Source organism: Molossus molossus, unplaced genomic scaffold (assembly GCF_014108415.1).
Source record: "Molossus molossus isolate mMolMol1 unplaced genomic scaffold, mMolMol1.p scaffold_m16_p_1, whole genome shotgun sequence".
Lineage (NCBI taxonomy): Eukaryota > Metazoa > Chordata > Mammalia > Chiroptera > Molossidae > Molossus > Molossus molossus.
Window position 1 is genome coordinate 200,689,254 of NW_023425344.1, and position 288,358 is coordinate 200,977,611.

Sequence of the window (288,358 nt, forward strand, 5' to 3'; positions counted from 1 at the left end):
TTTCCTGCACGAAGTCAAGAACCCACACATTACAAGCCAGCCTGAGGCAGACTCTCCAGGCCGTCCCTGTCTGGCAACAATAGGACCTGGAACCATGAGCATCAGCCTGCTGGGGGTGCCTCTGCCCCTCAGTTCAGAGCAAACTGTGGCAGCAGAGGTCACAGCCTAACAAGGTTGAGGTACTACTTTGATTTAAAAGTCTTTCAGACAGCATATCCTTCAGCTCAGCACACCCTCAGCCCAGTCTAGCCCAGCAAGAAGACCATCCACTTGTCACCAGAAAGCAGCCCAGAAGGCTCTAAAAGACCCGTCTCTCAGCATAGTCCAGAGGCCTGGGCATTGCCTTCTGACCCCCCGAGTGGGTGCTTCATGCCGAGAGCCCTTCACCACTGCTACTGACTAAGCTCTCAGATCAAGTATTAAATGCTTGTCTTTGCCCCCAAACCCCATGTTCCCCAGAAGCTATAATCTCCTTCTGAGACCCAGTTCCAATTGAAGCTTCTTTCAATAAAACTAAGATGTCATCATTCTAAATATTATTAGATAGTCTCATTGGGAAAGATCCATGCACCACATTATCTTAGCCAACAAACTGTATTTTTCTTCCAATTTCTCTGAAATATACATCCTTTTTTTTTTAATCCTCATCTGAGGACATTTTTGCATTTATCTTCAGATAGAGCAGGAGGGAGAGATGGAGGGAGAGAGAGAGAAACATTGATGTGATAGACACATCAACTGGTTGCCACCCGCACAACCCCAACTGGGGCCGGGGACAAACCGCAACTGATGCCCTTAGTGGGAACCGAACCCGGGACTCTGGTCTGTGGGCCAACGCTCTAATGGCTGAGCCAAACTGGCCAGGGCGGAAATACACATCTTCTGTCTTCCTTGTGGGAAATACCTTCCTGCAAGGTTCTCTGTCTGGCATTTCATTTGAGCAGGCTGTCAGTCTTGAAGCAGCTTTTAGTTTGAACTTGCTGTAGATGAAGGAGCCAAGCCACCCAAAGGCCTTGTCCTCTTCCTCTTCCCACTCCTGGCAGCCAGAGTCTTCACAGATGCTGTCAAGATGGCCTTTCCCCTAGAACCACATGCTCATCCTGACAGTCCTGAACAAATGAACACAATGCCCAGGGCCACTAAGGGCTGAGTTCAAGCACCAAGAGTGTAATGTCTTCTCCAGCTCCCTGCACAACTCCGCGCCATCCACCATTCAAGAATATGAAAGCAACTCATTCGTTCTCATATTAGTTCACACATTCACTCACTCATTCACTTGGTCACTCATCCTTGCATGCTAAGTGCTTATGAGCAATAGCTGTACACCCCTCACTTGGCCGCCCTCCCTGCAAACGTGGCATGTTATTATAAACTGCCCTGCTCTTTCATTCCATCACTTGATCTTCACAGGCAGGGTCAGAACCGTATTACTGTGGTTAACTTCCTCCTTGCCTAGTAGAGCTGCAACCCACACTAGGCATCCAGGGCTTCAAGAAAGGCTCTTTCTAGCATGTTACACATAAGCCAGCTATGTTGAGGGATGAAGGGTGGTGCTGAGAGAATGGGCGGAGAGGCTAAAGCAAGGCCTCTGGACTGAGGAAACAGAGTGAGAAACCCAGGACAGAACAAATGAAAACAGGGGCTTCCAGGCCCAGGGACGGCTCTGCCCACGTGGCCCTCTACTATGTCATTTCCAAGCAAAGCCCACTCTCAGTGGGAAGGAATGTTTCTGATGGGTCAAAAAGCTGTCGGAGAGACTACCCGAAAGCTTGCTCCTTCTGTCAGAAGCTCCGCTGGCAGTAACAGAAGCAGCTCACTTTATGTTTCCTGACTGGCTTTATTTCTCTGCATAAAGAACCCCGCACAGGCAATTCAAATTAAAACAAAATAAATATATGAATATTCATGTAAAACTGTCCTTTCTAATGAACAATTATACACAATGTACAATTTCATGTTCACTGGGTGGGTTTACAAAAAGGTACCATTCCCAACTAAAAAATGCACCAAAATGGTTTCATGCAAACTTATCAAAGGTGACCAAAAATATGAAGGGAAAAACCTGACTGAGAGCACTTTGTCTTTTTTTTTTGGTACAATCACAGAAAAATAAAAACATCTAATTTCTTTGTTACATTTAGAGTAACTAAATGTGGCCACTGTTTATAATGTCAGTTTATGTTCCTAAAACATCTATGTAGTTACCATAAAAGTAAATCAACATTAAACTGGAAGTGAGCATTACTGAGAAAAATGGGGTGGCAGCACCCCCAGCAGTCAGTAGTCGGTGTCGGAGCCCTCCGTGTTGTCCACGTTTCTCGAGAGCATATAGTTGTCCATGTCGATTGAGCGGCAGTTGTTGATAGCGTAGCGCAGGCGCTCGGCCATGACCAGCTGGCTGGAGTAGGGGGGCAGCCTCAGCTGGAAGAAGCAGGTCTGTGAGGTAGGCAGACTGTCATAAGGCTGTGGAGAGAGACCCAGAGTCATGAGTGCGGCATCGGGGTGTCATGGAGGTAGAGTGGCGCCCATGACCACCGCCAGTGAGGAAAGCACCCCCCTGCCTTCTAGATGGGCTCCACAGACATGACTGAGTGGCCAGCTGCAAGGGGAGCGGAGACTGGGCCATGGCAGAAAGAGCATGGGCTCTGGTGTCCATAGCCATCAAGACTTTTGGCAAAAATGCTTCCCTTCCTCTCCTCACTCTTCCAGTGCCTTCATGTGTAAAGTGAGAACAAGCCCTGACTGGCAGTGTTACTTGAGGGAACACGCTTCATACAGTGCCCGCCACAAAATAAGAGTGCAACAAAGTTCGTTCCCTTTCACCAAAAGGGTACAAATGTGAAGCTGCTTCAGGGATCCCCCAACAGAGTTGGTGAAATGGAAGGAACAATCGTTAGGAAGCCGCCGCGCTTCTGCCCCCACCCCCACCCCTGCCCCGCCATGGCCACCAGCACACAGCTCAAATGAGGAAGCAGAAGTTAATTAAATCCCAGCCCATCCATTTAACTGACGGTGATGCAGTCATTTAAAATGATAATTATGATGACTAGTAGCAAAACAGAAAAGTGCTGGGAACAGACTGTCAAGAGAAAAAAGCAGAATACAAAATTTTAAATACATCATACAAAAATGTGTATGCTTGAGGCAAAGACTGGGAGGAATTACACAGGTGAAAGGTAAGAATGGCTACTACTAGAGAGCTAGGATTATATACGTTTCCTGTCCCTCCCAGCAAACACAAACATTTTCCAAACTGTAATAACTATAACAATATTACATTGATTTTATAAGTTTTTAAAAAAGAACCTGCCCACTCTGTTTTGCTCAACCTCCACTTAAAACCAGCCTCCTTCTCCTTCTCCAAGACCTACACCCTACACCAGGTGAGTGCATTTCGAAGAGGTGGGAGATGAAGGGCCCAGGGGCCTAACTGAGATGACACAGAAAGCTTGAATGCAGAAAAACCCAAACCAGCAGAGGCACTGAGGGAAACGTTAGCAGGTGGCTCGGACTTGAAAACGGGAGAAATAGTCTAAGAGTCAGTCACAAAGGAGAGGCACAGTGGTCAGTTTTCTGAGGCCAACACCCCCCACCCACTGGCAGGGGATTAGTGGTGGATTAATTCCAGGGATGTCAGGGGTAGCCCTGGACAGATATAAGGCAAGGTTTTTCCCTGGGCTGAATAGAAATAAACCAGTTCCTCCTCCCCACCTCTCTCTGAAGCAACAAAACAGATTTACAACTTATAGTTTCTGGCAAGTCATGTAGAAAATTTATGGAAAGGCTCTTTTCATAGCCCTTCCTGTGCGTGGCCTCCCCAACAAGCCTAGCCCAGGAGTGGAGCCTGGGCAGGCAGCCTCGGGAGGCAGTGGGGGAGGGATGGCTTTGGCAATAGCAACCTCCAGGAGAAGGTACTGGAAAAACACCAGAAAGGCAGATACTGAAAACTGCTGAAACTGGCAGGAAGAGCCCTTGTGTGAAGCGGCCATACTTTCCTTACTGTTTCCAGAATAAACACCACGGGCCCTGTTTGGAGGACTGCCCAGCTTTGGGGAGGAGGTAGGGAGCAGGGACAGAGGGAACAGACACTTCTAACTTAATGTTGGGTTTGAGGGGTATATACCAGGTGTCCAGGAAGTGGATAGAAGGAGATCTAAGTCTGCCCTCAGGAATGATAGGGGACACAGGAAAGCAGGAGGGCTTCCTGGAGGAGATGACATTAAGCTTAAAGGACAGATATGTGCTTGTTAGGCACAGATGGAAAAGTATGTTAAGTAGAACTTGATAAAGCTAGGAAATAGCCTACACAAAGGCAAAGAAGTTTAAAAACAGTATGGTCCGTCAGGGAGAAAGACAAGCGGTCCATTATAGCCAAAACATAGTAAGTGTCAAGAGGTTATATCACAAAGTGGGGCAGAGGCCTGGAGGTGACCAGCATTTGTCCTGAGTCAACACAGGGGGCCCCTGAATGGTCTGAAAGGAGGAGAGTGACATGGTCAGATGGGTGCTTGAGAAAGATGACTCTGGCAGCAACGTACATTTAAGACTCTAAGCCCTTTTATTCCTAAGCCATCTGTCAAAACAGCAGCTGGGCGGGGGCTCTGCAGCTGGGGCCTTTCATCAAGCCACAGAGAAGCTGCACTGGCTGCTCCATGAGGCACACCACACAAGTAGTTGCAGAGCACATTATCGCTGCTCCCCATGTCTTCAAGTTCCTTCAGGAGTGTGTGCACCAGTTAATGGTTAGTATCTTCATGAAAACAAACAAGACCACGTTCCAGTGATGTCATACAATGAAAAGGCGTAGGAAATAAGAGACAGAGGCAACATGACAATCCCTCTGCCAAGCTTAGCTTTCACTCAAGAAGATATAGGGAATTACTGAAGGTTGTTGGTTGTAGTGTGCCTTCTACATCTGTTTAGGACTTTGTTTTACTGAGGTTATATGATGTTTCTGAACAAGTTTTTCTGCTTCATTTTTTCATTTTAATCTGGAAATTCCAAGCATTAAGCTTGAATTGGCAGACCTACTTGAGGGACACAATTTGGTTTTCCCAACATGCAAGAAGGACAGATATTATCAAGGAAGAAGAAATAGCTTACTTACCCTATCAACCTTCATGATTTGAAATCTCTGAGAAATGTCAGCAGTGTTGGCTGGTAGTCGAGATCTTCCAGACACAAACCTCATGAACAGCACCCGCTCCTCATTGGAGAACTCTTCCAGCGTGTGCCAGAACCACTGCACCAGCTGGTGCTGCTCATCCACCTCCCGGTACCGCACCACTTTCTTCAGGACTTCCACAGAGATCTCAGGCATCCCGCACACCATCTGCTCCAGCTGCTTTGCCGTGAGGAGGGACAGCAGTGGCACGGGGATGATCCAGGACATCCCTTCTCGGACTGCAGCCACCTGCCCCGAGGAGAGCTAGTTCATTCAACATGTGTGCATAACCTGGGCACCCATCATGGACCCAGTAGGGCTGGCACCTCCAGCCTGCTCAGCCGCTCCCCAGACCCTCTAATTACCCCTGAGCACTCCAGCCATGAGTGCCCATGCACTCGGCCCACCCTCCTTCCTGCTGACCCTGTGTTAGAGCTGCTCCCTGCTTGTGAGACTCAGATACTCCTTCTGGCCCTAGTTCAAGTCCAATTTAGGACTCCACCTCCCCTCCCCCACAAAATCCCAGTCTGCTGGGCTCTCCCCAGTGTCAACCCCACTTCCTCACACATGCCACATGTGGCTACGGGCTGTGAAAGTGTGCTAGGTGGGATTGCTAGTCTCCTCGGCAGGGCAAGAAGCTCTTAGAGGACATGTCTAGCTTCTCCTGTTTTTGTAACATATTTTTCTTTTGAAAACAGTCAATTTTTGGTAGAAATTATTTGTATTCATTGTTAAAAAAAAGTTAGAAAAGTACAAAGAAGAAAGTAAAACTGGAGAGTCCTTTGTAGCAGGGCAGTAGAAAGGACTGAGAATTTAATTAGGGACTTGGGTTCAAAACCCCAGCTCTACTACTTCTTTTGCCATAATTTCCTCACCTTAAGAGTGAGGCACACAACTGCTGCTCACGTAATTATGATGAGAATTTTAACTGAGTAACTACATGAAAGTCTGTGTGACTGGAAAGTTTGTACTGCCTCTGTTCTCCCAGCACAGTGCTGAGAACAGCCCAGCAGGGGAATGCCAAGTGGGAGCTGCTAGGAGCTGCCCATACTCTGTGTGGAAGAAGTCTTCCAAGGTTGCAAGTAGTGCAACCCCTACACACAGACTCATCACTCTTCAAGGCTTGTTTCATAAGTACACCTTCACTCTTAGCAAACTCAAAACTATCTACCATAAGAAACAAAACAAAACAAAACAAAACCTGAGAGCCTCCACAGCAGGCATACTTTGAGGAAGGTCCTAGGGTTCTCATGCCTGGGACTAAGAAACAGAATTGGCAGTAGGGTGGTCTCTACTGATATTAAAATACCTCATCCAAAGTCTGCCAAAACCAAGATGTCATGCTTGATAGAACACAAACCAAAAGCTGTCTAAAAAAACTGAAGCTACAGTATGGGCTGGTTGCTTGGGCAGGAGGCACTTGGGAACAGCTATGGGAAGAACACTGTGTTCTAAGAGACGAGGAGGAAGTGAAAGAGGAAGTAGGCCTACTCATAGAGAAAGGAACAAAGCCAGGGCAGAGCAGAGCACCACTGACAGAGAGTGGAGGGTCAATGCAACCTTCAGAGGAAGGGCCAGCAGAACAGCCTGGACCATGAAGTTAAACCTGGTCTGAGATCCTGGCTCTGTCTTGGGCATACTACTGCATGTCTCTGAGCTCAGTGTTTTCATCTGTGAAATGGGAGTAGTAATCCTTATCTCAGAGTTAACTATGGGAAAAACTGTACATGAAGGTGCCCAGACCATGCCTGGTATGCAGGAGGTGATCAATGCATTTTCAATCAGTTATTCACTCTCTGAGGATTAAAAATAGTTGAGAACTAGAGACAAATCCTAAGCTCTGGCTATGTAAACAGCATTGCTGACAGAACCCACCCTCATTAAACTAAGGGATTTAGTGTTTTGACTGGAATTGGCCCAAAGTCAGAGTCAAAGAAGGAACCAGGAGTGAAGGGTATAGAATATATACATTTTAAATTAGTCACAGCCTCAGAACCTGAGTCCAGCTCTCACTACAACCCTAATATGTTCTGCAAATAAAGGATTACTGAAGTGGCTATTGCGAACTGACCAAAAAAAAAAAAAATCATTTTTGAACACAATATTCATTTCTATAATCCCTCATCATACTTCTATAATTTATTAAATGCTTACTACATATCAACATAGAATAAGAATATATAGGGTATAGATAGATGGAAAGAAAGAATACATTCTTCATTTAATGTCTTACAAGCTAATTGAAGAAACAAGACCCAAACTCTGCAGCCTAATTCTTAGACCACAACACAGAAGTATGTGATATCTTGAGGAATTTCTAAGTAACAAAAGAGATCTCTATAGGTTAGGGACCTATAGCAAAACTGGTCTGTAGAAGAAATGCATTTTCAGCTGGGGCCTGAAGGAGCGTGGCAGGAAAAGGGAAGAGGCACTCGTGGGACTGCAAGATCCGTGTTCAGGGGTTCCTTCACAGGGACCCTGACTGACCAAGCTGGAGTGGGGACACTGAGCTGGAAAGCAGTAAGAGATGAGGAAGAGTAAGAATGCAGGGTATGAAGGCTTGGGTCAGAGCTTGGGCTCAATCCAGCCGGTGACCAATTTAGAGCTGACCTAAGAAAGGCCTTGAGTAAGAAAATAGGAGACCCAGAAATATGGCCTGAAAAGGTTCTGAATAGGGGCTTAAATATAGATACAAATGAATCAAAATGGTAAATTCATATGCTAAAATTTGGTAGTAACCATGCAGCTCTTGTTGGGAGACTAAGGCGAATACTCACTGTGCACCTCCCAAAATGTTTCACCTCACCTGTCGGTCCATCTCATGAAGTCGGTATTCAATGGCCCTCTCCACATACTCCTTCCTATTGGAAAATGTGAGTGGGATACTATTTCCACCAGGGATAATGGGAACCATTTTGCCATCAGCACTCTGGCCAACAAAAGAATCAAGAGGAATCATCTAAGAATAGAAGGAAACAAAAATTTCACTACATGGTAGAAATGATAACAAAAAGTATGTTACTCACAAATATAGCAAAACAGTAACATCACCAAGATTTCTAAGGATAAAAACAAGGCAATCGAGATAGCTGATCAGGTTACTTGATCAGCAGGGAATGCTGACTCATCTGGCTGTACTTAAAAATGTGGCTGAATCTTTCTCCCCTAAAGCAGGTTGGACGAATTGTGGTTACCCCAGGCCTCCCTCTCCACCTCGGTTCTCTTGGTCCTCTAACATATAGAAGATGGATTAAAGGGGAAGGAGCAGAAACTGAGTGCTAGAGCTAACTCTCTCTGTTAGCAGCAATTTAAATTGCTGGGGTTGAGCTTCTAAGGGCGGCAATGGGACATAGCGTAGGTCAGCCAGACAGCAAGTAGAAGATAATAGCTGAGTTAAAAAAAAAAATTTCTATCCAACACCAGCAGAAGCATGGGCTGGCCAGCAGTTACCTCATGGAAACTTTCCTCGGTAATCCCACTGTCTTCAATGTGAAGAATGCTGTTGAGGGTCTGCACGTAGAGCAGATCCACCTCCTCCAGGTCTTCCAGGGTGAGTGGGACACAGCACAGCTGCTTCCACACTAGAGGGGCCAAGTGGAGGTCCAGAGGCTTCTTTGTGCGAATGGCAACACCCATTAAAATTCCCAAGAACTTAAATTGCATTAAGTGTTCATCAAGGCAGGCAGAAGGGTTAAAAAGGAACCTGCAGAATTAAAGAAAACATTTCATACAAAACTGTCCTCAACTGTATTAGAAATAAGTTACCCAACAGTTGTAGCATTAGTCCAGACCTGCACTGCCCAGCATGTGGCCATGTTATTTAAATAAAATTTAAGCCCTGGCCAGTTTGCCTCAGCGGTTAGAGCGTCGGCTTGGGGTCCAGAGAGACCCGGGTTCGGTTCCCGCTAAGGGCACGTACCTCGGTTGCAGTTTGTCCCCGGCCCTGGTTGGTCGTGCGGGTGGCAGCCACTCGATGTGTCCCTTCACATCGATGTTTCTCTCTCTCTCTTCCTCTTTCTCCCTCCTACTCTGTCTGAACAAAAAATGGAAAAATGTCCTCGGGTGAGGATTAAAAAAAATAATAATAAATAAAATTTAAAATTCAGTTCTTCAGCTACTCTAACCACACATTCTGAGTGCTCGACAGTAACGTGTGGCCTGCAGGTGCTGTTTTGGATAGCACAGTGGCCGTATTTGGAGTTATTTTTAGAAGAACCGTGAAAGGGCAAGTGAATGGTCTATCGCTCCAGGATGCCCTATTTCCTAAAATCATTTCATTGACCACGTACAATTCACAAGATCAAAAATTCAAAATTTGGCAAATACAGGAATAATATACAATTGCAAATACTAAGTGCTGTGATTTGATAGTATATCAAAGTTTTTAAATAAATTTTGATGCAGCAAATTCCTTGAGGAGAGGCCATGCTGGCCTTCAAAATCACAAAAGAAGTCAGGTTTCATTATCAAATCTGAGTTTCCTCTCCCCCTATAAGAGCTGGGTCCCATACTAAATATCACGTGATAAAAGTGCCTCAGTTCTCTTATTTGTGAATAAAAGAATATGGTAGTTCCTACTCCTTAGGGTTATAATGAGAATTCAATGGGATAATACATATAAGGCACTTAGAACAATGCCTGGCACATACTAAGCACTCCATAAATGTGAGTTGTTGTTATTATTATTATTATTATTATTATTGACATTCCATAAACATTTATTGACTGTCTTACCTGTCCCTATTGTAACCCACTTCTGCAGTAGCATTGGGAGAGGGTATAAGAAGGTCAACAATACCAGTTTCAAGTTCCTGTAGAAGAAAGAAAAAAAAATTTTTTTAATCCTCACCCAAGGACATTTTTGAATTTATCTTCAGGTAGAGTGAGAGGGAGAGAGGGAGGAAAAAAAAGAGAGAAACATCGATGTGAGAGAGACACATTGAGTGGTTGCCACCCACATGACCCCAACCAGGGCCAGGGCCAAACTGCAACCGAGGTATGTGCCCTTAGCAGGAACCGAACCTGGGTCTCTGGTCCACGGACCGATGCTCTAACCGCTGAGCCAAACTAGCCAGGGCAAGAAAAAATTTTTGAGAAATAAAAGCCAAATACATCAAGAGAATAAACTAACTGTATTAAACATCATACTAAAAAGATAATATTTGAATAATATTTGAGAACTTTATAATGCTATGGGACAACCAGCCATCTCTCTATGACTGTTTTGCAGTTTTAATTTAAAATGAAATTAGGAACTCCCCCAGGTAGGAAATATCCTGCAGTATGCAGAACTAAGATGAAAAGATGAAAAAGTCAGTCCAGGGCAGGAGCTGGGGCACCTGTCAGTAGGGTACAGTGATGTTCAAATAGATGCAATAACTGATGGCTATGTGTTGTTTTAGTCACAAGATTTATCAGAAAAATCCTGGTAAGGCTGAAGGGTAGGAGCAGATCTGGAAGCAAAGCTGCCACTGCCGATCTGAAGACTTGTTTTTCTAATTCACCTGGAGCCTGGCAGTTCCAAGGGCACCAGAATATATCAGAGCACATGAGTGGTCCGGATTTGTCTGTTACATAAATATAAATGTGTCATCGCTGTTTTCCCTGCCAATATTATAGCACAACAGATGGTGAGTCATTGGTAGATGGCTATGCACTGACATTTATTCAGTAAGGTATCCTCATAAAGCATTTCACAAACCCTTACTATAATTTACCTATACATCATTAACATCATTAACAGCATGACTTTATATAAGGTTCACAAATGCATCCTTGCTACATTTATAAAAACATGTCTGACAGAATGAACACTGGAAATAGTAAAATGGCCAACAGTGAATGAATATACCTGGCACATCTCTGTGATTGTGTCATCAAACACTCCTCCAGCATCATCGGCCCCTTCTCCAACCAACTTAACCTTCCACGCTCTGGAGGGCAGGCGAAGGTCTGATGCATTCAGTTTAACTACTTGTCTCGCTATTTGGACAAAGATAGGCTTACACTTCCGTCCTCTTTAAAAGAAAAGGAAAACAGAATAAAATAAAACTTCCCTAATCACCACAAAGTGTACTTGAAGATATCTTCCTATCAGTGAATGAAGAGGCCAACTTAACAACAGCCAAACACTGTGCTAGGCCCACCACAACCACATTGGGCACTAACGTAAGCACTATTACTGTCCTATTTTACAAAGAGGAAGCTAAGGCTCACAGAAATTAGTTACTAATGTTCATCTGAAATAATGCTAGCTAGTTTGTAAAACATACACAAACATGCTAACCTGGTTGATATCCTCTTTACTGTAATTTGAGGTCCATAGTTTTTTCCTTGAACCATGGTTTTTCCTATGGAACGCACCATCGGGAGGGTGTAGACTCTTGGGGCTAACAAAGGCCGAAGCTGTCCCTGCACAATGCCCCATGTTCCAGCATTATAATGAGATGTACTGTTCTGTAACAGAAAGTAAGCTTATCAGAAATGGTATACTCCAAGGCTTAAAGGAAATAACACTATTCACTTTTAGAATACAATTTTTTAAAAAATTCGCTTTAAAAGCAGAAACCTGGATATGAGTAACTAGTCACTTTAAAAAATAATTTTTCTGATAAAATATGATTATTATTTTTAAAAACTTGGAAAATATAGAAAAGGACACACAAAAATACATACAAATAAAATCTTCTGTGATCCTACCATATGGAGACGGTCCCATTAACACTTTGTTTTTTATCTCTATTGTCGAAGGTGTTACAGATGTTCCCCACTGACACCCTCCTCCCCACTCTCCACCCCCCTTCTGCCTTCCTCACACAATTGTCTGTGTTCATTGGTTGTGCATATATGCATGTAAGTTATTTGGTTTATCTTTTCCCACCCACTATCCTCCTTCCCTCTGAGGTTTGTCAGTCTGTTTCCTACTTCCATGTCTCTGGATCTATTTTGATCGTCAGCTTATTTTGTTCATTATATTCCATAAACAAGTGAGATCATGTGGTACTTGTCTTTCTCTGATTGGCTTATTTTGCTTAGCTTAATACTCTCCAGGTCCCTCCATGTCATCTCAAAGGATAAGAAACCTACTTTCTTACAGCTGCATAGTGTTCCATTGTGTGTATGTACCACAGCTTTTTTTTTTTTTAAATCCTCACCCGAGGACATTTTTGCATTTATCTTCATATAGAGTGGGAGATAAAGAGGGAGGAAGAGAGAGAGAAACATCAATGTGAGAGAGAGACACACTGACTGGTTGCCACCCACACGACCCCAACCGGGGCCGGGAACAAACTGCAACTGGGATACATGCCCATAGTGGGAACCAAACCCGGGACTCTGTGGTCCACAGGCCAATGCTCTAACCGCTGAACCAAATTGGCCAGGGCTGTACCACAGCTTTTTTTATCCACTCATCTATTGATGGACACTTGGGCTGTTTCCAGATCTTAGTTATTCTAAATAGCACTGCTATGAACATAGGGATGCATGTATTCTTTCTGATTGGTGTTTTAGGTTTCTTAGGATATATTCCAAGAAGTGGAATTACGGGGTCAAATGGCAGTTCCATTTTAAAATTTTTGAGGAAACGCCATATTGTTTTCCATAGTGGCCCATGAACACTTTGATCTATTTCCTTCCATGTTATATAGACATACATTTTTCACATTATTGAGATTATACTGTTTATATGATTTTCTACTGCTTTTCTCACTTAACTTTGTATCAGTAAACAGTTCTCCCACTAATTACAAACAGTTTGCTAGCACTCTGTTTAGTGCACACAGTATTCCATAACCTGGCTGATTATCTACTAACAATGATTTGTCAAATCTCTCATCTGCCCCATGACTGGTTCCCCCAAAATATTTTTGGTGAACAGTTTTATAAACTGATATACATTTTGGCAGGCATGCCTACAATTAAACAAACATAGCCAGCATGCTTTCCTTCTTTATTTCTAGATTATTCCATAAATACGGTCAAATCAGCCCAATTTACTTTATCTTCCCTTCCCCCCCCTTTCATAGAACCCAGAAAGTGCATTTGTAAGAAGAACAAAACGTCTCCTAAATGTTGTGGACTCGTTCATGTAACAGCTTCAACTGGTACTAACAGCTTTGTGTGCTTAAGTTTTGAAATCATATAATGGACTTTATATATATACTTAGCCATTCATTCTTCCTTGAGGTTTAGACAAACCAAAACACAGAGAGAAAGCCACTTAGTGTCTAGCAGTATGATTACCAATATCTCAACTATCACTAAACCAATAATAAAATGGAAACAGAATTGTTGCTTTTTCTACCTCTCTTGGGTGCTAAAAGTAAGAAGTATTAGCTATCAAAGAATTTTCCGAAGGCTGAAAGAAAGACCCAGACCTGGTGAGCACATCATGGGCACTGTTTCCCAAGCCAGTATGTTACCTGGTTGTTGGGGCTGAGATTCAGTAACCTCCAGGATGAGTACATGAGATCCGAGAAGTGGTAAAGCAGCCGGAGCCTGGCCCTCGCGGTGTGAATGCTCACCTCCCTCAATGCCCCATATTGGGGGGGCACTGCATCGGGCAGGCCCAGCTGCAGAGGTACTGATACACCTGCCCAGAAAGCAAATGGACATGTATAAAGGAAAATGCATTGCCTGCATTTTCAGTATTTTGAAAAATTTTAAACACATAGAAAAGTGTACAATGAACATCCATTCCTACCATCTAAATTCTATAATAAATATTTTGCTATATTTGCTACATCACATATTTATCAATTTATCTATCCAGCAATTCTTAATTTATAGTGAACTTGTGTTGGTTTTTAAAACATCTTTTGTATTTATCATACTTGTTTTTTTCCTTCTTTAATTTAGTTTCCCATTTAAATATGGGACTGAAATAGTACCTTCACAAAAAAACTAGAAAAACCCAAATTCTTCCTTTCATATTCAATAATTGTCAACTTCATAATAACACAAGGTGAGGGCCAAGACCAGGCAGGCAGTTCTGGAAAATGGAAATGGGCACCTTAGCAGAGTCACCTCCCATACTTACTAGGGATCTAACAGAAAGTGACCATGACAGAATGAAAGATATAGGTGCATGATTCATGAAAGCTTTTCACTGCAAGAATAAGAGCTGAAGCAAAGACTACGAAGACTGTATCCATGGTTATCCTCTAAAAAAATGCATAAAGGAGTAGAAACAAGATACTCAACTTAGATCTGAGTTTCCTGTAAATAAAGATTTGTACAGCTCAGTTCCCAGAGGTATTTTACTATTAATTAAAGCTTCCCTGGCCGGTTTGGCTCAGATGTTAGAGTGTCGGCCCTCAGACCAGAGAGACCCAGTTTCGACTCCCGCTAAGGGCACGTACCTCAGTTGCAGTTGTCTCTGGCCCCGGTTGGGGTCATGTGGGTGGCAACCAGTCTATGTGTCTCTCTCACATAGATGTTTCTCTCTCTCTCTTCCCCCCTCTCCTTCCCGTTCTATCAGAAGATAAATGCAAGAATGTCCTTGGGTGAGGATAAAAAAAAAGGCTAACATTTATTGAGTAATTTTATGTGCCTGGTACCATTCTAAGAGCCAGGAATTGGTTCACTTACTACTATAGCTCTTTATAATATAGTGGTTCTCAACCTTCCTAACGCTGCGATCCTTTAATACAGTTCCTCACGTTGTGGTGACCCCCCAACCATAAAATTATTTTCTTTTTTTTAATCTTTTTTTTTCCCTCACCCGAGGACATTTTTCCATTTTTTGTTCAGATAGAGCGGGAGGGAGAGAGAGGAAGAGAGAGAGAGAGAAACATCGATGTGAAGGGACACATCGAGTGGCTGCCACCCTCACGACCAACCAGGGCCAGGGACAAACTGCAACCGAGGTATGTGCCCTTAGCGGAAACCGAACCCGGGTCTCTCTGGACCGCAGGCCGACGCTCCAACCGCTGAGCCAAACCGGCCAGGGCGCATAAAATTATTTTCACTGCTACTTCATAACTGTAATTTTGCTACTGTTATGAACTGCCATCAGAAATATGTGTTTTCCAATGGTCTTAGGTGACCCCTGTGAAAGGGTCGTTCGATCCCCAAAGGGGTCGCAACCCACAGGTTGAGAACCACTGTTATAATAGGTGCTGTTATTACCCTCATTTCATAGACAAGAAAAGTGAGTCTCAAGGTCACTTAGCTCATAAATGGAAAAGCCAGGATTATACCCAGGCAGTGTGGTTCCAGAGTTTGAACTTTAAACCACCACACCATGCAGCCTCTGTCCTGAAGTGGGAGGGAAAATCCCTCTTGAAGCTGCAGAAGCCCCTAAGTACCTGAAATTGTCAGTGCATGGGCAGTACTGCTCATTGTAGATCCTGTGAACCAGAAACTGCCTCCTGTTTTTTGGAATCTACTTGGTAGTCCTCCTTTCTCTCTTAGGAAATATCTAAGAGAAAAAAAAAATCTCCATGGGGAGTCTTTCCTAAGGACCTGTGGCTAAGTAGAAAGGTTAGGAAAACAAGGAAGAGAATGCTGAGCTCTCAGGCACAAGGTCATTTCAGGGAAATTCTAGTGCCTTCAATTACAGAGGATGGTAGAAAGAAAGGATTTGAGGACCTGGGAAAGAAATAGTCCATATATGAAGAAATGCATAAGAATGATAAATGTGCCTGGCTGGTGTGGCTCAGTTGTTGAGTGCTGACCCATGCACCAAAAGGTCACCAGTTTGATTTCTGGTCAGGGCACATGCCCAGGTTGTGGGCCCAATCCCCAGTGGGGGATATGCAGGAGGCAGCCAATCAATGTTCTCTCTCATCGATGTTTCTATCTCTCTCCCTCTTCCTCTCTCTCTAAAATTAAAAAAAAAAGAATAAATGCCACACTTATGGTAGTTACATTTTTTTTTTTTTTTTTTGGTGGGGAATGAAAGATGGATCTAATCGTGCAAGAGTACACAGTCGGATGTTAAGTATATAAATATACATTTTATTTTTCTTTATATATTTTTGTAGATCTATGAGGATTTCATAATAAATTAAAAGCAAAACAAACAATAACAAGGTAGAAACAGCTCATTAGTCCTGCTACATGCTGGAGTAAATGGCAACAGTTTTTTTTTTTTGCTGTGCCAATGCACAGCCTCATGTTTCAATGGTTAACTGAGGTAAAGAATTTGACAAATGGTCTCAGGGCTGTTAATCTTTATTCCTAACAGCAGGCCTCAGAAAGCCACAATTCATCACTTCTTTTTTTTTTTTTTTATCCTCACTTTCCCCTTTTTTTGTTCAGGTAGAGTGGGAGGGAGAGAGAGGAACAGAGAGAGAGAGAAACATCGATGTGAAAGGAACACATCGAGTGGCTGCCACCCGCACGACCGACCAGGACCGGGGACAAACTGCAACCGAGGTACGCGCCCTTAGCGGGAACCAAACCCGGGTCTCTCAGGACCGCAGGCCGATGATCTAACCGCTGAGCCAAACCGGCCAGGGCCATCACTTCTTTTATACATAAAAATACACTTAGTTGCTGCTCTAATATTATAAATTTTTGCTTGCCTAAGTGATATGTTTTCTTCTTCTGGGGGTGCAGAAAGGGCAACTGGTTCACAACAGAGTTGCAGGAGAACTCTTGCTATGAAAGTATTTACAGTGTTGGCAGCACAAAGAGTGCTTTGGTTGTGTGGGGGAAGGATTCATGGTTTAGAACGATGTCTGGATGCAGTCTGAAACAGGCAAGCAGACAATGCAGCTGGGTACTGCTGAAAGAGAAGCTGCAGTGGCATGGGTATTTCATCCCTCACCTGGTGCTCTTGGTGGGACAGGTGGCGCTGTCCATGCAGCACTGTGGCAGCGGCCAGCTGAAATCTGTCGAACATTTTTCCCTTGCAAAACTGTTACCAGGGTTGGTTCTCGAACGTGGTTGGTGTGGCCTAGGCCAAGCTGGGGATACATTACAAATACACAGAGATTCAATTAGAAAGAGGAAGAGAGGAAGCCGGCATGATGAAATCTGTCTTAGATGTTAGCAGATATAAATAGATTAATATCTGTCCCAAGCCACAAATAATGAAATGAATTCTGATTTTTCTCTATCCGAATGGTCCTCAGAGCTCAGACTGTCTCCTAAAAACTAAGCTACAATAAAGCCATTCCAAATCTAGCAGATGAGACTTAATGAATGAACACATCCTTGAATTCCACTTCTGGAGAGGAAATACATTTTTAGAAAGCTAAAAAAATAACAATGCTCTATAGAGCTTTTACTTAAAACACACTGACTACCTGGTTTTTGTTTTTTATCCTCACCTGAGGAGATTTTTGTACTTATCTTCAGATAGAACAGCAGGGAGAGAGGGGAGGAAGAGAGAGAGAGAAACATGGATTTGAGAGCAACACATCGACTTGTTGCCACTCACATGACCCCAACCGGGGCTGGGGACAAACCACAACCGAGGTATGTGCCCTCAGTGGGAACCGAACTCGAGACACTCTGGTCTGAGAGCCGATGCTCCAACCACTGAGCCAAACTGGCCAGGGCTGATTTCCTGATTTTTAACACAGTTAGCCTGTGTAACAATAAATAAGCAATTACAGAAGCAGATTCTCTTCTCCAGATCTCTGTTCTTAGGGTCTGACTGGAACACCCAGTGTTCCAGCAACTCAGGACCACAATATCATTAGATAGGATTATGTTAAGGTCCTGTCAGGGACCTGCCATAAGTGTGCTCAGTGTCAACTCTCCTCTCATTAAGACAACATGCAACCACAATGATGAACAGCTTCCTCATCTGTTAAGACACTGGTGAGGAGACAATAGAGTCAAAATGAATAATATTGGACCTTGAACTTGAGGACTTCAGACTACCTACTCTATCGACAGCCAGACCCAGGGAGGATTTATAGAGGAAGGGGATGTGGCTCTGCATGTGGGGCTGAAAGCCATTGTAATAGCAGGCATCTACATTTCCCACCAAAGTCCCTCCCTCCTCCATAGATAGGATAGGCTAAACCCATCAACTTTGAGTCTTTTAACTTCTTAAAGGCTCAATTCACTCCTCTGTATAATGGGGGTGACAAGACTTCCTGCACAAACACAAATGTACACTGTGTTTGACCACAAAACAAAATATGAAAGTACTGTTGTTTCATTCTTTCCATTTTCCAGATCAACTGATGCTCCTAGTCTAACCTCACATATTACTGTAGCAGAAATGATGATGATGATAGTAGCAAATACTTACAGTGCTGCTCACTATTGCCAGGCACCTATTAATGTGTGCAGATATATATATATATGTGTGTGTGTGTATATATATACACACACAGTAAATCCCCTTAATCTTTGTGCTGTGATATTTTTGAAAAACCGTGGTATAATACTTACTTGGCCACAATAAAGAAAGAGAGAGATGCACAACTGGACTCACAAAAAAATCAGTCCTGTGGCAGTGATTTGCTTGAGGCACTATGGTAGACATCATGAGGTCCTTAGCATATCCCTTCCCTTTCCCAAATGAAGAATGTTGTCAGATATCCAGAATATGAGAGTAGCAAGCAAGATAAATATTTACCTGTCCTTCTGAATTGCTCCCCCAGGCATATACATCTCCAGTTGATGCCAAAGCCAGTGTGTGCTCAGCTCCAACTGCCACGTCTTCGATGACCACTCCAGCCAGGACAGGGATTTGCTGTGGCCGGTTGTGATTGCGAGCACGCCCCTCTGGCAAGCCTATCAAGCGATCTGGAAAAAAAAAAAAAAATAGCAAGAGGAAATTTATGGATGGCACATCATAGTCCTTTTATGTTTTCTAATGAGTCATTTAAATTTTATAGTGGGATGGCAATGACATATATAACTCATTGGGGCCAAAGCTGTTATTCTGGTAAGGTATACTGAGTGAATAAAAAGTTTGAAACTGTTTCTTTATAAAATGTCACAGTCTTATTCATAAAAATAAAATTAAATTAAAATTAGTAGCGTATTTCAAACCAAGAGACAGTCCAGTGTCCCAATATTTGAGAGGACTGGTACATAATTCACAAAGGCCCTAAAGGTCTTGCATTCTAAGAAAAGACATCATTCAATCTGTCTTGTCCTCAAACTTCTGGCCAACTTCTCCTTTTACCTTTGCTGCCACATTTCTAAAAAGTGCAGGCCAGCTCCTGTTTCTCCATGTCCTCTAGGCCTGTCTGGCTCAGGTACCATCTACAACCTAACTTCCATTCTCACCACTGTACTGAAAATGTACTCTCAAAAATCATGGGCCCTGGCCAGTGTAGCTAAGTGGTTAGAGCATTGGCCCATGCACCAAACGGGGGTTTTATTCCCAGTAACGGGCATGTGCCTAGGTTGCAGGTTTAATCCCCCGACCAAGTCTGGGGGTCGTGATGTGTGTGTGAGGCAACCAATCGATGTCTCTCTCTTACATAAATGTTTCTCCCTCCCCCCTTCCACTCTCTCTAAAAAAAGAAGAAAAAAATCAATGGAAAGAATATCCTTGGGTGAGGATTAACAACAGCAACAAAAAAGCATTAAGTGACTTCTAACTGCCTACTGCAGCAGGTTCTTCTCAGGCTCTAGCCCACAGAACCCCACAAAACTTTCTGATAACATGGCCTCAGCTCCTTCTGCCCCTCAAGATGTGAACCCTGAGCATATGAATTCCTAAGACCTGAACCTCCAGTCCCTAGAAGGACTACGGAAATGAGGCAGGATCCAGAGGTACCCTGGTGGTCAAGGCAGTGTTTGTGGCAGCACGGTGAAGGCAGCAAAAAGGAGGAGGGTAAGGGCCTCTGAGGAACTCTTCTAGCAAGAGTGAAGACTCTGGCATGAGGTGCCATCAATGGAGAGGAGATTGTCTTTATGACCAAGTTCACAAAGAGGAGCAGAAAAGTAGTTAGTAAATGAAGGTCACGAAACCCATTTATCACCAGAACAAAAAATTACTCAATTTATAGCACTTTCTACAAATCAGGGTGGCAAATGGTTCTATAATATATGGGTACACAAAACAGGCAATGCAATGAAATGCCTTACCTTGACCAAAGGTATACACATGACCATCTTTGGTCAATGCAACAGAAAACTGAGTTCCACAAGCAACCTTTTTAATTCCAATTCCACAAAGAACATCAACTTTCTGCAAAATAAAAGTGTAAAGCACACCTTAAAAAGGAAAAAGAATACTCTTGAATTTACCTACTGGCATGTATAAACTCAAGAATTATCTTCCAGTAAAACCACTAACAGCTAATTAGCTCTTTCCACCCAAACCCACACCCCTAAATGTTCTTTTCCCATATTGTTATGCAAACTAGCTGAATTTGGGGGAGGAAGTGTGCCAGGGCATTTGGAAAAAATCCCCAGAAACTCATGTGAAGTGGAAGCATTCCTCTGGATAACAGAAACCAAAGAAAAATCTGTGGCATTTTAAAGACTACAGCAAGACCATGTCAGCCATGGGCTGCTCCCAGTCAGACTTATTCTGCTTTCAGAGGTGACAGTAACTGCTTTAAATGTTCTCCAGAGAGGGACTTTCTGGTTTTGTGAATTCCATCTAACTTTTCATATGTCACAGACTATATATGATGGTGAATCTGGAGCTGAATATAAACTGAATATTTGTAAATCATACTGCTTATTAAATGTGTTAGGAAAACCCACATAAAAGAATTGTGTAAGAGGTCTTCTGCAGAGCCAAGAAATCTTCTATAATGTGGTAAGAGTTTCTAATTTATTCGTTTATGCACTCAAATTTCCTTTCTATTATTTTTTAAACAGAGGTGCATATCTTTATAATTCAGTGGTAATAATACATTGAAATGACAGCTATAAGACTGTTCATGGTTCCCCCATAAGACACCCTGGAGATACGTTTATATTATCTCTTCTTTACACTGAAAGTAGTCTCCATGGTGTTCAGCCTGTATACAGAGACAGACACTTATCCTTGCAGAATTTTTACATCCAGTTTAGTTATTAATGGTTTATTTAAAATCAAGTTATAGAATGCAGAACATTTAAGAATAAGCAGCAGAAACTTCTAAACTTCATTAAGAATTACCATAAGGGCTAAATAGAGACAAAAGCTATATTGTCCTAGGTTAAAGATAATAGTGGTACCTGAGGTGAAGATTTTGCAGTGGAATTTCCTAAGCCTAGTTTTCCATAGTCACCATCTCCAAAAGCCCACACCATGGAGCCATCTGCTGATACTGCCAAAGTGTGGTTTAACCCGCAAGCCACCTGGAGGAATAACCGGTATTCAGTAAGGCAAATCATAGTACCTAAAACACATACCCATTTCTGGGACCCTCTTTTCTACTTCCATGGAAAACCTGGCTATGTTTACAAAGATTTTTATTGGTTTAAGGGCCTTTTACATATGTTAAAAAACAAAACAAAAATTTGTCAACAAAAAATAATTCCTAATGTCCACAAAGAAAAAAACACATCTTTTTTCTTCAAAGTGAAATCCTTCAAATATCTATGGCTAACTCAGAATCAAAGAGCACAAAAGATAGGGGAAAAGTACATATGACTCAAAAGTATTCATACCAGAGAGGTCTAAGGAACAATATAGAAAAAGATAAAGTATCTTATCTCCTTGTCAAGAGAACGTTTCAATATGTATAGGACAGGGACAATTATTGCTTAAGAGTAGTAGCTATCAGCGATGCTGCAGTTCAACCATCTACTTCCAGCATACTGGATAGGAGTCACAAAAGTCTGTACTGTTTAAAGGTTTTATATTAAGTTGTATTAGTACTTTATGGAGAGAACTTTAAAATATGCACATGCTGAATTAAAGTGGAATCAAATATGACAAATATATGACAAACAAACTTAAATTGACTAAACATATAAATTTTAACATAAGGCCCGCCCGGCTGGTATGGCTCAGTGGTTGAGCATAACCCATGCAACAAGAGGTCGCCAGTTCGATTCCCAGTCAGGGCACATGCCCAGGTTGTGGGCCAAATCCCCAATGAGGGGCATTCAGGAGGCGGCCAATCGATGTTCTCTCTCATCAATGTTTCTATCTCTCTCTACTTTTCCTTTCCTTTCTCTCTAAAATCAATAAAGGGAAAAAATATATATATTTTTAATTTTCACATAAGAAAAAAATTACGAACTATCAATTAAGCTAAGCATAATGTACATAAAGTTAAATATAACAGGTGATTCCTTTTTTCTTGAAAGGACAGTGTCTAAGAGTACACAGAGAACATAAGCAACTATGATCAGACAGAACATATAATTTAATTATTCCGTGCCTGTCCAATCTGATACCCCTCCAGTGCAGTCACTCTCTCTGGAAGTTTTTTATTAGACGTGTTTCCAAGACCCAGACGACCGTAGTCACCATTCCCAAAGGTAAATAGTTTGCCATCTGAAGTTACCACTGCTGAATGCTTGAAGCCACAAGACATCTACAGACAGAACCAAGGAGAAAATAATTTCTTAAAAGGGGATACTAAGAAAAAAAGGAATCAGTAATTTTTGGTTATTAGTACAATAATAAATTTCACTGACAAATCAGGATCTTCAAAGACCAGTATGTTCTATCTGCCCAAATGGCCCTCTTGCTCCCCCAAGTCTGATCTATCTCATCATCCTCAGGAAGACCAGGATAAACAGCATACCTTGGAAGAACTATTGCTACTCTTCACCTGTGTACAGATGATCTAGACTACATGAAATAATGAAAAGGGAAATTCTCTGTAAACTCAAAAGTGCTATGCAACTTTACAATATTATTTTATATCACTAACTGATTTTCCAGAAAATGTATATGAACTCTGCCTTTGTGACAATAATTATAGGTTGAAAGCAAAGCTTTCCATTTATTTGTGTGTTAAGAACTGTGTGGCAATATGTTTGGCATAATGTTTCTTCCAAGGACCTGCAGCACCCTAGCCTGGGCCAAGCAGCTGGCTCAGGAAAAAGGAGTCCATTCTAACATCAAAGCACATTCAAACTTCTGACAAGCTCAAGAATGAATCTACACAACCAAAAGCAGCGGATCTCTTATAATGATTGTGTAATATATTTTTACTATTATTTCCCATTACCTAAATTTAATTAAACAACTAGTATGTTTACATTCAAAGCCAAACTTATCCATGTCCTGCCTGACCTGCACCACTTCTTCTCCTTGTAAGGCCTCAATCTGCCTGGGCCGCCGCTGCCTGTCGCTGTTCCCATGGCCGAGTTTGCCATAATCACCATCTCCCCAGCTAAAGACCTCACCACTCTCAGTCAGGGCCATCGAGTGCCCATCAGAACCACAGGAAGTCACCAACTGAGTCACCACAAAGCCTGGAACAGAGCAGAAACCCTGTTACTATATGTTAAAACTCCCCTCTTTACTTGTAGCTGCTACAGAATATTCTCAGAATTGAAATATACTAAAATAGTACTACAGAAATAAAAACAATTTCTTAATTTTAAATCAAATTTGTAGAAACCGCCTAAAAAATTGGAAGCAGTCACGTAAAATAATAACGTGACAAGGAAGAGGGTTATGGGAGCAATTACAGTTATTAAGGACTATGTTCTAGCTACTCCTATCTCATTTTCTATTTTAACTTAGAACCTATGAGGCAGATACGATCGTCAGCACTTTTACAACTGGGGAAACTGAGTCACAAAGAGGTCTAGTAACTTGTGCAAGGTCCCAGAGGCAGGATGTAGTAGAACCAGTTAGGAACCCAGCCAGCCCTCCCACCCTCACTACTGTACTCTTCACACTTAGATCTCAAGGAACAGAACTCAGAGGTACTCAGGAATTGGTTCTGAATTTCTTGTTACTTGTATACTTTTACTTAAAAAACCTTCTTTTCTCTTTTTGTAAGCTTCAAGTCAGTCCAAGTTAACTTAAGAAACAAACCAGGGTCTCCTGCAGTGGTTTCTCCAGAGATATTCTTTTTCCAAGTCACAGAGAACTCTGACAGAGATGCCCTTTAAAGTCTTTAGTATGTATCCATATTAACTGATTTTTAATTTTAATGAAATACATATATGATTGCTACTGTTATTGATAAGTTACCTAGTTACAGTTTTGCAATTTTAAAGAATTTTATATTCTCCAGTGGGTCTTAAAACAGTTATTTATACCACTGAGTTTGAGCACTGCTATGATAAGTAACTTGCAAAATAATATTGTTTAAAATGTGAAAATTAAGGCTGTACATGTCTAAAGAACCGCAAAATAAAGTGAAGCCTTATATGACTAGCAAAGGTTTGAGTTCTAACATAAGCAAACATTCCTATAGTTAGGCTATAATTTCTGACAAGGTTTTAATTGAGGATAATTTTACCTTGTAAGGCTGAAATAACTGTCAGCACATGAAGGTCATCTGAATTTCCTTGTCCTAATCTGCCATAACTTCCTTCCCCACAAGCCAACACTGTGCCATTGGCCTGGATGACAAAGGTACAATTCTGACCACATATGACCTAGTATAAAAAGACACAACTAAGTATATTACCCTTTATTATATAGCTTTAACATGCAAACATTTAAAATGATTCCATATATACCTAAGATATTTTCATCATTTTTTTTATCCTTTCACTATAAGGGAGGGAGTAATGTGACTATGGGTTCCTATAAGCCCTTGATTATTATAAAACTGCTTACTTCACTAAGAGATGTATGAGGCTCATTTGACTAGTTAAGATAGTCTGAACCATATTATCTACATGGATCTCAGTCAATTGTGCAGAGTACAAATAATAATAGAAACAACAAAATAGATAAAAGAAGAGGAAAGGATAATAGGAAAATATTAAAGACTGGGCTATAGGTCAGCAAGAGTCAAAACTGGAAGGGATATATAGGAAAAAGAATAGTGCATTCTGGGACTTAATGAGGTAAAGAAGAACAAAAGAGAAAGTGGTTGCCTCAAGAAAGATTTGGAAATATAGTACACAATTATTAGAAGAGGGGAGGGGTGTCAATTAAATATGGCTCAAGATCCCAGTAAGTCTATGGCCATAAAGAAAGAATCAAGTAATTAGGATTACCTTAACTTTTTATATACTGATTAGGCCTAATGCATCAAGATGTTAACTCACTACACATAAAAGCAAGAAAAATTTAGAAACTTATTAGCAAAACTTAAGTCTGATAAAAACCTTAGAAAGCTTTTATTTGGAAGCTATAACATGACTCTTTTTTAGTAATTCCTTATAATAAATAGACTATGAAATGTACAAATTTTATTCCACAGTATGTTACTGACAGCTAGGGAACCAGAATCGTCAGTTCCCAAATTTCTTCTCCATTTCTTTACCCTGTTAGTTACCTGTTGGGCCTGTGAGAATGAGGGAGCTGCTGCAGGTACCATTACGTTTCTTCCAGCTTCTGCCAGTTGTCCATGCCTGCCAGCACCCCACAAGTAGACATCACATTTACCTCCTAGGTGCCAGTCCTAGAAAATACAATCATCTCAAAATTAGACTCATCCATTCATTCAAACAAACATGTACTGGGTTACCAAGTATATTCCAGCCTCTATGGGAGACACTAGGGGAACAAACATATAAGCATTTACAATGAGAAGATTTGCTGAGAAAAACCATATAATTGCCTTCATCTTTACTGACCTCAGGTCTGGAAGTAGCCCAAGACATAATTTGCTCATCCATGCCATTAATCCATTTACTGTTATCCTGCAAGACAAGGCAAACATCAGGATCAATCTTACTTAATCAAGATTTATCTGTTCTCTTTTTTTTTAATCCTCACCGGAGGATATTTTTCCATTGAGTTTTTTTTTTTAACTTTTTATTGGGAGATATCTCCTAACCCTTTATTATATTTTTAATTTTATTTTTTTAAATCTATAGATGTTTTAAACATCTATAGAATGTATTATAGATGTTCCTCATTTTCCTCCATTGACCCCCTCCTCCCCACTCTCACCCCCCTCCTGCCTTTTCCCACACTGTTGTCTGTGTCCATTGGTTATGCATGTAAGTTTTCTGGTTTATTTCTTCCTATCCCCCCAACCCCCTTCCCTTTGAGGTTCGTCAGTCTAGCAACCAATTTGTACTTCTTAATCCCTTCACCTTTTTCACCCATTCCCCCAACCCCCTCCCATCTGGCAACCATCAAAATATTCTCTGTATCTATGTGAATGTTTCTGTTTTGCCTGTTCATTTTGTTTGTTCATATATTTTATCTTTTTCTTCAAAAAGACCCTTCAACATTTCATATAATAACAGTTTGGTGGTGATGAACTCCTTTAGCTTTTTCTTGTCTGGGAAACTCTTTTTTCCACTTTTTTGTTCAGGTAGAGTGGGAGGGAGAGAGAGGGAGAGGGGGGGGAGAGAGAGGGAGAGAGAGAGAGAGAGAGAGAGAGAGAGAGAGAGAGAGAGAGAGAGAGAGACATCGACATGAAAGGGACACATCGAGTGCTGCCACCCGCACAACCAACCAGGGCCGGGGACAAACTGCAACCAAGGTACGTGCCCTTAGCAGGAACTGAACCCGGGTTTCTCTGGACCGCAGGCCAACGCTCTAACCGCTCATGAGCCAAACCGGCCAGGGCGACCCTTCAGCATTTTGTATAACACTCATTTGGTGGTGATGAACTTCTTTAGCTTTTTCTTGTCTGGGAAACTCTTTATATGGCCATTGATTCTAAATGATACCTTTGCAGGATAGAGTAATCTTGATTGTAGGTCCTTGCTTTTCATCACTCTGAACATTTCTTGCCACTCTCTTCTGGCCTGCAAAGTTTCTTTTGAGAAAACAGCTGACAGTCTTAGGAGAGCACCCTTGTAGGTAACTAACTACTTTTCTCTTGCTGCTTTTAAGATTCTCTCTTTGTCTTTTGCATTTTGATGATGATGTGTCTTGGTGTGGGCCTTTTGGGGTTCATCTTGTTTGGGACTCTCTGTGCTTCCTGGACTTGTATGTTTGTTTCCTTCACCAAGTTAGGAAAGTTTTCTGCCATTATTGTTTCAAACAGGTTTTCCATTTCTTGTTCTCTCTCTTCTCCTTCTGGTACCCCCAAGATGCGAATGTTGGCATGCTTGAAGCTATCCCAGAGGCTCCTTACACTCTCTACATTTTTTTGGATTTTTTTTTTTTTTGCTGTTCTGATTGGGTATTTTTTGCTTCCTTATATTCCAAATCGATGGTTTTCTTCTTGGCTTTACCTACTCTACCATTGAATCTGTGTAAATTGTTTTTTATTTCAGTTAGTGCCTCCTTCATTTCTGTCTGTGCATCCTTCATTTCTGACTGGTCCTTTTTTATGCTCTTGAGGCCCTCACTAAGTTCACTGAGGTTCTCACTAAGTTCACTGAGCATCCTTATAAGCAGTATTTTGAACTCAGCATCTGTTAGGTTGCTTATCTCCATTTTGCTTAGTTCTTTTCCTGGGGTTTTGTTCTGTTCTTTCATTTGGGACCTGTTTCTTTGTCTCCTCATTTTGGCTGCCTCCCTGTGTTTGTTTCTATGTATTACTTAATGAGAGGTATGGGGCTAGCTGAGACCAGATGGTGCTTGTTTGAAAGAATTTAGGAAAACCTAAAGCAGGATCCAAGACAGGCCAATCCTATGGTTAAGCAACTGGCAACAGCTTGGGTGGGCCTGAAAGTTGGGCGGGGCGGGGCCTCAGGGAATCACCAGGGCAGGGCTACCAGTGTGAGCCAGGTTGCTGGAGTCCCAGATATGGCGACTGTCTGCCGTCCCCAGGGAAGGGCTCACCAAAGGAACAAAGGCCTCTGACAGCATGTTTGTCCCGGAGAAAGCCCCCTCTCCAGCCTCGCTCCAATGCCAAACAGCTCAGTTCTTCCCTGTATGTCTCTGGAGCCCCTCAAACTGCCTCCCCTCCAAGCTTAGAGGGAGTGAGTCTGATAAGTCCATGCGTGGACCCTTTAAGAGGAGCTGCCTGGGACTCCAGCCACCTGAACCTCAGTTCCCACTGGTTTTTCCAGCCAGAAGTTATGGGGACTTCTCTTCCTAGCACTGGAACCCTGAGCAGGGTGCCTGGTGTGGGAGGGGGACCCCTCAGTCCTCTAGAAGGACGTTCCCAGCCCAGGTGTCCCTCCTGATTTTTATCTACCACACGTGGGTGTGGGACCAGCCTGTCCGCCTCCGCCCCTCCTACCAGTCTCGATATGGCTGTTTCTTTAATACAATAGTTGTAGGACTTCCATTCAGCTTGATTTCAGGCATTTTTGAATGATGGTGGTTCTGTAGTTTAGTTGTAACTTTGATGTGGTTGTGGGAGGACGCGATACCGCGTTTACCTACGCCGCCATCTTGACCGGGAAGTCCTCTCCATTGAGTCTTTTAGATATAGTAGGAGGAAGGGCCGGGGGAGAGGGTAGGTGGGGGGGGGGAGGGAGAGGGAGAGACCATGACCAAGACAGAGACCGAGAGTGACTAGGGCTGGGTATCAAACCTGCAACCAAGGTACATGTGAATCCGTGACTGGGAATCGAACCCATGACTCCTCTTTGGTCCATGGGCCAATGCTCTAACCGCTGAATAAAACCAGCCAGGGCAAGATTTATCTGTTCTTAACTAACAACTAAGTCTTCTTTCCAAATTAAGAACTTGGTAATATTACAAGAAATTAAGAGCAGTTTTATAATCATGCTAAACTTGTTTATGCATTGTTAGTATTTCCCTTTATTATAAACACTTTCACTATCAACTATATCACTATCACAATAGCCTTGTAAATTCACAGCTAACTTCTGAGCACCTGTAGGTACAAAGTCATGTGCAGGAGTCACTGACCCTGTAAACTTGCTGTATAGCTTTGGGCAGGTCACTTCATCTTTCTGGGCTTCAGTTTCCTCATCTACAAAATGACAGATTTAGGGCAAATGGGCTGCTCAGAAGAACATTTCCTAAATAAAATATTATATATTTAGATAATTTCCCTCAATTCATGTCTTATATATACATATATTCAAATGTTTGACATATAAACCTTAAGTAAAGGGGTTGCTAGATCAAGTGCTGGCTTGCACTATCTACATCACAGTTTCTATAGCTAGATATTCTCAGATACTATCAGAATGCTCTTCCAAAATTCTTATTTAATGGTAATTAAAAACATGACTGAAGTGCCAAATAATTGATTTATTTTATTATTATTATTTTTGAATCCTCACCCAAGGATATTTTTCTGTTTATCATCAGATAGAATGAGAGGGAAAGAGAGAGAAAGCACTGATGTGAGAAAGACACATCGACTGGTTGCCTCCTGCACGACCTGATCAAAGCCGAGATAAACTGCAACCGAGGTATGTGCCCTTGACAGGAATCGAACCCGTAACCCATTGGTCCGCGGGCCGACGCTCTAACCACAGAGCCAAACCAGCCAGGGCAAAGTACCAAATAATTTAGAATCCATATGTGGAATAAATCTCACAAGATGACCAGGAAAAGATGCTAAAATACTGACACGGTGGGGCAAAAAAAACTCTCACGGACAGTTATATGTGAAACAGTTCATTCTTATATTATTTATTTCTTGTTATTATTTTCCATACGAAAAACTGTAAACCTACCTTTACTCCACCTGTACAAATACAATATATACTAACAAGGCACTTACGGACTTAAAAAAAAGGAAAAATATGGGACTATGTCATTGAAAGCCAGCATGTTTATAAGAGCTCCACAGTTCTCATATAATCAATCCCTGTCACCATAGAGGCTTGTCATCAGATTGAAAGTGACTATCTGAAAGCAAAATATTTTAAATTTATCTAAGGGTTTGCTTCTAGCTATTCAAGCTAGCAAATACATACTGAGGATCTGTTACATGCTAAACACCCATGGTACAATCACAGGGGCAAATAATAGCAGTTCACATTACACTTACCATTAAGAATACAAGTTCATCCTCTGGAACAGGCTCTAGATCAGGAACAGTAAAAGATTCTGGAAACTGTGTTCCATTGGTCAGGGCTTCAGCAGCTTTTATGGTGGTTGAGAAACATTCTAACCAGGCCCACTCATTTGGATTCCAGGATGCAGGGTCAGGGAGACAGTTCTGGTGGTGTGGTGGCACTGGAGGGTTACACAACAGCTGATCCAGATGAAGTCCCACAGCAAGGGAAGCCAGACACTGCATGTAGGGGCTGTGAACAAGCTGGTCGCCACAAACCACATGAGGCTAAGAGAAAACACAAGGACGTTATGTTGAAGAGCCTATGACAAATATTCTAAATTAACCTACTGCAATCTGAAAGCCTGTAATTTATTTTTTAAGTTTATTTTTTTAAGATTTTTACTTTGAAATAACTTTAGATATATAGAGAGTTGCAGAGATTTCCTATAAACCCTTCACCCAACTTCCTCTAATGTTAACATCTTACATAATCATGGTGCATTTGTCAAAACTATGAAATAAACATTGGTACAATAGTAACTAAACAACACAACTTCACTTGATTTTTCTTTTTTGTTAATCCTCACCCAAGTATATTTTTCCATTCATTTTTAGATAGAGTGACAGGGAGAGAGGAGGGAGAGAGAGAGAAACATCATTGTGAGAGTGACACATCAACTGGTTGCCTCCCACATGACCAGGGCCAGGGATCAAACCCTCAATCCTTCGGTCCATAGGACAACACTTTAACTACTGAGATAAATTGGCCAGGGCTTTGGTTTTTCCACTAATACCCCCTTTTCTGCTCCAAAATCCAATTCAGAATATCCCATTGTATTTAGTATATTTTCATTAGTTTTTCTTGAATTAAAAAAGAAAAAGGCAGACACATAACAACTGAATCATGGAGACCTGCTCTCTCACAGTTGCTCCTTTACCAAGAGAACCCTGGTAGCCATAAAAAAAAAAAAAAAATTCTTCTAGACCTAGCAGAGCAACTCTGTGAGAGACTAAGTGATTCAGAAAAAACAACCTGAGTAAATGCATCAGTGAAATAAGATTAATGTAGCTTGGCAAAAACTCCCAAAACACAAAACAAAAACCCAAAGAGCAGTGCAGTGACTAGTAAGGCCTGGAAGACAGGCTATACACAATCAAATTCCCTTTAAATTCTCATTCTAGTATTTAATGACCCTATTTAATAGTTCAACCCTAGCTCTTCCACGCAACTTTCCACAAGGATTCACCTGGTAAGTGGAAAGCATGTTCACCCTGATACACATATCAACTCCCACATCCCAACTTTGGGACAGCAAAACCACATAAAAATAGATGTATGGGTCAAAAAAAGGAAGATGATACTCTGAGGCATAGGTATTTTAAAAAGTTTTGAAGTGAGCCTGGCTGGTGTGGCTCAGTGGATTGAGCGTCGTCCAATGAACTGAGAGGTCCCGGTTCGATTTCTAGTCAGGGCACATGGCTGGGTTGTGGGCTTGATCCCCAGTAGGAGGAGTGTAGGAGGCAGCTGATCAATGTATCTCTCTCACATGGATGATTCTCCCTCTCTCCCCCTTCTCTCTAAAAAATTCAATAAAAACATATTTAAAAAAAAAATTGAAGTGAATAAATAAGCTGAAGACTGATATAAACACTATGCAAATTTGAGGGTTATTTTAAAACTTTACTGACTTAAATAAAGTAGGAGAAGACTTAGGATTATTAACAACTGTTATATAGGCATGACTGAGTTTCATTTAATTCTGCACAAATAGCTCCATGTATTTTCCTCAGACCTCATGCTCTTAAGGGATAAATTCAAAGGTATAATTCAAAGTCCAAAGCACCAGGCATCTGTAGATCTATAGGAATGAGTATAATCAATCACCTTTTCATAGGCATACTGTTCCTGAAGCATCATGGGTAGCCGCTCCAGAAATGCTCTCATGCAGGGAGCCATGTTTAATCCCAGGACACCCTGTTGTTTCAGTGCTGTCCTACAGGTTGCTAAAACATGATTGGCAGCCGCCCATTCAGCTGTACAATTCACGACCAAAACATCCTGATGGGAAATAAATCATGCCACATGATTTGTTTAAATAAAAGAGAAAATTATATCACCATTCACATCTGAGAAAATTCATTCCAGTAACTGCATTAAACATGTTTGCTTTTTGGGCATTTTATGCTGTACTTTCAATGCCTATGAACTTCAAAACATCCTGAGTTTTGTCTAAGTAAAAACAAGTGAATAAGAAATAACCATAAAATTTATAAATTACTCTGGATTAGCTGATTCTTGTTAAAAAGATAACAGCAATTATTTGCTATTACAGAGGACTTGTAGGGCAAGGTATCTAGTGTATTCTAAGAGTCTAATATGACTACACTATACTAGAAGAAGTAGTACTCTGCCTGCTGAGGGACATATCTGCAAAAGAAGCAACACTGTTCTACTGTGGGCTCTATAGTTTATTCTACATAGGCCACTACTGTCTAGGGTTTGATTCTACATTTTACTTCAGTAGGACTATTCATGCAGCTTTACAGTTCTATTTTAATATCATTTAACCACATAAAATGTAAACCAGAGCAGCTTGGCTGGTGTGGCTCAGTTGTTGAGAGACTACTCATGCACCAAGAGGTTGCTGGTTCGATTCCTGGTCAGGACACATGCCCAGGTTGTGGGCCAAATCCCCAGCAGGGAGCATGCAGGAGGCAGTCAATCAATGTTCTCTCTCATCAATGTTTCTAGCTCTCCCTCTCCCTTCCTCTCTCTCTAAAATCAATAAAGAAAAAAAAAGTAAACCAGAGCAGCATATTGGTTCTATTCATTAAGGGTATAAAAAGCAATACTGTAGGGTATAATGTTATATCACAGACTCGTTTCACAGCAGGGAGCTAGTATTTTTATTCACAGAATATTAAATTTGGAAGCCAAAATATATTGTGTATACTTAAAAATCTTTGGGATGGTCCTTCCTTTCAGGGAAAGTTTTTTTGAGACAGTCTGATGCTATCTCAAAAATGGCAGAAAGTAAAAATCCACTAAATAACTTCTAATGGAAATAAAGCCATCCAAAAATTAAACATTTCACTAATGGCTAGGGTACAATACAGTACTAGATTGTAAACCTGGGTTCTATTTTTCTTTCTGCCACCAAATAACTGCATTTTCTTGGGCAAATAACAATCCCTCTGAATATCAGTTTTCTTCTCTGTAAAGTGGAATGCTTGACTATAATTTCTAACATATGTTATAGGCTGACACCCTATGATTTCATATAACTGCAAATTACCTTTGATCTATTTGAACAAGCAGCAACCCCAACATCTGGAATCCATACTGTGGTCTGAATAGCTCCAGAGCCTATCACAACAGTTTGCAAGACAGAGCCATCCTAAAATGAAATGTATTTGTCAATACACATTACTTAACTTTAGTTATTATTTACATTTTAAATTTATACTTCACATTCACAAAAACATTCTAAAATCTACACTTCAGCTAAGTTTGGCGATGTTTGATTACATACCTACTACCCAACTGTCTAGAGCCTACCTAGATCACTTTCAATAAGAAAAATTAAAGTGGAGAATTCTGAAAGTTTTTCCAGTACTCAAGGTATTATTACACAATATATTCCTAGGTCTGGTTAATTTTCATTATTTGTAAGTTAATGTAAAAACATTTAAGATAAAAATAACATTTGTAGCCTGGCCAGTGTAGCTCAGTGGACTGAGCATCGACTCATGGACTGAGAGGTCCTCGTTCGATTCCTGGTCAGGGCACATGCTCGGGTGTGCAGGAGGCAGCCGGTTAATGTATCTCTCTCACATCGATGTCACTATCTCTCCCTTCCTCTCTCTCTCTAAAAAATTAATAAAAATATATTTAAAAATAAATAAATAAATAACATTTGTACTCTTACCCTTAAAGACCAAATGTTCATGAGCCCACCTAGTCCACCAGATACCAGGGCCAACCCATCTGAACTGAAGGCAACTGTCCGGACAGGGGTGATGTGTCCCCGCAGCTGATAAACACACTTGGCTCCAGCTGGTTTCCTATATCCATCCTGCAATTCAGTTTTATTTTTAACATGTATTGAAATAAAAACAATTTATAGATTCAAGATTTACAATTCATTCTTGGAAATTTTATATTTCGGGAGAAGGGAAGGACAACTCTCAGAAGGATTAGCCTGAATGAGAAAATAATAAAACATTAACCTGGTTCTCCTTTGCTAAAGGTAAATTTTACCTTTTTTGATACATTTCTAAATTCTAATTATCCCTCAGAGATAGAAAAACTTTAACTTCTATTTCCTAATGAGTGTTTTAATTTTTAAAGTTAGCTTTATGTAATTTTCATATTTAGGTTATAACTTTTTTTTTTTTTTTGTGGTACATGCCCCTAGCGGAAATCGAACCCGGGACTCTCTGGTCCACAGGCTGATGCTCAATCGCTGAGCCAAACTGGCCAGGGCTAGGTTCTAACATTTGAGAATTGTACATGCTGGCTCTATACAAACAAGCCCCTTTTTTTGTTGCAGATGGTTCTGTCATGAGTCTAATTTTGTGTTTGCACTGCAGGTTTTAGAAGTGTGATATGTAAAGCCTGTCCAAATACTCTCCAGCACAAAGAGCAAACTAGATGTATCTTTAGTACTTCTACCTCCACCTCTGCAATATCTTCCTCTTATTAATGAGCTACCTACTTATCCTTTCTTCCCTTTCTCCCCACCCTTAAGCTTCCACTTCCTTATAGTTATGACAGAGTATAATACCAGATGTACTTATTTACCCAAAGATGACATAAAACCTATTTCTTCCAGGGGTATTTGTGTCATGAATAAAAGAAAGAGCAACTGAGGTTGCAAACTGGTAGCTCAGGGATGCAATTTGATTTGCCACACAGTGTAGTAAAGAATTTTAAGTCAGGTACCAATGTGTAACATTGGGAGATTTTACTTAAAACACTAGACTTTTGGCTTCGATTAAAAAAAAACACAAAAAAAACTAGACAATTTAGTAACAATAGGCTCTCATTTCTTAAGGGTAACAATTAACTTTGTGGCAACTGTGCCCATTACATGAAGCATGTGTACTTTTGTTTTTTGTTTTTGTTTTTTAACCCTCTCCACACCTTCCAATTCCTAGCTTCAGGAATTTGTTATTTGCCTAAATGGCCTGTAAGCATCTATGTAAATTCATAACCTCTGTTTAAGGTAAAGGGACTGTTCTTCATAGGTGGAATTATGGTATCAGTAGGAGATACTTTGGATAGATGTGCTCCCATGGTGTTCCTACTTCACTGTACCAAAGATTTAACTTAGAACTCATCTATCTGTGGTATCAATTATATCCATTACCATAAATGATCACCACTCAATTTTTATTGAATATCTCACCTTAACAAGTGATAATAGTGTCTGTGACTTTAAAAAAAGTAAGCTAATTCAGAGAGCACACAAAGTATGACAATCATTCACATTTCTCTAATGGATCTTGGCCTTTGAGAACATATACTATCTATGGTTTCAAATAAGGTCTTAAAAAATACCAGAATGTTTACCTGGCAATTTGATTCCTGATCCCACCATCCTTCTGAAGTAGCCATACTAGTTTGTGTGGTATCTTGTGGAATACGCCAAACACATACTAAGCCACTCTGACAGCCACTTAAAAAAATGATCACATAAAACCAAAACATGTCAGTATGCAGATGTAACAATATTTTCAAATAACAATCAACTAAGACCTGATAGAACTATTACAGTATTATTTTTAAATTTATTTGTAGTTGCTATGCTATAATAAATACAACTAGGTCCGCTATTACAACAACATCACACCTATATAAGGAGATCACATACCAAGTTTCAAATTCTTTATATTTCTAAGGTTGATCTTATGGTATTACACATTTTAAGACTAGTAACTGACAATAAACTGTACTAGTACTGAGAAGCCACATTTAATGCAAGTAACAGTTTATATTAATATAAAAATTAAGACACACACACACACACACACAAACACACAAATTTACAACATACGTAGCCAACAGTAAATGCAACTTGGATCCTTTCCCTGGGAGGCTGCACCAAGAGATGCCATTTACAATAGATGGATGGCAGAGTGAATGTAGACAGCACCAGCATCCTGAAATAGGCCCCCAGAGTTTCACATTTTCTTCTTTGGCACATGTCATAAGAATATGACCTGTTGGGTCCCACTTCATACTAACAAGAGTATCCTTAAAATGGTAAGGGGGAAAAAAATATCATATTAATGCTTCCTTCACAAATACTTTAAACTCAATATTTATGACCTTTTCTATTACTTATTTGAAAATCAATATTATATGCAAATCAGACACTGTTATATTATTCCCAATCACTAAAATATTAAATCGTAAGTGACGAATGTAACAAATTTTTAAAGAAACTAATATCAAGGAACACTACAGTAAGACATTTTTTAAAAAAGTAATCATCTGGTAAAGATGTTTTACCTTATGTGCATCAATCAGAACAATGCCTCCCTTCTCAAGTGGTTCCTTTGTTCCCAATAATAATTTTCCATCAAAATATCCCACTGCAAATGGTCTGTCTTCACTGAACCAAGCAATGCAAGTTACAGACACTAACATAAGAATAAAATAAAAATAAAAAAGAAAGAATATAAAAGAGAGAAACTTATTTGTCATTGTCTAACTTAAAAGACAAAGACTTTGTAACAAATATGTGTTACTACAATCACTGCAAGTAAGTTTCCAGATATCTCTGTAATAAATTTAGACAAAATATAGGCTTATAGCAGGGATTCCATGTAACCCACTTTAAAAGCATTATTTTTAAGTGATAAGGACTACATTTAAAAATATATATTTATATTTTTTTCAATTATAGTTTACATTCAATATTATTTTTATTAGTTTCAGGTGTATGGACTAGCTCATTTTTTAATCTTTCCTTACTTTCAGTTAGTACTGAAAAAGACAAAAATTGAATTCCCTTGATAATTTTAAGTGATTGTACCAGGTTTTTTTCCTTTTGGACCAGAATGTACCATGAAACTGAGCAGTGAAATAATCTAAGTCATAGAGAGAAAATTACTTGTACTTTCTTTTCCTTAACAGTCCTTTCTCAGTGTGTTCCCTATTCTATCAAGTAGATTCTATTCTAACAATACATATTCATATTTGCTTCTTTAAGTATATATAACACTGGATGGCTAAAAAAAAAAAAAAGTAAAGAAAACAACACTATTTATTTGTAGGAGTAGAATGGGAACTAAGTAGATGGGAGAAAAGTTTTTTATTGTGTGTCTTTAAATTTTTAAAAATTTGAATCCTATGGATGTATTAAAAAAAACCTTTAAGAATCCCCAAACTGTTCTATTCTGTTAACAGAGTACCATTTAAGCTAGGGCTGTGAAGTTTGAAATAGCTTACTCCCCCAAACAACTAAAAAACTATCTAGTAAGATGCCTATGTATCCAAAGGGAACAAAGTGAGACATTAAATGAAAGTAAACTTCTTACTATCTCTTGTCAGAGTAGGAACTCCCCTCCTCTTTCCCCCATTTCCTCAATTTCATTCATTTGTTAACAATTTCATCTCTACCAACGGTTATCTTTTTTCTCTTGGGCATTCCTAACTTTCAAGGGAGACTCAGAGCCTGCCATAAGTGTTCAGATGCTTACACAAAAGATTATTGACTAATATAATACTATCAGATCTCTTTTGGCAGAGACCTGTGCTATGGATTGGGAGAGAAGTATCTTTCAACTTAGTGACTAAAGTAAAATACTAATTGGACAATTTAGAAAACAAAGCCAAAAGTAATATTCACTCAGCATTTTTAAAAGCAAGTGCCAAAAAAAACCCAAAAAACCCCAAAACAAAAAAACCAGTCTATTTGATTAGGGGGATCGCTTTCTCAACAAGATGCAAATCTAGTCATTTACCATCCTTTCGATAGCAATGCTCCAATTCTCGACGGTGCATGGTGGACACATCAACAACTTCAATTAGTCCTAAAGATCCATCCATCCGTCCCACCAACAATAATTCTGGAGACTCTCCTGACCAGGCTGTAGCTGGACCCTCCTCTGGCCAAGCCAGGGAAGATACCCAATGAGGCTGAATATCTACAAATCCTTTCCCTCCTAAAGAGAAAAAAAAATGTTAACTGCTTATTACTTAATTCTTAAAAACAATAACGAGAACAAAAATAAATACTACTTAATTCTAATATAACTCAAAGCATTCCTCACATTAAAAATAGCCTACTAATGAATATGAATGTAAGACAAAATCCTTCATTTATATAAGACACAGATTAAGAAATAGGCTTTTCTAGAACTATGAATGGAACAAAAATGGTAGCTTTATAGCAAAAAGAGTTAAGGAAAATACTCGGGGTACAAATGTTTATCATTTACACCCTTTCCTAATAATTACTGAAAACCAAACTAACATAAGAAATTTATCTGTAGTCAGGGCTGGTTATTCCTTCAAATATGTGAACCAGAATAGCCATTCCTCAAATGTGCAAAAATGAACAAAATACTGATAAGCCCACGATTACATTAATGATTTTTACTTTCCAGAGAGGTATTATTAAAAATTGACAAGAGCCCTGGCCAGTTTGGCTCAGTGGTTAGAGTGTCAGCCCACAGAACAGAGAGTCCTGGGTTTGGTGCCCACTAAGGGCACATACCTCGGTTGCAGTTTGTCCCCAGCCTGGGTTGGGGTCATGTAGGTGGTGACCACTCAATGTGTCTCTCTCACATTGATGTTTCTCTCTCTCTCTTTCTCCCTCTCTCCCTCCCGCTCTATCTGAGGATAAATGCAAAACAAAAAAGTGCTCAAGTGAGGATAAAAATAGAAAAAAAAATGACAAGAGTTTGTACCTGTGAGACAGACATAATTAATAGAAATATTTCAAGTGATTTAAAAGAATACATAGCTGGAAATTCAGTGACCACTACTTCTTCTCAAATCCTACTCTGAATACTTAGCGATACGTGAAAATAATTTTTAGTTCACAGCTGCTGGGTTAGTTGAAACTCCAAGAAAAGAAAGTTAGGATTTGTTTTTAGAGAGAGAAAGGAAGGGAGATAGAAACACCAATCGGCTGCTTCTGGTACCCCCCCGCCCCCCGCCCCGCACCCGGGGATTGAGCCCAGGTTGTGGGCCCTGACCAGGACAGAACCAGGACCTCTCAGTCCACGAGACAATGCTTAATCCACTGAGCCACAAGGGCCGGGCAGCACTTCCTCTATAATTTAAACCGTATTATGCACAGATTTTCATAGCTGATGAACAGACTGTGAGTTTCAAGGTGAAGGAAAGCCACTGTTTAGACTCAAAAGTACCTTTAGTATTTACATGACTCTTACCATTAACTTGCCAGATATTCACCATCTTTTCCAAAGCACCAGCTAGATATTTGCCACTGATACTCCAGGTAACAGGTAAGAAACTTGGATCACTGGGTGACCCCAGGCTTTCCTCAGCATCCCCTTCCCTAGAATATAATAGATATGTATGAAATTTTAATCCCCATCATCCTAAAGTAAACTAAACCTTGAATCTTAAAGTAAGCATTTCATGTAGACCTCAGTACATAATAGTAGATTCTTAACATCTCAAAAGCTTGGCTAGCAATATCTGACAATCACATATTCACTAGTGTTTGTCATAATGTGAAAAACAGAATTATAAAGAGTGATGCTTAAATCATGCATCATTTAATATAGTACATAATTTGTCAATAGAGACATTCTGATTCTGTATGGGTTGTACAATGGTTTTTATTCAGAACACATTGAGTCTTGTTTGCCTGATCTCTAGGTAAGTTCTCAGGAAAGAAATACCTATACCTAGCTACATTCTACTACAGAAGAAATATCATTACTCTAATTCCTACATAATCCTTAAAGAATGATGCAATATTAGCCTACTGTTTTACAGAACTAAACATTTATTTGCTAGAGTGTAGACTTTGATTTCATTCTGAGTAAGTTCAGATATAGTTAATAATTTTTTAAAAATTTATCTTTATTGTTGAATGTATTACAAATGTTCCTCCTTTTTCCCCTACAGACCCTCTCCTCCCGCCCCCCTTCCTGCCTTTCCCCACACTGTTATCTGTGTGCACTGGTTGTGCATATGTGCATATAAGTTCTTTATTTCTTCCCACCCTCCTACCCCCCTTCCCTTTGAGGTTTGTCAGTCTAACAACCAATTTGTACTTCTTAATGCCTTCACCTTTTTCATCCATTCCCCCAACACCTCTCCCATCAGGCAACCAACAAAATGTTCTCTGTATCCATGAGAATGTTTCTGTTCTGCTTGTTCATTTGGTTTGTAGATTCAATTGTCAATAGGTATGTACTTACTGCCATTTTGTTTGTTCATATTTTTTATCTTTTTCTCAAGAAGACCCTTCAGCATTTTGTATAACACTCGTTTGGTGGTGATGAACTCCTTTAGCTTTTTCTTGTCTGGGAAACTCTTTATATGGCCATTGATTCTAAATGATACCTTTGCAGGATAAGAGTAATCTTGGTTGTAGGTCCTTGCTTTTCATCACTCTGAACATTTCTTGCCACTCTCTTCTGGCCTGCAAAGTTTCTTTTGAGAAAACAGCTGACAGTCTTAGGAGAGCGCCCTTGTAGGTAACTAACTGCTTTTCTCTTGCTGCTTTTAAGATTCTCTCTTTGTCTTGAACCTTTGGCATTCTGATGATGATGTGTCTTGGTGTGGGCCTTTTGGGGTTCATCTTGTTTGGGACTCTCTGTGCTTCCTGGACTTGTATGTTTGTTTCCTTCACCAAGTTAGGAAAGTTTTCTGTCATTATTGTTTCAAATAGGTTTTCAATTTAGCTCTCTTCTCCTTCTGGCACCCCCATGATGCAAATGTTGGTATGCTTGAAGTTGTCCCAAAGGCTCCTTACACTAGCCTCATTTTTTTTGGATTCTTTTTTCTTTTTACTGTTCTGACTGGATGCTTTTTGCTTCCTTATATTCCAAATTGATGGTTTGCTTCTTGGCTTTAACTACTCTACTACTGAATCTCTGTAAATTATTCTTTATTTCAATTAGTGCCTCCTTCATTTCTGACTGGTCCTTTTCTATGCTCTTGAGGCCCTCACTAAGTTCACTGAAGTTCTCACTAAATTCAATGAGCATCCTTATAAGCAGTGTTCTGAACTCTGCATCTGTTAGATTGCTTATCTTTATTTTTTCTTTAGTTCTTTTCCTGGAGTATTGTTCTGTTCTTTCATTTGGGACCTGTTTCTTTATCTCCTCATTTTGGCTGCCTCCCTGTGTTTATTTCTATGTATTAGGTAGAGTTGCTATGTCTCGTGGGCCTCCTAAGGTGGCCTATTGTAGTAGGTGTCCTGTAGGGTCCCGAGGCACAGCCTCCCTGGTCTCCCAGCTGGGCCCTCGAGGTGTAGCCTTCGTGTGGACTTTGCACCCTTCTGTTGTAATTGAGTCTTGATTGCTGTTGGCACATCAACGACAGGGTTTTACTCAGGCTGATCAGCTGCAAGGACTGGCTGTGCCCACTATCCACCGATTTCTGACTACCTTGGATGATCAGCTGTGCAGGGGCTCACCACACAGAGCAAGACTTACTTCAGCAAGGCTCTGGTACCCACTGAGTTCATTCCTTGAGTGTGTCACTTGTGGAGGTGATTCGGTGGTGGTGCTTCGCAGTGTTCTGAAGCTGTCCACTGGGTGTGCTGGCTCTGGGACAAGGTCAGCCACTGCCTGTGTTCTACCTGGGGCCACCAGGCATAAGCTACAAAGCAGTCTGCAGATGGCTGCTTCCTGTGCTAGGTTTGAAGGTGCGAACCAACAGGCAAAGCCAAGTTGCGAACCAAGGCTGACTACTTCTAGTGCCAGACCCGGGGCCACTTAACGAGAGGTATGGGGCTCACTGAGACCAGATGCTGCTTGTTTGAGAGAATTAAAAGAAATCTGAAGCAGGATCCAAGACAGGCCATTCCTGTGGTAAAGCAACTGGCAACAGCTTGGGTTGGCCTGAAAGCTGGGTGGGGCAGGGCCTCAGGGAATCACCAGGGCGGAGCAAATAGTGTGAGCCAGGATGCTGGAGTCCCAGATATGGCTGCTGCCTGCTGGCCTCGTCGGGGGAAGGGTTCACCAAAGCAACAAAGGCTTCCGACAGCATTCTATCCAGGAGAAAGCTGCCTCTTCAGCCCTCGCCCCGATGCCAAACAACTCAGTTCTTCCCCCATATGTCACTGGTGCCTTTCAAGCTGCCTCCCCCATGCTAGAGGTCAGAGGCATCGAGTTCAAGTGCAAGCCCTTTAAGAGGAACTGCCTGGGGCTTCAGCAGCCTCAGCCTCCCTCAGCCTCAGTTCCTGCTGGTTTTTACAGCCAGAAGTTATGGGGACTTCTCTTCCTGGCACTGGAACCCTGAATGCCAGGGTGTGGGAGGGGGGCCCCTTACTCCTCAGGGAGGACCTTCCCGGCCGAGGTATTCTCCTGATTTTTATCTACCACACGAGGGTGTGGGACCAGCCCACGCCTCCACCCCTTCTACTAGTCTCGATGTGGCCTCTTCTTTCATTTTGTAGTTGTGGGACTTCCATTTCAGCTTGATTTTGTTAACTTTAACTTCCATATTACTAGCCCCAGCCTCTTATTGTTTAACCTAACCCCAGGCCCCTTATTCAAGGAAACCAAAGCTTATCGCTCCGGCCAGTTGGAACAGTATCCTGAAACCCCCACCCAAACCTAAATAGCCGCTTGAGGAGAAGAACAACCTTCAGAAAGACCCCAGCCCCAACCAATCAAGGACGACTGCGACTCCTCGGCGAGCAACCACCCACCCCAGCCCTAAGTTTAAAAATCCTTAGTCTGTACGAGCCGGCTGCTGCGCTCTACTTGGAGGCAGCCCGGCAGGTATTTCCTTGATAAAACTGCACTTTCTGGTTACTCAGCACCATCCTGTTCTTATAGATTTCAGGTGGTTTTAAATGATGGTTGTTCTGTAGTTTAGTTGTAATTTTGATGTGGTTGTGGGAGGAGACAATCCCATGTTTACCTACTCCGCTATCTTGACTGGAAGTCCTCAATAGTTAATTTTATTTGCCAAATAACTATTCTGAATATTTAAAACACACAGTGAGGATATAGTAAGACTATTCTAAAAAATAACTGCAAAAAAAATTTTAGTGACAGTGTGATTACATTAACACAACCAAAATAAAGCATGTTTAGAATTCTCTCATTTTAAATGTTACACAAGAAAAAGATAACATTAGCACTCACAGTCTGTTGAACACGCAGGTCTGTTGCAGTGAATACTGCTTCTTGGTAACATTCCACACCCGAATGGTGCCATCATTGCCGCTTGTAGCCAAGAGTCCTTTTTTATTACACCAAACACAAGTCATTACCTAGAAAAGTTGAAAATGTCCATCAATATTTGAGCAAGTTTTGAGTCAAATGATTCTGTCATTTAGAAAAGTTCTATCAAATTAAAAAAAAAAAATCTACCATGAAACTGTAAAAGTATCCATGTTATAATGCAATAGGCATGGTCTCATTCTTTTCTATTTAGGTTATAAATATACACCTATTTAAAGTATAGTTTTAAAGTACTATGCCCCAAATCATTTGTATTATCTGAGATCTGTTGAAATCTTTACTAAACATGTTTAATTTAAAAACATGTTAATTTAGCCCTGGCTGGTTTGGCTCAGCGGTTAGAGCGTCAAACTGCGGTCCACAGAGACCCGGGTTCGGTTCCCGCTAAGGGCATGTACCTTGGCTGCAGTTTGTCCCCGGCCCTGGTTGGGTTGTGTGGGTGGCGGCCACTCGATGTGTCCCTTTCACATCGATGTTTCTCTCTCTTCCTCTCTCTCCTTCCCGCTCTATCTGAGTAAAAAATGGAAAAATGTCCTCGGGTGAGGATGAAAAAAAAAAAAAATAAATAAATAAAAATAAATAAATAAAATAAAAACATGTTAATTTAATTCCATATAAATACTACAAGATTTAAAAATAAAAAATTTTGAACCAGGAAAAATGGCGGCGGAGTGAACGGAGCTACACAGACCGTCTCCCAGAACCAAACTGGAATTACAACTATAACACAGACAAATCGACAGGAAAAAGCAACAGAAAAGCAGCTTGCGAGGACCATACAACGAGGGACACTGACTCCATCCCGGTAGGCTTGCGAAGGCGCAAGACGGGGCTGGGAGCGCACGGTCGGCAGCTCGGCAGCGGCCTCAGCTATAAGCGGCGCCCGCGGGTTACACTCCCAGGCGGCCCCACAGCGCAGCCGGGACAGAGGCTGAAACAGCCACAGCCACTCACCTTGGGCTCCGGCGGAGGGAGGGCGGACTGGACTGGAACTGTGTCGGGACACTCGGGATTTGGAGGGCGCTCAGAGCTTTGGCTGAGTGCAGCCACTCAGGACGGTGGCCACATTGCTCCTTCCCAGGGCTCTGGGGAGAGGCAGCAGCCCCTCCCTCGGAGATCCAACCCCACCCTGTGGGCCATTGAAGTGCTAATTGAGGCTCACTAACAACCAGCATCTGCCCCACCCTTCTGAAAGCCCCTTGGCTGAGCACCAGAGGGAGTTTTTCAATCAACTAACAACCCAAAACTCATCAATTAACCTAGACTGCTAGCCTCCAGGCAAAAAGCTAGAGGATAACAGTAAGTTTCCTAGGCTGGCAACTTTAACCAGGAAAGTAAGACTTGACAGTGGTGTTCAACGCGGGTCCTCCCTCCCTCATCTAAACACAGGAGAGGGAGCCACAAACAGCAGAACACCAACACCCACAGGGAGAACTTGACAGGCTCCAAAGCCCACAGTGATAGCTAAAATGGTGAAACACAGAAACAGAAGCCAAATGAAAGAGCAAGACACCTCCACCGAAGATGAGATCAATGTGGAGCAATTAGGCATGTTAACAGAGCTAGAATTCAGAGCCATGATCTTGAGGAAGCTGAACAGCATGAGTAAGGACATAGAGACATTGAAAATAAGCCAAATGGAAATTAAAAACCAACAAGAAGAGATAAAAAATGACATATCCGAAATGAAAAACACATTGGAAGGTTTAAAAAGAAGAGTAGGGGAAGCTGAGGACCGGATCAGTGAATTAGAAGACAGGGTAGAAAAAATCAACCAATCAGAAAAACAAAAGGAAAAAACTATTAAAAAACAGGAAGACAGCTTAAGAGAACTATGGGACAACTGGAAACGTAATAATATTCGCATCATAGGAGTCCCCGAAGAAGAAGAAAAGGAGCAAGGGATAGAGAATATATTCAAAAAAATAGTGAGAGAAAACTTCCCTAATTTGGTGAAGGAAGAAGGCATTCAAGTTCAAGAAGCACAGAGAGTCCCAAGTAAGAAGAACCCAAACAGGCCCACACCAAGACACATAGTAATTAAAATGCCACAAATTAAAGACAAAGAGAGAATCCTAAAAGCAGCAAGAGATAAGCAACAGGTTACCTACAAAGGGAACCCCATAAGGCTCTCAGCTGACTTCTCACAAGAAACATTACAGGCCAGAAGAGAATGGCATGAAGTAATCAAAGTCATGAAAAACAAGAATCTGAATCCAAGACTACTCTACCCAGCAAGGCTATCATTCAAAATAGAAGATCAAATAAAGAGCTTCCCAGACAAAAAAAAGCTAAGGGAATACATTAGCACCAAACCAGCACTGCAAGAAATGTTAAAAGGACTGCTGTAATTAGCAGTAGAAATGGGAAGAAAAATAGAACCACACTAAACAAAAATGGCAATAAATAAGTACATATCAATAATCACCTTAAACGTAAATGGATTGAATGCTCCCATAAAGAGACACAGAGTAGCTGATTGGATAAGAAAGCATGACTCATCTATATGTTGTTTACAAGAGACCCACCTCTCAACAAAAGACTCACATCGGTTGAAAGTGAAAGGATGGAAAAAAATTTTCCAAGCAAATGGAAAGCAAAAAAAAGCTGAGGTAGCAATTCTCATATCTGATAAAATAGATTTCAAAATGAAGACCATAACTAGAGACAAAGACGGCCACTACATAATATTGAAAGGATCTATCCAACAGGAAGATATAACCCTGATAAACATATATGCACCCAGTATAGGAGCACCAAAATATATTAAAAATCTTCTGGAGGACTTCCAAGGAGAAATCGACAACAATACAATCATAGCAGGGGACTTCAACACCCCATTGTCAGCACTGGATAGATCCTCTAGGCAAAAAATTAGCAAGGAAACAGAGACTCTAAATGAAGCACTAGACCAAATGGATTTAATAGATATCTACAGAGAATTACACCCCAAAACTACAGAATACACATTCTTCTCAAGTGCACATGGAACATTCTCAAAGATAGACCACATGATAGGACACAAACTAAATCTCTACAAGTTCAAGAAGATTGAAATCATATCAAGCATCTTCTCAGATCACAATGGCATGAAACTAGAAATCAATTGCAACAAGAACATGCAAAGACATTTCAACACATGGAGGCGAAATAGCATGTTATTAAACAATGAATGGGTCACCGAGGAGATCAAGGAAGAAATTAAAAACTTCCTGGAAACTAATGAAAATGAACACACAACAACACAAAATCTATGGGATGCAGCGAAAGCAGTTCTGAGAGGGAAGTTCATAGCACTACAGGCCTACCTCAAAAAACAAGAAAAATTTCTAACTGACTGTCTAACCTCACAGCTTAAAGAATTAGAAAGCAAACAAAAAGAAAACCCCAGAGCAAGTAGAAGGAAAGAAATAGTAAAGATCAGAGCAGAAATAAATGACATAGAGACCAAAAAAACAATTCAAAGGATCAATGAAACAAAGAGCTGATTTTTCGAAAAGATAAACAAGATAGATGGACACTTAGCTAGACTCACCAAGAAACAAAGAGAGAGAACCCAAATACACAAAATCAGAAATGAAAGAGGAGAAGTAACAACCAACACCACGGAAATACAAAAGATCGTTAACAACTACTATGAACAACTATATGGCAACAAATTCGACAATCTCAGCGAAATGGACAAATTTCTAGAAACACACAGTCTCCCAAAACTATTCCCGGAAGAGATAGAAAACTTGAACAGACCAATAACAACTAAGGAAATTGAAGAGGTAATCAAGACTCTCCCAGCAAACAAAAGCCCAGGCCCAGATGGTTTCACAGGGGAGTTTTACCGAACATTCAAAAAAGAACTAACACCCATTCTCCTCAAACTATTTCAAAAAATTCAAGAAGAAGGAAGACTACCAACCACATTCTATGAGGCCAGCATAATTCTAATTCCAAAACCAGAAAAAGACACTACGAAGAAAGAAAACTACAGGCCAATATCCCTGATGAACATAGACGCCAAAATCCTGAACAAAATACTAGCAAATCGGATCCAGAAATACATCAAAAAAATTATTCACCACGACCAAGTGGGATTCATTCCAGGGATGCAAGGCTGGTACAATATTTGCAAATCAATAAACGTGATACACCACATAAACAAAATGAAGAATAAAAACCACATGATCATATCAATAGATGCTGAAAAAGCATTCGACAAAATCCAGCATCCATTTCTGATAAAAACGCTCAGCAATGTAGGAATAGAGGGATCATATCTCAACATAATAAAGGCCATATATGAAAGACCTACAGCCAACATCATACTCAATGGACAGAAACTAAAAACATTTCCATTAAGAACAGGAACAAGACAGGGATGTCCACTTTCGCCACTCTTATTTAACATTGTACTAGAAGTCTTAGCCACAGCAATCAGACATGAAGAAAAAATAAAAGGGATCCAAATTGGAAAGGAGGAAGTGAAACTGTCATTATTTGCAGATGACATGATATTGTACATAGAAAACCCTAAAGACTCCATCAAAAATCTATTAGACTTAATAAATGAATTTGGCAAAGTAGCAGGATACAAAATTAATGTCAAGAAATCGACGGCATTCTTGTACATCAATGATGAACTCACAGAAAGAGAAACTGAAAAAACAATCCCATTTACCATCGCTCCAAAAAAATTACGATACCTAGGAATAAACTTAACCAAAGAAGTAAAGGACCTATTTGCAGAAAACTACAGGTCATTGAAAAAAGAAATAGAGGAAGATATAAAAAAGTGGAAGCACATACCCTGTTCATGGATTGGAAGAATTAACATCATTAAAATGTCCATACTACCCAAAGCAATCTATAGATTCAATGCAATCCCCATCAAAATACCAACGACATATTTCATAGAACTAGAACAAATACTTCAAAAGTTCATATGGAACCAAAAAAGACCCCGAATAGCCACAGCAATCTTGAAAAAGAAGAACAAAGTTGGAAGGATCACAATACCAGATATCAGGTTATACTACAAAGCGACTGTAACCAAAACAGCCTGGTACTGGCACAAGAACAGGCATATAGACCAGTGGAACAGAACTGAAAACCCAGAAATGGACCCAAGGCAATACGCTCAATTAATATTTGACAAAGGTGGCAAGAGCATACAGTGGAGTAAAGACAGCCTCTTTAATAAATGGTGTTGGGAAAATTGGACAGCTACATGCAAAAAATGAAACTAGACCATCAACTTACACCATACACAAAAATAAACTCAAAATGGATAAAAGACTTAAATGTGACCCGTGAATCCATAAAAATTCTAGAAGAAAATGTAGGCAACAAAATTTCGGACATCATACGGAGCAGAATTTTCACTGATACATCACCTAAGGCAACAGAAATAAAGGAGAAAATGAACACATGGGACTACATCAAACTAAAAAGCTTCTGCACAGCAAAAGAAACAATCATCAAAATGGAAAGGCAACCCACTGTATGGGAGAACATCATTGCCAATGATGTATCAGATAAGGGGTTAATTTCCAATATATACAGAGTGCTCATACAACTCCACAAAAGGAAGACAAAGAACCCAATTAAAAAATGGGCAGAGGAGCTGAATAGACACCTCTCCAAACAGGACATACAAATGGCCAAGAGACATATGAAGAAATGCTCAACATCACTAATCATCAGAGAGATGCAAATTAAAACAACAATGAGGTATCACCTCACACCTGTCAGAATGGCCGCCATCAACAAATCATCAAACAACAAGTGTTGGCGAGGGTGTGGAGAAAAGGGGACTCTAATACACTGCTGGTGGGAATGCAGACTGGTGCAGCCGCTATGGAAAACAATATGGTGCTACCTCAAAAAATTAAAAATTGAACTTCCATTTGACCCAGTGATCCCACTGCTGGGAATATACCCTAAGAAGCCTGAAACACCAATCAGGAAGAATATATGTACCCCCATGTTCATAGCAGCACTATTTACAATAGCTAAGATCTGGAAACAGCGCAAGTGTCCACCAGTAGACGAATGGACCAAAAAGCTGTGGTACATATACACAATGGAATACTATGCAGCGGTAAGAAAGAAAGATCTCTTATCCTTTGAGACGACATGGAGGGACCTGGAAAGTATTATCCTAAGTGAAAGAAGCCAAGCAGAGAAGGACAAATACCACATGATCTCACTTATATACGGAATATAATGAACATAACAGTCTGAGGAATACAGTAGACCCAGACACATGGAAGTGGGGCACAGACTGACATCCCCCAGAAGAGGGGATGGGGGGTGGGGGGGTGGGAAGAGATAAATCACAGAACTTATATGCATGTATGCATGACCAATGGACATGGACAACTAAGCCGGGGACAGGGTGGAGGGGTGGGGGTGGGGGGTGCCAATGGGGTAAAAAGGTAAAATATCTGTAACAAAAAAATAAATAAATAAATAAAATTTCAAAAAAAAATTAAAATAAAATAAAAAAAAATAAAATAAAATAAAAATAAAAAATTTTTTTTATTGATTTTAGAGAGAGAGGAACGGAGAGAGAGCGAGAGATAAAAACATTGATGAGAGAGAACATCGATTGGCTGCTTCCTGCATGCTCCCTACTAGAGATTGGGCCTACAACCTGGGCATGCGCCCTGACCGGGAATTGAACCAGCGACCTCTTGGTGCATGGGTCGATGCTCAACCACTGAGCCACATGGACCGGGCTCAAGATATTTATATTTTATAAAATAATACAGACTAAGAAGTGATTTTAAAATTAGTGAATAGAGGCCAGTCTTCATTTCCCAAACTGCCCTTGCCACTGCTCAAGGGCCCAGCAGGTTATAGTAAAACGGTGAGGCCAATTGCTTTTCCTCTTGCATATATATAAACCTTCACCTTTTGTGAGGTTATTCCTTTGGTTTTCTTCTTATCCACCATCTGATTTTCCTATTTGTATACTATTATGTCAACCCAACATATAGAAAGAGTTGGTAACTACCAAACTACCAGATAAATACTAATAAGTTAGTGTGAGAAAGAGAGACATTTAAACTTTGAGTGCTTTGAGAAGGGCAGAAACTATTTATCCTACATAAGGTGATTAGCACACTTGTGACTCAAAATACATACTCTGTTCTGATGAGCCTCCAACTTGATAAAGGAACATTTTCTGAGATCTCCTCCCATATCAGCAAGTGTTTGTGGAGTAGTTTGGTTGTCACGGTCATGTGCAGCGAGAGTGCGCACGAGCTGCTGAGCAGCCCATTGTCTATGCTGTGAGGACAGCCTGGAGGACAGGCAGCAAGCTGCCAGGGCATTAGCCAGCTCCAGAGGGCCTACAGCAGAAGGATCATAGGAAGGATGGACATACAATTCAGCAATTAATCCTGCTTAAACAAAACAATGAAATGATGCCCAGGTGAGAGCTGGTGGTAGTGAACAAACAAAATGGGTTAACCCATATCTTCTAAGAATTAACACTTTTGCAAGCAATCATTTCACTAACATATGCATACAAAATATAAAGCATTTATCTCATCAAACTCTACAATAAATCTGATTCAATGCAAATATACATGTATATTCATCAATCAATAGTCTTTGCTCTAAGGACACATAGACTGAGAATGCAGCAGAAATAATTTTAAAGCCAGGGCAGAGGCAGCATGCCCTAAAGAATAAGAATTTGGCCCTTGCTGCCAAAAAAGATCTTAACAGCCTGTCAATTACTGGGCCGAGATCCTAAGGCCCATCTCTCTTGGACACATGGTCCTGATAAAGAGAAGGGTTGATAGTAGTGATTAAAAGCACTACCTTCAAAGTGTTATTATCCTAAGACAGAAAAACAGCACTAAATTATCTACATTTTATTAAGAAAACCTACCAGTATTATTATCTATGGCAGTAATTTTCAACTGGTGTGCCACAATAATTTTTAAAACATGCAATACCTGACTATTTCGTCAGGGGCACTGATCTCTTTTGTCAAATGAAAAAAATGACAACAGCCAAACACAACAATAGCTGCCTAGTATGAATGAATCAAAATTATATCTATTTTTTCTCTGTCAGATTGGTGAAAATTTTATTTTTTTGATGTGCCACAGAATTTTAATAGTTTATGTGTGCCATGAGATGAAAAAGGTTGAAAATAGGTGGTGACTTGAACCATAATCTAATAAAATAATCTAATCAAACCAAGACTAATTTGGTGCATTTTCTAATATTTATTTTCATACACAATGAAATAGTATCCATGTACTTCTTTTATGATCTAAACTTAAGAAGCATACATGATTTTACGTAATGCATCACATAGAACAATGCAGAAACACATTTAAAAAACATGAATCAAACTGATAAGAAGAATGTACAAATTGATTAGAAGACCACACAAATTAAATTGTATGAAACTTACCTTTCTTTTCAACTTCTGACTTATCATAGTTAGGTCTTAGTTTGGCCCCTTTGTCTGCTAGTAATGCCACAAGGGCCTGAGTTACAACAAAGTTTGGGGAGGTCACAAGCTTATTCTCTTCAGCAATTCCTCGGAGAAAGCTGGGTAGAAACTTTCGCTGAATTGGATCATCGACTGTAGTTAGATTTACACCTGTTGCAGCAGAAATCAAGTTCTGAAGAAACAATTGAAACAAACAGGTTTAATTTTTACATATAATTTTGGGACAAAAAAGATTTCACCCCAAAAGGCTCTTTTAAGAATTGGTTGGAAATAAGCAATGCAACAAGAAAAGCACTGAAAACTTGCTTACTTGTGTACACAACTGCACCAGGAGTTTTGCAGCACTAGGAGTGTTTGATGCCAGACATCCCACTGCTGTGCTCAGATAGGCAAGGCAAGAGATGGGTTTGTTGGTCTTGCTGTGCCCACCTCGCGAGCGTTCTGTGGTGCTTGCCATGGCAGAAGGGCTGGTGGAGAGGCCAGCCCTCCCAGCTGCAGCCAAGCACATTAATCGAACCAGCGTTCGGATATCTGTAAGTCCCAGAGATTCAAGACCAGCAGCCAGGCTACAACTGGAACCACTGTCAGGAAAGGAAAACACTTCAGATAAATAAAGAAAACAGTTTTCTTGAGGAATCATATGAAGTCCCACATATCACCCATAGTACCAAAAAACAAAATTAAAGACAAGTTGCACTATCACTAGTCATATGTCCTAGAAGATGTCAAAAAAGATTATGTAAGCTGAGAACTGTTATTGAAATATTTTAAGAAAATAAATATTGACATATGCTTGAAGTATAACTGAATTACTAAAGTATAACATACAGGAATGTTCACAAATCATGAATTTTCACAAACTGAACAACTCCCAGATCAAGAAACAGAACTTTGCCAGAACCTCAGCAGCCTGCTTGGGCCCTTCTCAGTCACTAGGCCCTCAAAGGTAACCACTATCCTGGCTTCTAAAGCCATAAATTAGTTTTGCCTGTTTTTAAATTTACATAACTAAAATAATAAAGTATTCTTTTGCATCTGCTTCTTTTGCTACACACTGCTTATACGATTCATCCATGTTGTTGCATCATAGCATTTTTTCATTGATATAAAGTCTGCCACTATTAATTTATCCATACAGATGATAATCAGGTGGTTTCCAGCATGGTGCTACTGTGAATAATGCTGCCATTAATGTTCTTGCTTATGTCCTTGGGTGTACATATGTAAGCATTTCTGTTGGATGTATATACCCAGAAATTCTGGGTCATGGAATATGTTAATATTCACCTTTAGTTGGTACTATCAGTTTTCCAAAGTAGTTGTACCAATTTATTTCCTCACCAGCTGTGTATGAGAGTTCTAAGTGTTCCACATCTTCATGCTCACCTTGTTCCCCCAGTATTTTAAATGTTAGCCATTCTGGTGGGTGTGAAGTAGTATCTCATTGGGTTTTCATTTTCATTTCTCTAAAAACTAATGAGGTTGAAGACCTCATTTTTTCATGTTTATTGGCCATTTGGAGATGCACTTTTGTATTTTGCCCATTTTTTTTCAGTTGTAAATCTTTTTCTTGTTGATTTATAGAAATTCTTTTTTTTGTTTTTTTTTTTGTTCAGATAGAGCGTGAGAGAGAGAGGAAGAGAGAGAGAGAGAAACATCGATGTGAAGGGACACATCGAGTGGCTGCCACCCGCACGACCAACCAGGGCCGGGGACAAACTGCAAACAAGGTACATGCCCTTAGTGGGAACCGAACCCGGGTCTCTCTGTACCACAGGCCGACGCTCTAACCACTGAGCCAAACCGGCCAGGGCTTGATTTATAGAAATTCTTTATATATTCTGTTGGTTATATGCATTGTTACTATCTTCTCCCAGTGGCCTTTTTTTTTTTAATCCTCACCCGAGGACATTTTTGCATTTATCTTCAGACAGAGCAGGAGGGAGAGAGGGAGGGAGAGAGAGAGAGAAACACTGACGTCAGAGAGACACATCGAGTAATTGGGGCTGGGGACAAACTGCAACTGAGGTATGTGCCCTTAGTGGGAACTGAACCCGGGCCTCTTTAGTCTGTGGGTTGACGCTCTAACCGCTGAGCAAAACCTGTCAGGGCCCAGTGGCCTTTTTTCTCTTTTTTTAACTTCCTGTCTTAATGACTTTTGCTGAACAGAAGTTCTTATTTAATGCAGTCCAATATATCAATTTTTTTCTTTATGGTGAATGCTTTTTTTTTAGATAGAGTGGGAGGAAGAGAGAGGAAGAGAGAGAGACAGAGAGAGAGAGAGAGAGAAACATCGACGTGAAAGGAACACATCGAGTGGCCGCCTACCGCACAACCCAACCAGGGCCGGAGACAAACTGCAATCGAGGTACATGCCCTCAGCGGGAACCAAACCGGGGTCTCTCTGGACTGCAGGCTCACGCTCTAACCGCTGAGCCAAACTGGCCAGGGCTATGGTGAATGCCTTTTGTAACTTGCTTAAGAAACCTCTACCTATCCCAAAATCAAGAATAAATTTTTCCTATGTTACCTTATAGAAACATTATTGATTTACCTTTTACATTTAGATACAAGAGCCACTTGGAAATATTTGTTTTATAGTATGAGGTTGGGACCAAGACTCATTTTTTCCTTATGTGAGTACACTATCTGACTTAGCCCAGATTATTAAAAAGACTATCTTTCCTCATTGCTCTCCAGTATAAACACCGTCATAAATCAAACCATAAATCAAGTATTTATCTATATGTGTAGGTCAGTTTCTGAACTCTTCTTCATCACTGTTCAAATTGTTTATTCTTAAACCAATACCACACAGTCTTATCTAAATTTTATTTTGAGTTTCTTTCAGGGTCCTTCTGCCTTCACTGACAGTTAAATACCCTAGCTGAACCATTTATTTATTTATTTGTTTGCTTGTTTGTTATTGATTTTTAGAGATAGAGGAAGGGAGAGGGGAACATTGATGAGAAAGAACATTGATTGGCCGCCTCTTTCCTGCACACCCCACACTGGGGACTGGGCCCACAACCTTGGCATGTGCCCTGACTGGGAATTGAACCAGCGACCTCTTGGTGCATGGGTTGACGCTCAACCACGGAGTCTACTGGCCGGGCAACCATTTCTTAAATGGATATCTTTTGGGTACTCTTGGCTCTCTTCCCTTTTTCAACATTATACCACAGTATGAACATGGCAAAAGTCTCGGAATCTGAAGGTTGACTGAGCTACACAGTTGGGTAATTCTGCAGAAAAACTCATCTGACCTTTTATTTTTATCCTGCACCAAATGAATCAACAGTCTTAGTTTTCTCATTTCTGATAATATGTTTGCATTTTACTCAGTTACTGTAATGGCATTATTTTCTACCTAAGAAGATCTAAGTATTAACTGAATGAATGAATAAATAGCAATGATGACTATGTCCAACTTCTGTCATTCAATAGTCGACATTCAAGTTTCTAAAAATTCTATCTCATTCTCCCAAACAATACCAGACGCCTATCTGATATATACTAGAAGCTAACTTAGCATAATTTGACACAAAATAACACCTACCTGACTGAGAGAAGAGACAGAGCTCTCATGACCATGGTTCTGGCCAGAAGTACCTGAGCAGCAGCAGTCACTCTCCTTAAAGCCACCACTCGGTCATGAGGGTTTGCTAAGGCAGCTGCCTGCTCACCTAACGTTATTCTCCCAGAGGAACTCTTTTCTATAGAGCCATGGCAACCTGAAAAACAAGATTTTGTTTAGTTCTCACACTGCAAGAAAAAAATATCTGAACTACTGAAAAATTTCCTCATTTTACCTAGGTTCTAGGCTGCAAGAAAATATAGCAAACCAAGATTGTTGTGTGTTTTTTAATAAAATAGTTGAATATATACATAGATTTTAAAGTGTACATTTTGTTTTGTTTTTTTATTGTTTCAAATATTACAGATGTCCCCCTTTACTCCCCACAAATCAATGTGTTTTGCTCATCTGAAACTTTATTATTCAGAAAATTCCTTGGGAGAAACAGATATTTCTAAGTCAACAATCTATTATAAAAGGAATGTGCTTCTCAAATTTTTTTTTTTTTTTTTTTTTGGTTTTATTTATTTTGCTCATGTATCACATCTACTAATATTACCAAATATTGAAAAGATATAGTTTTAAAAATATAGTTTTTTAAAGAAATAGTTTTTAGCTCTGGCTGGTTTGGCTCAGCTGTTGAAGCGTTGGCTCGCAAACCCATGAGTCATGGGTTCGATTCTGGTTAAGGGCATGTACCTCAGTTGTGGTTTGTCCCCGGCCCTGGTCAGGGTCGTGCGGGAGGCAACCAATCAATGTGTTCCTCTCATGTTGATGTTTCTCTCTCTCTCCCTCCCACTCTATGAAGATAAATAGAAAAATATCCTCGGATGAGGATTAAAAAAATAAAAATTAAAAATATGCTTTTTACATATAAAGAGTCATCAATACTGCCTCAATTCTTTTTTCTAAATGTTTTCATTGATTTTTTTTAGAGTGAGAGGAAGGGAGAGAGAGATAGAAACATCAATGTGAGGGAGAAACATCGACTAGCTGCTTCCTGCACGCCCTCTACTGGGGATCGAACCTGCAACTGGGCATGTGCCTTGACTGAGAATCAAACCGAGACCTCTCAGTCCATGGAACGATGCTCAATCCACTGAGCCACACCAGCCTGGCCTGCCTCAATTCTTTATTTTGTATTTCCTATAGGAAAAAGTTATTACACCCTCTCACCCAAATAAAAAAAGACTGCAAAATAGTTTTTAATCAGTTCCAGGATTCTCTTATCACAAGGTTAAAAAAAAAGTCTTACTCATATTTTATAAAATTTTTTTTAACTCTTCACTATTTCATAAAAAGAGCAACAAAAATCAAAGTTTAATATTGCATTATATTTTAAAAATGTTAAAACAACTGGCTCAAGATACTTGATGGGGTGGGACAATGTTGAATCCTTATTCTTATTATTTATCCTTACCTTATTATTTATCTAAGAAATAAATTAATATATACTCCATGAAATCCATGCCAATCAGCATATCAATTTACCTATTTGCATCAAAGTCTCTTCCATACTGTTGGTGGCTGTTACCATTGCTACTGATGCTCCCAATGGATCACTGTCCGGGAATTGAACTGGTTCTGGTACAATACGTCGATCATTTAAACCAAGTGGTCCAGCAAGTAATTCAAATTCTTCTTCACCTGTTAGCTTTTCATCTTCATCAACATCCAACATGTCCCAGTCTTCTGGAATTTAAATAAATATATGTATCGTATGTGACTATAAACATGATATAACTCTGCTGGCAATGGTTATTGTGAGATTCGTCTAAGATGCAGATGGACTAAAAGTCTAGTGCCCACAAAATGAACTATTGGCACCATCTCCTGGTGACCCGACCAAACTGCACTCCTGAGTCATAGACTAGAAGGAAAAGGGAATCAGAGCAGTCAAATCCATTTAAAGCAACAGCAAATATTACAGCTGGTAACGGAGGTTTCTACTAATAAAAAATATTCTTATAAGGCCAACAAAGAGTTCTTAACCCTATCCATGATCATTAGGGAATGAGTACTTTCAAGTAAATGAATGCTCCAGATAAATTCATGCTCACTTCAACTTTTTTCTTTTTTTTCACTGTCTTCAATTAGGCTAGAAATTGAAAAGTATGTATATACACTTTCCCTACTTTGAAAACAAAATGCTATGAAGAAATTCACATTTTGTGGTAAAACTAGTATTTGACCTCAGGTCCTTTTCCTTTAACTCTGTTGCTATCAAACAACCTTGAGCTTTTTAGGGAAAGTTTAAGTTAACACGTACATAAATACAAACACATGAAGGTAAATTTAGTAACCAGATGTTAAGCAGAAGGCATACGTAAAAATACATGTAAAATAAAGAAGCTCTCAAAACAACTACCTTCATATACACTGTCCTGCTTGCCAATTAGATCTGGAGCTTGTCCCTTGTACCTGCACCAAACATGAAGAACATTGTGTTTTCATACAAAACAGTTAGTACCCAAAAATGCAAATTAAGCCATTAGAACATTTTAAAAGGTCATTAATAAAGCAACACAAAATAAAAAGGTGTGTTTCATGTTATGGCCTAATGTAATAGAAATTGATATATATAGGTGGTACACACATACTTACAAAATCACTAATTATTTTACCAAATTATTGAGGATGTTTTGGGTCATCGATAACTTTTTAAATCAAAAAGCTATTCCAGAATACCTTAAAGATTTTAATAGTTGACAACAAGGTCAAAAACCCTACTCAGTAGAGATTAACTGCTATTTGAGGATATAAAGAGAATATTTTCGTGGAAGCTCATTTAATCTCATGAAGGAAAATATCTTAATTAAGATGTCAAAAATATGGTGAAAAACACCAATGAAAAAAAACTGACCGAAAGATTAAGGCAAGGATCCTGCCCACAACTTGTCAACAAGTCAAAGGTTAACACGAACTCCAGTGAAGGACCTGCTCACAAACCACTGTTCCTGGACTACAGGTTCCCAGCTCTGATAGGAACATGAATTCCTCAATCTCCTCCATCCTTCCTGCCCCCAATTCAACAATCACAGGACTTTAGGAAAGGTTAAAAAGTAACCCCTAATATGAAAAAAAGCTATAATTTCCATGTCTTTAAACTCCTCATTCAGAGGGTCTGGAAAGTCATACAATTTCAAAGTACCTTTCAGAACTTGTTGTCTTGGATTTCGTCTTCAGGGCTAAATACTTTTCCCTGCAGCTGCCACATAGCAGGTAGTATGGATTTCCACTCCCACATTCACCACCAAACCAGCCATCAACATAGGAGCCGTTGCTGCGGTAGCCCTGGCGGTTTGCACTGCGCCCACAGCCTGGGTGATTTCTCTTCATGTGCTGATTGAAGCTGACAACACTGCATTCACACAGTTCACACATCACCACTTCTTCCCTATCTTCAGACTCACAAACATGCTGCACAAATGATTACATATCAAATTATTAGTCAATTTAACATAAAATTAAGAAGAGGTCAATAGATTATTGATATTAAATTTACTTTGTTTACATATGCTGGAATAGTTACAATGTGTTCATTAATGCTACATAATAAATTTCTTTCAAATCAGAATTCACATCACACAATCTTAAAGAATTAATGTGTTCATTAATGCTACATAATAAATTTCTTTCAAATCAGAATTCACATCACACAATCTTAAAGAATTATTTTTGCCATTACTCTCTCTAATAAAACTGACTATCCTACTGAAAAGAGAGTTAATAAAAATGACAATCTGCATCATCTCAAATGATTTTTTTTTTTAAATCCCTCTAATGAAAACTACTTTTCATCTGGTCATAACCTGCATACCTATATTCTGAGTTTCAAAAAAGTTATTAGGATTCATTTACCTTATAAGCTTAACATGGTAGATACTCTTTCCTGTAGGACTTACATCTGTGAACTTTTCAGTTGCACTGCTACAAAAGCATAACGCTAAATAATGTAAACATACAAACCCACCATGTACCCTGGCCCTGGATGGAGGTATTTACAAGATCTAGGTGGCACTGGTTCCTAGAATGAGGCATTAACCGTGATTAAATGGAACCTGAAGGAGAAGAGCATGCATTCAGATAGCAAGGTGAAAACAGCAGCCATGTTATACACCCAGCAGAGTCGACTGGGACTTGATGCCTGTTTTGTAATCTAGCTTTGATATTAAAATCGAATATTACCACAATATGGTTCTATTCATCTAGTCTGGGGAGAGAAGCAATAAAATCGCACAGAAATAGCAAAAAGAGATTTTTTAAAATTAGTTTGTAGGTATTAAAGTAACTTTAAACGTTAAAGCCCCAAACTTTAGAATGAGATGTAAAGCTTTTCAGCGGGTTACAACTCTAGGCAAGGCTGTTACTAGTAAGCTGTATAAACAAGAGGGCAGGAAAATAAGTCAGAGCAGCCCCCGCTGCAGTCACACACACCCAGGTAGGCCAATCCAGTACCTCTGGGATCCACATTCCCAGAATATCATTTTCACTGGTCAGGTCTTGTCCAAACATAGCTTCCATCGCTTCATCATCAAGATCAATTTCCAATTCCTCATCTAAATTAAAGTCATACAATGCCCCTGGGTCTTGCTGCAAAGATATTCCTTCTCTCCGACTTTGATTCCTGTGGGCCTGCACAGAGCGGTATAACCCCGCTCAGAACAAAACAAAAAAGGTATTTTATTTGCATGTATAAAATAATTCTGAATATTTTGCCAATTCTTAACTGCCATACATGCAGGTGAGAGCCTATCTCAGCTAACTTATTGGATTCCAGACCATGAACATAAAATTTTACCTATCACATGTGCTTCTTCTTCTGTAAAATGGGGACACCACCACTCATACCTGGTAGGGCTGTTGATAGGTTTTAAATAAGATAATCCATGTAAAATACTTCATGATGTTTGTTATATATATATAAATAAAAACACTCAATGAAATTTGGGCTGTTACTGTTTCTTTAGGTTTTTTTTTTATCAGACTCTTCATTATATTATATATTAAGTATACATCCTAATTTTTTTTTTTTTTTTTTAGATGAGTGGAAGGGAATTCAGGAGAGAGACAGAGAGAAACATTGATGTAAAAGAGACACATTGATGGGTTGCCTCCCACATGACCCCAACTGGGGCCAGGTATCAAACCTGCAACCCAGGCATGTGCCCTTGACCAGAAATCAAACCTGACCCTTGGTCTGCAGGCCAATGCCCTAACTACTGAGCCAAACTGACCAGGGCATACATTTTATATTTTTTTAGAACAGTTTCAATTTCCTGTTCCCATAAATCACTGAATCAGCAAGGATTAAACTCTGTTTTGATAAATTACATACCAATTTTTAGTTTGCAAAATAAGTTCTCTATAACTTACATTCCACATGTCCAGAACATAATCCTAGAAGTATTTACTAATGTAATGAGGGAATTTATTTTTGCTTATCTGGGGCCTTACCTAGTAATGAAGCCCTAAGGTCCACAGAGTACATCGGAAAAGCCAATGCCTACTTCTTTGGTACAGTGTACTTTTCAGCTCTTTCTTACTATTAATGTTAAATTTTAAACATGCATCTTCAATTCTTAAATTATAAGTTGCTTGAGGTCAGAAAGAACATTTATGAAGTTTCTCAGTATCTATTTTTTTTAAAATCCTCACCTAAGGACATTTTTTGATATTTTGTTTAGAGTGGGAGGGAGAGAGAGAGAGAGAAACATCGACGTGAAAGGGACACATCGAGTGGTTGCCACCCACACAACCCAACCAGGGCCGGGGACAGACTGCAACCGAGGTACACGCCCTTAGTGGGAACCGAACCCGGGTCTCTCCAGACCACAGGCCAACGCTCTAACTGCTGAGCCAAACGGGCCAGGGCATTTCTCAGTATCTAAAAGTGACCTGTACAGCCAGAAGGAATTTAAAAATAAATCGATAAATGTATGCTCTGGTTTCAATTATTGAAAATTACGCAAATGCCAGAAAGTAATATGCAAATAGTTACTCTGTTAATGTGGAGAAACTGAGTGCTTAGTATCATTAGTTTACATATTCTTTAATGTTCCTTTTACATTTACTTTGAAACATAAGCAAGCTATATGATACTTTCACCAACAGAAGAATGTAAAACATGTAATTACCTGCTCTGGCTAGCAATGTGCGAGCAGCTAAATCAAACTTGTGCCTTCTTGTTACTGCTGAGCGACCCCTAGTCGGTGGTCCACTTCCAGAAGCTGCATTCTCTGTATGATCCAGATTATCAGGGCTGTAAGTGAAGTTTGAAAGCAACACAGATTTTAAAAAACATCATGAATAGAAGGCATAGGTTCATACTTGTTTGTGATGGTACTTTTTCCTCCAAATATTACCAAGAATAAAATATGGTTATGATAAAACTTTGAAACATATCTTTTGTCCCTGGTAAAGCTCCTAAGTTTAAACAAAATTCTTGCCATAAGCAATAATTTTACATGATTTTGAATTAAAATTTGAAATGATTATGCATTCTGTTTTTTTTTTTTTATCCTCATCTGAGGATACCTTTTTTGCATTTATCTTAAGACAGAGCAGGAAGGAGAGAGGGAGGAAGAGAGAGAGAGAAACATCAACGTGAGAGAGCCACATCGAGTGGCTGCTACCCACATGACCCCAACTGGGGCTGGGGACAAACTGCAACCAAGGTATGTGCCCTTAGCGGGAACTGAACCCGGGCCTCTCTGGTCCTCATGCTGACACTCTAACCACTGAGCCAAACTGGCCAGGGCTGATTGTGCATTCTTATATAGGGGAAACAAATATTTCAAAATAAGTTATGAAACTATTCACTAAGCTTGACAGAAAAAGTCTGTATATTACATGGTGGCCCATAAAGTCATATGGTTACAAGCCATGATAACCATATGACTTCATGGGCTAACATGAAAAGTTAAGATTTAAAGTCATAAGAAGTGCTGAAGGAGGAAGATTTTAGGAAGAATTATAGAATATAATATAGCTCATTTTTATTATTATCACAGATTTTTTTAAAAGTATATTGTACGGATTAAAAACTAGAGAAGAAATAAAAATATAAATCTATGTTAAGTGACAGAAAAGGCTTAAAAGTCCATTTCTAGTAAATGCATTAAATTAATTTCTAATATTAAAATGAACATTCTATTTCTTATCATCTATATGAAATAAAATTATTTTATCAACATGTTTATTTTTATTTCAGAAAAAAACTTGTTTTAATTTTCAGTTTCCTCTTTTCAGATCAATTTTATATAAAATTTTTTCCTTCTTTCCCTGAAAATATCCATTCAAGTAAAAACTTATATCATTCTTACTCTTCACAGAAACATAAACTTGAAACTAAAATGTCCATCTTTTCATATATCTCTACTTACCAATTTTATATACCATTAGAAACACATATATAAAGGGAAATAAATGGGATTCTTTGGGGTACCATTTATAACACATTGAACAGAAATATGGAAGATGGAAACTTCACCTTTCACTAAAGCCTTCCTCCATTTCAGCAGCATCAGCTGATGGTATGTCTCCTGGTGACTGCAAATAACAGGGCTCATTTGATTTCCCACCACTGCCTAGAACTGCTGCTCCGTGCCTTGAGTCTGCTGTGCTGCCTGACTGAGGCTCCTCCTCATCCTCATGCCCAGGGTGCTCTATCATCCACATGGCAAGGACAGTGATATTCTGTGCATCAGCCTCTCCTCGAGCACCTGAACAGGAGAAAAGACAAGTCTGATACTGATTTTGGACAAAATAATTAATCATTCATGCTGTCAGCTTAAGAGTGTCTGCTATCATGCTACTGTAACTAAATCTGGTGTTAAAAATCTTACCATTTTATGATCTCTTAAAAAATATATTGCCCTTAATAAAATTAAGCTTTTCTTATCTGCATATACTGATATATAAAAGCTTATCCCACCTGTGGCTTCCATGGCTTTGGCAATCTGTCGAAGAGAGAACCCCATTTCCAGCAAGGGTACTGCAATTGCTGGAGGAGGAGGAGAAGTTGAAAGTCTACTGCTTGGGTCTGACAAGGCTGAGACAAAAGAAAGAGAAGTCAAGGCCTAAATATCACTACATACCATGAATAAAGTGTTCTCATCGTAACCATAAGTTTCTTGATATCATTCAAATTTAATGCAATTTTACTATAGCAAGAATTCACTAAATGAATAACTATGATTAAACTTGTTATAGATTAAGGTTTTCATAAAGATAAACTTGCTAATATAAAATAAAACTGCTGAAAAAATATAAAATGTATTATTTTGAAATAGTTTCCTACTTACAAAAAATTTCAAACTTAACAGACACCTGTAAGAGTGCACAAAGAATTCTTTTACCCTGGAACCATTTGAAAGTAAGGAGCAGACAATCTCTTCTGAATACACTAATATGTAACTCCTACAAATAAGGACATTCTCCTGCATAACCACAATGCAACCATCAAAGTCAGGAAATTAAGAATGTTATCATCTAATCCAGATCTCATTCTAGTTTCAACAAAAATCCAGGTAATGTTCTTCATAACAAAAGATCCAGTCTAGGATCACCTTTGCATTTAGTTTTCATGTTTCTCTTCAGTGTCCTTCAGTCATTTTGATACTTTGAAGATTACAGGTCAGGTATGTGGTAGAATGTCTGTTAATATGGGTCTGTCAAATATTTCCTCATGATCAGATTCAGGTTGTGCTTTTTGAATGGCGTGCCAAAAAACTGACATTGCTTTCTCTGCATACTATTAGATGGTGCATGATTTCAATTTGTCCCATTACTGGTGATGTTAACTTGATCACTTGAGTCAAGCTGGTGGTATCTGCCAGGTTTCTCTACTGTAAAAGTACTTTTTTTTCCCCCTTTGTAATTAGTATTTGTGGTGAGGAACTAAGAGAATACATAAATATCTCATTCTTTAACCAAGTTTCACTCATTATGACCCATTATGGCTCAATTAATCATTACTATAATGGTTGACAAATAATGGGTTTCTAAGTTTATCAGTCCTTTCAGATTTATCAGTTGGTATTCCACTCTAAAGCAAAGCTTCTCTTTTCTCCATCAGTATAGGGTTAGAGATTCTTTTTGTATTCATAGGTTATTATCCATTACTATCATTATGATTACTTGTTTTGATGCCCCAAACCTCCCAGATTTGGCCAGTGAAAGCCTCTTCAATCTGGTTTCTATATCCTTGAGGTATGTGACCATCATTCTCTGAGTGCTTTATTAGTTTCTGGCACAAGTTATTCCAGGTCCATCTCATACTAAACCATGAAATTAGTCATTTCTTCAAGTAGATATAGGTTCATTTTTGTAGAGAATGTATTTAGAAGATCTTAACACAAGGTGTGTTTACTGTTGTGAAGTATCACTGCTCCCAGATCCCCTCAGGGAACAGAGTGGAGGCCGCTTCATCCTGCATGGCTCTGAAACCTGGTGCTGCTGGGCCATGTGGGCATTTCCCTCTGACATCTGGTGCTGGGCCATATGGATATTTTCTCACCTCAGCTGGACTCCAATATTCTATGCCAGTCCACTCCCACACACACAAGAAGCCTTCCTCACCCAATCTAGTTTTGACACTCAACTCTTGGCCACCAAGCCTCCCAAACCCTGCTAGCATGAATGACTACCTAACTTGGCTCCACTCAATGGCTTTTGAATTAAATTAGGAAGAAAGGAGGGAGGGAGGACCAAAACTCTCATTTCTGCTTAAAAAAATACCACTTTTGTTACAGCGGTAATAATACTGATATGTCTGTTGGACTGCTGCTTCTAGCCATGATGGAGTAAGAGAGACTGGATTTACCCTAACCTTAAACAACTATAGGTAGAGTAGGAAAGTGATCCCTGTGAGAAGGGAATCAAATGAGGCAAGATATACAACTCTCTCAGCTTATTGCCTGGAGAGTTTCCAAGTTGCAGTTCAGGAAGGACAAATTCAACCTAAACTCAGTGCTCTCTCTGAATTGAAAGGACAGTCGAGAATTCAAGGTGGCTAGAATGCATAAGGTAGGATACCAGAAAGGAGAGAGCTATATCGAAAGAAGAGAGTTGCACAGAAAGAGAACTCCAGAAATGTGCAGAGGGTCCTTCTCTTCCCTCAAGTCTTCAACTTATGCTAATGCAGCATAAGGAAAAGGAAAGTTAAGGAAAGAATCACCAAGAAGTAGCAGGCAGAACAAACCTTGAAGCTAACACAGGGTTGGCAAGAGTTTTCACAAAGCAGAATGAAAAAACTTTGTAATGCATAAGACATTAGATAAATACTAAAAATGGTACTGATTCAGTGGTGGGGGAAAATTAGCCCCAAACTAAAGGTTGTTTTGGTCCCACATAAAGCGTAAAAGGAAGACTTGAAAGAATGAAATGTTTCCAGGTAACTTAACTGTATCCTAGAACAAAGCTAAAGTATATTAAAAAAAATAGTAATATATTTTAGCATATTCAGCACCCAACAAGGTAAAATTCACAATGTCTGGTATCCAATAAAAAATTAGCAAACATGCAAAGAAATAAGAAAATATAATTCAAAATGAGGAGAAAAATTAGTCAATAGAAACAGACCTATAAATGAGATAGACGATGAATTAAGTAGGGAAGGACATTAAAACAGTTATTATATGGCTACCATCAATAAATCAACAAATAACAAGTGCTGGCGAGAATGTGGGGGAAAGGGAATCCTAGTACACTGCTGGTAGTAATGCAGACTGGTGCAGCCACTGTGGAAAACAGTATGGGGATTCCTCAAAAAATTAAAAAGGGAACCACCATTTGACCTAGCAGTCCGATTTCTGGAAATATATCTTAAGAATACTGAAACACTAGTCAGAAAGAATATATACACCACTATGTTTGTTCATAGCAGCAATATTTATTGTAGCTAAGATCTGGAAACAGCCAAGTGCCCACCAGTAGATGAGTAGATAAAAAAGCTGTGGTAGCCCTGGCCAGTTTGGCTCAGTGGTTGAGCATCAGCCTGCGGACCAGAGAGTCCCAGGTTCGGTTCCCACTAGGGGCATGTATTATTAAAAAAAAAAAAAAAAAAAAAGCTGTGGTACAGTTACATAATGGAATACTATGCAGCTATAAAAAAGAAGGATCTCTTATTCTTTGAAACAGCATGGATGTACCCGGAGATTATTATGCTAAGCCAAATAAGCCACTCAGAGAAAGACAAATATCTCATGATCTCACTTATGGAATCTAATGAACAAAATAAACTGATGAAAAAATAGGTCGAGACATGAAGCATGGAATAAATCGATAGATATTGGGGGTGGGGGAGGGGAGAGATTAACCGAAGAATTTATATGCATTTATGCATAGCCCATGGACACAGACAATAGTGCGTTGAAGGCCTGCTGTGGGGTGGGAGCCAGGAGGAGGGAAATGGGGGACATCTGTAATATCCACAACAATAAAAATAAATTAATAAGAAATAGGTATTACATATACAGTTGATCCTTATTATTTGTCAGTTCCATATTTGTAAATTCATCTACTCATTAAAATTAATTTCCAACTCCAAAATCAATACTCATGGTGCTTTCACAGTCATTCATATGCTCAGAGTGACAAAATTTCTGTCTCCTGATGCATTTGTTCCCTGCTGAGGTTGAACAAGGTGATGCTCTGTGTTCTTGTATAAGCTCTCAAACTATAAACAAGTGTCCTTTAGTTTATTTAGTATCACTTTTTTGTGCTTTTTGTTAGTTATTTCCATTTAAATGGCCCACAAACATAGTGTTAAAATGCTGTCCAGCATTCCTTTGCAAGAAGGCTATAATGTGCCTTATGGAGAAAATTTGTGTGTTTGATAAGCTTCATTTACGTATGAGTTATGGTGTTGCTGGTCATAACTTTGATGCTAATGAATCAACAATGTATATTAAATATAATGTTAAGTTAAATAGAAATATACATAAGACAAGGTATTGATCAGATGACAAAATGTAACCAAAAGCTCACAGAAGCCTAGCCCTATATTTTACCTTGGAGCAAGGATCTATTTTTCACTAATTCAGAGTTCACAGTGACTTTATAGAACATAATATTTTGATAATGAGAACTGATTGTTATTTCATGCATTCAATAAGGTAGAGGAAAAGACTGAGCATGTTAAAAAGACACAGAAGATCTTAAAAAAAGTACCTACATCAAACTTCTAGAGAGAAACCTCAATGTCTGAATGGAAACATTTACACTGGATGGGTTAAGAGCAGAATAGACACTACAAAAGAAAAGAGCAATGATCAGAAGACACAATAATAAAAACTGTCCAAATGAAGCACAGACATAAAAAAAATTTTTAAAGAGCAAAGCATCAGTGATCTGTAGACAATGTCAAGTGGTTTAATATACATGTAACTAGAGACACTGAAATTGAGGAGTGGGACAGAAAAACATCTGAAAAAAAATAATGGATGAAATATATATTTTTAACTCATCTTTATTATTGAATGTATTACAGATGTTTCTCCTTTTTTCCCCATTGACCCCCTCCACCCCATTCCCCACACTATTGTCGGTGTCCATTGGTTATGCATATATGTCCATATATGCATAGAAGTTCTTTGGTTTTATCTCATCCCACCCTCCCTCCCCCTTTCCCTTTGAGGTTCATCAGTTTAACAACCAATTTGTACTTCTTAATTCTTTTTTTTTTAATCCTCACCCAAAGACATTTTTCCATTTCTTGTTCAGATAGAGTGGGAGGGCGAGAGAGAGAGAGAGAGAGAGAGAGAGAGAGAGAGAGAGAGAGAGAAACATCAATGTGAAAAAGACACATCGAGTGGTTGCCACCAGCACAACCCATCCAGGGCCGGGGACAAACTACAACTGAGGTATGTGGCCTTAGTGGGAACCGAACCCGGGTCTCTCTGGACCGCAGGCCGACACTCTAACCGCTGAGCCAAACTGGTCAGGGCCCAATTTGTACTTCTTAATTCCTTCATCTTTTCCCCCCATCCCCCCATCCCCCCATCTGGCAAGCAACAAAAAATTCTCTGTATCTATGAGTTTGTTTCTGTTCTGCTTGCTCATTTTGTTTGTGGATTCAATTGTTGATAGATATGTATTATTTGCCATTTTATTGTTCATATTTTTGTTCTTCTTTGTCTTCAAGAAGATCCTTCAACATTTCTTATAATACTAGTTTGGTGGTGATGAATTCCTTTAGCTTTTTTCTTATCTGGGGAACTCTTGATATGTCCATTGATTCTAAATGATAGCTTTGCAGGTTAGAGTAATCTTGGTTGTAGGTCACTGCTTTTCATTACCTTGAATATCTCTTGCCACTCCTTTCGGCCTGCAAAGTTTCTTTTGAGAAATCAGCTGACAGTTTTATGGGAGCTCCTTTTATAGGTAACAAACTGCTTTTCTCTCGCTGCTTTTAAGATTCTTTGTATTTAACCTTTGGCATTTTGATGATGATGTATCTTGGTGTGGACCTCTTTGGGTCCAACTTGTTTGGGACTCTCTGTGCTTCCTGGACTTGTATGTCTGTTTCTTTCACCAAGTTAGTGAAGTTTTCTGCCATTATTTTTTCAAATAGGTTTTTCATTTCTTGTTCTCTCTCCTCCTTCTGGCACCCCTATGATGCGAATATTGGCACGCTTGAGGTTGTCCCAGAGGCTCCTTAGACTATCCTCATTTTTTTTGGATTCTTTTTTCTTTTTGCTGTTCTAGTTGGGTGTTTTCTGCTTCCTTGTATTCCAAATCAATGGTTTGCTTCTTGGCTTTACCTACTCTACTATTTATGCCCTGTAAATTATTCTTTATTTCAGTTAGTACCCTTAACTGAATTTTCTGACTGGCCCTTTTTTTATGTTGTTGATGTTCTCACCAAGTTCCTCAGAGGCCTCCTTAAGTTCCTTGACGGTTTTACTAAGTCCCTTGGATGTCTCACCAAGTTCCCTGAACAACTTTATAACCTGCGTTCTGAACTCTGCATCTGTTAGATTGCTTATCTCCATTTTGTTTAGTTCTTTTCCTGGAGTTTTGTTCTTTTCTTTCATTCAGGACATGTTTCTTTGTCTCCTTATTTTGGCCGCTTCCCTGTGATTGTTTCTATGTATTAGGCATAGCTGCTATGCCTCCTAGGCTTTGTAGGGTAGCCTACTGTTGTAGGTGTCCTGTAGGATCTAGTGGCACAGTCTCCCTGATCACCCTAGCTGGTCCCTCGCGGTGCACCCCTAATGTGGACTGTACACCCTTCTCTTGTAATTGAGTCTTAATTGCTGTTAGCACATCAATGGGAGGGGTTTACTCAGGCTGGTCAGCTGCAAGAACTGGCTGTGCCCACTAGCCACTACTTTGGAGGATCAGTAGTGTAGAGGCCCACCACACAGAGCAAGACTTACTTCAGCAGGGTTCTGGTACCCACTGAGTCCACTCATTGAGTGTGTCACTTGTGGAGATGGTTGGATGGTGGTGTTTCGATGTGGTCTGAAGCTGTCCACCAGGTGTGCTGGCTGTCAGGCAAGGTCAGCCACTGTCTGTGCTCTATCCAGGGCCACCCGGCATAAGCTACAAAGTGAACTGCAGATGGCTGCTTCTTGTGCTGGGCTTGGAGGTGTCCAGAAAAGCCAAGTTGTGAACCAAGGCTAGCTGCTTCTAGTGCCAGTCCTGGGGCCGCTTAACGAGAGGTATAGGGCTCACTGAGACTGGCTCCTCTTGAGCCCCACACCGCTCTTGTGAGCCGCTGGGTTGCACAGGTCCATCTGGAACCCCGGCTCCACACCACTCTTGTGGGCCACCAGGTCGCACAGGGCCCTATGGAGCCCCCGGTCCTGCCGCTGGTGGCTGGGGAGTGCTGCTTCCCAATGGGGCTCAACTCCTGCTCAGCCTTTGCTGTAGTTTTTTTTGGGAGGGGGATAGTTCTCTGCTGCTGGTCTGTACTTCTGTTGCCTGGGGATGGATGTCTGCTCCCGAGCCTCTGTCGCTGGGGGTATATCGCAACTTTGATCTGGCTTTTACTGCAGGGGATGGTGCTGGGCTCCCGGCCGTTTGCAGTTTCCACAACCAGCACCTTGACAGCTCCACTACTGTGCACTGGTCTGTGTTGACACAAGGTGTCCACTGGACTGATGGTGCCAGGTGGGTACTAGATATATCCGGAGGATTACTTCATAAGCTAAATAAACGTCTAACCACTATGCTGCACCCTGAAACTAATCTAATATTGAATGTCAACTGTAATTGAAAAAAATTTTTAAAGAAAGGGTCTAATATGACTGATATACAATACATTATTTCTCTCCCAAATAGCCATAATTCAATCTACAGATTCAAAATAGAGAAGACAGCCCAGTTTGATGGGGCAGGACTGTCCCCCTTAATTAAAATCACTGTTTTACCTTCAATGAAGACAAAATATAATGCCTACACAATAAAGTCCCACACATTTGGAATGTCAGGAGGTTTGGGTGCCACAGTGCATAACAATACACGCACCTGTGCGGTTAGCTGGCCTTGTTGACTGTGAATCAGGAGAAGTTAAGCTCTGCCTCCTTCCTACTTCATCAGAAGGAGAGGTCGGTAACGATGATATTGGAGGAGTCTGTGCACGACGTGTGGGAAGTACAGTGGTAGTTGGGTAACTAGAAAACATTTGCCTTTAAGAAAACAGTAGTCGTTAGCATAAAATCCAATTACCAAATACAGGGGTGAGCAAAAGTAGGTTTACAGTTGTTCGTATGGAAAATAATACAGTAGTTAATCAATAATAATACAAAAATAAATGGTTTTGTGTACTCACAACTGTAAACCTACTTTTGCCTCACCCTGTGTATACATCACAGTCTTATAAAAGAATATGAAACCTGGAAAACTACACAAGTTAGCTATAATCATTAAAAATTGTTATCTCATAAGATGCTTTTACTACACAAGTAATCATACCTTATCAGTTGTTCAGCAAAATGACAACAACATAGCAGGTAGAGGAACACAGCAATTAACAAAATAGATTTTTAAAAACCCTTGTCTTCAGGGAGCTTTCCTCTACTATAATACGAAGATGACAGGAATATTTTGGTAGGCATAAGCAGTTACAGAATTAAAAAAAAACAAAAAACAACTTGTAAAGATAAATAACTTACAGTTATTTTAAACATAAATTCACTAGCTAGCTATGAAATTTTTCATATGGAAAGAAAAGATAACTGCCCAGTCACCCAGCATAGCTCAAATACAGCGTAAGAATGCTATGCCAGCTGTGTAGAGGGGGCAAGGTATAGAGAGGCAGCCCCTCTCAGGCTGAGAAGGCAGACACTGGCTAAAGAACAAAGTCCAGGAAGCTCCTCACTGACTGACTGCTCTTTTGATTTGTTCAACAAAACTAACATTACTTTTTAAGCATCAAGAAAGCATTGTCGATGCAGTCAAATAATATTCATGTAGGGGGCAATCATTTCCTGATTTTTCTCACGTTAAATGATATTCAGACAGGCAGGCGCAATTGCAGCTCTAATATAGTCCCAGTTAATAACATGGAAACAAAGACTAAGAAGAAAGGAGGACTCACAAGGCCAGGTGAATGCCTCTGGGAGCAAGAAAGCATTATTATACCACTGAATCCCATGCCTTCACTACCCAGAGCTAGAAAGGCAAAAAGAAGTCCCGGTGCTATTGATCCTGTATGGATGCCTTGAATTCTGTTCATTGCTGGAGACATTAAAAACCATATTAGAATATCCTACCATTCCTCTCTTCTTCCTTTCTGTGTATGTGTGTGTAAACAGAAAATATATATATATATATATATATTTTTTTTCTTTTCTTTATTGATTTTTAGAAATCGAGGAAGGAAGAGGGAGAGAGAGAGATAGAAACATCGATGAGAAAGAAACAATGATTGGCTGCCTCCTTCACGTCCCCTATTGGGGATCAAGCCCACAACCTGCACATGTACCCTGACTAGGAATCAAACCAGTAACCTCTTGGTTCATGGGTCAACGCTCAACCACTGAGCCACATCGGCCAGGCTCTTCTTCCTTTCTTGAACAGAAGCACTTCCTGGAAGTGTGTTACTTAAGTGACAAAGCTTCAAGAGGCAGGAGATGTGCGGGGACTGGGCAGTGGTAGCTACTAGGATTAGTGCTCCTTCTGTCCAAAACCAGAACAATAATTCTTAATGTGTGGCCACTGCATCAGAATCACTGGGGAAACTTAATTCAAATGCAAACTATGTGCCCCACCAGACCTACTAAGAGACTTACTGGGGAATACATCCCTAGAGCTTTAAAAAGCTTCTCAGGTGGCTCTTGTGGACACCAAAAAATTGAGAATCATTACAATAATGGCCACTCTCTTTTACTAAGATGTCAGTCTATGCACTGGGGAATGATAATAACCTGTCAATTAAGAGAAGGGGGAAAAGAAATAAGAAAAAGGGACAATATCCATTTTCCTTCCCTTCATTTCACTTAAGCCCTAGGTTAAAGAGCTCACAAAATAGCCCCTCCCCAGAGATCTTCTTTCAAGGTTTTCAGTTTGTGTATACATCTTGTAAACTGAAGCAGAAAGAAACATGAACATTATTTGAAATTTAGAAATCTACTAAAATAAGGTGGCTGAAGAAGACATGCTCTTTCACTTGAAAAGTACACTTGTTTGATCTTACAGTAAGAATAAAGAAATTATGTTTAAAGGGAAAATAACCTGAGAAAAGAAAATTATTTTTATGGAGGTAAGCTTTCTTAAAGCTGTATAGTCGGCCCTCGTATATCGCTGTTAATCAGTTCCGTACTCTACCGTGATAAATAAATTTCCGCGAAGTAGGATTCTTTATTTATATACAGTTGTCCCTCGCACTTCGTGCTTCGGCTTTTGCGGCTTCACTCTATCGCGGTGTTTTCAAATACAGTATATGTTTGAAACAGAGTGAATCATTCTATTGCGGTGTTTTCAAATACAGTATATGTTTGAAACAGTGAATCATTCTATCGCGGTGTTTTCAAATACAGTATATGTTTGAAACAGGGTGAGTCACTCTATCGCGGTGTTTTCAAATACAGTATATGTTTGAAACAGAGTGAGTCACTCTATCGCGGTGTTTTCAAATACAGTATATGTTTGAAACAGAGTGAGTCACTCTATCGCGGTGTTTTCAAATACAGTATATGTTTGAAACAGAGTGAGTCACTCTATCGCGGTGTTTTCAAATACAGTATATGTTTGAAACAGAGTGAAGCCGTGAAAGCCGAAGCGCAAAGTGGTGAGGGACGACTGTAATAATCAAAATACAAGTATTTACTTTTTGATGAAAAACATATTAAAAAGCTTAGCCAAAAAAAAATTTTTTTTAAATCACTCTAAGGAGATAAAGTGCTGTAGTCCCTTACTGGCAGTGGCAAGGTTAATTCGATCTGGGACCACAACTACATGGCTGTGAGACTTGGGGCAAGTTGTTAAACTTCTGAGGGATAGTTCCAACTTCAGTAAACTGTGTTTGACCATATGACCTCTTAGGTTCCTTCTACCTCTAGAATGCCTTGATTTAGTTGGGCACATTCTTCATAAGAGAATAACTGTACATAACCATAGGCATCATATATGGCACAATGTAAAGGTTAACCTCCCTACCTGAGGAGACTTAGTGGCATCACTCCTGGAGACTCAGATGCAGGCACTGTTTCTGTGTCAGTGACTGGAGTGGTGGCAGTTGTGGTGTCTTCCAGCGAGCTGCTCATAAAGGAAGTCGTGCTTGAGGCTGATGGGCTAGTGGTAACCGGAGTCTGTGCCTGCTGGGCTTGGTCACTTTCTTCAGCTTGTTGATCAATCTCTATAAACCAAGGTAAAGGTTAAGAAAGTGGTAAGGATTTGTTTTTTCAAATGTGACATGGGAATAGAAAACTTTTAACCTTTAATTTGTAAAGCTTCTAAATATATTTCATAAGTAGCAATTTCTATAAAAGATTTACAGAAAAAATGTTCTTACATATATACATTGTGTTCACTATTGTACTCATAACTGTAGACTCTATAGGAAAAAAAATGTAAAAAGCCCTTGTAATTATTCACTTCTTTTGGTTAGGGAAGGTTCTCTTAAAAATAAAAAATTAGTCTCACTTACGTATGTGAGATCTGACTAGATAGTTTCTAAACTGTGTTTCCTTAGCACTTTTATTTTGAAGCCTATCTTTTGTCTTTACGCAGGCAAAGATGAAGACATGTAAACACAAGAATATGAAAACCTAGAGAGAAGCTCCATGCTCTGAAAAGGGCAATGGCTCACAAAACAAACTACTCCCAAAAGTTAAAAACAAAAACAAACAAACAAAAAAAGTATTGCTATAAAGATAGCTAATTCTATTAAGGTTTGCTAAATGGCCATACTTTCATAAACATCATGATCTTAATACTATTTATATGCACCATGCACCTCTCTCTGCCTATTCACTGTCTAAGCTCAGAAAGGAAGGAGAGGAGTAAAGAAAAAGAAAGAAGGGAAGAAAGAATAAAAACAATGGAAGTTTCATGATAGTGAGAGACTTTGTTGTATTCACTGCTCACTCCCCAGAACCTACAAGAGCACCTGGCACACAGTAGGCATTCAATAAATACTGAATGAATCTCATTTTAATCTTAAAATTCAAATTATCTCCAAAGGTGAGGATTAAAACAAGATTTTTTTACATCTAATACAGAATCTATAAAATGCCTGAGAAGTCATCAGAATAATATTATTTTGAATCAGATCAATAAATACTTGAGTACCTTTTGTGGCATGATTAAATTTCAGTTTTATAAAATGCAGTAATAATTAATAAATTCTAATGCTTTATAGATCTAAAATAGAAAATTATAGGTAATTAATATAAAAGAAACAACAAAGAACTGTTCATCTTTACAAAGGAAAAATGATGTGAAAACTGCTTTGGCCAAGTTTTATAAATCACCTACAGAATATATCAGTTCTGACAATTATAATTTAAATAGCACGAAAGCAAAAATTTTTAAAAATCAGATAACATACCTTGCTTAATTTTGCCCCCAAACTGGTCTTCCAAAAGCCCACTGACCACTAATTTATAGATCATGGCTTGAGCTCGTTCCAGATCAGCTAATCCCAATGCTCTCTTTATGGGCGACCGCATGACTGCTCGCTTCACCATGTGTCGCATCAAGAACTGCAGGGCTGCACGCATCTCCACGTCTTCGTGAACAACTGGAGAGCTTGCACAGTCTGAGTTGTGGCCATTTTCAGCCAGAACTTTTGGTATCAGCAACAGCTCAGCATATTTACTACAGCCAAGAAGAGCACTAAGTGATTTCATAGCACCGAGGTAGAGATAGGACAGCTGGACTGCTCTGATTTCTGACTGGGGTATGTCATGGTTTTTGGACACGTGTTCATGATTTTTTCTCTTTCCTTCTGTTATTTGGTGTTGGGATTCCACCCCTGGCAGGGTGGTATCTAAAGAAAATGAAGTTATTTCATTTTCTGATTTGGAGCTTGTGGTACCCTGACTTTTGACATCATCAGATGTTAGGCCTGTTCGCATATCTAAAGCAGATTCACTCTCAGTTTTCTGCTCAATGTCCCCTTTCTCTTCAGACTCATGTCGATGTTTCTTTTCATGTCGCTTGGTGCTTTGTTTGCCCATGTCTTCGTGAATGCCAGTCAGATACGTGAGGTCCAGCAGCACAGAAGCCGTCAGGCCTCGGAATCGCGCCACATCAAAAGGCAGTGGTTCACAGGGTTCCAGATTATACAATGGAGTATCACTAGGCGACCAAAAAGTTGGGAAGCTTTAATAAAGATCAGAAATGACACAGGAAGAAGCAAGTGAGGGATAGACAGGAGGAAGGTACAGAATATAAAATAGACAAAATAAGATGCATCATGTACATAGTACAGAGAATATTTTATTTACACAAGCTAGAGAAGACATTACAGAGAGAAAAATGAGTCTATTATGAGAAAATGGGGAGATGTGATGTTAAATGCAAAAGCAATGAGATGTGCATGTGCTTTCAAATAAGAAAATTCACTCTAATACAATGTAAGCCAGAAATTAGCAAAATTTCTGTGAGCCAAATAGTAAATATGGGGTAAGCAAAAGTAGGTTTACAGTTGTGAGTACACGAAACACAGTTTATTCTTGCATTATTAATTATTCTTGTATTATACATTTTTCCATATGAACTGTAAATCTTTTTTTGCCCACCCCACATTTTTGACCTTGTAGGCCACAGTCGCTATTGCAACCTTTCAACCCTGCCACCATAGTCTGAAAGTAGCCAATGATATACCTAGACAAAAGAGTGTGGCTGTGTAACTTTATTTATAAAAACAGGAGGTAAGACAGATGTTCTCTGACAACTCTTGATGTTAGTTATTTGGAAGTCTGTATAATAAATCTAGCTTATTATATAGGTAATGACCACTTATAACCTATTTCAGAGAAGACATTGTTTCATTGAAAAAATTACTTTATAATCTTCAATTAATGCTTCTAACTTATAGTTTAAGCAAAAATATGATCACATATTTCCTGATATTTGGCAAGAATCTCCTGAAGTTTAAAAGTGTTATAATTACACAAAATGTAATAGAACACTTTAGCAAGTATAAAAAGTTTGGTGGGCCCTGGCTGGTTTGGCCTGGCGGTCAGTGCGTTGGCCTGCGGACCAGAGAGTCCCAGATTCTGTTTCCACTAAGGAGACGTACGTCGGTTGCAGTTTGTCCCTGGCCCTGGTTGGGGTCATGTAGGTGGCAACCACTCGATGTATGTGTCTCTCTCTCTTTTCCTCCCTTTCTCCCTCCTGTTCTATCTGAAGATGAATGCAAAAATGTCCTCAGGTGAGGATAAAAAAAAAAAAAAAGTTTGGTAGTATACATTTGTTGTATTAACCTAAGTCTTGGTTCCAATTTAACTTTCCTAATCTTATCATCCCTTTGTTTTAGTTTATTTTGCTATATTGTATCCATATTAATAAGGCTACATAAATCTTTTCTTAAACAAGGCAAGAATAAAAGAAAAGGTAGATATTTTCAAATAACACTAAGTTTCATTGGCTTTTTAGCTTGGTGAAGTGGAGGGAGGTAGAGTCCATTAAATCCTGAAATTGTGTGTAAACTTTATATATGTGTATTTTTCTGCTGAAAGGGTCTACAGCTATGTTAGATTCTAAAGCAGTACTGCCTTCAAAAAAATACTTAGCTGTTTTAGATACTGTCCCATGTCATACTGTCCCATGACACTTTAGGCAGTATAATGAAGCTATATAATGTCATCAGTAAGTCCCTATTTTCAAATGATACCATTATATATAGTCATTAGATAAGTGAGTCCCCTTATTGAGAGCGATACTTGACATATTCCTTTTTAAACATGATATTTCTATTTCACATAAATCTTATTTGATTGCAAAACAATCTAAAAGCTTTTAAATATACACAGTTTGTGTAAAATAATGTAATTTTTTGTATTTATCCAAAATGTTGCACACACACTGAGAGGACAGAAATGTGTGCTTTAAAATAAATGAATAAATAAAAAAGCAAGAATATGTAAAGTCACAGATAACCTAAAACCTAATTTTAGCCCTTCAAATGTTCCTGTCATACATTCAAAGCCCTCCTACACAAAATGTAACTGCTGGAGGATCTGCTGGCTGCCTTTTTTCTATCCTAGTGAGTAATGGAATTGAAAGCCAAATGAAAAATAGAAAGGAGGATTCCAATTAAACATAAACTAGTGAGCTTACAATTTCTTTACAAAACAAAAACTTATAAACTTTACAAACCACTAGCATTCCAAGGAACACAGACTTGGGAAATATTCCTTTATGAAATCACAGTACTCATACCCAACTGTATGAAAAAAGTATTTTAAAGTTAACTGGCAGCTCACCTAAAACATATAATTACTCAGTGTCCATGGGCAAAGGCTCATATCACTATTAAATACTCATTAGCTCAAGTGTAACTCAACAGATCATACCTGATAGTAATTTCTGCTTCATCCCATTGGACCTTGGCAGACGTGCTGCCCTCTTTGACTACTCCCAGCAGCGTGGCATGGCGCCCAGTTTGCTTGTGAACACATCGACCTCCAACTCTAAGACCAGCATCGACTCCTCCTATCACTGCCAGCACAGGCCACACCTCTATGCAAAGGGTTCTCAGCTGCAGCTCTGAGAGGTCAGTAAGGCCATGTCTATTATGTTTACCTTTCTCTTCCTCTTTGTTCTCCTTTTCCTCTCTCATCTCATTTTCCTCTCGGCTTTGTACCGAGCGGCTTTTCTTTAGCTTCTGACCTGACTCTTTAATACATATCTTAATTTTGTGCAGCCTTTCCATCATTTTTTTGTTAATGCAGTAAGTCCAACGGTCTGTTCGGTGAAGGATTCGGATAAGCTGAATAGTGGCCTCTGCCAGCACTGCTGCTACTGGACTACAAATGGGGTCTCCTGGAAGTAAGTCTCGTGGTGTGCCACGCATCTGCATATCACAAATTTTCACCTGAAAAAGAAAAGAGTAGCAAATGCGTAATATTAATAGTTCTCCTAAATTATTAGTCACTACAGATTCTGTGTAATTCCATGTTGAACTAGTGTTTGGCTTCCTAATACATGGTATTATACCACTGGCCCCAATAAGGAGTGAGCAAATGTTACAGAGCTACTAAAGTTAGTAGTAGTATGATTCTCTGAAATTAGCAGTTCAGTCACTTAAACTTTCTAAAGCCTGTATCAGAGCTGTTGTGGTCACACAAAAGATGGATACAAACCAAGGTATATGTGACTAATTCAATTTAGTAAAAATTTAAAAAAAGCCTTGAAGATCTATTCTTTCTCATCCTCAAAAGTCCAGAATAATACTAAGTCCTGAGACTATCTTATATTGTTCAAGGGGCAGAAAGATAAAATCATAAATCTAGAGAACTGGATAGTCCCAATCTGAATACACATTTCAAGTAAGACATATAGAGGTTAAAACAAGAGCAAGACTTGGGTTCAAATAATAACTCTGCACAATCTTAGAAAATTATTTAATCTCGCTAAACCTCAGCTTTTTCATTGGAAAAAAAATGGCACTAGTAATAGTATCTAGTAGGTTATTTTAACAGTAATAGTAGGTTATTTTAAAGATTAAATAAGACTATATTACTACAGTGCCAGACACACAGGAAATGTTCAGAAAATGTCAATGGTTAGCTTGAAATTATAACTTTTGAAAATTTAGAAAAATATATTTAAAAACACAGAATAAAAAGTAACTTTCATGACTAGGATTTACCAAGTCCAACATTCCATTATAGAAATATTATTATATGAGATAGCATGAAAACTTTCTGCTAAAGAGTAACTAGAAATTCTAAATATCAGATCTAAGCTATGCAACATCCTCAAGTGAAAGAATGGGGTAGAAAAAAAATCCACCCACCAGCATAGGGAAATCATAAAAAAGTTTGTCTCTGCTTGGATTTTAGATGAGGAGAAAAAAATAGTTCGTAGTTAGAAGGTACCTCTTTAATACAGTCCTCCTAAAGGTTTAGGGATTGAATTTATACCACTAAAAGATCTGAGAACCCTCTCAGCTGAATAAATGAAAGGCAGATTCCTCATCACAATTGGAACTTCCATTATTCAGTTAATAATGTCTGATTACATTTAAGATTACTTCTATATTTTTGTCTCATGTTCATAATTGCCAAAGAACCAGATTATCCCTAAACTATTTCCTATAATTCTTATAATTGCACATATGCTTGAAAGTTGATTTACTCTATTCACATTGCCAGAATAGCAAACAGTGCCTTAATAAAAAGTGCAGGTAGTTTCTAAAAGTAATCTAACTTGCTTCTAAAAGACTAAATTACCTGAGTAGGTACTTTTTTTTTCAATCCTCACCCAAGGATATTTTTCCATTTATCTTCAGATAGAGTGGGAAGGAGGGAAGGAGGGATAGGGAGAGGGAAAGAGAGAGAGAGAAAGAAACATCGATGTGAGAGAGACACATCGACTGGTTGCCCCTTGCATGACCCCGACCAAGGCCAGGGACTGAACCACAACCGAGGTACATGTCCTTGACCGGAATAAATCCCGCAACTCTTTGGTCCAAGGGTCAATGCTCTAACTGCTGAGCCAAACTGGCCAGAGCTGGGCAGGTACTTTTAATGGTAGAAATAACTTATATTTATAAGCTCTATCTGATGTTAACAAATATTAATAAAAAATGACAAATATCCTTTATGCTTTAGACTTGAGGTTTCATTACCTTTTCCCCTGGGTTGCTACTATAGAACATTACACACGGGTACAACTCTGCTGCATCCACATCTTCAAAAGCTAATTTCGGTTCCTATAGTGTGGCACAGATGATGAAAAGAGAAGGAAACAAAAAAATATTTTTAAAAATTGATGATATCCAATCACATTAAGATTCAAAGCTCCTAGGAGACAGAACAAAGTTACTATAGCCAAATCTCAATTAATCTTACTAACCAAGGAAATTCCACATATAATAAATGATCCTAATTTGTTCATCTGTTTCAACAATCTTACTGGAATTTTACTACCTTTCAGTTGTTGATCTGGTGCTGATAAATACTATAACAATCAAAAGGTATTAGAGAAAAAGCAGAGAAGAATGCATAATCTATAAACTGAATAACTAGCACTTGAATAAGTGAGTTGAGTGTTAATAAAAACAAGAAAACAGGCAATACTTGTGAGTTTCAGTACCTCTCCATTTTTCCCAAAGGAAATGGTCCTGGCTTCCATATCTAATACACAGGTAATGAAATCTCCTTGAGTAAAGCTGGACAGTGTCAGAGTCTGTTCTCCATTGTGATAGAGGTTACCACTATAGGCCCGATAGAGCCACATATCTGAGGTAGTACGGTGGTTAAAGTCATGTACTGGCCAACGAGAAACTCCAACACATGTGCCTTCATTACCTCGGTTTTCCTTCACAATGTAGAACTAAAATGAAATGGTAACATTCACTAATATTAAAAAATCTGTTCATATATTATTAACTGCATAAATCAATACTGAGAAATACATTTACAAATAATATTTATCCATTTATGGAAACCTAAACTTATTTTTAGCCCAAGTGAAAATAATATATGAATAAAATAAATTTAATCATTTTGTAAAGACTTTTCAACAAATTTAATTTTTACCTTGTAGAACATTTAGTCCTTATTTTATTAAAATTTTTTCAATTATAGTTGACATTCTTCTGAATGTTAATATTGTATATTAGTTTCAGGTATACAGCATAGTAGTTAAACATTTATATAACTTACAAGGTGATCCCTCCAATAAGTCTAGTACCCACCTAATACAATACATAGTTATTACAATATTTCCTATGCTTGAGTACTTATTTTAAATAAGCAATTTTAGCTTACATTTTAATTACAACGCTGAGGAAGCATATCTAGTCCAGAAAATTATTAGTGGGAAGCTTCAATTCTTTACATACAAATTTTCTAACAATTCTCTTGTTCTGTGCAGAAAAGAGTTAATACAGCAGGCCTCAGACTGGTATCTTTAAAAAGGCATGCTTATAACACTGGCCCTTGGCTCTTATCTGGGAATTTAACTGGTAAACAGTTTCCTACATTGATACAAAACTTTCTCTAAGTGATAAGGGTGTCTCACCAGGCCTAGAATGTTTGAACAAACAATGTATGCTGAACACCTGCTTTTCTTCTGGGAGTCTGGAATTTTGGTACATGTCAGGCAGAGCATACCTTCATCACCAGCCCCCAGTAGAAATCATGAGTGTTAAGTCTTTAATAGGCTTCCCTAAAACATCAAACACGTGTTGCTGCATTTTGTTGCTAGGGAAAGAGTGTGTTCCATGTGACCTTCCATGGGAGAGAGCATAAGAAAGCCTGCACAAGGATTCCTCCAGGTTCCAACAATCTCTTTTTCCCTTATTATCCAGCTATTTGTCCTTACTGAGTTATTATAATAAATCTTAGTCACAAGTGCAACTACATGTTGATTCCTGTAAGTCTTTCTAACAAATCTTTGAATATAGGGGTGATCTTGGGGACCCCTTAAACAGTAATGGCAACCATGAGATTCATTACAACTACAACTCATTAAAATATAGTTAAAGCGTGACTTGGGGAAAAGAGAAAAGTGGATAAAGACAAAACTATGGTTCCTGATGGCTATGAAGTTACACATATAATAAAATAGCCCATGAGTTGCTTATCTGTTGTGAGAGGTAAAAGTTACCAATGGAATTCAAAAATAACAGATCCATCTCAAAAATATACACTTCAGGCTGGAAAATCATCAGCTTCTAAGAGCTTGCCTGCTGGATCCCCTAGATGGTTCTGGCCTTGTTAGCTAAAGTGAGAAAAAAAAAGAGAAGCCAAGGGAAAATCTGTTGCTCTCTCCTCTAGGCAGGAAAAGAAGGGACCCAAACATTCCCAACAAAAGGACTTTAGATGGGCCAAAGAATAAACATTAGCTTGCAGTTGCTTTTTCCTCCTGGTGTCAGAGGAAAGAGTTAAAAAATCCCTGAAGGTAGCCTGGCCAGTGTAGCTCAGTGGATTGAGCATCATCCCATGGACTGACAGGTCCAGGTTAGATTCTGGGTCAGGGCACATGCCCAGGTTGTGAGCTCGATCCCCAGTAGGGGGCGTGCAGGAGGCAGAGCTAATCTATGTTTCTCTCTCACATTGATGTTTCTATCTCTCTCTCCCTCTCCCTTCTTCTCTCTAAAAAAATCAATAAAAAAACACATTAAAAAAAATTCCCTGAAGGTAAGTTTTAGATAGACCAAAACTATGAGAAGTTCATGCTGCGCTTTCTTCCAAAAGAGAGGGAAAAGGGTATTAAATGAGTTTCCAGAGCCAAAGCAAGATGAGAGAAAAAAAAAGCCATTCCAACTATTTTCTTTTCTTTTTTTTAAATCCTCACCCGAAGACATTTTCCTATTATCATCAGATAGAGTGGGAGGGAGAAACATCGAGGTGAGAGGGACACATCGACTGGTTACCTCCTGCAGGACCAGGGCTGGGGACGAACTAAAGTCAAGGTACGTGCCCTTGACTGGAATCAAACCTGCAACTCATTGGTCTGAGGGCCAAGGCTCTAGCCACTGAGCCAAACCAGCAAGGGCGCAACTATTTTCTTTAGCTACTACTACTGCTGCAGCAGGTAACCTCTTGTCCAATCAATTAACACTGTAAAGGCTCAATTTACAGCTAAGGGTTTGAGTAAACTTGGAATCTGAAGGGAGAAAGTAAAATTTTAAAAACAGCTATTTTTTATGGCTACTGGGTCTGAATGTATGATAAAAACTGATGGAAAATGTTATATTTTTGTAACTTCATAAATGCTAAGAGATTGTCCTGATCTGTGAAAGCTGCAAAGGAAAAACATGTTAGTGGGACACAACTTCCTTGTGTTTTGCCACCAGTAGATAGACTGGAATTTAAACTCTTTTAAGTATTGGAAATAAAACAAGTCTCCATAAGTGATTTTTTTGCTATGGTTTTTGCCTATTGGAGCTTCTGGAAAAAGGGAGACAAAATAAAGAGCAGCAATCTCCAGATGGAGACATACAAATACACTTCTAGAGTTGTAAAAAGAAGTTTTTAGTTGCCAATGAATTCTTATAAAATCAGATGTCTGATCCTTAAAGGCTGATGATTTTCCAGCCTTAAGTGCCTATTTTTTGAGTGGGTAAATTTAGATCCCTCAGACTAACAAGGTTTAAAAAGGGCTTAGGAAAGAAAGCCTTAGTCCTACAGCATCTAGGCTTTCTTGCTGCCAAGAAGTTGCTAGCTTTTTAGAATCCTGAATTCACAGATTCTAATTGCCAGGACCTGACTCCGCTTAAAGTTAAAATCTGATACTGTCTGCTATGAGCTGTTTCAGCCCAGCATCAACTGTGTTCACGTAAAGACACCAGTACAATGAACAAAACTCAAACTCTGGGACTATTGCACATTTAAGACTATTTTGTGGTGTCATAAACTATGAAAACATCATGGATTCTGGCTGGACTGCCTGGGTCTCTTGCAAATGTCCCTGGGAAAGGGCTTGTTCTTATATTTCTGACACAGAAACTGATTACCTTCCTAACTTATGATTCCTACTGAAAGCTGATAGTTGGAGGAGGGCATACCACAGGAGTATGACCCCTCTGACCACTCTTAACAAATTAAGACTCTTGACCTCTTCTTGGGGCTGTCCTACTGCTATTGACTTATTATGTTCAGCTTTTTGGTTTAGTTGCAGTTTGCAACAAAAGACTGATAACTTATCTCTACATGTCTCATCTTTCTTCTGATATACATGCCTTAGTAGATGAAGCTCTCCCCAGAAAGAGACTGATCTTTTCTTAGGCGGCTCACTGGATAAATGATTACGAGGTAGAACATTTGGTAAACATATTTTTAAAATTTTTTAAAATATATTTTAGAGAGGGAGGAAGAGAGAGGGAAAGGGGAGAGAGGGGGGGAGAGAGAGAGAGAGAGAAGCATTAATGTCAGAGAGAAACATCAATTGACTGCCTGCCTCCTGTAAGTGCACCAACAGGGGATCAAACCTGCAACCTAGATATGTGCTCTGACTTGGAATTGAACCCTCCACCTTCCGGTGTACAGGGTGCTACAATCAACTAAGCCACATCGGCCAGGGTGAAAAAAAATTTTTTAATTGATATTTAGACCAATTAAGTTATATAAAAATGTTTTTGCGGGAAAATTCTTTTGTCCCTCTTGCACCCAACCCACCTGGATAAAAGTTCTAGATCAGCAGTTCTCAAGCTGTGGGTCACAACCACTTTGGGAGTCAAACGACCCTTTCTCAGGGGTCACCTAAGACCATCGGAAAACACATATTTCCGATGGTTTTAGAAACTGAGACACCCGCTCCTCTATCCGTCTCCAGGTGGGTCCACCCACATGCAGATACCTCCACATACAACATGAGGAACTATATTAAAGGATCACGGCATTAGGGAGGTTGAGAACCACTGCTCTAGGTGAAGATAAAAAAAATGATTGAAAAGTATGAAGCTATAATTACTAAATGGGACACACTATGATTTTTTTTTATCCTCACCCAAGGACAGTTTGCATTTATCCTCAGATAGAGTGGGAGGGAGAGAGGGAGGAAGAGAGAGAGAGAGAAATATTGATGTGAGAGAGACACATCGACTGGTTGCCACCCACACAACCCCAACAGGGGCCAGGGACGAAATGCTACCAAGGCATGTGCCCTTAGCAAGAACTGAACCTGGACTCTCTGGTCCATGGGCCAACCACTGAGCCAAACTGGCCAGGGCAAGACACACTGATTTTAAAATAAGGGAGAAAAAAACAAAAACCCAGAACCTGGGGAAATATGAAGAAATGGGGAGGGCATTAATGATCTTTGTTTTTCAGAACTGTACCTTCTCCTAGGGGAAAAAATATCCATGTTGTCTTAAAGCATGTTGTGAGTACTTTAAATTCAAATTGACTGTTGAACCTCCCATCACATCTGACAGACTACAAAAAGCAGAGGGTGGCCCCAGGTCCTGTACTTTACACAGAACACCTCCAAATGTCATTCACATGCGGCAGATAAACTAATATCGCAGACAAGCAAAACCATTTAACTGACTACCTTTAGGCAGTCCCTCTGAAACCAAGGACTCAACTAAATTATTCAGAATACACTAGAAACAGGGGGTAAAAGGGCACACTGGGGCCCTGTTAACTTGTTCTGGCTGATTACTGTAGCATCCTGATTAAGGGTATCCTAATAATTATACTCTTCGTTTCCAGGGATACTATGTATACCCTCTGGGATTGTGTTTCTTGAGTATGCACTCAAGGCACTACCTGAGCCCTGGACTGGCCAGAGTTGTTCTGTGCTAAATTTATGCCTAACCCAGTTTTAAAAAGTTAATACAAAAAACTTAAGGACAAACTATCATGACTTTTTAATATAGACATTTATGGTTAATAAGATTTGTTTTAACTGGCTAAGCCTAGGACCCCAAAAGATATAACTGAAGTCAATACTACAGGTTGATCTCACCCTGCTGCATAAAGCCCTATTGGTAATAATAATGTTATTGTGAAGACACAATGGTCAAGAGTCACGAGGATGGACTGTGCAAAAAAAAAAAAAGGAGTTAACATAGTAGAGAGGGCTATCCTTAGAAAGATTTGCTTGTAACATTGGTCCTTGGTTGGCATCTGGGAACTAGACTGATTCCCTACACTGATAAAAACTTCCCCTGATAAGCATGGCTCATTGTGCCTAGACTGCTTATACAATAATACAGTTTATACTAAACACCAGCTTTCCTTCTGGAAATCTAAAATTTTAGCTATACCAGCCAGAGGGTATATGACCAGCACTCAATAAAAATCTTGGGCACTGCCCTGGCCGGTTTGGCTCAGCGGTTAGAGCGTCGGCCTGCGGTCTGGAGAGACCCGGGTTCGGTTCCCGCTAAGGGCACGTACTTCGGTTGCAGTTTGTCCCCGGCCCTGGTTGGTCGTGCGGGTGGCAGCCACTCGATGTGTCCCTTTCACATCGATGTTTCCCTCTCTCTCTCTTCCTCTCTCTCCCTCCCACTCTATCTGTACAAAATATGGAAAAATGTCCTCAGGTGAGGATAAAAAAAAAAAAAATCTTGGGCACTGAATCTGTGGTTTTTTTATTCCTCACCTGAGGATATTTTTCTAATTATCAGATAGAGTGGGAGGTAGAAAGAGAGAAAGACAGAGAAAACCTCAATATGATAGAGCCACATCAACTGGTTGCCTCCTGCACAACCCGACCAGGGCCAGAGACAAACTGCAACCGAGGTACGTTGGGCACTGAATCTTTAATGGGCTTTCCTAGGCAGAAATATTGCACATGCTACTGAGCTTTCATTGCTGGGTATGCAATGGGAGGGATTATTGTGATTCTTTAACTGTTCATTTTTTAACTTTTTGAGATAACTTTAGAATTAAAGAAGACTTATAAAAATAATAGAGTTAACCTCAAAGGCAAGGGAGGAGGGAGGGCGCTATGCGTAACCAATGGACACAGATAATAGTCTGGGGAAGGCAGGAGGTGGGCCGGATTGGGGAGGAGGGGGTCAATGGGGGAGAAAAAGGGGGACATCTGTAATACATTCAAAAATAAAGATAAGTTTAAAAAAATAATAATAATAGAGTTTCTGTATATCCTTCATTCAGTTTCCATTTATGTTAATATACAATGACAGAATATTTTCATATAATAATTTTTTAAAGTAATTCCATACATTTTTCAAAAGAACCTGGAAAAAGGACTGAAAGACAAAATGCAATGCACCTTCCACTGATAGCAGCCAGAAGTTACTCCAGTTGATGCCAATCCATATCCTTTTCCTCCACTTCCATGAGTTAAAATCTGTCCATTTTCCACTAGGCAACACTGAGCTTTCTCTGGATCAAAGGATACTTCTTGTATAGGGAGATTCTCATCTTCTTCTTCCAACTCTCCTTGCTTCTGCCAGAAAGGAAGCTGCGTCAGTATTCTGGCATAACCCAAATCTCAGTTAATATATATTCTAAAACTGCTTGATTGAGTCTACAAACATTTATTAAGTATCTACTACATACCAGTTAGTGTGCAGGCAATAAAAACACAATGACAAATACAGCACAGTCCTTGCCCAAAAAAGAACTTACAGTACAATTAGGGGATGGAGAAACAAATAAGATCAATATTCTAGTCTTGAGAGTAACAGAAATTACTTAACAGGTATAGTAGCAACATGAAAGTTTAAGTATCTAACCATGCTTGAAAAGAATAAGGTAAGCATTTAAAAGAGAATGACTTCTGAGCTGAATCCTGAATAATGAGAAGATATTTAGCAACTGGTCAAAGGAGAGGAAGGTATTTAGGGCAGTAGGTATAGCATGTCTCAAGGCATGAAGGTACAACAGAGTTCACTGATTTAAAGTAACTGCAAGCAATGTGGAAGTTCTGGAGAATGAGATTGGCAGAAAAGCAGCCCATAAAAAGAAAAAGAAACAAAATCATAAAAGGCCTTGAATGCTATTTTAAGTTTAAATTTACTCTAAAGACAATAAGGAGTGTCTGCACAGAATGAGTTATATAGTAGACTGCTGATCAGATCTGTGTTTCATAAACATTATTTTACCAGGAGTGTACAGGATGAAGGCAGAGAGACCAATCAGAAAATTACTACAAGAGGTCAGGTAAGAATTATTGAGGACTTGAAATCATTCATTCACTCAATGAGTGTTTACTAAGCATCTACTATGTGATAGGTATTAGCAGGTCCTACATATTCAGTAGTATATTAAATAGATAAGGTCTCTGTTCTTATAGAACTTATATTTTGAAAGATGGAGACAGAAAATATACAAACAAACAAAAAATCAGGTAGTAAGTGCTACGTTGACATTGAAACAGATGATGTACCAAAGAATGTGTAGCAACTAACACCAGATTGAGAACCAGGAAAGGATTCTCTGAAGAAGTGATAATTGCAACAAGAATAATAAACTGACCTCTGATAAACATATTTGAGGGACGTACTAGGTAGAGGGAATATCATGTACAAAGCCCAAAGGAAAAAACAAGTTTAGTGTGCCCAAGAAACAGGAAAAAGGCAAGTTCTTCAGAGTGTAGTGAGCAAAGGGAGAGAACAAAGAGTTCTAGATTTTATCCCAAGAATGATGACACCAGTGGAGGGTTTTAAGCAGGGGACCAACATGCTCTGATTTGTAATTTTAAAAGACCACTCTGGATTCCGTATAAAGAATGGACCATAGAGAGTTAATAATGTAAGTTAGAAGGCTATTGCATAGACCAGGCCAGTGATGACAATGGCTTGGAAGAGGGTGATGGCAGAGGAACGAGGATGTGGACAAATTCAAGTTATGTTCTACAGAGAAGTCAATGGGACTTGGAGATTTGTATGAATAAAGAAAATGGGAGGGGGTATAGAAAGAGAGGTATCAAAGATGACTTCTAGGTTTTGCGGTAGAGGTACTAAGTAGGAAAATGGAAAAGCCTAATGAAGAAACAGGATGTGACAGAACTAAGGATACTACTAAGTATGCGATGCCTCTTAAGCTATCGTTCAAGTGGTAATGGAAGTAGTACATAGTCTGGAACTCAGAAAAAGTGCCATAACTGGAATTAAAAATTTGGGAATCAATGGCATGTGGGTGTGAATAGGGTTTGGTTGGGTACAGGAAAGGGAATGGGGGTGACAACTGAGAAAAGGAAGGTGTCTTGGGACAAAGCTTTGAGATACTGCAACACTTGGACTAAATAGAAGAGGAAGAACCAATAAGAGAGGATGAGAAGAAAAGACCAATATACAAAGACAGAAGGAAAACCAGAAGAAGTGTGAAATCATGAAAACCAAGAGAAGAATTAAGGTAGCTAGATAAATGGATTCAAGTTACTTAGGAGGTAAAATCAATGAGGCCTAGTGACTACATGAATGAGGACATTAGGAGAGTCTAGAGTTCACAGCAATTCAAATCTAGAAAGCTAGGTAAATGGTGGTGTCATCAATAAAAAAATGGGACAGGAAAAAAGAGGGAAAGGTTTGAGGGGAAGATATTTGGGCAAACATTTAAATTTGGAAGGCAATAAATGTAGACAGTGTGACAGAGACTGCTGGAAAAGCTAAGGACAGAACCCTGAGGAATATCAGAGTTTGAGATGAAGGCAAGGAGAAAGTAACAGCAAAGAAGAGATGCTTCCAGAAGGAATTAAGAACTGGCAGAGGATATATGAAAATCTAAGAGAAGGTAGAAGGCTAGAGTTTCAAGTAGTCCTGGCCGGTTTGGCTCAGCAGTTAGAGCGTCGGCCCACGGACCAATGAGTCGCAGGTTCAATTCCAGTCAAGGGCATGTACCTTGGTTGTGGTTCATCTCCGGCCCTGGTGGGGTCATGCAGGAGGCAACCAGTGAATGTAGCTCTATCACATCAATGTTTCTCTCTGTCTCTCTCTATCCCTCCCTCCCACTCTATCTGATGATAAACAGAAAAGTATCCTCGGGTGAAGAATAAAAAAAATAAATTAAATAAAAAGTCAAGAAAGATGTGAACAAAAAAGTGTATACTGTATTTAGTACTTAACACTTACCTCTGTCATTTAATTTCCATGTTTTAATAGAAGATAAACAATTGGGCTGAAGAAGTAAACTGAGGGGAAGGAACCAGTGGAGAGAGAGAGAGAGTGGAGAGAGGAAATAACTGACAGAACAAGGTCCCTCAGAAAAGAAGGAATCCAAAGATAGAATATTCACTTGTGCTATCTAAAAATACTATTTTGGATAAATGGATTACCTGTAATTTTATTTCTTGTTCCTTTTCTTTTATCTGAATAGCATGTTTGGCCTGAGCAATGGGTGTCTCCCACATACAATCTGACAGAAGGGAAAATAGGCGTTCAACAACCTATTTATTGAAGGGAACAGAATGATAAAATTTATAAAGGGTATTTTTAAGTTTAAAAAAATAAAATCATTCAACTATAATACTAAATCACATGTGACATTATTATATCAATGTCCTATAGCTACTTTGGGTGGTTATAAGTTAAATACACATATATTTTTAGAAAGTTCATTAACTCACTAGAGAGCGGGTTCCATTGCCCTCATGTTGCCCCACTATATAGATCTCTGAACAGGCCATGCAACCTCACACATTTCTCAGTAGATGCCCAAACATAGTAAGAAATTTCACAGATTTTCCTTTTTTTCTGACCTTGCAAATATTCACTATCTCCTCCTTCTTACACCCCGTTATTTAATTTATCTTTCTTCTTGCTTGGAGGTGAAATTATAAAGAAAGCCATCTCAAAAGTGGAAGTTTTGCTACTGAATAAATGGTACATTTACAACTGAAAAGACTGCAAGTTTAGATTTATGTTGGTCACATTGTGGATGTCAAAAATATTTACTAACAACTTTAAAAATAAAAACCTGGGCCATTTGATCATCTTCAACACCAGATTCACAGGCTGGTAGCACAGCTTCAAGGACGTGAAGCGCAAGAAGCCTAGTTCTTAAGTTACCAACTAGAGGAATACCTGGGGGAGGAAAGACATTTTCTTATTATTAGTGTAACTTAAATTCAAAATTTAAATGAGCTTCTTGAAAAAAAAATTCCTGAGGCTGCTAAGCATTTATGGGTGGAATCGACTTCACTCAATCTATTTAACACAATAATTCTGGACTCATCCTATACCCATTAAGGTATATGAGTATTCACATTTACATTTCAGTTTTTATGTATAGAGTGTCCCAAAAAATGTATATACAACTTTGAATAATTATAAAGCCAATGTTTACTAAAATACATTTCATTTTCAAACTGTAACAGAATCTACAGACACCCTGTTGACATATGTTTTTTGGGGGGGGGGGGCGCGGGGGGACACCTTGTATAAAGAAAATAGCACTATAATAACTACCTGTGCCAGGTCCTGTGCTATGGATTTCATACACATTAACTCTGTTGATCCTCACAAACCCTACATTACATCCTGATTTTACTGATGACAAAACTGAGACTCAGGAAAGTTAAGTAAATTGACCAAAGCCACACAGCTCAGTAGAGGCACAGGGAGAATTTTAAACAGATCTGTTAATCTCTAAAGCTAAGGTTTATCATACCCTTTCATTGCTTCTTCTCTGACCATGCCCTGACTACCTCAGAGAGATTGTTAGGGTTAATGGGAATTAGCAGTTTATACTTTTCTAAAGTAAGCAAAGGCAGACCCAGGATACTAATACTCTTTTTTTATACCCATTACTGTAATAAAACCAATAGAAAATAAGTGAATATCTGAATTTTCCTTTTGCTCTAAGACCTTAATCTATCTTCCAAAAGCCTCCTCTTATTAAAAGAGAAAAAAGGCTGTTCTAAGTTATACTAGTTAAGAACTAGTATATTGAGAATATGCACATATAAAATAACACGTACCATGGAAGATTACATTATATTTTAGCATATTTAAAAGAGTAGGATGATGAAAAAGTTCTGGAAATGGAGAGCAATAACGGTTGAACAACACTGTGAATGTCATTGAACCGTACACTTAAATGGTTAAAATGGTAAATTTTATTTTATGTACATTTTACCACAATAAAGAAAAAACAGACTAGAAAAAGACTGACCAGACTTTTTGGCTAAGAACCAGGAATTAAGCTTATTATATAGAACTTTCATAAACAGCATACAATGAGAAGCTACAATCAAAGCACAGAAATCTTATCACTATAGGAGAGAATAAACAAATTCAGATTTGTATTCTGATAATCCAAGAAGTGAAATCTGTGCCAAATTATCATATTAAACAGGATATTCTCTGCTTATTTTTAATTACTGTTATCTGAACATACAGGGCCAAGTTCGCAATAAAATCCACTCTCTTTTCCAAGGCTACTTTCTATTATTAATTCCTATCAATTTTACTCCTAAAATTAGAGTTTTCTTTTTGTCAAATAAGTACTTATAAAAAAAAAAAGTCTTGAAATCAAGATCAAGTATCCAATGTTGTTAAAGTTTGGCATTATCTGAATAAAACACACGTGAGGTATAAAAATACTCTAACATAAGGCAAAGGTTATATACCTGAAGAACATTTCTGAGATGCTATATTCAGAAGCACCTCTGTCCACTTTGGGGAAGCCATTTTTGACTGAATTGCTTTTGAAGATACAACTCTGCGAAGAAAAACTAAAAAATCCCCCAGATGCAGTTCGGCTGCATGTTGTTTCCTAAGAGCAGCTGAAGAATGAAGAGACAAGTTTATATTATAACCAAAAGCCAACAAACAGGACACAATCTTATATCAAATAAGTTACAATTAGATTGCAGTAAGCACAATCCTAAATTTAAAATCTGGGTTGTCTGCTGCTGTATTTTTAAAATTTAAAGAACAGAATGGGAAAAAGAAAGTAAAACCAAACTTAAAACATCTTTTACATCTGCGTACAAAATAGTGTGTTGCTAGAATAAAGTATGTATACTTGGTTTTGTATATTTTTTAATGCTATTCTGAAACAATAGTTCTCTAACCAAGTCTAGAGTTCTACTGTATAGAATTTGAGGAAGATGTATGAAAACCCATGTATGTATGTGTATTTGACTAGTGAGAGAGTTCACAAATTTAATCACATTTTCAAAAAGTTCATTATCCCCAAACCCCACCAATCAAATTAAGAATCACATCTCTAAAAAAGACTGTTTTCAGATTCTACAGAGAAGCAAATTTCTAGGCCTGAGTTTGTTTTGCCTGAGCTCAGAATCTATAAGATTTTTCACACAAACTTGCCCTAACCAAACTTCCCAGTTTTTCTACCAGCATCAGCATCAGCATCAGCATCAGCATCAGCTTTTCTCTTGTCTCATAGTTTCCCTCCACCCTCTGCATTTTGAAGCCAGAGGACTATCTGTTCTTCCTGTAACACACCATGTTCTCTCATCATTCAACACCTTTTATACCTCCTTATCCTGGCAAAGTCCCACTCAGAAATAAGGGAAAGTGTGCCAGTGGGGCAGCTGCCCAGAATGTCAATCCCTAAGGTGCACTATTACATGAAAAATCATAACAGTTTGCAGACAAGTATATACAGCACTTCCTTCAGGAAGATCCTGGCATATCAAATTAAGAAAAATACAGATAAGTCATCACTTGTAATGGAAAGAAGACCCCCCCAACACCACCACCAAGGGGCATGCTTAGATGGCCAGTAATCTATTTGCACAGATGTCTAATTAACTAGAGGATTTACATTTTACTGAGATGGGTGTGCAAGTCTATGACAGAGCTAAACTGCTAGGGACAATAAGAGAGAAAAAGCTAAGTCCTCTACATTTCTTCTACACAGTATCTACCTCTTCTTTACTTAAATTCTACTAAACAAATATTTTTTATATTAGTTTGAAGAATATAAAATTATTAGCCTGTCCTGAGTACCCACATACTTCACTCCAATTCTGTTCCTGTACATTTTCTTCAAAATCTAGTTCAATGAAGCTTTCTCTTTAGGTAGAGATCCCTGGGAAAACCTTATATGAGGCATCAATCCTACTCCCCCACCCTTACTCCCAGCAAGTATTTCTATGACAAGACACTAAGCTAATTAAATTAATTAAAGCCTGGAAATATTCTATATAGAGCTGGTTGATAGAAATCGATATAGTTTGTGTTTCATTATTAATAGTACATTTGAAATGAAGGGTACACCTTTCAGTTAAGAGTTTTAGAGGGTGACCTGCCTCTGTACGCCTGGCCAGCACTGACTAGAATCAATTTCACTCCCAGCCATCCCCATAAATCAAGAGGTGCAATGGCCTTCTCTCCAGGACAACTTGAGGGGAGTGGATGTGGATTCAGTCTGCTGTTCCACCTGCTGAGATTCACTCACAGAACTGTTTCATTCTTTCCTGGATATGGAAGGATCCAGTTTTCTTGGGGACTTATAGGTTGAAAAGTAACTACTATGTCTTCCTTGCTGTCCATATGTGCAATACTCAGCACAGAGTGGTGAGAAACTATCACTTTAACAACTCTGTATTTACTACCTTATTGCAGGAAAACAGAAGGTGGCATTAAAGGCTGGTTTTTATTTTCTCATACCTTACGAGTCTGTCCGTGCTCTTTCTATAAGCACTGTACTCTCTGTATAAATTGGGAGAAAAAACTTGCCATGGGTTGACCCTATGAAACTAAAAGTTAGTCCTTAATCAAACTCATATACCCTCCTAGATTCTACCTTACAAGATTTCACTATTTCTTATGAGTTTCCTGTATTACACTGCAATTATCTGTTTACATGTCTGCCTCCCTCATTACCCTAGGGTCCCTGAGAACAAAGAGAATAGTTTATCATTTCTGTAACCCCAAGGTATTCCCTCTATCTATAAAATTTATAGATATATTTTAATATTAATATTCATTGAGCCCTCACTATGTGACAGACACTTCTCTAAGTGCTTTATATATATTAAATTATTTAATCCTCATAACATTAGGAGAATGATTCTACTATTCTTATTTTATAAATGAGGAAATTGGGGCACAGAATGGTTAAGTAACTTCCTCTCTATGCAACCATCCATTCACCCATTCATCCATCCATCTATCCTTCCTTTTGTCTATCTATCTGTCTAATCCAGAAAAAATTTAAGGGCTCCCAGAATTTATTATGATAATAAGATATGGCAGTTTCACAAACTTTTTAAAATAATTAACCAATTTTAGAGCTTTATTCCCTTAATTATGTAGCAGACATATGCTGTGGTTCTGTTCAGGGTTAAATTAAATTTACTGAGATATAATGTTCACTATAGTTTTTTTTAAAGCTATGATCACATGATCATATCACAGCAACCAAAAATTACAATGGCTAAGGATAATGAAGAACTTTTTTAGTGACCAGGGAACAGAGCAACAAGCCCAGCAAGAAGTTCAACTCTTCTATTTCTAACCCAGTTCCCAAATAATCCTTGGTCCTGGGTGAACATTGAAGCCAAAAGTGTGGTTAGAGATGGATTGTCAGGATCTGATGCTAAGAAAACATATCCTGGGGGAATCAGTTACATAGAACTTCTAGGTTCTAGAGCCAGGACAGCCAAGGAGAGGCTGAACATAGATAGTAAGGAGTATAATCACCACATCAGGTTTAAAGGACTCTAAGGAAAAAAGGTTAAGTCAGAAACTCATCTATATCATACATATTTGTAGAGAAAAGGGGTTTCTAAATGAACAAAAATCCTTTCATGCCCACAACAGAAAGAATTACACGTTCTAATTATAGGCACACAATGGGGACTCAATAAATGCTTGTAAATAATGACAGAGAAAAAGGTTTATGATACCTCTGAAATCTCTCTTCTCAGTTTCTCCACTACAGTCAACTTTTTTTTCTTCTTCTTCACCTTCTTCTCCTTCCCCTTCTCCAAAAGAGGCCATACGCAGTACACCAGCTTGGGACAACAAATTCTTCAACTGACTACAGAGTAGATCCAACAAGGATTGAACTACCTTAGGGCTCAGTTTATCAGCATAAGTCCTACATGAAATTAACAGGAAAAAAATAAATGGTAATAACACAGAAGGGCAAATGTTATACTTAAACACATAAAGGAGATCAGGGGGAAATTGAAGTTACTTAAATGTGAAAAGACCAGACTCAACACAGTTCTACCAAGACATCCACAATGCTCACCCTGTAGTGATGGCTAGAATCTGGAGCAATCTTGTACTAGCCACTTTTAAAGCTGTGCTAAGCTGAGAAACACCCGTCTTTGGCAACAACTGCAAGGGCTGTCCTAGCATAGTGTCTGTGCCACATAACTGTGACAATACGTTTAGCAGACCAGTGGAAATTGCCAAAGAAACATCCACTGGTTGATAGTGAACACTCAGAGAGAATACTGTAACCAAAAGGAGACGCTGCTGGGCTTCTGAAAAAAAACAAAGAAAGATAGTTGAGAATTTTCTCTGAAGTAAATAAAACATTTACTAAAATGCATCATATTCTAAAATATAAATACTAATATGGAACAACACCATTACATTATTCTTTACCTGTAAGTTGAACTACTAATGTCAAACACAAGGTATAGAGCATTAACTGTCTCGTATAACCTCAGGCCCAAATAACTTGCATCTTGTATTTCTAGGGGCAGTTACTCACCAATGTGATGCTTGTTTGCTTGCAGGGCTCTCTCTAGGGTAGCAGACAACTGTTGATAAATCTTATGCACAGCCACCTGGATTTCAATCTGTATATTTCTCTTAGCTGCTCTGATCCCATCCTGAATTACACATAAATATTTACTTTTTCTGTTAGCAACAATGATACCTCCTACCCAAATAAAAGTAATAGCATTTCATTCTTAATCTACCTATCTGCTAGAACCCTATGGTGGTTTTCAATTACTTAGAATATTTCAGTATATAAAAGTTTTAAAATAAATATTATTATTTATTTTTTTAATCCTCACCTGAGGATAGTTTTCCATTGCTTTTCAAACAGAGAGGGAGTGAGAGAGAGAGATACATTGATGTGAGAGAGACACATCAATTGGTTGTCTCCCACACAACCCCAATAAGGGCCAGGGATCAAATCGCAACCAAGGTACATGCCCTTGACTGCAATCAAACCCATGACTCTTTGGTCCATGGGCTGATGCTCTAACTGCTGAGCCAAACTTGCCAGGGCTAAAATAAATTTATTTTTAAATTGATAATTCCTGATTCTATACAATCTTTCTCCTTTCCCACAAAATATATTTTCCTCTATAAATATGAAAGATATAAAGATAACACATAAAATAAATTTCTTTTCAAGAAATCAGAGAATCTAAACAGAATGATTATGTCAAAATGTAAATTCTTGAAAACCATCTTCCCAAATACCCTATCCCAGCTTAGATCTATCTCTATCCGATTTGGCTAAGGGTTAATAAAACTAAGCCAACAGAGAATCTAAAACTACAACAGTACTATGGCTCACCTAACTCCAACTATAATACTCAGGAAACTAAACCAATGAGTTATCTTTTTTAAAAATGTTTTTATTGATTTTTTTTTAGAGAGAAAGGAAGGGAGATATAGAAACATCATTGTCAGAGATACATCAATCGGCTGTCTCCTGCATGCCCCCTCTGGGGGTTGAGCCCAAAACCCGGGCTTGTGCCCTAACTAGAATCGACCGGGACCTCTCAGTCCCTGGGATAACGCTCAATCCATTGAGCCACATGGGTCAGGCCCAATGAGGTATTTCTAAGAATCATCAAAAGTCTTTATATTTTAAAACTTCAATCTTTTTTTTTTTTAATCCTCATCTGAGGACATTTTTCGATATTTTGTTCAGATAGAGTGAGAGGGAGAGAGAGAGAGAGAGAAACATCGACGTGAAAGCGACACATTGAGTGGTTGCCACCCACATGACCCAACCAGGGCTGGGGACAAACTGCAACCAAGGTACATGTCCTTAGCGGGAACCGAACCCGGGTCTCTCCGGACCGCAGTCCGACGCTCTAACCGCTGAGCCAAACCGGCCAGGGCTAAAACTTCAATCTTAAACATCAAAAAGTTTAGCATTACAAAACTGGTTTTGTAAAAAGTCATGGAGGGACCTGGAGAAATAAGCAAAATAAGCCAATTGGAGAAAGAGAAATACCACATGATCTCACTTATTTGTGGAATATAATGAACAAGGTAGGCTGATGAACGAAATAGACCCAGAGACATAGAAAGGAGTATGGTTTAGACTGACAAACCTCAGAGTAGGGGTGCGGGGTGGATGGAGGAGATGAACCAAAGAACTTATATGCATGTATACATAACTAATGGACATAGACAACAATGCAGGAGGGTGTGGGGGGCATGATGGGGAGGAGGGTATCTGGGGGGGGGGAGGGGAGAAACATCGGTGACAAAAATAATAAAAATTGAAAAAAAAAATAGAAAGATGAAAAGACACAAACAATACACACACAGAGACACACAGAGAATACTAGGAGGTAAAAAAAAAAAAAAAAAAAAAAAGATGGTTAAAATCTGAATATATTGCAAGGTGTCATCGTAACCTACCTGATAGTGATGCAATCGGCCACTCTCTCCTTTGGCTCCTGCGTGTCCAACAGTGCCTAAGCCAAAACACCCTGCTAGAAACTGCAGCCTCACAGACGTGAGCAGTGTGGATGACTGGAAGCCTGAGCTCAACCTGCTTCCTGCCAGAGAGATGCTACCTTTTTCCTCCATTCCAGACAACAGAATGAGGATCTGGTGAAGTGCCTCTAAACGAAGCTTGAGAAAGGTAAAATAAACATAGTTGAGACACAAAGGAACTCTGTTATGTTATTATAATCACAGAAAGTTCTGACATTTCTTAGGCCAACACTCTAACCACTGAGCCAAACTGGCCAGGGTGGAAGTATTTCTTTTTTATAATTAAATTTCTTGGGGGTGACATTGGTTAATAAGATTATATAGGTTTCGAGTGTACAATTCTATGATGCATCATCTATATACTGCACTGTATGTCCACCACCCAAAGTTATATCTTCTTCCGTCACCATATATTTGACTCCATTTTACTACCCTTCCATCCCTCTTCCCTCTGATAACCAGCATACTATTGTATGTCTATAAGCTTTTGTGTTTGTTTTTCGTATTTGTTCATTTGTTGCTTTCAGTTTTATATCCTATATATGAGTGAGAAGTATTTCTGAAAGGTTTCTCTGTGGTTCTCTTGAACTTCTGGCTCTACTTTCCCTAGGAAGACAGTATCTACCACTATAGTCAATCAGCCTAACCCTACTCTTTTTAAATTTTATTTTGAAATAATTTTACATTTATAGAAGAGTTTTCAAAGATGGTACAGAGAGTTATTATATATCTTCCCCTAATGTTAACATCTTACATGACTATGGTACATTTATCATAATTAAGAAATTAACCTTGGTATAATACTATTGACTAAACCACAGACTTTATTTGGTCTTCACTAATTTTCCCATAATATCCCTTTTCTGTTCCAGGATCTAGTCCACGATATCATATTGCATTTTATTGTCTTGTCTTCTTAATCTCCTCAAGTCTATGATCGTTTTGGTCTTTTCTTGTTTTCCATGACCATGACACTTTGAAAGAGTTATTCATGTATTTTATAGAACGTCCCTCAATTTGGGTTTGACTGATGTTTTCTCATGACTGAACTAGAGTTATGGGGAAGAATACTTTAAAGTCTTCTCATAACATTTTCAGAGGTAAATGACATCACCATCTTATTACTGGTAATGTTACTTTGATCCCTGGTTAAGGTGATGCAATGTAAAATTACGATTTTTCTCTCTTTTCATACTGTTTGTTAGCTCTGAGTCACTAAGTCTACCTTACTTTCAAGAGGAGGGGGAGGTAAATTCTAGCTCCTAGGGAGACAAATATCAAAGAATTTGTGGACATGTTAAAATCACAATAATAAATATTTTGAGGGAGATACTTTGAGGTTATACAGACATTTTGTGTCTGTACTGCTCCTTAATTGTAGCATTCATCATTATTACTATGGTGTTCTAATTTAACCCTTTTTAAAGGAAGACAAATGGGTCAAAAATGGAGGCTCTGAGAAGAGATCCATATGGTCACCAGCCAGTCTCACACTAGTTTCTAGGAGACAAGACTTACGATTACAGTATCTTGTTCTAAGAGATGACAATTAAAAATACACTTTTTTCCACTTCAAACAAAATATCATGCTGGTATAGTTAAGATAATGACATTAAAAAACTCAGGTGGAGGAAAGAGGGAGAGCAAGGAGTAGAAGAAAAGGAAAAGTTTTCCTACAACTGCACATTCAGTGGTTAAGTTTCCATATTCCCTCACAGGAGTAAATATCAAAGACTTACTTCTGCCCTTAACTGCTGCTGTTCCATTGCAATGATGGAGGCCTGGGGACTTGTAGACATACTCTCCTCGGGCTCTTTAAAACCTGGGGCATTCCCCACATCACCACTCACAAAGCTTACAACATTTTCGATCAAAGTATGAACTCCCAAAGACTTGGTAAGATCAAAATCAGACTCAAAAGAGTAAGAGGAGTTGCACAACCAGTCTCTGCTATGTTTCAGGCGAGCCCAAGAGTCGTTCAGGGATTCCAATTGACTGTGCATAGGACCTACATACAAACAGAATAAACATGCATCAATGGCAACCAAGTAGAGCAAACAATCTGAAACAAGAGGAGGACTGAGTGCTACTACCATACCAACTGGTGAGAAATGGATACTTATGTTTAATACATGCATGCATTAAGTGGATCTAAGCAAAATGCTTTGGTAAAAAACAACAAACAAACAAAAACTATAGCAATGTAAGAAAATAAAGGAAAAGCCCTATTTGATGTACCAGTGTCTCTGTAAGCGCTTTATCAATATGTTGCCACAAGGAAAAGAAAGGCAGAAGCTGCTTTCAAAATGCTTAGCTTAAAATGCTCTGCAGTATTAAACAGACCATCATTTTTAAACAAAATGGAACTAGGCACTTAGGACACTGCTAGTAAGACCTACTAGTAATAGGACTTCATCTGATTTAACATATCATTGCAAAAAAGTTAAGGCTGTGCAAAGTGTCTACATATCTGCAATAAAACATTACCAAAAAATGAATATAGAAGGGCAAGTAAACTTACACAAAAAGGAGACACAAACATCACCCTTTGGGTTTCATTAATACAAGAAACACTTTCACTGTGTCATATGCATATTTATTGCACGTTGTGAAACTCCTACATAGAGGAAGCAAAGTTTCACAGACAAGAATATGTAAGATTTATCATAAAATGATAGCTATATAAAATTACCAAGTGGTTCACAATGGTTGCAAAATATAATACCATTAGATTTGCCAGTGGGCATTTTCTAGACTAAAACTTTTAGACAGCAAAATTGGCAATATGTTTGAATATAACAACTGTCCAAGTCACATGGCAGTATTAGCTTTAAATAATATATAAATGCCCAATTTTTACAAACTTTGTCTTAATCTAAGGTACACAAATTAGATTAATCATAATCCTTGGTTCATGATACACTCTCATCATTGGTCCATGCATGGCCTGCTTTTATATTTATATTTATTTAAAATAAATGTGAACACAAAAACTAGAAAACTAACAGTAGTAACATGTATATCTACTCTTCCTCTTCCAATTCATCTCTCCCTGACTCTTCTATCTCAGGTTTTCACAGTTCCTAAGCCTGGATTTATTATTCCTTTGGTTTTATTGTTGTCAAATATTGATTTATCTTATATATAGTCCCCAAAGAAATAAAGTTTAGTTTTAGTTGTTTTAGACTTTATAAAAAAGTATTATATATATATGACATACTCTTCATTCAATATTATATTGCTAATATTCATTCACACTATCGCATGTAGCCATTGGTTCATTTGTTTGAGTGCTGTATAATATCTTATCGTGTGAATATACCAAATTTCTCTACTAGAAATGTATCTTAAGGTATCCAATAAATTATGCATTACAAAAATTATATTTGTTACATAACTAGATGGAAAAGACTTAGGAAGAGAACTACTTAAGCACTAATGCCCACAGATAAAATGAATTAACACAATATTAATTGCATAATTTATTCTTGAATTATTACACTAGTGTCAATAAAACCCCAGGACTGCAAAATCAAACACAGAATTCATAACAGGCAGCTAATAATATAAAGTAACTATAAAATAATTATATGCATTCTACTAAATAATTTAGAATGGCAAAGAATATATGATTTATTGGCCTTCCATGTTTAGCAAGAATTTTTAAATTAAAAAATGCTGAATATTCAGTTTTACTGAACATGGAAAATAACCAATCTAAAAATTTCCCCAAATTACAGTTATTTTTTTATGTAAAATCAAAAGGAGCAAAACTCCAAAGAATAATGTCACAGATGCACAATGTATTAAATTTAAAATATTTCAAAAATAAAGTAGGGGTTAATGTAAAAAAAAAATCAATTTTTATTTTCTTAAGCACCACATATTCAGAATCTAGATGTTTCCTTAACTTAAAAATGACAGTGTTTGACTCTTTGCATTGAGCTTGTATGTTCAATAATAAAATTTCAGACTAAAAAGTTCTATTTTCCATCACTTACAAACTACTTTTCAAAATAAAAAAAAAAACAAAAACGCAATGAGTTAGTGTTAGACCAAAATAAAAGAGATCTTAGCAATTACCATGTCTACTTCCTTGCGATTGAGGAAAGAGACGTTCAAAGAAATTGATCTGCAAAATTATTAATACTAATCCCTTAATTTTATTGGAGGTTGTCTTATATATTCCTGTTATCAATCAACTCACAAATCACTAATCCATGGAAATTTCAACTGCCTGCCTAAACTAAAGTTCAATTATAAAGAATATACAAATAGTGAATTGCTTTAATATACTCCAAAATATTCTATGGAGTGGGTGACCAACACCCAAATTAAATCCTCTCTGCAATTTAAAGCAGAGGTAGCAAACGTTTTCTGTAAAGAGCCAGATAGTAAATATTTTAAATTTTGTGCATCATGAAAGTTCCTATCGTAGGACTTAACTCTGCTGTTGTAGTGTGGAGGAAGCTACAAACAATACATAAACAAGTAAGTATAGCTGTGTTCCAACAAATTGTTATTTACCAAAAAAAAGATGGCAGGCCAAATTTGGCCCACTAGCAATAGTTTGCCGACCCCTAATTTAAAGGATGCAACTTATTAGGTATATGACCCCAACAAAACTTTGCATGAATAAAATATAAGAAAGAACAAAAAGGACACTTATCTGAAAGCATTAGGATAAAACATCAGGCTGACATAAAAAATACTTTGAAACATAAAAACTTACAGTACAAAAATGAGAGATGAAAGAATTCTAAATTCTTTAAAAAAAATTAAAGAATAACTCTAACTTTGGAAACTTTGGTTTGTTCTATATATTTATTTTTTTAATTTTATACAGGAAATACTGCATCTGAAAAGCGTATCAAAAGCTTCTATAGAGTAACTGTGACTTAATAAGCCCAATTTTCACTTAATATTTATTTCAGAGTCACCTTACCATGAAAAGAAATTTTTGAGATTGTTTACTTGTCCTTACAACTTTGGTTCTTAAATGGAATTTTCAAAATGAATATGGCAGAGCTGCAATACATACTTTATAAACCATAAAATATGTAAGCAAGCTAAAACGGGGGAAAAAAAATTAAACATGCCATTATGTACTTGCTTGGAGCTCTTCTTTTTTCTGGGGCTCAACTGGCCAAAAAGGAGTAAATACACTACCACACAAGAATCAGAAGACAAAAGGAGAAATTTGGTACAGAACAACATTTACATATGCTCCTCTTTATATAATTTAATTTGAAATGCAGAAATAAAAATAGCATTTCACCCACGTTACACCACAAAACACACATGTTGATACATGTTTCAGTACTATTTTAGTAATAAAACCCTAACACTCTATTTAAAGAATCAGGGTGAGAAAAAAAAAAAAAAATCCAACCATGTAGTATTTTAACTAATACTATATGTTGCTTCTTAAATTGTTGCTTTGGCATCCCCACCATGTTTCACCCCCACCATTTTTGTACTGTTTCAACCTCAGCTTAAGTATGAAAATTAAAGTTAAGTATCTGCAAAAAGGTATTGTCTTTCAGCAAGGAAGGAGCCCAGTTCTGCACAACCATAGTGAAATCTTTTAAGTATTTATCAAAGTACCAAAACACCAACATATTTAACAAGTTTTGTCAAGAATTTTGACAGGCTGTTATGAGAATTAAATGAGTTAATATGTTTGAAGTGATGAGAACAATGCCTGGCATATAGTAAGCAGTTTATAAGTGTTTAATGAATACACATTTTATATTCTCTCTGAGGTGCTAAGTGGAAATATGTTTCACCTGTTCCTTATTAAAGTAATTTATGACATTTTTGGTCTTATAGTTTAGCATTGATGCTTCTAAAGAGCTCACTTTGCTTTATCCCTTTTTACCATATTCACTTCCTTGGACCAAATGTGAAAAGTTAACTGGAGTGAGGGGAGAAACAGCCATTTCATTTCAAATTCAAAATACATTTTTAATGGTTAATCCACAAGCTCTAGGATTCATGAGATTAAAAATTGTTTTTGCTGCCCTTTCTGAAACAATTCTATTTTCTAGTCACCTATTCCTAGGAGCAAAGCCATCAGCAGAATTTTCCCCTGAGAACATTAAAGATGCAATAATTATTAGAATAAATTGGTACCACATTAAGTGATATCATGAAAAGTTATATAACTAGTTAGCCTCCCTATAATAACTTCCTTAATGGATAATTAAAAAAACCTTTTCCCATGAGGTCCTATATTTCCTTTTCTGTTTTCAACAAACTAAAATTAGATTCCAACAAGTTAATAGGCTTTGGTACTACCTTGAGCTTTTTGAAGCAGGTGATTTATCTATAAATAAAATCTGAATTAATCGATTAATTAATTTGTATCTACAGGAAATTCACATCTACTTAAAGGATAATTGTTTTTAAATTTTGAACAGGTAGCAACTCAAGGATAGTAATTTTAAAATGTCATCTTAATTCCTCCTAAGTAATTTATATTCCAATCCTAGGTTATTCTTAATATGTATATAGGTATATGGAAGGCAAATGAGGTAAAGAGTTCTCCCTGTAATAACATTTAATCCATAGCAACTATATCAGTGAGCTAAAACACAGCAAATTATGTACATAACGCCATCTCCCCTGCCCCCGCCATAATTATAAAGCACTGATTTTGGAGTTCCATAGGCCTTTTAATAAGTCAAAACACATGACAAATGAGAAAAAGACCCAATAATTAACTCCTAGGCACTAACAGATTTGAAAAGGGTATACATTTTAAAGAAAATGATCTTCCGCCAGGCCGGTGTGGCTCAGTGGTTGAGCGTTGACCCATGCACCAAGAGGTCACTGGTTCAATTCCCCATCAGGGCACATGCCCAGGTTGTGGGCCAAATCCCCAGTCAGGGGGCATGCTGGAGACAACCAATTGATATTCTCTCTCATTGATGTTTCTATATCTCTCTCCCTCTCCATTCCTCTCTCTCTAAAAATCAATAAAGAAAAAAAAAATGTTTTTAAATTATCTTCCATTAATTAACTCTTTGATAAAAAGTTTCTAATTTTTTTTTGCAATTACTTTTCAATGACAAATCTAAATACATCAGACATAAAAACAGTTACTTAATTTAACCAGATATTTAATATTTAATACTCACCTCTCTTCCTATGAGATGATGCCAAATCCAAATCAACATTTCGTCTTCCACTCTTTTAGCATTAAAAATAAATAATAAAGTTGAATTGTGAAAACTGTTTTAAAATTAAGATTTAATAGAATATTAATAAAAATAATCTATATAATTATAGCAATGTGCTCCTCATTCACTAGTCAAGTCAGACCAACAACAAAGTCTCTAAAATCCAACTAAACACAGCTATAAGCAAGCACAAGCACAAAACTCTCAGATACAAAGTCAAGGTGCACATTTATTAACACTGTAAAGTAGCAGAAGTTTTTCTTTGTTGTCACCTTTTCTTCTTTGGAATCTTTGTCTTTTATCTTCCAAACACATCTTATTAATACCCTCTAGATGCCTAAAGCCCCTTTAGCAAAGTCCCATTTTCCAAAATTCCTAATTGCCCAATCCTTACTTTCTATTCTTTTAAAAACTCCCACTAGCCTTGGCCAGTGTTTAAAGGAAAAGAATGTGATGAATCCACACTAACAGAAAAATAACATAGTCTAAAGCCTTGTGGTAGTGTTTTAAACGTTTTTAAAATGTTTTTAAGAACCTATTAAAATCTCAAATTGTTAAAATGGCAGATAGCTTAATAAAACAGTGAAGGCTTTCAGAAAGAACAAAAGTATATTTCTATGTGTGTGATGGGGGGACAGTGTAAACAACTGTCCACTCATATGTACAACCACCATGTACAAACTATACATGACTTAAATTTATGCACAGACTTGACATTATGGTCTCAAGAATTTTAATTGTACTCAATCCCACAATAAAAAAATTTTAAAAATTGGTGGCAAAGAAGAAAGGCTGCAGAAGTGACAAAATAGATCCATTTAGGAAATGTCATTGTAGAAAACTTTTACCTGGTCACAAATAGACACATGTACCCACACTGTAGATAAATACATTTTGTCACACAAACATACAACCCAGAAATAACATATTCTCAGGCCATTTGGTGCTGGAAAAAACACAAAATGGTTATCACACAACTCCTGAAGACATTACTGTGTCATGCAATAAAACATTTTTAATCACACAGTACCTTTGCCATGAGAGCTCATGGAAGAAATTTATCTCAGACCTCAGAACCAGAAATAACTGTGTTTCCCTTTAAAAACTGGTTTGGTTTTATATTTTACATACTGTGAATCATTATGCTTTTCCTGTTTGGTGGCCCACCTCTAGTAGAACATCACAGTGTATCTTACCTAGGGCTTTATTTTCCTCTTCAGTTTCTTTCAGCCCTAATTCATTCACTGAATTTATCCTTTTCTAAAGTATTTATTTTTGTACACCACATCAAGTCCTTTGTGAAATGAGGGAGTTAGGAGGTAAATTTAGATTTAACTGTTACTTAGATTTCTTCTCTGTTTACTAAGAGAGAGAAGTAGATAATTTGTCACATAATACTCTTGATGAAAGAAGGTTAAAGCAAAGATTTAGAATTAAACTGGCTAACTTCAGTTATTTTTAAAAAACCATTTCAATCACTCACAATTGAGGATAAATGAAGTACTACTAGATGTCAAGGATAGTAATAGTACTAAACATACTTCAACTGAAAAACCCAAATTGCCCCCACTGCTTGCTCCTCTCCATCTGTACCAGGCAGGCTCTCTGAAGCTGAGCCCAGGTCTCTTCCATCTGCAATAGAATCTGCTTTCTCTAGTTACTGACTTTTCTACCTTTATGTCACTATCTTTCTATATATTCCATAAGGAAAGATAATCAAGAGTCAGTCTTTTCCAAAAATGTGTTTATTAATCTTTTTAAAATTCTGTAAAAACTAAATGAACAATCTTGGTAATTAAATCTAGACTCAACCCACCTCTATTAATCTATCTTCCCATTTTGTTTTAAAAACATAATTTTCAAATTTTTTTTTTTAATCCTCACCTGAGGGTATGTATTTATTTATTTTAGAGAGGGAAGGGAGAAAGAAAGTAATATCGAAGTGAGAGAAACATCAATCAGTTGCCTCCCATGTGTGCTCTGACCAGGAGTTGAAGCCACAACCTAGGTATATGCCCTGACTGGGAACCACAACCTTTTGGTGTATAGAATAGTGCTCCAACCAACTGAGCCACCCAGCCAGGGCACTTAAAAATTTTTTTTAAGTTGTATTACCAAACTTGTTCTTTAAGCTCAGTTGAGGCAAGTATAGCAGGTAGTATTATTCCCCATTTCAAAGATAAAGAAGCTGGGGCCATGGCCAGGTAGCTCAGTTGGATAGAGAGTCATCCCATTACACCAAGGTTGCAGGTTCGATCCCGTCAGGGCACACATAAGAATCAACCAATGAATGCATAAATAAGTGGAAAATAAAAGTCGATGTTTCTTTCTCTCTCTTCCTCTCTCTCTCTCAATCAATAAGTTTAAAAATATTAAAATACATAAATAAGTCTAACATGGAATGCTAGTGGTTTATTAAAGCTACTAACAAACTGCTATGGAAACAACAGTGCGAATCAATGTGAATCAAGTAATCTTGAAAAAGCTTTCTGGAACGTGGATATTTAACCAGTCCTTAAGAGAGAGACAGGACTTGATCAACAAAACTCTAGAGAAAGACATTTAAAGCAAACAATGCTGGAGCAGAGGCTCAAGAGGTATGTTTAGGGTCTGGCTGATGAACTACTATGGCAAAAATGCAGATTACTGGAGGAGAAAACTGGCTCCAAATGCAGGCAGGCAACATTTTCTAGAATCTTTGATTTCTAGGTAGGTAGTGCAATCGCTGAAGTGTTAAATAGGAAGGTAGTATGATAAATAAGTGTGGTGTTGTTGTGTGTCTTCAAGAGCTCTTAACTTTGGGAGCAGTGTCTAAAGAGCGAAACTGGGGAAAGCAGGGAGATCAGTTTGAAAACTACCAGTTCAGGCAAAGGTAACAAGGGCCTGAATTAAAAAGTAAAAAAGAAGAAACAGGCACAGAAATTTTACCAAAATAGACTAGAGAGTCATTCATTTATTAAAAAAATATTTAGTGACTGCCTAGTGTGTGCCAGGTACTAAAGATGCTTGGGCTACAATAGTGAATAAAACAGCAAATATTCTTGTTCTTAAGGAGCTTATATTCTATTGTAGGCTAACAGAAACTTATATAAATATAATCAATAAATTATGTTAGGTACTGCGGGGGGGGGGGGGGGCAACGAAGCAGAGTAAGGCAAGGCATGCAAGGAGTAAATGAATATGTGGGAGGGAAAATTTCAATTTTAAACAGGTGGTCAGACCCTGGCTGGTGTGGCTCAGTTGGCTGGAGAGGCACCCCACACATCAAAAGGTGGCAGGTTTGATTCCTGGTCAGGGCACATACCCAGGTTGCAGGTTTGATCCCTGGTCAGGCACTTACGAGAGAAAACTGATCAATGTTTCTCTCTCTCACTCACTCTTCCTCTCTCTGGAATCAATTAAATTTTTAAAAAAGCAAATAGAGTGTTCAGGGTAAGCCTCACTAAAAAAAGTAGCATCAGAATGAATATCTGAAGTGAGGGAATTAGTCATGCAGACAACAGTATTCCAGTCCAAAGAAACAGACAAGTAAAGGCCCTGAGAGGAAGTTGTGTGGTATGTTTATCGAAAAGCCAAGAGGCCAATGTGGGAGGAGAGTCACTAATGAGAGTAGTGGAAGAGGAGATCGAAGAGATAGTACAGCCAGGATGTGTAGAGCCTTGTAGGCCACTGTGAGGACACAGACTTCAACTCTGAGAAAAAGTGAAGTCACTGGAGGTTTTGAGCAGAGGAGGACAGGATCTGTTATAAAATTATCACAGGGCTGGGAGACTAGATAATGAAACTGACCAGATTGGAAAAAAATAGACAGAGAGGAATCTCAGTAGACTGCAAGATTAGAAACATGAACTGTGAGTACAAAGCAACTAATGGAAATAAAGAATAAAAGCAGGAAGAACAAACAAAAACATCATGAGACAATGAAACTTGCTTGAAGACACTATGTGACTTTCCTTAGAGGAGGAATCTCTTATGCTTAGAAGTTTCCTTTAAACATCTTTTGTTTATGTAGCACTTGTATAAACCCAGATTTCCAGCATGGATAGTTAACAGTACCACCAACTAAGGTAGGCAATATGACAAAAGGAGGTTTGGGAGAAAGATAAGTTTATTTTTGGATAAATTAAGATTAGGGTAACCTGACATGTTCAGGTAGAATATCCATCAAGGAGTCAGATATAAGAATTTGCAGTTTAGAAAGAAGTCAGAGCTAAGGACAGAAATCTGCGTCATTAACAGGTAAGTGAAAAATATCTATGCAATATAGTTATCTCATTTCTCTTAAAAGTTCTCTTTAAAAAGTTTTTATATGTCTAAAACAAACATATATTAATTAGCCTAATTAAAGCCTTATGTATCTATACCTTGAAAACAAAAATCCTTCTTTACTGAATCTAGGTATACCTACCAGTGCGTAACCCTCTTCATCTGATTCAGGCTGAGACAAATCAGATTCACTCCTCGATTTGATCAGTCTATAATTTGGGCTTGCGTGGACTAGCCGGCTCTCTGCAGTAAGACTTTCACTCCTGTCTCACATGCACAAAGAAAAGTTTTTCGATTTGGGACTGTTAGTGAACATAAAATTTAATGGAATTAGCAGCACAGAGAAAATACACACCCCATAAGGAGTAATTATACCTGTTGATGGGAAATCCTGACTCTTGTCTAAGCACAAAGCCCTTCTCAATTACATCAAAATAATTTGCATGCCAGTAAATTACAGAACCATGCAAATAACTTCATGTTTCTCAAGTACTGTTGTTTACATGTATGAAAAAGTGTGTCTCCTCATTTAATCAGAAATTTATTTCCCAGGCTGAAGCAGTATTACTCTTTACATTACTTTTCATTCATCCTAGTCAATTTGTATATCCATGTCTGTGTTAATTTCAGAAGAATAGTCTAACTTTGAGAATAAACCATTTCAATGCATAAAATAATAAAGGGAGGGGAGTAATGTTTTAAATTTCTAGTCAGTCCCACCTGGTCATAAGTCCACCCCCTTCAGAGGCACTTGTTGAAGGTTGCTGCAACTGTCCTTCTTCCCTCCGCTTCTGAAGCTCATCAATCACAGGACTTACTCCTAATATTAAGAGGGCACACCGATGGATCACGGAGTTGCAGGCAGCAGTGTACACATCCTGACCCTCAGGAAGGTCTGTGCTGACCCTTCGCTCTTGCTGAGACTGAGGAGGTGGATCATCAGATCGAGCCCCAGACCCTGCCCCACTGTTCATTCTATCTCGATCTCGGCTACGAGCTACTTCACGGGCTGAGAGGAAACACTGAAAGATTTCTGTAACATGCAACACAAAAACAAGGTCTTAACACATGGGGAGAGAAGAGCAAAGAAAATAACAATAAAAATAGTCAAAATATTTGGACCAAAAACTTACTGAAACAGGGAAAAATTATTATTTTAGACATTAAATGCAGCATAGGAACTAAGTTAAAATTATATAAAAAATACACATAAAATATAAAACTTTCATAAAAATTACAATATGAAATACTCATGTCTATATAATTTAGATTGATTGATTCTATTTTTTACTCTTATTTATGAGTTAGATAAGTGGTTTTCAAAGTGTGGTCTCAGATCAGCAGCATCAACATTATCTGGGCACTTATTAGAAATGCAAATTATTGGGCTCATCCCAGAACTTCTGAATTGAAAGCATTAGGCATGGGGCCAGCAATCTGTGTTTTAATAAGTCTTCCAGATGATTCTGAAGTCCACAAGAGTTTGAGAAGCACTGAGTTAGATAAAAAGAACTACTTATATTCATGACCTTGGTATGAAAAATGTCAGGTTACAAAAGAAACAGACAAAATTTAAGTCGCAGTAGTTATAATTTAAAGGCCTCTTTCCCCTTCCACATATATAATACTTAACATCTATAATTTGCTGTATCTTAAATACACTAAGTAAGTACAACCACCAAAGGTCTTTGCTGAAACAGAATCTGGTTAACTATATGGCTAAGACTACCCCCAAAGTCAAATGGCATCACCAGGCATGTCCTAGCTGATGCCAGCTCTTCCCAATTTATAAGTGTAAAAAGTCAGCAAGTGTACCAAGGTTCTGATGCAGTAGTATTACTTCACAATAGGAAAAAATTATTTTGCTCAAATTTGAACTGAAGAGGGTATTCTTGGGGAGCCAAGGCAGGAAAGTTGATAAAATACTAGATTCATCTGTTAAAACGGCAATACAAACTTTTAAAATGGATCTATGTATTTCATAGAATTATTATGATAATATTTTCAGTGTGTTGTTGAAAGTTCCTATCAATAAAAATCAAAACAACAAACACAGAGTCCAGAGCTAGAAATCCGTTAAAGTAATTAAGAGAATGGTCACTGGAATTTGGTGCAGACCTGGTTCTAATTCCAGATGTTAACTGTAGCGCTAAATACACAATTTTGCTCTTTTAAACCTCTATTTGACCATCTTAAGAATAGGGTAATAGCCCAGCTGGTGTGACTCAGTGGTTGAGCATCAACACATGCACCAAGAGGTTACTGGTTCAATTCCTAGTCAGGGCATATGTCCAGGTTGTGGGCCCAATCTGCAGTGGGGGGCATGCAGGAGGCAGCTAACTGATGTTCTCTCTCATCGATGTTTCTATCTCTCTCTCTCTCTAAAACCAATAAACAAAAAATTATTTAAAAAAAAAAAAAAAAAGAAAGAATAGGGTAATACTAGAACTCATCTCATAAAATTTTTGCAAGGATGAGTTTATTTATGTGAAGCATCTGACCCAGTGACCAGCATATACTAGGTGCTCAGAAACAGTAGCTAGTTTAAAAATTATTACTCTTTGACTACAATGCTTTCTGTTACTATAACTGAGGGTTATATTTTGCTACTGTTTTTCCCCCTTTGGCCTTTGATTTCAGGAATTCCTAAATTGGTTTTTTTCTCCAAAATCTTTTATTTTATTTTTTATTAATTTATTTTTGTTACAGATGTTTCTTTTTTCCCCATTGACACCCTCCTCCCCACCCCCAGCTTTGTTGTCTATGTCCTTGGTTACACATACATGCATATAAGTTCTGTGGTTTATCTTCCCCTCCTCCCCCAACCCCCTCTTCTGAGGACTGTCAGTCTGTACCCTACTTCCACGTCTCTGGGTCTACCCTGTTCCTCAGACTGTTATGTTCATTATATTCCACGAATAAGTGAGATCACGTGATATTTGTCTTTCTCTGCTTGGCTTGTTTTGCTTAGGATAATACTCTCCAGGTCCCTCCATGTCATATTAAAAGGTAAGACATCTCTCTTTCTTACAGCTGCATAGTACTCCATTGTGAATATGTACCACAGCTTTTTTATCCATTTGTCTACTGATAGACACTTGGGCTATTTCCAGATCTTAGCTATTGGAAATAGTGCTGCTATAAGCATGGGAGTACATATATTCTTTCTGATTGATGTTTCAGGCTTCTTAGGGTCTAAGTTAAATTTTAAATTCAACTGTAAAAGTTTCCTCAGCCTAGATTTTTAATAACTATTCTCCCTTTCTCCATTTAGACCTTATCTTTTCCTCTTTTTTTTTTTTAATGGTTTTTGGTCTTGTTTTGAGCAATCTCAAAATCATTTTTAGAAGTATCCAGAACACAAACTGATAATTAAGTAAGTTGATATATACAGACAATCCCAATACTAAATGCATAGCAGAGCATAATGTTTTAGGCTACAAAGTGAATATATACTTTAACTTGAAATAGCCAAATCACTAAAAAGATAATAACAAGTGTTTAAAAAGCTTTAAACACATTTATTTCTTCCCCCTACAGAGCTCTTTAAGTGTTTTTAAGGGCATCTATCCTGTGACTCCCCTTTATTTTCACTTTAAAAACGATCTGTAGCCTCGGAATATAAAAGTATGAGAAGTGTTATTTACCCAGCCAATAGTATTCTCATGCATATTCTTGATCCCTACTGAGAATAGCAGTCAGTAGGTGTAGTCAGTGGGTGAAATTTATAATTTTAAACGTTGTACATATGAAAATAATTGAGTTCTCCTAATATGCATAGAAGGGGCTCTCTTCCTCACCATACAGAGGTCAGCCAGACCAAGGGATAACCTGGAACCACCAAGAAGACACACTTTGAATGACCGTATCCAATAACTCACGGGCATCATTTCATGTATGAAACTCAGTGGAACTGGTACTATTTCCAAAAGCCTGCTTCCAGAGCTTTTCAGCCCCAAACATGAAATTCAATAACTTTAGAATGGAACTAGCATAGAGCTAGTTAACTAATGTAAACTAATGTAAATTCAGACCATCAGTAGAATATCAAATTCTTTTAGGAAAACCAGAGAGAAACTTTTGTCTTTCTCTTTCTTCTCCACTAAATTCTCCTACCAAAAAGAATGGCACAGTGAATATCTTTAAAGTAAGGGGTATACTCACTGCCAGCTGTCATCACTTCATGTTCCCGTTCTTCCTCTTCATCTTCTGGCTCTGGATGTCCCTCTTCCCGGTCTCGCTCAGCCTGTTCTTCCATTTCAGCTTCTTCGTCAATGGTGCGGGTAAATGAATGCTCCTGAGGATCAACATCTGCAGAGTCTTGGTTTTCTGAGATCTTAAAGAAATGATCAGAGTTACATTGAACATATTTTTCAAAAACTTTGAAGAACTTCATTAAAATCTTAACTTTTTTAATCATGGAAAATGTATATAAATTATAATACATGAATATTACTACAAAAAAAAGACATACTGGATAAATCTGAAAAAGAAAGAATGTACGTACCCAAAATACATACAGAGACACCTATATATGCTTTCTTCCTCAATATTTTTATTAAAATGTCATGGTACAGAGCTGCAACTTAAAATGAGTTATGATGCCAAGGATAAAAGGTTCTTAAAGAATATGAATTTTGATTCCGCGCAGTCTCCTTCAAGTTATGCATATTATTACTCTGTATAAATGTTTAATAATTCTAATTTAAAACAGTATTTTAACTTTTTTTTGGTGAGAACATTTAAATTATACTCTTAGCAAATTTCAATCATATCAACAGTATTGTTTTTAGTTTTTTCTTTACTTTGTTTGCCCCTGGAGAAGCCAAAAATTAGAAATCTGGTAAGAACAAAGTTGGTTTTATTTCCCACGGTGGTTATGCTATCTAGAAGTCATCCGGAGGAAAGAGTTCTTAGAACTGGTGCTAAGAGAGTCATAAATATAATAACAGTACTATATCATTTCCCTCACAAATCTCAGTATAACCTAAAAATTTTAATTATATCCTCTAACGTATAATAAAAGTTATTTTGTGATTCATGGCCAGTAAATAAATTTAAGAATTTCACTGAGATGGGGTACTGAGCAGTCAGTGAGTCTGACACAATACATAAATCATTATCACCATATATGTGAGTTTCAAATATGAGCCTCAACAAAATGCCAAATACATTTCATAGAGTTAACAAATAGATCCACAAATATTAAATAATGGTATGCCAAAAGAATACTATAATAGAAATGTAGAGTAAGAGTTTGATTTCTTAAATCTAAGTTCTAAACAGTAGAGTGCAAAACATCTGTATAAAGTTTCAAAGTAAGCATTTCTGAAGGTGATGTATTATACAGGTTTATGATTATAAAGACCATGTTAGCAGGATTACCAAGCACTTTAGAAATCATCTCATTTTTGGTGCATGAATTACTTCTGGAGCATACTTAATAAAAAGTTTCAATCTTTACCCCCAGTGGTGGATAACCCTAATATGAGAAGGTGTTTTCCTTGCATTCAGCTAACGATTCTCCATGCAACTGTTCCCCTTTGGTGATACCTGTGCTCTCTGGAACAGCAAGGAACACTTGTATTTTCTCTCCTATGCAGAGCTCTTTAAGTGTTTTTAAGGCTCCTCTTTGTTTTCACTTCTTTGGTTCTTTTATAAGATGATTTTTGGAACTTTCACCAATTCAAGGTAGTTTGTTAATGTTTCTCAAAAATACGGTACCCCCAAATTAAATAGGATAATTCAAATGTGGTCTGATCGGCATAAAATAAAAAAATATTTCATATGATTTGTACAATTCAGTTTGTTAAAATAATTTATACTGCCTAAGAATATAAAAACTTTTGTTAGCAGCCATATCATACTTAATAAATGTAGAGTTAAATAAACTTCAAGTCTTTTACTTCTCCAATTTTTTTTTCACTAGAAAAAGAACTGCTCAACATTTACTTGTAAATCTGCAATAAGCAAGGCACATTTTTTCCCCTGACACAAAACAATATAGAGCTATATCTCCCACAGTTTGCAGAAAAAACATAGAAATTAACTGATGTCCAACTTTACCCATCTGTCTCGTGATGACGACCTGGTCTGAATAAGTTCAAGGTTCTTGCAAGCAAGTAAACGACTTCGAACTTTGTATACACAACGGTACACTTCTGATAAGCTTTTACCAGGTTGATATCTAAATAAAGAACCAAAATAGAAAAGTCACCTAATTTCTAACATCATGAGAGCAAATATTTATCTGAGGATAGTTTTAAGTTACTTGCCGGCTTTCTCCACATGCTTGACTAAGTAAATTTGTGTGTTTCAGAAGAGCTGCAAGAACAAACCTAGACACAGTATCCAACAGTGATTCATTACTTAAAGTTGCACTGTCCCAATCTGAAAATAAAAATGATACACTGACATTTAAAAGGGCTCAGAAAACAGTTCAGAAGTAATTGTAGCAGTTTTAGTAATCTAACACCTGAATGTTATTTTTCTAGTTATTTAACAAATACACCTACTAGAACCCACATATTCTTCTGTGTGCTAGGGATACAGCAGTAAACCAACTGAGTCCCTGATCTCAGAGTTTATAGTCTAGTTTAGGGGAGGCAGGGAGACAATAAATAAAAACATTAATATGACACATAAGTGCTATAGGGAAAAATCAAGCAGGTTAAGGAGAACAGAGAATACTGTACTGTGTGGGATTGCTATTTTATGTAGACTGATTTGGGAAGTCTCTGATAAAGTTGAGCAGAGATCTAGGTGAAATAGGAGAAGAAGCCACACAGAAACAGTGTCCCCTCAGAAAAATACTAGGGTAGAAGCCCTGAGGTGGGTTCAAGGAGGCCAGTGTGGCTGAAGCAAAGTATACATGCACAATAGTGGTAGGAGACATTAGAAAGCTGGCTGGGACTAAATCACATATGGCCTGCAGACCATTATAAATCCTCTAGGTTTTACTCTGAGGGAAATGGGAACCATCATTAAGAAGTCTTTGGACAGCCTGGCCAGTGTGACTCAGTGGTTGAGCATCAACCCGTGCACCAAGAAGTCGCCAGTTCAATTACCAGTCAGGGCATATGCCCAGGTTGTGGGCCCAATCCCCAGTAGGGGGCATGCAGGAGGCGGCCAATTGATGTTCTCTCTCATCGATGTTTCTCTCGCTCCCTCTCCCTCTCTCACATCAATAAAAATAAATAAATGCATAAAAAGAAGTCTGTGAACAGAAATATGACATGATCTGACTCATGTTTTAAAAGACTCATTCTGAGTGCAAGTGGAGAAGTTCCTACAGGGATAGCAAGAACAGAAATAATTATTGCAGTAACTCAAGTGAGAAATGATGATGGCTCAGACAAAAGTAGTAGCTGTAAAGGTAGTGAGAATGGCCAAATTCCATATGTATTTTTAAGGCAGAGTTGACAGGATTTGTCAATGGATCAGATGTGAGAATATGAGAGAAGTCAAGGTTGACTATAAATGTATTTAGAACGTGGTTGGCATTTACTGAGACAGGAAGACCACAAAAATAACTTTTGGGGAGGACAGGGAGCTAGAATCATGAGTCTGGTTTTGAATATTATCTATCAGATATGCTAGTGGAGGTATCAAGTAAACTAGTCAAGTGTGTATATACCTGGTCTTTGAAGCCATGAAAATAAATATTGGGAATACATATACATCTAAGTGGGTAAGAAATGAAACATTTGGACAGAATTGAGTACATGCAATTGAAAACCCAAATCATAGCATTAGATGATGAGAACCAGTCAGGGGCTTTCTTTAACTCCATGTTAGCATACCAGCACTATATATATATATCTTTTAATTTTATTTATTTATTTATTTATTTATTCCTCATCCAAGGATATTTTTTCTATTTACCTTCACACAGAGTGGGAAGAAGAGAAAGGGAGAGAGAGAAAAAAACATTGACATAAGAGGGACACATCAACTGGTTACCTCCCACACGACCCTGACCAGGGCAGGAGATGAACAGCAACTGAGGTACAAACCCTTTACCGAAATTGAACCCACGACTCTCTGGTCTGCGGGCCCACTCTCTACCACTGAGCCAAACTGGCCAAGAGCCAGTACTATATTTTTAAAATGCAGTACAGCCCTGGCTGGTTTGCTCAGCAGTTAGAACGTTGGCCCACAGACCAAAGAGTCACAGGTTCGATTCCAGTAAAGGGCACATACCTCAGTTGCAATTTGGTCCCTGGCCCTGGTCGGGGTCATGCAGGAAGCAACCAGTTGATGTGTTCTCTCTCACATCAATGTTGCTCTCTCTCTCCCTCTTTCTCTCTCCCTCCCTCCCTCCCACTCTATCTGAAGATAAATGGGAAAAAAATCTTGGATGAAGATTAAAAAAGTAAAAATAAATAAATAAAAATGCAGTACATTCCATGAATTCCAAATGGCAGTGGGACGTTTACTGTCTCTTCCACTCCCCAAATGTCTGTTAGACTGTTAATTTGAAAGACTTATTGTGCTACTTAAAAGGAAAACAAAACAACCCAGTGTGATTCAGTGGATTGAGCATCATCCCATGGACCGAGAGGTCCCAGTTTGATTCCCAATCAAAGCACATGCCCAGGTTGTGGGCTCAATCCCCAGTGGGGGGCGTGCAGGAGGCAGCTGATTGATGTACCTCTCTCACATTGATGTTTCTATCTCTATCTCTCCCTTCCTCTCTCTCTAAAAAAATCAATAAAAACATTACAAAAAAGCAAAACAAACAAAAACACCCTTGGCAAATATTAAGCTCCAAGTTACCTTTATTTGTTCTTAATTCCTTCTTAAAACTCCTATTTCAAGAGATAAAATTTTACACGTTGGTTTTCCAGTTCAGTCATTTCTGTATGCTCAGGTAAAAAATTAAGTTCAGATTTACCTACTTAACAGGTGAAAAAACTGACAATATAAACATGCCAGATTTTAAGAAATTCTTTCAGCCCACAGAGAATCTTAAAATGACAGTCTGTATCACATACACAATTTTTCTACATTAGGTTCTTGAGAGATCATCTGTGCCAAGGGACTGCTTGTTATTCTGAGACCTTAGAATAGCATGGCTTAGGGATGGAGGGTGGGAGAGAAAGAAACATTGATGTGAGAAAGACATATCAATTGACTGTCTCCCACATGACCTCGACCAGAGCCTGGGATCAAACCTGCAACCCAGGTACATGCCTTTGACCAGAATCTAATCCATGGCCCTTCGATCCAAGGGTAAACACTCTAACAGCTGAGTTAAACTGGCCAGGGCCCATTTCATTTTTTATTATATAAAATATAGTCCAATAAAAGGTGAAAATGTATTTACTTTTAACATTTTTATCACAGAAGAAAGGAAATCCAAAGAAATGTGGGGAAACTAAAGATAGGATAAAAAATATATAACATGGAAAAAGACAATAATCCAGGTCATTGCTAAAAGACAAAACATGGAAGCTAAAAAGAAATCAGGTATATCCTTTGAAAATTTGTACATAAAATTAATTAAATATAAACTGAAATACTACTACATACTTGCATAGCACTTTACTACTGTACTTAATAGTGCACCTTATTTCAAATAAATATCGTCACCAGCACTCTGAAGCAGGCAACTGTTTTAAAGATGAGGAAAACGACCAGGCCTACAGCTGAGACTTCTACATTCACATATTTTCAGTTCTGACACCAGGGTTTACAAAGGAAAACGGTTCATTAAACAGACTCATACTAAATCCATTTACTTTGCATAGAATCCTTCAGAAAAATTATTGCCTCTGGATTTATCTTTTATACAAATCTCAATTTTCCCACAGTAGGTTTGCTTCAAGTGAGATACATGTATATAAAAAAACCTTTAGGGTATTTGCCACAAAGAGAAAAAAATATTTCAAGAATGTTATCTGTGCCCTGGCTGGTTTGGCTCAGCAGTTAGAGAGTTGGCCTGCAGACCCAAGGGCATGGGGTTCAATTCCGGTCTAGGGCACATACCGGGGTTGCAGGTTTGACCCCTGGCCCCATCAGGGTTGTGCAGAAGGCAACCAATCGAAGTGTCTCTCTCACATAGATGTTTCTCTCTCTTTCTCTCTCACTCCCTCCCATTCTCTCTAAAAAAAAAAAAAAATCAGTGGAAAATATTCTCAGATGAGGATTAATACACACACACACACACACACACACGAATATTATTTATAAAATACCCTTTTCTTTAAAAAAGCAATAGGGAGAGCACTATGATTTTCTATTTACATGTATTACACATACATATTAGTATTATGAACTAGCTACATATTGATTCTTCCCTTCTTTTCATCTTACCTTTACTCACAGCATAATCCTGCATACTGATCCAAAGGCTTCGTGCAGGTTCTTTTGAACAACCCAATGCCAAGTCTACATAGACAGCAATTTCAGGCCGCAATCTGTAGTCAAAAGGCTTCTGTTCTTCATTTCCTGAAAGAGCTACTTCTAATAGGCAACTCATACATTTATCTAAAAAGAAAATTATTCGAGTTACTCATTTTAAACCTCATAAATTTTGGTGCCACACACAGAATCTTATATTTATTTAATGCATATAAAATGATACATTTCAAACCAGTTTAAGTAGATGCTACAAAGTTGTTTAATATTTCTCAAATGGAGGTAGTATCACCCCATCCATCTTCTCCAAGAGGATGTGTGACCACATGTTAACACTCCAGGGAGGAATTCTGGCATTTTAGTTGGCAGGGGCCTATATGTGCACCACCGTCATATACAACAAAGAACCCACTTGTTCAAAATGGAATGATATCCTCTTTAAGAAACACATGCCCACTAGAAATAGATTAGACAAGAAATTTTTTCTTTTTTCTAGACTTAAGTATGATTCAAGAGAGATTAATGATACCATGAACATTTGTTCGGGTGGTGCCTAACTTTTCAATAGACATTTGGCATTCAAAATTAATTTTCCATTTAAAAAACAAATAAAACAATTCTCTAAATGATAGTCAGGCTCTTGGGTTAATATCAAAAACCAATTTAACCCAAAATATAATTAAATAATCATATATTTACAATTTTACAAAGGACTTATACCCTTTGCTAATACATGCAAGTATTTAAACATAAAATGTAACATTTTACTAGATCATGATTTTATAATTTAAAAACTGAAAAATAACATTAAAAGTGAAATAAGCCAGTCAGAGAAATACAGGTACATCTGATTTCACCCATACGGTACATGGAATCCAATGAACAAAATGAACTAACACGCAAAATTGAGAGAGACTCATAGAGGGAAAACAGGAAAGCAGGCTGACAGCTGTTGGCGGGGAGAAGGACCAGGAGGTGCTATGGTCAGAGGGGTAGGGGTAGAGGAATTGAGCAAAAAGAGAAAAAACTCATAGACATAGACAGCAGTGTGGTAATTGCCCAGGGGTGGTGAACACACACAATACAAGGTACAGATGATGTGTTGTAGAATTGTGCCCCTGCAACCTGTATAATTTTGTTAACCAGTGTCATCCCAATAAATTCAATAGAAAGAAAACAAAAAGTGATTTTATTCATACTAAAGGCAAGTAAACAGAGTAAATATAACAGAAATATGAGGAAGGTAGATATATAGATACTTTTGTCCCAGGAGGACATGTGGGACTGACACAGAGTTAAATACTGATAGTACTGTAACCATCTTTAGGATGTTAAATATCTCTTGAAAAACCATGCTTTTACTTTTTTTTTTTTTTATCCTCACCCGAGCACATTTTTCCATTTTTTTTTTTTTTGTTCAGACAGAGTGGGAGGGAGAAAGAGGAAGAGAGAGAGAGAGAGAGAGAAACATGGATGTGAAAAGGATACATCAAGTGGCTGCCACCGCATGACAACCAGGGCCGAGGACAAACTCAACCAAGGTACATGCCCTTAGCAGGAACCAAACCCGGGTCTCTCTGGACCGCAGGCCGATGCTCTAACTGCTGAGCCAAACTGGCCAGGACTCTTACTTTTTTTGATACAGTATCATAAAGTTCCAGTCTAGCATTCATCAGCCATGGCTAGAATTATCTTCTGGTTCATAAATGAAATGATGAATATATAAACTCTTATTTGGAAAAGGAAAAAAATCTGCAAAAGCTCTCTTCTCTCCATTCTCCACCCCTCCATCCCCAAAATCACAGAATCTTTCTATGATTTTTGTCTTGTTTTATTTGTTTTTCTCTTGATTAAAATTCTCTTAGATTGAGATTTCCCTTAGACTTTCTTTCTTGGACACTTGTTGAGTCTCTTTCTCATGTCAGAGAAATAATGAATTTTAGATCAAATATGACCATATAGGCTACCTAATATAACTCATTATTTTATGGATTAAAATTAGAAGCCCAGAGAGATTAAACCTATCCTAGATAAAACAACTAGATCATCTGTTCGGGAACTGGAGAAATCCTCATGTTCAGACAGTCAGAGAGCTGGTTTACCAACAAAGTAGAAAAATGGGAGATGAGGCGGAAGAAAGAAATCCCTCAAAGACACCATAAATAGGGAGGGGGAAAAAAATGAGGAATCACACAAGGTAACACCAGCATGAAAGAAGGACTGACTAGGAGAAGGAGGACTACCAACTCACATCTGAGAGGTGTTTGAAAACAGCACTGGTAAGTCATGGTAGGTAAACTTACAAAGCTTTACATTCTATGAAGCAATTTCATAATCTCCAAGCCCAGAAAACAAGTAATCAAGCATTTTCCCGTTTTATGAGTTAGATGACTTGCCCAAAATGAGTGATAAATAATAACAGAATGGGACTAAGCCTTCATCTTCCTAGTTCAGAGGCTCTTTTCACTACACAATGAGGGCTCCAAGTTATAGTTTCAGATCCCCTACCCTGCAAATGATGCTTTTGTTTCCTATCAGTTTTCCATTTAGCAAGTCCAGAATTAGTGAAATCTCCAATGGAGATAAAAACATAAGTATGTATTTTAAATGTTGCAAAGAAGTACATTACCTAACTGAGGGGTGTCCATTTCTACACCGTCACTAAAAAGTGGTGTTTTCATCCAATATGCAGTGTCCTGTTCCTCTGGAGACACAGGGGAGCCCTGAAGCATGCCACCAAGACATCGCCCAATAAGGAGAGCAATTGTTCTTTCCAGATCCACAAGCCACACCCAGGACTGGGCTGGTTGAGGTAATGGCACACCAGCAGGATCAATCAGTTCTGGCCCTCCTAAAGACAAAATCATCAGTAATTGTGTCTTTATCAGGAATTACAGATTCTCAAGCTTTCTTATTGCATTACAATAAGATGTTGAAGCAAAAATAATTTTACAATGAAAAGAAATTATAACACTTTTGGCATATATTCTCTTTATAAGCCTAATTTAAAATGTATTCAGGTAAGTTATGCATATATTCTCTTTATAAGCCTAATTTAAAATGTATTCAGGTAAGTTATGCTATCAAAATTTCCTTTATAAAATTACTAATTTTAAGATAAACATTAAAATAGTATATGACAATAGTAGGATTCTATTCCTACTTTTCTTTTCTTTTCTTTTTGTTACAGATGTTTCTCCTCTTTTACCCCATTGACACCCTCCTCCCCACCCCATCCCCGGCTTTGTTGTTCATGTCCATTGGTTATGCGTACATGCATATAAGTTCTGTGGTTTATTTCTTCCCTCCCCCCACCATCCCCTCTCCTGAGGGTTGTCAGTCTGTACCCTACTTCCTATTCCTACTTTTCATTATCCAGATCAATTTTACCATAAAAATACCTGAAGCAGCTCATCCCTCCAAATCAACACAAGAGTTGATCTTTTAATAAAGTGACATTTAGTATTATTTAATGCTTTTAAAACTTGAATTCAGAATTGTACTAAGATCTAGACCCATGCTTTCTTATTGTACATTTGTTTTTAAAAGTTCTTCAAGTTAACAAAAAAATAAATAAATCTATACCATAAAGATAAAACTTAGCCATAAAGATAAAAAACAGATATCAGTGAAATACTAGGGGGGGAAAATACAGATCAACAAATCCAAAACTGGTTATTTGAAAAGACTAATAAAAATGGATTAACCTCTAATAAAAGTAATCCTAACAAAATTCAAAAAGTAGAAATAAAAGCCCTGGCTGATGTGGCTCAGTGTCCTCCCATACACCAGGAAGTCATCAGTTCGATTCCTGGGTAGGGCACATACCCAAGTTGCGGCTTCAATCCCTGGGTCAGCGTGCATACAGGAGGCAACTGATCAATGTCCCTTTCTCACATCAATGTTTCTCTCTCTCTCTCTCCCCCTCTCCCTCTAAAATCAATAAAAACAATCCTCAGGTGAGGATTAAAACTTGTTTTAAAATTAGAAATAAAAAGAGGATGTAACCATAGATACAACAGAGATTTTAAGAAACCATGAGTGAATATTATCAACAATTTTATATCAATAAATGAAAACCAATAAATGACATTTTCTGGAACAATATCAATTTCCAAAATGGATTTGATTAAAAAAACGAAAAGCTGAAAGAGAACAAAAACCTCTAAAAAAAGAAAATTAATAGCCAAAGCCTATCTAAAAAAAACACCTGGGTCAGATAGTTTCATATATAAAGGGTTCTAAACCTCAAGAAAAGATAACCCCTATCTTACACAAATTATTTCAGAGAAAAGAAAAAAAGGGAAAAATTCTAAACTGATACTATGAGGTTGGTATAATGGTGGTAGTAAAAAGAATGCAACAATAGCATGACAAAAAATGAATAGAAAAATATCAGTTATGAACACAAATGCAGAAATCCAAAATAAATCACACCTAACTCACCTAATGCAAACAGAGTGAATCTTGGCAAGTTCTGAGATGCTTTTGCAAAGCAAGGGTAAACCTAGAATGGCTCCATATTAAGCCTAATCAACATCCAGACAAATCTATAACCTTGACATTCGACTTAATCTAAATCCAGGTGTCACAGCCCCATACAATGTTAAAGTAAGACAGGCCCTCAGTGTCATCTTGTCCAACTTAACTCTCCAGGAGAAATAAAACCATGGTTTTAAGAAGTTATAAGTGATTTGCCCATGATCAGACAGTCAAATTACTAGCAGGGCCAAGACGAAAATCTAGGCTCTTTCTATGCATTAGTCCAGAATCCTTTCCAACAAAACATGTGACCTCACTTAAACTTGAAACGTTTTTAAAACTGCAGTAATGAAACTCCTTTGATAGCCTTGGGATAGATAGATAGATTTCAGTGGAAAAACATACTGATATTTTCTAGACATGATAATTTAAGTCATATTCAACAGCACAGAATAATTACCATTTTATAAATTAAGAGTAAATTCAAGGGTCATGCCTAAAATCAGAATTCTATTTCCTACAAAATATCTAAAAAGAAAAACAGAAAAGTAGGTTCCCACTTTCCATCTTTTGCATTCAGTTATCTATCTATCCAACCAAAATAAAAAATATTTTAGTCTCAGATAGAGATTTAAAACTAAACATTTTTGCATTTAATAATACTTTTTAATCAAATCAATCTATTGACTATAAAATGAGTCCTTATGCTACTGACTGAATTATGAAAGAATGCTTTCCTATCATCCATTGTTGTACAGTTGCCCTCACCACTTTGCACTTCGACTTTTGCGGCTTCACTCTATTGCGGTTTTTGAAAAAAAGTGAAGCCGCAAAAGTTGAAGTGCAAAGTGGCCAGGGACGACTGTATAAATAAAGAATCCTACTAAGCGGAAATTCATTTATTGCAACAGAGTCTGGAACTGATTAATCGTGATAAACGAGGGCTGACTGTATCCCAATTTAAACCATGTCAAAAATTGATAAAAAAAAAACGTATCTTATAATCAATGAAATATACTATTCAAACGTGCTGACCATGTAAAGACCCTACTCATGACACTGTTATATATGAACAACTTCTTAAAGTTTTTTCATATAAGAGCCCACTTTAAACTGTAATCTCTGAGAAGATAACAACTTTATCTTTTTCATTACGTAACACACCCAAGGGTCAGATATGATTCACCTAATGCATCCAAGAGAAACAACTTTTCTCAAAAGCACTGGTTGCTCTTTTATCATCTTTACTTACCATGAAGAGGCCACTGTAACTCTTGGTCTTCTAAAAGAGCGGCAGCTGGCAGGAGTCTATTAAGGCAATCAAGAGGTGGCAACAAGTCGAGGAGGTAACTCAACAAAGGCCGAGCCACGGACACGGGGAGCAACAGTAGGGAATTAACAATCTGGCAGAGCATACTGCCTGCAGCTGAGACATATATCACATCTATGAAGGATAAGAAATTCAACATGGATCAATTGTTACCAACTTAAAAACAAACAAATTTTAACTTAAAACTACAGTACACTAATTCAATACAGTAACTCTTTGTTGAACACCTTACCTGGTAGCTGGTGTGGAATTTGCAGAGAGTGCCACCAACAGACACTTTGTGGGAAACCATACATATCCTCATGCCAACAAATTCAAAACATTATATAGCTCCTTCACTTAAAATGCATTATGAATTTCTGATTCACAAATTTATCCTTTTTCGGATTTACTAAAAAAATATTTCCTGAGTACCTACATGACATTCCAAGCACTGTTCTAGGCAGGTGAAAGGGATACACAATCATGAAAAAAAGATAAAAATTCCTGCCCTCATGGTACTTACATTTTAGTGAGGGAAGCCTTTATGTTTTTTAAACCAAATTTACTTTTAAAAAAATTAAAATTACCTCAAAGCATCTATCTTTTTATTATCAGTATTGGTTTTAAATCAATTTTGTTTCAGTGTTTGATTGTATTTGAGGCAGGGTAGCCCATTCAGAGATGAGCTCAATTTGAACAGTTTAAATTTTAAATGCCTATGCAACCATAAAATGGAGGTGTCTGGTAAACAATGGTTTTAGTTTCCCAGTTTCTTTTTTTCAGTGGGGGAACTCGAGAGATAAGTCAATTTTAGATAGACATACTGAATTATAGTTTCCTTTAGGACAACCAAAAAATAGATACCAGTAGGTAACCAGAGAAAGACTCATATGAAAAGGGAGTTCTAAACTAGATGCAGATACAGGAGTCAACATACACATGGTGGTTAAAGACAACGGGATCAGAAAAGATCATTCAGGGAGACATGAGGATTTAGGGCAAAATTCAGAGGATCCTACACATTAGAGGGTATGTCCAAGGAAGAGGAGTTTATTAGATCCAACGAAAAACAGTGATCAGAGAAACATGAGTAAAAACAGAATTATGGCTCAGGTTTTTAGGCCCTCATAAGGCTTTGGAAAAGCTAAAGACTGTTACTTTACAACCACTGATTAAATCTGAAACCTAATTCCAAACACACCTCTTAATTTTTCTCCAACGCTGCCATTCCAAGGACTTTCTTTGAGCAAATTTGCAGAACGTGAATAAATATCTGTGGCATGAGGCAACAAGAGCTGAAGATGTTTATGAAGCAATGCCACACTGCTTGAGTTCTGAGGGAAAAAAGTAGCTAAATTACTACTTTGAAAGATTCAAGGTACAAAAATATCATAGCTTAACCAAATATCTGAGTTTCAAGGTCCCTAAGAGAGATCACTATAAAAGGCAAAGAATCACATACCTCACTAATGTTATTGATATGGCAAAATGCCAGCAGCTGTTTCTGCAGTGAACACAGCAGTTCATGAAGATGAGCAGGCTGACTGTTCTCTGAAGATGATGTTCCAAGTAGAAATTTATCACTATTCTTTTCTAGCTCTCCAAATGCTTGATCCTAAAATGATACATAAATGAAGATCATATTTGAAGTATTTGAAAATAAAAGTCCTTGCCATAAATTATTCTGATTTAAGAAGCCATTGTCTTTTTTCTCCAATATTATCAATCTTTAAATCTTTGCTATGTTATTAGCTACTAGATAATAAAATTTATCAAGCAATCTCAATTTATTTTTCCATTATAAAAATAATACATATTTCACCAAAGTAATTTTGAAAATATAGAAAATAAGAAATAGGAAAACAGCCCTGGCCAGTTTGGCTCAGTGGTTAGAGCATCAGTCCACGGATCAATGAGTCTTGGGTTCGATTCTGGTCAAGGCAGTTGCAGTTCATCCCCGGCCCTGGTTGGGTCATGCGGGAGGCAGCCAGTCAATGTGTCTCTCTCATATCAATGTTTCTCTCTCTCTCCCTCTCTCTGTCTACCTCCCACTCTGAAGATAAATGGAAAAATATCCACAGGTAAGGATTAAAAAAAAAAAGAAACAGGAAAATAGTACAGTACCCAAAGACAACATATTACAACATTTTAATGCTACTGTTCTCCAGACAGTATTTTTTTCACATGCTGTGAATTTCTAAGATCACAATTCTTAAAAAGTAAATTTGTTTCTGATTATAAAAGAGGTAAGCAGACACCCAGCCAGTGTGGCTCAGTGGATTGAGTGTCATGCCATGGGCTAAGAGTACCTGGTTCGATTCCTGGTCAGGGCACATGCCCGGGTTGCAGGCTCAACCCCCAGTAGGGGGCATGCAGGAGGCAGCCAATCAATGTTTCTCTCTCATGGATGTTTCTATTTCTATCTCTCTCTAAAAAAATCAGTAAAAACATAAATAAATAAAAAGAAAGAGATAAGTGGATTAGCCCTGGACAGGTGGCTCAATTGACTGGAGTGTCATCCTGTACACCTAAGGGTTGTGGGTTTGATTCCTTGGTCAGGGCACATAGCTAAGTTGCAGGTTTGATACCTGATTTGGGATGTATTCAGGAGGTAACCAATCAATGTTTCTTTCTCTCTCTCTCATCAATTTAAAAAGCATGTCCTTGGGGGAAAATTAAATCATGTCCTCAAGGTGAAGACTGAAGAAAAAAAATAAAAGTTAGCCCTGGCTAGTTTGGCTCAGCAATTGGAGCATCAGCCTGCAGATCAGAGAGTCCTGGGTTCGGTTCCCGCTAGGGGCACGTACCAAAAAAAAAAAAGTAGAAGTTAGAAAAAAATAAATAAGTGGACTAAATAGACATGATAATTAAATATAATACACGATCCTTTAAAGGGGGTTGCTATATAGTTATCCCTCGCCACTTCGTGCTTCAACTTTTGTGGCTTCACTCTATCACGGTTTTTTCAAATATATTCATTAAAAAGTTGATCAAGACAGTGAAAATGATACAGTGAGCACTCGGTTGTCTGAGTCAATTATACACCACTGTATTACAATTAAAATTAAAATTACTGTACATGTGGACTGTAGGCCTATGTATTTGAGCACCCCAGGAATCCTTCAACACCAGGTGCGACCACTAGAGTCTGGAACAGATTAACCACGATAAACGAGGGATGACTATAAAGGATAACTTATTGAGAAAATTATAGAAATTTTAACATGGATTATATATTAGATAATAGTTCTGCATCAATGTTAAATATTCTAAATTCTATAAGTTTTCTGTTGTTATATAAGAGAATGTCCTTCTTAAGAATTACATGCTTTTGGAGTGTTTGTTCTAGTTCTGTGAAATATGTCGTCGGTATTTTGATGGGAATTGCACTGAATCTATAGACTGCTTTGGATAGTATGGACATTTTAATGATGTTAATTTTTCCAATCCATGAACAAGGTATGTGTTTCCACTTTTTTATATCTTCCTCTATTTGTTTTTTCAATGACCTGCAGGTTTCTGTAAAGAGGTCCCTTTACTTCTTTGGTTAAGTTTATTCCTAGGTATCTTAATTTTTTTGCTGCGAGTCACAAGCCAAGCGGAGAAAGACAAATATCACATGATCTCACTTATTTGTGAAATATAATGAACTAAACAAACTGATGAACAAAACTGACCCAGACATAGAGGTAGGGTACAGAGTGACAAACTCCAGAAGAGAGGGTTTGGGAGGAAAGAGATAAACCACAGAACTTATATGCATGTATGTATAACCAGTGGACACAGACAACAAAGCTGGGGAAGGAGTGGGGGAATGAGGAGGAGAGTGTCAATGGGGGAAAAAGGAGAAACATCTGTAACAAAAACAAATTAATAAAAATAACTGATTAAAAAAAAAGAAAGAAATACATGCTAATGCCCTGGCCAGTGTGGCTCAGTAGTTAAGAGCATAGGCCCGCATACTGAAGGGCCATGCATTTGATTCCCAGTCAAGGCCATGTACGTAGGTTGCAGGGTTCGATCCCTGGCCCCGGCCGGGGCATGTGCAAGAGGCAACCAATCAATGTGTCTCTCTCGCACTGATGTCTCTTTCTCTCTCTTTTTTTATACTCACCAGAGGACATTTTTTACATTTATCTTCAGATAGAGCGGGAGGAAGAGAGAGAGACATATCGACTGGTTGCCACCCACACAATCCCAACCAGGGCCGGGGACAAACTGCAACCAAGGTGCATGCCCTTAGCGGGAACCGAACCCAGGACTTTCTGGTTCATGGGCTGATGCTCTAACAGCTGAGCCAAACCAGCCAGGGCTGATATTTATAACTCTTGTATAAGCTTAAAGTTATTTCAAATTAAAATCTTTTTTTTTTAAATGCACAGTATAAAAAATTTAGAAAGTAACAAAACTGTATTTTTAAAAAGTTAAAAATCACAACTTAGCCAATCATCCAGAGAAAATCACTATTAATATTTTTGGTGTACTTCTTTCTTGATTTTTTGTGACTTTTTCATAATACTGCTTATTCTACTTTTACTCTTCCCTTTTCCAGCAAAATCACAAATATTTTCTACATTTTCATAAACCATGTGTATATAAAACTTGAATCATATATTTCATCGAGTGTATATACCATAATTTACTTAACCACTCCCCTATTTTTAGACATTTCAGTGGTTTCCAATTTTTTACTTATTATTGCTTATAAATAATGATGTGATGAATATCTTTATGCACAAAATATGGTCTGTTTACAATATGCAAAAGAGAGTCTCAGAACATTTTAAGCCCCTTGCTATATAAGCACCATTATAAGCTCCTAAATAAGCACTATTATAAACTGTTTGTGACTCCTCAAAATTCATATATTGAAATCTAATCCCCCCAAATGCAGAAGTAATCAGAAGCAGGATCTTTGGAAGGTGAATGGTCACGAGGGCAGAGTCTTCATGATGGCATTAGTACCCTTATAAAAGAGACCCTCAGAGAGCTCCCCTGTGTGAGGACACAGGCAAGAAGACAGCTGTCTATAAACCAAGAAGCAGGCACCACTGAATCTGCCAGCACCTTGATCCTGGACTTCCCATCTCCATAACTGAGAAATAAATTTGTGTTGTTTATAAACCACTCAGTCCAGGGTATTCTATTATAGAAGACAAATAAGACTAAGATAAGAACCATTACTTTAAAATCTTGGAACATGACAAAGTTGATTTAAATCACATCAGAAAGAAACAATAATTTATTATTTTAGCCCAAAAAGAGTGAGTATTTTACTCCATAGCCACATGATATACACATCTACCTTAGCCCTAATGACATAATAAAGGCACTACTTTATTTCAGCATAAATGTTCCTTACAACCGGGGGGTGGGGGGGTGTTTCAGTCAATAACAAGTGGATATGGATATACTATAACACTGTTCCCATTCTACTTTCCACTTACAGCCAAATATCAGTTCAAACTTATATTCTTAAATCTGAGAGAAAATAATTTATAGGAACAACAGTCACTCTAAGTCAATAACCTTTTAATGTGGATGGAATAAAACACTAAGACTTGTATAGAAGAAAAAGAATATACAGACCTGACCCTGAAGAGACATAGGAGACAACATGAAAGGATATGCAAAAATTCAAGTTAAGTTATACAGTACACTTTGACTTTAAAAATTGCTAAAGGGTATGTAGTTATAATTACATGGTTAGATGGGGTTATTTGGGCAAAGCTTCCTAGAATAGTGAAGTCTTTAAAAAATTAGACTGGTAACCAGGAAGAGCAGGCAGAAGATAGGTATGCCATGTGCCTGAGCTCAGCTAAGAGTGGTGTGTAAGCCACCACTTACGAAGGGTATGAAATGATGAAGGGTATGAAAAGATTTTAAATTAATACAGTGAAGTTTTTTAATACATCAAGGTTATTCCAGCAGTAAGATGTTAAGAGACCAGCAACAGTGAAAATAGCTACAACACTGCTATTAGTATTAGGTTATGATGGCCTGAGTTAGAACCCCTAGAAATAAAAAGAAAAAAGATAGATCTAAGAAACCATAAAGGAAGAATTAATGGCATCTTAATCCAGAAAAAGCTCTAGCATCCACTGTCTTCGCTTCTGTTCACTAGCCTATTCTTAGATAGTACCAACCACATTGTTTAATTATAAGATTATATCTGTCCTACAGAGCTGGTGAAGATTGGATGCAATTCTTTCCTGAAGGACAATTTTAGCTCTGGGATTGAAGGTAGGAAGACACCTGGGGGACCAGAACTGTTCCCTAGATAAGTGGGGTGCCCACTCCACATCAGACCCTGTGGTAGGACAGGGGAGAGGCCTTGTCCAGTCACACAAAGTGTCAGAGGTTGACAAGAACTAGTGGATCAACCAGGGTTATATGGCAAGTGACAGAAAGTATCAGGTTGAATTGGGCAAAAATAATAATTTATGGTTTCACAAAATTAAAAAATGCACTGGACATCTTAAAAAAAAAATTATATCTGGTAACGTCAATTATTATTAAACCCATCCTCATCACTCTTCTCTTGCAAAATGTTGCTATCTGTGTCTGTTTAGTCTTGTACATTAACATCAAATTATTATAAACTCCCCTATTATTCTGCTCTTGCAAAATGTTGTAGACTATTTGTATCTGTTTATTCTTGTACATTAACATCAAAACATTTTGGTAAAATTCTAAAATAAATCTCTTTGGAATTCTCAATTGTAAGCCACTAGGCACCCACAATATTTAAGAAGATCTGACATGTTTTCCCCTATGGGGAAGTAGAGTCCAGAGTTTGATTTATTTTATGAATGTTTAAATGTAAAAATATCTTGCCCTGGCCAGTTTGGCTTAGCAGTTAGAGCATCGACCTGTAGACCAAAGGGCCATGGGTTTCATTCCAGTCAAGGGCATGTACCTGGGTTGTAGGTAGGGATCTGTAGAAGGCAACCAACTGATGTGTCTCTCTCACATCAATGTTTCTCTCTCTCCCTCTCTATCTAAAAATCAATGGAAAAGTATCTTCGGGTGAGGATTAACAACAACAAAAAAATAGATATACTTATATTTATATAATATATATAAAATTTATATATATATCTATATAAAATTTATATAGATATATATATATCTTGACCTGAAGTGCTACCTTTCACCTCCAAAAAAACAAACAAACAAAAAACCAGGAACATGATGATCATGATGATGATTTTAACCACAAAAAAAGAGAACTTACTGTATAAAATCCTAAATTTCTTAAGAGAGTCTTCATCAAAATTTCAGCCAGATGGGTATCTGGATGGCAGCTCTGAGTGCCGTAAGGTTGATCTGACAGGTTTCCATATCCAGTACACACAGAAGAGAGGTCAGCAGCATCAGAGGGTGAGCTATAGCCAAGTAAGGAGGCTACATGGGTATGATCTTGCAAACTTGTCAGAATGATATCCAGTTGCATTCTCTAGAGAAAAATATTTCCATCAATGAAATAGGAACACATAAATAATTAGCTTAAAATTCACTAGAAAAGAAAAAAAAAATCCCAGAAAGAATCTATACTAACAATGCTAACTAATCCACTTCATATCTTGATTAACAATAATCTTTTACCAAGTGTGTAATCAAAAGAAAAGTTATCCCACCCTAGCTCTGTTGGTTGAAGCCTTGCCCTGTATACCAAAAGGTAGCAGGTTCAATTCCCAGTCAAGTCACATACCCAGGTTGGGGTTCATGCAGGAGGCAACAGATCGATGTTTGTCTCTTACACCAATGTTTCTCCCTCCCTCTCTCCTGCCCCCCCCAAAAAATCAACATAATTTTTTTTTTTTTAAAAAGTTATCCAAAATTGGAGGAAAAAAAAAAAAAAAAGCTATCCCATTTAATACCACTTGGGAAAATGCAACTTATAATTTTATTCCATCCTTTATTATATTACCTAAAACTCTAAGCTAAATGGCATACTTTGCATAATGATTTTAGCAACGTAAGTAAAAAGCAGGAAATGTCAACACATAAATTATAATACACATCCTTCTACAGAATTACCAACAAAACTATTTATTCTAATGTTTAAAATAAATCACTGAAACCTAAACTAATGCAAATACTCATTGCAAGGCATCTGTGAATATTATATTACAAGTGCTTATCACTTTTTCCCTGATAGCTTTAACTCCATAATTGATTGTTCTACTTGATTAAGCAAAATGTACTTAGTCCTTTAATGTACAGAAGATATTAAAAATGAGCCCTGGCCAGTTTGGCTCAGCAGTTAGAGCGTCGGCCTGCGGTCCTGAGAGACCCGGGTTCGGTTCCCGCTAAGGGCGCGTACATCGGTTGCAGTTTGTCCCCGGCCATGGTCGGTTGTGCGGGTGGCAGCCACTCGATGTGTCCCTTTCACGTCGATGTTTCTCTCTCTCTCTCTCTTCCTCTCTCTCCCTCCCACTCTACCTGAACAAAAAATGGAAAAGTGTCCTCCGGTGAGGATTAAAAAAAAAAAAAGAAAAAGAAAAGAATAAGCATATTGGTATCATCAAATAATTTTCCTAACAGTTATCTTTTATTTCTATGTAAGCAATTTCAAACAAAGTTCTGGGCATGGAACCAACAGTAGTGCATGACCTTGATTTCAACTCAGTACATTACACATAAACTAAAAGATCTCTGGTTTGATGGCATAAGCAACACTGGAAAAATAAGTCATCATTTTAAATTACCCCCAAATAATTTAATAAATTAGCATTTATTTCACCTTCATTAGAAATCTGGGAACTCATTCAGCAGAAAACATTAAATACAAGTATTTTACCAGAACCAACAAATATTATTTCATAAACACAAGGCAATCAATTAGCTTTATTTTCCTCCCTCTTTTTTTGTGTGTGTGATATTACTGGTTTACTTAGATACCATGCAGAGGCTCACCTGTCCTTTGGATAAGCTTTCCCATCTATCAGGTCCTTGGGGTAAAAGAGAATGAAGTAACTCCATACGTTCTCGTAATGGAGGTAACAGCATGGTTGCTCCTACTGACAGGGTTTCAATTACGACCTAATATCAAAACAGAAAATGTACTTATTGGCCTGGTTCATCTTTTTAATAAATAAAAAAGATAAATTAAATCCACTGACTACTAGGATCATGAAAATCTAAAAAAGGTGAATCATGGAACTCTAAATAAAAGTGGTATATGAAAAAAGAAACCATGCAAGTCCTTTAGACGTCAATAAAAAGACCAGAATACATATGTTGGATTTGCCACTAAATAGATAACTGTCACACAGGGAAAGTAAATGGAAGTATATACTTGAATGAGCACACACACAAAACGGCATTAACATGGCCTATGAGTTCATAGAAGGTCTCCCTAAGATTAGGCACTTAAGAATTTTAAAAATGAGCAGGATTTAGCCAACATAAGTCCAGGTAGCAGGAATAGCATAAAGAATAGCTGCATTATCTATGACCCACAACTTCTGTAGGTCACAGCTTCTTTATCAGTAAAACGAGGGGATTCGTCTAGAAAAAAAGATATACTCAAAGATTGTGAGCTCTTTTTTTATAAATTAAAAAATGTGATAGAAGAAATTAAAAAATCAATAAAATGATTAGAATATAAAATTAAATTTCTCATAGAGGAGAAAGTAGAAAACAAGAAAATTAACAGGTCCAGAAGGTCTCGTAGCCCATAATAAGGAATTCCAGAGAAAGAGAAAACAATGAAGAGGAAATAACAATACACTTCAAGATAATTTCTTAAAACTGAAGGCTATAGATTTCCAAAGTAAAAGCTGTCCACTCAAATATACACTACAATGGATAAAATCAGGCCCACATCAGTTCATACTATTTTTAAATGTGAAAACACAAGGGACAAGTAGAACTTGCTACAGATTCAGGAAAAATAAGATTTCCATACAACGGATTAAAACTTTGAATAGCATTGATTTTTCTGAGTAACAACACTGAAAGCTAGAAGGCAATGACTTCACAATTCTTTTGGGAAAAAGATTTTCTATTTAGAATTCTGTGCCTCAGTTATTCATTAAGGTATTCAATTTGCAAAGTACTTAAGTGTAAGTATGTTCTCAAAGAATATATTTTCACTCTGGCCAGTTTGGCTCAAAGGTTAGAGCACTGGCTCGTGGACCAAAGAGTCGAGGGTTCGATTCCAGTCAAGGGCATATATCTCGGTTGCAGTTCGGTCCCCGGAAGCAACCAATCAATGTTTCTATCTCTCTTTCTCCCCTCTCCCACTCTATCTGGAAATAGATGAAAAAAATATCCTCAGGTGAGTATTTAAAAAAATATATATATATATATATATATATATATATATATATATATATATTTTTTTTTTCTATCTACCCTCCCTCAGAAACTACTGATGGATGCAGAAACTCAGCAGACACCACTTTAACCAAACAATCAAGGTCAAAATCTCCAGTAATAAGACACATCAATATCATGAACCCCATGGTATGATGTACTGAGGACACATCATCACTTCTATAGTATTCTTGACAAAAATGTGCAACCTCAGTCCAATCGTGAGAAAATAAAGATATTCAATTTTTAAAAATTGACCAGAATTTATAAAGTGTCCAGATCATGAAACACAAGGAAAGGACGAGGAATCGTTACAGATTGCAGGAGACTAAGGAGAAATAACGATTAAATGCAATACGGGATCCTGAATAGGATCCTGCAAAGGAACAAGGACATTAGTGAAAAACTGGTAATTTCTGATAAGGTTTTTAGATAAATTAATAGTATTAAGCCAGTTTTGATAACTATACTGTGGTTATATAAAACATTAGTATTAGGGGACAGATACATGAATACTCTTATTTATTCAACTTTTCCTTTAGTCTACAATTGGTTCAAAATAAAGCACTAAAAAAGAAACAAACAAAACACAGCAACAGTGATCACTACAAATAGTTAAATTACTAGAAGTTTCAGGGATAAGGAAAGAGGAACAGAAACAATCCTCAAAAGAAACAGCCTTATACATATCCTGGGAGAATCTATCTCCTAAGGACTCTCCTAAGAAAGTAGCTACCAAGGAGACTCAAGAATAAATAAATGATTCTAAAGGTAATTTTTAAGTTTACTTTCCTTACTTTATTCCAGTAATTTCAACTTTAAAAAAAATATTTCACTACCTATTGCTGATAAATATTAAATCCTCAGAGTTTCAGGTTAACGTTAATACTCCTTCTACCTGCATCCCAGGGACATGCCCCCTTTTTAATTTTAAGTTGACATGTAAGTTACATGTCATAAAATTCACTTTTTAAGAAAAAATTCTCACCCGAGGTTATGTTTTTATTGATTTTGAGAGAGAGAGAGAAACATTGATTGGTTGCTGTCTGTACACACACCAACTGGGGATCGTACCCATAACCCAGGTATGTGCCCTGACTGTGAATCAAACCCACAACCTTTTGGTGTATGGGACGATGCTCCAACCAAATGAGCCGATTGGTCAGGGCTCACCCTTTGAAAGTATACAATTCAGTGGTTTTTAGTATGTTCAGAGTTGTAGAACAATCACCACTAATTTTAGAACATTCTTTCATCACCCCAAAAAACAAACTGAGTCCATTAGTAGTCACTTCCCACCAACTAATCTATTTTCTATCTCTATGGATTTGCCTTCTGAACATCTCATATATATGGAATCACACAACAGGTGGCCTTTTGTGTATGGCTTCTTTCATTTAACATGTTTACTAGGTTCAGTCATGTTGTAGCATGTGTTAGCACTTCAGTTTTTTTTATAGCTGAAGAATATGACACTGCATGAACATACAACATTTTGTTCATCCACCATTTGACAGACATTTGTTTATTTACACTTTTTGACTATTATAAATAATACTGCTATAAACATTTATGTACTTGTTTTTGCTTGGACATATGTTTTCTATTCCCTTGAGTCTAGATCTAGGTGTGGAATAGCCACATTACATGGTAACTCTATGTGTAACTATTTAAGGAATTACCTGTTTTCCAAAATAGGCACACCGTTTTACATTCCCACCAGCAATGTATGAGGATTCCAATTTCTCTACATCCTTACCAACACTTGTCATTGTCAGTCTTTTTTATAATAGCCATGTGGTGGGTATAAAACATATCTCATGTGATTTTAATTTGCATTTTCCTAATGACTTATGATGTAAAACATTTTCTCATGTGTTTGTTGGTCATATGTGTAGCTTCTTTGGAGATATGTCTACTCAGATTCTTTGTTCATATTTTAAATTGGATTGTCTTTTTTTTTTTTAAATCCTCACCCAAGGATATTTTCCCATTTATCTTCAGATAAAGTGGAAGAGAGAGAGAGAGAGAGAGAGAGAGAGAGAGAGGGAAAGAGAGAGACAAGGAAAGAGAAACATCAATGTGAGAGAGACACATTGACTAGCTGCCTCCCACATGACCCCAAATAGGGCCAGGGACTGAACCGCAATTGAGGTACGTGCCCTTGACCGGAATCAAACCTGTGACTCTTGGTCTGCGGGCTGATGGCTCTAACCAGCCAGGGCTGGATTGTCTTTTTTATTGTTGACTAGTAAGAATCCTTTATATATTCTGGAAACTACAAGCTTATCAAACACACAATTTACAAATATTTCTCCCACTCTGTGAATTGTATTTTGATTTCTTGATGATATCCTTTGAAGCATAAATGTTTTTAATTTTGATGAAGTCCAATTTACCATTTTTTTTCTTTGATCGCTTGTACTTTGATAGTCATATCTAAGAAATCAGTGCCTAATCCAAGGTCATAAAGATGACGGGTGAGTGGGTGAGCAAAACGTGACATATACATACAACAGAATATACATACATCCAGCCTTAAGAAGGAAGGAAATGCTGCCATATGCTACAACACAGATGAACTTTGAGGACATTAGGTAAGTGAAACAAGCTAGTGACAAAAAGACAAACAGCGTATGATTCCACTTATATGACATTTAGAGTGTCAAAATCATAGAGACAAAAAGTAGAATGGTGGTTGCCAGGAGCTAGAGAGAAGGAAGAATGGAGAGTTATTAAACATGGATACAGAATTTCAATTTTATAAAATGGAAAGAGTTATGAAAATGGATGGTAGTGATAGTTGTACATTATGATTATATTTAATGCTACTAATGAACTGTACACTTAAAAACAGTTAAGATGGCCCTGGCCGGTTTGGCTCAGCAGTTGGAGTGTTGGCCCATGGACCAAAGAGTCGTGGGTTCGATTCCTGTCAATGGCACGGTTTCGGTTTGGTCCCCAGGCCTGGTCGGGGTCATGTGAGAGGCAACCAATAGATGTGTCTCTCTCAAGTTGATGTCTCTCTCTCTCTCTATCCCCCCCCCTCCCTCCCTCCTTCACACTCTGTCTAAATATAAATGGAAAAATATCCTTGGGTGAGAATTAAAAAAAAATAATTAGGATAATACATTTTATGTTATATGTATTTTATCATAATAAAAAATAAAACTAGGTCATTTTCCTCATAAATTCATCTTCTGGTGTAAGAAGACAGGCATGTTTATAAATAGACAACTTCAATACAATGTGATATAATGAGAACATATACACGAGAAACCTAACCTGACAGGAGGTTTCTCAGAGATGACATCTGACCATTATTTTAAAGGATGGATTAACCAGAAACATTTGTTCTCCAAAGAAAATAAGAGTAGAGGAAAGAACATCTGACCGAAGTTTTCTTCTAGTTGAATTTATGAGTGACAACCTCAGAGAAAAATAGATGTGCTTTTGAAATACACATTCATGAATCCTATACTTTTACCTCTTGGATTTCATCTGGGACAGTTGAGTCCATCAGTCTGAAGAGCAAATTTCGAAGTGGACCTGCCTGTCTCCCAAGAATGCTGGTAGCTACCCCTCCCGCAAGTGCAAGAGCAAGGTGATTTGAAAGCAGCTTCAGGCACAGCTTGAGGAAATTGTGGTGTTCCCTGAAACCAAACAAATTGCTGTGAACTCTGGAACATAAAAGAGCATGTGCTTTCCAGTTTGAATAACATTTTTTTTCTCTTTAAAAATGTTGTCAAATTATAATCAACAGTACATTTTCAAACATGATTTGTGAAATTATGGATAATTCTCCAGAAAGGTTATTATCAATAAGTACCTAAGTTTAGCTCTTTTTTTTAGACTATAAATTCCATATAATTGATGGAAAAATCAAACCAGAAAGAATAGTAAGTCAAAACTTGAAATGAGTAATTAATAGACATATGTACACATGCACAAATATACATACATTGAACATACCTTGATGAAGGGAAAGGGAGTGGGGGAATCTCACTGTTTATTTTATCACAGTATCTCTCAAGAAAAGAACGCAAGTGTGAGAAGGTACTCTCTTCAAGGTCTACACAATAAGGTCGATGCCATGCAACAACTTGTCTAAAAAGAAAAAGAAAAATCATGAAACAGCCTTAACATAAAATTTTCACACATGATCAAAAACAAAAACCAAATCATTGCTAAAGCTGAAAGATACACAGAAGACCTTCTTAATTATGAAGGTGATAAAACCCTTCATTTTAGCAATTGAGAAAAACCAAGAATTTGCCATCCCTTGAGTTCTTCAAGAAGAAAACATATAACCACCACCTCTTTTGGAAGGTTTGGATATTCACTCACCTGAAGGCAGAAGGCTGAAATATATGATCTATTATAGCCCATTCTGATTCTAAGGGTCTATAAAAACGTATATTTCCTTTCAAGAAAAGTAGCCTGACTCTATATAGTGATATAATAACATCTATTAAAAGAAAAACTATTAAAAATTCTTGTGAAAATTTTCAAGACCTTGGAAACAAACTATCTACATAAAGTGGAAAGTTACAAAGTTAATACTAACAGCAAGTCATTTATATTCAATTTATTATACTTTTGGCTTTTGTTTTGGAAGGTAATTATCCATACATTTTTTAAATTGGTTGGAATGTCATAATAAACCCCATCTAAATCAAAGGTCTAGAATTTGAATACAGTTGACCATTGAACAATATGGCACAGTCAAAAATCCATGTATAAATTTTGAATCCCCAAAAACTTAATTGTAGTAGTTATCCCTCAGTATCTGCATGGGATTGGTTCTAGGACACCCGCCTCATGAATACCAAAATCCGTGGCTGCTCATTTCCCTTATATAAAATGGCGGAGAAAAATGAATAGTCAGGCCTCTAACTTGCACAGATTCTCAGCCACAGATCGAAAATACATACTTTTTTCAATCTGTAGTTGACTGAATACTCAAATGCAAAATCCGCACATACAGAGGGTCGACTGTATATTTACTGGGGAAAAAAAAAATCTGTAAATGTAAAAGTGAACCAGCACAATTCAAACCGATGTTGTTCAATGGTTAACTGTATAATACATTCTAAGTTGTAAATTAGCCCCCATGCATCTGAAACAACCCCCAAATTCCTTAAAATTCAATCTCCTGATGTTGGCTAAAAGTCACCTACCCAATTATCTAAACAGATCTATGGTTATCACTTTAAGAAAAAAGCTAAATTTCTGCAAAAGTAACCTCCTTTATTTAAAAGTCTGGCAATTACTTTTTTCCACAAAACCAACCAGATAAAGGTACAAAGGCTAATTAACTGTTTAAATCAATGAAGCTAAATTCTGATTTTGATCATTTTAATTTAACTTCCTCTTGATATTTAGACATTTAGTTTTTAAAATCAGTATTTGGACACAGAAGAAATTCAAAATGTTTAGGAGATAAATTAAGAAAATATCTTAAATATAGGGGATATACTATAAAACATATCTAACCTCAACATTCAAATTGGAAGAAATCTAGATAGCAATTCTATGATAGTAAAAAAAATATATATATACGCCCTGGCCGCTTTGGCTCAGCGGTTGGAGCATCGACCTGCGGTCCAGAGAGACCCGGGTTCGGTTCCCACTAGGGGCGCATACCTCAGTTGCAGTTTGTCCCCAGCCCTGGTTGGTTGTGCGGGTGGCAGCCACTTGATGTGTCCCTTTCACGTCGATGTTTCTCTCTCTCTCTCTCTCTCTCTCTCTCTACTTCTCTATCCCTCCCTCTCTATCGGAACAAAAAATGGAAAAAAATGTCCTCGGGTGAGGATTAAAAAAAAAAAAAACAAAAAAAAAACTAAACATGTTTGGAAGGGTATTGTATGAACAAAGCACAGTTATTTCTGTTTTAACTAGTGTTTGTACTGTGATTAATATACAAGAATGTTTAAACGTGGGCACTCTTACCTGTCCCTAGGAAGAGCAGTCCATGCCAGACTATGTGATGTTCCAGCAGAGATCTGCTGAATAGCTATGCCATCTAAACCACTAACTTTCTTTGGTTTAGTAATAGGACCTGTGGAATTTCCTTGGCCACACTGCCCCATTGAATTATTACCCCAGGCATAAACTTCATTATCTAAAAACAAAACACAAAGAACAAAAGAAAAGCCCAATTTAAATGTAATATATTTGTGGAAGGTGATATTTAATACTATTTCTTAAAAACAAATTACTTTACCATGAGAAAGAGCCAAACAATGACTGTCTCCAATAGAAATATCAACTATTCTGGTGGCAGCCAGTTCTTCAATAAGCTTGGGTCTCAAAGCAGTAGCTTCTGAAGAACCACAACCTAGACAAGCTCCACAGCCCCAAGCGTAGACCTGAAACAAACAGAAATACACTACACATAATAGCCTGAGGTATTAGGCATAAATATCATACACAACAGTGTGGTAAATAATAACTTCTATTGTTAAAAATAATATTTACTGTTTTGATTCTTTTAAAGATTTTCATAGTGATTTATTTTGCTGTTTTTAAAAGTTCATTGTATAGGCAGACAAATACCTGAGCTGAAAGAAAAATGGTCATAAAAAAAAAAAAATAGAAGGATCTTCTGAGAGATTCTGTCAAAGCTATTAATTGACTTGCAATGTGTTATATTTGCCCACACTTAGCAGCTTAGAAATACTATTGCTATCTTAAAACTTCTCCTTTACATGTTTCTTTCTCTGAAGGTCTCAACAAATATTACTTGGTTGATTAGACCAAGGTGTGATCATATAAAATAAATTATACAAATCACAAAACTGACATTTATAATTTAGTTGAAAACTACCTTACCTCATTGTTATAACAATTTTAATTACCACTTATAAAGAGGACCATGTGAAGCAAACATCTTTTTTTTTTTAATTCCTCACCCGGAGATATTTTTCTACTTATTATCAGATAGAGTGGGAGGGAGGGAGACAGAAACATCAATGTGATAGAGCCACATCAACTGGTTGTCTCCCGTACGACCCAATCAGGGCCAAGGACAAACCACAACTGAGGTACGTGCCCTTTACTGGAATCGAACCCGTGACTCATTGGTCCGTGGGCCAATGCTGTAACCGCTGAGCCAACCTGGCCAGGGCTGAAGCAAACATCTTGTCTTTTTAAAAATTTTTTTTTTCTTTATTGACTTTAGAGAGAGGGAGAGAGAGAAACATTAATGAGAGAGAACACAGACCAGCCACCTCCTGCATGCCCCCCGCTTGGGAACCCAGCCCACAATCTGGGCACGAGCCCCAACCAGGAACTGAACCAGTGACCTCTCGGTGCATGGGTGAACGCTCAACTACTGAACCACACCGGTTGGATGCAAACATCTTTATTTTTGACAAATTAATACTAGAACAAACATCGACTGATTTCAGATGCTTAAGGGAAATATGAGAAGAAAAAAAGAGGAATATAAAAGAATAAATGGCCCTGGCCGTTTTTGCTCAGTGGTTAGAGCATCGGTCTGCAGACCAGAGAGTCCCGGGTTTGGTTCCTGCTAAGGGCACGTACCTTGGTTGCAGTTTGTCCCCGGCCCCAGTTGGGGTCATGTGGGTGGCAGCCACTCAATGTTTCTCTCTCATGTCGATGTTTCTCTCTCTCTTCCTCCCTCTCTTCCTCCTGCTCTATTTGAGGATAAATACAAAAATGTCCTCGGGTAAGGATTAAAAAAAAAAAAAAGACTGCCAATTTGGCAACCCAGAATCAAAATAATCAGCAAACTGGATGGCTTTTTCTCCCTCCATGGGTTTTTATACAATAAAACCTCGATATAATGGACTAATTCGGGCAAAGGGGTGTCCTTTAAAGCCAAAGGTCTGTTATATAATAAAGTAGGGGTTACAAATATTAAAAAATTGATAAATTAGTTTACCTGTTTTTACTTATGTAGACATATTTCTGTTAAAATTGAGTATGTATGAAAAGTTTAATTTCACAGAAAAGTTTTCTATATGTATTAGAGTAATTTAAAATGTATGCTGAATAAGTCTAGTAAATGCTTGCATTCATCAGTCACCTCAAATAAACAAATGCACATAGCTGGGACATGGCTTAGCACATGTTGGAACAATGGCTAACAAGCATGAAAAATGCTACAGAAAATCATGCTACGCAACAACAGAACCAATTACTGCACATGATGCAGTGTGATCATGTGCTAATCATTCCCTGCACATTGTTAACGAGCTGTGACTCTTGGATTTAAATATGTAGATTATAGTTGTAAATATGTAATATTTATTTATGTTGGTGAAATTACTATAGTGTTTTTTCCAACATATGGCCTATTTGCTACAATTTGTTAAAAATAACTGAATTAATAACAAAAAATGACCTGTTAATTTAATTATAAGCAAATCTTGGTTAAAAGCATTTTTAAATTAACAGGGTGTTAATTTTCACATAAGATATATGAACTGGCCCTGGCCATTTTGGCTCAAGGTTTAGAGCATCGGCCTGTGGACTGAGGGGTCGAGGGTTCAATTCTCAGTCAAGGGCATGTACCTTGGTTGCAGGTTCAATCCCTGGCCCTGGTCAGGGTCATGCGGGAGGCAACCAATCGATGTCTCTCTCTCTCTCTCTCTCTCTCTCTCTCTCTCCTCCCCGCCTCCCCCCCCCCCCCTTGCATTCTATCTGGAAATCATGGAAACATATCCTCAGGTGAGGACTAAAGAAAAAGACACAAACTGGAAATTTTGTCCATTAAATCCGAAGTCCATTAAACTGAGGTCCACAAAAATGGAGGGAATTTTTTTGGGTTTTTTTTTTGTCTTACAATTATTTCAGAAAAGACCTCTTTGAAAACAATGAAGAGCAAATACTTGTACCAGTTGCCAGAGAACTTAAGACAAGTACAGAATGCCACATAATTCCAGTATAAGAAAGGCATATGTTAGAATTAAAGACAAATAAAGTGAAAAAATACACAGTGTCATTGAAAACCTCCTAAATGGGTCCTGGACATTATTGCTCAGTGGTTAGAGTATCAGCCCTAGTACAAAAGGGTAACAGGTTCCATTCCCAATCAAGAGCAAGAACCTGGGTTGCAGGTTCCATTCTCAGCCCAGGATGGGGTGCGTGTGGGAGGCAACTAACCAATGTGTCTCTCACATCAATCTCTCTCTCTCTGTCCCTCCCTTCCTACTTCTCTCCCTTCCACTGTCTCTACAAAAAGCAGTGGGCAACATATCCTTGGGTGAGGATTACAGAACAAAAACTAAAAAGAAAATCTCCTAAATTACTCACCAACTACAATATAGTACTATCACTCATTAAGACCCACACAGCTAAGTTTTGCTATGCAATATTCCTTTGTTTGAACATAAGGAGAAGAAATACTTGGCTTGCATTTAGGGACCTTGTTGTATAAAAAAATTCATACATTATTTTTAACATAAGAATCACAGTTAATATGGGGGTAAGTTAGCATTGAAGAAGCCTGAGGAACTGAGATGAACAAGGACAAAGTAGATGTTGACCTTCATTTCACACTCAGCAAAGTAGTATAAAGATAAACAAAACTACCCCTATCATTTAAAAGTATTTCCCTCTCACTATATATTTTACTTTTTTTCCTCACCCGAGGATATTGTTTTCCATTTATCTTCAGATAGAGTGAGAGGGAGGGAGGGAGGGAGGGAAGGAGAGGGAAAGAGAAACATCAACTGACTGCCTCCCACACGACCCTGGGGTCGGGGACCGAACTGCAACTGAGGTATGTGCCCTTGACCAGAATTGAACCTGCGACTCTTCAGTCAGCAGGCTGACGCTCTAACCACTGAGAAAACCAGGCATTGCATCACTTTATTTTTTCACATAACTTAGTGTACTCATGATAAAAGTATTTCATAGAACAAATAATTTACATGTTTCTTTGGAATGTAATGTAATGAATTTATTACTATTATTATATTAACAACTAATAGTTGAATAGTACTTCATAATTTATAGAAACTTACAATTCAAATAATTATCTTTTATGATCATTTGCAAGCAAAGCAGAAATTATTACCCCTCTCTTGCAAAAAGGAGCATATGATGCTCAAGGAAGGTCTGTGATTTGCCTGTGGCTATACAACAAATAAGTGAGCATCTTCAGGCTTCAATTCATGGATTCTTAGCATAAAACTCTCAGTGAGAAAGATGTAAAAGATGTTTGTTTGTTTTTTAATTCTCAGCCGAGGATATTTTTCCATTTATCTTCAGAGAGAGTGGGGTTGGGGCATGAAAAGAGATAGAGAGAGAGAGAGAGAGAAGCATCGATGTGAGAGAGACACATTGATTGGTTGCCTCCAGCACAACCCTGACCAGGGCTGGGGATCCAACTGTAACTGAGGCACACACCCTTGACAGGAATCAAACCCGCGACTCTTTGGTCCACAGGCCAATACTCTAACCACTGAGCCAAACCGGCCAGGGTAGAAGTTTCAAGTTTCAAGGCAGCAACCAGTATTGTGACAAATGACTAATGCAGTAAAATACAAGGTGATAAATAAACGTAGATTATTTCTTTTTGTTTTTTTTATTAATTTTTTAGAGAGAGAGAGGAAGGGAAGGTGGGATGGAGAAAGAGAGGGAAAGAGGCAGGGTGTGTGCGGGGGGGGTCAATTTGTTGTCCCACTTATTTATGCATTCATTGGTTGATTCTTGTATGTGCCCTGGTTGGGGACTAAACCCACAACTTGGCATATCGGAATGATGCTCTAACCAACTGCACTCCGAGCCAGGATAGGAGGTAGATTTTTTAGGACACAAGGCAGTCTCTCAAATAAAAACAAAAAAAACAAAAAAAATTAAATTAGCCCTGGCCAGTTTTTCTCAGCGGTTAGAGCGCCAGCCTGAGGTCCAGAGAGGCCCGGGTTCAGTTTCCGCTAAGGGCGCGTACCTCGGTTACAGTTTGTCCCCAGCCCTGGTTGGGTCGTGTGGGTGGCAACCACTCGATGTGTCCCTTTCACGTTGATGTTTCTCTCTCTCTCTCTCCCTCCCACTCTATCTGAACAAAAAATGGAAAAATGTCCTCGGGTGAGGATAAAAAAAAAAAATTAAATTATAAGCTAATTTCAGCTTTGCTATTCATCTGTCTGTGAATTAGTTAGAAAACATTTTTATACCACTGCCTGGCACATTAAGGGATTCCCATATGTAAGAGAATGAGTAGTCAGCTCCCTTTTCCACTGTCATTGCTGATGTATGTAAGGTGGAAATTACTGTCAGTCTATCACCATATCAGGATGCTCTCCATCACCAACAAAAGGAAGTCTAGATGTGCATTGTAAGTTCAAAAATTTATAGAGATTGTCAAATTCTGACTATCCTAAGCCTGACTAACCCTTTCTCAGAAATACCTAATCCTCTCAAATTAGTTTCCATATGGAAATGTTCTCCTTACCCTCTCTCTTTTGATCACCTTCTTGTCTTGCTATTTCTTATCACTGGTTCCAGCAAAAGCTAATCTGGCTTTCCCCCACTATCCATGATTTTCAAGTAAAAACATAAGGGGTGCTGAGTGATAAAGGTTTTATAAAACCATCTTAATACAAAGAACAGGGGCTAAGGGAAGGTTTACCTGGGTCACACAGGCCAGATCAGAAAACTTGGTTCCTTCTCAGATACTGTATTTCTTCAAACAGGACACAATGTATTTTTTAACTTTAACATTTAAATACAATTATTCCTCTTTGGTCACCTACTCCTAGGAAATGATCTAAGCTTCATGTTCATCCCTTAGTACTTACCTGCCCTGTTGATGTCAAAGAAAGTGAAGACTGGCTCCCAGCACAAACTTTGCGTATGAACATTCCTTGTAAAGCTTCAATAACTTTAGGTTTATATACTCTGTTAGTATCACCATGGCCAAGTTTGCCTATAAAAACAAACACATTCAAGTTAAACAATTTACTCGTTTTAAAGAACCTCTATTCTTGCAATTAAAACCATTTTGAGAGAGATATGAAAAACTATTTTTGTCTTTCTTTTATGGTAATAGTTCTAATTTGAAATATGCTGATATATCAAATAGCTCTTATATTAGAGTACATATGAATATAATTGTATTTAATTTTTGAAAAGATTTAATAGCTCGTGAAATGGAAAACTTGACAAATCACTAAAGAAAAAAAAATAAATGGCCAACACATATATTCAATCTTACTAAGAATCAAAGAAATACAAATTAAATACCATTTTTCACTACTGAAATAATTTTTAAAATTATATTCATTTTAATAACCAGTGTTGAGGAACATGGGGAAGTAAGCATTCTCACAATGCAAGTAGGAGTGACTAAAGTAGACAAAACTTTAGTCATTTATTGCATTGTTTTTAATAATGAAAAACATTGGAAACACTATAGATACGCAAAAATAAACTGGTTTTTATAAGTTGTGCTACAATTGCATGAAAGAATACTTTAAGTCATTTAAAAGAAAAATATACAGTCATGCTTGTTGACATAGAAAGACATTCATAAAATAGATCAAAACCAGTGGATTATAAAATAATATCTATAGTAAATAGTTTTCAAAAGACATCTATGTAGAAATATACAGTATATAAAAATTTATACACATGTATATGTATTTAGATGTCTATCTACCAAAGTTTTAAGAATGATTATAAGCAACCTTCATAGAAACAGTTCATTTTCTTTTTTCTTTTTTTCTTTATTGATTTTAGAGAGAGAGAAAGAGAAAGGGAGAGAGATATAGAAACATCGATGAGAGAAAGCATCGATTGGCCAAGGACTGCATGCCCCCCACTGGGGATTTGGCCCACAACCTGGGAATGTGCCCTGATCAGGAATCGAACTGGCGACTTCTTGGTGCATGTGTCGATACTTATCTACTAAGCCACACTGGCTGGGCAAAACAGTTCATTTTCGTTTTTTAAATTTCTACCATTGGTATTTGGGTTCTTCTACAATAGACATGTATAGATGAAAAATAATTTTAAAGAAACTCAAGGAAAAAGCCAAAGCTATCAATAAATAATTTTCTACATACCATTGTCTCCTCCTCCAAAAGACCACACAGTTCTCCCATCTTTAGATAAAGCAATAGTATGTGAACTGCCACAAGAAACTTCTCCCACATTGCTAATGTCTTTTACCAATGTTGGAATATTACGGCTGTTACTGTCACCATGACCTTGGTAAAATACAACAAAAAAGAAATAATGTTAACTCTTTTTCTTTAGGCCATTACTTCACAGTTGAAATACACATTACAAGTAACAGTAGAATTGAGATATTTTTAAGCCATTAAATATGCAAAAGAATCATTTCTATCATCTTCTCATCCAATCTTTTAGGCTATTCCCAAAATGGGTCATCCAGTCCCTCCAATGAATCTTTAGGACATTTTATTTATGCTCTTCTCAGAGCACTTATCTAATGCTATCTAGTATCATGCACATATTGATCTGTTTTCCCTACCCACTAGATTATACACATCAGGATCACAAAGGTATCTTTCTTATCCCTGAAATCCTGCAGTGCCTGCTCATAGTACACATTCAGTAAATACTTAATAAATTTAATTACATTTTAAAATTCAGCACCAGAATCTAGGTATTCTATATGTAAACTTATCTTCCTCTGAACTTAAAAAAAAAAATAAAGCGAAGAAAATAAATGACAGTCTCTGGCCTGTTCTAGTCTTATTGCTTCTCAGTAACCATCATCATTTCTATTTTTCTGTGAGAATAATTTCGACTTTAAAAAAAATCTTACCTAATCTTCCAAAGTCTCCCTCACCCCACGTGTACAATTCACCATCCTCTGTGACAGCAGCACTATGTCTATATCCAGCCGACACACACACAACTACCTGCATTGCACACAAAGTGAATTTGATGAACACGAAGATGCTAAAACATATAGTTTGTATCTGACCTCATACAAAGAGACTTCAGAGATACTAATATTCACAACTCATCCAGGAATTGACATTAATAGTTGAGGGGGGCGTGTGCAGTGCTAGGCTGCCTGGCTAAAAGGTCAAGAAAGTACTGAAATATAGCCTACGTTCTATATTTCAGAGCAGTGGCCATATGCTCTGTTTGCCAGGCCACGGACCCTGGCTTCCACCCAAAGGAGAGGACTTTTTTTTTTTTTTTTTTTTTTAAATCCTCACCCAAGGGGAGGAGACAGAGAGAGAGAGAAATACCCGATGTGAAAGAGACACATCGATTGGTTGCCTGCCACATGACCTGACCAGGGCCAGAGACAAACCACAACTGAGGTACGTGCCTTTGACCACAATCAAACCCATGACTCTTTGGTCCGCTGGCTAACACTCTAACCTGAGCCAAACTGTCGAGGGCAAGAGAGGACTTTGCTTAATTCTATTCACACGTGACAGTGTAAAAGCTAGTAATTCCCCCAACCCTAAATACATCAATCTAATCACTTGCAAAAGTACTATATCGCCCTGGCTGGTTTGGCTCAGCAATACAGCATCAGCCCACGGACCAAAGAGTCACAGGCTTGATTCTGGTCAAGAGCATGTATCTCGGTTGTGGTTTGGTCTTCAGCACTGGTTGGGGGTTGCAGGAAGCAACCAATTGATGTTTCTTTCTCTCTCTCTCTCGCTCTTTTTCTCTCCCCCCGCCTTCTTCCCTCCTACTCTGTCTAAAGATAAAAAAGGGAAAAAAGTATCCTCAGGTGAGGATTAAAAAATATATACTGTATCTCTACTCAAGTCTTTACTTAAAGAGTTGGAGAGGGCTAAACACTCATGGAATAATAAAAAAGTTTTTTAATATGTTGTTAACATAAAACCTCCAATCCTGACTAATCAAGAAAAACTCATTACAGAATAGAAATAACTTTCAAAAGCACATTTACTATTACCAATGCAGAAATATCTAAACAGCATATAAGTTTACATTAATTAAATTCCTCACAATATCTCTTTACCCTCAAGTAGCTATATAGTAAAATTAGGGGAATAAGGATATGTGTCTATATAATTTGAGGACCACTCATAGCTTTTAACACTGATCCAAAACACTGACTACTGTAAAAATATAACACCATGTCTTTTCAATCTCTAGTCTCTTTAATCTCAAAAACTAGAACTTGCTTTAAAAAGAACTGTAATCAGCCCTGGCTGGTTTGGCTCAGCAGTAGAGCATTGGCCCTCAGACCAATGAGTCACGGGTTCGATTCTGGTCAAGGGCACGTACCTAGGCTGCAGTTGGTCCCTAGCCCTGGTCGGGTCGTGCAGGAGACAATCAGTCGATGTGTCCCTCTCACACTGATGTTTCTCTCTCTCTCCCTTTCTCACCCTCTCTCTCCCTCCCACTCTATCTGAAGATAAATAAAAAAATATCAGGTGAAGATTTAAAAATAAAGTTAAAAAAAGAATTGTAATCAAGGAAGAAAGGAGGTGCTATAAAGACTAGGAAAATACAACTTCAAATAGTATATCTGAAGTTCCCTAGAGCCCCATGTTCAACATCTTATCAATTATCTCCTGATGTTGTCAAGTGGAATGTTCCAAAGTTCACTGCTTGGGGTTTGAGGTCTAAGTTAAAATACTGAAAGTTACAATAAAGTAAAATTCATTTGATTAGCCAACCTTGTCAACCGACTCCCGTGAAGGAAGTGTGTCCCACTTGTAATTCTGATATAAAATTAAAACTTAAACATTAAGAGATTTCCATGTGAGAAAATTTTCATAGAAAGAATACAATCTTAAAATGGAGGAATCCATATAATTGCATATAATTATATGTTTAGGAAAATACCTTCACTCCTTTAAAAAGTAAAATAGAAAAAATATGAGGTCGAGGTTTAGTTTTTAATGGTGCCCGTTATTTTCATATAACCTTGGGCAAGTTACTCTGACCTCATCTAGTATCACACACCTCACCCAAGTTACTATTACTCAATTTTTCTTTCCTATTATTTGAAATTTTATCTATTTGTTTACTTATTTATTATATTTATCTCACAGAGTAAAGCAAGGATCTTGTTTGTTTTGTTCCCTGAATATGCCTAAAACACTGCCTGCAAGTTGCTAAATAAATATTTGTTGAATGGATAATTCTACGTTTCCTTACCAGTGAAATGAGAAAATAACTACCTTAGTAAGGTTACTATAAAAATTAAAATTAAATAATGTATGTGAAAATGTTTTGTAAACCATAAAAGAACTATACAAAAGATAAGCCAAAGGGCTGGGAAAGGGCAACTTCAGAAAGAAACATCAAAATCTGAAAGATATTGTAAAATATAGTACCAGTGCATCTAGTTATTTTTAAATTCAAAAAAGAAAGTACATACCTTTCCTTGAAGAGGGCCCTGAATAAGCTTGGGATATTTCTGTGTCGAACTATTTCCATGTCCCAGTTTCCCATAATCACCATCTCCCCAACTGAAGACTTCTCCTTCTGTCGTAAAAGCTAAAGTGTGACCATCAGATCCTTTGGAAGATGAAACCTTTTTAATGGACCTGTGAGGCTCAAATGTTAACTTTTTTAAAGTAGATTGATTATTAGAATCTCCAAGGCCCAGTCTCCCATAGCTGCCTTTACCGCAAGCTCTCACAGAGCCATCCGTAGAAATGACAAAAGTACAGTACTGTCCAGCTTCAATCTATAAGCAAACAAATAGAAATGTAAATATAAAAAGCTTCTATTAGAATCAATGTATAATATTTAAGGCTAGTTTTACCAAAGAGGCTCAAAAGGAGTCTTTTAAAGTCAACCAGGGTATAGATCTTCATAGAGATTAAAAAGTAACTAGAAAATTAAGAAAACTTTAATGGACTTTTCATGTTGACTTTGTTATGGAGCTCAAATTAATGTATATTTTATCTTTCCAGATTATTTACCCAGTCATGGTTCAGTGAAACAACAAAGTAAAATGTATTAACCTCCTCATAATTAAAGGACAAGAAATAACATTTTCCTATAACTTCCTTAGAGTTCATTATGGCAAGAACCATGTTATGTTCTAAATTCATTAAAAAATATGTTTGCTTTTAATCCTTATCAGAGGATATGTTTCCATTTTTGTTCAGATAGAGTGGGAGAGGAGGGAGAGGGAAGGAAAGAGGGAGAAAGAAAGAAACATCTATGTGAGAGAGATATATCAACTGGTTGCCTCCTGCATGACCCCAACCAGGACCAAGGATGAACCAGCCAAGGTATGTGCCCCTGACAATAATGGAACCCAAGACTCACTGGTTCATGGGTCAATGCTCTAACTGCTAAGCCAAACTGGCCAGGGCTAAAAATATATATTTTAATGAAAATAATAATAAAATAGAAAGTTCTAGCTTGGCTAACAGTAGTTACAAATAGAAAAAAAGTGATAATAGAACAATGAAATGCCAATCTGGCAAAGGGGACATTCCAGTTTTTATTTAGTCTGACTTACCATTTGTACTGAATATAATGGCAAATATGTTGCCATTTATAATTCTTTTTAAAAATACAAATCCCAATTTAATTTTTTGAAACTTGGAAACAGTGTAAGGGAAATGGGGAACTAAAAATATATTTTTTTCTATTAAAATGAAAAAACTTACACAGTAAGGTATAGAAACAATAGAGATAAGAAACAATCAAGAGCCCTGGCCAGTTTGGCTCAGACCAAAGGGTCACAGGTTCAATTCTGGTGCAGGGCAGGTACCTGGGTTGCAGGTTCGATCCCTGGTCCCAGTTGGGGTCTTGTGAAAGGCAAACAATCCATGATGTGTCTCTCACATTGATGTTTCCCTCTCTCTCTGTCTGTCTCTCTCTCTCTCCCCCTCCCTCTCCCTTCCACTCTATCTAAAAAGTCAATGGACAAATATCCTCGAGTGAGGATTAACCCCCCACAAAGAAACAATCAAGAATCTTCACTCATTTAAAAAACACTCAACATTATTTAAAGCACACCCTGTCATCTACCAATCTGTAAGATATGCAGAGAACTCACGGTCTGAGCATCAGAGAAACTGGGAGCCAGTTTGGGCTGTAATATTTTCTCCTGTGTGCCTTCTACCAACTGATGGCTGCTATTGCTCCCCCAAACATAAACCTCACAGGTTTCTGAGACAATGGGAGCATCACCAGTCTGAATGCTATCTGGGCTAGCACATGTTCTTGAGTAATCAGAAGCCATTCTGCAAACCTATTAAAATTAAAAAACATAATGAATTGACAAGACATTTTAATAAATATTCTGAAATTACTGTTGATTTTCCTTCTAAAATTCTACACTGCTCAAATAACCCAAGAACACATCCAATCTTAAACACAGATGGCTAGACTACATACTACTGTAAAATAAACCACTAAAAGATACAAATAAAGATGGCAAAAATGGGAAGATAGAGACATACAAGCAAGCCTTTTTAACTAAAAAGTTTATTATTGCATACATTATAGAAAAACAGAGCTTAACAAACAGAAAAAACAGCACTGATAATCCCCTCACCAGAATACAATAAATGTTGTATTTTTTACATATGTCCTTTCAGAATTTTACATGTTAACAGTTATTGCAGTGAATATATAAAAGTGATGATATAAAAAACTCATGCAAAAATTTCCATATGTCTACCTAATCTTCATGATTGGAAGTGATAATACTACATCTAATGTAAAAATAACAATTTAACCACTTTCCTTTAGCAGGACATTTAGAGTCTTTCTACTTATTTATAATATAAGCCATTTTTAAGAATATATTTGTTGATGACATTTTTTTATTACTTCCTTAGTAGACCTAGAGAAAACTTAGAAATGGGACTACTATATCAACAAAAATGATAACACTCTTATAATTCTTGACACATACTATACCAAACTACTTTCCAAAATGGTGCTACAACATTATTATATCACTAGGGCTATCCTAAAAACAGTAAAAGTCCAGAACAATTCAATAGTCACACATATATACATAAAATAAAAATCATGGCATATTGATCATTTGTGTTGAATATATTGGTAAAGTCTACTGCCATTCATAATGCTTTTTAAAAATCCAGGCTTTTGCCCCACCTTCCCTCCCAAAAGCACAGGACCCAGCGTGGCCATCCCAGTTAACCTAATAGATGGATATTAAAGTACAAATTCTCACTGTGTCCATACCAATAATAAGTATTGTGCTTTTTTAATTATTGCAAACTTAAGTGAGAAAAAGAGAGTGTGATATTTTAACTTCACAGAACTAAAGTTTTTTATTTGTTTACCACTAACTTCTGTCCATTTATTTATTAGGGCTTAATAGACTTTTTACTGACTTGTATGAACTCCATACAATACAGACATTAATTCTGACTACAGCTGTTATCAATATATTGTCTGCCTTTGTTTTTTCCTGAATCAAATAAAACAAGAAAAGAAGAATCTTTATTAGTTAATATATTTGATTACCAGCCCATTTAATGGAGGAGACAGAGTAATTTTAATTAGAATCTTTAAATAGTATCCACAATAGAATAATATGTGTCAAGACAAATATTTTCCAGTAAACATGATGACAGTTCTGAGAACATACAAAATATACATAAGGGAAGGCTGCCAGTCCCTAATAAAAGATCTGAAATTTTGCTGGAGACAAAAGGAGGGCCTAAGCAGGTTAGAATTTTGTACCCCAAGATGTATTACTGTAACATGGCTTATAAGAAAAATTATAGTCTTCCCTCACTCTCCAAAAAAAGAAGGAGGAGGCAGAAAAAAAATCTACTCACAGGGCTTAGAAATGCATTTTTTAAAAACAACTAGGAAGTGGGTAGAATTCAGGGAAGATGACAACAGCAAGAGCAACGTGTTTTTTAAACACTCTGAATCACTATGCACAACTAGAAGACAAAACTCCAAACCCATGCTTAGCATTCAAAACAAAACTAGGCAACAAGGGTAGCTCCAATAACTCCAAAATATAAACTGGTGCAGATAAACCACCACTAAACACCACTAAAATCTGCATGGGAATGACATCTGTACAGGAGGAAGCAAAACAGTGTCTGACAGACCTCAAAACAGAAAAACAACAACCACCAATTAGGTACTCACTGGAAAGAACAGTGAACCAAGCTAAGAACAGCAGTTGCAATTGGGAAGAGCTGTACCCTCTCTGACAGCAGGTAAACAACAAGGGGTCCATGATGAAAAGTTTAAAAGAAGCTAGAGCAGCAATCTGTCTCTTGTAAGCTCTTGAAATTGATATTTCCTTACAGGACAGAGCACCCACACTGGGGAGAAACTACTGGGAGTGAAATACAAATTGAGCAGAAAACAGACAACAGAAAGGAAAGACAGAGGTCAAGATAACAGTTGGGGAGAGGAACACACTGGGAAATCACTTTTTTTTTTTAACCTTACACAAAAACAATAGAGGGAGGGGGGCCAAAGATAAAACAATATGAACTTCACTACAGATAATAATTCAATTGAAAACTCAAATAGGTTTAAATCTATCAGTTCAAACATTTTTCAAATTAAATCAACTGGTCAAGTATGAAGAATGACAGGAGAACGACTCATAAACTGAAACCTAGTAAAATAAAAATCAGGTGGGGCCCAGCCAGTGTGACTCAGTGGTTGAGCATCAACCCATGCAGCAAGAGGTCACGGGTTCGATTCCCAGTCAGGGCGCATGTCTAAGTTGTAGGCCCAAACCCCAGTGGGGGGCATGCAGGAAGCAGCCAGCCAATCGATGTTCTTTCTCATCAGTGTTTCTATTTCTCTCTCCCTCTCCTTTTCTCTCTAAAATCAATAAAGAAAAATATTTTTTAAAACAATCAGGTGGGGAAAATCAAGCATTTATTCTGCCTTTTCTATATGAACTATAGCAGAGTAACCAAATAGTCAATAAAGGAATCATCTCTTTACGAAAACATTCTAATTAGTAAATGAAAGAGGGATGACAGAATATCACCATTTTGCAACCAAACACAAATGAATTAACAGACCAAGTCATTAAGCATCAATAGCTGTTAATACCACAAAAAGAGAGACAACCATATGGAACCTGAGAGAAGATCATAACACATATATTATCTTGCCAAAGTGATCAAACCTGAGACTAATCAAGCCTCTGGATCCACTTGTCAATTTGCAGAAAATACAAAGGACATACTGAACTGGATTATGAGTAATCAATCAGCAAAATCCAGCATAAAAAACCCAGGTTTCTGAACAAATACATTGAAGGAAAAAAAAAAAAAAAATGAAGGGAACCAATAGATAAATGATTTAAGACTTTTTAAAATGTTTGTTTTTTTTACTGATTTGAGAGAGAAATAAAGGAAGAGGGAGAGAGAGAGGGAAAAAAACAAAACAAAACATTGATGTGAGAGAAAAACATTGATCGGCTGCCTTCAGCATGCGCCCCAACTGGGGATCAAACCCACAACTTGGGTATGTGCCCTGACCAGGAATTGAACTGGCAAGACTGGCCAGGGCAAGACTTTTTTTAATGAGCAAAACTGAACTATATATAGTGTCTAAGGATGCACAAAGTTCAAAATTAGTAAAAGGGTATACACTGAAAACTATGTTCCCCATCCCTGATGCCAGACATCCCTATTCCACTTTCTATAGGTAACCAATGATGTCACTTTTTTTTTTTTGCATCCTTTCCAAAGGTTGAATAAATTATTTTTAAGAAATAAATACATGCTATAGCATTTTAACATAAGGTAATTTTTAATATAAAAGCCATGATTATTACATACCTCTTCAAAGAGACATAAAGCTGCCTCATAGAGCGAGCACAAGCCATCAGATGTTCTGGTTGGTTCCCTCCACTGACTCCGATCAGCAGATGAACCCTATAATTAAAATATTGTGGGGAAGAAGAGAGACATATGTATTAAACTCATTTAAATAATCCACAAAAACATCTGAGGAACTGTTTATATGATTATGTGCATTAAAATTAAATATGAACATTAGGTCATGAAACCAACTTTGCAAATAAATGTTATAAAAGATGTGGCTCTACATTGGCCTGTGGTCCAGAGAGACCCGGGTTCGGTTCCCGCTAAGGGCACATACCTCGGTTGCAGTTTGTCCCCGGCCCTGGTTGGATTGTGCGGGAGGCAGCCACTCAATGTGTCCCTTTCATGTCGATGTTTCTCTCTCCCTCTCTCTCCCTCTCTCTCTCTCTCCTCTCTCTCTCCTCTCCTCTTCTCTCTTCTCCTCTCCTCTCTCTCTCTCTCTCTCTCTCTCTCTCTCTCTCTCTCTTTCCTTCCCACTCTATCTGAACAAAAAATGGAAAAATGTCCTCGGGTGAGGATAAAATAAAAAAAAAAAAGATGTGGCTCTAGAGTGAAATGGTAACTTAACTGCCAGTCCCTCACTAATGAACTTAACAAATAGTGATTTGTTCTAAGGGTCACAGGGCTTGATCAAGAAACAGTCGAGAATCTTGCCAATTATACATTCTTTGTGTGTGGTCAATATCCTAGAAATGAAATCCCAGAAATAATCCTACTCCCCTGGGGCTGCCTTGCCCATCTGCCCCAAGGATACAGGTAAGTAGAACACAAGACAACTTGATGATGACCTTGGCCAGAGCAGGAAGTCTGGACCTACCTTTTTAGTTTTAGCACAACCAAGGTCCTACAGGTTAGTTCATGTAGCTACCTGAGTACACAAACAACAAAGCATCTTTTTGCTAGCACAGCTGAGGAACCATAGTGAGGCAGGATAAGAAGAAGCTAGGGAGATTCCTTGACAAGTGGAATAAGGAAAACTGAGACAATATAATCAAATAAGGCCAATCTGAACAATTTACAGCCAGCTAATGAATCACATGGTTTTATTTCCTCTAACCAAGGACACCAAGGAACAAATGGTTTACATATTCTAGACCCTTCTGGTATTAGAAGGGCCTCGGTCCTGTCTCTCTTCAATGACCTTCTCGATGATATTCTTTAAAAATGAAACTAACCAGAAAATAACCCTCAAGACCTCTATATGCACATTTTGGTGAAATCTACTTATTGAAGGTCACACCTGAAAAGCTAATGCATATTCTGTTAAGACCCTCCTCTGAGCCCTGGCCGGTTTGGCTCAGCGGTTAGAGTGTCGGCCTGCAGTCCTGAGAGACCCGGGTTCGGTTCCCGCTAAGGGTGCGTACCTTGGTTGCAGTTTGTCCCCGGCCCTGGTCGGTTGTGTGGGTGGCAGCCACTCGATGTGTCCCTTTCACATCGATGTTTCTCTCTCTCTCTCTGTTCCTCTCTCTCCCTCCCACTCTACCTGAACAAAAAATGGAAAAATGTCCTCGGGTGAGGATAAAAAAATAAATAAATAAAAAACCCTCCTCTGAGACCTCCCCTAGGATTTCTGAAGGCCTAAGAAAGATAAAAAGCCTCAAAATAAGGAGCCACAGAGCACTCTCGCAAGAGCATGCCCATGCCTCCTATCTTTGCTGTTTTTCTCCTAAACTCTAAAGCAGTGGTTCTCAACCTGTGGGTTGTGACCCCTTTGGCGGGGGGATCGAACAACCCTTTCACAGGGGTCGCCTAAGACATAACAGTAGCAAAATTACAGTTATGAAATAGCAATGAAAATAATTTTATGGCTGGGGGTCACCACAACATAAGGAACTGTATTAAACGGTCGCAGCATTAGGAAGGTTGAGAACCATTGCAAGGATCCCAAGAGATTTGTAACCAGGGGAGCAGTGGGCAGCAGCTCAACCCTTGTTAACCCGCACCCTCCACCCCCAACCTGTCTCCAAGGCTCCCTTTCTTTCTTTCTTTTGTTAATCCTCACCTGAGGATATTTTCTCCATTGATCTTCACAGAAAATGGAAGTGAGGGACAGAGACAGGGAGGGACAGAGAGAAAAACTGATGTGAGAGAGACACATCAATTGGTTGCCTCTGGCATTTGCCCTAAATGGGGCCAGGAATCGAACCCAGAACCCATGTACAGGCGCTTGACTAGGAATTGAACCTGTGATCCTTCAGTCCATAGGCCAGCACTCTAACCACTGTGCAACACTAGCCAGGGCCAAGGCTCCCTTATGTTTGACTTTCCCTCTCCTGTTGCTTTTCCTACTTTAAGCCCTTTGTTTCACTGTCTCCGGGTTTAATAAACATACTCCCTGCCCTGGCCGGTTTGGCTCAGCGGTTGGAGCGTCTGCCTGCGGTCCGGAGAGACCTGGGTTCGGTTCCCGCTAAGGGCATGTGCCTTGGTTGCAGTTTGTCCCCAGCCCTGGTTGGTCGTGAGGGTGGCAGCCACTCGATGTGTCTGACCCTTTCACATCGATGTTTCCCTCTCTCTCTCTTCCTCTCTCTCCCTCCCACTCTATCTGTACAAAAAATGGAAAAATGTCCTTGGATGAGGATTAAAAAACAAATAAAATAAATAAATAAATAAATAAACATACTCCCAAAACACCTGGACAGATGTTGTGAAATCTTTCCTACATGAAATCAAGAACCCGCACACTACCAGCAGGACCTAGGCAGACCCGCCCTGGGCCCAGACCCTGTCTGGTAAAAATAGTACCTCTCTGGGACTAAATGTCTACTCTCCACAGTAGGGCCCAAAGGCTAGGACCAGAAATTATTCTCTCATTGAAAAATGATAAACAAGAAAGTGAATTTGATCTTCACTGCTCCCTCAAATTCCCATATATATTCCTAAATCTTTAGATCACAAATGTCAAGTTCTTTCTCTGATTTGCCAATCCCATAATTGTGAAATTTTATCAGTGGCATTTATTTCATAAAGTACAGTATATAAAAATATTTATATTCTAGATGATCACATGGCAGATATACCATAGAAAAGAATATCCTCTATTGTGAAGAAGTAGTTGGCCTATATGCCCTGTAAGATCCCATCCAACTCTATGATTATGATTTTATCAATTCAAACTATTTTACTCAACACTATTCATAAGTAATGAAAGAAATGAACATGTTGGTTATTTAATTTATCACTGGGTCACCAGGTACTAACCTGCTGCCAAAACAACTTTTCTTTTTAGTTGTTTAAGGTGGTGCTTCTCAAATTTTAAAACAGACATGAATTGCCCAGATGGTGTGGCTCAGAGGACTGAGCGTTGACCCATGGACTGAGAAATCCCAGTTTAATTCCCGGTCAGGGCACATGCCCAAGTTACAGGCTTGATCCCTAGTAGGGGGCATACATGAGGCAGCCGATCAATGTTTCTCTCTCACATCGATGTTTCTATCTCTCTCTCCCTTCCTCTCTCTCTAAAAAATCAACACAAACATATTTAAATAAAATAAAACAGACATGAATTATCTAGAGATCATATTAAAATACAAATTCCAATCCAATACATATAGATGGGGGTCTGAGACTCTGCATTTCTTAACAAGCTCCTAGGTAATGGCAATGCTGCTGTCTGGAGCTCACACTTTGAGTAGTAAGGCTTTAGAGAGCCACTTGTAGGTCTAGAGTAAAACCAGAAGCTGAGTGTTCAAAATTAACTAGTCCTTAGACATACAAGGTGTTGCTATATCAGCAAATACAAATACACAGCTTCTCCAAATTCCATAACTGGAAAAAACACAATTGTAATCTTTGCCTCCATTATTTAAAGGCCACTTCTAGTGATCACCAAACCAACAGCAGAGGAGGAACAACAGCAGGCTGTACCTTCCTAAGAGCTGGCACCAGGACTATAACAATCGCTTTTTTATGCATTTCTACAGTATAAAGGAAAATGTTAAAAACCACATAAAGTTTTCATAACAGACCTGGGTTTAAATCCAGACTCTATCACTTACTGGCTGTGTGACTAAAGGATAAGATCCCTTATCCTTAGACAAAAATAATGCCTGTGTTATTTAGGGCTAATGGAGGATTAACTAAAATTATGTATAAAACACACTTAACACAGTTCCTAAAATACAGGAAGCAGTCAATGTATTTAGTATCATGTACACTAAGAAAGAAGATAAAATACAGAGAGTCTTTAATAAATTCTTGCTAAATTTAAAAACAAGAAACCAGCCCTAGCCAGTTTTGCTCAGTGGTTAGAGTGTTGGCCCATGGACCAGACAGTCCCAGGTTCGATTCCACAAAGGGCACATACCTTGGTTGCAGTTTGTCCCCAACCCCAGTTGGGGTTGTGTGGGTGGCAACCAATCAATGTGTCTCTCTGGCATCGGTGTTTCTCTTTCTCTCTTCCTCTCTCTCTCCCTCCCGCTCTATCTGAAGATAAAGGCAAAAATGTCCTCTGGTAAGGATTTTTTAAAAAAAAAGAAGAAAGAAACCAAGCCCTGCCGGTATGGCTCAGTGGACTAAGCAATGTTCCACGGATGACGAGGTCCCAGTTTGATTCCCAGTCAGGGCACATGCCCGGGTTGTGGGCTTGATTCCCAGTAGGGGGTGTTCAGGAGGCAGCTGATCAATGTTTCTATCTCACATTGATGTTTCTATCTCTCCCTTTGTCTCTCTAAAAAATCAATAAAAACATATTTTAAAAATATATATGAAACCAATAAAATATCCTTCAAACAATGTCTGCAGTGACTGTCACTGTTTTTCCCAAAAAGGCTAGTACTGATAGGGAAGGGCACATAATAGGAACAGAACCACGATTTAATTGTTATTCACCTTACTAACTATAGACGAAAGGTTTTCTAAATACCCTGGGACATGGGAAGATGTGTTGCAAGAAAAAAAACAGGGCTGTAAAAAGATAAGATACCTTGGAGCCGGGATGGGTCCATTACTCAGAAAAGAAGATACATTTTAAGAGCAGACCAGACAGGACACACTTTGACTTGGTTGCTGTGCCCAGACCCTGACCCCCTCTGGGAGTTTGCCTCAGGAATGCTGACCATTCTCCAGTCCCAGGAACGGGCAGAGCTGTTTTCAACATCATAGAAGATTAACTACCTTGTTATTGTACTTCAAGCTCATGGAGGCAGACACACTGACTGTAGACCCTGCACTCCTCTTACTCTGCTACATTCCCAACTACACATAGCCCTTTCTCCCTCACCAGTACACAATCAGCCAGCTGGCAAAGGGGGTGGGTCAGAGCAGAATTTCAGGATGATCTGCTGCTCTCCCCATACTGCCAGCATGATTAGAATAAATGCTCATGTAAGATTCAACCTTGTCTCTGCTTAATTTGACTCAAGTAGTGACAGGTGGCCTCAGAAGTATTTAGTGTCCAGTATCAGTCCCAGTCGATTAATATTAAAGACATCTCTAAAACCCATTCCATAAAGAATTCTTAATGTGTTCTGTTAATATAATGCATAATAAAAACAAGAATCAGGGCTATACTTAGGCATTTTAAAGAAATTAAATTTTGAAAAATATAGCATATTAAATGTGTAACTTCATACATTACTAACATGCCATAGGAATTTCAATGTTCCAGAGATAAAGCAGAAATTAAAATAACAAATTAGTGGTTTCATAGGTCTTCATTTAATTACCTTCCTCTTAAATGCCTACCACTAAAAATAATATCTTTTATTTTTTCACATTTGTCCTTAGAAGATATTCAGACAAGAACATAACTCTGGGTGGAGTACATTTATGTTCTTGCTATCTGGTTTTACTCTACAGTCCCTCGCCACTTCGTGCTTCGACTTTCGAGGCTTCACTCTATCGCGGTTTTTTCAAATACTATACTGTACTACTATAAATAAAGACTCCTACTTCGCAGAAATCCATTTATCGCGGTAGAGCATAGGACTGATTAGCCACGATAAATGAGGACCGACGGTACTTAAAATTGGCTCAATGAGCCCTGGCTGATTTTGGTCAGTGGTTAGAACTGACGGGTCTCAGGTTTGATTCCTGGTCAAGGGCACATACCTGGGTTGCAGTTCAATCAGCCCTGGTCAGGGTCATGCAGGAGGCAGCCAATATATGTGTTTTTCTCACATCAATGTTTCTCTGTCTCCCCCCCCCTTCCTTCCCTTCCACTCTATCTAAAAAAAACAAAAAACAAAATCAATGGAAAATATGCTCAAGTGAGGATCAACAACAAAAAATTGGTTCAATGACTCCCCACTGTTTACAGGATCAAGTCTCAAAACCCCACATAGCATGGGATACAAGGCCCTGCCTAGCTTGGCAGCCTCATCTCATCCCATTCCACTGCATATATCCAGGGCTTGTTCTTCCACACTCAGTCACTTTGTGAATTCTGGTTTTCTCATCTAAAAAATTCTTCAGTCCCCTCAACGACACACATCACATTTATAGGCAAACTCTTCCTACTTTTCAACTAAGCTCAGGGATCCTTCCTCCGTAAGGCAATTCCTGCCTCTTCCCCTGTAGCCTTCCTCCTGTGTTCACAACCTCCGCCCTGTACAAACCTCTACTACAACCCACTATCATGAACTTGAAATGCCTGTGCACCTCTCTTTATTAAAACTGTGAGCTGGCTGAGGGCATTGACACTACAAAATTTCTTTATTTTTTTAACCTAGTGCCTAACAATATTTGGCACACAGTGTGCTCAGCAAACACCTAGTGGCATCAAAGTCCAATATTTTTATTGTTGTTTATTTTTTTAGAATTCACAGATGTACAATGGCATTGTTTCCCTACTTTTTTTTTAATCCTCATCCAAGGACATTTTTTCATTTTTTGTTCAGACAGAGCAGGAGGGAGAGAGAGGAAGAAAGAGAGAGAAACATCGATGTGAAAGGTACACATCGAGTGGCTGCCACCCGCACAACCCAAACAGGGCTGGGGACAAACTGTAACCGAAGTACATGCCCTTAGCGGGAACTGAACCAGGTCTCTCTGGACTGCAGGCCGATGCTCTAACTGCTGATCAAAACCAGCCAGGGCTTTATTATTTTATTTTTTTAATCCTCACCCAATGATATTTTTTTCCATTTATCTTCAGATAGAGTGGGAGAACATCTATTGGTTGCCTCCCAATGACCCCGACCAGGGCTGGGGACCGAACTGCAACCGAGGCCCATGCCCTTGACCAGAATCAAACCCGTGACTCTTTGGTCCATGGCCGACACTCTAACCACTGAACCAAACTGGCCAGGGCTCCTTTCTCTTTATTTAAATGTATGTTAATGAATATCTTTGCACTCCCACTCAAACAGGATTATTTAAAAATCACACAAATAAATAGAATTTATAGATTGAACTTATTTTTGTTAGCCCTTATGCCAAGTACTCAATTGATAGTTATGTACTCTAACTTCTAGGTTGGGGATAAATTTTATCCCAGTTGTTCAGGGATAAAGAAATTTAAGACAGGGATGATCAGGTCAGGTTGTGGTCCAGTGTACTAGGAAAGGTTCTAGATATTTTCTGAGTCCTCAGACACTAATGTGAAGTGTAAGAAACCTGGGTTCTGGAGACCAAGTGCATCAGACTCTATTGCTTACTGTGCAAAAAGAAATAATAAATATAAAATTCAATTAAATAACCATTTCTTTCCCCTTAAATCATTGTGAGATTCAACTAAATTCAATCTAATGTAGGCTTGTGGTGACTTTGGGAAAGCCAAACTATATCAAACAAACATACAAAATTCTTCCCCAGAATAGAGTCAGAATTCTGAGGAAAGCAATCTAGTTTTTTGAGTTATCACTGTCCTAATAAGGAGTTATATTATAAGGTATAGGCTTACAGAGTAAGGAGGGAGGCCCTTTTTGACTAGGCATATTTGACATTTTGCACAGGAATGAAAGAGGCCAAGTGGGGAGAAACCAGATATCCAGCAATAAAATAAACTTATATTTTCAATCTACTTTAAGGTAGGCCTTCTGGGGAAAAGAAATAAATTAATTTAACATACAAGGGGGGGGGGGGGGTGCAGAAAAAACACGGGCTTTACGCACACTTAGGGTTGTAGAAATTAGTTAACACTGTTCCTGGCCCATAAGTGCTTAATCAAAAGTACACATCAGCCCTGGCCAGTTTGGCTCAGCAGTCAGAGTGTCGGCCTGCGGTCCACTAGGACCCAGGTTCGGTTCCCGCTAAGGGCACGTACCTCGGTTGCAGTTTGTCCCCGGCCCTGGTCAGTTGTGCGGGTGGCAGCCACTCGATGTTTCTTTCTCTCTCTCTCTCTCTCTCTCCCACTCTGTCTGAACAACAACAACAACAAAAAATGGAAGAATGTCCTCGGTTAAGGATAAAAAAAAAAAAAAAAAAGTACACATCATACTTCTAATTCTTTTGCCAAACACATGTGTAAATTTAGGATAAATGCCAGTTTCTTCATTCTTAAGATAAGGATAAATAATAACTATCTCGGAAATTAATATAATAATTGAGACAGTGCACATAAACCACCTGGTAAGTAGTAGGCACTCCACAAAGGTTAGCCTTCCTCCTCTCCAACTGCAGGTACTGGGGAACAGTACATAAAAGAAGCCAACAAAGGAATGAAATGGTTTATGATAGGTTAATTAAATGACTAAAATAAATACCTTATATGGGTAGGTAAATATATTTACTTTATTTATTTTTTTTTTATTAATTTATTTTTGTTACAGATGTTTCTCCTTTTTCCTCCCATTGACTCCCTCCTCCCTATCCCCTCCCACCCTGTCCCCAGTTTTGTTGTCTATACCCATCCGTTATGCATACATGCATATAAATTCTGTGGTTTATCTCTCTTCTGCCACCTCCCTCCCCCCCCCCCCCCCCCCCCCGGTATCTGAGGAATGTCAGTCTGTACCCTACTTCTATGTCTCTGGGTCTATTTTGTTCATCAGTTTGTTTAGTTCATTATATTCCAGAAATAAGTGAGATCATGTGATATTTGTCTTTCTCTACTTGGCTTGTTTCACTTAGGATAATACTTTCCAGGTCCCTCCATGTTGTCTCAAAGGATAAGAGATCTTTCTTTCTTACCGCTGCATAGTACTCCATTGTGTATATGTACCACAGCTTTTTTATCCACTTGTCTACTGATGGGCACTTGGAATATATTTACTTTAAATATTTTTTAAGCTTATAGAGCCAATTTAAACTCATAGGCAAATATGCATACAAACCTATTTCCATCATGCTAAAAGACAATAAGGCTAAACAGATACTGAAGAAAGCAATCTAGTTTCCCAGGGCATCCTCTTCCCACTAAGGGCCAATACTGTAGAATAAAGACCTTAGAGAGGAAGGTGGGGAAGAAGCCTCTAACTCAGGGTATTTAGCATTTTGTTTAAGAAGGAAAATACACCACGAGCAAGCATATAATCATATAACTAGATCATGCAATCATTAACATATTTTCTTTGTAACAAGGTAATGCAAAATAGACTGTAAAGTGAAGAATTAAGCAACTCCCCAGAAATACTAACACATGACCATAAATAGATACATTATTTCAAGTCATTAAATGGACTTACATATTTGAAAGCAGTATAAATTTAGAGAATGTTACCAGAAGGTGTTAAGATCAGAAAATAAAATTAGAAAAATAGATGTTCAAGTAAGTGATCTTAAATATTGAGTAAGAAAGCAGAAAGAGGCCTAATTGCCTCTCAGAGCTGTTCCCTCAAACCTTTCTTACTAAAATTATTGTACCTCCACCTCTCAGTTTCCACTTAAGGTAAAGATCATAAAGCCCTGTCAACATTCCATATACTGAACAAAGCACTGGATGCTTTTCTTGTCTTAATTTTATTTAATATTTCAAATTGCCATAGCTCTTATGATCTAAAAGTTCTAAGTACTTATTTAAAGTAAAGTGTTTTGTAAAAAATGACCTCATTATTTACCACTCAGTTCACAAATGCAAAATTTAAACCAGGTAAAAATTAAATGCTCTGGTTTTAAAATAAATTCAACGTAAGTGTTTTTTTACAAAATACTCCTGTTAATCCAAGAGTTTTACATTTGTTTGGGGAGGGGAGTCTTGAAATATAAATACATAATTTGTAAGTGGCATTTTTAGTTATTTTAACTAAATCTGTTAATTGATATTTGATAATAAAGGATACCAAAATGACTGATCAAGGTAACCAATAAAAATTAAGTCAGTTTATAAATGTTTCCATCTTTATATTCTAAATCTGTATTCTTAATTTGAATTTTTATACTTGGTTTTCACAAAGGCATTACATTTCAGTCTTAGAAATTCTTGAAATTGATCATACTACACTATATTGTTTATTCTTTTTTATTTTTTTTTTTTATCCTAACCCGAGGACATTTTTTCCATTTTTTTTTCAGATAGAGTGGGAGGGAGGGAGAAAGAAAGAGAAACATCGACGTGAAAGGGACACAGCAAGTGGCTGCCACCCGCACGACCCAACCAGGGCCGGGGACAAACTGCAACCAAGGTATGTGCCATTAGCGGGAATCGAACCTGGGTCTCTCTGGACCACAGGCCGACACTCTAACTGCTGAGCCAAACCGGCCAGGGCTATTGTTTATTCTTTAATGGGGTACCCAAGATTAGTTTCTTTTTTCTTTTTTTTCTTCTTTTTATTTAATCTTCATCCAAGGTCATGCTGAGATGGAGGAAGGGAGAGAGGGGGAGAAAGGAGGAGAGAAAGAGAGAGAGAGAAACATGGATGTAAGAGAGAAACATTGATCAACAGGTTGTTCTGCATACGTCCCAACCGGGGATGGAACCCAAACCCAGGTATGTGCCTGACTGGGAATCGAACCAGCAACCCTTCAGTGCACAGAACAACGCACAACCAACTGAGCCACTCTGGCCGGGCCCAAGGTTAGTTTCTTAATGACAGTCAAGTAATTTATTTCCTCCAGGAACAATACACTGTTTCCACAGATCAGCACTTGCCTTCATTCAGGTCTCTGCTCAAATGTCATTTCAGAGTCCTTCCTGGACCACATCAACAGCACACCTTTCCCCTATCCACTCTCAGCCCTGAGCCTATAATTTTGTAATTTTCCCTCTCTAGGTTGAATTCTTAGGACTTCTCACTACCTGAAATTATATATTTATTGTCTGATTCCCTTACTAGGCTGTTACCACCATGGGACAGAAACTGTCTTTTTCTCTGCTGTATCCTTAGGGCCTACAATAACACTTGGCACAATGCTTAATAAAAATTGAGAAGGATAAAATTAGAGATTTTTTCAAAAGACCTTCACATTCATTTCACATTAGTTTACTATATGAGTACACTCATTTTATATGAGTTTAATACAACACAAAAAAAGTCAGACGAATTTCCCAAGTTCACATAAGAAGTTATAAAACTAAACAAAAAAAAATAAAAACAGAAGCCATAAAACTAAAACTACAATCCTGACTCCTGATCCAATAGCCAATGGTCTTAACTGTACCAACTAGCCTGACCTTGAATTACATTTTCACATCAACATGTATGAAAGTTTATTCACTCCAAGTATATAAAATATTTAAATAACCTAACAACCGCCCTGGTAGGTTTTGCTCAGTGGTTAGAACATCAGCTTGCCGACCGGGGAGTCCTGGGTTCTGTTCCCAATAAGGGCACGTACCTTGGTTGCAGTTTGTCCCCAGCCCTGGTTGGGGTCGTGTGGGTGGTAACCAACTGATATGTCTCTCTCATGTCCATGTTTCTCTCTCTCTCTTCCTCCCTCTCTCCCTCCTGCTCCACCTGAAGATGAATGCAAAAATGTCCTCAGGTGAGGATTAAAAAAACAAACAAAAAAACCTAACAACCACCAAAGTGCTCAGATCATTAACTATTACCACAAATTCATTAAAGGCTTGGTTGCCTTTTCCCAAAATTATTAGATACAAATTTTAAAGTTGAGACTTGTAATAATACATACCAAAGAACGCCTCATCTGCATTAATATTGTCATAAAGCAGTCAAAGCTGATCATTCCTTCCTGGCTTGGTAGTAATTTGGTTTTCTCCATGGAGTTTACAACTGCTGAAGCTCCTAAAGCCATCTCTATCCATTCAAGAAGATACCTCAAAGAGCCTCGCTGAGCTGCTAAACCAAGCAGCAACTCAGAAGCTAATCTACGACCTAAAGTATCTGCCCCAGAATTGGGAATAGTTACTCCTTTAAGAAATGTTGTTACTTGTGATAAGCAGTCCAAGCCCATTGGAGGAATCTTGCTTTCATTTGCTAAAGATAATGGTGGTAAAGAGCTCACAACTTCAATTGCTGTATGAATAACATCGTTGCAAAGACTGAGACCAGGTCCCGACACAGGCATCATCCAACTTTGTCTTAGAAGTGCAAATAATAAACTTAGACCAGTTCGAACACCCATTTCTATAAGTGCATCAGTGCTTGACCGAGGACGTTCACTAACAGAATGGACATCTGCTGAACCAGAGCTGCTCTCCGGAGAATGCTGCTGCTGCTTCACTTTGCCTTTGTCATGGTATTTATTAGAAAGTGCATAAAAAACACGCTGGAGTACAAGCAGTCGTTTTCGAAGTGCCCCAGCAAATGGGGAATCGGAACATACCATCTTCGCTAGTGCTAGCTGGCTGCTAAGAAGGGCATCCAAATAGTGGTCCTGCTCATCACTTGAAAGAGACTCACGTTCAAAGTCTGGCAATTGTGGTCCTTTGAGGCACAAAACTTCTTGGGGCAAAGGTACTACTTCCTTATTACTGACCAGTTTAGAATATAGAACAGCAACCCCCTCTCTTGTAGCAATAGATTCACTGTCCTCTGTAATCCAAGAACTGTTTAGGTGTTCAAGCCATTTCAGTTTCACTGGTGGAACCATAGTTGCCATGTTGATTTACTCTTTAGCCATTAGTTCTGTAAAGGGAGAAGAAAAAGCAGTCAAAAATTATACGGATAATTCATAAAATGTTTTTAAACTTCCATCTATTACAATTAGTGACTTCAAATAAAATCTGGACTAGTTAACAATAATGTACCATGGTTACATAAGATAATAACAGGGGAAAATGGGTAAAGGGAACATGGGAACACTGTACTTTCTCTTCAACTTTTGTGTGAATCTAAAATTATCCCAAAATAAAAATATTATTTTAAAATTGTGGCCCTGGCTGATGTGGTTCAGTTGGAGTGTTGTCCCATGCAACGAGGAGTCCTGGGTTTGATTCCAAGCCAGGGCACACACCCAGGTTGTGGGTTTGATCCCTGTGGGGGCACATACAGAGGTAGCCAATTGGTGTTTTTCTCTCACATTGATGTTTCTCATTCTCTCTCTCTCTTTCCCTTCTCTCTCTCTAGAAATCAGTGAAAGCATATCCTCAGGTGAGGATTAAAAAAAGAAAGAAGGAAAGAAAAAAGAAAAAAAGAAATCAAAAGAAAATGAACACTGAATTCAGAATGTGAAAAAACAAATGAATGAGCCAATGAGTTTGATTTTAATTCTGTAATCTATAATGAGTCAAAACTGATGATTTGGGGGACAAAAGTGATATCTGTACCTAGTACAGTGTCTGGCATCTCATACCTCCTCAATGAAGGATGCATTCTAAAAACAAATTTGATAGTAATTTACAGTGAACTAGAGAGCTGGAATAATATAGTTAGGACACTACTGAACTAAATCAGTAATGAGATTTAAAGGAACGAACAACAAAAACCAAACTCTGAATGTTTAAAGGAGAAATCTTTCACCCCTCCAAAAAACAGACAATTTCTAAGCTACTTTAAATGTACCTGGACACTGAGTAAAGAATCTCACCTCTTATGTAGTCAATAAGTAACAATACCAAAACATTACAATGAACAAAAAATACAATTATAATACTACCCCATAAAGATGGCTGTAAAGATTCACAACTAAAATATTAGCAAGTGTTTAACTTTAAAAGTTAACATTAGAACATTAACTTTAAGACATCAAATTTAAAACATTAGAAAGTTTTAAGAGTTAACATTTTAAATATTTAAAAGTTAACACATGAAATGTGAATGGGGTTTATTTCAGAAATATAATGGTGCAACATAGGCAAGTCTATTAACATTAATAAAATACATGTTATATTCTGAGATGTTAAAAAGGCATCTGATAAAATGCAATATCCATTCCTAATAAAAATCTACTAATAAGATAAAAACAAAGATTTTCTTTTTTATTTTTTTAAATTTTTATTTTATTTTTTAAAAATATTGATATAAGATAAGAGAATGAGAGATGAGGAAGTGGAGGCAAGAGTATAGGTTGTAACTGGAAAGTTTTTGTTTTTGTTTTAAATCCTCACCTGAGGATATTTTCCTATTTATTTTCAGGCAGAGTGGGAGGGAAAGAGAAAGAGAGAAACACTGATGTGAGAGAGACACACTGGCCACCTCCTGCACAACCTTGACCAGGGCCAGGGACTGAACCGCAACAATGGTATGTGCGCTTGACTGGAATCAAACCCGAGACTCTTTCATCCGAGGGCTGATGCTCTAACTGCTGAACAAAACTGGCCAGGGCAATATTTTCTTTTTTAAATGAATAAAAATTACATATCATAAAACAAACAACAACAACAACAAAAACAAGCAGCACTGGCTCTTAGAGTTAAATGCAAGAAAGAGTACACATTTTCACCACTATCAATGATGTAATTGAACAAAAAAATAGTATTATATATTCTAGAAATTGTTATTTACAGATAATATTAAATACCTAGACAACCCATCAGAAGAATCTGCCTAAATATTAAAAGAGCACTGTGAAGTAGTTAATTACAGAATGAATGAATATCAAAATTCAAAAGTATCTTGCTCTAAGTGATCACATCCCCAGAGCCACAATACAACTTCAAAGTGGCTTCACACATTCATGACCCTGCTGACCAAATGCCACTGAATATAGTTGAAACAGAAAATAGGAAAATGGCAGCAAACTCTTCAAGACAAGGTTTTCAGAACAAAAATAGAGTTGCAATTTTTGCAGAACTGGACAAAGAAAGAAGAAAATTACTAAGATAGAGTCAATCTTCAACAAATCATCCCGCAGCTAGCATTAATTTTTCCATGGCTCAGTTTGCTTATCTGTAAATTGGAGGGTAATAGAGAACTTCTATGGTTATCATAAGGGTTAAATGAGAATATCACATGAAGTTCTTAGAATCGTTGCTTGAAACAGAGTGCATACTTAATCAATGTAAACTGTTATTATGATCACTATTATTGTTCATTATTGCTATATCTACTATATACTGGTTGTACATATATGCAGAGATATTTTATAAAAGTTTTTTTAAAGTTTAGAAGGACAATTTCTCCCGGAAACTCATAATAGTGATTGCACAGGGGTATGGCTGGTGTCAAAGAGAACGTTAACTTTATGTTATGTTACCATTCTTTCATTTTTAAAATGGTCACATAAACATGACAAGATTATAACACTTATTAAATGATGGTGGAAAAAACATAGGGTCTTTTTTCATTCTATGTACTTCTCTTCGGTCTTAAATTTTTCTCAAGAAAGAAAAACGTAAAGCTTGTAAGATCATATTGTTTTCAATTACAAAACTATAATCAAAAGTTACTGCCCTGGCAAGAGTAGTGTGGCTTAGTGGCAGCATCGTCCCATGGATTAATAGGTGATGGTTCAATTCCAGGTCAAGACACATGCCTGGGCTGTGGGCTCAATCCCCAGTGGGGGACGTGCAGAAGGCAACCAGTAGATGCCTCTCTCTCACATTAATGTTTCTCTCTCCCCTTCCCTCCCTCCCTCCCACTCTATCTGAAGATAAATAGAAAAATATCCTCGGGTGAGGATTTAAAAAAAAAAAGTTATTGCCCTGGCCTGTGTGACTCAGAGGGTTAGGTGTCATCCCGGGCTCAGGAAAAGGTTGGCTGTTCAATTCCTAGTCAGGGTATGTGCCCAGGTTGAGGCTCGATCCTCAATACGTGGCATCCTGGAGGCAATCAACTGATGTTCATTCTCACAGCAATGTTTTTCTCTCTCCCCCTCTCTAAAAATATCAATTAAAAATATATTTCTTTTTTTTGGTACGTGCCCCTAGCAGAAACCGAACCCAGGACTCTCTGGTCCACAGGCCAATGCTCCAACCACTGAGCCAAACCAGCCAGGGCAAAAAAATATATTTCTTAAAAGTTATCATCACTGTCCCATTATTTTAATTTAGGACATATAAAAATGCAGATATCTTTATAATGGTTTGTTCTTATAAACAGCACTTTAACAATAACAAAATCCTAGCATCTCTAGTGTTGACATCCCACAACTGTTCAAAAACAAAGCAAAACTGTTAACTTAATCAACTGCTTTTCAGTGTAGTTCTTGTTATCAGCAAGTCAAGTTGAGGTAAGCTGCACTTAAATGATAACTGGTTTATTTTTTCATTTTCTCTGAAACTCCAAGATTGTATATAGTAGATTCACAAAGTTTCTATCTTTATATTCAATCAATCAATACTTTCAAACCTTAATGTCTTTAGTCACTTTGTCAACCTCCTGCTTTAGCTACAAAGAAGACAAGTATGATTCAGTAAATATTAGAATGGAATCAGGAAATTAAGACACAGACACTTAAGAAATGACCTTGGGCAAAAGCACTTACGCTCCCCAGGGCTCATCTAAAAAATAAGAGATTCAAATGAAATAATCTTCAAAGTTCCTTCCAGTACTAAAACATTATAAAGCCTTTATATTTTAAATAAAACCCAAACATTTGATAACATACAAAACTGGATCTTACTACATTCTACCCACTTTTGAAAAAAACAGAAAAAGGACAAAATTTAAAGTGCAGAAGATATTGCTGATTTTTCAAACCTCTTCCCAGATATAGCCCTAACAGCAGAGTAGATTGAATATGTGCTTCCAGGAGTTAAGTGGCATCCCAAACTATATAGTCCATTTTAAGCAAGAAATCACTTTAAATTCCTATAATTTTGACTTTCGACTTCATAATAGATGGCATGTTTTTAAAATAAAATCATATTTCAACTTATCTACCTAAAACTGAGATTGCCAGAAGATGTCGGCCTCCAATAGCTAGGACATCTCCTTCCCCTCGTTTCTAGTCTCCAAGCCCAACTTCAGCAGTTGGAGAAAAATAGATAAAGAAATAATCACCCATTTCCTGCTTGAAAATTTTAATGAACACTCACAAATGCTAACACTTAAGAATATAGCAATATGTTCTTACAGCACAAGTTTCTGTTCTACAGAACTTAAAACTTGGGAAGGAAAAATTGAGGTAATTTTCTTCATCACTAACAATTGTGCTTTTTTTCCCCCCACTGATTTTTAGAGAGTAAAAGGAAGGAAGGGAAGTGGGGGAGAGAGAGACACACACAGAGAGAGACAGGAAGAAAGAGAAACATCAATGTGAGAGACACATCTATTGGCTGCCTCCTGCACACGCCCCACTCGGGCCAGGGATCAAACCTGCCACCCAGATACATGCCCTTGACCAAAAAATGAACCCTCAACTTTTTGGTGCATGGGCCAATGCTCTAACCACTGAAAAATACCAGCCAGGGCACAACTGCCTTTTACTGTGGTTTTGTTCAAATCTCATGTTTGTTTCTATAATTTGGGACACAAAGGTCCCTATTCAAAATCAATCTTAAGAGCCCTGGCCGGTTTGGCTCAGTGGTTGGAGTGTTGGCCTGCGGACCAATGAATCACAGGTTCGATTCTGGTCAAGGGCATGTACCTCGGTTGCAGTTCGGTTGCAGTTCGTCCCCAGCCCTGGTGGAGTTGTGCGGGAGGCAACCAGTCGATGTGTCCCTCTCACATTGATGTTTCTCTCTGTCTCTCTCTCTCCCTCCATCCCACTCTATCAGATAAGTAAGAAAAATATCCTCGGAATAGGAATAAAATAAATAAAAATAAAATCAATCTGAAGATCATTTATGTTTGCTCATTTGAACCACCAGTACACTCAGAAAAAATATTATATTTAAAACAAAATCTAGCCCTGGCCAGTTTGGCTCAGCAGTTAGAGCATCGGGCCCATGGACCAGAGAGTCTCTGGTTCCGTTCCCACTAATGGCATGTGCCTCAGTTGAGTTCCTCCCTGGCCCTGGTTGGGGTTGTGCGGGTAGCAACCAGTCAATGTGTTTCTCTCATATAAATGCTTCTCTCTCTCTCTCTCTCTCTTCCTCCCTCTCTCCCTCCCACTCTATCTGAAGATAAATGCAAAAATGTCCTCGGGTGAGGATAAAAAAAAAATAAAAATAAAACAAAATCTAGTCCACCACTAAAGGGAATCATCACTTATATCCATTCACCAACTAATATATTTTCCAACAGTCACATCTTAGACAATTTTTTTTATTTCTTTGTTAAGCCTCACCCGAGAATATTTTTCCATTGATTTTCAGGTAGAGTGGAAAGGAAGGAATGAGAGAGAGAGAGAAACATCAATGTGAAAAACACAACTGGTTGCCTCCAACACAACCCCGAAGGGCCAGGGATTGAACCTGCAAACCAGGCATGCACCTTCACTGGGAATCGAACCCGAGACCCTTCAGTCTACAGGTGCTCTAACTGCTGATCAAAACCAGCCAGGCACTTATGCAATGTTTAAGAAATGTTTCAGCCCTGGACAGTTTGGCTCAGCGGTTAGAGTGTCGGCCTGCAGTCCAGAGAGACCCAGGTTCAGTTCCCGCTAGGGGTGCGTACCTCGGTTGCAGTTTGTCCCCGGCCCTGGTTGCTCGTGTGGGTGGCAGCCACTTGATGTATCCCTTTTATGTCGATGTTTCTCTCTCTCTCTCTCTCTCTCTCTCTCTCTCTCTCTCTCTCTCTCTCTTCCTCTCTCTCCCTCCCACTCTATCTGAACAAAAAATGGAAAAATGTCTAGTGAAGATTAAAAAAAAAATTTCATTTAGTCCTGGCTGGTGTGGCTCAGAGGTTGGAGCGTCAGCCTCAATCCAGAGAGACCCAGGTTCGGTTCCCACTAAGGGTACGTACCTCAGTTGCGGATTGCCCCTGTCCCCGATTGGGGGTCGTGCAGGAGGCAGCCACTGATGTGTCCCTTTCACATTGATGTTTCTCTTTCTCTCTCTCCCACTCTACCTGAACAAAAATGAAAAAATGTCCTCAGGTGAGGATTAAAAAAAGAAAAAGAAATGTTTCATTTAATACTCATATCTGATAAGTTAGACTGCAAAATGAAGACAAAACTAGAGACAAAGGCCACTACATAATATTGAAAGTATCTATCCAACTGGAGGAAAAACCTTGGTAAGCATATATGCACCCAATATACTTAAAAACTTCTAGAAGACTTCAAAGGAAAAATCGACAGCAATACAATCATAGCATGGGGACTTCTACACCCCACTGACATCAATGGAAGAATCCTCCAGGCAAAAAAAATTAACAAGGAAAGAGCGACTCTAAATGATGCACTAGATCAAATGAATTTAATAGATATCTACAGAGAAATATAACCCCAAACTGCAGAATTCATTCTTCTCAAGTGCACATGGGACATTCTCAAAGACAGACCACATGTTAGGACACAAACTAAACCTCTACAAGTTCAAGAAGACTGAAATCATATCAAGCATCTTCTCATATCACAATGGCATACAACTAGAAATTAATTACTATAAAAACACTCAAGAACAGTCAAACACATGGAGGCAAAAGAGCATGTTATTAAACAATGAATGGGTTACCAGGGAGATCAAGGAAGAAATTAAAAACTTTCTGAAAACCAATGAAAATGAACACACAACAACACAAAATCTATGGGACATAGGTAAACAGTCCTCAGAGGGGAGTTCATAGCACTACAAGCCCACCTCAAGGAACAAGAAAAATTTCTAATTGATTCTCTGACCTTGCAACTTAAAGAACTAGAAAGTAAACAAAAAGAAAAACCCAGAGTAAGTAGGACAGAAATAGTATAGGTCAGAGCTGAAATAAACAACACATAGACTAAAAAAAAAAGCAATTCAAAAAAATCAATGAAACAAAGAACTGGTTCTTTAAAAAGATTGCCTGGCCCTGGCCGGTTTGGCTCAGCGGTTAGAGCGTCGGCCTGCGGTACAGAGAGACCCGGGTTCGGTTCCCGCTAAGGGCGCGTACCTTGGTTGCAGTTTGTCCCCGGCCCTGGTTGGTCGTGCGGGTGGCAGCCACTCGATGTGTCCCTTCACGTCGATGTTTCTCTCTCTCTCTCTCTTCCTCTCTCTCCTTCCTGCTCTATCTGAACAAAAAATGGAAAAATGTCCTCGGGTGAGGATAAAAAAAAAAACAAAAACAAAAAACAAAAAAAAGATTGCCTGGCCAGTGTGGCTCAGTGGTTGGGTGTTGACCCATGCACTGAGAGGTTGCTGGTTCGATTCCCGGTCAGGGTATGTGCCCATGTTATAGGCCAAGTCCCCAGTGGGGGGAACAGGCAAGAGGCAGCCAACTGATGTTCTCTCTCATCGATGCTTCTATTTCTCTCTCCTTCTCTCTCCCTCTCTCTCTCTAAAAATCAATAAAGAAAAAAAAAATTAAAATAAAAAAAGATAAACAAGATTGATGAACCCTTAGCCTGACTCGCTAAGAAACAAAGAGAGAGGACCCAAATAAACAAAATCAGAAAAGAGGAGAACAACTGACACCACAGAAATACAAAGGATTGTTAAAAAATACTATGAACAATTATATGCCAACAAATTAGACAATCCAGGCAGAATGGACAAATTTCTAAAATCACAATGTCACCCAAAACTTAACTGGGAAGAGACAGAAAACTTGAACAGACCAATAACAACTGAGAAAATTGAAGATATTACAATAAACTCCAAGCAAACAAAAGCCCAGGTCCAGACAATTTCACGGGGGAGTTTTACCAAACATTCAAAGAACTAACACCCATCCTCCTCAAACTATTCCAAACAATTCAAAAAGGAGGAAGACTTCCAAACTCATTTTGAAGCCAGCATAATCCTAATTCCAAAACCAGACAAAGACACTACAAAGAAAGAAAACTACAGGCCAATATCCCTGATGAACACAGATGCCAAAATTCTTAACAAAATATTAACAAATCGGTCTGGCTGGTATGGCTCAATGGTTAAGCGTCAACCCATGCACTGGTTCAATTCCCGGGCAAGACACATGCCCAAGTTGTGGGCCCGATCCCCAGTGGGGGGCATGCAGGAGGCAGCCAATCGATGTTTTCTCATCGATGTTTCTATCTCTTTCTCCCTCTCACTTCCTATCTCTCTAAACTCAATAAAGAAAAAAATTTTTTTTAAATATTAGCAAATTGAATTCAGCAATACATTAAAAAAAGTATTCACCATCACCAAGTGGGTGGGATTCATCCCAGGGATGCAAGGCTGGTACAATATTAGCAAATCAGTAAATGTGATACACCATATAAACAAAATGAAAGACAAAAATCATATGATCATATCAATAGACGCTGAAAAAGCATTTAACAAAATCCAGCACCCATTTCTGATAAAAATGTTCAGCAATGTGGGAATAGAGGGATCATATCTCAACATAATAAAGGCCATATATGAAAGACCTACAGCCAACATCATACACAATGGGCAAAAACTAAGAGCATTTCCCTTAAGAACAGAAACAAGACAGGGATGCCCACTTTTGCCACTCTTATTTAACATAGTACTGGAAGTCTTAGCACAGCAATTAGACAAGAAGAAAAAATAAAAGGGATCCAAATCAGAAAGGAGAAAGTGAAACTGTCATTATTTGCAGATGATATGATATTGTACATAGAAAACCCTGAAGACTCCATCAAAAATCTACTAGTCAGGGCACATGCCCAGGTTGTAGGCGAAATCCCCAGTGGGGGGCATGCAGGAGGCAGCCAATCAATGTTCTCTCTCATCGATGTTTCTCTCTCTCCCTCTTCCTTCCTCTCTCTCTCTAAAATCAATACAAAAAAAATTTTTTTAATCTACTAGATTTAATAAATGAATTTGGTAAAGTAAGAGGAAACCAAATTAACATCCAGAAATTGATGGCATTCTTATACACCAATAATGAACACTCAAAAAGGGAAACTAAACAAACAATCCCATTTACCATTGCAACAAGAAAATAAAATACCTAGGAATAAACTTAACCAAGGACCTGTCCTCAGAAAACTACAGGACATTGAAAAAAGAAATAGAGGAAGATATAAAAAAGTGGAAACATATACCATGTTCAGGGTTTAGAAAAATAAACATCATTAAAATGTCCATACTAACCAAAGCAATCTACAGACTTAATGCAATTCCTATTAAAGTACCAACAGCATATTACACAGATCTAGAACAAATACTCCACAAGTTTATATGGAACCATAAAAGACCCCACATAGCCAGAGCAATTTTGAAAAAGAACAACAAAGTGGGAAGAATCACAATACCAGATGTCAAGTTATACTACAAAGCCATTATAATCAAAACAGCCTGGTACGGACACAAGAACAGACATATAAATCAATGGAACAGAACAGAGAATCCAGATATCGACCCAAGACAGTACACGCTATTAATATTCGACAAAGGAGGCAAGAGCATACAATGGAGAAAAGACAGTCTCTTCAATAAATGGTGCTGGGAAAACTGGACAGCTATATGCAAAAAAAAAGAAACTAGACCACCGACTTATACTATACGAGAATAAACTCAAAATGGATAAAAGACTTATATGTAACCCATGAAACCATAAAAATCCTGGAAAAAAATGTAGGCAGAAAAATTTCAGACATCATATGTAGTGGAATTTTCACTGATATATCACGTAGGGCAAGAGAAACAAAAGAAAAAATTAATAAATGGGACTACATCAAACTTAAAAGCTTCTACATGGCAAAAGAAACCAGCATCAAAATGAAAAGGAAACTCACTCTCTAGGAGAACACATTTGAAAACGCTACATCAGATAAGGGGTTAATTTCCCAAATATATAGAGTACTCATACAGCTCAACAAAAGGAAGACAAACAATCAAATTAAAAAATGGGTGGAGGACATGAACAGACACTTCTCCAAACAGGATATACAAATGGCCAGGAGACAAATGAAAAAATAGTCATCATCTCTAATCATCAGAGAGATGCAAATTAAAACGATTATGAGATTATCACCTCACTCCTGCCAGAATGGGGTCCATCAACAAATCCTCAAACAAGTGCTGGCGAGGATGTGGAGAAAAGGGTACTCTAGCACACTGCTGGTGGGAATGCAGACTAGTGCAGCCACTATGGAAAACAATATGGTGCTTCCTCAAAAATTAAACATAGAACTACTATTTGACCCAGTGATCCCACCTCTTGGAATATATCCTAAGAAGCCTGAAACACCAATCAGAAAAAATATATGCACCCCTATGTTCATAGCAGCACTATTTACAATAGCTAAGATCTGGAAACAGCCCAAGTGCCCATCAGTAGGTGAGTGAGTAAAAAAGCTGTGGTACATTTACACAATGGAATACTGTGCAGCTAAGAGAGAGAGATCTCTTACCCCTTTGAGACGACATTGAGGGACCTGGAGAGTGTTATGCTAAGCCATAAGCCAGTCAGAGAAAAACAAGTACCACGTGCCCTGGCCGATTTGGCTCAGTGGTTAGAGCGTCAGCCTGTGGTCCAGAGAGACCCGGGTTCAGTTCCCACTAAGGGCACGTACCTCGATTGCAGTTTGTCCCTGGCCCTGGCTGGTCGTGCGGTGGCAACCACTCGATGTGTCCCTTTCACGTCGATGTTTCTCTCTCTCTCTCTCCCCCTCCCACTCTATCTGAACAAAAAAATGAAAAATGTCCTCGTGTGAGGATAAAAAAAAAACTCAAGTACCACATGATCTCACTTATTTGGGTAACATAATAAACAAAACAGTCGACCAAAAGAGATCCAGAATCATGGAAGCAAGGAACAGACTGACAAACCTCAGAGGGCTGGGGGTGGGAAGGGAGGGAAGAGATAAACCAAAGAATTTATAAGCATGTATGCACAACCAGTCGACAGGGACACTAGGCTGGGGAAGGCAGGAGGAGGGAGGGAACGGGAAGGAAAGGGGGTAAAGGGAGACATATGTAATACCTTAAACAATAAAAAAAAATTTTTTTAAGTAAATTTCTTTTCTGATAGTTTTAATAACTGGACATCTCAGGGAAAAAAGAAATGTTTCATTTAATACAGAATTAAGGGTACTAATATATGACTAGATTTAGTAGTTTCTAAGGTCGATTATATATTTATATTTTTTAAAAATATATATTTTTATATATAGCTAAATATATATTTTTATATATTTTTAATCCTCAGCCAAGGATATCGTTCCATTTATTTTCAGAGTGGGGGAGAGAGAGAGAGAGAAACATCGATGTGAGAGAGACACATCAATTGGCTGCCTCCCCCACAACCCCGACCAGGGGCCAGGGACTGAACCGCAACCAAGGCACGTGCCCTAACTGGAATCGAACCCACAACTCTTTGGTCTGCAGGCTGACTCTCCAACAACTCAGCCAAACTGGCCAGGTCGAACATATTTTAATTTTTAAAATTAGATTAAAATTGAAAAGTAATGCTCTGGCCAGTTTGGCTTAGCGGCTAGAGCATCAGCCCGAGGACCAAAGAGTCGCCGGTTCAATTCCAGTCAAGTGCTCGTACCTCGGTTGCAGTTTGGTCCCCGGCCCTGGTCAGGTCATGCAGGAAGCAATTAGTCAATGTGTCTCTCTCACATTGATGTTTCTCTCTCTTTCTTTCTCTCCCTCCCACTCTATCTGAAGATAAACTGGAAAAAGTGTCCTTGGGTGAGGATTAAAAAAAAAATTTTAATTCACAAACTTTAACTGAGCACCTACAAGATTTCAGATACTTTAAATTAGTTATCATAAAAATCCATAAGACAGTTAATAACAGCATGAAATAATTTAATTTTTACATTTTTCAGTTACAGCAGATATACAATATTTTATTAGTTTAAGGTGTACCACATGGTGATTAGCAATTTTTATAACTAAGTGGTTCCCCCAGTAAGTCCAATACCCATCTGACACCCTACATAGTTATTACAATAGTATTTACTATATTCCCTATACTGTACTTTACATCCCCATGACTGTTTATATAACTGGCAATTCCTTTTCTTAATCTCTTCACCTTTTTCATCAATCTCCCCAATCTCCCTCCCATCTAGCAACAGTAATTTGTTCTCTGTATCTATGAGTTTGTTTCTGTTTTGTTTGTTCATTTATTTTATTTTTATATTCCACATATAAGAAAAATTATATGGTATTTATCTTTGTCTGTATGACTTATTTCCAATAGCATAATACCCTCTAGGTCCATCCCTGTTGCTGCAAATGGCAAGATTTCCTTCTTTTTTAATGGATGAGTAATATTCCATTGTATATATGTACCACTCACCTCTTCTTTTATCCATTCATTTATCGATGGACACTCAAGTTGCTTCCTTATCTTGGCTACTGTAAATAATATTGTAATAAACACGCCCGGTCAGGTGTGGCACAGTGGTTGAGCATCGACCCATGTACCAAGAGGTCACTGATTCAATTCCCCATCAGGGCACATGCCCAGGTTGTGGGCCAAATTCCCAAAGGGGGGCATACAGGAGGCGGCCAATCAATGTTCTCTCTCATGGATGTTTCTATCTCTCTCCCCCTCTCCCTTCCTCTCTCTCTAAAATCAATAAGAAAAAAAATTTAAAAATAAAATAAAATAAAAATAAGGGTGCATTTATCTTTTCGAATTAGTGTTTTGGATTTTTTCACATAAACAGCCAAAAGTGAAATTGCTGGGTCATATGGTAGTTTTAGTTTTAACTTTCTGAGGAACCTCCATACTGTTTTCCATAGTGATTGTACCAATTTATAACCCCACCAACAGTACCCAAGGGTTCCCTTTCTCCATATCCTGACCAATACTTGTTTGTTGATTTATTGATGACAGCTATTCTGACAGGTGTGAGGTGACATCTCATTGTGATTTTTATTTGTACAGTGGAAACTTGGTTCTCGAACTTAATTCATTCCGGAAGCCTGTTCGAGAAGCAATCTGTTCAAAAACCAAATCATTTTTTTCCCATTAGAAATAATGTAAATTGAATTCATTTGTTCCAGACCCCCAAATAACTTCCTATTTTAACCTTTCTTATATATATGTCTAATGTACTATTTAATCTATAAATAAACATTTTTTCTTAAATTTATTGAACCACTCCCTACTAGTTTTTTTTTCTTGCCCAGTCAGTATGGCTCAGTGGTTGATTGTTGACCCATGCACCAAGAAAAAAATTATTTTTCGTTATTATTTAGAGACAGAGATAGAAACATCGATGAGAGAGAACACTGACTAGCCACCTCCTACATGCCCCTCACTGGGGACTGGGCCCATAACCTGGGCATGTGCCCTGACTGGGAATTGAACCGGTGACCTCCTGGTACATGGGTCAACATTCAACCAGTGAGCCATACCAGCCAGTCATCCCCTACTAGCCTTAAATGAAATACTTTCAGCACTCATTCCAGGGTGTCATTCAGGAAGTCAGAATGCAGTATCTTCACTTTTTCACCACATACCACTGCCTCCAAAATGGTGTCACCAGTTAACTGCTTTTCATTTTTCCAAATCAGCAACAGTTTCTCTATCTCTTCAATTGCCTGTGATCATTGTTTCTTTCATACCCTTGGCAACGTTAGCACCCATGATGGCCTCTTTATGTTTTAAAATTGTGCTGATCGTCCATTTTGCCAGCAACAAAAGCAAAAATACCCACAAAAATTATTCACAGCACAGTTTCCTAAGATGTTAACAAGCCAAGTTTAGCGGTAAACTGACTGAAAGGTTGTCAGGTTGAAAACTGAAGTTTTTGTTCAACAACTGACACAATATTTCCAAAAACCTGGTAGAGAACTGAACTGTTCGAGATGGAAGACATTTGAGAATCAAGGTCTGACTATATTTCCCTTATGATTAGTGATACTGAGCAACTTTTTATGTCTATTAGCCATCTGTATGTCCTCTTTGGATAAATGTCTGTTATGGTCCTCTGCCCACTTTTCATTCACACTGTATTTTTTTTTGTTTTGTTGTTTTGTTTTTGGTGTTAGGTTGTATGAGTTCCTTATATAATTTGGATAGTAACACCTTATTGAATGCATCATTGACAAATATTTTCTCCCATTAGTAAATTGTCCTTTTGTTGTAATGATGGTTTCCTTCGCTGTGCAAAAACTTTTAACTTTGTGATGTAGTTCAATTTGTTTAGCTTTTCTTTTGTTTATCTTGTTAGGGAGACATATCCAAAAAATATTACTAAGAATAATGCTAAAGAGTTTACTGCCTATATTTTCTTCCAGAAGTTCTATGGTTTCAGGTCTCACATTTAAGTCTTTAACCCATTTTGAGTTTGTTCTTGTATATGGTGTTAAAAAGTGATCCAGTTACATTATTTCGCATGTACCTGTCCAGCTTTCCAAAAACTAGTTATTGAAGAGACTGTCTTTACCCCATTGTGTATTCTTGTCTCATCATAGATCAAATGACCATTTAAGCATTGGTTTATTTCTGGGCTCTAAATTCTGTTCCATTGATCTATATGTCTGTTTTTATGCCAGTACCACGCTGTTTTGATTACTACAATCTTGAAGTATAGTTTGATATCAGGTAGCATGATACCTCCAACTTTGTTCTTCTTTCTCAAGAATGGTTTGGCTATTTGGAGTCTTTTGTGGTTACATATACACTTAAGAAATATTAGTTCTAGTTCTGTGAAAACTGCCACTGGTATTTTGATAGAGATTACAATGAATCTGTAGGTGGCTTTGGGCAATATGGACATTTCAATGATACTGATTCTTCTTATCCATGAATACGGTATCTTCCATTTATTTGTATCATGTTCGATTTCTTTCTTCAATGTCTTACAGTTTTCTGAGTACAGGTCTTTTATACCTCCTTGGTTAAATTTAATCCTAAGTATTTATTTATTTATTTATTTATTTTGATGCAGTGGTAAATAGGGCTGTTTTTCTTAGTTTCTTTCAATGATATAATTAATTATTTCTGTATAAAAATGCAACTTATTTCTGCCCTGGCTGGTTTGGCTCAGCGGTTAGAGCACTGGCCTGTGGTCCCAAGAGACTCGGGTTCAGTTCCCACTAAGGGTGCATACCTCGGTTGCAGTTTGTCCCTGGCCCTGGTTGGTCGTGCGGTGGCAGCCACTCAATGTGTCCCTTTCACATCAATGTTTCTCTCTCTCCTTCCCACTCTACCTGAACAAAGAATGGAAAAATGTCCTCGGGTGAGGATAAAAAAAAAAAATTAAATTAAAAATGCAACTTATTTCTGAATGTTAATTTTGTATACTGCTACTTCACTGAATTCATTTATTAGTTCTAATAGCTTTTTGGTGGATTCTTTGGGATTTTCTATATATAGCATCATGTCATCTGGAAATATGGTAAATTTACTTATTCCTTTCCAATTTGGATGACTTTTATTTCTTTTTCTTGTCTGACTGCTGTAGCTAAGACTTCCAATACTATGTTGAATAAGTGTACATCCTTGTCTTGTTCCTGATTTTAAAGAAAAGCCTTTAGCCCGGCTGGTGTGGCTCAGTGGATTGAGCATTGTTCCATGGACTGGGAGGTCCCGGTTAGGGCACATGCTCGGGATGCAGGCTCGATCCCCAGAAGGGAACATGCAGGAGGCAGTCAATCAATGTTTCTATCTCTCTCTCTCCCTTCCTCTCTCTCTAAAAAAAAAAAAAAAATCAATAAAAACATTTAAAGAAAAACTTTCAGCATTTCAACAATGAACATGATGTCAGCAGTAGGTTTCTCACACACGGCCTTCATTATGTTGAGGTACGTTCCCTCTATCCCCACTTTGATGAAGTTTTTTACCATACATGGATGTTGAACTTTGTCAAATTCTTTTTCTGCTTCTATCAATATAATATAATTTTTATCCTGGATTTTGTTTATGCACTGTGTCATGTTAAGTAATTTGAGGATACTGAACCAGCCTTGCATCCTGGGAATAAGTCCAACTTGATCGTGGTATATAATCTTTTTAATGTATTACTGAATGTGGTTTGCTAATATTTTGTTGAGGGTTTTTACACCTACGTTCATCAGAGATACTGACCTATAATTTTTTTTCTTAGTAGTATCTGGTTTTGGTTATCAATAATTCTTGTCTCATAATATAAGTTTGGGAGCCTTCCCTCCTCCTGAATTTTTTTGGAATGGTTTGAGAAGGATAGGTATTAATTCTTCTTTGATTGTTTGGTAAAATTTACCAGAGAAGCCATCTGGTCCAGGGCTTTTGTTTGCTGGGAGTTTTTTTTATTACTGATTTGATTTCACTGGTAGTTATCAGTCTGTTCAGATGTTCTGTTTTTTCCTGATTCAGCCTTGGAAGAGTATATGTTTCTAAGAATTTATCCATTTCTTCCAAGCTGTCCAATTTGTTTGCACATAATTGTTCGTAGTAGTACTTCCTTACAATCCCCTGTATTTATTTCTATGGTGCCAGTTGTCATTTCACCCCTTTAATTTGATTTTATTTATTTGGGCCCTCTCTACTTTTTTCCTTGATGATTCTTGGCTAAAGCTTTTCTTTTTTTATCCTCACCCGAGGATATTTTTCCATTTTTTGTACAGATAGAGTGGGAGGGAGAGAGAGAAACATCGACATGAAGGGACACATCGAGTGGCTGCCACCCACACGACCAACCAGGGCCGGGGATAAACTGCAACCGAAGTACGTGCCCTTAGCGGGAACCGAACCCGGGCCTCTCCGGACCACAGGCCGACGCTCTAACCACTGAGCCAAACTGGCCAGGGCTGGCTAAAGGTTTTTCAATTTGGTTTATTTTAAAAGAATCAGCTCTTGGTTTCACAGATCTTTTTTAGACTATTTTGTTTGATTCTGCTCTAGTCTTTATTAATTCCTTCATTCTACTCACTTTGAGCTTTGTTTGTTGTTCTTCTAGTTCCTTAAGGTATAAGGTTAAATTGTTTGAGATTTTTCTTGTTTCTTGAGGTATGCCTGTATTGCTATAAATTTCTCTTAGGACTGCTTTAGCTGTGTCCCATAGATTTTGAGTCAATGTACAGTGATACCTCGGTTCTCGAACATAATTCGTTCCAGGAGGACGGTCGAGAACCAAATTGTTCGAGAACCGAAGCAATGAAACCCAATAGGAAATAATGGAAACTGGATTCATTCGTTCCAAGCCCCAGATAATGCCTATTTACTGGCCTAATTTGTATATAATATGTAGAAAAACATAAGTCTCAACAAGAAATAAAAGTGTACAGTATGTCTAAGGGTTAAATTCAGTGTAAAGCGTGACTCTCTCCACAAAGCGTGACTCTCTCCACAAAGCGTGACTCTCTCTCTGCACTCACACTGATGACGCAAGCAAGGCGCGCTGGGCCGAATGAACGCCATTCGGCTCAACTCGGCTCATCTCGGAAGTTCAAGTTCCAAATATTTGTTCGGATTCCAAGACAAAAGTTTCTCGAATCTCCTGGTCAAATACCGATTTGGTCGAAATCTGAGGCATTCGAGAACCGAGGTATCACTGTACTTTCATTTTCATTTGTGTCAAGGTATCTTCTGATTTCTTCCTTGATCTCATCGTTAATCCATTCATTCTTTAGCAACATGTTATTTAGCCTCCACATATTTGTATATTTTTCAGTATTCTTCCTGTAATCGATTTCTAGTTTCATATACTGTTATAGCAGAAGATGCTTGATATGATTTCAATCTTCTTCAATTCACTGAGACATGTTTTGTGGCCTAATATGTGCTCTATCTTGGAAAATGTACCATGTGCACTTGAAAAGAATGTACATTTTGTTGCTTTTGGGTGAAATATCATAAAAATACCAATTAAGTTCTTCTGGTCTAATGTGTCATTTAAGGCCATTCTTTTCCTATTGATTTTATGTCTAGATGATCTACCCTTTGATGTCAATGGGGGGGGGGGTCAAGTCACCTACTATGACATATTACTGTCGCTCTCCCCCCGATGTCCATCAGTAAGTACTTGCTTTATATATTTAGGTATTCGTCCATTGGGTGCATAAATATTTACAAGAGGTTTATCTTCTTTACTGGATCCTTTTATCACTAGGAAATGCCTTTCTTTGTGTCTTGTAACAAAAGCCCTTGTTTTAAACTCTATTTTGTCTAATACAAGTATTGCTATCCCAACTTTTTTTTTCACTTCCATTTTTTTTTCCCAACACTTTATTTCAGTCAGTGCGTCTTTTCATCTGAAGGAGGTCTCTTGCAGAGAGCATATGTATGGGTCTGGATTTTTTATATATCCAGCCATTCTGTGTCTTTTTTGGGGGAGGGGAGTTTAATTCTCCTCCAAGGATATTTTTCCATTGATTTTTAGATTGAGTGGAAGGAAGGGAGAAGGAGAGAGAGAGAAAAACATCGATGTAAGAAAGATACATCGATTGGTTGCCTTCCGCATGAACATGACTGTCCGATAGCCTGGGAACTGGAGCCAGGCAAACTATTCAGCCATTATCTCGCTCACCCAACCTAAACTCCCACCCTGTTTCAGGAACTGTTTGCCCCAAACTCATAGATCAACTCCTGTCCCATTCTCCTGTCCTAGTCCAGGAACTGTTTGCTCCGGGACAATAGACTCACATTCCAGGGGCCCCCATGCGTAGCCCCTCAGGACCTAACCCTAACAACAAGTTCCCGCTGCCATAGGCGCAGATATAAAAATCACAAACCCCAGCATTGGGCGCGGCTTCTCGGACTCAACCCCCGGAGTCTGTGAACCCGCCCGGAGTGTACCCAATAAAGCCTGATTTCTGCTTATTCGGCTGTTTGGCTCTTCGGTTTCTTCCCACCTCCCACCAGCTACCTTAGGCGCCTGGCTACCTTACAATGACTAGGGCCAGGGATCAAACCTGGAACCCAGGTACATGCCCTTGACCAGGAATTGAATCCATGACCCATTGGTCCGTGGGCTGATGCTCTAAAAACTGAGCCAAACTGGCCAGGGCCACGCTCTGTCTTTTAATTGGAGCATTTCGTATATTTGCATTTAAAGTAATTTTTATGAGAGATCCAAGATGGCGGCAGAGTAGGTGGAAGCTACACTCACCTCATCCCAGGACCAAACTGGAATTACAAATAACATATAGAACAACCTGAATAACCAACTGAAGACTAGCTGGACATAAGTCTTATGACCAAGGATTTATAGAAGCCACATCAAGACTGGTAGGAAGGGTAGGGACGCAAAAAGAGCAGGCCCCAACCCATGAGTTGGTCGCTGAAATCCCAGAGAGGTATCTCAGCAGCAAAGGTTTCCCCTGGGGTCTGAATTCCACACTGGGCTCCCTAGCCCATAGCACCAAAGCTGGGAAGAGGTGCCCACATAGCATCTGGCTGTGAAAATCAGTAGGAATTCTGTTGGCCAGGGAGACCGGAGTCTGCCAAAAACACATGTGCCCTCTTTAAAGGGTCAACACAAAAAAATCTTGTTCACAGCCACTCAAACTGCCAAGACATAGCATAATTAAAATGCAAACGTTTAAGACAAAGAGAATCTTTAAAGCAGCAAGATAAAGTTATCCACAAGGAAGCTCCCATAAGCCTACCAGCTGATTTCTCAACAGAAACATTTCAGGCCAGAAGAGATTAGGATAAAATATTCAAAGTGATATTCAAAGCAAGGACCTACAACTGAGACTGCTTTACCCCAGCAAAGCTGTCACTTAAAATTGAAGGAGAAATAAAGAGCATTCAGTATTATAAGAAATGTTAAAGGGTCTTCTTTAAGAAAAAGAAGAAGAAACAGAGAAACACAGTTATAAACAATAAAATGGTAATGAATACATACCTATCAATAATTACTTTAAATGTGAATGGCTTAAAAGCTCCAATCAAACAACAAAGAGCAGCTGAATGGATAAGAAAACAAGAACTATGTATATGCTGTTTACGAGACACCCACCTCAGAATGAAAGATATATACAGACTAAAAGTAAACAAATGGAAAAAGATATTTCATGCAAATAGAAATGAAAAAAATTCGTGGGTACAAGACAAAATATACTTTAAAACAAAGGCTATCATAAGACACAAAGAAGAATACTACATAATAATCAAAGGAGCAATCCAAAAAGAGGATATAACCCTTGTAAACATTTATGAACTCAACAAAGAAGCACGTAAATATATAAAGCACATCTTGATGGACATAAAGGGAGAGATCAACACTACTACAGGCACAGTAGGGGGTTTTAACACCCCACTGACTTCAATGAATAGATTGTCCAGATAGAAAATCAACACAGAAATGGTGGCCTTAAATGACACAACAGAGCAGATGGATTTAATAGATATCTTCAGAGCATTTTACCCCAAAGCAGCAGAATATACATCGTTTTCAAGTGCATATGGAACATTTTCTACGATAGACCACGTTAGAACACAAAACAAGTCTCAGTAAATTTAAGAAGAATGACATAATCTCATGCGACTTCTCTGACCATAATGCTATAAAATTAGAAATCAATCACTAGGGGGAAAAAAAAAAACTGAAAAATACACAAAGAAATGGAGGCTAAATAACATGTTACTGAACAATGAATGGGTTAACAACGAGATCAGGAAAAAATCAAATGATACCTTGAAACAAATGAATATAAGAACACAACCACCCAAAATCTAATGGACATAGCTAGAGCAGTCCTAAGAGGGAAATTCATAACATTACAGGCCTATCTCAGGAAATAAGAAAAATTAAATAATGTAACTTTACACTTAAAGGAACTTGAAAAAAAAGCTCAAATTGAGTACAAGGAAGGAAGTAAGGATCAAAGCAGAAATGAACAAAATAGAAACTAAAAAAATACAAACATCAGTGAAACCAAGAGCTGATTCTTTCAAAAGATAAACAAGATCGAAAAACCTTTAGCCAGACTCATCAAGAAAAAAAGAGAGGACCCAAATAAATAAAACTAGAAATGAAAGAGAAGTAACAACTGACACCAAAGAAATACAAAGGATTTTAAGACAATGTTACGACAACTACATGCCAACAAATTGAACAATCTGTGCGAAATGGACAAACTCCTAGAAACATATATACAAGAATCAGAGAATATGAATAGACAGATCAAAACTAGTGAAACTGAAGAAATAATAAATTTTTAAAAAACTCAACAAAAAAAACTTTTGGACTGAATGGTTTCACAGGTGAATTTTACCAAACATTAAAAGAACACCTATCCTTCTCAAACTATTCTAAAATATTCAAGAGGGAGGGAACACTCCCAAGCTCATTTTAGGAAACCAACATTATCCTAATTCCAAAATCAGATAAAGATACTACAAAGAAAAGAAAAGTATAGGCCAATATCTCTAATGAACATAGATGCTAAAATCCTCAAAATATCAGCAAACCTGCCCTGGCCAGTTTGGCTCAGCGGTTAGAGTGTCGCCCCGCCAAACAGAGAGTCCCAGGTTCGGTCCCTGCTAGGGGCATGTACCTCGGTTGCGGTTTGTCCCCGGCCTGGGTTAGGATCGTGTGGATGGCAGCCACTCAATGTGTTTCTCTTACGTCGATGTTTCTCTCTCTTCCTCCCTCTCTCCCTCTCACTCTATCTGAGGATAAATGCAAAAATGCCCTCAGGTGAGGACAAAAAAATAAAAAAAAAAATATTAGCAAACCAGACCCAGCAATACCTTAAAAAGATCATACACCATGATCAAGTGGGATTTATTCCAAGGATGCAAGATTGGTACAATATCCACAAATCAATAATAAATGTGACACACCACATAAACAAAATGAAGGATAAAAAACACATGATCATATCAACAGATGTAGAAAAAGCATTTGATAAAGTCCAGCACCCATTTATAATAAAAAACTCTCAACAAAGTGTAAATAGAGGGAACATACCTCAACGTAATAAAGGCCATATATGACAAACCCACAGCCAACAACATACTCAATGGGCAAAAACTAAAAGTGTTTCCCTTAAGATCAGGAACAGAATAAGATGTCTACTTTCACCATTCTTATTTGTCACGGTACTGGAAAGTCCTAGACACAGCAATCAGATAAGAAGAAATATAAGTCATCCAAATTGGAAAGATAGAAATAAAACTGTCATTATTTGCAGATGACATTTACTGAATACAGAGAACCCTAAAGATTCTACCAAAAAACTATCTGAATTGACAAATTCCATAAAGTAGTAGGATACAAACTAAATATCCAAAAATCAGTTTTATACACCAATAATGAGCTATCAGAGAAGGAAAGTTAAAAAAAAAAATCCCTTTCATACTTGCTTCAAAAGGAATAAAATACCTAGGAATAACTTAACCAAGGATGTAAAAGAAAGAAACTGAAGAATATACAAAGAAGTGGAAGCATATACCATGTTCATGGATAGGAAGAAATATCATTAAATAGTCCATACTACCCAAAGCAATCTATAGATTCAACGCAATTCCTATCAAGATACCAATGGTATATTTCATAGAACTACAACAAATCAGTGGAACCTCAGTTCTCGAACTTAATTCATTTCAGAAAGCTCCTCAAAAACCGAAGCATTTTTTTCCATTAGAAAGAATGTAAATTGAATTAATCCACTCCAGACCCCCAAAACAATTCCCTATTTTAACCTTTCTTATATATATGTCTAATGTACTATTTAATCTATAAGCACTTTAAAAACAATTGCCCGGCTGGTGTGGCTCAGTGGTTGAATGTCAAACCATGCACCAAGAGATCACTGGTTCGATTCTCAGTCAGGCACATGCCCAGGTTGTGGGCCCAATCCCCAGTGGGGGCATGCAGGAGGCAACCAATCAATATTTCTATCTCTCTCTCCCTCTCCCTTTAAAAAAATCAATTAAAAAAAATTTTTTAATATGTTTAAAAAAAAACAAACCAAAACAAAAAAGACATAAAATGTAAGTGAAATTTAACAAAAAGAAAATAAAATGTACAGTACTAAATGAAAATTTAATAATAATATTAAGCAACAACAACCACCAAAAAAACACGAAAATATTCACAGCACAATTTCCTGAGGTGTTAACAGTGGTAAAATGACTCATATTTGCACATTCTCTCCTTTGTTGCCTGAGAGAAGCAAGACTAATCATACAGGTATCAGCATGAAAGGAGTGTCGGGTTGAGAATTAGATTGTTCAAAATGCTAGACATTCAAAAACCAAGGTGTAATTGTATTCCAAAAATTCATATGGAACTACAAAAGACCCCAAATAGCCACAGCGACCTTGAGAATGAAGAACAAAGTTAGAGGCATCACACTACCTGATATCAAACTATACTACACGGCTATAATAATCACAACAGCATAATACTAGCATAAAAACAGATGTCCAGATAAATGGAAGAAAATGGAGAGCCCAATAAAAACCCACGCCTTTATGGTCAATTAATATTTGACAAAGGAGGCAAGAATATACAATAGGGTAAAGATAGTGTGTTCAATAAATGGTGCTGGGAAAATTGGACAGATACATGCAAAAAGATGAAACTAGACCACCTTCTTACACCATGCACAAGATAAACTCAAGACACACTGAAGACTTAAATGTAAGACTCGAAACCATGAAAATCCTAGAAGAAAACATAGGCAGTAAAGTCTTGGACATTTCTCATAGCAGTATTTTTTCTGATATATTGCCTTTGGCAAGGAAAACAAAAGAAAAAATAAACAAATTGGACTACATCAAACTAAAAAGTTTTTCCACAGCAAAGGAAACCATCAACAAAATGAAAAGAAAATCCACTAAATAGGAGAACATATTTGCCAATGATACATGTGATATGGGGATAATATTCAAAATTTATGAATAACTTATAAAATGCAACACCAAATAACAAACAATCCACCCTGGTTAGGTAGCTCAATTGGTTGGAGCACTTTTTTTTTTTTTTAATCCTTACCTGAGGACATTTTTCCATTTTTTTGTTCAGATAGAGTGGGGGAGAGAGAGAGAAACATCGACGTGAAAGGGACACATCGAGTGGCTGCCACCCGCACGACCCAGCCAGGGCCAGGGACAAACTGCAACTGAGGTACATGCCCTTAGCGGGAACCGAACCCGGGTCTCTCTGGACCGCAGGCCGACACTCTAACCGCTGAGCCAAACCAGCCAGGGCTGGTTGGAGCATTATGCCGTACACCAAAAGGTTGCGGAATCAATTTTTGGTCAGGGCACATACCTAGGTTATGGGTTATGGAAGGCAACCGATTAGTATTTCTCTCTCACACCAATGTCTCTCTCTCCCCTTAAAAATCTATAAACATATCTTCAAGTAAGGATTAAAAAACAACAACAAAAACCAATCCAATTATAAAATAGGCAAAGGATCTGAATAGAAACTTCTCCAAAGAGGACGTACAGATGGCCAATAGACATATGAAATGATGCTAAATGTCACTAATTATCAGAGAAATCAAATTAAAACCACAATAAGATATCACCTTACACCTATCAGAATGGCTATCACCAATAAGTCAACAAACAACGAGTGTTGACGAGGATGTGAAAAAAGGCAACCCTGGTACAATATTTGTGGGATTCAGATTGGTGCCGCCATTGTGTAAAATAGTATGGCATTTCTTCAAAAAATTTAAAGTGAAACTGCCTTATGACCCAGCGATTCCAGTTTGGGCAAAAGATCTTAAGAAATCCAAAACATTAATTAGAAACAATATATGTGCATCTATTTTCATTGCAGCATTATTTATGATAGCCAAGATTTGGAAGCAACCCAAGTGCGCATCAGTAGATGAGTGGATTTACACAATGGTATACTACTGCACCACCAAAAAAATAAAAGGAAAAGGAAATCTTACCTTTTGTGACAGCATGGGTGGACCTGGAGAGTATTATGCTAAGGGAAATAAGCCTGTCAGAGAAAGACAAATACTACATAATTTCACTTATATGAGCATAATAAACAAACAAACAAAATAGAAACAGATTCTTAGATATAGAAAACAGACTGACAGCTGTCAGAGGAGAGAGGAGTTGGGGAGCTGGGTGAAATAAATACAGAAGAGATTAAGCAAAAATAAAACATACTCAAATACAGACAACACTATGGTGATTGCAAGAGGGAAATGAGGGTGGGGGTAAACAGAGGAGAGCAAAAGGGAGATAAATGGTGATGGAAAGAGACTTGACTTTGGATGTTGAACACAATACATTGGTGATGTATTATAGAATTGTACACTTGAAACCAATATAATTTGATTAACCAATGTCACCAACTAAAAATATTTTAAAAACTAATTATTATACCCTGGCTGGTGTGGCTCAGTTGGTTGAGCATTGTCCCATGCACCAAAAGGTCACCAGTTCAATTCCCAGTCAGGGCACATGCCCCAGTTGTGAGCCCAATCCCTAGTAGGGGACGTGCAGGAGGCAGCCGATTGATGTTTCTCTCATTGCTCTTTCTTTCTTTCTTTCTTTCTTTCTTTCTTCTTTCTTTCTTCCTTTCTTCCTTCCTTCCTTCCTTTCTTTCTTTCTTTCTTTCTTTCTTTCTTTCTTTCTTTCTTTCTTTCTTTCTTTTCTTTCTTTCTTTCTCTCTCTCTCTCTCGCCCCTCCCCCTCCCTCTCCCCCTCTCTCTTTCTTTCTGTCTCTCTTCCCCCACTTCCTCTCTCTCACATCAATAAAAAAACTAAGTACTGGACTTCTGGTCAAGATGGTGGCATAGGTATATGTGGTATTCACTCTCTCTCACAACCACATCAAAAGTACTACTAAACTACAAAACAACCATCATTCAAAACCACCTGAAATCTGGCTGACTGGAAGTCCTACAACTAGAGAGTTAAAAAAGAAGCCACAAAAAGAAGAGACTGGAAGGAGGGGCAGGGATATAGAATGGGCTGGGATATAGAATGGGCTGGGATGTAGAATGGGCTGATCACACGCCCAGGTATGGGGAATAAGAATCAGGAGGGCTATTTCAGCTTGGGAGGTCCCCTCTGTGGATCAAGGGGTCCCAGTCCCACACCAGGCCCTCCAGCCCCGGGTTCCACAGTCAGGAAGAGAAGTCCCAGTAACTTCCAGCTGTAAAAACCAGCAGAGATTGAGGCTGAGAGAAATGGAGGGCTCCTGGAGTCCCAGATAGTTCCTCTTAAAGGGCCCACATATGGATTTACTAGATTCACCCACTCTGAGTTCCAGGGCTGAGGCAGCAGCTTAAAAGGCACCAGGGAAATACAGGGAGGAATGAACTGTCTGGCATCAGGGCAAGAACTGGAGGGGCAGTTTTCTCCTAGACAGAAGTACAGGCAGAGGCCACTATTCCTTCGATGAGCCTTCCCCCAATAGAGCCAGCAGATGGGCACCATATCTGAGACTCCATCACTGTGTAACCCGCCCTAGTGATTCCCTGATGCCCCTGTTTAACCCAACTTTCAGGCCCACCCAAGCTGCTTCCAGTGGATTTTCCATATGAATGGCCTGTCTTGGCTTATGCTTCTGACTTTCCTAAAATCTCTCAAATAAGTAGCACCTGGCCTGAGCGTGCCCATACCTCTCACTAAGTAGCTCCAGGACCACACTCACAGAGGCTGGCTTTGGTTAATGTCTTGACCTAGCCTGGGCACCTCCAAGCCCAGCTGAAATAGCCGCGATCTGCAGATTGCTTTGTAGCTCATGCTGAATTGCCTCCTGCAGAACACAGTTATCACCACCCAACCACCTCTACAAGAGACATACTCAAGGGGTGAACTCAGTGGACACCAGAGCCCCACTGAAGTAATTCCTGCTCTGTGGGGTGAGCCCCTGGACAGCAGATCCTCCAAGGTGGTCAGAGGTCAGTGTTCAGTAATCAAAGCCAATCCTTATAGCTGATCAGCCTGGGAGTAAATCCCTCCCAATGATGTGCCAACAGCAATGAAGGCTCAAGTACAAGAGGATGGTGTACACAGCCCACATGGGGGACGCACCTCAAGTGCCCAGCTTGGGTATTGGGGAGGATGTGCCATGGGACCCTACAGAACATCTACTACATTAGGCCACTCTACCAAGCCTGGGAGATGTAAGAGTTGTCGACAAAATGGGGCCACATGATAATCTGACAAACTCAGGGAAGGCCTGAGTGACAGCCTTGCAAACTCAAGAGACATAAAGTAAGCACAAAGGATGGTCTGAAATGTAAACTTTTTAACTAAAAGCAGTTTATGGCAGGTGGTCATGTCCTAGGCTGGCATCTTCCCTGACAAAGGTCAATTTAGTTCAGGTCAACCTTAGTTGAGCCTATTGCCTTTTCTCTTTTTTTGCATCTAATATAACATACCTTAGAAATGTGGGGTTAACTTCCTTTTTTTTTTCATCCTCACTCGAGGATATTTTTCCATTTTTTTGTTTGTTTGTTTAGATAGAGTGGGAGGGAGGGAGAGGAAGAGAGAGAAACATTATGTGAAAGGGACATATCAACTGGCCGCCTCCCACACAACCCCAACCAGGCCGGGGAACAAATCGCAACCAAGGTACGTGCCCTTGACCTAAATCTAACCCATGACTCACTGGTCCAAGGGCCAATGCTCTAACCACTAAACATAACCGGCCAGGATGAGGTAACTTCTTTTTTTCCAGACCCCTCAGGACACATCCTATGCACCAGGATGGAAACCACAAATTCCCTCATTATTATTATCATATTAATTGTTGACTGTTAACTATCCTGTACCCACCTGTATAAAAGAAGGCTGTATCTATCATTTTACTTTTTATCCAATCACAGAGATCCCCGCCCCATTGGTTTTGCTTTCTCCCACCTCCCTAATGTATGGATTTCATGTAATCCTCTTACATCTTCTCTTTACTGTAAATTAAGGTGCAAAACTGCCATTCTCCCAGAGCATTATCTCAATCTCTTGAGGCTTTGCTTCCCACATTTGTCAATAGTTTTGCTCAAATAAACTCACAAAATTCTTCACAGGTTTGAATATTTCTTGCATTGACACAATTCTACCTAATACATAGAAACAAACACAGGGAAGCTGCCAAAATAAGGAGACAAAGAAATATGTCCCAAAAGAAAGAACAGAACAAAACTCCAGAAAAAGAACTAAACAAAATGGAAACAAGCAAACTACTAGATGCAGAGTTCAAATCACTGGTTATAAGGACGCTCAATGAATTTAGTGAGAACAGCAGCAGCATAAAAAAGGACCTGTCAAAAATGAAAGATACAGTAACTGAAATGAAGAATACGCCCTGACCAGTTTGGCTCAGCAGTCAGAGCGCTGGCCTGCAGACCAGAAAGTCACGGACCGGATTTGATTCCAGCCAGGTACACAATACCTCGGTTTTGGTTCGGTCCCCAGCCCTGTGGTTACGATCGTGGGGGAAGCAACCAGTCGATGTGTCTCTTTCATGTCAATGTCTGTCTCTCTCTCTGTCTAACTCTCTCTCTCTCTCTCTCTCCCCCTCCCTCCTTCCCTCCCTCCCTCCCACTCTATCTGAATATAAACAGAAAAATATCCTCAGGTGAAGATTAAAAAAATAATAATAATAATTTATAGGAAATCAACAGTAGAGTAGATGAAGCCAAGAATCAAATCAGATTAAAACAACAATGAGGTATCACCTCACACCTGTCAGAATGGCCGCCATCAATAAATCATCAAACAACAACTGTTGGCGAGGATGTGGAGAAAGGGGGACGCTAGTACACTGCTGGTGCAGCCACTATGGAAAACAATATGGTGTTACCTAAAAAAACTAAAAATTGAACTTCCATTTGACCCAGGGATCCCACTTCTAGGAATATATCCTAAGAAGCCTGAAACACCAACCAGAAAGAATATATGTACCCCCATGTTTGTAGCAGCACTATTTACAATAGCTAAGATCTGGAAACAGCCCAAGTGTCCATCAGTAGACAAATGGATAAAAAAGCTGTGGTACATATACACAATGGAGTACTACGCAGCTGTAAGAAAGAAAGACCGCTTATCCTTTGAGACTACATGGAGGGACCTGGAAAGTATCATCCTAACTGAAACAAGCCAAACAGAGAAAGACAAGTTTCATATGATCTCACTTATTTGTGGAATATAATGAACATAACAGTCTGAGGAATGGGGTAGTCCCAGAGACGCGGAAGTGGGATACAGACTGACAATCCCCTAAATAGGGGGGTGGTGGGGAAGAGATAAACCACAGAATTTATATGCATGTGTGCATGAACAGTGGACATGGACAACAAACTGGGGAAAGGGCAGGGAGGGAGGGGGAGGGGGGAATCAGTGGGGGGAAAAGGAGAAACATCTGTAACAAAAAGTAATTAATAAAAAATAAATAAATTTAAAAAAAAAAGAATTAAATCAGCAATTTGAAATATAAGGAAGTTAAAAAAAAAAACACAAAACACCCAATCTGAACAGCAAAAAGAAAAAAGAATCCAAAAAATGAGGATAGTGCCCAGCTAGTGTGGCTCAGTGCCTGAGTGTCGACCCATGTACCAAGAGATTGTGTGTTTGATTCCCAGTCAGGGCACAGGCCCGGGTTGCAGGCTTGATCCCCAGTGGGAGGCGTGCAGGTGGCAGCCGATCGATATTTCTCTCTCACCAATGTTTCTATCTCTCTCTCTCCCTCTCCCTCTCCCTTCCTCTCTCTCTAAAAATCAATAAAAAACATATTAAAAAAAAATTTTAATGAGGATAATGTAGGGAGCCTCTTAGACAACTTCAAGCATACCAACATTTGCATCATGGGGATGCCAGAAGGAAAAGAGAAACAGCAAGAAATCGAAAGCCTATTTGAAAAAAATAATAACAAAAAAATCCCTAACCTGGTGAAGAAAATAGACATACAAGTCCAGAGAGTACAAAGTCCCAAACAAGATGGACCCAAAGAGGCCCAAACCAAGTTATATCATAATTAAAATGCCAAAGGTTAAAGACAAAGAGAGAATCTTAAAAGTGTCAACGTAAGAAACATTCAAACCTGTGGAGAATTTTTGTCAGTTTATTTGAGCCAAACTGTCAATAACTGCCAGGAAGCCAAATATCAACCGATGAGATTTGCTCTAGAAAATGGCAGTTTTGCACCTTATTTTATATATTACAATCAACAGAGGAGGTTTAAGAGAATTATATGAAATCTACTGGTGATAGATTAGGGAGGAGAAAGCAAAGTTGGGAAACATCTGAGATTGGATAGACACATACTTCTTTTACATAGGTGGGTATAGGATAGTTAACAGTCAACAATTAATGCACTAACAATAACAATGAGGGGATTTGTGGTTTTTGCTTGTGCTTTGAGGGGCTCAGAAAAAAAGGAAATTATTTTGTTATTGCACATGCATATTTATCAGGTACGTTATCCTAGATGCAAAAAGAGGACAGACTCAGTTAAGGTAAAGATTGACCTTTGTGAGGGAAAAATACTGCCCTAGGACATGACCACCTGCCATGAACTACTTTTAGTCTGAAAAGTTTTAATTTCAGACCATGTTATGTGGTTACTTTAGGACTCTGAATTTGTAAGGTCACCACACAGGCCTCTCCTGAGCTTGTCAGGTTTAGTATGTGGACTTTGTCCATAAAAACACTAAGAGAAAAGCAGTCAGTTACCTACAAGAGAGATCCCATAAGACTGTCAGCTGATTTCTGAACAAAAACTTTGCAGCTAGAAGGCACTGACAAGAAATATTCAAAGTGATGAAAAGCAAGGACCTACAACCAAGATCAGTCTACCCAGCAAAGCTATCATTTAGAATGTAAGGACGGATAAAGAGCTTCCCAGACAAAAAAAAACTAAAGGAGTTCATCAGCACCAAACCAGTATTATATTAACTGTTAAAGGGTCTTCTTTAAGAAGAAGAAAAAAATAAAAAATATGAAAAATAAAATGGCAATAAATATATATCTATCAACAATTGAATATACAAACAAAATGAACAAGCAGAACAGAAACAGACTCATAGATAAAGAGAACTTTCTGTTGGTTGCCAGATGAGAGGGGGGTTGGGGGCAGTTAAGAGGTGATGGGATTAAGAAATACAAACTGGTCATTATAGAATAGACATGGGGTCATTACAGAATGGACATAGGGAATATGGTCAATAATATTCTAATAACTAGATGTGGTGCTGGATGAGCATGGGATTTATTGGAGTGATCACTTATTAAGTTATGTAATGTCTGGTCACTGGAGTATACACCTGAAACTAATATAATAACCCTGGCGGGTTTGGCTCAGCAGTTAGAGCATCAGCCCTTGGACCAAAGGGTCGAGGGTTCAATTCTCAGTCAAGGGCCCCAACCTCGGTTGCAGGTTTGATCCAAGCCCCAGTTAGGGCTTATACAAGAGGCAACCAATTGATGTGCCTCTCTCACATCAACGTTTCTCTCTCTCCCCCCTTCCCTCCCTTCCACTCTATCTAAAAATCGATGGAAAAATATGCCCAGGTGAGGATTAACAAACCAAAAAAAAGTGTTGGTGAGGATGTGGAGGAACTGGAACCCCCTGTGCACTGATGTAAAATGTAAAATGGTACAGTGACTATGGAAAACAGTATGGCAGTTCCTAAACAAATTAAAAATAGAATTGATCCAAAATTTCTATTTCTGGGGATATACCCAAAATAGTTAAAAGCAGGGTCTTAAAAGATATTTGTACAGCCCTGGCCAGTTTTCTCAGTGGTTAGAGCGTCAGCCTGCGGTCCAGAAAGACCCGGGTTTGGTTCCCACTAAGGGCACATACCTCGGTTGCAGTTTGTCCCCAGCCCTGGTTGGGTCGTGCGGGTGGCAGCCACTCAATGTGTACCTTTCACGTCGATGTTTCTCTCTCTCTCTTCTTCTTCTTTCTCCCTCTCACTCTATCTGAAAAAAAAATGGAAAAATGTCCTCGGGGGAGGATAAAAAAAAAAAAAGATATTTGTACACACATGCTCATAGCAGCATTATTCACAATAGCTAAAAGGCAGAAGCAACCCAAATGTCTACCCATAAATAGATTTTAAATAAAACCTTATATAAACATACAATAGAATACTATTCAGTCTTAAGAACAAAGGAAATTCTGACACATGCTTCAACACAGATGAACTTTGAGAACATTATGCTATGTGAAATAAGACAGTCATAAAAAGACAAATACGGTAGCCCTGACCCAGTAGCTCAATTGGATGGAACGTCATCTTGTACACCAAAAAGGTTGTGGGTTTGATCCCCAGTCAGTGCACATACCAGAGGCAACCAATCAATGTTTCTCTCTCTCCCCACTTCTTCTCTCTCTCAAAAAAAAAAAAAAAAAAAAAAAAAAAAAAAAAAAATCAATGAACATATCCTTGGGTGAGGATTAAAAAAGAAGAAAATAAAAAGACAAATATGATTCCTCTCATATGAGATACTCAGTCTACAGTAGTTTCCACTTATCCATAGTTTGGATTTCCAAGGTCAGTTACCTGCAGTCAACTGGAGTCCAAAAATATTAAATAAAAAATTCCAAAAATAAACAATTTATAAGTTTTGTTTGTTTTTTAAAATCCTCAACCGAGGATTATTTTTCAAATATCTTCAGATAGAGTGGGGGGGGGGGTGCAAGGAGAGAGAGAGAGAGAGAGAGAGAGAGAGAGAAACATTGATGTGAGAAAGACACATCAATTGGCTGCCTCCCACACAACCAGGGCCGGGAACCAAAGTGCAACCGAGGTACGTGCCCTTGGCTGGAATCGAACCTGCGACTCTGTGATCCGTGGGCCGTTGTTCTAACCACTGAGTCAAACCAGCCAGGGCCAATTTATAAGTTTTAAACTGAGTACTGGTCTGAGTACCATGATGAAATCTCATGGTGTTCTGCCCTGGATGCGAATCATCCCTTTGTCCAAGACATCCAGGCTGTATATGCTACCCACCCCCTCCCCTTAGTCATTAAGTAGCAATATGGTCAGCAGGTCAATTGTAGCCTAATGCTAGGTCACAATGTCTACATCAATCACATCACTTCATCTCATCAGGTAGACACTGTATCATCTCACATTATCACAACATGAAGAACAGTGAGTATAATACAACAAGATATTTTGAGAAATCACATTTATATAATTTTATCACAGATATTGATATTAGTTGTTCTATTTTGTTATTAGTTATTGTTAATCTCTTATTATGGCTAATTTATAAATTAAACTTTATCACAGGTATGCATGTATGGAAAAAAAAACATTATACAAGAGTCAGTACTATCTGCATCCACAGTTTCAGGCATCCACTGAGGGTCTAGGGACATATCCCCCCCCAGAAAATGGGGGGCCTACTGTAGTAAAATTCACAGAGACAGAAAGTAAAATGGTTGTTGCCAGGCTTGTGGGAGGGGTAGATGGGGAATTACTACTTTAATGAAAATAGTTTCAGTTTTACGAGATAAAATGAGTTATGGAGATGACTTTGGTAATGATTATACAACATTATGAATATATTTAATACCACTGAACTGTACAAAATTGTTAAGATGGTAAGTTTGATGTTACAAGTATTTAATCAGAATAAAAATTTTTTTGGGAAAATAAAAAGGCATATTGCATAGGAAAAGAAAAAAAGATATTGTGAAACCAAGGCATAGACCTATGGCACAGAAAAGTAAAAAGTCTGCAGAGCCCTGGCCAGTTTGGCTCAGCAGTTAGAGCGTCAGCCTGAGGACCAGAGAGTTCTGGGTTTGGTTCCTGCTAAAGGCACGTACCTCGGTTGCAGTTCGTCTCTGGCCCCAGTTGGGGTCATGCAGGTGGTAACCAGTCGATGTGTCTCTCTCACATCGATGTTTCTCTCTTTCTCTTCCTCCTTCTCTCCCTCCCGCTCTATGTGAAGATAAATGCAAAAGTGTCCTCGGGTGAGGATAAAAAAAAAGAATGCCCTACCCTTATCCCATAATACCAGCTATATAATCCATACTATTTTATGGTTGGTCTGTTTCTTCTATTATAGGCAAGATTTACCCTTTTTTGCATCTTGGAATTTTCACATCCCTCAGCATGCATATGTGTACCACCCCCTAAACAGCTCTCAAATCTATCCACACATCTCCATTTTCACTGCCACAACCCTTGCTCATGCTACAATCATCTCTCATCTGGACCACCAAAATAATCTCCTAAATAAGGAGATAAACTAAATTAACATGGCCATGAGTTAATAACTGTTGAAACCAGATGCTGGGAAATATTTTCTCCACTTACATACATGTTTAATTTTTTTATATATATATAATAAAACTTAAGTATATTTAAAAGGGGAAAAGGTTTTAAATTTTTCAAAGGTTTTCAATAGTTTTACTCTAAAGAACAAAATCTCTCCTATGGCCAAAAAAGCCAGGAACTGACCTCTTCCCTGCCTGCTCTCCCTTCTATAGCTACACCTGAGATGTTCCATTACTGGAAAGCACCATGCTCCATTCTATTGGAGAACCCTGGCACAAGCAGTTCCCTCTACTTAGAGCCTAACTTCTCCATCCCACCCTCTTTCACCCTGCTAATGTCTAGTCTAAACAAGTTCTCAGTTTAAACTGCCCAGTACCAAGGACATATTAGATACTCGTTGAATTAAATGTCACTTCCTCAGGGAAGCTATCCTTAACAGCACTCATGAGTCCTGGTCCCTCTTTTTTTTTTTATCCTCACCCGTGGACATTTTTCATTTTTCGTTCAGGTAGAATGGGAGGGAGAAAGAGAGAAACATCGACGTGAAAGGGACACATCGAGTGGCTGCCACCGGCACGACCAACCAGGGCCGGGGACAAACTGCAACCAAGGTATGTGCCCTTAGTGGGAACCAAACCCAGGACTCTCGGGACAGCAGGCCAATGCTCTAACCACTGATCAAAACCGGCCAGGGCAGTCCTGGTACCTCTTTTAAAATGTTTATTCAGCACCCAGTACTTGACCCTTCACAGTATTCTGCATGGTTTGCAATTATGTAGTATTAGTGTGATTATCAGTTTAATGTCCTCTCATGGGTCCATAAGAGCAAAGACAATTTCAGATTTGCTTATATCTCCAGTGCTCAGCAAAGGTAAAGCACATAGAGGGACCTCAACAAATATTTGCTGAATTGAGCTGAGCAATCTGGGTCTATGGAGTTCATTATTTACATAGAATCTAATTTCAATTTGGATCTTATCTTACTCTGAACAGATATAATGAAAGCATTTTAAAATAACTGTTTCCAAGTATGGTTGTACTACAGTGGAAGGACCCCAGGGATTCTGTCTTTAGTCCATTTCTATTTCCTCCTCTCACTTATAGACATTCTTGGAGTAATCCCAGCGACTCCCAAAGCTTTCACCTACTTCTCATATGCTAATGAGTATAGTCCAAATTTCCAGATCTGAATATCCACTGCTAACATGATATACACACTCACATGTCCCAAGGAATGTTAATTTCAACATATTTAAAACTGAATTTGTCATTCACTACCACCTCTGCCACACCCACAAATAAGTTTACAGAGCTCTAAATGTATGACTTCAGAGAGTCATTAAAAAAAAGGTCAATAAGGATACTTCTCAAGGGCATTTCTGGAAGAGCAAGAGGGATAACCCATCTACAAAGTTCTGCAACTGAAAATTAAATGCACACTGTGATCCACCTCTCCCTCACCCCTGGCCCAAGAGTTCTCCTCTACATGGCTTCATTTAGGCTGACTGACTGACTCTTACTCATTAAATCATATAATTATCGATGTTTAGCGCCACAAAATTAAACAGCTAATAAAAAGGGAAAGAGTGTTTTGAGGTTGTTATTGTTCTTATTTAGAAAGTGAATACACTTAGAAAAGGAAAAAATTTGCTGAGTTTGCTGGTAAAATTGTTTTGTTACATCAATAATTAAAACTAGTCAAAAAAACTAGGAAGCAGATATGCTTATTCAGCCAGTAAAGAACTTGGACAAAACTGAATTGAACTAATAGTTTTTTGCTTATTCCTAGAACCACCAATTCACACTCCTGATGAACCAGCTAAATACTGGCAAAGAAAAAACCCTGCTATTGTTTTGTTTTGTTTCGTTTTGTTTTGTATTTACAGTATAGTTAATACCATTAAAGGCCAATTGTTCCTTTTCCACTCATGGTCGAATGCACAAATCCAAATTTAATTATGTGAATAAAGGTATCAAATTCACCAATGAAAAGTGGGGCTGGAAAAATAACCCAAGGACTGAACAATAATGAAATAAATGAAGGACACCAAAGGATTTAAGCGCAAGTGTAGACTTAATACTTCCTACAAGTAAATGTATCAAATTCTGAAGGTTTTTAACATTCTATAGTTGAACAAAGCAGTAATAGCACTTAACATGCTTTGAGCACTTTCTATGTGGCAGGCACTAGTGCTAAATACTTTACATGTGTTACCTTAATATCAGAACAATTCTATGAAATAGGTACTATATTATTATTCCCATTTGCCAGGAAAGGAAACAAAGACAGAGAGGCTAAATAGTTTAATCCAAGGTCACACTGCTAGTACTAATAGAGTAAAGGATTCAAACCAGAGTTGTCTGACATCCAACCTCAACCACTAAATCATGCTACTTCTTATCACTGTCATGGTGGTTTCATATGTTCTATATCACTCCAAATTTTTTAGGATTAAAAACCTCAGAAGGTTTCAATGAATCAAATGCCAATTCAGCTCATTCTTAGCGTCCTGGTGCTATAATAAAATCTGTTACTCCTAGCCACAATCTCAAGATAACGTTAAATGATCACAATCAGATAACAACAACAACAAAATACTTGCACAGTTCTCATCAGAAACTTGCAGAACAGACATGCAAAGATCTGAAAATAGCAAAACAATTTTGACAGAGAACAAAGCTGAAGAAATTCTATTATCTGCCTTTAAGGCTTATTATAAAGCTACAGTTATCAAGACATGTGCATTGGTAACAAGAGAGATCAACAGTTCAGAACTGAAACTCAAGAAATAGACCCAACATATATGGTCAATTAATTTTTAACTAAGGTGCCAAGGCAGTTTATTAGAGAAAAGATAATCTTCAACAAAGGGGGCTGGAACAACTGAATATGCATACAAAAAAAAAAAAATGAACCTCAATCCTAATTTCATACCATATACAAAAATCAACTCAAATTAGTTCACAGACCCAAATTTAAGAGTTAAACTATAAAAATCTCTTAGAAAATACAGGAAAAAAATCTTAGCACCTGCATTAGACAAAGATTTCTTAAATAGGGCTAAAAAATTTGATACAATAAACTTCATCGAAATTTAAAACTTTTGTTCTTCAAAAAGCTCGTTAAGGCCCTGGCCAGGTGGCTCAGTTGGTTGAAGCATCATCCCATACACCAAAAGGTTGTGAATTCAATCCCTGGTTGGGGTGTGCACAGGAGACAACTGATAGATGTTTCTCACATTGATATCTCTCTATCTCTCTAAAAATCAATAAACATATCCTCTGGTGAGGATTTTTTTTTTAAGCAAGTTAAGAGTGGAGCAGGTAAATGTGATACTTGCACTGTCTCACAACCACATCAAAATTACAACTACAGTCCAGCCGGTGTGGCTCAGTAGTTGAGTACTGATCCATGCACCAAGGGGTTACCAGTTCAATTCCCAGTCAGGACACATGCCTAGGTTGTAGGCCCGATCCCCAGTGGGGGACATGCAGGAGGTGGCCAGTTGATGTTCTCTCTCATTGATGTTTCTCTCTCTCCCTCTCCCTTCCTCTCTCTCTAAAATCAAAGAAAAAAAAATTACAACTACAGAACAAACATCATTGAGAATCGCCTGAAGTCTAGCTGAACTGACTAAGGATATACAGAAGAAGTCATGTAGGAGAGACAGAGACTAGGAATGGGCAGGTCCTACACCCACATGAGGCAGTTAAAAATTGAGAGGCTGTGGCGGTCCCTCATGGGCTATGAGGATAAATCAGATAATAGATTGCATTGTGCCTTTTTGTTAGAAATTGGAACTTTGCTTGAAGTAATTTTTTTAAGACCCTCAAAATCCACTAAACCAAATCTTCCTACAAGAGCATTTTCACTACAACATTCCTCAGCTTACAAATTTACAATAATTTTAAATGGGTTCTGGGCTAGGCATTCTTTATTTAACCCCAGTCTTCCCAAACTTAATCTCTACCCTTCTATGCTCTGCTTTGTGTCCTTTAAGGCTGACTGCTAGGACTACACTGCCCAAGCTCCCCTGGCCTTCAATTGGGTCAGGCCAATGAGAGGCACTAGCAGGAAATAGAGGATGAGAAGAAAAAGAATTTAGGGTCCTTATTTCCCTGGCTTTCTCCCCATCTCAAAACCCTTTCCTCTACAGCCATAGGTCCTATCCACTGCTTCGGCTTCCAGTGCTTCAGCTCTCATTAGGCATCATTGTTCCTGTCCTTGCCCCCTCTGGCTTAAAAGTATCAATGGCTTCCCGGTATTACTAGGCCTTGGAAACTTCCAATCTCTTCTTGCTTTCCTTAATCCTACCCAAACCTCTATAACCAGTCCATTTATTTCCTGCCAGGACCCTGCCTGGGTGATCTAGTTCCCTAAGGTTAAATTCCTCACTCTGCTTTCCAAGGCTCACAAGCAACTGTTTCCTACAACCTATCAAATCTTAACTACCTCATTCTCTTTCCTCATCAGCCCTCTGCTCTTGTCAGGCAGGAATCCCTACTGATCCTTACCATCATTCAGTTGGGATGTGTTCACTTCTGCCCTTACTCATGCTACTGAACCCTAGAATGCCCACCCCTTCCTCTCTTCCTAACAAATCCTATACTTCCTTCATGTACCAATTTCTCATCTTGGAATTTCCATGTCTCTTACATAGAAATACTTTGAAACTGTAAAAATAAATGTTAGGTATTGCAGTGTATGGTCTCTGACTGTTCACCATATAACGCCCAAAGGGAAGTAATCTGAACTATTTTAAGTTATTTCGTTTATATTTCATCATGGAAGTTAGTGTAATATTAGAAATACAGTAACTCTTATTGACAATATAGAAGTTATTTTAACTCTTGTTACATCACTACAATGTTCTAGTACAGAAGGTTGATAATAACTAGCTATACACAAGTTTACTGTTTTTAGTTACTCTATTTTCAATATGATTACAAAGAATAGCTGCTACCAACCTTGGGTTTTAGAATATCAATGCACTTTATAATGAAATAATCTTTGGGAACAAAAAGTAAAGCAAGTTATGAATCTGTCAGGTTCAGCAACTTGTTACACAAATAGATGCAATTAGTGCACAAATACAAATAGAAATGTCAGCACATGCAGGATACTTTAATTTGTAGCTGACCAGTGGCCATGAACCAGACAATAGACTTCAACAGAAGTAGATTTCTAGAGGCATAAAAAAGCCAGTGGTCTCCATCATACATTGTTTGTAGAGAAAAATCTCCTCCCCCTTCTTTAGAACCTTTGATTTGCTAGCATCTAAAGCCTCAGTCATAGCAATCATAACATTTTTGGTAAATTTATCCTCACTGAACTCCCAAAGATATATGCAATTTATACTTCAAAAAAATCATTCTTATGAGGCTTCCTAAAATAAATAATGAGGAAATAGCAAAAGTGTTGGAAGTAGCCCTAGCTAGTTTGGCTCAGCAGTTGGAGCATCAGCCTGCAGACGGAAGAGTTGTGGGTTCAATTCCAGTCAAGGGCACATACTTCGGTTGTGGTTCAGTCCCCAGTCCTGGTCCGGGTTGTGCGGGAGACAACCAATCAATGTGTCTCTCTCATGTCGATGTTTCTTTCTTTCTCTTTCTCTCTCTCTCTCTCCCCCTCTCACTCTATCTGAAGATAAATGGAAAAATATCCTCAGGTGAGGATTTTTAAAAAATAGTTACAATAGCTAGCTTCTCACAACATTTCAGAGTATCAATATGTAAGTATAATTTTGAGAAGGAAAAAAATAAAATTTAGACTATTTGATATCAAAAGAAATGGGGATAGGGGAGACATAAAAGCACCAAATACTTACTTAAAAGTAACCTTTTTATCTCTTCATAAAAAATAATAAATTTTAAAAAATCAAAGGGATATACATAGCACATTTATTAATGAATTAAGGTCAGTTTTATTTGCACATTTTTAAAAATTCTGTAACTATACAGGGTGGGGCAAAAGTAGATTTATAGTTGTAAGTACACAGAACAGAGTTTATTCTTTTTTTTTTTTTTTTTTTTTTTTTTTTTATCCTCACCCGAGGATATTTTTCCATTTTTTGTACAGACAGAGTGGGAGGGAGAGAGAGAGAGAGAAACATCGACGTGAAGGGACACATCGAGTGGCTGCCACCCGCACGACCAACCAGGGCCGGGGACAAACTGCAACCGAAGTACGTGCCCTTAGCGGGAACCGAACCCGGGTCTCTCCAGACCGCAGGCCGACGCTCTAACCGCTGAGCCAAACTGGCCAGGGCCAGAGTTTATTCTTGTATTATTATTTATTAATTATTGTATTATTTCCATATGAACCAATTGTAAACCCACTTTTGCCCCACCCTGTATATTAACTTTAACAAAGGAATTCCTCTTTATTACTACCAGAAACTTGACAAGATTGTGCAAAATTTATCCAAAGTAGGAAGGTCTGTTAGATAGAAAGCACAGCTCTTCTAAATGACTCAGAACCCAGCCCCGCCCGTGAGGTCAGTGGATTAAGTGTGGTCCCATGGACTGGGAGGTCTCCTTTCGATTGCCAGTCAGGGCATGTGCCCAGGTTGTGGGCTCCATCCCCAGTGGGGGTGAGCAGGAGGCAGCCGATAGATGTTTCTACCTCTCTCTAAAAAATCAACAAAATACATATTTTTTAAAACATTTAAATGACTCAGAACCCAGAATAGGGCAAGGATATATCAGCAATTACAACACAATATGATAGCGATACATAACAAAGTTACCCAGCAGAAACTATAGATAATACTAAAAGAATGAAAAAGACAGTGGCCAAGACACTAGAGACACCCCAAAAGTTAAGTTGAGAAATGAAAGCCTAAAATAAAAGAGCAATAATGTATTAGGCCTGTGAGATGAATTTTAAGGATGTTTAGAAGGTATGCTCAATGACACTAAGCCCAACCAACATTTTCACATTGCAGTTTTAATCTTTTACATTGCAGTTTTAATCAAGAAATAAGGTATTGCTTAAACTAAAAAATATCCTATTCCTTGCAGCCTTGTCTAGAGTAGCAAAAAGAAAAAATAAGGTAAAAAACAAAAAGGGGGAAGAATCTAAAGTCCAATAAGAAACTGGTTAAATAAACTATACACATATACTGAGATTCAAGGCAGTCATTAAAATGAGTAAGGACTATCTGGAATTATCTGTAATGTACTGAATTGGAATGATAACCATGATATATTAAATTAAAAAAATGCACTAAGATGTAGACTAAGCAATTTCACTCCTAGGTATATATCCAAAAGAACTGAAAGCAGGGATTCAAACAAATATTTGTACACCAATGTTCAGAGCAGAATTATTCATAGTAGCCCAAACACAGAAACAGCCCAAGTGTCCATAAGCAGATGAATGGATATACAAAATATAATACATATAAGAGAGTAGTACTCAGTCATAAAAAGAAATAAAATTTTGATATATGGTACAATATGGATAGTCCTTGAAAGTATTTTGCTTAGTGAGCCCTGGCCGGTTTGGCTCAGCGGTTAGAGCGTCGGCCTGCGGTCCTGAGAGACCCGGGTTCGGTTCCCGCTAAGGGCACGTACCTCGGTTGCAGTTTGTCCCCGGCCCTGGTTGGGTCGTGTGGGTGGCAACCACTCGACGTGTCCCTTTCACTTCGATGTTTCTCTCTCTCTCGCTCTCTCTCTCTCTCTCCCCCTCCCTCCCACACTCTATCTGAACAAAAAATAGAAAAAAATGTCCTCGGGTGAGGATAAAAAAAAAAAAAAAAAAAGTATTTTGCTTAGTGAAATAAGCCAGGCATAAAAAGATAAATATTACATGATTCCCCTTATATGAGGTACCAAGGATAGGCAAATTTCTAGATAAAGAAAAGTAGGATGGAGGTTACCAGGGGCTTAGGGGAGAAGGGAAGAGGGAATTATTGTTTAATTGGTACAGAGTTTTTGTTGTGAATAATGAAAAAAAGTTTTGGATATAGATAGTAATACAACATTGTGAATACATTTAATGGCACTGAATTGTACACTATAAAACTTCTTTAAATGTTAAATATATCTATAATTTACAATAAAAAAAAAAAAAAAAAGATGTAGCCTGGCTGATGAGGCTCAGTTGGTTGGGCATCATCCCATGCACTAAGAGCTAGAAGTTCCATTTCTGATCAAGGTACATGCCTGGGTTGCAGACTTGATCCCCAGTGGGGGTTATGCAGGAGGCAGCCTATCATTGTTTCTCTCTCACAGATGTTTTTACCTCTCCCTCTCCCTTTCTCTCTCTCTAAAAGCAATAAAAACATTGTTTTTTTAAAAAAGATGTAGAACAGTCTTCAATATGCCACCAATTATATAAAAAGAAAAAAGATGAGACTACATGAATGCATGACTGAAAGGGTTTTAGAATCTCTGACAAGACACATAAAAAACTGATAATAGTTAACTCTGAGAAAAACTAGGAAAGTGAAGATAGAGAACAAAAGGGAAACATACAGCCTGAGCTGGGTGACTCAGTTGGTGGAGCATCGACCCATGCACCAAAAAAATTGTGGGTTTGATTCCTAGTCAGGGCATGTATGGCAGGCAGCCAATCTATGTTTCCCTGTCATACTGATGTTTCTGTTTCTCTCTCTCTTCTCTCTCTCTCATCAATAAAACATGTCCTCAGGTGAGAATAAATAAAAGGGGGAAACATACATTTTCATACATTTTGCTGTAACCCCTTGGTACCACGTTGAGTATATTGCTTAATGAGTATATTGCTTAAGAATATTTTTTTACTAAAAAAAGAAAAGGCCTGCCCTGGCTGGTTTGGCTGAGCAGTAGAGCATCAGCTCGTGGACCAATGAGTCTCGAGTTCAATTGCAGTCAAGTGCACATATCTCAGCTGCAGTTCGTCCCAGCCCTGGTGGGGTCATCCCGGAGGCAACCAATGATGTGTCCCTCTCACATCGATGTTTGTTTCTTTCTCTTTTTCTCTCTCTTTCTCTCCTTCCCTCTCTTACTCTATCTGAAGATAAATGGAAAAATATCCTCGAGTGAGGATTAAAAAATAGAGAGAGAGAAAAGGCCCTGCCCTGCCAGTGTCGCTCTGTGGATTGAGTGTGGTCCCATAGACTGACAGGTTCTGATTCAATTCCCAGTCAGGGCACATGCCTGGGTTTTGGGCTCGATCCCCTGGGGGGGAGGGGGGGACGTGCAGGAGGCAGCAGATTGATGTTTCTCTCTCACATCAATGTTTCTATCTCTCCCTTCCTCTCTCTCTCAAAAACAAAACAAAACAAAACAAAACATATATATATTATATTAAAAACATATATATAATATATATATATTAAAAAAAAAAAAGAAAGGGCCCTAACTGGTGTTGCTCCATGGTTAGAGTGTCAGCCAATTCTCGATTAAGGGCACGTACCTGGGTTGCAGGTTCCAGCCCTGGCCCTGGTTGGGGTGCAATCGGGGTACAGTTGGGAGGCAATCAATGTTTCTCTCTCTTTCTCCCTTCTTCCCCTCCCTTCCATTTTCTCTAAAAAAATATCCTCAGATTTTTTTTTTTTTTTGTATCCTCACCCGAGGACATTCTTCCATTTTTTGTTCAGATAGAGCGGGAGGGAGAGAGAGGAAGAGAGAGAGAGAGAAACATCGACGTGAAGGGACACATCGAGTGGCTGCCACCCGCACGACCTACCAGGGCTGGGGACAAACTGCAACCGAGGTACGTGCCCTTAGCGGGAGCCGAGCCCGGGTCTCTCTGGACCGCAGGCCGACGCTCCAACTGCTGAGCCAAACCGGCCAGGGCTATCCTCAGATTTTAAAGAAAAGAAAGGGAAAAAAAAATTTATCTAAGCAAGGATGATCTTCCCATGGATGCTTATCAGGAAAAGGTTGTGGGAGAAAGTATTTTCACACAATCTCAAAATACCACCCCTAGATTACTTATTAGTAAAAGTGCATTTAGAGTGAAGTAATCTGGTACTAGTCACCACCCTAAACAAGTGATCAAGTATGGTATCACCTATTAAAATGGCTTAATTAAATGGTCCCTGAGGTGATGCAAAAAGTACACATCATCTATATAGTGCTCGTGCAATAAATGTTTAGGCTGAATATATAATCTTAAAGAAACAATCAGCAAATTCAAATCATAGGACGTTATTTAAGACAAATGCCCTAGTTCATTCAATAAAGTTAATGTCATTTAAAAAGTCAGGGGAGCCCTGGCCAGTTTGGCTCAGCGGTTGGAGCGTCAGCCTGCGGTACAGAGAGACCCGGGTTCAGTTCCCGCTAAGGGCATGTACCTCGGTTGCAGTTTGTCCCCGGCCCTGGTTGGTCGTGCGGGTGGCAGCCACTCGATGTGTCCCTTCACATCGATGTTTCTCTCTCTCTCTTCCTCCCTCTCTCTCCCTCCCGCTCTATTTGAACAAAAAATGGAAAAATGTCCTCGGGTGAGGATAAAAAATAAAATAAAATAAAAAGTCAGGGGATTGTTCTAGATTAAAGGAGACATAAAAACAAAAGCAATATGTAAATGTGATTCAAAAACAAAAAAACAAACAAAAAAGTTATAAAAGACATGTGAGAGACAACTAGAAAATTTTAAATACAGACACTGCATATTAGATAATATTAAGTTGCAGTTATTTTCCTTAGGCGTGGATAAAGGTATTGAGGTTATAATGGAGAATGTTGCTGTTTTTAGGAGATGCATACTGGAAGTATTAGGAGCAGGGAGTAGTATCATGGCGACTACAACTTACTCTCGCTTAAAGCAAAATTGTTTGTGTGTGTGTGTATTTAGAGAAAAAAAAACTGCAACAAAATGTTACAATATGTGAAACTAGGTGAAAAGCATATGGGTTGTTATTGTAGTATTCTTCAACTTTTCTATGATTTGAGAAAATGTCAAAATAAAAGTTTGAAGAGGAAGACAGAAACAGCTGAATCAAGCACAACTGGGCCCCAGTGATATAAAAGTGGAGAAAAACAAAAGACTATCTTTTACAATAAAAGTATACACAGGAGTTAAATGATAAATATGTTTTTCCTTTATTAACCATGTCCTTCCTGATGGAGCAGGTGTAGTAAATTTATTTATTCCTAGAGTATCTATATTAAGTAAATCTCACTTTTAATTTTCTTACAACAATTATTTTCCTTTAAGTAATTACAGTGATACCATCTCTAAAATGGAGCAGACAGAAAAATATTGCTCCCATGAACACCGACAGTAAGTTGCCTACCCTTTCTTGGAAGGAAGATAAAAGCTAGCCAGGGAGATGACAAGTTTTCTTAAGCTTGTACTTTCTACAAACTACATAGAAGGTAGGTAAAGGGCAGAGACTAGCTGGGTTCAACAAAAATGAGAAGGCAGATCTACCCATCATTTAAATATTCAACCCACATCTTTACTGTTTTAAAATAGTGTGAATTCCTATATATCAGAAACCATCTAGACAAATCTGTATTGTAACATGACTGATGGTAAATTATAGCAAAGAAAAGTTAAATGGCAAAATACATTTGGAAATGAGCTTAATCATCTCTGAATATGTCTACTGTCTGGAGAATTCACTTTTAAACCAAACAATGAAGATACACTATGAGGACCTGACTCAGGACTAAATGAGATCTTATTCCCTCATCTTGAACCCTACCTAACTCCCTCCTGAAAAATCTCTCAGGTTGACAGAAAATAGAATTTGAAAATAAATCCATCCCTGTGGAATCAATCAAGCTGTGCATTTACTATATGTGCACTTATATGAATATATATTATAGTTTAATAAGAAGTTTTAAAAACACTTTTTAATGAAATACCCAGGTTCCACATGCTGAAAATTATAAGATACAGATGAAAAAAAGAAAAATCAAAGATCTAAATAAATGAAGAGACGTGCCATGTTTCTAGATTGGAAGACTAAGTATGAAAATGTCAGTTCTCCCCCAAATTGATCTATAGGTTTAATGCAATACTTATTAAAATCCCAGCAAGATTTTTGTACCTTTAGACAAGTTTTTTAAAAAATTTATATGGGCCCTGGCCGGTTTGGCTCAGCGGTTAGAGCATCAACCTGCAGTCCAGAGATACCCGGGTACAGTTCCTGCTAAGGGCACGTACCTTGGTTGTAGTTTGTCCCTGGCCCTGGTTGGTCGTGTGGGTGGCAGCCACTCAATGTGTCCCTTTCACGTTGATGTTTCTCTCTCTCTCTTCCTCCCACTCTATGTGAGCAAAAAATGGAAAAATATCCTCAGGTGAGGATTAAAAAAAAAAATTGATATGGACTGACAAAGAAACTAGCATAGCTAAATTCACAAAGCCTTACCAACTTAGAACCAACAAGGAAACATTCAGAGATGTAAATAAAATATAACCTAATCCTCAAAAACAAAAACAACATTTTTTTTGTTAGTCCCCACCTGAGGATATTTTTTCCATTGATCTTTAGAGAGAGTGGAAGGGAGGGAGGGAGGAAAAAAGGGAGAGAGAGAGAGAGAGAGAGAGAGAAACATCAATGTGGATGTACCTTGACTGGGACTGGAGATCAAACCGCAACCCGGGTACATGCCCTTGACTGGAAATCAAACCCGAGTCACTTTGGTGTGCAGGTCGACACTCTAACTACTAAGCCACATGGGCCAGGGCAAGAAAAACATTAATAAAATAAGACCATACCAAAAATCTAACTAGGCAAAGGGAGTGATTAACAAAGCAAATTACTAGATACAGTCAATAAAACAGAAAGCTAGGTATGCTGCAGAATTGACTTGAAGGAAAAAAAAATCCAATCCACAACCCAATACAAGTTCCTTTCCCCCTCTCACTACTCCCAACAGTACTGATAATCAGGGACAACAGTATACACACACACACACAGGCTCACACCCGTGCTCACATACACAAACACACTAAAAATGTCCATATATAGAGTGCTCCAAAAGAACCACACTTTATTTCCCTTAATATTTACTTAAAGAGGTATGGGTCACTTATCTTTTAATCCAGTACAGTGTGAAAGAATTTTTTTTCCTATCAAACAACAAAACAATCATCCCAAATTCCACATAAAAATAAGCTTTATACTACTCATTGCTTCCTTAACTTAACCTAACCTCAAACAGATTTTTTTTATTTGTTCACCTAGCCTTTACTAACCAGTCAGTTATTGGGGAGGTGAGAGTAGGGTGAAGGGATTGACTATACATCTCAGTTTGCCTAGGATATTAATTTTTTTTTTTTTATCCTCACCTGAGGACACTTTTCCATTTTTTGTTCAGATAGAGTGGGAGGGAGAGACAGGAAGAGAAAGAGAGGGAGGGAGAGAGAAAGAGAGAAACACTGACATGAAAGGGACACATTGAGCGGCTGCCACCCGCACAACCCAACCAGGGCCAGGGCAAACTGCAACCAAGGTACGTGCCCTTAGCGGAAACCAAACCCAGGTCTCTCTGGACCACAGGCAGACGTTCTAACTGCTGAGCCAAACTGGCAAGGGCAGGATATTAATTTTATGCCTGTTGTCCCAGCATGTACCTATGGTAGAGAGGATAAAAGGTTCAGTGATCAAAATAAATTTGGAAAATCCGGAATTAATGTTAAACAGAATTTTTGAGTTTTTTTTTTTTTTTTTTTTACTGTAGGTCTTTTATATGTTAACATGTATCATTACATTTGAAGAGGATAAAGTGCACATTGTTTACTAAGTTTATTTGACCCCAAAAACCTTTTGTCAAGGAACTATATTGGGAAATACTGCTTCAGTTCTCTGACAATCTTTAATACAAAATATGCTGTTATGAAAACTCAGTATTTTCAAAATCTGACTCATATACAAGGCCTGTTCAAAAACGCATGCTGAGAAATATGGCTCAAGAAACAGAATAACTGCTGCCCTGCACAAACCACTTCTGAAATTTCTGAATAGGACCCTGGCCTATTTGGTTCAGTGTTTAGAGCGTGGGCCTGGGGACCAAACAGTCATGGGTTTGATTCCAGCCAAGGTCACGCACCTCAGTTGCAGTTCATACCCGGCCCCAGTTGGGGTCATGCAGTGGCAACCAATAGATGTGACTCTCTCACATGGATGTTTCTCTCTCTCTCTCTCTCTCTCTCTCCCTCTCTCTCTCTCCCTCCCTCCCTCCCTCCCTCCCTCCCTCTATCTGAAGATAAATGGAAAAACATATCCTCAGGTGAGGACTAAAAAAAAAAAAAAGAAAGAAATTTCTGAATAGAAACACTGATGGAGCCCTGGCCAGTTTGGCTCAGCGGTTAGAGCGTCGGCCTGCGGTCCGGAGAGACCCGGGTTCGGTTCCTGCTAAGGGCACGTACTTCGGTTGCAGTTTGTCCCCGGCCCTGGTTGGTCGTGCGGGTGGCAGCCACTCGATGTGTCCCTTCACGTCGATGTTTCTCTCTCTGTCTCCCTTCCTCTCTCTCCCTCCCACTCTATCTGTACAAAAAATGGAAAAATATCCTCGGGTGAGGATAAAAAAACAAAACAAAACAAGAAACACTGATGGATAAGAAGAACAAGCACCAGTGACCAGTTACACACGCTAGGTCACAAGCTGCTATCTCACAATGGACATTAACCTATTTATTGGCCAAACATCTTTTAAGCAAAGTCTAGTTATTCAATATTCCTAAGTTTTCCCTTAATTTTCAATAAAGACTTGCACTCTTCCCTTAAAGCAGTGGTTCTCAACCTTCCTAATGCCGCAACCCTTTAATATAGTTCCTCATGTTGTAGTGACTCCCAACTATAAAATTATTTTCGTTGCTACTTCATAACTATACTTTTACTACTGTTATGTCTTAGGTGACCCCTGTGAAAGGGTCATTCGACCGGCAAAGAGGTCACGACCCACAGGTTGAGAACCACTGCCTTAAAGGAATTCCACCACAGAACTTTGTCAAATTTTCCCAGAACCAGTTCTAACATAAATAAAATGCCCTAAATATACAATTTACATTGTTCAACTATCCAAAAGAACACATGATACATGAGGAAGGAGCAATAAACTTCACTATTTCGCAATCCCTGATGAATAACTATATCTAAACAATGATCATCAATAGTTCTTAACATCACAAAGAGGATAACAAGACCTCATGTACCCCCTGATGGAAACACAAACCATTCCTATGAAGTACTCATATTAAAAAAAAACAACTGCCCTGGCCGGTTTGGCTCGGCGGTTGGAGCGTTGGCCTGCGGTCCGGAGAGGCCCGGGTTCGGTTCCCGCTAAGGGCACGTACCTCGGTTGCAGTTTGTCCCCGGCCCTGGTTGGTCGTGCGGGTGGCAGCCACTCGATGTGTCCCTTTCACATCGATGTTTCCCTCTCTCTCTCTTCCTCTCTCTCCCTCCCACTCTGTACAAAAAATGGAAAAGTGTCCTCGGATGAGGATTAAAAAAACAAACAAACAAAAAAAAAAAACTCGCCCTGGCCGGTTTGGCGCAGCGGTTGGAGCATCGGCCTGCGGTACTGAGAGACCCGGGTTCGGTTCCCGCTAAGGGCACGTACCTTGGTTGCAGTTTGTCCCCGGCCCTGGTAGGCCGTGCGGGTGGCAGCCACTCGATGTGTCCCTTCACGTCGATGTTTCTCTCTCTCTCTCTTCCTCTCTCTCCCTCCCGCTCTATCTGAATAAAAAATGGAAAAATGTCCTCGGGTGAGGATAAAAATAAAAAACAACTAGAAAAAAAAATTCTTTTTAATCTGGCAAATAGTACAGGAAATTCAGGAGACAGAACAACATGGTAAATGGCATTATAGAGAAGCAATCAGCAAATGGGAAACTTCTCAGGGCAAACAACCTGGTTACTTCTAACAAAAAATGTTAAGAAAAAAAACAGCCCTGGCCGGTTTGTGTCAGCAGTTGTTAGAGCGTCAGCCCTCAGACCAGAGGCCAGGGTTTGGTTCCCACTAAGGGCTCTCACATCGATGTTTCTCTCTCTTCTCCCCTCTCTCCCTCCCGCTCTATCTGAGAATGAATGCAAAAGTGTCTTTGGGTGAGGATAAAAAAATAAAATAAAATAAAAATAGAAAAGAGATGGAGGGAGAGTCCAAATATTAAAAGTAATTTAATCAACAAGCCAAACAATTGTAAAGTATAGACCTTATTTGAATCTCATTTCAAACAATATATAACAATAAAAAGAAAATGAAACCTGATTACAGATTTGATAATATTAAGAATTCGCTATATATTTTTTCGATATGATAATGGTATTACGCTTATTTTATAAAGAAGGAGACTATCTTTTAGATAGGCATACTGAAATATTGAAAATTTACAAATTAAATATGTCTGAGATTTGGTTCAAAAAAGTGCAGGGATTAGAGGTGGAGTGGTGTTGGATATAAATATAGAGGGAAACAAGACTGCCTATAATAATTTTTGAAAATCAGTGATGGGTACATGAGAGCTCTTTTTATACTAGTCTCTATACTTTTATACTAATATATGTTTAAAATATTTTGTAATAAAAAATACTAAAAAATAAAAAAAAAAAAAAGAAAGGCTGTCTGGAAAATTGAATTATCTGCCTAGGACTACATATTACCATAACAGATTAATGCACAGTCAGGCATAAGTGAATGTAAATGTACTATGATCAAATTATATTTATAAAGTTCTAACATAAATTCCACTAACATGCAACATGCTAAACTCTCATATATAATTACTGTTATTTATCAGCCTGTTAACATCTAACCAATTTATGGTTTTTCATGGGAAAAAGTATTTAAATATGATTTAGTTTTTAATTTTTCTTTATTAAATAAAACAACAGTCACAGAAAAAACTTCCAGACAATACTTCAGTTATCACCATCTTTCTAGTCCAGTGATTTTCAACCTGTGTGCCACCAGTGTGCCGAAAGAATTTTTAAAATATATAATACCTGACTATTTAATCAGGGGCACTTTTTCCTTAGACTGTCAAATAAAAAAAAACACAATGCCAACACAACAAGAGCCGTCTGGTGTGAATGAATCAAAATTATACCTTTCTTTTTGTCAGATCAGCAAAAAACATAATTTGGTATGCCTCAGAATTTTAGTAATTAGTTTATGTGTGCCACGAGATAAAAAAGGTTGAAAATCGCTGTTCTAGTCCTATGGGCCTATAGTACCTTGGGAATTTATCAGCAGCAGCCTTATTGCTTAAGTGCTCCAGCAGCTCACTGAGCTCCAAATAGGACTAGTTTTATCTTGTGCACAAATACCCTTTCCTGCCTTCCTATTCTGAAATAAAGAGCCAAACCAACAGATGGCAGACCACGAGGGAGAGGGTGATGATAAGGAGACAGTTTCAAGAGAGCACCATGGAAAAAGAAAACACAGAACTGAAAGATACTAAGAATACATAATATTCAGCAATTCCTTAGATTTTTGAAGACCAAGTCACATACTGTCAATCATAAATTACTTTAAAGTGAAGTGATTCTATGAATCCAACTTTATTCCCTTATACAAGGTACCTTTAAGAATTTTGAAAAGTCCCTCTTAATACCTCAGACCAATAAATTACCAAAGCAATCCAAACTACTCCAAAATGAACAAAGGAACCAGGGAACACAGTAAACTGTTATAAACATTTCACTTAGGCTATGTTACATCAGCCTTTTCAGATGCTACCAAACTTTCTTTTTTGACTTCAGAAAAGTAAAGCTCCCTACCTCTATGCCAATCGACAACACAGTCAAAACAGCATCAACATTATTTCAGCCTAAGTAGTAAAAAGTTTTAATTAAAATACTAGTTTTAAAAAGATTACAACAGTGTTGCTATTAAAATTAAAATTTTAAACTAAATTATATTTCTTTAAAATGCCTAGCCTTTCAGTTTAACAAACATTAAGAACATACTAATTATAACAGGCCATCTTTGCCCATTCTTCATGACAAGTATCTTCTGCTTCCAGATTAAGCAACTTTCCAATCACTTATATAAGAAATTAAGCCCCAATCACCATAATGCAGAAGTCTACCACTCACACTCTGGCAGTTCTGTCATGAATAGCAACTTCCTTTATGAATAGAATCTTCATAAAAGAGGGTCCAGCAACTAGAGGTTATTCAAGGGCTCTTTCCTCAGGCAGCTGCCTCCCTCCTCTGTGGAAGTTTGTCAAATGGCAGAATATCTACTCTGCCTATTTCACAGATATGTTTGTTATAAGATCGATTAAGAAAATGTTTACCAAAGTACTTTGTAAATTAAAAAGCAATATACAAATGTAAGTCATTATTATTTCACAACTTGTTTGCACTCTAGACAGGTGGTAGACTAACCTTGCTCCTTAATATCACTGGGTTTCAAGGTTTACCAAGAAAAACTTTATATTTCAGGACATAAAGATTCACTAACATTTACTTTTCTATAGAAAAGTCCAATACTTATACCAATTATTGTTCTCTTCTAACCCTCTTTGGAAGAACAGAACTAGAAAAATTATTTTAGAACTCAAAGTAACATGCAGCACCTAAAATTCTCACTATCGCCATGAGTTTCTGAACACCTATATAAAATGATCCTGCCCGTATTATATTACGTGGCTGGGATTTTAGATCAGCTAAAACCACTGAATTGAGGCTGGCCATTTCCATGCTCTGCCCCCAGTTTCCACCAACACCCCTCTTGTTTCTGAATTCTAATCCAGGCTCCACCACTTACTAGTTGTGTGATCTCAGGCAACTTAACCTCTCTTGTAGTTCAATTTCCTTATCTGCAAAATAAATGAGTTAAATGTGGTTTAAATAATAGTTCAACCAGATTTAGCGACGGTCCAAGTGAAAGTGCTTAGAATAGTGCCTGGTGTACAGTAAATGCTCAATAAGTGTTACCCATTATTATCCCTTTGTGTGTACATCTGTCTATTCCACCATACCACCCACACTAAATCACAGAAATTTCTCCATCATTCTGAATAATTCCTTCCTTTCAAAAGAATGAACAAGTTTGAGAAAGCAGGAACTATGACCATATTACTGACAAAATTTCATTATACAGTATAAGACTGGATAGTTCGTTGTATAAAAAATTCAGTGACAACCTTATATAAAATATACTAGATCCAACATGCTTTTAAATTACATTAACACATAGATAATATAATCTTCCTAGTTCCAGATTAGGTTATCCTATATTTCTTTTTATTTTTTATCCTCACCCGAGGACATTTTTCCATTTTTTGTTCAGATAGAGTGGGAGGGAGAGAGAGAGAGAAACATTGACGTGAGAGAGACACATCAAATGGTTGCCACCCACACAACCCAACCAGGGCCAGGACAAACTGCAACCAAAGTAGGTGCCCTTAGCGGGAACTGAACCTGGGTCTCTCTGGACCACAGGCCGACTCTCTAGCCGCTGAGCCAAACCGGCCAGGGCTATCCTATATTTCTAATACAGCAAAGCTGTTTACTTGAATTGTATCATATAAAATTGCCCATGACCAAACAGTTTTATGGTATAGTGACTAACAAGAATGGTCTTAAAATACAGCAAAATTTAAAGGAGCTCCTATAAATGCTACTATATTACATTTTTTTAAAAAGAGCTTGGAAAACAATGTATTCCCTCCAAAATCAATATCAACAGAGACTTTAAATCAAGAGGTTTTCTTTTTTCCGTTATTGATTTTTAGAGAGAGATGAAGGGAGAGGGAGAGAGAGATAGAAACATCGATTGGCCACCTCCTGCATGCCCCCACTGGGGATCAGGCCCACACCTGGGCATGTGCCCTCCTTTACAGGGAATCGAACCAGTGACCTCTTGGTGCATGGGTCGATGATCAACCACTGAGCCACACTGGCTGGGCTAAATCAAGAGTTTAGAGCAGCGGTTCTCAACCTGTGGGTCGCAACCCCTTTGAGGGTCGAATGACCCTTTCACAGGGGTTGCCTAAGACCATCGGGAAAAAAAATATTTCCAATGGCGACTCATAACAGTAGCAAAATTACAGTTATGAAGTAGCAACGAAAATAATTTCATGGTTGGGGGTCACCACAACATGATCAACTGTATTAAAGGGTCACAGCATTAGGAAGGTTGAAAACCACTGGTTCAGAGTGAGGAAAATATTTCCTCTTGTCAGAGCAAGAGAAAATATTATTACATCAACATCACTACCATTATAATTAGACGATAACCAAAGAGTATGTTAAACACTGCAACAAGCACAAGAAATGAACTCCAAGTTTATTTATTTATTTTTTTATCCTCACCCGAGGACATTTTTGTTCAGGTAGAGTGGGAGGGGGAGAGAGAGAGAGAGAGAAACATCGATGTGAAAGGGAAACATCGAGTGGCTGCCACCCGCACAACTGACCAGGGCCGGGGACAAACTGCAACCAAGGTACATGCCCTTAGCGGGAACCGAACCCGGGTCTCTCGGGACCGCAGGATGATGCTCTAACCGCTAAGCCAAACTGGCCAGGGCCCAAGTTTATTTTTTACATATCACTTAGCACATGCTATGCACAACTATGTGTTCTTGATAAGGTTATACATTCTAAAACTTAACATTTCACATGAGTACCCAAAGCGCAAAATTCACAGTGTTCATTAATTGACTTAATAGTTTTCCTTTGGCTTAAAACCTTGAAAAGGTAGAATCACTTCATCTAAATTAGATAATTTTACTCTGTAGATAACTTCCTAGAGCTGCATCCCTGGCTTATTATGGGCCAGGGTCTTTCTATGCACTGGAATGAACAAGACATATAAGGATCCTGCTCTCATTGACTTGACATTCTAGTGAGGAAGACAAATAATAAATAAATAAACAAATAAGTCATTAAAATTCAGAAAGCATAAGTGCCATAAAAAATAAAGCAAGAGAGCCCTGATCAATATGGCTCAATTGGTTGAGCATCATCCCATGCAACTAAAAGTTCGTTGGTTTGATTCCTGGTCAGGCACATGTTTCTCTCTCACATCAATGTTTCTCTCCCTCACCCTTCCTCTCTCTCTAAACTCAAATTTTAAAAAACAAAAAATAAATAAAAATAAAAGCAAGAGCCCTGGCTGGTTTGGCTCAGCAGTTAGAGCATTGGCCTGCAGACCAAGGAGTCACAGATTTGATTCCGGTAAGGAGCATGTGCCTCGGCTGTGGTTTGGTCCCCGGCCCTGGTCAGGTTGTGCAGGGGCCAGCCAGTAGATGTGTCCCTCTCACATAGATATTTCTCTCTCTCTCCCTCTCTCCCCCTCCCACTCTATTTGAAGATAAATGGAAAAATATCTTCAGGTGAGGACTTAAATAAATAAATTTTAAAAAGCAAGAGAGATAAGGAGGGGGGATGATCACTGCTTTCTATAGTGTAGATCACTAAAGATCTCACTAAAGAGGCAGACTCTGAGAACCTTTTTGAATGCTGTAAGGGAGCAAGCAGTGCAAAGACCTGAGGGAAGCCCTGGATGGTTTGGCTCAGCGGTTAGAACATCGGCCTGAGGACCAGACAGTCCCGGGTTTGGTTTCTGCTAGGCCCTAGCAGCTAGGGGCATGTAACAAAAACAAAAAAAGACCTGAGGGAAGAGTACTCCAAACAGCAAAAACAAATACTAGGTCCTAGGAATGCACTTAGCATGATCAAAGAATATAGGGAAGTTCAGTGTAGCAAAAGTGGAGTGAACTAGAAAGGAAGGCAGGGACCAACTACATCATGTAAAAATGTGTAGGCCATAGCTAGAATTTGGCCATTTTAATTGTAAAAGGAAGTTACTGTAAAGTATTAAATGGAATGACCTATCTGATTGAGAGTTAAAAAGATCATCCTAGTTATGAAGTGCATAATAGACTGTAGGAGGTCAAGTGAGAAAGAAGGGAAACCAGTTAAGACAATATTGTAATTATCTAAACAGATGAAGAGGTGGTTTAGACAAGAATAATAAGGTAGAGATGGTGATATGTGATCAGATTAGAAATATATTCAAGAGATAGAGCCAAGAAGATTTGCTGATGGGTTGATTAGAGTATGAAGAAAAGAATTACAGACAATACCTAAGGTTTTGGCCCAAGTGACTAGTTACTCTTTTACTAAGAGTAGTTTCATAGGAAATAACGATGGTAGGAATCCCGCCTTCTGTGTTGTGCAAATTTAGTTTGAGATGCCTACTAGAGAGCCAAATGAGATTAGAAATAGGCAGATGAACTATGCGAGTGAACCACAGGGAAGATGTCTGGGCTGAAGATATAAATATGGGAGTCAATTAGCATATAGACAGTTTTTAAAGCCATAGAAATAGATAAATGTAGACTGGAAAGACCCTTTTTTTTTTTTTTAACCTCACCTGAGGATATTTTTCCATTTATCTTCAAATAGAGTAGGAGGGAGGGAGAGAGAAAAAGAGAGAAAAACATTGACCTGAGAGAGACCCATCGAATGGCTGCCTCCTGTACAACTCCGACCAGGGCCTGGACAAACTACAACCGAGGTACCTGCCCCTGAACAGAATCAAACCCACGACTCCTTGGTCCACAGGTCCATGCTTTAACCACTGAGCAAATCCGACCAGGGCTGAAAAGACTTTTTTGTTTAATCCTCACACCAGCTCTATAGGAACCAACTATTATTATTCCCATTTTATAGATCAGGAAACTGAAGCTAAGAGATTAAAACTTGTTGCCCACCAGTGTGGCTCAGTTGATTGAGCGTCATCCCATGGTCTGACTGACTGGTCCTGGTTAGATTCCTGGTCAGGGCACATGTCCAGGATGCAGACTCCATCCCCAGTAGGGGGCATGCAGTAGGCAGCCAAATGATGTTTGTCTCTCATATAGATGTTTCTATCTCTCCCTGCCTCCCTCTCTCTAAAAAAATCAATAAAAAACATTAAAAAAAAAAAAACTTATCCAACATCACTGCTAAATAAGTGGTAGAGTTAGGAGGGGGAAAATAAAAACAGATCTGACTACAATGACCATGACTTTTTTTTTTTTTTTGGTACATGCCCCTAGTGGAAACTGAACCCAGGACTCTGGTCCGCAGGTCAATTGTCCAACTGCTGAGCCAAACTAGCCAGGGCACCATGACCTTTTTCAACTGGGGTTCATCACTGGAACCACAGAACTTAAAGTGAATACTGGAGTGAAGATTTTCTCAATTCTCCCAAGGATGGAATAACAAGTCCCATTTAGATGCATTGGAGAAAAGTTAATTTGTTACATACAATGAACGTCCAAATATTCTAAAACATTAGGGTTTGTACTCTCATAGAACCCCAGTTGAGAAAAAACTGTACTATACTATTATTATTCTATCAGTATTCCATTACTACTACTATGACGATGATGGATCGATCATTTAAAATGAGATAGATGTGTCCTGGCCAGTTTGGTTCAGCGGCTGGAGCGTTGGCCTGCGAACCAGAGAGTCCCGGGTTCAGTTCCTGCTAGGGGAACGTACCAAAAAAATAATAATAAAAAATTTTTTTAAAAAATGAGAAAGATGCCCTGGCCAGTTTGGCTCAGCGGTTAGAGCGTCGTCCTGCGGTCCGGAGAGACCCGGGTTTGGTTCCCGCTAAGGGCACGTACTTCGGTTGCAGTTTGTCCCCGGCCCTGGTTGGTCGTGCGGGTGGCAGCCACTCAATGTGTCCCTTCACGTCGATGTTTCTCTCTCTCTCTCTCTCTCCCCCTTCCTCTCTCTCCCTCCCACTCTATCTGTACAAAAAAATGGAAAAATATCCTCGGGTGAGGATAAAAAAAAAAAAAAAAGAGAGAAAGATGCCCTGGCTGGTTTGGCTCAGCGGTTAGAGCATCAGCCCGCGGACCAATGAGACTCGGGTTCATTCCAGCCAAGGGCACCTACCTCGGTTGCAGTGGGTCCCTAGCCCTGGTCAGGGTCACGCGAGAGACAACCAGTCAATGTGTCTCTCTCACATCAATGTTTCTCTCTCTCTGTCTCTCTCTCCCTGACCCCTCCCTCCTAATCTGTCTAAAGATAAATGGAAAAATATCCTTAGGTGAGGATAAAAAAATTTTTTTCATTTAAAAAAAGTAAAATAGCCCTGGCCAGTTTGGCTCAGCGGTTGAGCATCGGCCTGCGGACCAGAGACTCCCAGGTTCGGTTTCCGCTAGGGGCAGGTGCCACCAAAAATAAAAGTAAAATAAAAATAAAATGAGAAAGATTGTTAGCCAACATAAGTAACCAACCACCCTGTGATGTTTCATGGCCTTCTCTTTGTAACTAATAAAGCCAAGTGTTATTTAGGTTTTTTTATAGCACCAAAGGTAATTTCACTTAAAACTATACCAGACCTCTATTGGATCCATTCAATCAGTACTCAGCATCTGTTTTCCTAAACACATTAGTTCATCAGAAAACCACTAGAATGTCAGCTCCTCCAATGCAAGAATCTTTGTTTTTTCATTAACGTGTTCCAAGAAGTGCTCTTTCTAGGAAAGAACCTAAATTTCCAGCCTCCCTGAGCAGAGCTTGTTACCCTGTAAGATAGGGATGTTTTTCATGTTATCTTAGTTTATTGACATGACTGAAATCTGATAAGAGTATCCCAATCCAGAACTTTATTTATTTTTTTATCCTCACTTGAGGACATTTTTCCATTTTTTGTTCAGATAGAGTGTGAGGAAGAGAGAGGGAGAGAGAGAGAGAAACATCGACGTAAAAGGGACAGACACATCAAGTGGCTGCCACCCACATGACCAACCAGAGCCGAGGACAAACTGCAACCGAGGTACGCGCCCTAAGTGGGAATCGAACTCGGGTCTCTCTGGACCACAGGCCGACACTCCAACCGCTGAGCCAAACCGGCCAGGGCCCAATCCAGAGCTTTAAACTCTCGATTTCTTCTTCCTAAAATTGGCCTTCTTTCTTATGTAAATATAAACAGTTCCACATATGGCCATTGCTGGCAAAAAAAAACCTATCATACTATGGTGTCAATATGTATTGTGTGTACTATTCAAAATAACTAGCCTACAATGTGAACCAATAACTACTGTATCATATATACTTTAAAGGGAAAAATATTCTCCTTACTATTTGTTAGCCTTTGTTAAACTCCACAAGTATTCTTTCTGAGACTGGATAGTATGACTCAATGCAGCACCTCCATTAAATGCAAAAGGTTTCAAGTGAACAATCCTGGCCAGACCAGAAATTGCATTCCAATTGATTTCACCTGCACATAACAACCTACATGTATCAGTACAGGATTCGCCGACAATGAATTTCATTTTCAAGCTATAAGAACCTGCCAACAACAGGTATTAAGTGCCTTTCCCCAATGGGTTCAGGTCACTGCAAATACAGGGCATTTTTAAGAAATCAGTCATCTCTGAAAAAACAACAACACATTTTGTTAGTGAGGATGTGGGGAAAACAGGTGTTCTCATGCATTAAAGGCAGGAATGTAAATTACTGCCAACACTTCTGGAGAAAAACTTGACAATACCTAACAAAACTACATATGCACTTAACTTTTGATCCAGCAATCCCATTGAGAGGAATCTATCTTGAAGGCACATCTCTAACAATACAAAAATACATATGCACAGGTCATTTATTACAATACTGTTTATAATTCCAAAACATAGGAAACAACCTAAATGCCCATAAATAAGTAGAAGAATAGTTAAATAAATTAGAATACATCCCCACAGTGGAGTAGTATATAGCTGTCAAAAAAAAAGAGTGAAGAATATTTTTTAAAATCTCTCTCAAAAAGAATGAACTGATTTGGAGTGATTTCCAGGATATACTGGTAAGTGATAAAAGTAAAGTTCAAACAAGTATAACATGCCACTCTTCATATAAGAAAAAAAGGAATAAGAAAACAGCTTGGCAGTTCCTCAAACAGTTAAACATTGAGTTAACATATGACCCAGCAATTCCACTTCTAGGTATATACACAAAGAAATTGAAAACATATGTCCACATATAACCTTGTACATGAATGTTCATAGAAGTATAATTCATAATAGCCAAAAGAAATGGAAAACCAAGTGTCCATCAACTGATGCATGAATAAACAAAATGTGGTAGATTCATACAATGGAATATCATCAGCCATAAAAAGAAATAGAGCACTGATACATGCTACAACATGGATGAACCTCGAAAAATAACTATGATAAGTGAAAGAAGCCATGCACAAAAGTCCACATATTATATGATTCCACTTATATTAAGTGTCCAGAATACACAATTCCATAAAAACAGAAAGTAGATTAGTGGTTACCAGGGACGGGGGAAGGAGGAATGGGAAATAACTGCTAATGGATACAGGGTTTCTTTTGGGGGTGATGAAATGTTCCTAAATTATATAGTGGTTATGACTGCACAACCTTGTGAATATACTAAAAACCACTACATCACACACTTTAAAAGTGTTTTATGGTACATGAACTGTACCTCAATAAAAAAAATTTGTATGAGGGAAAAAAAGAAACGTTAAGAAAACATGCACAATCTGTTCATTTGTGTATAAAAAATAATAGAAGAATAAACCAGAAACTTAAGAGACTGGTTAACTATAGGACATAGAAAACAGGTGGGGAGAAAAGGGGGGTGGGGTGAGAATAGGGTAGCAGGAATAAGAAGTAATACTTCTCTAAGTATATCTTTTTATGTACTAATGTTTAGTAATAGTAATGTTTCTATTTCTGTATATAATGAAGTGAATATACAAATAACAAAAATTAATCAGGATTAGGGGAACCCAAAATGGAAAACAGAGTAAGAAAATAACTTAATTGCATTACAGATGAATAACATAACCACACTAAAAGGAGTGGGGAAGAAAAGAACTAACCTAGGTAACTTTGGGAAACAGTATTTTGAGTCAGATACTACAAGGCTAAAGACAAACACCAAAAACTATACACAAATACTACATTTAATTACCAAGTGTGTTTCTCACAAGGGAATGGGTTAGCAATCATAACTACGTGATGTGCATTCTAATAGTGAATAAATAAGTTAGTATACTATAGATGAGAGCCAGGATTCTCACTTCAGAAAAATTGTTACAAATAAGTATGGGGCCGCCTAGCCCATGTGGCTCGGTGTATTGAGCACTGTCCCATGAACTGAGAAATCCCAGTTCAATTCCCAATCAGGGCACATGCTCAGGTTGCAGGCTCGATCCTCAGTTAGGGGTATGCAGGAGGCAGCCGATCCATGTTTCTCTCTCACATCAATGTTTCTCTCTCTCCCATCCTCTCTCTAAAAAATCAATAAAAACATTTTTTTAAAAAAAGGGAAAAGTTGGGCCCTGGTTGGTGTGGCTCAGTTGGTTGGACATAGTCCCGTGAACCTGGGGGTTGCCAGTTTGATACCTGGGTCAGGACACATGCCCAGGTTGTGGGTTTGATTTACAGTGGGGGTCATGCAGGAGGCAGCTGATGGATGTTATTATGCTCTCACATCTATGTTTCTCTCTCCCCCCCATTCCTTCCTCTCTCTAAAAACTAATAAACTATATATAAAAAAAAAAAAGGAAGAAAAGTCAGAATGAACCTTGTGGTGTTGGGCTGGAATAGAAGATAGCAATATGAATTCACAGTTTTTATTACATGTAGAAATAAATGTGTGCATGCATGGACAGGTTAGTACATAAACATATTATTTCCACCCAACTGGTGTAGCTCAGTGGTTAAGCATCGACCCAAGTACCAAGAGGTCTTTGGTTTAATTCCCATTCAAGGCATATGCCCAGGTTGTGGGCCAAATCCCCAATGGGGGGCATGCAGGAGGCAGCCAGTCGATGTTCTCTCTCATTGATGTTTCTCTCTCTCTCTAAAAAATCAATAAAGAAAAAAAATTGTTTTTAAATTATTTCCTGTCCTCTGAGGGTCTAGGAGTAGTGACACCCCAATGAGCACACCTACCATCCAGATCTCGATTTAAATTGTATTCTCCAATAAAAGGAAGCAGAGCTCCCCTAGAGAAGTAGTTTATTCCAGGAAAGATACAAAATAAGCAAGAATAGTCTGTGGTGCCAGAATATAAAGCAGTGCTCAAAAAAGGGTGGAAACCAACCCGAAAGAACTCAGAATGGCCAAAACTGAAACAATTTAAGCAACAAAATAATAATTATACTGGATTATAACCTGTACAATAAATACCCATGACATCATACTTATATAAGTAAATAATTGAATAAATAAATGAAGGGACATCTCTTCCTGACAGAAGAATTCCAATAATAAATGCAAAAGGAATGAGGGAAATACAAAATCACCACTAGGCAAATGCCACAGTAATAACTGTTGCAGATAAGATCCAAAAAATCAGTGGGAGAGAGTTTGAGGAGAAACAATATATCTCAAAGTATGAAGAATAGTAACTTTACAGTAGAGAATTCAGCAGAGACCATCTTAACAAAGTCATCAAGGTTAAAATATCACTAGCAGTAAGGCATATCAACACCATGTACCCTCTAATATGATGAAGACAGATCACTTCTGTGGTTTTCTTGCAAACACACATAACCTCTATCTAATCATTAGGAAAACATCAGACAAACCCAAAATGAGAAAAACTCTACAAAATAACTGACCAGTACTCATCATGTCAAGGTCAGGAAAGACAAGAAAAATGAGGAACTGACAGACTGGAGGAGACTAAGCAGATACAACTAAATGCAATGTGGGATCCTGGATTAGTTCCTGGAACAGAAAAAAAGTATTAGGGGTTAAATTGGTAAAATTCAAATAAAGTCTGTAGTTTAGTTAATAGTATTATACCAATGTTAATTTCCTGATTTTGATCATTGTACTATGGTTATGTAAGTCATCAACATTAGGAGATGTTGTGTGAAGGATACATAGAAATTCTGTACTATCTTTGCAACATTTCTGTAAGTGCAACATTATTTCAAAATAAACAGCTGAAAATACATAAAATCCATCCATCAATCATCCTAGTCAACTTCCATATTCCCTTGTTCAGGGATCATCTGGAATTTATATTCACATTAACTTAGAGGGCCCAGTAAGTGACAGCAGAACACACTAAAATCATAAAAATAAGATCTGACATCTAAAAAGTAAATTACATACTTTATGTTTCCTTATAAATTTTTTAGTCAAAAATATTTGCTAGCTCTTGTGACTTTACTGGCTTTGCAAACTTGTTATCTTTATTTATGTTCTTTACTGATTCTAGAGAGAGAGGAAGGGAGAGGGAGAGTGAGAGAGAGAGAACATTGATTGGCCACTTCCTGCATGACCCCCACTGGGGATGGGGCCCACAACCTGGGCATGTGCCCTGAAAGGGAATTAAACCAAAGACTTCTTGGTGCATGGGTTGATGCTCAACCACTGAGACACACCAGCCGGGTACCTCTGCAAACTTTTTAAATGACATGATCAGTTTTTTATGTTTTCAACATAATCTGTAGTATGTACACATAACAACGCACTTCACTTATCTGTTAAACTGAAGTTTTATTTACATTAAAAAATTATCTTCAATAGATTATAGTAAGTTTGTTATTTATTATTACCTAAGTGTTCAACTATAAAATTCAAGTTTTGTTTCACAAGTCAATTTGGTTTTATCCTAACACAAACATCTCTCCATACCTCAAACCACAGTCATTATTTTAAATTCTGAAAATCTGGATTTTAAAAAATCAGTTGTTCAGTGTATCCAGTCCTTTTTTTATTTGTTTCAAATATTAAGAAAGAGTCATTTAGTCTTTCTTGGGGAAAAAATGCTTGGGATATTTGAATTGTATTGTTATTTATTATTTGCATCCTCTACTGACCAATCCAGCTCAATAAACAACACAGTCTTTTAAATTTATTTAATCAAATGAGATTTTTAGTAGACATCTATATTGATAAGCAGATTAAGTGATGCGTTTACATTTGCTTTCTCCTCCATGCACCACCTGGATGCCCATATTGACAGTGAAATATGTACATAACCAGCAAATGAAAGGGTGTCACATCCAAACAGCATGACTAGAAATTTGAAAAACAAAGTGATAAGAACCTTAGAGAAAGCAACATTCATAAAAGTTTAGAATTCCAAGAGGCCTTAACAGGCCATTTATAATCCATTCCAATGACAACTCCAGACAGATGACAATCTCTCCTATTTTTAAAAGCCTTTAGATTTCCAACCTCCCTAGAGTCATTCATATAATCTATCGTGTGATTTGGGATATTACAAGACTATTCTTTGCCCTACCTAATACTTTCTTTTCTCAAATAATATAATGATACATTCTAATTCACCTCCTTATCAAGAATGTAAGTCACATATATGTGTACAAAGGCACCTAGGACATTCAATTTTGCTTGTATAAACACACACTATAATCTATATAATCAAAGGCACATACCCACCCCATCCCAATCACAAAAGCATTATGAAACTAACTCACACAATGGTTTTGGCCTAAAAATAACCAAAGGAAATCAATTGTATAAACCTTGAGGTAAACAGGTGTATTCCCACTATGAATAATCAAAGTTTATTTGCTTTCCACAAACACTCCTCCTTTTCAGCATCCACTGCAGGCAGAACTGTAAAAATAAATGTGTACTAGATCCAAGCAGATACATTTTGTAATGTTTGATTTTTAAAACCTTTTAGCTAACAATCATTTTGGAAGAGGGCCCAATGAAAGAGATAGTGATGACAAAGTACAACCAGTGATAATGAACAAGTAACCAGTTTTAATCAAGCAGACCAAAGAAATGAGTCAAATAAAACAAATCATTTTTGGAAAAAAAAAAAAAAATATATATATATATATACACACACATACATACGTGTGTGTGTGTGTGTGTGTGTATGAAGACCCAATCAAGGATGAGTCAGGTACTATTTGAAAAAATTAAGTGTCTGTTAGAAAATACACCAAAATGTTAACCACGAAATGCTATCTCTGGAAATGGAATTACAATGATGCATTAGTTTACTCAGATTTGGTATTCCTATTATTCTGATTATCCACATTTTCCACAATATTACAGCTATTATTTTTAAATTAAGGCAAATTATGTCTCTGCTTCACAGCTCTCTAGGATGAAAAACATGTCTTTTACATAACCTCCTGGGAGATGTGGTACCAGCTCCTGCCTTCCTCGTGTCTCCCATGAATCTGCCACCCATCACCATGTTCTCTGGGACAGCTCCTGTCATCATCACCCTCATCTCACTCCAAAGACTAAACAATGAATCTCGTCTCCCCTCCTGGTAGCAGAGGCTATAAACTGTTATTTTATCGAGGCGGGAGATTTGGAAAAAGGTTTACCAGATGAGATGATGAGCTGTCCCCACCCAAATGCAGAGGAATGGAGAAAGACACCTCTTTCCAACCTCAACCTCCACCCCTCAAAAGGTGGCCAGCGAGAGGGACAGTGGGGTCGCAGCTCTCCTGGGATGTGGAAGAAGAGTCGGACCGCCGCCCCCGGCCCAGCCCCGGCCCCGGGAGGAGCGCTCTTTAGCGGATAAAGGGTGAGGGAAAAGGTCAGAGATGCGATCGCGGAGGGTTGAGGGACACGTACAGCAAGCCGCTGGAGGGGCGGTTCCCTCCGCCCTCTCGGGCGGGCGGCTAGGCTTCTAACGTGGCTCCGTACGCGTCCCTGACCGCGAGAAGCTCCTGGGGCCAGCGGGCCTCACAGCGCCGGGAGGGCTCCCTCGGGCCTTCGCCAGCCGCCCACCCGGGACCCCGGCGGCCCCGCTCGGCTGCGGCCCCGGAACGGCCTCGGCCGGCCTTGCCCGGCCGGCGGGGCGCAAGCACAGGTGGCCAGAAGACAGAAGAGGAGGCGTTACCGTACGCGGCTCCGGAGTTGGCGGGGGTGGGGCGCGGCTCCTGTGAACCGAACCCCGCTCAGCAGCGGCTGCGGTGGCCGCGTCCTTTATTTTTGCTGCAGCAGCGGCGACTTGTCAAAGGAAAGACGTAGGAGGCGGCGGCAGCAGCGGCAGGAGAGTCTCGCGGGATTTGGGCGGAACTCTCGCGCTGTCCGGAACCTTTGCCCCGCCCCGCAGGCCCAGCGCGGGAGATGAGAGAGGTTGGGGGAGGAGTGCCCCGCGAGGCTGCGGGAGGAGGGGAGAAGGGAAGCGGATTTCATTGGAGGCGCGGGGTACCTAGGTTTTTTTTGGAGTCCCGAATACCGCGCGCTCCTCACCTTTCAGCCCTCACGGAGTAGGCCGGACTCCACCTAAGAAGCACAATGGAAGCGTTTCACAAAGGGCAGCGAGGAGTGGGGGGCCAGCCAGCGCGCCCGTTTGTCCTCCTGGTGGGCAAGAAAGACCCCTGCCTCCTGGTGCTGCGGGATGAAGCGACGCGTCAAAAAGCTCGCGGCAGGGCTGGGTCGGCCACACCCTTTATCTCGGATGCGCTGCTCGAGCTCGGCGCTCTTTATCTCCCATCACACCCGGCCCTAGACCTTTGGCCGGTCAAGTTCAATCACATGAAAGCATTTCACTTGACTTACGAATACCCTATTTTTCATGCCTTTGTGCTGCAGGACTGCCAGAACCCTGCAAATGCTGGGACTTGCGATCCTTGGTTTTCTTTAGTGCTGAGGAACACGGAGTTCATTTCCTTTGAGTGATTTACATCCTTGACAATAACTCCGAATTTTACCATGATGTCCTGTGAGGGACCCCAAACTAACTTGGTCATCACTGTATCCCCAGCACCTAACACCATTAAATTATTGAATGACACTCCTTCTGTACCTGTCTTCCTTCTGTACCTGTACTTGCCCCTAGGCTCCTAGCCACCTTCCTGGTGTCCTTCCTTGAAAATATTCTGAGCACCAGTTATGTGCAACAGGCAGGATATGTAGTTGGTCTCACCCTCAAAAAGTTCACAATCTATTTGGGGACATAAGAGGAGTACACAATGTATAAGTCATATATGTGTCATTAATGTAAAAAATGATGGTAGATCACACCTGCCAGAATGGCCGCCATTAACAAATCATCAAACAAGTGCTAGCAAGGGTGTGGAGAAAAGGGGACTCTAGTAGACTGCTGTTGGAAATGCAGACTGGTGCAGCCACTATGGAACAGTATGGTGTTTCCTCAAAAACTTAAAAATGGAACTGCCATTTGACCCAGTGATCCCACTTCTAGGAATATACCCTAAGAAGCCTGAAACACCAGTCAGAAAGAATATATGTACCCCTATGTTCATAGCAGCACTATTTACAATTGCTAAGATCAGGAAACAGTCCAAGTGTCCATCAATAGATGAGTGGATAAAAAAGCAGTGGTACATATACACAATGGAACATTACGCAGCTGTAAGAGAGATCTTTTATCCTTTGAGACAACATGGATGGACCTTGAGAGTATTATGCTAAGCAAAATAAGCCAATCAGAGAAAGACAACTATCACATGATCTCACTTATTTGTGTAATATAATGAACAAAATAAACTGATGAACAAAATAGACCCAGAGACATAGAAAGGAGTAGAGTTGAAAATGACAAACCTCTGGGGAGGGGGTCGCGGGGGGGGGGGGGGGGTAGGTAAACCAAAGAGCTTATATGCATGTGTGCCTAACCAATGGACGTGAACAACAGTGCTGGGGGTGGGGGGATCAGAAGGAGGGTGTCTAGCAGGGAAAAAGGAGAAACATCTGTAACAAAAATAAATTAATAGAAATAATAATGGTAGAGGCAGAAGACAGACTAGTTACATTGGATATATATAAGGTGGTTTAGCCTGAGAGTTATTTGACTGTGAAATAACTTGTTTTACTGTCAGACATAGAAGAGAATTCTGGAATCCCATTTACCAAGTGTATGACCTTGGGCAAGTTGCTTGACCTCTCTGAACCTCAGTTTCTTACCTGTCAACTTATAATGTGGTTCCTGTGAGAAATAATATATGTAAAGCTTCTAACACATATTACTCATTAAATGTTAGGCCTTATTATGTGTGTGACTTTTAAGTTTCTGCATATAAAATGTGTACCTCTCTGGTAAACTACATGTGAGGGACTGGGTATATGTGAAGTGATGTCATTTGTTGCTAGTGCTGTATAATCTGGGTATTGTGTGTAAAGCTGAGACAAGGTCAACAAGCTCCTTGTCATTTTCATCTTGCTAATGATGTAGGTATCATTGCCTTTTCTCTTTCAAGAAGAGGATTCTGCTTATTTTAAAAGCTGTTTGAGAGATTCCCTCTTTTGCCCTTTCCTTAGCTTCCACCCTCAGTGCTGTCTGGAAAGAATTGAATACAATTGAGTCCAATTTCATACAATTATCAAATATGATTAATGTCAGCAAGTAAGCCCTAACTATTGTCCAACCTCACCTTGACCACTCCATCCCTTCTCTAAACATTCTTTAATTCTTAAATTTCTGTATGCTGGAGTCTTGTCAGCACCATTCTCTCAATTCTACCAGTTCATTTTATCCAGATTTACCTGAGAGAAAACTGTTGGGGACGGGAGTAGGGATAGAAGGAACTCAAGGCCAAGGCTTCAGCATCACAGGCCTTTGTCCTGATAGTCCTCTGAACAACACACTCTGGCCACTTCATCTTTCCCTACACATACACACCACCCTCATCTCAGCCACATATTCCACAATCCCACACCCCAACCAGGAGGTCCCAGACAGAGGAACTGGAAAATCAGCAGAAGAATATATATATAGATATAGACAGAGACATAGACAGAGACAGAGACAGAGATAGAGATAGAGATAGAGATAGAGATAGAGATAGAGATAGAGATAGAGATAGAGAGAGATTTTTTTAGAAGAATATATATTTTTATCTTTCATCTGCATATAGAATATATTGGTCTCCTAAATAAAATGTAGGGCTAAATTAGAAGTGAAAGAATCCTACAGAGGAGTAAAGGCAGAGCAGAGGAGAAGGTCAAAAGGATTCCAAGAATAAGTTACTTTTGCCTTTGGCACTTGGCTCAAAGAACAAAGAGCTCCTTTGTTCACAAAAGAGCTGCAGAGCAGGAATCTACTGTCCTGAGTCCTGGTGTCTTCTGAAAAGGCAGCCTATTTGCCCTCAGGTTACATAGCTTTTCTGAACCTCTTCTCACATCTGTAAATGCATTTTCTGCCTGCCTCAGAGTATCATGGGAGTCATAACATAGGAAAGTACTTTGTAAACCTAAAGCGCTTACAAATGTGAGGCATTTTTACCATTAATTAATTCATTTAACATACCTTTGTAGAATGCTTATGATAAGCCAAGCACTTGTGTAAGGCATTGACTATACTGAGTTGAGCAAGATTTAATACCTGCCCTCAAGGAGCTTATGGTCTAATAAGAGGAGGTAGGGAAGAAAATAAATAATTATACCATGTGAAGAGCGCACCAAGGACAAGGGTATGGGGGTGGGGGGAGTATGGAACGAGAGGAAGGAAAAAGAGCTGAAAGACTTCTTGGAGAAGGAGGTTTAAGGGAACACATATGAGGATCCAGCTCAGTTCAGGAAGAGTGATTCGTAAATCAACTCTGAAATAAATTCAACAAATTGTTCTGTTGTGGGTTGTGAATTCTGCTTTGTTCTAATAAAACTCACCATTAGAAAAGAGTCTTTGATGTGGAGTCATTATATACCCCCATTAGCTTTGAAGAAACATGGAATTAATGGAGGGAAAAATCAGTGGTATCTTAATTAGAAACATTTTGTTCTTACAGCTGTGTTTAAACACCAGAAAAAGAGAATGCATTCCACCTCACAGACTGGTCCCCAATAGTTCCTTGCAGCCAGTCTTTCTGATCCAGGGAATATTGCAGATCAGAGGCCAAGAGGCATTTCCAAAATGTGATAATATTTTATTTGTATTTATGTGTTTATTTTATTTTATTTTTTTATCCTCAACCGAGGACATTTTTCCATTTTTTGTTCAGGTAGAGTGGGAGGGAGAGAGAGGAACAGAGAGAGAGAGAAACATTGATGTGAAAGGAACACATCGAGTGGCTGCCACCCACACAACCCAACCAGGGCCGGGGACAAACTGCAACCGAGGTATATGCCCTTAGCGGGAACCGAACCCGGGTTTCTCAGGACCGCAGGCCGACGCTCTAACCGCTGAGCCAAACCAGCCAGGGCTATGTGTTTATTTATACTCCACTTCTTTTCAAGAAGACTTTGAGATAACTATTAGAACTTTATTTTTTGTTGTTGTTAATCTTCACCTGAGGATATCTTTCCATTTATTTATTTATTTATTTTTTAATTTCCACTCCTCCCTTCTTTTAGAGAGAGAGAGGAAGGGAAAGAGAGATAGAAACATTGATGTGAGAAAGACACGTCCATTGGCTGCCTCCTGCACGCCCCCTACTGGGGATCGAGCCCACAACCCAGGCATGTGCCCTGACTGGGAATCAAACTGGCACCTCTCAGTCCATGGAATGATGCTCAATCCATTGAGCCATACCACTCAGTCTCCACCCACCTTTATTTTCTGAATATTATTTTTTGTTTATTTGTTAATCCTCACCTGAGGATATTTTTCTATTGATTTTCAGATAGAGTGGAAGGGAGGGAGGGAAGGAAGGAGAGAGGGAGAAAAAGAGAAAGAAACATCAATGTGAAAGAGACACATCAATTGGTTGCCTCCTGCATGACCCCAACTGGGGCTGGGGATTGAACCTACAAACCAGGTAGGACCCTTGAACAGCAATCAAACCCACGATCCTTTGGTGTGCAGGCCGACATTCTAACCACTGAGCCACACCAACCAGGGCAGCACTTTATTCTTGTTTATTTTTGTTTTTTATCCTCACCCGAGGGCATTTTTGCATTTATCTTCAGATAGAGTGGGAGGAAGAGAGAGAGAGAAACATAGGTGTGAGAGAGACACATCGACTGTTTGCCACCCACATGACCCCAACCAGGGCCGCGAACAAACTGCAACCAAGGTACATGCTCTTAGTGGGAACCAAATTCAGGACTCTCTGGTCCATGTTCCGACGCTCTAACCGCTGAGCAAAACCGGCCAGGGTGTTTATTCTTTTTTTTTTTTAATTGACTGGCTACCTCCTGCCTGTCCAGCACCGGACATTTGACCCACAACCTGGGCGTGTGTTCTGACCAGGAATCGAACCAGTGACCTCCGGGTCCATGGGTCGACGCTCAACCACTGAGCCACACCGGCCGGGCTAGTACTTTATTCTTAATCATGTTGCTCACAAAGAAACTCCAAGAAAGTGTATATATATATCATCAATCATTTGTCATATTTATTGGTGCCTACATTTTACAAGACACAGGGCTAAAACTATAGGTTGTACAAAGTAGGTCCATGCCCTCTAGGGTCCTGAAAACAAAAGGTGGAGATAAAGACCCATGAAAAGACAGCAAATAACCAACAATGTGGATTCTAATCCTCTATATTTTTCCTTGGTTGAACGAGCAAAATTGAAAAGCTAGGTGCCCAACTTCTGGAACTTGTTTATTCTACACTACTGCTCTTCCAGAGAAGCAGAATTAAAAAGGAAGGGCACGATGTTTATTGTAACTTGATATTTATAGATGTATGATAGGTATTTTAGTAGATCTGCTGGAATACATCATTAGACAGAGTGTAACCATTATAGTTTTCTCTGGGTATAGATAAAATTTGAAATTAACCAAACCCAAGGATTAATTAATATTATTCTGGAACACAATGACTTGCACCAAAAAACAGCCATCAATAAAGAACAGTATGATACAAGCTAGAAGAAGCTGCAGAAAAATAAATATTCCCAGAACTCAGAAAAGAGAAGCGATTGCTAGACAGAGAGAACTTCCTCCAGGTGGTAAAATTTGAGAGGGGAGCTAAATATAAAAAGTTACATATTCTGCCCTGGCCAGTTTGGCTCAGCGGTTAGAGCATCGGCCTGCGGTCCGGAGAGACCTGGGTTCAGTTCCCGCATGATAATAATGTATTATTCTCAAAACACCAACCTCCAACCAAGAAAATTGCCTAGAATTTTTGTTATATGCATCTACATATGAGAACTCATTGTCTCTTTTCTCATTAATGAATAATTGATCTGCCAACAGTTTGAAGGGAAGCAAGAATACTAAAAATGGGAACACAAGATTGCCAAGTAGTTTTTGGAAATGGAGTCCCTTCTTGCTAAATACAAATCTTATAGGGTTCCTCCTACTTGAAATTCATATTCTAAGTGAAATATCATGTATACCAGGACAACCCACCATCTAAACAGTATTAACTTCCCTCACTAGTTACTTAAGCCTTCAGTGAAGTAACCATTTTTATTTTTTAAATTTAATTGATTTTTAGAGAGAGAAAGGGAGAGAGAGAGAAACACTGATGGGTTGCCTCCTGCATTTACCCCAACCGGGATTGAACCCGCCACCTTTTGGTGTATGGGATGATGCTCCAACCAACTGAGACACACAGGCCAGGATTGAAGTAACTATTTTTAGGTAAATTATTTTTACAACAGTTTGTTAGTGTTATTTTACCAAAACACAACTGCCTAGGGCAGACACAAATGAACATTTTCTCATTCAGCAGCAGGGAATGGAATGTTGATGCCAGGGAAAGAAAATGAAGTTACAGGAAAAAAGTGTGCCTACAATGAAGAGAAGGGAAGAAGAAAAGAACTGACATTTATCTAGTGCTATCCATGCCAGACACTGATAGCACAGTGGGAAAAACATGAACAAGGCAAATCTTTTTCTAGAAAAAAATTAGTAGAACCCTGGATTGGTGGGTCTTTGGTTAGAGCATCCTCCTGTACACCAAAAGGTTGCAGTTTGGATTCCTGGTCAGGGCATATACCTAGATTTTGGGTTCAATCCCAGATCATTGCTCATACAGGAGGCAGCTGATTGATGTTTCTCTCTCACAATGAAGTTTCTCTTTCTCTCTCTCTCCCTTCCTCTCTCTAAAAAAATAAAAATAAAATATAATAGAGAGGGTGGATATATTAATATAACAACTTAGAAAGTTCTGAGCACAAGAGATTAGAAGAGATAAATTCTAGCAGGTTGGGTCAGGGATAGTTTATGAGAAATGAGCCTTTAAGAATAAGTGGTTACTTTTGGTCATGTGGGAATAGGGAACATTTTAGATACAAAGAACAACATAGCAAAGTGTGCTCAGATTAGCAGATAGTCCAGATTAGTTGTGGCTATGTGGTATTTATGTTATCCAGGACTCTTGTTTACCAGTAACAGCAATCCAATGTGAACTTTCTTGGGCAAAAGTGAAGAATAAGAATTAGCCCAAGATGCCCTGGCCGGTTTGATTCAGCGGTTAGAGTGTCGGCCTGCGGTCCGGAGAGACCCGGGTTCGGTTCCCGCTAAGGGCATGTACCTCGGTTGCAGTTTGTCCCCGGCCCTGGTTGGTCGTGCGGGTGGCAGCCACTCGATGTGTCCCTTTCACATCGATGTTTCCCTCTCTCTCTGATCCTCTCTCTCCCTCCCACTCTGTCTGTACAAAAAATGGAAAAATGTCCTCGGATGAGGATTAAAAAAAAAAAAAGAATTAGCCCAAGAAAGCTAAAAGAGGGTTGAATAGTGAAACAAAGTGGGTGGGAAGGGTGATGAACTAAGGCTTCAAGAACTTCTGGAACAAGAAACTTTAGCACCACCAGAACTTTTTTTGTTGTTGTCAATCCTCACCTGAGGATATTTTTTTTTCCCCATTGATTTTTAGAAAGAGTGGAAGGGAGCCTGGAGGGATGGGGAGAGAGAAACATCGTTGTGAGAGAGACACAGTGATTGGTTGCCTCCCACATGTGCCCCAATCCCCTTCCCCAGACTGGGGCCTGGGATTGAACCTGCAACCCAGGTATGTGCCATTGATGGGGAACCAAACCCAAGACCCGTCGGTGCACGGGCTGACGCTCTAACCACTGAGGAACATTGGCCAGGACCCACCTGAGCTCTTTTGCTTCTTTGCTTCTCTTGCTGGATTGGCTTCTGTTTCTCTCAAGACTGGCTTTCTTCATATTGTCTGGAAATATGGTACCCCCAAGTTTTACATCTTACTATTTCCACCCTTAAAAAAGGGACTAGCTTTCTTTCTTTCTTTCTTTCTTTCTTTCTTTCTTTCTTTCTTTCTTTCTTTCTTGATTTTAAAGAGAGCGGGAGGGAGAGAGAGAGAGAAACATTGATGAGAGAGAACTTCGATTGGCTGCCTCCTGCATGCCCCCTTCTGGGGATTTGGCCCACAACCTGGGCATGTGCCCTGACTGGGAATCAAACTGGTACCTCTTGGTGCGTGGGTTGATGCTCAACCACTGAGCCACACCGGCCAGGAGGGACTAGCATTCTTAATTCAAGTTTGAACAATCCTGGGGGTTGGGGGTTGCTGATTGGCCAGGCTTATATCAGTACCCACCCCTAGAACAATCTTAGGGGGCTAAGGGGGAAAGGCAGGAGACATCATAGATACATCATAGTACTTGCTAACAGTATGAGAAAAAGTGGGAGATGCTGTGAGGCTGTTCTCTGGGAGTCAGTAAGGACTGAAGTTGGCATCTATATAAGGAGGCAAGGGTGTGGGGATGTGTTGGCCCAAAATTATGATGAACAGTAACTGAACAATTAGGTTAAAATGAGGTTGAAATTTTTGTTATTGTTCAAATTGATTAATGTTTTATAATCTCAATCAAGATGCTGTGAAACAGTGGAACTTTCACATTAACTTTAAGGGCAACAAGACCTGGAACCCTTTTTCAACCATCTAGCTGGATGACTTTAGGTGGGTATCTTAACCAACCTGAGCCTCAATTTTCTCACTGAAAAGTAATAGTAATAATGACAGCTAACATCTATTAAATCTAGATATCCCAAGTACTTTTCTTTTTTTTTTTTTTATCCTCACCTGAGGACATCTTTCCATTTTTTTATTCAGATAAAGTGGGAAGGAGAGAGAGGAAGAGAGAGAGAGAGAGAAACATCGACGTGAAAGGGACACATCGAATGGCTGCCCCCCGCAGGGCCCAGCCAGGGCCAGGGACAAACTGCAATGGAGGTACGTGCCTTTAGCGGGAACCGAACCTGGATCTCTCTGGACCGCAGGCCGATGCTCTAACTGCTGAGCCAAATCGGCCAGGGCCTAAGTACTTTTCAAGCATTATTTAATTTATTCCTCAAAAATCCCTACAGGGCTCTAAATCTGAGCTAATCCCCACTCATCGGGTTATTGTAAAGATGCTGAACCCTTTTGCTTGGCACATGGCTGGCATGCAATACATGATTATTTTTAATGATCTGTTGCTCAGATAAGAAAATTCTCCTCATTTCCTGATTGCTTCAGATACCAGAAGCTATCGCTTTGAGAAAACAAAAGCAAATGGAAGGAAAGAACTCTATGATGCCTTGTCTCTGACATAGAGGGGGTTAGTTAGGGTCTGGCTTAAGAAGGGCTAAAGTAGGCCAGAAAGAGAAATACCACAAAATAAAGAGAAAATAGGATATTGAGAAATATGACTGTGGAATGTCAACTGAGTGAGAAGAGGCTGGGTTTTTGTTTTTTTTTTTTCTTCTTAAAATGATAGAACTTCCCCAAAAGGGTTCATCTTTAAGCTAATCTAAAGATCCATTTGAAGTTTTTCATCTCTGATTAAATGTTGTCAAACGACTAGATTATTCAACCAAGGACTCACATTCACCGAGAAAAACCAGTGTGCTTGGGCTCTGTGCTGAGCTCTTCACATACATGAATATATTTTACTCCCCCCACCATCCAGTAAGGTGAATACTTTCTCTGCATTATACAGATAAGGAAACTGAGGCTGAGAAATTAGGAGTGCTTTAGTGCAGGACACTGGGTAGTAAGTAGCAAGGCTGGCATTCAAACACAGGTCTTTCTGATTTCAAAGCTTAGAATACAAAATAAATCCCACTTTCTCACCAAGGAGAGAAATTTAAGGCATGAGCATTACCAAAACCTGAGCAAACTGGTGAAATAATAGTCACTTCTCTTAGTCTCTTTCCCCTACCCTTTCTCCTGTGTCCTTCTCCCTAAACTTAGACAAGGACTCCTGGCTGCCCACCACTCCAGGCTCTTCCCAAAGACTGTCTTCTCATCAAAATGTATCTGTCCTCTCCTACTTTTCACCATAGTGATATTGTGTCCTAAAGTATGCCCACTCTTCTAGTTAACACATTTTCACATTCTAATGAAGAGTATTGGAACAATATGAAGAAATAACTCAAATGATGGAAACTTCAGACCTGGAAGAGGAGGATGAATCACACCAGAGAAAAGTAAGCCTCTGAGAGTTCCCCAGGTTGTGCCACACAGCTCTTCACCCCACCCCTGCAACATCAGTTGTGAGTTTCCTGAGAGCTGGGCTTGGGGCTATCACATTCAGTGCTTGGAAATTAATAAATATAGAATAAATGAATGAATGATACCTGAAACACATGACTGCCCCTTCCTTTTCCTAGGCCTCACAGTAACCCAACAAATTTGCCAACTGTTGGCAAGATTTTTGTTGTTGTTGTTTATCCTCACCTGAGGATATTTTTCCATTGATTCCTAAAGTGGAAGGTAGGGAGGGAGAGAGAGAGAGAAAAATCAGTGTGAGAGAGACACATTGGTTGGTTGACCAAGACCTGGGCCGGAGATCAAATCTGCAACCCAGGCACATGCCCGTGACTGGGAATTGAACCTGCAATCTTTTGGTCCTCAGGCCGAGGCTCTAACCACTGAGAAAACTGGCCAGGGCTGTTGGCAAGATTTTTATCTGCCTGTGGCAGAACATTCCATCCCCTCCCTCAGTGAGCTCTGCAGACCTTTAGACAAGGTCAGGACAGAATAAATCATGCCTCAGTAAATGAAAATGGACCTATTGCTGTGAAATATGAAATAAAGCTTTCAAGAGCATATAGAGAATGAGAAAGAACAGGTTTGCCTGTGTGTGGCTCTCTGCAAATAGAAGGCATCATAGGACCTAGTGGCTCCAGGCTTATGTTGTTCTTAGAACTCTTTTTTTCTTTTTTTAACTACAAACTAAAACATAAATACAAAACAAACAAACAAACAGAAAAAAATGAATAGCTCAATCTAAGCTGAACACATTCTTGTTACCACCACAAGATGAAGAAATAGAATCTTGCCACCCTCAGTCAGTTTTCCAGTAATCATGTTTGCCGCAAGATGTTTGGGCAAGTATTTCGCCACGTACACTAACTGGCCACAAGGCAATTTTGCTGTAAACATAAAATAACTGGCCCTGGCTGCTGAGGCTCAGTTGGTTGGAGTGTTGTCCCATACACTGAAAGGTCACGGGTTCAATTCCTGGTCAGGGCACATATACCTAGGTTGTGGGTTCAATCCCCAGTTGGGGGTGCCTGCGAGAGGCAACCTATTGTTGTTTCTCTCTCACATCCATGTTTCTCTCTCTCTCTCTCTCTTCCTTCCTCTCTCTCTAAAATCAATGAAAACATATCATCAAGTGAGGATTGGAAAAAAATGGATAAACTAACTGGTTGACAGTTTGGTTTACTTTTGCAGATTTGATGTATTGAGTTTGATTTCACTTCTCTATTGACAAAGAAGTTCTTGTAGTAGTCTCATTTTTATATTATATAAATCTTAACTCTCTCAGTGAGTAAATGTGGTGGTCTTAAAATAATGGACCATAATGCCCTGGCTTGTTTGGCTCAGCAGTTAGAGCGTCATCCTGTGGACCAACAAGTCGTGGGTTCAATTCCGGTCAAGGGCATGTACCTTGGTTGCGGTTGTCCCCGGCCCTGGTCAGGGTCGTGCAGGAGGCAACCAGTCAATGTGTTCCTCTCCCATCAATGTTTCTCTCTCTCTCCCACTCTATCTGAAGATAAATGGAAAAATATCCCCGGGTAAAACTTTTAAAAAATAAATGAATAAATAATGGATCATAACAAGTACATATAAAGCCACATTGCTTACTTTACTAGAAAATTATAACTTCAGCCTGGCTGGTATGGCTCATTTCCCTAATTACAAGTGAGTTTGCATGTTTTATCTCTGTTTGTGGCTTTGGGCATGGCATCGGGGCACACCAGTTGGTAGTATCTTTTCAATCCACCTCAGTTTGCAAGGTCTAAGAGTGAGCACAGCTCTACTTCTCAGCCTCAGCAGTGGGCTACTCCCTGTATGTGCAGCCCTCCTGGAAAACAATTTGCCAAAATAAATTGTTCTCACCTTCAACCTAGCAACCCCTCTTCTGGGAATTGTGTTTTACAGAGATAACCTAAACTACAGAAAAACTATATGCATGAAAATGTTCATTACAGCATTATTTATAATTGAAGAATTTTTATAACAATCCAAGTAGCCAACACCTTATTAGACAAGCTATGGTATGCTGCAATCCTAAATCCATTAGAATAATAATTATGAAGACTATGGAATGATATACAAATTACTCATGATATAAAATATGGATAGAAGGATGCCTGACACCTCTTGTCCATTAAAGGAACCACTCTTCCCCCTGTTTGTATGGCAACCACACTCTTCCTCCTAATCTCTGCCTATAAGCCACAGGCCTCGACAATCAGGATACCGTTTCCCCTACTCACACTGGTTTGTCCAAGGGGTGGACATATGACCCATGGAAGGCCAATCAAAATTTCATATGATATTTAGTATAGCAATACTTTGTTTTCCTCTAGGATCAAGACCTGTAAGGACCACAGAAGCCTCACCACGCTATTGGCCATTTTTCCTATCACATAAAGAGATCCCCCTGGATATGGGAACTATACAGACAAAAGCAGAGCCAGGGCATGGAGAGACATAGGACCCTAAAAGCATTATTTGAATACATGAATCTAGTTGTTCCAAAAGCCAGTATACTTCCCAGTTATTGAACAAATTTCCTTTTTTTTTTTTACTTAAACTACTTTAAGTTGGGTTTTTGTTACTTGCAAACAAGAGTCTTGACTAACACAGTGTGTATATGACAAGAGATTGGAAGGAAATGCATAAAAATATTATTATGTTATGGTGAATGAATTATGGGAGCTTTTCTCTATACGTTCTATTCTGTTTACAATGTTATATTATTTTTACAATTTCAAAAAATTACTTAGAAAAAATATTACCTGGCTGGTGTGGCTCAGTGGTTGAGTGTCGACCCAGGCACCAAGAGGTTGCCAGTTCAATTCCCAGTCAGGGCACATGCCCAGGTTGTGGGCTAAATCTCCATTGTAGGGCATGCAGGAAGCAGCCAATCAATGTTCTCGCTCATTGATGTTTCTATCTCTCTCTCTCCCTTCCTCTCTCTCTAAAATCAATTTAAAAAAGAAAAGATGTTAGTCTACCTTCTTGGGGCCCACTGCAGCTGAAAATGATCATATTTCAGAGGCCATAGGTATGTAGATTAGAAGTTCTTTAGAAACTTACCTGAGGTCACACAACTGAGGGGCTGAGAAGCAAACTCAGATCTGCCTCCTCCACAGTCAATGCTACAAATGAATACCCTTCCTCATTTAAAGGAAAACGTCATGGCATAAGTGTAAAGAAAATACATAATTTTTGCACTTATTTGATAATACACTGTTTTAATAGCTGGCACTTTCGAAAACTTAATTTTATTATATATATTATTTTGAATATATTTATTATGTATAGTGTTCATTTTAAGTTTATTATATATAAACTACATAGTTTACAAATGTAGTGACTTTAAACAACACACTTATGATCTTATAATGCTGGAGGTCAGAAGTCGGGAATAGGTCTCACTGGGCTGCAATCAAAGTTTGGCAGGGCCGTATGCTCCTTCTTGAGGCTCTGGGCGGAGCTGTTCCCTTGCCTTTTCCTGGTTGAGAGGTTACCTGAATTTCTTGGCTCACGGTCCCCTTTCTCCAGCTTCCAAATCAGTAGTGTAGGCTTTTCTAATCTTTCTCTGACCCTGATCCTCCTGCCTCCCTTTTGTAAGGACTTTTATGATTACACTGGGCCCACCTGGATAATCCAGGCTAATCGCTCCATTTCAAAACCCTTAATCTACCCTTACAATGTCCCTTTTGCCATGTAAGAGAACATGTGCACAGGTTCCAGGGATTAGGACGTGGAGATTTTCGAGGGGTTGTTATTCTGCCTACCACATACATTATTTGAAGACAAAATTAAAAACTTTGGAGCATGCCCAAAAAAAGTTACCCACAATTCCTCCATCATCCTGTCACAATGACTAATAATACATCTTTGTAACTCTTTCCAATCTATGTTTCTATTGAGTCTTCCACATAGTTATAATTATACCATTTTGTGTCTCACATTTTTTTTTTATCCTCACCTGAGGACATTTTTGGATTTATCTTTAGATAGAGCAGGAGGGAGAGAGAGAAACACCAATGTGTGAGAGACACATCGAGTGGCCGCCACCCACACAACCCCAACCGGGGCTAGGGACGAACTGCAACCGAGGTACGTGCCCTTAGCGGGAATTGAACCCGGGACTCTTTGGTCTGCGGGCCGACACTCCAACCTCTGAGCCAAATCAGCCTGGGCTTCTCACATTTTTTTTAATGTATTTACTTATTTTTATCCTCATCTGAGGACATTTTTGCATCTATCTTCAGATAGAGCAGAAGGGAGAGAGGGAGGAAGAGAGAGAGAGAAACATCAATGTGAGAGAGACACATTGAGTGGTTGCAACCCACACGACCCCAACTGGGGTGGGGACAAACTGCAACCGAGGTACGCGCCCTTAGTGGGAACCAAACCTGGGACTCTGGTTCATAGGCTGATGCTCTAACCACTGAGCAAAACCGGTCAGGGCATGTGTCTGGCATTTTTACCTGATATATACCAGAAGTCTTTTCCTGTGCTGTTGCATGGTCTTTATGATATTCAAGAGCAATGGCTGCATACTATTCCACCAGATAGATATGCTGTCATTCATTCAACCAATCCCCTATTGTTAGGTCTTTAGGTTAACATTTAGGATGTTTCCCTCTTTCCACTCTCGCACACAATGAGGCAATAAACAAACATATGCAAACAACTTTCTAAATTTTTGGATTATTTCTTAAGGATAGATTCTCAGAGATGAAATTACCCAGCCTAAGGAAATAAACACTCTGACACCAACAGCCAAATTAGACTCCCAAAGAGAATAGTGATTTTATGGCCACCAGCAATGAAGGAGAATGTTTGTTTCACTGCATTCTATCAAATGTTGTTGCTCCAGGGGTGTGGATTTAAATCCCTTGCCAAATGTCATTAGACTCACTCTCTATATCCTGTTTGTACTCTGAGGAAATATGCTTTTCAGCATTGGACATAAACTTGAAATGTCATGATTTCTCAGGTATGTTTTCATTAGTCATAACTGAATTAGCATGTCAATTAATTTGACCCTTTTGTCCCAAGATACATGAAGTTGGAAGCCAACTTCCTAGCAATGATTTTTTTTTTTTTTGTATGGTTTAGTAAGAGAGACAGCACCAATGCTCACTACAACAGCTGTAGAGCACATCTGCAACATGTCAACATCTCTTCCTTGTCTGTTGTAGCTGTGCTTAGCTGAGCCTACCTGGGAGATCCTCAGCTGCCTGACCTCCCAGTCCTTGCCAAGCATGCAGTCTCAGGCTGCTGCAACAACATAAAGAAGTAAAGCCAAGTTGGTACCTAGATTTGTGGCTGCCTCTGGTCCTGAGTCAAAGCTTTTTCCAAAAATCATAATTACAAGACAATGATACTAACAACAACAATAATCAATAGCTCCTCAGTAATTGCTAAATTTCAGGCAAAATGCTGATTACAAAAATAGATCCTCTCATTTCTCCTTACAAAAACTTTAGAAGATATCTGCTATTACAACAATTTTAAAGATAAGACAATTGAAGCTCAGAAAAGATAAGAAACTTGTGAAAGGCCACACAGCTAAAAAGTAGCCAAGCCAGGTTGTGAGGCCAGATTTTATCTGACTCCAGAGGAATATTTTTAACCATCATATATGGTGGTGTTGAGTACTAAAAATATCTACAATACATTATCACAGTGAGTTGCTTATCAAGACCCAGTGTCTTAGGGAAGCCCCTGGTGCCTTTCTGTACATTCAAAGAAAAAAAAGCAGGGAGGGTCCCTAAACAATAGCAGGGCCCTGGAAGAGAACCACAGAGATAATGAGGAGGAATTTATACCTTATCCACACATTGTTTTGCTGTCTGACTTTTCTCAACTGGAAAATAATGTAAAAAAATAAATGTGCAATTGGATTCGGTGTCCTGGTTTGTCTCCCAGAGCAGAGGACTGGGATTGAATTCTGGGCCCTGTCATGTCTCTGCATTCCTCCAGCATTCCCCTAACTCCTGGACTGAGGGCACCAGGCCAGAAAAAACACAGACAGAAGGTGATTCTAAGTCAAGGTCTCCAGGTCAGGAGACACTCCAGCACATATCTGGGGTGGGCTGATGCAGATGTTATCTTCCTCAGCCTCAAGAGCCTTCACACCAGGCTTCGGATTCTGAAGTCAGTCTCAAATAACGGTTTGAAGGTGTGACTTCCACCCTCTGACCCTCTCTAATCCCATTCTCCCTCATTGCTGCTGCTGTTGTTAATAATCGTTCTTGTGGCACATGCTCTGCTCTTCAGCCATGGATACTGCCCTTGTTGGTAGCAGTAGCAGTAGCAGCAGCAGCGGCAGCGGCAATAGTGTAGTATTAGCAGGAACAGTAGTGACAGTAACAGTAGTAGTAGTGATGGCAGAGATGGTGGCAGGTGTACGAATTACTACGCTACGACTTAGCAAGCCCTTCCTGCATTCCAGGTACTATGCCTGCCCATTTTATTTCACCTTCACAGCCGCCTTGGGCAAGGTGGGTGTTAATAATCCCATCTTATGGATGAGGAAATGGGGCTCTGAGATATTGTGTAGTGTGGCAGAGCTGGGATTTGAATCCAAGTTTATTTTCTTCTAAAGTCCATGCTTTAAACTACCATGTTCATTCCCTCCTGATGGGAAATAGGTTTTCTACGGACTACTAGGCTGTGTGCACGTTGTCCTGAGACTTGGTCATAAGTCCTCTGTATTAGCTTCCTATTTTGATAATAAATTACCACAATTTCATGGCTTAAAACAATAATTTATTATCTTACAGTTCTGGAGGTCAGGAGCCTGAAATGGGTCTCATGGAGCGAAAATCAAGGGTGTCAGCAGGGCTGCCTTCTTTCCAGAGGTTCTGAGGAGAATCCATTTCTTAGCCTTTCCAAAGAATGTAGGTGGCCTCTAGAAGCTAAGAGGCACCTTAGCTTCTAGAGGCCACCTACATTCTTTGGCTCATGGCCCCTTCCTCCATCTTTAAAGCACATCACTCCAAACTTGTTTTTGTAGTCACATCTCCTTTTTCTCTAACCCTTGCTTACTTTAGGCCCACCTGGATAATTAAGGTAATCTTCCTATTTCAAGATCCTTAACTTAATCATACCTGCAAGATCCCTTTTGCCATGTAAGGTAACATCCTCATAGGTTCAGGTGTTAGGATGTGGACATCAGTTGTGGGGGGGGGGCATTATTCTGTCTACCACACCCTCCAAAGGCCAGTTTCCTCAACTGAAAGCTAAGCAGGAAGGGAAAGGCCCATTGAGTGAGCAGTACAGGCCTCCCCTCCCCTTAGATGCTCCCTTGCCGGGGTCGTGGAACTTAGGCATGGGCTTGGCCTGCAGAAGGATGTGTTGAGAGCAGAGGGTCAGAATGAAGGGAGCTGGTTGGTCACCCACAGAATTCAGAGTTGAAGAGAGTTAGAGGCAATGGAGAAGACACTCAGTCCAGTTTACATTGCAGGCTACCCCTCCACAACATGTTTGATAGATCTTTGCTAGAGTATGTCTTGGAACAGGTACCTCACTCCTTTAAAAGACAGCCAGTTCCATTGCTGACAGCTCTTGTGGTCAAAACCTCTTCCTTAACTTAAGCCTTCTTCCTCAGAAATGTACTCATTGATCCCAGCACTGAGCCTGAACAAGCCCTTTCCCCCTTCTGTAGGTGAGTCTTTCCAGTGTAATGAAGAATTGAAGGGTGTTTTTGCCAAGTCAAAGGCACCATTTGCACGTGGGGTGTGTTCTGCCATCCTTCACTGCCACAGTTATAGTGGATACTCTGAGTGCCATCAGAGTCCCATGGACAATAGGAATCTGGTTCCTGTTACATGATAAACGGCTCTTAAAGGCAGTGCCCAGGACTGGTGTCCAACAGCAGAGCTGAAAGAGAAGGGCAGAAGCATGCTTGGAAGCCCAGCTTAGAGTCACAGGCTCCTCTTTTTAAAGCAGCTCCTCGAATTGAGAGACTGGAAGCAAGTGATACAAATTATGTACGGTGTGTGCATCGGGAAGGTACATGCATCGGGGAGATTTAGTTCAAACTGAAAGTACAATTTGGGTCTGATTTTTTTCCTCCTTGCCACATACTCATAGGCCCTGCTGCTGCCCCTGCCTCTCCACCATGTCTCTCCTTCTCCTCCTCTATCTGCTGAAACCACTGAGCACTTCTGTGTCTGTCCTGGGCCTGTGACATTTGCCCTCCATGCCATTCCTCTATTTTCCCCTCTCTGGTCTGTACTACAGGAGGTGACCCCTGCATGCTCTGTTTCCCAGGCCTCCAGACCAGCTGGCTTCCTGCATTTTTGGCTAATGGAAGGCACTGGAAGGAGACTGGGGAGAGGCCAGGCTATTTCTCCTCAGCATGCACACCCTGGCTGCATCTCTACTTTTCCTCTGTTGTTCTAGCGTCTTTGGGTGTCCTTGGTTTCTGCACTCTGGCAACCTCCTGCCAGTGATCTGCTGACCTAGGGGTGGAAGTGGCTTTCTGCTGCTGCTAATCTCTGAGTTGCATCATGTTCCCCAGTGGGGCTTTTTTTGTTTGTTTGTTTTTTGTTCTTTCATCGCTTATGTAACTAGTTCTCTTTATTAACATCTCTCCGTTTTAAATACTCAAAGTGATATTTGTTTCCAGACTAGAAATTACCTATACTGTTCTAGAAATCCTAAACTCCCTCCTTTAGACTAAGTATCGATTTTCCCATCTAACAGTCTTGGTAACTGATTTAGAAAATTTCCTTTTTAGAGGAAGATATAGGTCCATGAGACCCACAAAGGGCCAGGGTGGGATCCAGTTTCATTCAATTCAACAAATATGTAATTGGTTCCCAGCACTCATTCATTTATTCATACATTTAACAACTATTTTTGGAACACCTACTATTTTCCAGGCATGTTGTAGGACCTGGGGATACAGCGTTGAACAAGACAAAGTCTTTATGTTTGTGGAGGCTAATCTAGTATGGGGAGAAAATGAATAAATAAGCAAATAAATCTATAGCACATAAGATGGTGATAAGAGCTATGGAGAAAATTTAAAGCTGGATAAAAGGGTGGGGTGCCTAGGAGGACATTGCCTTTTATACAGGTGGCCAGGGACATCCCTCTGGTGAGGTACCATTTGAGTAGAGACCAGACGATGCTGGGGAGTGAGCCTTGTGTGAACTGAGAGCAGCCCTGCAGGTCAAGGGAAGAGCAAGTACAAACGTAGATCCCGAGATGGAGCAGCCGCGACATATTCAAAAAGCAGCAGGAAAGCAAGGATAGTTGGAGTGGAGTGAACATGGGAGAGAGTGATAGGAGATGAGGAAAGAGAGGGAGGGGGAAGAAACATGTGGAACACTCATGGTAAGAACTTTGGCTTTTACTCTGAGAGAAGGACCGTTGGCAGGTTTTGAACACATGAATGACCCAATCTGACTGACATTTTTGAAAGACCATTCTGGCTAGCATTGTGAATAGATTAGAAGGGACAAAATAGAAGCAAGGAAATCTATGTTGATAACCAGGAGGCTAGAGCAGTAACCCAGGGAGAGCTGAGGATGGCTTGGACCAGGGAGAAAGAGTGGAGATAGTTATCTGTGGTTGGATCCTGAATATATTTTACATCTAGAGTCAACAGAATTTGCTGATATAGAGTGAGAAAGAAAGGATCACGGATAACTCCTTTTAGACATGGGAAACAGAGAATACAGTTGCCGTTTATTAAGATGGAGAAGACTGTGGGAGGAAGGCATTTGGGAGGAAAGTTTAGAAGTATAGTTTTGGAGATGTTGAGTTTGAGATGCCTGTCAGCCAACCAGATGGATGTGTCAAGCAGGCCATTGAGTATGAATGAGCTTGGAACTGATGGAGCAGGTTGGAGTTGGAGAGGTCAAGTTGAGAGTTGTCAGAGAGCAGGGGTATTTAATGTCATAAGACTGGATGGGATCCCCTAGGGAGTGAGTGTAAACAAGAAGAGGAGAGGGCTGAACCCTGAGCACTCCTGTGTTTAGAGGTCAGGAAAATAATGTGGAAGAATCAGGAGAGGGGTCTGATGAGGTGTGTGTGTGTGTAGAGAAGAGAAGAGAAGAGAAGAGAAGAGAAGAGAAGAGAAGAGAAGAGAAGAGAAGAGAAGAGAAGAGAAGAGAAGAGAAGAGAAGAAAAGAGAAGAGAAGAGAAGAGAGGCCATGCCTGTCTGTAGGTCCTGTAACTCTGGGTTTGTGTGGCAGAGTGAAGCTGAATGGACTCTGAATATGCAGGCCAAGTTCCAGGTCTGCAGTGTGAGTTCGGTGAACTCCTGAGAAGCGCCCTTAAGCTGGGTTTATTGATTCCTCCAAGAAGCCCCCGTGACTTGAGTTCAGTGCAGTCCCTACAGACATCCTATTGGACCTGAGTCCAGTAGCCTCCCCTGGACACTCTCACAGTCAGAGAGTCAGTACATTTCCCAAGACACCCCTTTGACTGAATTCATGATTCCCTGGAGAGCCTTTGTAGCCTGGATTTAGTGCATTTCCCAAAAAGTTCCCACAGCTTAGTTCAGTCACTTCACTAGGACATCCTCAGAGCCTGGGTTCTGAACATTTTTTTAAGGGTTCTTGCAGTCTGAGTTCAAAGCATTCCAGAAGAAGCCCCTTGCAGCCTGAACACCCCAGGGACTTCCTTTTCCCTGCCTGGTCTCAGATGTCACTGTACCCCTAGTCCCCATTACTCCAGGCTCACTCCTCAGGCTCTAAGTTACCAACCCCCAAGCTCATTAAGGCAAGTGAAGCCAGGAATCTTTTCCTTCAGTGGAGGGAGCAAGCTAGGTGTTTCTCCCCAGAGCTTACCCTGACAAAGGCCTCTGTCCCTTGCTGGCAGCCTAGGATCCTCTCCTACCAAGCCCTGAGGAGACCCTCAGGGCCACCACTGGCAGATCAGGGTGCAGACTCAGGATTAAGGTCTCAGACAAGGATGAGGGTGATTCTCCCTGGTAGCTCTCTCCCCCTCCTTTCTTTCTCCCAGCTCTGTAGACTGTTGGGAGCAACTCCCAAGTCACGCTACCTGAATGGACTCCATAGTCAGTTGGAGGAGGCCAAGATGGCCCTCACATAGGCCAGCATCTCTGCAGAGAGCTGGTGGAGGTTTCTGTTAGAGAACTCAACACCATCCCTCAGAAAGAAAGTTTTGGACTGGGTGGGCCAAGGGCTCTGGCCCTCTGCTACAGAGAAAAGGCAATCATTTATTAAGAAAAACATTCTTTGACCCCTCAGTGCCAGGAAATTTGTCCTGATGGTAACAGAGGCTCTCTAAAGGATTTTAAGCAGACAAGGGCCAGATCATATTGGGGTTTTTGAAAGAATCCGCGGGCTGGGGTCTAGGGAATAGGTTTTAAATGAGATATCAGAAGCAGAGAGACCAGTGAGAAGGTTGTTGCACTTGTCTAGGCAAGAGATGGGGGATTACACTAGGGTAGCAGCAGAGCTGTTGGGGAAAGTGGAAGTATATGACAGAATGTTTTAGGAGGCAGAATGGACAGGTCTTGGGGATGGTTTGAGTATATAGGAAGAGGGCACGCATTCATGCAGCAAATGCTTAGTGAGCACCTTCTATAGCCAGACACAGTTCAAGGTGCTTGGATTGTAGGATAAAAAAAAACTCTGCCCTGGCCAGTTTGCTTAGTGGTTAGAGCACGGGCCAATGAGTCACGGGTTCAATTCTAGTCAAGTGCAGGTACCTCGGTTGCAGTCACCAGCCCTGGTCGGGTCATGCAATCATGAGGGAGGCAGTAAGTCAATGTGTCTCTCTCACGTTGATGTTTCTCTCTCTTTCTCCCTCTTTTTCCCTCTCTCTCCCTCCCTCCCACTCTATCTGATGATAAGTAGAAAAATATGCTCGGGTGAGGATTAAAAAAAGAAAAAGAAAAAAATCTCTGACCTGGTAGAGTTCACATTTTGGGGAATCACCCTAGGTTTCTGCCTCTGGTGGTGGTGGGGTGATGGCTGTTACTAAGACAAGCACAGGAGAGAGGAGTGAGTTTGGAGTTGGGGAGGATGCTGAGTTCCAAGTCAGACATGGTTCACTGGAGGCACCTGTGTGATGAGCAGGGAGGGTGGCCAGGCAGGAGTTGAGGCTGGAGCTCAGGTGAGAGGTCTGGCCTGGTGGGAGATGTCGATTTGGCAGTGATTGCACATGGACAGTTCTGAATACAAGGGGGATGGAGGGGCTGTTCATGGCAGGCCAGGTCAGTGGAAAGAGGGCTTAGGACTGAACTCAGAAGAAACCTGGCATTTAAGGGAAGGGCAAAGTGAAGGTGGTAGAGGAGTGGTCATAGTTGGAAGAATCAGTGTGATGCTAATGGAGCCGTGGGAAAAGCCAGCACAACTGCCAAGAGAGGTATTCATTGAGCTTGGTCATGGAGGCCCTGTAGTGACGCTGGTGGGATAGGGGAGCAGTATCAGAGGAGTGATGAAACAGCATCTCGGTGGGTGGAGAACTAACAAGAAGTGAAGAGGCAGAGAAAGCTGTGAGTCTTTCTTTCACAAAGTTTGGCCAGGAGGAGGAGGAGAGTGGCCTATTCATGTCCTCGGGGGAGCAGGTGATGGGGCACAGATGAGAGCACAAGTGACTGTGGTTCAGAGTCAAGTAGGGAAGGCAAGAGAAGAGGCACAAGGGGCTGACACATACGCTGCAGTTTCCTGGCTCCTGTAGGCATCAGAAAGCCCATCTTCCTTGGCTACTCTAGATAGCTTACCTCCCAAGAACTTCTCTGCCCCTGTAGACAGCAACACAACATGCCAGGAAACACTCCGCTTTTAGGATTGGTAGATTTAGATTTGCCTGGCTGCTTTCTAGTTGAATAACGATGAGTAAATTTGTTAACCTTGCTCAACTTCAATTTTCTCATCTGTGAAAAAATGTCTTTGTGGGGATTAAATGAAATAATATTGTGATGTCAATGCCACTGAACTGTACCCTTAAAAATGGTTAAAATAGCAACTTATATTTTACCACAATTGTCAAAAATTAATAATGTAATATATCAAAAAGCATTGAACTATACACTTAATTTTTTAAAAATTTGTTTTCTTTATTGGTTTTAGAGAGAAAGAAAGGGAAAGAGAGATAGAAACATCAGTGAGAAATAACATTGATTGGCCACTTCCTGCATACCCCCCACTGGGGATCGAGCCCACAACCAGGGCATGTATCCTGACCAGGAATCAAACCTTGGTGCATGAGTTGAGGCTCAACTACTGAGCCACACGGGCTAGGCTGAACTGTACATATTTTTTTTTTTTATCTTCACCCGAGGACATTTTCCATTTTTTGTTAAAGTTGAGTGGGAGGGAGAGAGAGGAAGAAAGAGAGAGAGAGAAACATCGACGTGAAAGGGACACAACGAGTGGCTGCCACCTGCACGACCAACCAGGGCAGGGGACAAACTGCAACTGAGAAACGCACCCCTAGCAGGAACCGAACCCAAGTCTCTCTGGACCGCAGGCCGACGCTCTAACTGCTGAGCCAAACTGGCCAGGGCTGAACTGTACATTTAAAATGGTGTATTGCAATGGCATCGGAGTTACATTTCAATAGAGCTGTTTACAAAACTTAACAGGGCCCAGCTGGTGTGGCTCAGTGGCTTGAACATTGTCCCATGGACTGAGAGGTCCTCGTTTGATTCCAGGTCAGAGCACATGACCCGGTGTGGGCTTGATCCCCAGTAGGAGGCAGCTGATGGATGTTTTTTTCTCTCTCTCTCTCCCTTCCTGTCTCTCTCTAAAAAAAAATCAATAAAAACATACTTAAAAAAATAAAAATAAAATAAAAAACCTAACAGGCATATTGAGTTATATAGCCTGTGAAATGTTGCTTAGACATTATGCCAACTTACTGCGAAAGTTCATTTTTATTGTTGGTATATACTAATCTCTATATACATAGTTTGTCAGTTAATTTTCACTCTACGTGTTATAATTAAAGGGCCAAGTCCTCCAGGCAGTTTCAGGAAGAGAGTCAAAGAGCAATTTGTCAGGTTCCTGGGATCCTGGGACTGCTCCTATTTTCAGAGGTTGTCAGACTCCATCTGCAAGCTCACTTGTGGGAACCAAGCTCTGGAGAATCCAAGTCCAAGTCCCAGCTCCATACTTTTTTTTTATCTTCACCTGAGGACATTTTTTCATTTTCTGTTCATATAGAGTGGGAGGGAGAGAAGGGAAGAGAGAGAGAGAGAGAAACATCAACGATGTGAAAGGGACACATCGAGCAGCTGCCATCCGCACAACCCAACCAGGGCCAGGGACAAACTGCAATCAAGGTACGTGCCCTTAGCGGGAACTGAACCCGGGTATCTCTGGACTGCAGGCCGATGCTCTAACCGCTGAGCCAAACTGGCCAGGGCCCAGCTCCAGACTTTTGAGAGACTGATTAATAAACAGGAAGGTCAGTTGATTCATTTACTAATGGGGACACACCAAGAATCCTGGGGCAGGATGCTCCCTTTGCTGTGTGCCTGGCAAGCAGAGAGGAAGAACACAGGGTGCTCAGTTCTTCAGTGACCTCTTCCTGACAATAACCAGAACCATTTTTCATTGGTCTGGTTGAATTTATTATGGAATGAAAGCCAATGAATCAGAACAGCTAATAATTAAAAAATAATAAAAATTTTACAATAGTAAATAAAAAATAATGAATTAGAAATATTTGACTTTTCCCTCTAATTTGGGCTCTACTAAGTAAGGTCAAATTTATGTTTACTTTTGTGAAACATGGATATTCACTTTGTTATTTTTTAATTTTTATTTATTGATTTGAGAGAGAGAGGAAGGGGGAGAGAAAGAGAAAAAATATTGATTTGTTCTTCCATTTATTTATGCACAGGTTTATTTGTACACACGCTAGTGAAGGAAAGCCATCTTCTGTCAAATGGAGACAATTAAGATTCTTAAGTAGCTGATTTTGGGACCTACTAGAATGGAAGACTTGCTTTGTTGCCTTCAGACGTCTGTTTCTTTACCTGACACTTGAGCAGGCTTTTTAAAAGGGTCTTCCTCCTGGGCCTGCTTTTCTAATCCCTTATGATATCCAAGCTGTTGTTCCAGGTAGTTTGTGTTCCCCTTCTGTTTATCCAGGTGCTTTCCCATAAAGTGTAAGAGATTGATTTCCTTGTTGGCAGAAGCCATGGTCTTCAGTTTTTTTTTGTTTTTTTTTTGTTCGTTCAGATAGAGTGGGAGGGAGAGAGAGAGAGAGAGAGAGAGAGAGAGAGAGAGAGAAAGAAACATTGATGTGAAAGGGACACATCGAGTGCCACCCTCATGACCCAATCAGGGCCGCGGACAAACTGCAACCAAGGCACGTGCCCCTAGTGGGAACCGAACCCGGGTCTCTCTGGACCCCAGACCGACACTCTAACTGCTGAGTCAAACCTGCCAGGGCGGTCTTCAGGTTTTGCAGGAGGTTGGTTACCTTGTTCTCCAACTCCAGAGCACACTCTAGAGCTTGTATTCCAGTTCCCCAGTTATCTATGTCAGGTCTCTTTATCACCGGAAGGCAGATTTTACTCTCCCGTTTTCTTAGATATCTTAGGAATTGCTTTGCATGTTCCCTCTTCACCTCAGCTTGGTCTTCAAAGAATGCGGCAAAAAGAGGTGCTCCCGTGTCTTGGTTGTAATAACAGGCCATAGATAAATAAGCCTCACTGATGTGCAGCTCATAAGATGCCACATGATTAATAACAAACCTACAGTCTTCAGAGAGGAGGTTGTGCCTCGGGGATGCCATCTCAGCATCAGAGAAAACCAGGCAGAAACAGTGCCTTTTTTTTTTTTTTTTATCCTCACCCAAGGACATTTTTCTGCATTTATCTTCAGATAGAGTAGGAGGGAGAGGGGAAGGAAGAGAGAGAAACATCAATGTGAGAGAGACACATCGATTGGTTGTCACCCACACAACCCCAAATGGGGCCGGGGATGAACTGCAACCAAGGTACATGCCCTTGGCCGGAACCGAACCTGGGACTCCCTGGTCCATGGGCCGATGCTCTAACCACTGAGTAAACCAGCCAGGGCCATGGGTTGATTCTTGTATGTGTCCTGACAGAAGATTGAACCTGCAACCTTGGCGTTTCCAGATGACACTCTAACCAACTGATCCACTCAGCCAGGGCCTGGTATGCACTCAGTTTAAAGAATCCAATTATTCTATAGTGCCTGTTAGGAAAACAGCAGCTTCCACCACTTCTGTTTTTTGCTTCCCAGAGGAAACATTTTCAACTCTTTTAGTGGATGCTGTTTCCTGTTTGTATCTACCTCTTTTTGCTATTTTACAGATTAGAAAACAGCTGTAGACATTCTAGATGAGGGCTCCAATTTTGATGGTTGCCCTAACAGAAATGTTAACAGTGCATCCTGACCAGTTTACCACAGCTAAGTGGTTCATATTGCTCTACAAATTGCAAAATGTTTTCCTTTATATCATACTGCTTCTCTCTTTTTAAAAAATTTATTATTATTATTATTTTGCCTGGTCCATGTGGCTCAGTGGATTGAGCAATGTCCCATGGACTGAGAGATCCAGGTTTGATTCCCAGTCAGGGCACATGCCCAGGTTGCAGGGGGCATGTAGGAGGCAGCTGATGGATATTTCTTACATCAATGTTTCTGTCTTTCTTTCTAAAAAAATCAATAAACACATATTTTTAAAAAACACTTATTTTTTTATAGTGGTAAAATATACATAATATAAAATTCATCTTTTTCACCATTTTTGAGCACACAGTTCAGTGGCTTAAAGTACATCCACATTGTTGTGCAACTATCACTACCATGCATCTTCAAAAGTTTTTCATCTCCCATACTAAAACTCTGTGTCCATTAAACAATAACGCCCATTCTCCTTGCTTCAGCCCCTGGTAACCTCTAGTCACTTTTTTTTTTATCCTAACCCGAGGACATTTTTCCACTTTTGCTCAGATAGAGTGGGAGGGAGAGAGAGGAAGAGAGAGAGAGAGAGAAACATCAATGTGAGAGAGACACATCGAGTGGCTGCCACCCACACAACCCCAAGTGGGGCCGGGGACAAACCGCAACCAAGGTACTTGCCCTTAGTGGGAACCGAACCCAGGTCTCTCTGGACAGCGGGCCGACACTCCAACTGCTGAACCAAACTGGCCAGGACTCCAGTTACTTTTTTTCCCCTATCAATTAGACTATTCTAAATACCTCATATGAGTATAGTCATGCAATATTTGTCCTTTTGTGTCTAGCTTATTTCACGGAACATAATGTTTTCAAGGTTCACCAGTGTTATAGCAGGTACAGTAAGTCCTCACTTAATGTCCTCGATAGGTTCTTGGAAACTGCAGCTTTATGCAAAAAAACGTATAATGAAACCAATTTTACTATAGGATGATTGATATAAACAAGAGTTAAGTTCCTATGGCATATTTCTAATCACATACACTTCTAAATAAAGATCCAAAACACTTCTAATAGTAAACATTGAAATAAATGTGAGCTGTACATACATTTAAGAAAGAGTAATAAAAACAAGTAGATGAGTCTTTTCAGACCTGTTTATTCCAGTTTGGGATTGCAGAGGGCCAGGGCCTATTCTGGCATCTCAGGGTGCAAGGTGGGAACCCACCCTGGACAGGACACCTGTCCATTGCAGGGTGCACTCACACACACACCCATACTCACAAAGATGGGACAAGTTAGACTTGCTATTCACCCAGTGTGCACACCTCTGTGATGTGGGAGGAAACACAGGCAGACACAGGGAGAATGAGCAAATTTCACACAGACAATGGCCCCAGCCAGGAATCAATTTTTTTCCTCTCCTCAATGACAAAGAAATGATGTTGAACAAAGCAACCAAAAAGAGGACCTGCTGAATCAGAATTTTATTCCTTTTTCAGGCTGAATAATATACATTGTATGTATGTACAATATTTTGTTTATTCATTCATCTATTGGTGGACATTTGGATTATTTCCACCTTTTGGCTATTTTGAATGAAGATGCTATAAATTTGGGTGGGAGTACAAATATCTGTCTGAGTTTTTGCTTTCAGTTTTTTGGAGTATATACGTAGAAGTGGAATTGTTAGATCATATGGTAATTCTATGTTTAATTTTTTGAGGACCCTACCTCCTCATTCTGGCAACAATTCTATGACAGGGATAAGACAACAGTTGCCATAAATAAGACAGGACTCTTGGTGACTTGCCCATAGTTTCAAAATTGGCGATAGGGCAGAGCTGGAATTTGAACCTGGGTCCTCTTGCTCCAACTTCAGGCTTCTCTCCATCATACTGTATCTGTTATTATGTTGCCCTTCTTTAACCTTAGGTACATAACCAGGGGGTCTCAAATAAATGTGTCTTTTCCTCCAGAGTATGTAGAAGACACTTTATTTATTCAAGCCACCACTCTTTTTTTTTTTTTAATTCTCACCCGAGGACATTTTTTGATATTTTGTTCAGATAGAGTGGGAGAGATAGAGAAACATCGACGTGAAAGGGACACATCGAGTAGTTGCCACCCACACGACCCAACCAGGGCTGGGGACAAACTGCAACCAAGGTACGTGCCCTTAGCAGGAACCGAACCCGGGTCTCTCCAGACTGCAGGCCGACGCTCTAACCGCTGAGCCAAACCAGCCAGGGCAAGCCACCACTCTTTGTTTGCCAACGTTGGTGCTTCTATTTTCCCACCTCAAATGTCAAATGCCTCCTTCCCAAAGATACAGTTTCATAGCCCAATTTGCCATTATGTAAAACATCTTAAAGTTCATGAGGTTAGTGGGAACAGAGGGTTTTTTGAATTGATGTCTTTTCTTTTTTTCCTTTTCTTATCTCAAGGTCAGACTCAAATTCTAATTGGTAGAATTTTCTCCTTCTCACTCCCTTGGACTCTCTTCAACAGGGCCAGTCACCCCTGACTAAGTCCTAGTTATTTGTGCTCCTTTTTTATTCCCCCTTCTTATTCAGGTTAGGAGTGGAGTGGTAATGGCCCCCTATGAATCCTGGGGTGTAATAGGTGACCATGGCCTTTAGATGTCTGGGCTAAGACCAAGTATCCTTGTTTAGCTGGTTCTCAATGATCTGTGTTGAAAAAATAAACAGATACATAAAAAAAGAAAAATGACCCTGAACAATATTCTTCTGTGTCCCATCCATCAAACCACAATTCTCCTCAGTGTTCTCTGCTTCAAAGTTGGGGGGGGGGGCGGGACATGGGGACTCTGAGGGGGAAGCTAAGGAGGTGAGAGGAGGCCAATCTGATACAACTAGAAGTTCAAGGTCCGAAGTTGAAATCCTGGTTCTGTCACTTACTATATAGCCCTGGGCAAGTCACTTAACCTCATAGAGTTGTGTTTTCCTCATTTGTGAAAAGGGAATGACAATCCTTGCCTTGTGGGTGGTTGTGAGGATTAAACAAAATGATGGTGTGAAAGTGAGCACACAGTTGCCAGCAGTCAGGAGACACCAGATGAACACTTAATGGATAAGCAACTGGATGAAAGACCTAGAAAAAAAGTTGATAACATAGAATCTATTTAAACAGGTGCAGTTTAAAAGTTTTTCATGTCATGCATGTTATTTTGGGGGGCTATAAAAGGTATTAATCAATAAATGAGATATGTCCATGAACAATTAATTATGACTCACAGTGGAAATGCCAAGCCTTTAAAACCTAACAGTCAATTACTAGATCCAGCATCAAAGACACACCCAAGACTTTTATAAACAATTCCCATAGCGTAGGATATGACAAAGTTGCTGTGTGGGGGATAGAGCCTTTGATTGCTAATAAGATTCTGAATAATCACAAATAAACATTTTTCTTATCCATAACACCAAGTGAGAATCCTATATCTTATATCTGGATTCGGGCCAATCAAAACATCAGGGCCTAAATGATCTTGTTGATCTTGATTCTAAAGATTATAGGCAAATTCCAAAAGCCACAGTCTCTGAGCTCCTCCACTAAGGGCTTAGAATCTGTTCAGACCCTTCCCGCCTTCCCTCTGAGACCTTGGAGCTCCTTACCGCTGCTGGTACCTACCCTCCTCCTTCAAAAGAGAGCTCCCCACTCTTCTGCACTCCGCCTGGAAGCCAGGCCTGATGTCAGCGGGGTTTTCCACCCTCCCCGCCTGAGGTGCTGTCCAGATGCTGAGAGTTGGGAGCCTCCGCTGCCTCCTGAAATACCACGGGAGCTGTCCAGCCTGGGAGCCAGGCGGACTCAGAGCTCAGGCAAGGCCTGCAGAGCCCAGGACTCAGAGCCTCTGAGACAAGCTAGTATAGCCAGAAAGGCCCTTAGAGGCCACACCTATGTACAAAGGAGGAAACTGAGGCCCACAGTGGGTTGACTCAGACACATGTAGCTCAGCAGCAGAGACAGAAGCAGGTCTTGCACATCTGAGTCCAGTGCTTTTGCCATATTGCCACACTGCGGGCTTCCACTCCCACACTGTACAATATTTGACAGTGACCCTCACTTATACAGCCCTTTACGAGTTGCTTTTATCATTATCATTTAATTTTTGCCACTACACTGTGATTAGCTATGGTGGTGCTGTCCTCATTACCCCTTTTCCAGATGCAGAAACCGAGACACGGACATGCCTAGGGAACTGGAGCTTGTAGCAAGAGGAATGGGTCAGGGGAGGCTGCCCAGAGAGGAGGAATTTGAGCTGGATTGGGAAGAAGGGGCTCACAGGGAGGGTAAGGGAAGGGGAAGAACAATGTAGGAGGCAAGAAGACCTGAACATATGTGGGGAGAGAATGGGGGACAGACAGAGAACAGCATGGCAGGAACACATGGGTGATGTCCAAGTAGTGGGCAAGGCAGGGGCTGGGGACTGCCTTACACAGCCATCCCCAAAGCCTCTCTCTGAGGGAAGATATCCAGTGGTCCTGGGGCAGTGGACCATCTGTACCTTGACCCAAAGTATCTAGTAGAAGAATTTTCCTGAAGTCTCCCCTGAGGGTGTTTCTGGGGGGTGTGGCTTATCCCTCCAACTATGCTGTAAATTCTCCTAAGTAAGAATAACATCAACCCTTTTGTTGTCTCCTTCCTTCCCACCCCAGGGCCTAGTCATGGGCTGTAGCCCCATGTCTTCTGTGTTAAAAGATCAAGGGCCTGGCTGCTAAAGCTCAAGCGTTCAGCCCCCAGCCTTGGGACATGCACACCTGCCTTCTTGCATGTCTGGCCGGGGCAGTGGGAGGAAGGAGGGCTGATGGAAGGCCTGGTGCAGGGGGCCTGGCTGTGCTGAACTTGCCTCCAGATGGGGCAGGGCAAGGGAATGAAGGGAGTTTATGTTCATTGAACATTTACTGGGCACTTGACTTCATTTCAAACCCTTTAAATATGCTGTTTGAAGCCTCTAAACAACCTTCACGTTGTAATTGAGAAAACCAAAGCTCAGAGAGGTGAGAGAACTTGCCCAAGGTCGCTCCCTGTGGGGAATCTCTGGCAGACCTGGAAGTTAGGAGACTCCTCTAAAGGGAGGCTTTGGCTCAGGGACCCCCATTAGCTTTGCTGACCTTTCTTAGAACTATACAGCTGTCTTAACTCTTCCACACAGACTTCCTTCCTTCTCTCTCTCACATGGTCACGCCAACCTTGAGTTCTGATGGCTCTCTTTTATTGCACAACCTCTTCTTTTATTGGACACAGGCATTTACCTAGATGTGCATGAACCTTTGCACATCTAAACCTGTCTGGGTGCCTGTTTCTCGGGAGCAGCATAGCCGCACAGCCGGTGCCTGGATGGCTGGGCCCAGGCCAACCCATGCTCACTCCTTTGCACCATGTGCCACCTCTCACAGCACACTTACAGGTACCCAGGGCAAACATGGAACTGGCTGCCTGGTTTCCCTTAAACATGTACATGACAGATTCCTTAGCTCTTCTCTCTTCTGCAATGCACTCGCTTCCTTCTAGAGGGGCTGGCTCTGTGACTGCAGAGAACTCTATGTGCCTGCCTGCCTGCTGCTTCTCGCTGTTCCGGGACTCCAGTGGAGAAGAAAGCCTGTGTGGGTTTATTTTCCCCTCAGAATGAATCTGCAAGTCTGTTTTGCACCTGCCTCTCAGTTTGTTCTTATTTTTCCCAAGGTCTAAAAATTTCCTCTACAGTGACAATGTTCTAAGGCTCCTGAGCTTTGCATGGTCTTTGTGACCCCAAAATAAACAAAATCTAAAGCAGTTCTACAGATGGTGGAGATGACCCTACATAGGAGAAAGGGCATGTTTCCTGAAAAGCTGTATAGACAGAATTTTTCCACAAGCTGAATCAAATTTTATATTCCAGAGGTGGAAGGACTCCTTATCTAAAGGGATCCTGATTATGGCTTATTGTTCCTGTTTCCCCAGTCCCAGATTATACAGAGTGGTGCTGGATACTAAATATTTTTAGTGTGAAAAAAGTGATGATCCTTAATGAAGTTGTCTTATAAATTCAGATTTTCTCATAGTCTGTTTCTAGAATGTAGACTATATTTTTAGCTGTCAGAATAGTAAAGGAATAATATGCCATTCTTTCTGCTTCCAGAAATATAGTAAGAGACCACTGAGCTCATCCCTTAGGTCTAATTAATTCTAGATTGGCTGCTGTCTCAGGACTCTAGACAGAGGAAATGAACTTGATCGTTTTTAAAAGCATCTGTGTTAGGAGGTGGGAGGACACCTGCACTAGAAATACACTGTACTTGGATACGCTGATATCAACCTCTGTGGTTTTAATGCTTTTATCTAATGAAAGTATCACAAACACCTCTTTGCAGGGCTGCCTATTCTGACATTAGTCAGATGGCATCAGCCCTTGATCATCAGGCAAATTATTATAGACTGCCTAGGAATTCAGCTGTGGCCTAGAAGAAACAGGGGTCATGGAGGGGCTGGGTGTTATAAAAAGGCTGATAAACCAGAAAGGAGAGGACGCCAGGCCCAAATAATAAATGCTCAGAATTATATCCTAGGGTTCCAGAATACATACACTCCAGGCCATGTTGCCTCGGTCCCTTTCTTTTCTAAGTCCTACCTATCCTTTAAAGCCTGGCTCAAGTTTCACTTCCCTGAAGCCTTCTGTGGCTACCCTATTCCACACTGGTCTCTAGGCCCATCATAGATTCTCAAAGAGCTGTTCTGTACAACATTGCTCTTATTGTATTAAGCCCCACCTTTTATAGCTACATCCATGTAACATTTGCCTCCACAACTCAATCACAAGTTCTTAAAGAGAAATTGCTGGAATCTGTGTGTTCTCTTCAATTCCAGGCACATAGTAAATAAATATTTGTTGACATGGATACATACTAAGGATTCAATAAATGACTGTTGATATGGCATCCATAGATGCTCAATAAATGCCTATAGGTTTGGTTTACAGAAGGTGCTCAATAAATGCCTGCTAGTTAGGTGCACAATAGGAGTTTAGTAAGCAGTCAGCTTGATCTAATAGGGTGTCCTGGGTCTCCTTTCAAGGACTAGCTAAGCTGATTGGGGTACCTGACAGCCAATGCAAAACGGGGTTGTGTTCTGAAGGTCAACTAGGACAGGAGGGTTCCCCAAGGCAGGCCAAAGTGTGGAGCGAGCTAACAGAAAAAAATCCAAGACAAGTTCTTGAATAGGACTCAGATTCAAGGTCTGAAGAGCCCAGATACAGATGTCAGGTCCCCTTGGGCACCTTTCAATAACTTCCAAAAGTACCTCCTCAGGGAAACCTTCCCTGACCTCACCATCCAAGGTAGCCATCTTCTGCCCTATCGCTCTCTGGTGCACGACCCTATTTTATTTACTTCTTAGCATTCACACTACTGGGTATTATCAACCTCACCAGGATTTCCCCTCACATGCAGTACACACACACACACCTCCCCACTAGAATATAAACCCTGGAGAGAAGATTTCCTTGTTTGACACTTGCCCTGTTCACCAAAATGGCCCCATGGCTACTACGGCACATAGTAGGTGCTCGATAAATATATATTGAATGAATGGCTGAAGGAACTGAGAGAGGTCAAAAGAAAAGAAGTCAACAGGATGTGGACAGAAATGGATCTGGATGGGAACTAGCAAAGGTCTGACCTTTTGCTATAATTGCTCATGAGCCTGTGTTGGTGTTTTTCACCTTCCTTTGTGAAACTGTAGGTGCTATAAATGATAATGTTTGGTTATTTTAAAGAAACAGAGAGCATGAAGGAAGAGAGTCAGCCTATTCCTTTGACATTTGTTCTATCTTCTAACAAGATTATAAAATGGCTCCTCTGTCTTATTCTTGGAGAGCCCTATAGGGTTCTAGTGGATAATATGAATGCAATAGTGGATAAAACAAAGCATATTATGCTTGTTTTATAATAAAAGTAATAAGTAATGAATTTGGGTTATTACTCAGCTTATATTCACTCCCCTCCTGTCCCACTGATGTTGGGTTTGGCCATGTGACTGGCTTTAGCCAATGAAATGTTATTGAAATGATGTAAGCAGAGACTTTATATGTGCTTATACAGTTTGATTTGTGTCTTGTGCTCTGGTGATCTGGAAGGAGAAGAAAGTCTTAAATAGCTGCTGCCCCTTCAGCCAAACTGCCAAAGTGAAGACACATGGAACAGACCTGGGCCTGATATGCAATGAGGAGCCAGGCCTAGTCGATCTGCAGCCTGAGGTAGAGCACGCCCAACCTAAGTCAGTCAAATTACAGTTCACATGTAGACATGTAAGCATGAGAATAAACCCCGGTGTTATAAGCCACTGAGTTTTGGGGCTAGTCTGTTATTCAGCATTGTAGTGGCAATAGCTGTTAAATATATAACATATATGCTCACTGTTGAAAAAAACTAGAAAATAAAAATAAGTAGATGCCCAACCTGTGTGGCTCAGTGGTTGAGCATCAACCCATGCACCAAGAGGTCACCAGTTGGATTCCCAATCAGGGCACATGCCCAGGCTGTGGGCCCGATCCCCAGTGGGAGGCATGCAGGAGGCGGTCAATTGATGTTCTCTGTCATTGATGTTTCTCTCTCTCTTCTTCTCCTTTGCTCTCCAAAATCAATAAAGGAAAAACAATTTTTTTTTAAATAAAATAAAATAAGTAGAAAGGGAAAATAGGACATCAATGATCCCCTCACCAAGAATAAATACTATTAGCATTGTGATATACAGCTCTCAGCTATTTTGATATAGTGATACCTCGGTTCTCGAACGCCTCGGATTTCGACCAAATCGGTATTCGACCAGGAGATTCGAGAAACTTTTGTCTTGGAATCCGAACAAATATTTGGAACTCGAACTTCCGAGATGAGCCGAGTTGAGCCGAATGGCGTTCATTCGGCCCAGCGCGCCTTGCTCGCGTCATCAGTGTGAGTGCAGAGAGAGAGTCACGCTTTGTGGAGAGAGTCACGCTTTACACTGAATTTAACCCTTAGACATACTGTACACTTTTATTTCTTGTTAAGACTTATGTTTTTCTACATATTATATACAAATTAGGCCAGTAAATAGGCATTTTCTGGGGCTTGGAACGAATTAATCCAGTTTCCATTATTTCCTATTGGGTTTCATTGCTTCGGTTCTCGAACAATTTGGTTCTCGACCGTCCTCCTGGAACGAATTATGTTTGAGAACCGAGGTATCACTGTATTTTGCAGTAATGGGGGCCTACTGTTCACATCTTTTTGTAAATTGTTTTTTCAAACTAATATATCATGAGCATCTCTCTAAGGCCATAGCATTTCAGTATTGCCTCATTATCCTCCCACCAACCCTCCAAGGCAGGCTCAGGAGGCAACCTGATTTGCCCAAAGTCACACCTCTGGGAGTCAGCAGAGCCCTATGTGCCTCCAAGTTCAGTACTCTTTCCACAAGGCAAGTTCTCTCTTGAGGCCTCATTAGCATTTTTGGCACCTGGCAAGGTCGGCTCCTTCCCCAACAAGAACAAAATGAAACCTTTATCTTATCTGGAAGGAGAACACGAGTGTTTGGTTCCCTGATTCACATGATCCCAAGGGCTGAGACAAGGCCTTGCTGCCAACCTCCCATCGCAGGCCTCCTGGGGGATTGTCATTTCCTCCTTGTGGTAGAGGGAGACAAGGGCAGGTGATTGGGAAGTATTTTCTGATGAAGTCCTCAGCAGGCCAACTGGTTTCCAATTTCATCTGGGGGAGAAACAAAGCTCTCGGGTGTTCTCGTCAGCAGGAATGGAACAGAGGGTAGCTCCAATTCCTGTAGAAGAGCCAGCCTAGGAGCTGTTGGCACAGACCTGGGAAATCCAGGGAGACAGGCTGCATTCCAGACTCCAACAGCTTCAGCTAGGAAACCAGGAAAGATGGAGAAAGGAGCATAGAAAGACCAAGTTGGAAGCCATAGTCACTCACCTAAGCTAAGGGCCAGGACTCAGACATAGAAAGCCTACCTCCTCCTAGTTATATGGCCTCAGTTTTCTCATCTGTCAAATGGTCATGGAACTAGGTGCCCAAGGCTGTTGTGGGAATAATGAAGTAATGAGTGGGAAAGGGCTGAAATTGCAGGAGTGTTCACCCTCAGATCCTGGGGGCAGCGTCCTCTGGATACGCAGAGGAGACAGAGTATGCTGGTCCTCCCTCTCCAATGGGCCACAGGGGAAAAAGGAACCTGAATTAGGGGAGCCTCAGATGGAGAAAGGTAGACCCTACAGAATCCCTCAAAGTTTACAGAAAGTAGGTCCTCGTCACAGCTTCTCCTGTGATCAGGATTTTCTCTGGAGAAAGTCCTGTATTTGTAGTTTCCTTCTTAAGTTGATTTTCTGGCCCCAGCTGGACAAAGGAAAGGAAGGAAGGAAGAAAGGAAGGAAGGAAGGGAGGGAGGGAGGGAGGGAGGGAGGGAGGAAGGAAGGAAGGAAGGAAGGAAGGAAGGGAGGGAGGAAGGAAGGAAGGAAGGAAGGAAAAGGAAAACAACAACAACAACACTGGGTGTAGGGAGGGAGTGGCACCAGATGGGGCCACTCTGGACCCAACCCCCAGAAAACCAGAAACCGCCCTGGCCAGTTTGGCTCAGCGGTTAGAGCGTCGGCCTGCGGTCCTGAGAGACCCGGGTTCGGTTCCCGCTAAAGGCGCGTACCTCGGTTGCAGTTTGTCCCCGGCCCTGGTCGGTTGTGTGGGTGGCAGCCACTCGATGTGTTCCTTTCACATCGATGTTTCTCTCTCTCTCTCTGTTCCTCTCTCTCCCTCCCACTCTACCTGAACAAAAAATGGAAAAATGTCCTCGGGTGAGGATAAAAAAAAAAAAAAAAAAAAAAGAAAACCAGAAACCTTGGTGCAAACCCAACCATGGTGGGGAAACACCGGGCCAGTGGCTCTGATGGCAATGCCAGTAAGCCCCTGATGGGTGAGGGGCACGGATAGGCTTGTTTAGCTAAAGGGATGTCTTCCTGCCTCCTCCTTTCAAGCCCAGCCTCTTTGTAGAATGAGGAAGCGATAGGAAACCTACAGACAGAGCAGATGCAGGGAAAGAGCTCTGGAATCAGAGAAAACTGAGTTGAAATTTCAGCTGTGTGACTTTGTGCACTTTATAGAGCCTCTCCAGGTCTCAGTTTCCTCATCGGTAAAACAGAAAAAATACTTTTTAAAAAATGTATAAATTGTCTCACAGTGTCTGACACATTCTAGGTCACACGCATCGCCAAGTTTGGCCAGAGAATTAGTGGCAGAGCCAGGACTAGAGCCCAGGTCTCTGAACTCCGCGTCCTGGCCCTGCTCTTCTGATGTTGTTGGCAGTGAGGAGCAGGCAGTGCCCTAACCTCTGGCAGCGAGGACAGCTGAAGGTTGAGTGCACAGGTGAACTGCCGGCCACACCCTGCTCCCTCAGGATTTAAGTTGCCAAGGCTACTTCTCTCTGAGGCCTGAGGACAGCGGGTTCCCTCTTTCTCTGCGCCAGAAGCAGCTCTCCACCGGCAGGGGTAAGCTCCCTGGGCTCTTTCTTGCCAGGCCCCAGGAAGGCTGTGGGGAATATGCCAACAGAAGCCAGGCCTAGCGGCTGCTCCTCAGAACACCTGCTGCAGGGACCCAGATCTCAACAGATCTGCCCTCAGACTCAGCAGGGAAGAGAGGTCCTCCTCAGAGAGCTGCCCCTGGGGGGCCATAGGTCCTCACGGCACACCTGGGATCCCAAGTCTCAGCAAAGCTTGAGAGAACACTGAAGGGACCCAAGTGACAGCTATGGGGACCTACAGCCCAGCTAAAAAGCCTCACTTAACCTCTTTTCCTCCTGTGTATAATTCCTTCATCTCTAAATGCCAGCCACTGACAGGCATTTATTTCCTTCCTATATTTGCCCAACCACTTGAGCATAGAGATCATTCTATCTTTTTTTTTTTAATGTTTTTATTGATTTTTTTTTTTTTTTTTCAGGGAGAAAGATAGAAACATCAATCTGAGAGAGAAGCATTGATCAGCTGCCTCTTGCATGCCCCCTACTGGGGATCGAGCCCTTAACCCAGGCATGTGCCCTGACTAGGAATCGAACCAGGACCTCTCAGTCCATGGGACGATGCTCAATCCACTGAGCCACACCAGCCGGGCAAAAATCACCCTGTCTTTAACATAACCCCCCCAAGCCCCTGACAGAGCAGGGATGCATGGTTTCAGAAAATGGGTATTGAGTTGAGTGGAGAGAAAATGAGTTGGATTGTTTAGAGGTTCTCAAAAGCACTTAAGAGTTTACAGGACCAAAATGAGTAAGGAGAGGTTGCAAGTGTTTGAGCTGTTTAATCTGTACTTTGATCCACTTGTCAATATAGGTTTTAGTACCTTAAAGAAAAAGCAACATTGATACAATGATACAAGGGAGAATGTATTGTTCAATATCATTAGAAATGAGATGTTCATTGGAAAATACATTAACGTATAAAAAGGAAATGAAGTTCTACATATATAATATGTATATATATAAAATGTATGGATACATTTTTTACTGAGGTATAACATATATACAATGCCTTTGTTTATAATTCAGTATGTAGGCTTGCAGTTATTTGCTAAGTATAGTTCCCCCCCCAAATTATACATTTAGACACATTCCCTAATCTGAAGTACATTCTCTGTCAGCCATCCCAGGCTCGTAGTGATGCCTCCTGAGACAAAACAGGGGGAAGTGAGATTTCTGCAAGTAGGAACCCAGGATGCTCTGAGATCTTTATAGGCTCAATCTGGCTGGGGGCAAAGATGAACTGGGACATCTGGGTACCCACAGGAAAGGGAGAGGGTGGCCTCCCAGAAGGACACACTAACTGACTCTAACCGACTCACTTCACGCAGTGCTCTGGGCAGACACTGCCAATTATGGAAGTTGCCACCCGAATTGCTAGCTCTCCATTGAGTGCCTCTTCTGGTCCTCACAAAGCCCATTTTTAAGGTAGTGTCTCCATTTTATGGTAAGGCTCAGAATGATTAAGTCACTCCCCCAATGCACTTAGTGATAAGTGGGAGAACCAGGATTCAGATTCAATCTGGAGAAATCCAAAGCCCTGATTCCTCCTCTCTCCTCAAGCCTGAGGGCTTCCAGAGGGACAGTTTCCAGTGAAGCGGCCCCTAGGAGCTCCACAGTGCTTGTGCAGGACTCCCTTGCTTCTGTTCCCATAACACTCAGTTAACACCAGGCCTGGGCCTGGGGAATCAGGGGCCTTGATGTCATGTTCCTCACAATGAGGCTGGCAAGGAGTCTCCCCAGCCCCAGCCCCCACCCCAAACATCTGTTCTTCCCCTGCTATTGAAGGAAACTGCACAGAGCCACATGCAAGCTGGGAATGGGGACAGACACAGCCTCAGAGCTGCCACTTCCTTGTCTTGACTTTGCCTGGCATGGGGCCAACTGGTAGAGAGTGTTGGGAAGTAAGCTCGTGGGAACTTTCCAGTGACACCTAGAGGACAATGCCTCAGCTTTAGGGGAAATTCCCAAAAGAAAGAGTTCAATTAAACCAACTTTCTGTGGCACAGGGCCATCCCAAGCTATGACTGGCATGTGAGACAGAGTTGTACTTGGGATCGTATGTTAGAATCCCCTGGGAAAGAGGATATTGTTAACCTATATCAGTCATTTGCACTCTAGTGTGAATGAGTTCCCCTATGCATTTTCCCAGAAGTTAAGGAGCTACCTTAAACCATAAGGCCTTATGGTGGGAGATTCAAACAGAATGTAGGTTCAGATCCAGGTTCTGAGTGAGTTGGACCTAATAACCTACCTCTCTGAGTCTCAGTTTCCTCATCCCAAAAGTGGGGGAGTAAAAAGGCCAAGGGTGTTGAGACCATGCTCAGAGACACCCGAGTGAAGATACCTGGCATGCGATTGGTACTCAGTCAATGTGCTTATTTGCCTGCCTGCCTGCCTTCCTCATAGGGTCTCAGGCAGAGGAAGGCTGCCCATATTATAGCTGGCACCAGGGCAAAGCCAGAGAGCAGCCCAAAGCACTGAGAGCCTCAGGCAGAGTTCTGAGTGGCATGGCTAATACTGAAGCTGGAGCAGGTCTCCAAGTGGGTTATCTGGGACTGACCTTGACCATTCTTGCCACAGAGTGACCTGTGGGTGGACATGTTCTGAACATCTGGGCTGACCTAAACATTGACATCAGCAGCATATTATCTTCGCCAAGCGGGGTTTGAACTTCAGGTTAGTGACACAAGGCAGGGTGAGGAGAGGGTTTTTATCTGACTATGCCCCAGGGATGGACAGACAGAACTATACTCTGGGCCTTACCCTGCAGCTCAAGGAACATCCCTTACTCAGGGGAGGCAGAGAGATCCCAGATGGTACTGGGAAAAAATATGGGAGGTTCATATTATAAATTGCAAACTTGTCAGGCGTCGAGGCAAAGTGGGCAGGACTGCTCTCCCACCTTACAGATCAATAGATCTGACTACACAGAATCTCAAACTATTTATACTAGAAAAAAAAATGCACCATAAACAAACTAAGAGGCAATGAGAAATTAGGAAAAAAAAGACTTTCTGTACATATAACAGATAAGGAGATAATATTCTTTGTCTATTTGTTTGTTTAATCAATCCTCACCCCAGGATATTTTTCTATTTATCTTCAGATAGAGTGAGAGGGAGGGAAAGAGAGAGAGAGAGAGAGAGAGAGAGAGAGAGAGAGAGAGAGAGAGAGAGAAAGAAAGAAACATCGACATACATGAGAGGGGACACATTGACTGGTTGCTTCCAGCATGACCCCAACCAGGGCGGGGGATGAACCACAACTGAGGTACATGCCCCTTGACTGGAATCAAACCTGCAACTCACTGGTCTGTGGGCCAACACTTTAACTGCTGAGCCAAACCAGCCAGGATTGACATAATATTCTTTTTACTAAGAAAAATTTTCAAACCAATTAGAAGATGAATATTCAAGTAGATGATGGGTAAAACTTGAATAGGCAAGTCACAAAAGAAGTTACAAATATGAATATATACTGAACCTCACTAGTAAACAAAACAATTAAAATTAAGATGAGCCCTCCTGTTTGGCTCAACGACTAGAGCACCAGCCCCCAGACCAAAGAGTCATGGGCTCAATTCTGATCAAGGGCATGTATCTCAGTTGAGGTTTTCTCCTCAGCCCTGGTTGAGGTCATGCAGGAGGCAACCAATCAATGTCTCTCTCACATCAAGGTGAGAGAGAACTCTCTCTCACTCTCTCCCCATGACTTTATCTAAAGATAAAGGGGGGAAAAATACCCTCGGGTGAGTATTAAAAAAAATAAATTAAGGTGAGATATTATTTTTTAAACTCTCATATTGGCTAAGATGAAAAGGTTTTTAAATGCTCAGGGTGGGCATAGATATGCAGAAATGACATTCAAACACTCCTAGATGGGAGTTTACATCGGAATATACATTATGAGAGCAATTTGGCAGTTTACCGCAAAATTCTTTCTTTGTTTTGACTCAGAAAGTCTATTGAGGAATTTATCCTAGGGTGTAATTGAAAAAGAAATCCAAGATGTATAAGAATATTTACAGCAGTACCATTTATAATGATGAAAAATTGGAAGCACATTAAATGTTGAATCGAGTATGATAAATATCATGGTACTTCCAAACAATGTATCAAAAGTTGTCAGCAAAGTGTACCTGTTGACATAGAAAAACTTGTACATTATTGAGTAAAAAAAAAACACAAAAAACATTTTGACAGTATAAGCCCATTTTTGTAGAGACTGTGCATGTGTATCTACATTAAAAAAATAAAGACCGTATTCTAAACTATTACTAGTGGTTAGATCTGAGTAGAGTTATAGTAGAAACTTGGAGGAATTTTGTATGTTTATCTTTCTGTTTCACAAATTTTTATTGAGTATTCTGACTTTTATAATGAGGAAATAAAAGATAATTAAGGCCCTGGCTGGGCAGTTCAGTCGGTTAGAGCATCGTCCTGATACACTAAGGTTGCAGGCTTAATCTCCAGTCAAGGCACATATAAGAATCAACCAATGAATACATAAATACGTGGAACAACAAACCTCTCTCTCTCTTTCTCTCTCTTTCTGTCTCTCTCTTAAATCAATAAAATAAAAAAAGGAATTAAAGGAATAATTTTAAGAAAAGCCTTCTCCCCAGCCTCTCATGTCCATACCTTTTGGGTTGAATTAGCACATGTGACTCAACAGTGATCAAAGTCCTGGGCTGGAAACTAGAATTTGGATCTTATTTATGATTAACCCAAGACTTGGTAAGGCTCTTCTCATCCCTAAGGGTCTTCAGAGCCCAAGCTCTTGGGGATGTGGCAAGACCTAGGAGAGCTGGAAAAGATCAGCCTCCAGGACAGGCACCAGCCTCCCTGTACTCTGAATGCACACGAGGCCCATGGCCACAGGTGAGGGGCTGGTCTCTGGCTCACCAGCATCTCATAAGTCTCTCTAAGCCAATCATTCTTTAACTTGATCTGTGCATGGCAATCAAGGTCCATTTGGATGGAATAAAAAAAATTTCATCATTATTATCACTAGTTTCTACCTGAAATCTAACTTTTCCTTGGATTATGAATGCAGGCAATATACCTCAGCAGCATTAGCAATATCCGTAACTCCATCACTAGCAGAAATCACTGATATTTTCTTATCACATTACAATTCCTTGCAGGTAAATCAAAATATTATTTATACTCATCATCACTTCAAAATTCAAAATTCTGGCAGTTAGAGTATGCCTAGTGCTAGATTTTATTATTGAAAGTGTCACTGAGGGAAGGCTGGTGTCAAAGGGGGGAAAAGGAGAGACATCTGTAATTTTTAAAATTAATTAAGTATTACAGAAACATTCTCATAGATACAGAGAACATTTTGTTGGTTGCCAGATGGGAGGGGGGTTGGGGGAATGTGTGAAAAAGGTGAAGGGATTAAGAAGTACAAATTCATTACTAGACTGACAAACCTCAAAGGGAAAGGGGTTGGGGGGTGGGAAGAAATAAACCAAAGAACTTATATGCATAACCAATGGACACAGACAAAATAGTGTGGGAAAAGGTGGGAGGGGGGGTGGGAGTGGGGAGGAGGGGTCAGTGGGGGAAAAATGAGGAACATCTGTAATACAGTCAACAATAAATATTTAAAAAAATAAAATAAAATTAATTAAGTATTAAAAAAAGTGTCAATGAGGAAACACATTGATTGTATTACACATTGATTTTTAAAAAAAACAATTTTATAATCACATCTCAATATAATTGATTTCCTTTATAATCCTTTTATTTTATTTTATTTTATTTTATTTTATTTTTTATTATTTTTTTTATCCTCACCCGAGGACATTTTTCGATATTTTGTTCAGATAGAGTGGGAGGGAGAGAGAGAGAGAGAAACATCGACGTGAAAGGGACACATCGACCAGTTGCCACCTGACAAACTGCAACTGAGGTACATGCCCTTAGCGGGAACCGAACCCGGGTCTCTCCAGACCGCAGGCCAACGCTCTAACTGCTGAGCCAAACTGGCCAGGGCTAATCCTCTATATTTTAGTTTACACATTTAAAATCAATCTTCTGACAAGGGGCTAAGCTTTACTAGACTGCTAAAGGAGGCCATGCCCTCAAAAAGGTTAAGAAGCCGGGCCATGGTAAGCCCAGGGCTTTGAGTCAGAGGGAGGGGAGACTTCCCCAGCTGGACTGATTATTCCTGCTCCCTCTCCCCTCACTGGCACACAAGGGCAGCCTGGGCTTCTCATGGTTCCAAAAGAACACTGTGATTCACCTTGAACCCCTATCAAATACTTTCCCAAACAGCCAAGTCCTAAAATGAGTATCCCAGGGATTGCATTCTCAGCAAGCAAAGTCACCAATAACGACATAACCCAGATACTGCAAATGCGGGTCAGTCCAGGTTTCAGATTCAGAGTTTTTACAAATAATAAGCCCTGACTGTTATACCTGTAGTGCAGGTTATAGTTTCAGAAGAACGTTTTCATTTAAGTCTCATTCCTGTGAGGATCCAGTCCCATTTTACAGATGAAGAAAGTGAGGTCCAAAGAGGTTAAGTGACCCACCTGATTCTTGTTCAGCAAGTAGCAGAGTGGGATTTGAGTCTAAACTTCCTGACTCCATACCCAGTGAGCTTTCAGTTGCTTTCTGTCCTGCTCCACTTATGACTTGGGATTTGAGACTACAGCAAATTTAAGCCCTGGCTTTCTTTCGACCTTTCCAATGTTGGAGTCCTGGCTCTGCTTTAAATTCAAAGAACATTCTACAGTCGTTTTCATCTGTGTAAGAAATTCCATTTGTAGAGTCAAATATTTGCTATTTTTCCCAGCCAGCATCTCTTCTCTCTGCTTTTCTGTGGGGAACTGCTTCTTTCCAATTCCATGTGTCCTGCTGTAACTGTCCACCTCAGTGCCCCAGGGTCAAGGATGGGGGTCTGACACAGCTTGGCCAATCAGATGCTCTCTCTTGACAATCTTGGGCAGAGGGACGCACAGATGGGAGGCTGGTGACTACTTCAATTCCAGCACCCCAAATGACTGATTTCCTGACCGATCCCTGGTTCCTATCCTTCTCGAGGCTGGTTTCTGGCCACAATGAGCTTCTGTTGCTTTCGACCAAGGAATCATCTGCTTCACCACCAAACAGAGGAACAGGCGAGAGGGGAGGAAGAAAGGAAGTCTGCTTTTAGTGCAGGCCTTCTATGTGTAAGCATTGGGCCAGGTACCTATGATATATTATTTCATTGTATTCTGATAATAGCTTCTTGAGGTAGGTGTTATTAGGCCCATTTTACAGAGGAGGAAACAGAGGCTAGGAGGAGTATAGTTACTTGCCTAGCATCCCACATTGAGTTGGTGACAAAACCAGGATCAGATCCAAGTTTGTCCTGTCGCAAAGTCCATGCTCGCTCCGCCGTCTGAGGCACCTTCCGGTGGCACATTGCTCATTTTTTAATTGACAAAGGATGATCCTTAAAGTGTAGTCTATCTTTCTCTCTCAAACTCAGAAGAGTACCTTCGGATCTGGCTCTGGGGACAACAGTGAAGCAGAGGGGCCCAGGAAGGCCCTTCTGTGCTCTTTGTTCCCTCCCAGCTCCCTTCCAGCTCTGGGCACTTCCCGGGTACGTGTCCTTCTCCCCTTCCCCCACAGGAGCTCGCTCCCAGGAAAGTGCCTTTCTTAATCCATTTCCTTCTTACTCCCTCTGGCTGAGAAGACACACTGTTTTTCTGTTTAGGAAAGTATCAAAGAGCAGAATTTCTAACTGTGCCATTGTGGGTGACAGTAAGCTGGGCCGGGGTTGTTTAGAGGACGGATGTTTTCCTGAAATTGCACCGCACACACTTCCTCACGCTGGCCAGTCCTGCGGGGCAAGAGGCCCAGCAGCAGGGGGAATCAGGAGGTGTGAGACCTGACCTGTGAGGAGGGGCCTGTGCTCTGGGGCCAAGCGGACGGCCTTGCCCAGCATCCAGGGACAGCCAGGGATCTGGGCTTCTGGAAGTTTTGCCAGCTTCACTGCTCCCTTGGATAAGTTACTCTCCTCTGGGGCTACTAGTACCCTGTGGAGGGGTTCCTGGGAGTGAGGAAAGGGCAGCAGGTGCCAGAACCCCTACGCCTCCAGAAGGCAGCCTGGCATACAGGGAATTTCCTGGCTGGGCCAGGAGGGCTGGTGGGGCAATCACAATTGCTACCCTCTGCTGAGCACAGGTCACAGGCCAAGCTCACTCAGCTCTTCCGGGCACTTTCTGTGGGTCCCCAGAGGTAGACAGACTCCCAGTTTCAGTCATCAGGACCAGGATTGTGGGAGATAACTCTGGGGTGAAACTTTCCACTGCTCAGCGCTACCCCAGAGCCAGTGGGGACAGGAAGGTATGGAGAACAGGGGCTGTCATTGGAGATGGACAAGGGTGTGGCTTTGCTTCCCTCCACTTGCTATTAAAGAAAACCACATGGAGTACTCGAACTTTGAACAAACAAATCCAGTTGCCTATAGAGTTGTAGGTCAGACTGTCCAAGTGTGAAACCTAGAAAAAACCTTGAGGTTATCATTCTACAGATGGAGAAACTGAGGCCCACAGAGGTGACAGAACTGGCTAGACTTGCTGGGCCAGGACTTAAACACAGGCGTCTTCACTCCCCACACACTGTAACTTCCACCCCCGGAAGGGAGGGGCTGTTATCTCAAGGGTGTCAGATTTCAGATAGCAAGCCCCCCCCCCCCCCCACTGCTCCTGCTGTCCTCTCCTCTTCCCCACACTCCACTGCCACCACCTGACCACACTCTCCCTATTCAGAACCAGTCTCCCTAGCATTGATCAGAAAATACATTTATGGTCTCTGGGTGTTAGGGTTGCCAATGTTTTCTCTTTTCAAAAAGACTCTTTACTTTTAGAATCAAAACAAAAACCTTTATTTAAAAGAAAATAAAGAGCCCTGGTCGGTTTGGCTCAGTGGTTAGAGCGTGAGCCCGCAGACCAAGGGGTCACGGGTTTGATTCCGGTCAAGGACACATACCTCAGTTGTGGTTCAGTCCCTGGACCTGGTTGGGTTGTGTGGGAGGCAGCCAGTTGATGTGTCTCTCTCACATGGATCTTTCCTTTTCTCTCTCCTGCCCTCCCACTCTATCTGGAAATCAATGGGAAAGGGTCCTCGGGTGAGGATTTAAAAAAAAAGAAAAAGACTCACTTCTGTGAAGCAACCACAGAGCCTTGTTTGTAACTCATGGACAATTCATGTGGTTTGCGTGATGGTTTGCATAGTTGAGTCTCTCTCGCCCACTAGTCTTGTTTGACATGGAGTCTTGCTCACAGCAGGTGCCCAATAAATGCTAAATTAAAATGGAAAGTGGGAATGAAGGGCTATTAGGCTGCTATTTTGCTCTTGGTGTGAAAGGGAGGGGGTGGAATGGGCTGTAGTGGCAAGGTCCCATGAAAAGCTGGGGGAGAAAAGTATTTCAGGGTCAAATAAAATTGCTCAGATCCCAGATGGCAGACCAAAGGCAAGTGATTGAAATCACTGATTCACACTAGGGTGTTAATGACATTCTCAGCACTGCTTAGTGTGAGCTTAAATTGATAGAACTAGTTGGGAGAGTAATTTAGCAATATCTAGTAAATTAAAGATGTTCATACCCTTGGGCCTACAAATTCCACTCTTAGTATATACCCTAGAGAAACTTTCACACATGGCACAGTGAGACATGAAACAGAATGCACAGTGTGGCAACATTTATAGTAATAAAAATGTCCATCAACAGGAGAAAGGCTGAATTGTGGTCAAGTGCAGATATGGAATACTATACTGCAACTAAAATCAATGAACTAGAGCCACAAGTATCAATATGCATTAACCCAAAAATATAAGCTTGACTTGAAAACACACACACACACACACACACACACACACACACACACACACAAATGGCAGAGGGAAATATACAATATGACAGCACATAAAGAAGTTTAGAAGCCCTGGACAGTGTGGCTCAGCTGGTTGGGCGTCATCCCATGCACCAAAGATTGCTGGTTTGATTTCCAGTCTGGCACATGTCCCGGGTTGTGGGCTCCATCCCTGGGCTGCTTGTGGGCTCAGTCCCTGGAGGGGAGCATGCAGGAGGCAGCCGATTGATGTTGCCCTCTCCTTCTCCCTTCCTCTCTCTCTAAAAATCAATTATAAAAATCTTAAAAAAAAATGTTTATAGGAGAAAAAAAGAGAAACATTTGTAACAAAAATAAATTAATGAAAAGAAAAAAATTAAATTAAAAACGTTTATAAATCTGAGAAATAATATAATCTTTATGATGACACAAATATGTTAGCAAATGCATAAAATTATGTCTGGGGATGATATACACCATATTCATGATAGTGGTTCTCATGGGGAAGATGGGAGAGTGAGGAGTGGGTGGTAAGGTCCACAGGAAGACTTAACAGTATCTGTATTTTTTCAGGTGGAGGAGGAAAGAATCTTGAGCAAATATTATAATGATTAAGTTGGGTGGTGAGTATGCAAGTGTTCATTCTATTTCTCTTTTTGGTGTGTTTAGCATTTTTAATAATAATAAATTTAATTTATAAAAAAGAAGAAACTGGATCCTCATTGACAGATACAGAATTAACCCACCCTGAACTGCCCCATTTTTAACTTTTTGTTAAGACAGATAACAAGTCCTCTTATTGTTTCAGAGCTTTTAAATTAAATCTTCTTTTGCCTGGTACCTAGAGGGATGCCTAAAAGATACAGACACCTAAACTGCCTCAGCTTAATCATTTGTAAAGTGGTAATAACAATGAAGCCTCCTTTGTAGGCTTGTTGGGGGATTAAATGAAATAATATAATACAAAATGCTTAGCACACAGTATGGATTAATAAATATTTGCTATTATTCTCTTGATCCTAGCCAGGCCACAAGTTAGGCTATATCATTATACTGTCTTTGCAGTCTTAGTCCATAGTTTTTTTTATTGTGGCAAAATATACAAAAATTTACCATTTTAATAATTTTGACTGTACAATTCAGTGGCATTTAGTACACTCACATTGTTGCACAACCATTGGCACTATCCATCTCTAGAACTTTTTCAATATCCCAATTGAAATGGGAAACAGGAATGAAGGGTTACTAGGCTGCTATTTTGCCCTTGGTGTGATAGGGAAAGGTTAAAACAGGCTACAGTGCCAGGGCCCCCTGTATGAAATTGTACCCTTTAAACAGTATTCCCATTGGCCCGTTCCCTCAGCCCCTGGTAACCACTATTCCATTTTCAGTCTGTATGAATTTGATAGTCTAGCTACCTTATATGAGTGGAATCATACATTTGTCTTTTTTGTCTGAGTTATTTCACTTGGCATAATATTTTCAAGGTTCATCCATGTATCAGAATTTCATCCTGTTTTTAGGCTAAATAATATTCCATTGTATGTATATACTACATTTTGTCCATTCATTAGTTGATGGACTTTTGGCTATTGTGAATAATTCTGTGTAGTTCATTAATTTTATAACCAATGCATGCCTAGCATTTTCCAATTTACAAAGCACATTGTTAAATATATATATATATAATTTTTTTTTTTTAGAGAGAGAGAGGAAAGGAGAGGGAGAAAGATCTACATAAGAGCATGTGAGAGTAGAAATCAATTGGCTGCTTCTTCACGCCCCCTACTGGGGATCAAGACCACAACCAAGGCATGTGCCCTGACCTGGAATCAAACAAGCAACCTTTTGGTGTGCACTATGATGTCCAACCAACTGAGCCACACTGGCCAGGCCACAAAGCATATTTATTTACACAAGATAACTTGGTGAAGGCAGAGTGGATTTCTTTATCACATTTTATTGAGGTTTGGACAGATCATCTGACTGGCTGAAGGTCACACAGCTGATAGAACTTGAACTTAATTCTCATATAAAATAGAGGCTGTACTTAGGATATAAGATTCTATAATCCTATCAGCAGTCTTTACCGCTCCAAAAGAAGTATTTTGTGGTAAATTTCAGACCTCTTGGCAGACTCAATTCTGAAGTTCCTTGCGGCCATGGCCTGTGCCTTTTTGTATGTTGTGTTCACAGGCAGAGGATGGTGGATGCTTAGTGAATGTTTGATGAGAGTCTGTTGTCAACCACTGTCTCTCAAGGGCCTGTCTATGAGGCCACGAGCTGGAGAGCTGCCAATCACATCCAGATTCCCTCCCT

At 39.3% G+C, this 288,358-nt stretch overlaps 2 protein-coding genes across 30 annotated transcripts; both read right to left on the reverse strand.

Annotated features, from left to right (window-relative positions):
- Window positions 1-1,824: 1,824 nt before the first annotated feature.
- On the reverse strand, window positions 1,825-237,939 carry HERC1 (HECT and RLD domain containing E3 ubiquitin protein ligase family member 1). Of its 29 annotated transcripts, none has more exons than XM_036265847.1 (79): window positions 231,502-231,516; window positions 224,739-224,790; window positions 170,796-171,751; window positions 158,802-158,897; window positions 155,051-155,245; window positions 153,410-153,721; window positions 150,851-150,947; window positions 150,123-150,266; window positions 148,857-148,984; window positions 143,312-143,456; window positions 143,038-143,209; window positions 141,058-141,192; window positions 140,573-140,738; window positions 135,682-135,807; window positions 133,997-134,218; window positions 128,222-128,374; window positions 127,961-128,093; window positions 126,700-126,891; window positions 123,595-123,816; window positions 120,921-121,094; window positions 116,879-116,993; window positions 116,670-116,790; window positions 114,768-114,939; window positions 111,324-111,663; window positions 110,746-110,866; window positions 106,296-106,347; window positions 100,893-101,161; window positions 99,076-99,291; window positions 97,172-97,292; window positions 96,701-96,938; window positions 96,351-96,544; window positions 93,099-93,254; window positions 91,427-91,551; window positions 90,804-90,914; window positions 87,798-87,974; window positions 81,201-81,440; window positions 80,734-80,817; window positions 78,455-78,975; window positions 75,481-76,256; window positions 74,088-74,286; window positions 70,956-71,116; window positions 63,415-63,531; window positions 62,971-63,202; window positions 61,616-61,740; window positions 59,916-60,136; window positions 58,630-58,898; window positions 57,847-57,899; window positions 56,970-57,170; window positions 55,461-55,635; window positions 52,212-52,482; window positions 51,860-52,073; window positions 50,572-50,831; window positions 43,330-43,457; window positions 39,424-39,551; window positions 37,987-38,187; window positions 36,530-36,660; window positions 36,072-36,271; window positions 35,588-35,693; window positions 33,942-34,088; window positions 33,309-33,410; window positions 31,898-32,071; window positions 30,004-30,297; window positions 25,754-25,819; window positions 25,453-25,578; window positions 24,463-24,601; window positions 23,280-23,461; window positions 22,417-22,572; window positions 21,263-21,385; window positions 20,177-20,279; window positions 18,711-18,880; window positions 16,941-17,079; window positions 13,588-13,757; window positions 11,451-11,620; window positions 11,016-11,181; window positions 9,899-9,975; window positions 8,615-8,867; window positions 7,971-8,123; window positions 5,108-5,413; window positions 2,149-2,463 (listed from the first exon to the last, which is right to left on the reverse strand). In XM_036265847.1, exons 3-79 carry the CDS (start codon window positions 171,723-171,725, stop codon window positions 2,278-2,280), a joined length of 14,685 nt encoding a protein of 4,894 aa, XP_036121740.1. In that variant the 5' UTR covers window positions 171,726-171,751; window positions 224,739-224,790; window positions 231,502-231,516; the 3' UTR covers window positions 2,149-2,277. The 29 variants fall into 29 exon arrangements, 28 of the variants coding, with proteins under 28 accessions (XP_036123075.1, XP_036122995.1, XP_036121740.1 ...); XM_036265772.1 differs by lacking the exon at window positions 231,502-231,516 and adding an exon at window positions 231,062-231,476; XM_036267182.1 differs by lacking the exons at window positions 224,739-224,790; window positions 231,502-231,516 and adding an exon at window positions 237,823-237,939 and having other exon boundaries at window positions 1,825-2,463; window positions 50,572-50,777; window positions 91,445-91,551; window positions 111,324-111,636.
- Window positions 237,940-263,217: 25,278 nt separating this feature from the next.
- LOC118623216 (ferritin, heavy subunit-like) lies at window positions 263,218-264,001 on the reverse strand. Its single transcript, XM_036250739.1, has 2 exons — window positions 263,657-264,001; window positions 263,218-263,406 (listed from the first exon to the last, which is right to left on the reverse strand). The coding sequence occupies exons 1-2, from the start codon at window positions 263,999-264,001 to the stop codon at window positions 263,218-263,220; spliced, it is 534 nt and encodes a 177-aa protein (XP_036106632.1).
- Between the last annotated feature and the right edge of the window lie 24,357 nt (window positions 264,002-288,358).

Excerpts from the sequence above, each read along its gene's own strand:
- LOC118623216 (XM_036250739.1), bottom strand. The coding sequence starts at position 264,001 with ATGGCATCCCCGAGGCACAACCTCCTCTCTGAAGACTGTAGGTTTGTT. Across the intron at positions 263,407-263,656 it reads TCCTGCAAAACCTGAAGACC|ACCATGGCTTCTGCCAACAA; the intron begins GCCCTGGCAGGT and ends AAAAAACTGAAG.
- HERC1 (XM_036265948.1), bottom strand. The coding sequence starts at position 171,725 with ATGGCAACTATGGTTCCACCAGTGAAACTGAAATGGCTTGAACACCTA. Across the intron at positions 33,411-33,941 it reads TGAACATTTGGTCTTTAAGG|GATGGCTCTGTCTTGCAAAC; the intron begins GTAAGAGTACAA and ends ATTTCATTTTAG. Across the intron at positions 22,573-23,279 it reads AAGGAGAAGAAGTGGTGCAG|ATGTCTTGTGGCTTCAAGCA; the intron begins GTCAGGCAGGAC and ends TTCTGTCTGTAG.